The sequence below is a fragment of the Pseudophryne corroboree genome, chromosome 11, assembly GCF_028390025.1.
Source record: "Pseudophryne corroboree isolate aPseCor3 chromosome 11, aPseCor3.hap2, whole genome shotgun sequence".
Taxonomy (NCBI): domain Eukaryota; kingdom Metazoa; phylum Chordata; class Amphibia; order Anura; family Myobatrachidae; genus Pseudophryne; species Pseudophryne corroboree.
In genome coordinates, this window is record NC_086454.1 from 20,288,799 (window position 1) to 20,577,156 (window position 288,358).

At 49.2% G+C, this 288,358-nt stretch overlaps 1 protein-coding gene across 2 annotated transcripts; it reads right to left on the reverse strand.

The window, feature by feature from the left end:
* Positions 1 to 11,391: 11,391 nt before the first annotated feature.
* On the reverse strand, positions 11,392 to 225,808 carry PTPN5 (protein tyrosine phosphatase non-receptor type 5). Of its 2 annotated transcripts, XM_063946358.1 has the most exons (14): positions 225,643 to 225,808; positions 225,001 to 225,128; positions 133,678 to 133,782; positions 74,029 to 74,218; positions 49,446 to 49,541; positions 45,369 to 45,595; positions 41,988 to 42,174; positions 41,160 to 41,244; positions 37,802 to 37,884; positions 36,428 to 36,565; positions 35,360 to 35,470; positions 34,545 to 34,705; positions 20,740 to 20,853; positions 11,392 to 16,843 (listed from the first exon to the last, which is right to left on the reverse strand). In XM_063946358.1, exons 4-14 carry the CDS (start codon positions 74,185 to 74,187, stop codon positions 16,750 to 16,752), a joined length of 1,455 nt encoding a protein of 484 aa, XP_063802428.1. In that variant the 5' UTR covers positions 74,188 to 74,218; positions 133,678 to 133,782; positions 225,001 to 225,128; positions 225,643 to 225,808; the 3' UTR covers positions 11,392 to 16,749. The 2 variants fall into 2 exon arrangements, with proteins under 2 accessions (XP_063802428.1, XP_063802427.1); XM_063946357.1 differs by lacking the exon at positions 225,643 to 225,808 and having other exon boundaries at positions 224,996 to 225,080.
* Between the last annotated feature and the right edge of the window lie 62,550 nt (positions 225,809 to 288,358).

The window sequence follows — 288,358 nt, forward strand, 5'->3', positions numbered from 1 at the left end:
TCCTCCAACCGGCATGCTGATGTCTGGTAACTTGTCTGAAAAATGGAAAAGATTTAAGCAAAGGTTTAATATATATCTTGCTGCATGTGGAGCTAATACAGAGGCTGACAAAACTAAGGCATGTGCTGGACATTTGTAATAGTTTTCAGTTTGCTGAGGGGCAGAATATGGTGCTATCTTCTATAATGCAAAAGTTTGAAGATTACTTTGTGCCAAGGAAAAATGTGACACATGAAAGATATAAGTTTTTCACATGTGATCAGAAGTCTGGAGATGGATTTGATCAGTATGTTACAGAGCTGCAATCACTCAGTAAAACCTGTGAGTTTGGTGATTTAAAGTATTCACTGATTAGAGATCGTATTGTCTGTGGAATACCTGATAATGGACTCAGAGAGAGACTGCTGAGAGAGCAAGACCTAATACTAGAAAAGGCAGTGACTATGTGTAGATCTGCAGAGATAACTAGATTTCAAGCCAAAAAGTTACACAAGGACACTGATGCTGCTGTATATATAGTGCAGAAAACAGAGCCAAGCAAACCTCCATTCTCAAGAATGAAGCAGTCTAAGCCACATTCTCATAAGGAAATGTGTAGTAGATGTGGAAATGCTCACAATCCTAAAATGTGCCCTGCTTATGGTAAAACCTGCATGAAATGTGGTAGACTTAATCACTTTGCCAAATGCTGTAAAATGAAAAGTGAAACCAAAGTGCATGTTATTAAACAAACAGAGGAATTCTTTGTGGATTGCATTGAACTTTGCAGTGCAGATAAGAAAGAATGGATTGTCCCTTTAACTGTGAACAAGATTGTCATTCCCTTAAGCTTGATACTGGCGCGCAGGTGAATTTAATATTGTTTCAAGACTATAAGACTTTTAGAGTAAAACCTAATATTCATCCAGCCAAAGTGAAAGTTACAGGGTACACTGGGGAGGAAATTCCTGTGAAAGGTACATGCTTAGTGACACTGAAATATAAGGGACAACAGTTTAAAACATCTCTACTGATTGTGGATAAAAATGTGCAACCGATTCTAGGATTAAGTTCCTGTGAGAAACTAAGCTTGCTAAAGAAAGTTTTTATGGTGACATCACTAGTAGAAGATGACTGCAAATCGATGTTTACAGAATGCAGACTTGTTTGAAGGTCTAGGTTGTTTGCCTGAAGAGCATAAAATAAATATAGACATGCACGTTTCTTCAGTGATACACCCCTGTAGAAAAGTGTAGTTTGCGCTGAGAGAAAAACTGAAACAAGAGTTAAATCACATGGAAGCCTTGGGTGTGATACAGAAAGTTGATGAGACTACTGAATGGGTAAGCTCCTTAGTAATTGTTGAGAAGAAAAATGGACAACCCAGAATATGTCTAGACCCCAGAGATTAAAACAAAGCTATTAAACGAGAACATTTCAAACTACCAACCAGAGATGAAATCATGTCGCAATTTGCGGGAGCAAAATGGTTCAGTAAATTGGACGCATCTTCAGGATTCTGGAAAATGAACCTAGATGAGGCCAGCTCAAAGCTTTGTACATTTAATACACCAGAAGGTAGATACAGATTTCTTCGACTACCATATGGAATATTGTCTGCTCCAGAAGTACATCACAAAAAGATACACATGATTTTTGATCATATTCCAGGTGTTGAAACAATGATGGATGACATTATTGTCTGGGGATCTACAAAGGAAGAACATGATTCTAGATTGAAACAAGTAATGGAACTTGTCAAGAAAATGAATCTAAAGCTAAACAAGGACAAATGTGAATTTGGCATGAATACACTTTCCTTTATGGGCGACGTGGTCTTGAAACAAGGTGTAAAACCAGACCCAAGGAAAATATCAGCCATAGTGAACATGGAACGTCCTAACAACAAAGACGACGTCAGAAGATTCCTAGGAATGATTACTTACTTAGGAAACTTTGGCCCTCATTCCGAGTTGATCGGTCGCAAGGCGAATTTAGCAGAGTTACACACGCTAAGCCGCCGCCTACTGGGAGTGAATCTTAGCTTCTTAAAATTGCGACCGATGTATTCGCAATATTGCGATTACTAACTACTTAGCAGTTTCAGAGTAGCTTCAGACTTACTCTGCCTGTGCGATCAGTTCAGTGCTTGTCGTTCCTGTTTGACGTCACAAACACACCCAGCGTTCGCCCAGGCACTCCCACCGTTTCTCCGGCCACTCCTGCGTTTTTTCCGGAAACGGTAGCGTTTTCAGCCACACGCCCCTGAAACGCCGTGTTTCCGCCCAGTAACACCCATTTCCTGTCAATCACATTACGATCGCCGGAGCGATGAAAAAGCCGTGAGTAAAAATACTATCTCCATTGTAAAATTACTTGGCGCAGTCGCAGTGCGAATATTGCGCATGCGTACTAAGCGGAATTTCACTGCGATGCGATGAAAAATACTGAGCGATCAACTCGGAATGAGGGCCTTTATTTCTCAACTCTCTGAACGAACAGCCTCTCTTAGATGGTTGTTGGACAAAGATAACGAGTGGATGTGGTCACATGAACAAGAAGAAAGTTGGCAAAACTTGAAACAGATCATTACAGAGCAACCAGTGCTAAAATTCTTTGATCCTGCGAAAAGAATAAGAATTTCAGCAGATGCTTCGCAATTTGGCCTAGGCTCAGTGCTGTTACAAGAACATGAGGATACATGGCAACCAATAATCTATGTATCAAGAGCACTGACAAGTGCTGAAACAAGGTACGCTCAGATAGAAAAAGAACTTCTAGCGATCACATATGCATGTGAGCGATTTCATCAGTTTGTGTATGGTCAAACATTTACAGTGGAAACTGACCACAAGCCATTGGTAGCTATCATGACTAAATCATTGCATGACTGTCCCATGAGAATTCAACGAATGCTTATCAGACTACAGAAATATGATGTACACTTGCTGTACTGTCCCGGCAAATACATGTACATTGCTGATACACTTTCTCGTGCTGTGGACAAAAGTGAAGGTTCCAAAAGTCTGATGGATGAAGAGATAGAAGTCTATGTTAATTTGATCGTAGCTTCTCTACCAGTGTCTCTTGCAAGACAAGAACAGATTAGGAAAGAAACTGAGACAGATGACACAATGAAAGTGTTGAAAGATATCATTCTGAAAGGTTGGCCAGCAGAAAAACATGCGTTCCCGCTGTCTATTCATGATTATTGGATGTACCGCAGTGACCTTACAGTTGTTGATGGTATTATTTACAAAGGCAATAGGTTTGTAATACCTGCACGACTAAGAAAAACTATGCTGTGCAAGATACATGAAGGCCACTTAGGAGAAGAAAAAATAAGATTTTACTTACCGATAAATCTATTTCTCGTAGTCCGTAGTGGATGCTGGGACTCCGTCAGGACCATGGGGATTAGCGGCTCCGCAGGAGACAGGGCACAAAAATAAAAGCTTTAGGACTAGGTGGTGTGCACTGGCTCCTCCCCCTATGACCCTCCTCCAAGCCTCAGTTAGGATACTGTGCCCGGACGAGCGTACACAATAAGGAAGGATTTTGAATCCCGGGTAAGACTCATACCAGCCACACCAATCACACCATACAACTTGTGATCTGAACCCAGTTAACAGTATGACAAACGTAGGAGCCTCTGAACAGACGGCTCACAACAATAACAACCCGATTTTTTTGTAACAAGAACTATGTACAAGTATTGCAGACAATCCGCACTTGGGATGGGCGCCCAGCATCCACTACGGACTACGAGAAATAGATTTATCGGTAAGTAAAATCTTATTTTCTCTGACGTCCTAGTGGATGCTGGGACTCAGTCAGGACCATGGGGATTATACCAAAGCTCCCAAACGGGCGGGAGAGTGCGGATGACTCTGCAGCACCGAATGAGAGAACTCCAGGTCCTCTTTAGCCAGGGTATCAAATTTGTAGAATTTTACAAACGTGTTCTCCCCCGACCACGTAGCTGCTCGGCAGAGTTGTAATGCCGAGACCCCTCGGGCAGCCGCCCAAGATGAGCCCACCTTCCTTGTGGAATGGGCCTTGATAGATTTAGGCTGTGGCAGGCCTGCCACAGAATGTGCAAGTTGAATTGTGCTACAAATCCAACGAGCAATCGTCTGCTTAGAAGCAGGAGCACCCAGCTTGTTGGGTGCATACAGTATAAACAGCGAGTCAGATTTTCTGACTCCAGCCGTCCTTGAAATATATATTTTCAATGCCCTGACAACGTCCAGCAACTTGGAATCCTCCAAATCGCTAGTAGCCGCAGGCACCACAATAGGCTGGTTCAGGTGAAACGCTGAAACCACCTTAGGCAGAAACTGAGGACGCGTCCGCAGTTCTGCCCTGTCCGAATGGAAAATCAGATATGGGCTTTTATACGATAAAGCCGCCAATTCTGACACTCTCCTGGCTGAAGCCAGGGCCAGTAGCATGGTTACTTTCCATGTAAGATATTTCAAATCCACCGATTTGAGTGGCTCAAACCATTGGGATTTGAGAAAATCCAAAACTACATTAAGATCCCACGGAGCCACTGGGGGCACAACTGGGGGCTGTATATGTAGTACTCCTTTTACAAAAGTCTGGACTTCAGGAACTGAAGCCAATTCTTTCTGGAAGAAAATCGACAGGGCCGAAATTTGAACCTTAATGGACCCTAATTTGAGGCCCATAGACTATCCTGTTTGCAGGAAATGTAGGAATCGACCCAGTTGAAATTCCTCCGTCGGGGCCTTCCTGGCCTCACACCACGCAACATATTTTCTCCAAATGCGGTGATAATGTTGTGCAGTCACCTCCTTCCTGGCTTTTACCAGGGTAGGGATGACCTCTTCCGGAATGCCTTTTTCCCTTAGAATTCGGCGTTCAACCGCCATGCCGTCAAACGCAGCCGCGGTAAGTCTTGGAATAGACACGGTCCCTGCTGAAGCAGGTCCCGTCTTAGAGGTAGAGGCCACGGATCTTCCGTGAGCATCTCCTGAAGTTCCGGGTACCAAGTTCTTCTTGGCCAATCCGGAGCCACGAGTATCGTTCTTACTCCCCTTTGCCGTATAATTCTCAGTACTTTTGGTATGAGAGGCAGAGGAGGAAACACATACACTGACTGGAACACCCACGGTGTTACCAGAGCGTCCACAGCTATTGCCTGAGGGTCTCTTGACCTGGCGCAATACCTGTCCAGTTTTTTGTTGAGGCGGGACGCCATCATATCCACCTTTGGTTTTTCCCAACGGTTCACAATCATGTGGAAGACTTCTGGATGAAGTCCCCACTCTCCCGGGTGTAGATCGTGTCTGCTGAGGAAGTCCGCTTCCCAGTTGTCCACTCCCGGAATGAACACTGCTGACAGTGCTATCACATGATCTTCCGCCCAGCGAAGAATCCTTGCAGCTTCTGCCATTGCCCTCCTGCTTCTTGTGCCGCCCTGTCTGTTTACGTGGGCGACTGCCGTGATGTTGTCCGACTGGATCAACACCGGCTGACCCTGAAGCAGGGGTTTTGCCAGGCTTAGAGCATTGTAAATCGCTCTTAGCTCCAGTATATTTATGTGAAGAGACATCTCCAGGCTTGACCACACTCCCTGGAAGTTTCTTCCCTGTGTGACCGCTCCCCAGCCTCTCAGACTGGCATCCGTGGTCACCAGGACCCAGTCCTGTATGCCGAATCTGCGGCCCTCTAACAGATGAGCACTCTGCAACCACCACAGAAGAGACACCCTTGTCCGTGGAGACAAAGTTATCCGCTGATGCATCTGCAGATGCGATCCGGACCATTTGTCCAGCAGATCCCACTGAAAAGTTCGTGCGTGGAATCTGCCGAATGGAATCGCTTCGTAAGAAGCCACCATTTTTCCCAGGACTCTTGTGCATTGATGCACAGACACTTTTCCTGGTTTTAGGAGGTTCCTGACAAGTTCGGATAACTCCCTGGCTTTCTCCTCCGGAAGAAACACCTTTTTCTGAACCGTGTCCAGAATCATTCCCAGGAACAGCAGACGTGTCGTCGGGGTCAATTGAGATTTTGGAAATTTCAGAATCCACCCGTGCTGTTGCAGCACTACTTGGGTTAGTGCTACTACGTCCCCCAGCTGTTCTCTGGACCTTGCCCTTATCAGGAGATCGTCTAAATAAGGGATAATTAATACGCCTTTTCTTCGCAGAAGAAACATCATTTCGGCCATTACCTTGGTAAAGACCCGAGGTGCCGTGGACAATCCAAACGGCAGCGTCTGAAACTGATAATGACAGTTTTGCACCACGAACCTGAGGTACCCTTGATGTGAAGGGCAAATTGGGACATGCAGGTAAGCATCCTTGATGTCCAGGGACACCATAAAGTCCCCTTCTTCCAGATTCGCTATCACTGCTCTGAGTGACTCCATCTTGAACTTGAATTTTTGTATGTACAGGTTCAAAGATTTCAGATTTAGAATAGGTCTTACCGAGCCGTCCGGCTTCGGTACCACAAATAGTGTGGAATAATACCCCTTTCCCTGTTGTAGGAGGGGTACCTTGACTATCACCTGCTGAGAATACAGCTTGTGAATGGCTTCCAATACCGTCGCCCTGTCTGAGGGAGACGTTGGCAGAGCAGACTTTAGGAACCGGCGAGGGGGAGACTTCTCGAATTCCAACCTGTAACCCTGAGATACTACCTGCAGGATCCAGGGGTCCACCTGTGAGTGAGCCCACTGTGCGCTGAAATTCTTGAGTCGACCCCCCACCGCCCCTGAGTCCGCTTGTAAAGCCCCAACGTCATGCTGAGGGCTTTGCAGAAGCCGGGGAGGGCTTCTGCTCCTGGGAGGGAGCTGCTTGGTGCACTCTCTTACCCTTTTCTTTGCCTCGGGGCAGATATGACTGTCCTTTTGCCCGCTTGTTCTTATAGGAACGAAAGGACTGCGGCTGAAAAGACGGTGTCTTTTTCTGTTGGGAGGGGACCTGAGGTAAAAAGGTGGATTTCCCGGCTGTTGCCGTGGCCACCAAATCCGATAGACCGACCCCAAATAATTCCTCCCCTTTATACGGCAATACTTCCATATGCCGTTTGGAATCCGCATCACCTGACCACTGTCGCGTCCATAAACTTCTTCTGGCAGATATGGACATCGCACTTACTCTCGATGCCAGAGTGCAAATATCCCTCTGAGCATCTCGCATATAAAGAAAAGCATCCTTTAATTGCTCTATAGTCAATAAAATACTGTCCCTATCCAGGGTATCAATATTTTCAGTCAGGGAATCCGACCAAACCACCCCAGCACTGCACATCCATGCAGAGGCGATGGCTGGTCGCAGTATAACACCAGTATGAGTGTATATACTTTTCAGGGTAGTTTCCAGCCTCCTATCAGCTGGATCCTTGAGGGCGGCCGTTTCAGGAGACGGTAACGCCACTTGTTTTGATAAGCGTGTGAGTGCCTTATCCACCCTAGGGGGTGTTTCCCAGCGCGCCCTAACCTCTGGCGGGAAAGGATATAATGCCAATAACTTCTTTGAAATTAGCAGTTTTCTCTTGGGGTTAACCCACGCTTCATCACACACTTCATTCAATTCCTCTGATTCAGGAAAAACTACAGGTAGTTTTTTCAGACCCCACATAATACCCCTTTTTGTGGTACTTGCAGTATCAGAGATATGCAAAGCCTCCTTCATTGCCGTGATCATATAACGTGTGGCCCTACTGGAAAATACGTTTGTTTCTTCACCGTCGACACTAGATTCGGTGTCCGTGTCTGGGTCTGTGTCGACCGACTGAGGTAAAGGGCGTTTTACAGCCCCTGACGGTGTCTGAGACGCCTGGACAGGTACTAACTGGTTTGCCGGCCGTCTCATGTCGTCAACTGATTTTTGTAACGTGCTGACATTATCACGTAATTCCATAAACAAAGCCATCCATTCCGGTGTCGACTCCCTAGGGGGTGACATCACCATTACCGGCAATTGCTCCGCCTCCACACCAACATCGTCCTCATACATGTCGACACACACGTACCGACACACAGCAGACACACAGGGAATGCTCTTATCGAAGACAGGACCCCACTAGCCCTTTGGGGAGACAGAGGGAGAGTTTGCCAGCACACACCCAAGCGCTATAAATATATAGGAACAACCCTACAGAAGTGTTGTTTCCTTTATAGCAGCTTAATATAACAATATCGCCAAAAAAGTGCCCCCCCTCTCTGTTTTTTTACCCTGTTTCTGTAGTGCAGTGCAGGGGAGAGTCCTGGGAGCCTTCCTCGCAGCGGAGCTGTGCAGGAAAATGGCGCTGTGTGCTGAGGAGATAGGCCCCGCCCCCTATTTCGGCGGGCTCTTCTCCCGGTGTTTGTGAGACCTGGCAGGGGTTAAATACATCCATATAGCCCCAGGGGCTATATGTGATGTATTTTTAGCCAGAACAAGGTATTATCATTGCTGCCCAGGGCGCCCCCCCCCAGCGCCCTGCACCCTCAGTGACCGCTGGTGTGAAGTGTGCTGACAACAATGGCGCACAGCTGCAGTGCTGTGCGCTACCTCATGAAGACTGAAAAGTCTTCTGCCGCCGGTTTCTGGACCTCTTCACTTTTCGGCATCTGCAAGGGGGTCGGCGGCGCGGCTCCGGGACCGGACTCCATGGCTGGGCCTGTGTTCGATCCCTCTGGAGCTAATGGTGTCCAGTAGCCTAAGAAGCCAATCCATCCTGCACGCAGGTGAGTTCACTTCTTCTCCCCTAAGTCCCTCGTTGCAGTGAGCCTGTTGCCAGCAGGACTCACTGAAAATAAAAAACCTAATAACTTTTTCTAAGCAGCTCTTTAGGAGAGCCCCTTAGATTGCACCCTGCTCGGACGGGCACAAAAACCTAACTGAGGCTTGGAGGAGGGTCATAGGGGGAGGAGCCAGTGCACACCACCTAGTCCTAAAGCTTTTATTTTTGTGCCCTGTCTCCTGCGGAGCCGCTAATCCCCATGGTCCTGACGGAGTCCCAGCATCCACTAGGACGTCAGAGAAATGTAAGCGGAGAGCGCGTGAAGTTATGTATTGGCCAAGTATGAACCAAGACATAGCACAGACTACAGCTACATGTGAATTATGTCTTACGTATAGACCGAAACAACAAGTCGAGCCACTGAGTCCTCACGCAGTGCCAGAGAGGCCGTACCAGAAAGTTGGCACAGATTTGTTTGATTGTAATGGGAAAACGTACATTGTTGTGACTGATTATTACTCTAACTACCCTGAGGTGAAGACACTACATACAACTACTAGTAAAGCCGTAATCAATTGCATGAAGTCAATCTTTGCAAGGCATGGTGTTCCTAGGGAAGTGTTCACTGACAATGGTCCACAGTTTTCCAGTGCTGAATTTAGACAATTTGCTGATGAGTGGTAATTTGTCCATACTACGTCAAGTCCCCACTATACACGCTCAAATGGGTTGGTGGAAAGTTCAGTAAAAACTGTAAAGAGTCTCATGAAAAAAGCTCAAGAAGGTAAAGAAGATTTCTACAAAAGTCTTTTAATCTACCGCAGTACACCTTTACAGAATGGACTTTCTCCTGCACAAATGCTGATGGGAAGGAGGATTAGAGCAAATCTCCCGATACATGATGAACTGCTTAATACACATAACTCAGCGTTGGTCAGACTGAGTAAGGAACGTCAACAGGCGAAACAGACACTGTTCCATGACAGGCGAGCAAAAAGCTTATCTGATCTAAAATCAGGTAACCAAGTCCGTCTCAGAGATCACGAGAAAGGTATTTGGGTGCAGAAAGGTACTGTGCAAGCACAAGTAGCACCAAGATCTTATACTATACGTACAGAGCGTGGAACGGAAGTAAGAAGAAATCGGGTGGATTTAAGATCTCAACCTAACCATAATGAAGACAACATGACTGAAGAATACACTTCATCTGACATGTATGGTGATCCTGATAATGGTGAACAAACCACGATTCTAGAAAGGTCCAACATGGTCGATGAAACACAGACTGTGTATGAAAAACCCAAAAGGGAAATACGCAGACCTGAGAGACTCATTGAAACGTGTTAGATGATGTTCTTAATATGACGTTGTTAATTGTTGCATTGAAGCGTACAGGGCTTATCTTTAAAGAAAAGACGATGTGATGTTAGTGTATTAGAATGCTTAATATTTGTAGACACTCCCTTAGTAATATGTGCAAGCCTGAATCTTCAGTGATGGTCCCTGGGACCAGGGGGGATGCTGGGAAGTGTGTGGTCCAGTGTGCAGTGTGTCTGGGGTTGGTGATGGAATAAACAGCACAGCAGTGAACTCACATGTCTCTGTGTCCTTATGACTGGATTTACAAACATATGAACAAAACAGTGACCTCCCTGGCTGTTCCCACTTCCTGCTCCTCTGTGACTCCACCGCGGCGGAAATCTAGACACGTCTGGCAAAGTGAGACCCGTGGTGCCCCCTGATAGTTTGTTGCACTGTGACTCACACAACTTTTGCTTTGCAATTGAAGCCTACTATGAGGAGCACTGCTAAACAAAATACAGGAGATGGAACCCCCCCCATATTAATATTATGTGGTTCCTGTCTGTTATGAAAAGTACCCGCACATCAACCATTTAATTTGGCAGTAGATAACCTTGTGGCTCATCATTTTGAACAACAAGACCCAGCACGCCCTGCCGGCTTTTAAAAAAAAACCTTATGGCTCGCCAGATGTTTATCTACAACGCTAAAGCTGACAAAGGCAACCTACGGCACTGCTATTATGCACTACAAGTTCCAGCATGTCTTGGCAATGTTAGAAGTGCAGCAGCCGGCCTTTACTCAACTTCCCAGTGGGATTTTTTTAGACCTCACCTAAGTTTTTGTTAAAGTTCTATCATTTACTAATGACCTTTTCGTACCTACCTCCCCCCCCCCCATAACTAACTTGATTACGCTGCCACCCTTCTCACGCATTGGCCACGCGTTGCTGGCGGGATCCCGGCAGACAGCATACCAACCGCGGGATCCCGGCAGCAGAATGCCGCGGGGGGCACGAGCGCAACAGAGCCCCTTGTGGGCTTGCATGACCGCATCCCTTTCTCACTTTTGGAAATGATGCTTTAGCTATTATTTATTTATTACCAGTTATTTACTGTATATAGCGCACACGTGTTCCGCAGCGCTGTACAGAGAGTATTCAGTCAGTCCCTGCCCCAGTGGAGATTACATTCTATATTCCCTATCACATGAACACACATACACACTGGAATTGGACCCAAGACCTTCATGCTTTGAGGTAGCAGCGCTAACCACTACGCCATCTGTGCCGCACAAGAGAGATTTGGTCAGCTACAACTTGTGCTCAGACGAAAATTAAAGTCATCTGCTGATGATTAAAGCGTAACAACAACCCAAAACAAATACCATCAGGAGACCAATTAATACACTGTAAATGATTTCTCAAATCTGCCTTTATTTGATGCAAAAACCACATCTGTATACAGCAATAAAAATGACAATGAGATCACCTCGGAGGTGAGATATCTGTCACATTCATAAAAATGCCCGTGCTATGCTGTTTTTTGTCTTCTTTTTAAATATCGAAAAACATTAGAGGTGCATGTCGGTGGGTTCGCTGGCGGAGAAAGGGTCAGCTATTTACAAACACATCTGGCAGGGTGCGGGAGGCAACAAGGCGTACGTTGGAGAAAGTGACAATTTTTCTGCGACTTTGTTACAAAATTTAAAGCGGTGGCTTTTTAAAAAAGGCAAAAATCAATCTGGTATTACCTTTGCCGCTGTAAATCTTCAGCCAAAATTGTGGAAAACTGTCACTTTCACAAACTTACATCCATTACACCCCCTCCCCCCCCCCTCCCCCCTTAGATGATGACGGAAGAATATAGTACACAGTCCTTTAGAAATCAAATGCACATGGCGTACTTGTAATAAAGCATCCGGGGTATTTACAGGTGATGTAAATGGTTCTGGGATAAACCAGTTTGATTTTAGAAAGAGGATTTATTTAACGATTCACAAAAGTCCATTTAAACAAAAAATATATAATAAATCCCCATGATTGGTGCTATAATGCTACATTCTGTTTATATAAGGTAGAATTGCTATGAATTATTTTTTATATGCATCTGTGTGTATATTATATGTGCTCTGCCCCTATAATAAAGGGATAATTTAGTTCCCAGCAATGTGTGGCTGCTCACATCACTCCGATTTATAGTATACCAACATTGCAGATTTTCCCACACACCTCTAAGGGGTTTGCGGACGCGTCTGCGATGTTGGTCGTCACAGGCCGCAAGCGCCATCATGCATCATTAGAAATACCAGTTCTTGGATTGCTGAGAGCGACATTTTATCTTGCACTACCCCCAACCTTGTACAATATAAGATTTTTGTGTGTAGTAGTATTACAATAGGGCTATATTACACCTGCCAACAGTCCCAAATCCACTAGGCAGTCCTGATTTTCTAAGACAGAAATGTGGAGGAGGAGCCCTGCAGGTTTGCTGGTGTAACTTGAGCAAAAATGGGAAATGCTGCGGTGGATTGGGGTGGGGCTTGAGAGGATAGGGTCAGCTTGGTCCCATGGTGGTGGTGAAGGTGGGAGGAGGGGGGGGGGGGGAGGCTTATTACTACTACCTCCCTATAAACACTCAACATGTTAAAGTCTATTTTTGCATTGTTTTGAATTGAAACACTCTTCTCCTGCTTTGCAATTACCAGACGGAATGCAACAATTTTCCAATTTCCATCTGATTTTCACAAGTTTTCCCTCTCAGTGTCTGGGTGTTGTGTGTGTGAAGCGGTGTAATTATGTGCTATTCTGTTACAGAAACATCACACAAGCAAGGAGAAGCGGAGTTTACGGGGGAGATTATCCGCCTGGTCCTCCATTACATTAGCTGAATGCCGCAGGTAGCTGCAACCTGCAATTTATATACAATATAATTGCCACAAAATGCTGGGAAAATGAGTATGTGTATAATATTATGCATATACCTGGGGTATAATTAGAAACACCCTTCACTACATAATACAGCCATTCAGTCCTATATTATTCTCTTTATTGTTAATCATATTTATTTTGGTTACAATGTAAACTAATAATGTTTTATGGCATTGGCAGTTATGTATATTAAATCCTAGATTCATAGTATATAATCATTGCTAATATTTAGTAATTGCTTGTGAGGTTAAAAAAAATTCTAAGTCTAAATATATAAATATAATATATTATTATCTATGCTGAATATTAATGTTCTAAATGCTGGTGCTCAGGGTATAGGTTAACGAGGGGAATTTGGATGCTGGGTCCAACCCACGAGGAGCCTAGAAAATCCTTTCAAAGCAAAAAAAACTTTATGTGAACCTTTCAGTCAGGGGAAAAGAAATAAATAAATGAAACTAAACAGTAATGAGGCGCCAGTAATTATTGCATTATTTAAAAAGGGAATTTGTTAATTATTAGTATAGGAAATAACTGAAATATTATTTTGTGTGGTGCACACCCTGTACCTACCCTGAAAAAAGTATGTCACCTTAGGATGTCCGTCATTTTCAAATGAAACATGGGGCATTTAGTTTTGTCCCAAATCAGGAAACTTGGACCCTATTGCTTGTGTTAGTTTGGAATCATGTGGAATTTAAATGATGGAAAAATAAGTAATGGAATGAAATGTTTTTTTTTGGAGAAAATAAATGTTTTTGGAAATATAAAATAGAGCCCCTCAATATTATTTCTATAGTAATACATAAGAAAACAACGAGACAATCCTCATAATATCTCTGTGTCGCATCAAGTGACACTTTGCCGGATCCCAATTTTCCCAAATATGGGCGGAGTCTGTTAGTGAAATACATATGGTCAGACTTGTCAGACAGCTGCGGCGGTTATACCTCTGACATTATACACAGCTGTTATATTCTACTTATTATATAAGGACATTCTCTTTGACATTAGCAAATTAGCTCATATAGGCCCAGGCCGCAAACTGAGATATTCCATATCAGGGCAACTTTGGGGGGGCCGCACCCCGGAATCAGCAAAAGGGCCGGTGTGTTTCCTTCATTTATTTTAAATTTCCATATATTATTTGCTAGTATTTAAGTTGAACAAAAATATCAAATTAATTATATAATACATGAATAGTAGTAGCAGTAATAGTAATAATAATAATAATAATAATATAATATTAATAATGATAATAATAAAATGTTAAAGTTTACATTTCTGAGATGCATAGCAGGCAGAATATACACAATAACTTTTTTTTCCCTTCAAAATGTAATTAGGGGCCGGTTGTAATGCCATCTGAGTTTGCCGGAGTTGCGTGTTGCTGGCCGAGACTCGGACGTTTTTTTAAAGCGCCAATCAGTTACAAAGCAAAACCATGCCTAATAAATGACAGCCGCTTTAAAAAAAAGTCAGAGTTCGTCCGGCAACCGGCACCTCCGGCCAGCTTGGATGGCATTACAACCGGCTCTACAGTGTAGATCTGTTTATGTCAAAAGTTTAACATATAATAAAAGGCAATAGATAAACTCTGAACATCTGAATGGTGAAATTTGCAGAGTTTTTGTTTTAACTACAAAAACCCCCCCACAAAATATTCACCTCCGACCTCTGAGGACAAAGTAGTCGCTGACTAATGGAATGATGTTATGAAATAATTGAGCAAAATAATCTGAACACAACTTAGAGAACATTTGTTTAGGATAAGCAGCAGCTATCATTTATTAACGCTGCCTCCATCTGTGTTCGGCGGCCATGAGAATCAGCCTGTGGAGCAGCCATTTTGTGAGGTGAACCTGTATTCTTACACATTAACTAGGAACTCCAGACATCCCTGGGGCACTGAGTATTGTGTTGCTTGCACAAAATGGCCACACTGGTGATGTCACTGGCTCCTAGTGAACTGATTGGCTCATTCTTGAAGCCTGGTTCAGCCCACAAAATGGTTGCCTCTAGTGTACATAGGCTGATTTTAGTATATTACACAGACTCTGTTTATGTTTGTTATTTATTTCTTATGCCTACAGTATTTATGGAGGAAGATATTTGTGCCACAAGGTGACACAATAATGGGCATCGTCAAGAAGTGTAATGGACAGTAAATTGCAGTCAACGTAGGGCCGCCTGAGAAAGCCTTCCTGTGGCATGAGATCACTGCACATATACACACTTGCTAGCATGCATTATTTATATAAAATCTGTATATACATCACAGGACCACTCCCCATTCCCTATATATAATCCATTTATAGCGACAATGCATACATAGTAAAGATTTCTATAGATGGCCAATTCTTGACACACCCCAACTCCCACCCCAGTGATCAGGTAATCCGGCGTACTGTCAGAATGTTTATGTTAAATCCTGCGCGGTTACCATGGTGACAAACAGTCACATAACCATTATAGTGGTTTAAGTATGTTTATAATTATAATGAGAGGTTCTGTTTTTTGTTTTTTTAGGAAGCAAATTGGCTCTGTAACCATAACAACCAAACATCTCATTGTAGAGCTGAACAGATACATTCTGATCTCTGATTGGATGGTGAGGTATTGGTACAGATATGCAATGTTAGTAAATAACCCTCTATGGGATTTTTTTTTTTTCCAGCTGGTAGTAGGTTGAATTTTCCAGTGTTGTTTTTTTTTTTGTATATTATTTTTGCACTGGGACCCTCATCCCTTAGTGGGTAACTAAGGGGATCATAGGCGCTGTAGCTGATAATCTTCAGAACAATCCATGACCAGACATTTATATAATGGGGTATTTATATTAAGCTGCAATTTGAGGCTGTATAAACAGTGTGCGCCACTAGCCTACAATCTCTGCTATTTTGACGTCTACCCATATACAGTATATTTTCATTGTAATTTACTAAAGAGCACTGTAAATGTTTTACTACAAGTCGTCTTTTTATTTCCCCTTCCGCATTTCAGCCACTATTAAGAACTTGAACTGTAGCGTCATCTCTTCTAAGACGATTCCTTCAGTCCGCTGCCGCGGTTTTCTTTTTAAAGCTCATTAAAAATATTCTGTAAACAACTTCAAATATTTAATCTGCCTTTTTTTGTTTAATAAACATATGACCCCCCCCACACACCCTCCCGACCCACCCCTCCTACTCCGCACTCGCAGCGATAAAGTCTTCCCCAACACAACGTTATGTTTCTTTACAAGATGAGGTATAAAGCGTAATGCCATATGAAACTATTGAGATTTTTCAATACAGAGGTTCGAAGTGTTGGTGAATCATGTAACACAGTATTCGGTAGATAAAAATGTAAAAACAGTTCAGAAAAAGGCAAGAAAGTACTTTTCAGCGTAAATACGTTACATTATTCTGCATGACATTGGAAATTTCAACACCGCAGTCTTAAGCAATTTTGTATCTTTTTTTTTTGTTTTTTTTTGTAACCCCAGAAAAATAGTAAACTTAAAAACACAAATGTAGTTTTTTTTCTTTATATATAATCCTGTTACAAACTGATGTGACGAGTCATATTTACAATAGAAACTTTTTTTTTGTTTTTGTTTTTTGGTGAAGAACGTCCCATTTCATGAGTTAATATCAAAGGCATGTGTCAGGTCCTAAATGCTTTTGGAACCAGGTGCAGATACCCTTTGACCTGACCTCCAACGTGAAAACGCCTCCGTTGGAGCCCAATGTGTCACCAGTTGTCTCTGGTTGTTGTTTTTGGGAGAGATGAGTGTTTTCGGAGCATCTTGTCCGAGTTGAATCAGACCAACAAAAAAATCCACCAAACGATTATTCCTCCACCGCGTGGGGATTCTGTTTCGCGAATAAGCTCAGCACGTGGTGAACAAACTGGTATTGCTCACTAGTCTGAATCATTCCGCCCCTGAAAAAGAAAAGACAAAACAATATTTAAAATTATATAAAATAGCTGTAAAATTCCAAATTGAATTTTAACGATGGACACCGCCGGAATACGAGCCAGCAAGGGAAGCACATCCACCAGGTTTACTCCAGGAGACATGAGTAGTATCTGCTCAACAAAGTAACAAAGTGTAGTATATGTAAGACAGTCTGTGTCTTGACAGTGCAAGCTGGGACCTCTATACCGTTACCGATAATTTGCTATAGGGTGCTAAAGGGTCCTGAGCAGTACTATGTTCTACTGCTGGCCCACAGCAATACCATGTTCTGCCGCTGGCCTACAGCAATACCATGTTCTGCCGCTGGCCTACAGCAATACCATGTTCTGCCGCTGCCCCACAACAATACCATGTTCTGCCCCTGGCCTACAGCAAAACCATATTCTGCTTCTGGCACATAACAATACCATGTTCTGCCACTGGCCCACAGAAATACCATATCCTGCCGCTGGCCCACAACAATACCATGTTCTGCAGCTGGACCACAGCAATACCATGTTCTGCCCCTGGCCTACAGCAATTCTATGTTCTGCCGCTGGCCTACAGCAAAACCATATTCTGCCCCTGGCACATAGCAATACCATGTTCTGCCCCTGGCCCACAACAATACCATGTTCTGCCACTGGTCCACAGCAATACCATGTTCTGCCCCCTGGCCCACAGCAATACCATGTTCTGCCGCTGGCCTACAGCAATACCATGTTCTGCCGCTGGCCCACAACAATACCATGTTCTGCCCCTGGCCTACAGCAAAACCATATTCTGCTTCTGGCACATAACAATACCATGTTCTGCCCCTGGCCCACAGAAATACCATATCCTGCCGCTGGCCCACAACAATACCATGTTCTGCAGCTGGACCACAGCAATACCATGTTCTGCCCCTGGCCTACAGCAATTCTATGTTCTGCCGCTGGCCTACAGCAAAACCATATTCTGCCCCTGGCACATAGCAATACCATGTTCTGCCCCTGGCCCACAGCAATACCATGTTCTGCCACTGGTCCACAGCAATACTATGTTCTGCCCCCTGGCCCACATGTTCTACTGCTGGCCCACAGCAATACCGTGTTGTGCCGCTGGCCCATAGCAATACCATGTTCTGCTGCTGGCCTACAGTAATACTGTGTTCTGCCCTGGCCCACGGCGATACTAGTCGGCTTTGAAATCTTTGCCTGGGAGAGACCTTGCTGATTCAGGATAACTGCCTTGTGTCTTGTTGCTTTGCTCAGTCTTGCCATGGTGTATGGCCTGTTACATGAAACTGTCTTCTACAACCTCACCTTTGTAGCTGTTTCTCACCCAGTTTTAAGCCTACACAGCTGTTTCTGTTTCAGTTAATGACTGTGTTTCAACCTACATATGAAAATGATGATCCTTATCACCTGTTTGGTATGATTGGTTAATCATACACCTGAATATAATCCTACAAAATCCCTGCCTCTGTGCAAGTGTACCTAGAGGAGTTGATGCTGTTTTGAAGGCAAAGGGCGGTCACACCAAATATTGATTTGATTTAGATTTCTCTTCTATTCATTCAATTTGCATTTTTTGTTAATTGATAAAAATAAACTATTAACACTTCTATTTTTGAAAGCATTCTTACTTTGCAGCACTGTCCACCAGATTTGGAAACATCGGGACACCCAATGGAATTATTCCATCAGCTCAGTGGCGTAACTAGGGCCCCACAGCCCCTGCGGTCACTCGGAGGCTTGCAGGGCTGCGGGGGAGCTGATGCCGCCACTGATTCTGTTATGGAAAGGAGGACACGGAGGGCACAGAGCACACCTCTCCTGTGTGTCCCTCCTGGGGCTCCGGAGAGGCGCGCGCTGTGCCCTCTGTGTCCTCCTTTACAAAATGCACAGCAGCGGGGAAGCAGCAAGGGAGCCAGTGGGGGAGGGGGGTACCTGGCACTGGGGGAGCATATTTGGCACTGGGGGGGGGGGCATATTTGGCACCAGGGGGACATAGTTGGCACTGGAGGAGCATATTTGGCACCGGGGGAGCATATTTGGCACTGGGAGGGGCATATTTGGCACTACCTGACCGTGATTTGGTTTCCACAGAATCCCTCATTTTCCACTTCTTAATTAGAGTTTGAACACTGCTGATTGGTATTCTCAATTGCTTGGATATCTTTTTATATCCCTTTCCTGTTTTATACAGTTCAATTACCTTTTCCCACAGATCCTTTGACAATTCTTTTGCTTTTCCCATGACTCAGAATCCAGACACGTTAGTGCAGCACTTGATGAAAGATGCAAGGATCTTTCAGGAGTCCAGAAACTCACTGACCTTTTATACACACACACTGATTACAAGCAAACAGATCACAGGTGAGGATGGTTACCTTTAGTAGCCATTCAAACCCGTTTGTGTCAACTTGTGTGCATGTTATCAGGCTAAAATCTCCAGGGTATGTAAACTTTTGATCAGGGTCATTTGGGTAGTTTCCGTTGTCATTATGATTTAAAAAGAGTAAACACAGTTGTTTGACAATAAATGGCTTCACCCAACCACTAACCATGAGTGAAAGAAAAGTTTGTGAGTTATCATTCATATTCTCTGACAAATGGCCAGAAAATCACAAATTCTGCTAGGGTATGTAAACTTATGAGCACAACTGTATATCACGGGCATTGTGGTATGTGGTATAATGTCTCAGGGGCATTGCAGTGTGTGACATAATGTATCACGGACATTGCGGTGTGTGTCATAATGTGTCACAGGCAATGTATGTGCTATAATGTATCAGGGGCATTGCGGTGTGTGGCATAGGGTATAACGGGCATTGCGGTATGTGTCACAGGCATTACGGTGTGTGGTATACTATATCACGGGCATTGTGGTATGTGGCATAATGTATCACGGACATTACAGTGTGTGGCATAATGCATCACGGACATTGCGGTGTGTGTCATAATGTGTCACAGGCAATGTATGTGCTATAATGTATCAGGGGCATTGCAGTATGTGTCACAGGCATTACGGTCTGTGGTATACTATATCACGGGCATTGTGGTAAGTGGCATAATGTGTCACAGGCAATGTATGTGCTATAATGTATCAGGGGCATTGCAGTATGTGTCATAATGTGTCAGGCATTACTGTGTGTTGTATACTATATCACAGGCATTGTGGTATGTGGTATAATGTCTCAGGGTCGTTGCGGTGTGTGTCATAATGTGTAACAGACATTGTATGTGCTATAATGTATCAGGGGCATTGCAGTGTGTAGCATAATGTATAACGGGCATTGCGATTCCTGTCGTCATGTGTCACAGGCATTACGGTGTGTGGCATAATGTGTTGGGGGCATTATGGTGTGTGGCATATTGTGTCATGGGCATTATTGTGTGTGGCATAATGTGTAAGGGCCATTGCAGTATGTGGCATAATGTATACTGGGCATTACTTTAAGGAGGAAAAATGACAAATAATGTAAGGGGCATGAATCAGGATTATTTTTTTTCCTGTGGTGGCCAACGTCTGGGCGTGCAGGTTGCTAAACTGGTATAAGGTAGTCTTTTCCTGCAATGCCACGCCCCTTTATGCAAGGCCCACCCCTTTTTTTGCGAAGTGCGCCTTCGGCGCACGCAGATTCATCTCTTTGCTAGTGGCAATTATGGGGGAGGGCAACAGAGAATGTTTTGGCTTGGGGGAGAAAAATTTCTAGTTACGCCACTGCATCAGCTGTATATTATCAGGCAGTGAGTATACATATAACAGCACCAGAATGGTTTATACCATTTGTCAGTGTTTGGGAACACCTGAGCAGACCATAGGCTGCAGTAACAGGAGCGCCAGTTGTATTAGATATATTTTGTGTTTAGGAATTAATGGGTGATTGTCCGACCTGTCTAGCCGCAGCTGGCAGGTTGTCCTCAGGATGTCTGCAGCCCCCTCATTCTTCAGCTGCTTGCACAGAATGGTGGTAGCGATGAAACATCCGGTTCTCCCAATTCCTGCACTGCAAGGCAGAGTATATCAACAGGTACAGTATTACCACAGGTGACTGGCACAGAGTACATCCACAGCTATCACACAGGTGACTGGCACAGAGTACATCCACAGCTATCACACAGGTGACTGGCACAGAGTACATCCGCAGCTATCACACAGGTGACTGGCACAGAGTACATCCACAGCTATCACACAGGTGACTGGCACAGAGTACATCCGCAGCTATCACACAGGTGACTGGCACAGAGTATATCCACAGCTATCACACAGGTGACTGGCACAGAGTATATCCGCAGCTATCACACAGGTGACTGGCACAGAGTATATCCACAGCTATCACACAGGTGACTGGCACAGAGTACATCCACAGCTATTACACAGGTGACTGGCACAGAGTACATCCACAGCTATCACACAGGTGACTGGCACAGAGTATATCCACAGCTATCACACAGGTGACTGGCACAGAGTATATCCACAGCTATCACACAGGTGACTGGCACAGAGTACATCCACAGCTATCACACAGGTGACTGGCACAGAGTACATCCACAGCTATCGCACAGGTGACTGGCACAGAGTACATCCACAGCTATCACACAGGTGACTGGCACAGAGTACATCAACAGCTATCACACAGGTGACTGGCACAGAGTATATCCACAACTATCACACAGGTGACTGGCACAGAGTATATCCACAGGTATCACACAGGTGACTGGCACAGAGTACATCCACAGCTATCACACAGGTGACTGGCACAGAGTATATCCACAACTATCACACAGGTGACTGGCACAGAGTATATCCACAGGTATCACACAGGTGACTGGCACAGAGTACATCCACAGCTATCACACAGGTGACTGGCACAGAGTATATCCACAACTATCACACAGGTGACTGGCACAGAGTATATCCACAGGTATCACACAGGTGACTGGCACAGAGTATATCCACAGGTATCACACAGGTGACTGGCACAGAGTACATCCGCAGCTATCACACAGGTGACTGGCACAGAGTACATCCACAGCTATCATACAGGTGACTGGCACAGAGTACATCCACAGCTATCACACAGGTGACTGGCACAGAGTACATCCACAGCTATCACACAGGTGACTGGCACAGAGTACATCCACAGCTATCACACAGGTGACTGGCACAGAGTACATCCACAGCTATCATACAGGTGACTGGCACAGAGTACATCCACAGCTATCACACAGGTGACTGGCACAGAGTACATCCACAGCTATCACACAGGTGACTGGCACAGAGTACATCCACAGCTATCACACAGGTGACTGGCACGGAGTACATCCACAGCTATCACACAGGTGACTGGCACAGAGTATATCCACAGCTATCACACAGGTGACTGGCACAGAGTATATCCACAGCTATCACACAGGTGACTGGTACAGAGTACATCCGCAGCTATCACACAGGTGACTGGCACAGAGTACATCCGCAGTTATCACACAGGTGACTGGCACAGAGTATATCCGCAGCTATCACACAGGTGACTGGCACAGAGTACATCCACAGCTATCACACAGGTGACTGGCACAGAGTATATCCACAGCTATCACACAGGTGACTGGCACAGAGTACATCCACAGCTATCACACAGGTGACTGGCACAGAGTACATCCACAGCTATCATACAGGTGACTGGCACAGAGTACATCCACAGCTATCACACAGGTGACTGGCACAGAGTATATCCACAGCTATCACACAGGTGACTGGCACAGAGTACATCCACAGCTATCATACAGGTGACTGGCACAGAGTACATCCACAGCTATCACACAGGTGACTGGCACAGAGTATATCCACAGCTATCACACAGGTGACTGGCACAGAGTACATCCGCAGCTATCACACAGGTGACTGGCACAGAGTACATACGCAGCTATCACACAGGTGACTGGCACAGAGTACATCCACAGCTATCACACAGGTGACTGGCACAGAGTACATCAACAGCTATCACACAGGTGACTGGCACAGAGTATATCCACAGCTATCACACAGGTGACTGGCACAGAGTATATCCACAGGTATCACACAGGTGACTGGCACAGAGTACATCCACAGCTATCACACAGGTGACTGGCACAGAGTATATCCACAGCTATCACACAGGTGACTGGCACAGAGTATATCCACAGCTATCACACAGGTGACTGGCACAGAGTATATCCACAGCTATCACACAGGTGACTGGCACAGAGTATATCCACAGGTATCACACAGGTGACTGGCACAGAGTACATCCACAGCTATCACACAGGTGACTGGCACAGAGTATATCCACAGCTATCACACAGGTGACTGGCACAGAGTACATCCACAGCTATCACACAGGTGACTGGCACAGAGTATATCCACAGCTATCACACAGGTGACTGGCACAGAGTACATCCACAGCTATCACACAGGTGACTGGCACAGAGTATATCCGCAGCTATCACACAGGTGACTGGCACAGAGTACATCCGCAGCTATCACACAGGTGACTGGCACAGAGTACATCCGCAGCTATCACACAGGTGACTGGCACAGAGTACATCCACAGCTATCACACAGGTGACTGGCACAGAGTATATCCACAGCTATCACACAGGTGACTGGCACAGAGTACATCCACAGCTATCACACAGGTGACTGGTACAGAGCATATCCGCAGCTATCACACAGGTGACTGGCACAGAGTATATCCGCAGCTATCACACAGGTGACTGGCACAGAGTATATCCGCAGCTATCACACAGGTGACTGGCACAGAGTACATCCACAGCTATCACACAGGTGACTGGCACAGAGTATATCCACAGGTATCACACAGGTGACTGGCACAGAGTATATCCACAGCTATCACACAGGTGACTGGCACAGAGTACATCCGCAGCTATCACACAGGTGACTGGCACAGAGTATATCCGCAGCTATCACACAGGTGACTGGCACAGACTACATCCGCAGCTGTCACACAGGTGACTGGCACAGAGTATATCCACAGCTATCACACAGGTGACTGGCACAGAGTACATCCGCAGCTATCACACAGGTGACTGGCACAGAGTATATCCACAGGTATCACACAGGTGACTGGCACAGAGTACATCCGCAGCTATCACACAGGTGACTGGCACAGAGTATATCCACAGGTATCACACAGGTGACTGGCACAGAGTACATCCACAGCTATCACACAGGTGACTGGCACAGACTACATCCGCAGCTGTCACACAGGTGACTGGCACAGAGTATATCCACAGCTATCACACAGGTGACTGGCACAGAGTACATCCACAGCTATCACACAGGTGACTGGCACAGACTACATCCGCAGCTGTCACACAGGTGACTGGCACAGAGTATATCCACAGCTATCACACAGGTGACTGGCACAGAGTACATCCACAGCTATCACACAGGTGACTGGCACAGAGTATATCCACAGCTATCATACAGGTGACTGGCACAGAGTACATCCACAGCTATCACACAGGTGACTGGCACAGAGTATATCCACAGCTATCACACAGGTGACTGGCACAGAGTACATCCACAGCTATCACACAGGTGACTGGCACAGAGTACATCCACAGCTATTACACAGGTGACTGGCACAGAGTACATCCGCAGCTATCACACAGGTGACTGGCACAGAGTACATCCGCAGCTATCACACAGGTGACTGGCACAGAGCATATCCGCAGCTATCACACAGGCGACTGGCACAGAGTATATCCACAGGTATCACACAGGTGACTGGCACAGAGTATATCCACAGCTATCACACAGGTGACTGGCACAGAGTACATCCACAGCTATCACACAGGTGACTGGCACAGAGTACATCCACAGCTATCACACAGGTGACTGGCACAGAGCATATCCGCAGCTATCACACAGGCGACTGGCACAGAGTATATCCACAGCTATCACACAGGTGACTGGCACAGAGTACATCCACAGCTATCACACAGGTGACTGGCACAGAGTACATCCGCAGCTATCACACAGGTGACTGGCACAGAGCATATCCGCAGCTATCACACAGGCGACTGGCACAGAGTATATCCACAGCTATCACACAGGTGACTGGCACAGAGTATATCCACAGCTATCACACAGGTGACTGGTACAGAGTACATCCACAGGTATCACACAGGTGACTGGCACAGAGTATATCCACAGCTATCACACAGGTGACTGGCACAGAGTATATCCACAGCTATCACACAGGTGACTGGTACAGAGTACATCCACAGCTATCACACAGGTGACTGGCACAGAGTACATCCACAGCTATCACACAGGTGACTGGCACAGAGCATATCCGCAGCTATCACACAGGCGACTGGCACAGAGTATATCCACAGCTATCACACAGGTGACTGGCACAGAGCATATCCGCAGCTATCACACAGGTGACTGGCACAGAGTACATCCACAGCTATCACACAGGTGACTGGCACAGAGTACATCCACAGCTATCACACAGGTGACTGGCACAGAGCATATCCGCAGCTATCACACAGGCGACTGGCACAGAGTACATCCACAGCTATCACACAGGTGACTGGCACAGAGTATATCCACAGGTATCACACAGGTGACTGGCACAGAGTATATCCACAGCTATCACACAGGTGACTGGCACAGAGTATATCCACAGGTATCACACAGGTGACTGGCACAGAGTACATCCGCAGCTATCACACAGGTGACTGGCACAGAGTATATCCACAGGTATCACACAGGTGACTGGCACAGAGTACATCCACAGCTATAACACAGGTGACTGGCACAGAGTACGTCCACAGCTATCACACAGGTGACTGGCACAGAGTATATCCACAGCTATCACACAGGTGACTGGCACAGAGTACATCCACAGCTATCACACAGGTGACTGGCACAGAGTACATCCGCAGCTATCACACAGGTGACTGGCACAGAGTATATCCACAGCTATCACACAGGTGACTGGCACAGAGTACATCCACAGCTATAACACAGGTGACTGGCACAGAGTACATCCACAGCTATCACACAGGTGACTGGCACAGAGTATATCCACAGCTATCACACAGGTGACTGGCACAGAGTACATCCACAGCTATCACACAGGCGACTGGCACAGAGTACATCCGCAGTTATCACACAGGTGACTGGCACAGAGTATATCCACAGGTATCACACAGGTGACTGGCACAGAGTACATCCACAGCTATCACACAGGTGACTGGCACAGAGTACATCCGCAGCTATCACACAGGTGACTGGCACAGAGTACATCCACAGGTATCACACAGGCGACTGGCACAGAGTATATCCGCAGTTATCACACAGGTGACTGGCACAGAGTACATCCACAGCTATCACACAGGTGACTGGCACAGAGTACATCCACAGCTATCACACAGGTGACTGGCACAGAGTATATCCACAGCTATCACACAGGTGACTGGCACAGAGTATATCCACAGCTATCATACAGGTGACTGGCACAGAGTATATCCACAGCTATCACACAGGTGACTGGCACAGAGTATATCCACAGCTATCACACAGGTGACTGGCACAGAGTATATCCACAGCTATCACACAGGTGACTGGCACAGCGTATATCCGCAGCTATCACACAGGTGACTGGCACAGAGTATATCCACAGCTATCACACAGGTGACTGGCACAGAGTACATCCGCAGCTATCACACAGGTGACTGGCACAGAGTATATCCACAGCTATCACACAGGTGACTGGCACAGAGTACATCCACAGGTATCACACAGGTGACTGGCACAGAGTATATCCACAGCTATCACACAGGTGACTGGCACAGAGTACATCCACAGCTATCACACAGGTGACTGGCACAGAGTATATCCACAGCTATCACACAGGTGACTGGCACAGAGTACATCCGCAGCTATCACACAGGTGACTGGCACAGAGTACATCCACAGCTATCACACAGGTGACTGGCACAGAGCATATCCGCAGCTATCACACAGGTGACTGGCACAGAGTATATCCACAGGTATCACACAGGTGACTGGCACAGAGTATATCCACAGCTATCACACAGGTGACTGGCACAGAGTACATCCACAGCTATAACACAGGTGACTGGCACAGAGTACATCCACAGCTATCACACAGGTGACTGGCACAGAGTATATCCACAGCTATCACACAGGTGACTGGCACAGAGTACATCCACAGCTATCACACAGGTGACTGGCACAGAGTACATCCGCAGCTATCACACAGGTGACTGGCACAGAGTATATCCACAGCTATCACACAGGTGACTGGCACAGAGTACATCCACAGCTATAACACAGGTGACTGGCACAGAGTACATCCACAGCTATCACACAGGTGACTGGCACAGAGTATATCCACAGCTATCACACAGGTGACTGGCACAGAGTACATCCACAGCTATCACACAGGCGACTGGCACAGAGTACATCCGCAGTTATCACACAGGTGACTGGCACAGAGTATATCCACAGGTATCACACAGGTGACTGGCACAGAGTACATCCACAGCTATCACACAGGTGACTGGCACAGAGTACATCCGCAGCTATCACACAGGTGACTGGCACAGAGTACATCCACAGGTATCACACAGGCGACTGGCACAGAGTATATCCGCAGTTATCACACAGGTGACTGGCACAGAGTACATCCACAGCTATCACACAGGTGACTGGCACAGAGTACATCCACAGCTATCACACAGGTGACTGGCACAGAGTATATCCACAGCTATCACACAGGTGACTGGCACAGAGTATATCCACAGCTATCATACAGGTGACTGGCACAGAGTATATCCACAGCTATCACACAGGTGACTGGCACAGAGTATATCCACAGCTATCACACAGGTGACTGGCACAGAGTATATCCACAGCTATCACACAGGTGACTGGCACAGCGTATATCCGCAGCTATCACACAGGTGACTGGCACAGAGTATATCCACAGCTATCACACAGGTGACTGGCACAGAGTACATCCGCAGCTATCACACAGGTGACTGGCACAGAGTATATCCACAGCTATCACACAGGTGACTGGCACAGAGTACATCCACAGGTATCACACAGGTGACTGGCACAGAGTATATCCACAGCTATCACACAGGTGACTGGCACAGAGTATATCCACAGCTATCACACAGGTGACTGGCACAGAGTACATCCACAGCTATCACACAGGTGACTGGCACAGAGTATATCCACAGCTATCACACAGGTGACTGGCACAGAGTACATCCACAGCTATCACACAGGTGACTGGCACAGAGTATATCCGCAGCTATCACACAGGTGACTGGCACAGAGTATATCCACAGCTATCACACAGGTGACTGGCACAGAGTACATCCACAGCTATCATACAGGTGACTGGCACAGAGTACATCAACAGCTATCACACAGGTGACTGGCACAGAGTATATCCGCAGCTATCACACAGGTGACTGGCACAGAGTATATCCACAGCTATCACACAGGTGACTGGCACAGAGTACATCCACAGCTATCATACAGGTGACTGGCACAGAGTACATCAACAGCTATCACACAGGTGACTGGCACAGAGTACATCCACAGCTATCACACAGGTGACTGGCACAGAGTACATCCACAGCTATCATACAGGTGACTGGCACAGAGTACATCCACAGCTATCATACAGGTGACTGGCACAGAGTACATCAACAGCTATCACACAGGTGACTGGCACAGAGTACATCTGCAGCTATCACACAGGTGAGTGGAGGTGCATGTATGGCGGTACTGTCCATTTAGAATCTGGCAGCTGGTACACTGTACCACCTGCCTACTTAGCACCCACTAAGTTATATAACCGGAGCGGATAGGGGAGGATAAATATAACACAATACAATATATACAATGTTTCATGAATTATGTCTAAGACTGTCGAAATAACAATATGTTCCCCCCTCCATATATATTTCTTAGGGATATGATTATTACTCCTTCTTCATATTATCCCCTATATGTGGATAAATGAGATACACTTATGTATATGGCGGGTCATTCCGAGTTGTTCGCTCGCTAGCTGCTTTTAGCAGCATTGCACACGCTAGGCCGCCGCCCTCTGGGAGTGAATCTTAGCTTAGCAGAATAGCGAACGAAAGATTAGCAGAATTGCGAATAGCAGTTTCTGAGTAGCTCCAGACTTACTCACAGATTGCGATCAGCTCAGGTCGTTTCGTTCCTGGTTTGACGTCACAAACACGCCCTGCGTTCGGCCAGCCACTCCCCCGTTTCTCACGCGTTTTATCCTGACACGCCTGCGTTTTTCCGCACACTCCCAGAAAACGGCCAGTTTCCGCCCAGAAACACCCACTTCCTGTCAATCACACTCCGATCACTACAACTATGAAAATTCTTCGTTCGGACGTGAGTAAATCTACTAAGTTTTGTGTTAAAATACTTAGCACATGCGCACTGCGTACCATGCGCATGCGCATTTTAGCCTTAATCGCGCCGTTGAGAAAATCGGCAACGAGCGATCAACTCGGAATGACCCCCATGGTTATTATTTTTAATTGTTTCTTCCCTCTCTTTATATAACGTCACTCTGTTTATGTGTCACAATATGTATACAATATAGAGACACATTGATATCATCCAACAAAGCTACAAAGTGTATACATCTGATGCTCCTCTTAATTGTGAGGTGGTTGCCATGGAGATGTGACGCCACTTGAATCTAGCATCAACCACGCGCCGAGGTCCATCAGACCCTGGGAGGAAATGCGTCACAGTGCACAAACCCGAAAGTGTAATGGCACCCGGCGTCACATCTCCATGGCAACCACCTCACAATTAAGAGGAGCATCAGATGTATACACTTTGTAGCTTTGTTGGATGATATCAATGTGTCTCTATATTGTATACATATTGTGACGGTTGATGCTAGATTCAAGTGGCCTAAGGGACCTTTTATGTCAGGGGGAGGAGCCACAACTCAAGGGGGAGGAGCTAGGACAGCGGGAAAGTTCCTCTACTATCCACGCCACCAACTATTACCTTTAGTAAACAGGTGGTGAGCGTACTTTTTGGGTACCCTGTTCGGCCATAGCTCCTCCCCCTGGTGACGTGTCTCCTCTCCTAGTGACGTCAGAAGGTCCCTTCTCCCACTCCGATTTAGAACCAACCCTCGGCGCGCACCTCTTTTGGCGAACATCACACACAGAGGAAGTGCTCAGTTTTTCCCCCTGTTTTGACATGGTGCTGCGTGGCGATGGCGGCTGGTGCTGCGGGACTCCGGGTTCGTGTGCTGCATAACAGGCCGCGATCGGAGTCCGCTGCTCCCGGCGTCTGTTACCATGGCAGCAACAACCAGACGAATCATGATCAATATCACGTGAATGTATATATAATTTTAATATGAAATGCTGTTCTGAGAATGGTCACCAGTAAATATAAATCAACATATATATAAGGAGGAAGCTATATAAGGATATTATATTAATAAACGTTGGATGAATACAAAAAACTACACCATAAAGGGTTACTATCTTGCCTCAGGACCGGTCACATGACCAATACTAACCAATTGGAAGATTTCCTTTTTAAAAAAACTCTGACTGGTTTCCAGCATCATGTGACCGGCTGCAATAAGTAAAAATTGGATGTAGTATGGTATGCCGGCGGTCGGGCTCCCGGCGACCAGCATACCGGCGCCGGGAGCCCGACCGCTGGCATACCGACAATGTGGCGAGCGCAAATGAGCCCCTTGTGGGCTCGCTGCGCTTGCCACGCTATTTTATTCTCCCTCCAGGGGGGTCGTGGACCCCCACGAGGGAGAATAAGTGTCAGTATGCCGGCTGTCGGGATTCCAGCGCCAGTATACTGTGCGCCGGGATCCCGACAGCCGGCATACTGAAGACCACCCGTAAAGGATGTAATCATCTGTGTAAATCTCGATGTATAGATAATATATACACTGTGCCTCCTATATTGATTCATGTGATTTTGCTAGACGGTTTTTCTAAATAACATGCACTGGTATACAGGTGCATGCAATCATATCATTACCTGATAGGTATTTAAAGCAGGTCCAGGAACACCACTCTCATATGCTCCTGAGGAAGCTGGGGGACAATAACCCAGTGAAACGCCCTGAGCCATAAGGACTTTGCTTGGGTTACTTACATTGCAGACTCCTTCACCACCTATTGGATATCTATGGACATTTAAACCCTCCAGCGGAAAGCACCTGACATCTGTACTATCAAAGGACACCCCTAGAGCGCCTCCATCTATGGGAGATTCACTGTGTGCTTAGAAATATTTGGAGACTGCATCCTATTGAGCTAAGCCAGCTCTTCTAAGTACATACAGGTGGAATCCGGAGAAAGTCCTAAATCTGTATGGTGACTATTTATGGAGTCAGATATGCAATGTATCATGATATTATGAATTTCTGATCATTCTTTTTAATACTACATTTTAAATATTAAATTCTTTTTAAATGTTCATAACCGTCTAGCACCATCATATTTTTAAACTAATCCGATATTAATTTCAAGCGCCGGTTCCATATATTTCACCAGTCACAGTGTCCCCCCATTCTCTAGACTAGTGTTCCCCACTCCCACAACCATCTCACTGCCCCCTTCCCATTCAACACAGTGCCCACCTATATATCACCCACTGCCTCTACCTGTAACTCTTTCCCTCTCACCCTCTACCTTTTACCCTCTACCTGGTGTCAGCCACTGCCTGTCACCGTCTTCCTGGTGTCACCTATTGCCTCTTCCTGGCATCACTGCTGCTTCCCGTCACACTCTCCCTGTCACTCGCTGCCTCTCCCCGTCACACTCCCCCTGTCATTTACTGCCTTTCCTTGTCACACTCTCCCTGTCACTCACTGCCTCTCCCTGTCATACTCTCCCTGTCAATCACTGCCTCTCCCTGTCACACTCTCCCTGTCAATCACTGCCTCTCCCTGTCACTCACTGCCTCTCCCTATCACTCACTGCCTCTCCCCGTCACACTCTCCCCGTCACTCACTGCCTCTCCCCGTCACTCACTGCCTCTCCCCGTCACACTCTCCCTGTCACTCACTGACTCTCCCCGTCACACTCTCCCCGTCACTCACTGCCTCTCCCTATCACACTCCCCGTAACTCACTGCCTCTCCCCGTCACTCACTGCTTCTCCTTGTCACTCTCTCCCCGTCACTCACTGCCTCTCCCCGTCACTCTCTCCCCGTCACTCACTGCCTCTCCCCGTCACTCTCTCCCCATCACTCATTGCCTCTCCCCGTCACTCTCTCCCCGTCACTCACTGCCTCTCCCCGTAACTCACTGCCTCTCCCCATAACTCTCTCCCCATCACTCACTGCCTCCCCCGTCACTCTCTCCCCATCACTCACTGCCTCTTCCCGTCACTCTCTCCCCGTCCCTCTCTGCCTCTCCCTGTCCCTCTCTGCCTCTCGCCATCACTCTCTGCCAATCCCTGTCACTCTTTCCCTCTCCCCGTCACTCTCTCCCCGTCACTCACTGACTCTCCCCGTCACTCTCTCCCTCTCCCCACCACTCTCTGCCTCTCCCCGTCACTCTCTCCCCGTCACTCTCTGCCTCTCCCCGTCACCCTCTCCCCATCACTCTCTCCCTCTCCCCGTCACTCTCTCCCCATCACTCACTGCCTCTCCCCGCCACTCACTGCCTCTCCCCGTCACTCTCTCCCCGCCACTCACTGCCTCTCCCCGTCACTCACTGCCTCTCCCCGTCACTCTCTCCCCGTCACTCACTGCCTCTCCCCGTCACTCTCTGCCTCTCCCCATCATTCTCTGCCTCTCCCCTTCACTCTCTCCCTCTCCCCATCACCATCTCCCCGTCACCCTCACTCTCTCCTTCTCCCCGTCACTCTCTCCTTCTCCCCATCACTCTCTCCTTCTCCCTGTCACTCTCTCCCCGTCACTCTCTGCCTCTCCCCGTCATTCTCTCCCTCTCCCCGTCACTCTCTCCCTCTCCCCGTCACTCTCTCCCCGTCACTCTCTCCCTCTCCCCGTAACCCTCTCCCAGTCTCCCTCTCCCCGTCTCCCCGTCACTCTCTCCCCGTCACTCACTGCCTCTCCCTGTCACTCTCTCCCCGTCACTCTCTCCCTCTGCCTGTCACTCTCTCCCCATCACTCTCTCCCTCTCCCCGTCACTCTCTCCCCGTCACTCACTGCCTCTCCCTGTCACTCTCTCCCCGTCACTTTCTGCCTCTACCCGTCACTCTCTCCCTCTCACCGTCCCTCTCTCCCTCTCCCCGTCATTCTCTCCCCGTCACTCTCTGCCTCTCCCCGTCACTCTCTGCCTCTCCCTGTCACTCTCTCCCCGTCACTCTCTGCCTCTCCCCGTCACTCTCCCTCTCCCCGTCACCCTCTCTCCCTCTCCCAGTCACCCTCTCTCCCTCCTCAGCCTCTGCCTCACCCTCTGCATCACAATCTCTCTCCTGTCACTATTTGCCTCTCCAAGGCATCACCCTCTTCCTGTCACCCACTGCCTCTCCCCATCACCCACTGCCTCTCCCCATCACTCCCTCTTTGTCCCTTATGGCCTCTCTCTGTCACCCAATGCCTCTCCCCTTAACCCTTTCCTGTCACCTACTGCCTCTCCGTCTCCCACAATCTCTCCTGTCACCCTCTCCCTGTCACCCACTGCTGCTTCCCGTCATCCTCTACATCACCCACTGCCTCTCCCTGGCGTGACCCACTGCCTCTCCAACAAAATTATGGTTCGTGGATATGGCATTCCCTTTGAAGCCACACCACTTGTTGCGAGGCCACACCTACTTACCCAGGAGCATATGGCAAAAAAAGCCCCCCCCCCCCTTTCTCCTGTCATGGTTCCCCCCCACCCTGTCATTTTATTCTGGATCCACCCCTGTCCACAGCTATCATACATGCATCTGCAAGATGTCTGTGTACCCCTGTCTGATGTCTCCTTACCCCTGTTGAGGCTGAAAGTTGGAGGCGAGAGATGTACAACACTAACTGCGATATAATGAGCGGCATTTACAGGCGCAGGAACACCTGTCAAGGGGCAGATGTGTTGCGGGTGCTTGGCCCCTAGAGCACAGGGCTGTGCGACGATGAGAATGAAGGAGAACAGCGGCACAGACCTCACAGTGGTAAACAGAAGAATTCTGCAAATATATCATAGGAAACAGCCCCAGCCTGGTCAGCAGAGGCCCAAATTCCCTAACGAAATATGGGCCCCCCCGCACCGCTGTGCTGATACTGGTGGGGTTCCTCCAACACCCCTGGCTGGGCCATATTGGGGTAATAATATTTTTAATTTCCATTTTTTAAATCCGACAATGGAAGGAGACACGCTCACTAGACTCACTGAGATTTCCCAACAACACCCAAAAGGAAACCAGTCGCCGACCATGTATACGGCAATTTATTGCTCTTGGCAGTCCTGACAATGAACATCCACCCGCAGACAGCCTGCTTCCACCTTGTTTGTCCTCCTCAGTGCAGGATAGGCTTATTGAGACGGAAGACCAGTCACTGTCTCTCGTATAGAGACAATCATAATGCCCAGCTGGGGATAGGGAATGATTATAAGGGCCCTCCTGCCCTAGGGGGCCCGTGTTCCCAGCCGTGGCTGAAACTCACCTGCAGTGCACAATGATTGGGCCGTTGTTCTGCTCCGCTGACTGCTCAGTCTCCTCCACATCCTGCACCAGCTTCAGGAGTGGCGGAGCCTGGTCTGGGGTCTTCTGGTCTGGCCAGGAGGTGTACCAAAAATGCTTCAGATGCCTCTCTTCTTCCCCGCTCTAGAACAATGCAGAGGAATACACACAATTGGTCACGTCATTGTACTAGTGATCCCTGGGGGACAGCGTCATGTTTCCTGCCCAAAAGGGTACCGGATATCTGTGCCCCCTATGTACAGCACAACACAATGACATCATACGTCAACCAAAGATGCTGTTGTGTGCGATATACAACCATAAGACGATACAGTAGTTGTGCATGCCCTACTGTTACACTTATTAAATACAACTACTCCCAAGGGGGCTACGCCGGACCCCCGAGAGAGCAGGCCAGACTTCAAATGAAGCGATCGATCCTGGGGCCTGGTGACGCAATTTGCGTTAAATCCCATCATTGTGGACAAGCTCCCATGGATCAGAGGCACAATGATGTAATCACAGCGCCATGGCCCCCCTGCATCTCCCCTCCCCCCCCCCCCCCCCACATACACACACACAGACGCCCCTCTGGGTGGATCCGGGGAGGGATAACCGAATGTCAGCAAGTATTCCCCCTGCTCCACCCTGTATAAGTAACATGGGGCTATAATACGGGGCTGCGCTAGTCATTATGGGTACACCAAAGTGGCCACATGTGGTTCTTTGATCATGTATGTGCAGCTCATTAATAGACGGAACATACTACACATACCCGTGTCTTATTACGTGTCTTACCTTTAAAGTCATGAGTCTTAGCACATAGTCGTCTTCCTGGATGGTCCGATTCACAGTCACTTCTATTCCCTCATACATGGCTCGGTTCTCCGGCCAGTATTCTGTACATTTCTGAGGTGGGTACAGGGATAAACACAAGACACGCGTGACCATACTGGAATACTTATATCTCCCCAGTGCCAGAACCAGACTACAGAGAAGCTGAGCAGGTCATGTGCAGAATATTATCATCATCATCATCATCATCATCCTCGTCGTTGTCCTTATCATCATTTATTTATATTGGGGTCAAACACAGAACATAAGCAATTTCTACACCAATCGCAGCTGTTACATGTAATTTCCCAGTGTGGGGGAGATGTATCAAACGTTGGCAAGAGATAAAGTGGAGAGAGATAAAGTACCAGCTAATCAGCTTCAATAAGACATATAGTAAGCAGTGGGCAGGATGTACCAATAGTAAAATGTGGTCAATCCTCTGAACACTACCATTTTTGTAGGTTTGCCACAATCCCCATATGTGTCAAGCTCTGGAAAGAGAATCTTTAGATCGCATTGCCTATAAAGCACTTTCCACACAAATCCCCAGAAAGGACGCCCAGGTCATAAATCCAGAAGTCCTCACAACGCAGAGGACAGCTCGTATCGGGAGAACAGTCCTTTGCGCAAACACTGGGTATAGATTCCAGTCCACAGGGGCGGATCTAGGGACGGGCAAGCAGGGCAATCGCTCAGAGTGCTGCTGCCCGTCTTTTGACACAGCTTGGCCATTTTAAATGTAGTGCCGGCCACCAGCCCATCAGAGCTTGCGGTCCAGCAGCTGCGGCTCCTGATAGGCTACCGGACCGTGAGCTTTGATTGGCTGATGACCGGAGTGGAGAGTTGTAAAGTGGAGAGTTTTAAAGTACCAACCAACCAGCTCCTGTCATTTTTCAAACCCAGCCTGTAATATGGTAGTTAAGAGCCGATTGGCTGGTACTTTATATCTCTTCACTTTATTACTCTCCAAGGATTAGTACATAGACCCCTCATTTTGTAATTTATTAGGATGAAGTAAACGCCACTGACCTCGTTGACCTCCTCTATGTTGGTGATCATGACGATGATGGGAGACTGCTGCTGCCAGACCATTTTCCAGAAGTCACCTACGGTGTTGACCGTAGGTCCCTGAGTTGCAATGTAAACTTTTTCCTCTTCGTTGTAACCCTGTGACAAGGAGCAGAAGGGTCATGAGATGTGCTAGGGATCGCCTGCAATAACAACCGCTCAGTTTATAGGCCACATGCATAGAATAATAAATAGTTGCGTATGTGTTGCGTCCGGCGGCATTCCTAGCAGTCTGTACTATAGAGACAAAATGGCTACATAAAAGTTTCGGCAGCAGCCATTTTGTCAGAGGAAAGAGAGTTCCAATGATTCGCCATCCTATAAAAAGCTTTCGAACAAATGATAGCGAGCCCTTAAACCGCACCCATCACGTGCACCCATCCATTTTGCTGGCTGACACAATAATGACAGGAATGCCGACACTAAATTCCCTAGGAACCACTGACATCACACAGCGATGAGCCTCTTTATGATATAGGGGTCTATGTAGTAAGCCATGGAGAAAGATAAAGTGGAGAGAGATTTAGGGGAACATTTACTGAGCAGTGATAAGAGCGGAGAAGTGAGCCAGTGGAGAAATGTCCTCATCAACCAATCAGCAGCTCTGTATCACTTTATAGTATGCAAATTATAGATGTTACTTCAGTGCTGATTGGTTGCCATGGGCAACTTCTCCACTGGGTCACTTCTCCGCTCTTATCACTGCTTAGTAAATGTCCCCCAAAGTACCAGCTAATCAGCTCCTAACTGCCATGTTACAGGCTGTGTTTGAAAAATTACAGTTAGGAGCTGATTGGATGGTACTTTATCTCTCTCCAAGGCTTTGTAAATAGACCCTCTAATGACATCACCAGTTCCTAGTGCGCTGATTGGCTGCAGACTGAAGACTTGGTACAGCCCGCACCGCAGATTATATATTATATATATGTGTATTAATCCCATTGGCAGATGATGTGATTATTCCCTGTTGATCTGTGAGATACCAGCTGCCTGGGAAATACCAATTAATTTAATGGGCAAAACCTTAATCTCTGCTGTCTCCCCAGAAGGCAGCGTCTATTACATTTCATGCCCCTCTGAAGCGGTAATAGTGTTTCCTCAAAATCAGGCCAGGCCAACCTGTGGCTCTCCAGCTGTTGTGAAAATACAAGTCCCAGCATGCCCTTCTACACTTTTGCTATTAGGAAGTGCTAAAACTGTGGCAGAGCATGCTGGGATGTGTAGTTTCACAACAGCTGGAGTGCCACAGGCCTGCGTCTAAATCATGGATTTCAGCACTGCAACACTCTATGGAGATAGGCGGCGATATTCCCGGTGCGATCCACCTCAACTCACCCGTATATAGTTAGCGTTGATATAGGAACTCAGAGGGTCGTCCTCTTGGTCCGGCGACATAAGGCACACTCTGCTATGTGGGTCTGCAAAATACAAAAAACATGTAAGACATAAGGAATCAGATGTATTGCACAAACTGCATCTCTTACAGCCCGGGAGACGTAATGGGGCGATGCACAATTGAATTCAAGTGAGCTTTGCGGATAGATACTGCACCTGCTGATTCAGGGATGGCCAATGCTGCGTCCGCTCTAGCAACCGTTGGAGTCACGGGTGCAGTAATACATAAATGCTAGTTTCAGATACCAGCAATCTCGTATGCAATAGCACTTTTCTGCATGCACACAGGTTCTTGTATGCGCTGAGGGGTTGCTGCAAAAATTTGCGCAGTAGCAAATAATCGCTCAACTGCACCAACATCGGCATTGCGTTCAGTTAACATCCAGCTTTGAACAAGGCCCATTGTGTGTTTTTTTTTATAGTACATACTCCGGAGCCAAGTGTACACAACTACGGACAATGCTGAGTTTTATATTAAGCTATAGTGATAATAACTGCGGCTTTGGTGCACACTGCTATCATTGTACTGCAGCAGGATGTACAAGTATCACTGCGTTTCAGCGGCTATGGGGTGTAATCTTAAGCGCAAAGTCCAACCTTACGTTTCAAGGTCAAACCCACCGAGAAGCGGTTGTAATATGTATTTTGCCTAGGATGTTAAAAAATTTGCAGTTGCTGCTGCAGTGTAGTACCACTTTCCAGTGGCAGGTGGCAGCAAAGAGCAATTCTATACACATTCAATTGGCTGCAAGATTTTTGCACCCAGCTTCTGATTACAAGCCCTATGCGTCCTACCGATTCTCGTGCTATCCAATTACAAAAAAAAACAGGCGCGATCATTTTTACTGCACAAGTCTATGGGAAAATTATTTAAAAAAAAGGGGGAATCAGCCTGTGCCCTTAGAAAATCCACATTATTATTGATTAACATTATTAATAGCTACTAGTGTCTGCAGATCAAGTTTGCAGGCCTGTCAGTCACTCTGTGTCTGCTCTGATAGATGAGCACCTGTGTTCTAATATAGCAACCTGATACTGGGGGCATGGCCACAACTAGGGGGGGGGGGCTAAGGGGGCATGCGCCCTGGGTGCAGAATCTGAGAGGGTGCAGAGATGGGTACTCTGCCTCCACTCCTTCCTCTCAGCCCTAAGGGGCTACCTTCTGCCGGGTCCAAGAACCCTCACTGTAGTTACCCGCTCCCCAGCACCACCAATGAAACGTTCCCCTCGCCTGCAAGTAGAACTCTAATGAATGAGGCAGGGGTGGAGACCAAGGACTCTCCAATCCCCTCTCATTTCCCAAGCGCTGGTCCATGGCCACTCACACACTCATGTGCCTGTGTAAGCCATGTCTGCCCCCAGGCCTGTTCCCCAGCGCCTCCCCCTTCCAGCAGAGGAGGACAGGGTCCTAAGAAGCTTTCTACTGCTGGGTCCTAGTACCCTCGCTGCATGTCCCCGCTCCTCAATACCACCAATGTGGACTCCTGGGAAACCAAACCCTCCCCCCCACCCATCAACTAGAACAATTATGAATGGGGAGGGGTGGCCGTTCACACACTCCTGTACTTCTGTAAACTGTGTCTGCCCCCTTTGCTGCATGGCAGCTCCACCAGAGGGGTACATGGCGAGAGGAAGCAGTAGCAGCCAATAATTAGTCTGGGCACTGAGGTGAGGTCTCTATATGCCAGGACAGATGCTGCCTCCCAAAGTGTGGTCCTAGGTCCCAACCAGCAAACAGGGCTTTGTAGTCCTACAGCAGTTGGAGCCCCCCCCCCCCCCCCCTCCCCCAGGGTGTGTGATACAGTGACTGCATGGCTTATATCCGGTATATAACACCAGCCAGTCCTAGGGACTCCTCTCTGCAGCCAGGATAACCCACATTGTGTGTGTGTCCCTCCCCAGAAGTTTGGTACTTCTCCTCTTTAATTGGTTGTAGGTCCTTACTGTTATACTGGGCTTTGTAGTCCTACAGCAGTTGGACAGTCAGAGTCCCCCACAATACTGTATCTGAGGTGTATGTTAGTTTTCTTGTGTTCCTATCCATTTTCCTAGAGAATGTGTACTGGATGCACCCTGACGATGCTGGTTGTCACTTTGCCAACTGTTCATTCATGTGTTTTTGACATAGTTCCAAAGTGTGTGTGTGTGTGTGTGTGTGTGTGTGCATGGGGGGCGCCAAATTACTGTCTTGCCCCGGGTGTCAAAAATCCTAGTTTCGGCCCTGCTGGGGGTCATTCCGAGTTGATCGCACGTAGCAACTATTTGCTGCCCGTGCGATCAACTAGACGCCACCTATGGGGGAGTGTATATCTGCATAGCAGGGCTGCGATCGCTTGTGCAGCCCTGCTATGCTAAAAAAGTTTTGTGTAAAACAAGACCAGGGTCAGACTTACTTACCCTGTGCGACGGATCCAGCGACGAAGGTCCCGGGATTGACGTCAGACATCCGCCCTCCAAACACCTCCACACGCCTGCGTTCGGATCTTAACGCTCAGAAAATGGTGAGTTGACGCCCTGGAAGTCCTTCCTCCTGTCAATCTTCTTGCGTTCGCTGCTGCGACCGCTTTCTTCGCTAGCGGCGTTGCCCGGCAACGACGCGCCTACGCAATGCGGGCGCTGAACATGCGCAGTTCCGACCCGATTGCATGGCTGCGACGAAGCGCAGCGTGCGATCGGGTCGGAATGACCCACACAGAGAGGTGAATGAGAGTAAGATGGACATATAGTCTCAAGACTAAATGGATGGATTGCCACCGAAAGTGAATGGTTTTGCCATCAATGGCTGAAATCCAATGGTTCTCCACCATCGATGGCATAGAGCCTGGTAATGGGGGCATTGAACATTGCTCACCACCTGATGTGACCAACAAAGTCCCACCCCCTTCACTGATTGGCCCAACGAGTACCGCTTCCAGCAACTGCACTGATGGTAATGTAAACCAATGATGGTTTCATGTTGATGTTTTCCTGCATAGATGTAAAACACTGATGGTACAATCGATGGGAGACCAGTCAACGGTCATCCCCACATACTGTAGAGGAGGAAGAGGAGAGTGCAGCGCCCAAAGTAGGTGAGGAAAGCATCTGCTCTACTGCTGCTTCATCTGCATGGAGGGGTGGCCCGGGACGTGAGGTCCTGCTGCCAGTCCAATGTACTGTGCATACTATCCTGGTCGGTGTCATGCATTTGACAAGTGTTGCTGACACTAACCCAATGACTTAGTGTCGGCTGTTGATGATTTGCCATTCGCAGCTCCCAGTAATACGTAATGTAAATTCACGCAAATTTACGACTTACTCGGCAGAATGGTTTTGTATCGGTTTTTCCGCACCAAGCCCAGAATTTCATATTCTTTTGGATCGACAAAGTTCATTGGAATTTCCTGGAAAAGATACATTTTTATTTGTGTAAGAGTAACAAAGAATAAGCTACAGAGAAATCACTGTGCTGATATATACATATATCTCATATACTGACTATTTATCCAACAGTATATAACGCTTGGGGAAATGCAGAAACGTCATGTAGGATAATGTAGTGAACTACTTACAGAAATACACACGTGTAGAGGCTGGGAGTGCAGGTGAGGTGTAACCCTGCCCCCTGTTATGCCGTGACCACGTCCACGGTGCATGATGGCACGCACCCTAACTTTGTAGTGAATGAGGGGGCGTAACTGTGCCTTCCTCTGTGGCCATGCCCACTAGCACCTGGGCCCACTGGAAGTCTGTGCAGCCCTGCTTCGGTGTGAATGCTGGTTGTAACCGCTTCCCCCTGTGAAACCACACCCCCCAGTGATACCATGACCACACCCCACACGCAGCCCAGCCCAGGTCTGTATGCTGTCTGAATGAAAGATCATGACGTATAGGCACACTGGGCAACTGCCCAGGGCTCCACAATTCTAGGGGCCTTTGAGCAGGGGCTGGCTGGATCAGGGGGGAAACTACAGCCTCTTGGGCTGGTGACTCTGAAGGCAAGTAGAGGGAGGCAAGTAGAGAATGCTGCCAGAATTGCACACAATCAGAGCAACCAGGCCGCGTTCTCTACCTGCCTCCCAGCCTGCAACCATGTAGGGTAGTTATACTGTCATGCAGCTGGTTCCCTGCGACTGTATGGACTCACAAAGAACTCCTTCTGCAGCTCAAAAGAGTCGAGGGCCCTCTCATGCAGCTCCTCGGCGGTCAGGACGTTGCTGGTGGTCTGCAGGTATTCCTGGGTGGACTGCTCCCTTGGAGACATGATGTGCCCATAGGGCTCTGTGGATCCCGGTGTACACATGTCCAGAGTGAGAGACACATTGGAGCCACGTCTGCACAACACAGAGAAGAGCATACGCTGGTCATTTATCCGCCGCATGAAATACATATAAACGCTTGCAAATTTATTTCACAGGGCAACATGACTTATTACTTATATTCAGGGATAAGGGCCCTCATTCTGAGTTGATCGCTCGCTATCTGCTTTTAGCAGCCGTGCAATCGCTAAGCCGCCGCCCTCTGGGAGTGTATCTTAGCTTAGCAGAAGTGCGAACGAAAGGATTGCAGCGTTGCTACAAAAAAAGATTGTGCAGTTTCTCAGTAGCTCGAGACCTACTCCTAGCTAGCGATCACTTCAGACTGTTTAGTTCCTGTTTTGACGTTACAAACACGCCCTGCGTTCGGCCAGCCACGCCTACGTTTCCCCAGCCACTCCTGCGTTTTTATCCGGCACTCCTGCGTTTTTACACACACTCCCCAAAAACGGTCAGTTACCACCCAGAAACACCCACTTCCTGTCAATCACTCAACGATCAGCAGTGCGACTGAAAAGCGTCGCTAAACCTTGTGTGAAACTGCATCGGCTTTTGTGAAAGTACAACGCGCGTGCGCACTGCGGCCCATACGCATGTGCAGAAGTGCCGCTTTTTCACCTAATCGCTGCCCATGTGAGGGGACGCGGTGCACTACTTGGGGTTCCCCGTCACTTTACGCAGAAAACGACACCAAAAAAGTAAAAAACCTCAAGTCGACCTTTTCATGTGTCGACCTTTCATGCGTCGACCATTTTCATATGTCGACCATGCCAATGTCGACCAATAGTGGTCGACCTAATGACTGTCGACCATAACATGGTCAACCCTTCATACCGGAACCGGAGGAACCTTGTTCAGGCCACAAAATGGCCGCTCCCATTCTGTGTGACAGGGACATAGAACATCTACTCTAAGGTCACCAATGAATGCTGATATCGTCTCATTTTATCTACACTGATTTATCTACACTGACTACACTTTCTGACAAATTTCCTGCTACACAAACTCCGGGTATTAGTATTCAAAATTCACGGTTTTGTAACATCACGCCAGTATGCTAAAATGTAACATACTTTTGACCACAAGGGGAGCTGTCTTTTTGGAGTGCATTTACCATAGAGTCTGTTGTTGTGTTTCCTGTTTATAAAAAGTAATATTATTTTTCCTTTAAGCAGGACAAAATAATTATCTCAGTGGTGCCTGGGGGTACTTCGGGCCTAATTCAGAGCTGATCGTAGATGTGTGGGGAAAAAAAATGCACATCTAAGATCAAAATCTCTGCCAGGCCCTCCCTCGCAGACGGACGAAAGCCATACTTGCCTACCCTCCTGGAATGGCCGGGAGGCTCCCGAAATTCGGGTGGCCCTCCCGGCCCCCCGGAAAGGTGGGCAAGCCTCCCGCTTACCCTGCAGCCCCACTACGACCCTCCTCGGCCGCCCGCAGCAGAGAACAAGTGGGCGGTCCGAGGGGGGTCCGATGACGCGTTTCGCGCTGAATCGCGCCATCATAGCTCCGCCCCCCGCTATACAGCACCTCTTTTCTCGGCACTGCACAGCGGGAGGCGGAGCCACGATGACACGACCCTGATGCCACGCCCCCCGACTGTCCACTTCCCTGTCGGCCACGTCTCCCTTACCGCCCATCCTGCTGCCAGCCACACCCCCATGCACCTACAACGCTGCTTCCTCCCGTAGGATGGGGCAGCAAAGTAGGTAAGTATGGCGAAAGCATCTGACAGCGGCGATGCTTTCGCACCTGGTGAGTAGCTCCCTGCCTCCACAGCCTAGCAGGCGGCTACCCACCATGTTTTTGGTCGCAGCGGCTGCGTGTGATGTAATTTTATTGTCTTGCCTGCCCCTATGCCTCGCCGACCGTGTGATGTTATAGTTATGATATGCGCTTATGCTTTGTGCTTACGCTATGGTTAGCTGGTGCATATTGTACCTATGCTCTGTTATTCAACAACTTTATAGTGTTTACTACCATGTGCGGCGCTGTGTGCACTCTATGGCGCCTTATAAATAAATTCCAGTAATAATATTTTGAGTATCGTCTCCTTATATCTTGCTGCACCCCATTGCTCGCTGTGTGAGACCGCAGTCATGGTTTTCACACACAGTAAGCACACCCCCTAGATATTATTGGCTGCCTGACAGAACACAGGTGACAGCAGTAGCAGGACAGGATTTCTTACTGAACCTGTTTGATCCTATGCCGGGTCATCTTGTTCTCCAGACATACAAATGTGGCTAATTAATGTCCGCCTGTGCTATGCCTCCTGCTAGGGCCGTCTTAACAGCGGTGTGGGCCCTTGGGCACAGCAATACACTGGGGCCCCTACCCATCCTCCATGGGTGGGGGGTGCTATTAGCAGAAGCTTTGATGTCCCGTGGGCAGTAGGGGGTGTTCTATCTTCCGCTCAGCATGTAGGACCTGGAGCAGTAATTTCTGCTAATTACTCCTTTACTGCACAGATGGGGTGGGAGGGAGAACACTAAACTGTAAAAGGTGGCATTGGGCTGAATGAAGGGCCGTGGTACATGACTATCAGGGTGGTATGGGGTGTTTAATATGTAAGGGAGGGGTCGATAGTGGAGTGGTCTTAATTTTCATCATTTTCTGGTGGGAGGTCAGCTTGCTTGACTGCAGATATCTCAAGTTCCTGGAAAAATATTTCTTAGCTTTGCATGGGATAAAAAAATTAGAGTGTCTAACCTTCAGGAGGTACTGGGGACTTGGGGATCAGAGTTCAGGAGCCAGAGCAATCCACCAACAAATATATTAAACTGCATATTAGGCATGTGGAGCTTGAGCAGGGACCATCTGCTTGAAGGCTGATATCTCTGGTTCTGGGCATAGTAGAGACAAGCTGCTAGTACCCACCGGAAGTGGAGAGTCCCAGCTTTTGAAATGTACCCTCAGAAAAACTCTAAGTCTTACAGAGCCCAAGATATCTGGCTGGGAAGAACAATTAACAGACTTGGATGGGGACCACTGCTTTGAAGTCGCATATATCTGGTTCCCTAGGACCGATTTTCAAAAATCTGGTACCCCTGGAAAGAGGGGACCCTCAGCTATCAGCCTAGGGCCCTTATACTCCTGGGGCCCTTGGGCAAGAGCCCATTGAGCCCATACGAAAAGACGGCCCTGCCTCCTGCAGACTTTCTCTGCAGACTATCACTCTGATAGATTACACACAGTAAGGACATCACCTTTCCTGAAGCCCCACAGATTTCACTGTGAGAGTCCCCGGGTCAGTGTCGCCTCTGATATCCATCAAACAATCGAAGACGGGAGTGTCAGGTACAGGGTCGAAATCCATGAAATCCTCCGCTTTGTCATCCGTCCATTCCGAGTAGGTGAAGGACGGTTGTCGGCTGACGGACTGGCGTCGGTCCTCCGACAGGACTGGCTCTGCGTGCGACTTCAGGTACCACACCTGGAAGCAAATGACAGAGGCTAGAGCTGATTGTGGCCTATTTGCAACTAAGCACGACAACCCTGTGTGTAGAATAGACTGCTGTGTGGGTGCAGCGGGAGAGATCAGGAGCCTGGAACAGCCAGTACGTTCCCGTCTACTCTCATCTCTATTGTGTCCCTGTGTTTAGCCTTGTTGGGCCTGACTTCAATGTGATGAAAGCGCTGCCCTGGAACAGTGTGGAAATATACAGCGCTCGTCCCTTTATTGCAGAGAAAGTCTAAGTGCCTGCATCATACAGCAGAGAGCGTGTCCTTGTCACTATTCCCGTCATTCTGTCTTCTGCCTGATGATCACACGTGCGGCCTTGTTGCCACAAATCAGCAAACACCGAGCGTTCGCCCGTACAGGACTCATACTGGATTCTATCACCCCGTCCTGGCCCTTACTCAGTACACGTGCAGCACCAGGGGTGCCCGCCTAGGGCCCAGTGCTTCTGACTTATATAACACTTATTAACACTTTAACCTCTCGTTACCTATCCATAAATATTATTTATCCATACCAGATAAATAAGGAGGGCTGTATAATTATATGTAGGGAGGATGAGGAGGTCAGATATTTGGCCTTGAGCGTCTACCCGGCCTAGGGAGCCATCATCGGGCTCTCTACACAGATAATGCCACGTACAACTGGACACACGTGACAGACATGTACTGCATGTGTGCTCTGCACATAGATGAGATGCGTGACTAGTGTTTACATAATGCCATATACAGGGGATGCGGTCAACATCCCGCTGGACTGATCCCATATATAGGCCTGCACCAGATCATGTTCTCCTCACCTTCTACCATGTTTCTACCATAGAGTGTCAGCACACAGGGTTCTCGTTTCTCACTCTTAGGGTTATCGCTTGTATTATTGTAATGTTACTGGCAAATTCAGATGTGGGGCCGGATGCAGGATAGGACTGGACCACAGGGGTACAGGGGAAACCACCGGTGGGCCCTACTGCCTGGGGGCCCTCCTCCTGCTCTAAGGATCAGGTTCCAGACTGTGCACTTGAATTATACATTATACACATGTTACCTTATACTGGACTATGGTGCATTCTCTACAGTGCATTATACATTATACATATGTTACCTTATACTGGACTATGGTGTATTTTCTACAGTGCATTATACATTATACATATGTTACCTTATACTGGACTATGGTGTATTTTCTACAGTGCATTATACATTATACATATGTTACCTTATACTGGACTATGGTGTATTTTCTACAGGGCATTGCTGTTATTAATCTGGTACATTATCATGTATGCAGCAGCTGAATTTACTGTATATATTTATGAAGGGGCCCAGACGCTGCACTCTCTAATGGTTAGTCAAACCAATGAGGCGGCAGGCCACACCCCCTCTGCAGACTGGCCACACCCCTAACCATGGGCCCCTACCACTACACTCCCCCAGAGGGCCCTACATGCTCCAGTCCGACACTGGCTGGATGTAATGAAGTCTGAGGTGGCTGGATGTGCGGGTTCCCTGCCAGACTCAGAAGTTTTTTTAAAGCAGCAATCCCATGCCTTGTAAATGATTGCTTCTTTAAAAAAAGTCATAGTTCAGCCGGGAAACCCACACCTCCGCCCACCTCAGACTTCATTACATCCGGCCCGTGGTTGCAGTTGCTATCGCTTCCTTGGAAGCAGCAGTGATAGCGCTGTATGGTGATGCAGCACGAGACGTCTTTTACACGCAGACGCCTCCCACTGCAGTAGTGATCCGAGCTGCGTCCTGGGACCCACCATCCGATATCTCACCCACTATTTGGCGGCTTATGGCATCCCTGGGTACACGTGAAACGCCCACTGCAGCGGCCTGGAAATCTCCGTCCAATGAGGAGATTCCCTGGTCTCTACCCTCCCCCTAAACAGCAGCGACACACCTCCGTTCTCAGAAACGAAGGCTGTCGCCGCCCCCTCCCAGACCCCAAACGCCCGGTCCACGTCCTGCGCCGCAGGACCCGTTCGCGGTAGCAGATTTGACGGGATCTGAATGACCCTCAAGGTGATTTGCAAACATTACATCAGTGGTTTCCAAACTTTTTTGCATCACAGCGCCCTAGAGTATCAGCCTTTTTTTCACGGTACCTCTAGGCCAAACGTTTCTTATTGAGAAATTTAGGGGGTCATTCCGACCCGATCGCACACTTTACTTCTTTGCAGCCGTGCGATCGGGTCAGAACTGCGCCGGCGCCGCAGTGCGCCAGCACATGGCAGTCATCGTTGCCTAGCGATCGCCTCTGAGACTGAGGCGGTCGCTAGGCGGGAGGGGGCTGAACGCGGAGGCTGCGTGACGTGTCACGCAGCCGCTGCGCCCAGCGGGAGCGACAAGTAACTCCCAGCAGCCAAAGGAGCAGCGCTGGCCGGGAGTTACTCCTCAAATACAAAGGCATCGTCTCTGTGCAATGCTTTTGTATTTGTGTGTGTGTGTGTGTGTGTGTGGGGGGGGCATTGACATGCGGGGCGGACTAGCTCTGTGCTGGGTGCCCCCCCCGCATGTCTGAGTTAACGATCGTAACTGTGCTAAACTTAGCACAGCTATGATCAACTCGGAATGACCCCCTTAGAAAGAAATATTAAATGAGGTAAATTGTGTTTACAGGTAATCCTTAGGGTCAGGTGTGTGGTGAGGGACAAGATTTGCTTCTGTTTGGCCACATATTTTATGACTGGCAGCCACCAGCACTGGTTTTGCCTATTATATTGACCATGAATAATTTGGATTGATCCTGACCACCAACCCAGGGCACCCCTGCAAGTGTCCCGAGGCACCCAGTTTGAGAACCCCTGCATTAGATAATAATAAATATATAATATATAAATAATGTTAAAAAATCATCCCCCTATCAGATTCACACATCATACAGTAATCCACGATCTCGGCGCTGTCTTTACTTTATCACAGTCAACGCGGCGCTAATTAGTACTTATTACAAAATACATGACAACCTGCAATCGGGATGCAATTAATTTCCAGGCATTCAGGATACCGACGCCGGAATCCCAACAGCTGGTGAAATGCTGACGGTTGGAATTCTGACCGACGCACGGTATTGCCACTTGGGTGGTGGTCCCCGTCACCACTCGAGAATAGTGTGGCGAGTTAAGCTTGCCACTGGGCCCGATGCGTGGTGAGCGCAGCATTCCGCCTGCCGGGATCCTGGCTGGCGGTAAAGCATGCCGAACCTCTGCAGTCTACTTGTATGTTACATGTATATGAAAATGATATGTGAAAACAACATGAGAATATAAGAATTAATATGTGAAGGTGTATATTATATGTAAATGACAGATACATGATATATAACTAAATGTAATGCAACTCTGTAAAACAAATGTAGTGTGTGTAGCTGCTGTAAGGGAGGTTTATTTAACACAACTACATATACACATGCACACATAATTATATACACACACACATACATATATACGCAATTATAAACACACACACAATTATATACACACACTCATATACAGTCAATATAACGCACACATAATTATATACACACATATACATGCAATTATAAACACACAAACATATACAGTCAATATAACGCACACATATTATATACACACGTACACACATATACAGTCAATTACATACACACACCCAATTATACACACACACACACACACACACACACACACACACACACACACACACACACACACACACACACACACACACACACACACACCTAGTAAATGAAGCCAGAGGTTCGGCAAGACTAAAGGGACATTTGAGCTCTCTATATTGATAGGAATCTGTCTTGCCTGTCCAGTACATAATGATCGGCTTACCATGGTCCCAATCAGCGCCATGACGAAGAAAACAATCGCCAACACAAAGCCAGGCATCTCGATTTTCCAGAATCCACTTTGCAGGGTTGTTAAATCCTAAGAGACAAAATTCTGCATTAGCGGGTCTGCTCTCCTGCTCATCTGTTCTGCTACTTGTAGTGCACAATGCACGTCACGCGGCATCCGTCTGATGAATCTGACCGCAGCCGTCTTACTAAATGCATTCTACACATTCACAAAGAGTAGAGGATGGCAGCTAACGCTGTCACATGACCACATCAAAGGTGTTATTCGTCATTAGCACGCAATGGTACCACGCACACTATGGGGGATATCCAATTAGAAGCAATCCGGTTTTGGCCGGTAAAAATGGCCTGATATCGTGGTATCCAATTAGAGGCCATTTTTATCGTCTGAAAACGGACCTGCGATCGTGCGATTATACATGGGATCCGAGATAAGTTCCCGATCCCATGTGTTATCGCGGCTCTGGCGGCTGCATATCGCAGACTATGGGGGACATTTACTAAGCAGTGATAAAAGTGGAGAGGTGAGCCAGTGGAGAAGTTGCCCATGGCAACCAATCGGCTCCTCTGTATACTTTTATGGTATGCAAATTTTAAATGTTACGTGACCGTCAATGCTGATTGGTTGCCCTGGGCAACTTCTCCACTGGCTCACTTCTCCACTCTTATCACTGCTTAGTACATGTCACCCTATGCTTCGGGTGCCTGAGGCCCACTCTCCTTAATGAATAAGCCCGCTAGGGACATGTGTAGAAAAATGCAGCTGTCATGGCTACAGTCATGTCCTTAAAATGATATTTTAACGCTGTACATTTGGGTATTCGCAATTGTCCAATGCTTGCCGGAGCCATAGATGATTTAGGAATACACACAGAAAGGCCTCTGGGCCTCGGGAAAATGTATAGAATGACTGCGTAGGGAACATAATGTGACCGAGCAGCGTAAACGCACCGTCTGGGCTTGCGGAGCTCCTCTCAATGCATCACTCTGGCTTGGAAGGGGTTAACGTTTTGTGGTGGGAGGAACGTAGAGAGAAGGTCCGGGAAGCTGATTGGCTGGATTGTGGATAGGGGCTGGCCGGCCATGCATATAGGCTGCTGACATGGTACTTCCTGACTCTATTTTCATTTCTTCTCGTGGAACTGCTAAGTAACCCCTTTTATTGGGGGTCATTCCGAGTTGTTAGCTCGTTATATTTTTCTCGCAACGGAGCGATTAGTCGCTAATGCGCATGCGCAATGTCCGCAGTGCGACTGCGCCAAGTAAATTTGCTATGCAGTTAGGTATTTTACTCACGGCATTACGAGGTTTTTTCTACGTTCTGGTGATCGTAATGTGATTGACAGGAAGTGGGTGTTTCTGGGCGGAAACTGTCCGTTTTATGGGTGTGTGTGGAAAAACGCTGCCGTTTCTGGGAAAAACGCGGGAGTGGCTGGAGAAACGGAGGAGTGTCTGGGCGAACGCTGGGTGTGTTTGTGACGTCAAACCAGGAACGAAACTGACTGAACTGATCGCAGTTGCCGAGTAAAGGGGTCATTCCGAGTTGTTCGCTCGCAAGCTGCTTTTAGCAGCTTTGCACACGCTAAGCCGCCGCCTACTGGGAGTGAATCTTAGCATATTAAAATTGCGAACGAAAGATTAGCAGAATTGCGAATAGACACTTCTTAGCAGTTTCTGAGTAGCTCCACACTTACTCGGCATCTGCGATCAGTTCAGTGCTTGTCGTTCCTGGTTTGACGTCACAAACACACCCAGCGTTCGCCCAGACACGCCTCCGTTTCTCCAGCCACTCCCGCGTTTTTTCCTGAAACGGTAGCGTTTTTTCACACACTCTCATAAAACGGCCTGTTTCCGCCCAGAAACACCCACTTCCTGTCAATCACATTACGATCACCAGAACGAAGAAAAAACCTCGTAATGCCGTGAGTAAAATTCCTAACTGCATAGCAAATTTACTTGGCGCAGTCGCACTGCGGACATTGCGCATGCGCATTAGCGACTATTCGCTCCATTGCGACAAAAAAATAACGAGCGAACAACTCGGAATGACCCCCTAAGTGTGGAGCTACTCAGAAACTGCTAAGAAGTGTCTATTCGCAATTTTGCGAATCTTTCGTTCGCAATTTTGATAAGCTAAGATTCACTCAGAGTAGGCGGCGGCTAAGCGTGTGCAAAGCTGCTAAAAGCAGCTTGCGAGCGAACAACTCGGAATGAGGGCCATTCTCACTTATATTACTCAAACTATTTCCTTTTTCCTATTACTTTATTCCTTCTTTCTCCCCATATTATCTTCTATCCTCTCTCTGCTCTCCCTTTAACCTACCTTCTCCTAACTATTCCTATCCTTCATTTTGCAGCTCCCCTCCTCCCCTCCCTTTCTCCTCATGTCTCGACCAAGGGCTCCCCGCACGGCTTATGGACTCTGATGGTGTCCGGCCGTCACGGAGTAGACCCGTTGCGCCCGCTGTGCTGGAGACTCCGGCCGCGCGCCCGTGCCCGCCCGCGCTCCCCTTCGGCATCAGTCCCTGTCTCCGTCACCGCCGCTGGCTGCGGCGCTGGACGGAGTGACGGGGGTCCGCGGCCGTCTGAGGCGGCCTGCCAGGGATGGTGTCCTGCCGTCCCTGGATCCGCCGCTCGGAGCTGCCGGGAACAGTCTCCCGCCCTGCACATCGGCCCGCCCGGGGGGGGGGGGAAGCCCACATTCTATTTTTGCATCAGGAGGGAGAGGGGATCGCGCGGCTGCCAGACGCCAGGGGTCTGGCCAGCGCGCGCGTGCCACTTCTGCCACGAAGATTACTGAGGCCCATATGAGGCCTGTTACTGCGCCTCGGGGACACGCTCGCCGGCAGGCGCCCTCCTGTGGCAGAGCGGGGCAACACACCCGCTCTGCGGCTGCGGATGGGCTGCTGCCGGCGGTGGCCATTGCAGAGACTGTCGGCCTGGGGCGTGCCGCGTCCGCCCGCGGTGGGACGGGCCACCTGGCCTCTCCTGCCGTGGCTGGACCCGTGGTGCCAGCCCCTTCCGGGTCTGCTCGTAGGCCGCTTCGTGCTGCTGCCAGCCGTGACCGTGCGGCCCCTACCGGTCTCATACAGGGCCGGAGTGCGACGGCGGGAGGCGGGCGTTCTGTCCCGCCTCGCGTCCGGATGTCGGCTTCCGTCGCTGCAACGGATAGCCCTCAGTCCGACGTGGAGCTGCCTCTTTCTAGTTCTGGCGACTCTCCGGTTTCTCCTCCTGGGGCTACTGCTCGGGATGGGAGGAGGTCGCGGCGTGGGCGGTTCGGTCGGGGGGTATCGCAGCAGAGCGGACGTGCCATTGTACCTGACAGTGAGGGATCATCCGAGTCCTTGCTCCCGACGAAAGGTTTGCGAACCTCCCGTGGGGCGCGCGATTCGCGTGCCGGGTCTGATCTTAGACCGCCTGCAACGGCGGCTGCACCCTTGGTGGACGCCACCGTATTGTCCGCCATTTGTGCCGCTGTCGTGTCGGCGTTGGCTCCCTTGTTATCCTCCATTCCCGGGGGACCGGGACAAGCCACCGCTTCTTTGGCGGATAGCATTGCTCAATCCCTTACCCCGCTCCTGTCCTCTGGCTCGACGGTCGCCCCGCCTGCCCCACTCCCGGCGGCTGCTGGTCCGATAGGGGAACAGGGGAACATTGTCTCTTTTACCTCCCCAGCCGCGGACGTTGGGCCAGGAATGGAGTCAGTCGGCGCATCCACAAGTCGTACGGCGGCTGCTGCGACAGCTGGAGCTCCCCCTCGTATTGGTGAGTCTTCATCGGACCCTGACTGGTCCAAGGGGAGCGCATTTACCCCCCGTAGCGGAGAGGGATCTAGTACGCAGTCCCACTCCTCTAGCAGCGGCAGCAGTGCGCGTAGGGTTACCGGTAAGCGCGATAGGCGCAGGCGTAGGCATCGGGGCACGGACTCTTCCCTTGCCTCCACGTCCTCGGAGGGAGTGTCCTCCTCCGACGGCGGTTTGCACCGGGTCAAGCGTCGCAAACGCCGCGAGCGACGGCATTCGACCTCTTCCTCCTCGCAAGTGTCGGTGGAGTCGGACACTGTTCACTGCGCCAACACGGCAGTGCAACGTGGGCTCAGGCCCCGGATCCGGGACCGGATCCGTAAGGGCCAATATGTAAATATTTTTGCTCTTACTAGCGACGATCGTAAAGCCTTACTTTCAGCTAAGAAAAAAGGGCAGGTCAGAGAGGACGCTTTGCGCTCCTATTATTATTATTATTATTATCCTTTATTTATATGGCGCCACAAGGGTTCCGCAGCGCCCAATTACAGAGTACATAAACAAATAATCAACTAGGAAAACAGCAACTTACAGTTGGCTACAATATAGGACAAGTACAGGGTAAATAAACATAGCTATTAGCTACATCAGCAGATGACACTGGAATAAGTATCAGGTGGCAGAAGACTGCTGGATTTGGTGCAGCTGAAGATTATTAAAGTAAGAAAAGGGTAAGCACATGAGGGAGGAGGGCCCTGCTCGTGAGAGCTTACATTCTAAAGGGGGGGGGGGGGGTAGACAGACAGGGGTGACATAATTGGGGTACATAGAGAGTGTAGAACAGAGGGTTAGGATGAGATTTGGCTGGGTTTGGTGAAGAAGTGGGTCTTGAGAGCCCGTTTGAAGTTTTGTAGAGAGGTGGAGAGTCTGAGAGGGAGAGGTTCGGGAGCTCCTACCCGAATTGGGTTCGATGCATGTTGATCTTTGCCGCGTGTTACCTAGAGACCCGCCCGGACGAACACATGAACGTTGTTCGATATCAATTCCTCATACACGTGCTGTACCATAAGTACAAAGGGTCGGCCTGGCGTCGTTATGATGAGGATTTTCAGCGGAAACAACACGGGCGGCAGATCTATAACTTTGGAAAAAAAGATGTGGAATTGTGCTCGGAACTGACCCAGGGTTCTTTCGGCACTGAGGAAGGCAGCACGGCGAGACGATGGGTAAAACAACCTGCCTCTCGTTCCGCCGGCTTTCGCGGCGGGTCAGGCTGCTCGGGACATGGCAAATGCTTTGCCTTTAATAATGCCCAATGCGACTTAGGGGGGCGGTGTCATTTTCGTCACTCCTGTATCAGATGTGGCGGGGGCCAAGGGATCAAGGACTGTACAGGGACCGGGGGTTCTTCCGGACCGCAGACCCGGCAGAGTCGGGCTCCCGCGGCCTCCGGCATTGGCCACAGCCCCCACCCCAATTAAACTTCGGGCGCTCATTCCCTGGCTGCGCCGGTACCCGCGGCCGGCGGACGCCCAATTTTTACACTCGGGTTTCGCGTCGGGCTTCCCCTTGCCGATTCATGGACGGGAGGGCCACGGGGCGGGCACGAACCTGCGTTCGGCTCGAGAATTTCCGGACGTGCTCCGCCGGAAGGTAGAGGCTGAGGTTGCGTTAGGTAGAATGATAGGCCCTTTTCGGGAACCCCCCTTGCCTGATTTGGTCTTGTCCCCCGTAGGCATAGTGCCCAAAAAGACCGCAGGCAAATTTCGGCTCATCCAACATCTTTCCTGTCCTATGGGGTCATCGGTTAATGATGCTATCCCTTATGATCAGTGTAGGGTTGTTTCCCTATCCTTCGATTCGGCCATAGACACCATCCGGTCTTTTGGCCCTGGTGGCGATGATGTGTAAATTGGACATCCAGTCAGCGTTTCGTCTCCTTCCGCTGCACCCTTCCGCCTTTCGATTCATGGGTTTTAAGCTGGACGACGGCTATTACATCGATCGGTGCCTCCCTATGGGCTGTTCTATATCTTGCGCCTACTTCGAGAGGTTCAGTTCTTTCCTTCACTGGTGCCTCGAACAAGCGACCGGCGAACAGGGAATTTCGCACTACTTGGACGATTTTCTTTTTATCGGCCCATCTGACTCGGATCGCTGCGTCAACCTCCTGCAGGGGGCTCTGGCCCTCTTCGCGCACTTTGGGGTTCCGGTCGCACCAGAAAAGACGGAGGGTCCCTCCGCCTCTTTGGTTTACCTCGGGATTCAGATCGATACGGTCGCTGGTCTCTGTATGCTCCCTGCGGATAAGGTTTTGCGTTTACATGACGGTATCCTATATGCGCTGGCTGCGGGCAAGCTCACGCTTAAGCAGGCTCAGTCCTTATTGGGCCTGTTTAACTTTGCTTGCAAGGTTATCCCCATGGGCAGGGTTTTCTGTAGAAAATTGGAACGGGCTACGGTGGGGGTTAGACGCCCGCATCATTTCCTTAGATTGTCCATCGAAATCCGAAGAGATTTACGTATTTGGGACGACTTTCTTGTTCACTTCAACGGCATCTGTATTTGGCAGGAGGCGGTCGTGTCTAGGCCGTCCCTGGAGCTTTTCACGGACGCCTCTGGCGCTTTCGGGTTCGGAGCTTATTTCGCCGGCCGTTGGTGCGCGTCTCTGTGGCCGCGTGCCTGGCTTAGCGGGGGCCTCACGACAAACATGCTGTTGCTAGAAATTTTTCCCATTCTGGTCGCTCTGGAATTGTGGTGCGAGGCCCTGCGTAACAAACGTGTTATCTTCTGGTGCGACAATTTGGGCGTGGTTTTTGCCTTGAATCGCCAAAAATCCACGTCCTTACCAGTCCTGCGGGTCATTGCGCAGATAGTCTTGCTCTGTTTGGTAAACAACATTACGTTGCGAGCCAAGCATGTCCCTGGCGTGCGTTACGAAGTTGCGGATGCCCTGTCTCGCGGCGATTGGCAGCGGTTTAGGCGCTTGGCTCCTGCAGCTCTCATCCAAGGGGAATCATGTCCTGCTTATGTGTGGCAGGTCATCCACCCGGATTGAGGAGTTAGCCCACAGGTCATTGGCCCCTGCAACTGTTGCGGCCTACCGGGCCGCCTGGGAGCGGTGGAGTCGCTTCCTCCTGGAGAGAGGCCAGAGTGGTAAGACCTCTCACGATTTAATCTTAGAATACATCTGGATGTTGTACTCCGACGGGATTTCGCGGGCGTCTGTTAGCAGGATTCTGGCGGGTATATCATACTTTCTGCAGCTTCAGGGGGAAGAGGATTTTACGAAGTCCTTTTTCCTCCGCCGGATGTTGAAAGGTTGGGCTTGGGCGACCCCGCCCCTCCTGAATACTCGCCAGCCGATCACTGGTGCTTTGCTGAGGCGGATTTTGGGATCCCTACGGAGTATTTGCTCTTCGGGATACGAGGTTCGCCTCTTCATCGCGGCCTTTATGATGGCCTTCCACGGTGCGTTCAGGGTGGGTGAGCTGGTGTCCGTCTCTCGGACTTCTGCCTCGCCCATGCTGGCGGACCACGTCGTCGTACGCCCCGACGGTTTGTGGTGTAGGATTCAGCGCTCCAAGACTGACGTAGTCGGCAGGGGGCAGTGGGTTCGAATGGGTCAGGCTCGTGCGCGGGGCATTTGTCCAGTTGCCGCGGCCCAGGCTTATTCGTCCATACGGCCTCCAACGCCCACAGGGTGGCTCGTCCATAGTGACGGTTCCCCGTTGACCAGATATCAATTCCGGTTGGTTTTGGGGCATTGTATTTTGTACCTGGGTCTCTCTCCGGCCGACTATGGGACTCACTCTTTCTGTATCGGCGCTGCTTCAGCAGCAGCTGCGGCGGGTTGGTCCGAGGTCGAAGTCCGGGCACTGGGTAGGTGGAGGTCTGGTGCAGTCAGACGCTATATCAGGCCTTTTCCTCCCAGTGCGCCCTTTTGAGGACTAGCCGCTCATCGCAGTTGCACTTTTGTGATTGCGGGGGCCATGAGGAATTTTTGTTTTATCGTTGGTTTTAATTAGGGTTTTTGCCGGCTAACGAAGTTTTGTGTTTTTGCCTCAAGTCAAATTGGGCGGCCCAACCCCCCCCCCCCCTTTCCTGTTAGGGTCATAGTTAGGTTACCCGTTTACTCATACTACCTTCATTTCGTTATTAACCTTCGCCACACCCTTCTTTTGCAGGACGGCGGTTAGATCCACACTTTATATGGTTTGTCGGCCATTCATACGTCTACTGGCTGTCTGTGTCGGCTCTGGCCTGCGACACAACCCGGTTTCCGGAGCTGCAGGCCGTGCGCTGGTTGGGCCGTAGAGGCCTCCGCTGGGACGGCCTGCGGGACTGGCTTCGGGCGGCAGTTGGCCGATTTGGGTTCCCTCTATTTTTGGTCTTGCATCTGGGTGGCAATGATCTTGTGCGCCGCACTGGGCTCGACATTCGCCTCGAGATCAGACGTCAGCTGTTGGATCTTATAGCTGACTGGCTGTTTTGCCTAATCCTCTAGTCAGACATCGTCCCTCGGAGGTCTTGGCGTGGAGCCTTTAACCCCGGGGCGATTGACCTGGTTCGGAGGCGGGTCAATTCAGTGGTCGGTCGTGCTGTCCTCCAGCATGGCGGGCTGGTTGTGCCGCACGGGGGTATCTCCTTCCATGATTCGGCTCAATACCGGTCTGATGGGGTGCATTTGTCGCCGGCCGGCATGCTGATCTTCTTGGAGGACATTATTGACGTTCTTCGGTCCCTTTAGATAGTTTTCTCTCTTGATAGTACGTTTTTTTTTTTTTATTGCGTTAGTTAGTATTCTGCTTGCTTAGGTCTCTTTAGTTAGTTTTTCTGCCTTTTGAGTCGGTGGCGGTGGCAGGTTGGTAACCTGGCAGTTGGCCGGTTTCTGAACGGTTACTTTATTTTAATTATGAGTTCAAGGTTAGTAAGTTTTGGGTGTACTTTTAGGTAAATTTTATAGTTTTTATAATTAGTTTACGGGCATAGCTTTACCAAGTGGGTCCATATTACTGGTATAAACATATGTGGATGGCGGGGCCGGTGGCCCAATTTTTACCACGTAGCGGCGGTGTGTACCTCCGTCCCTGCAACTGTTGGGGGGCAGGGGTAGTGGCAGAAGGTCGACCCCTGTCCTTGGATTTTTGATTTTCGATGTCTGGGATGGAGGCAGGAGGCCGATCCCGGAACATCTGGGGCAGAAGGCTCCCTCACACATATGTTTTTTATTGCTTGTTTTTCTGTATTATAATGTTGATCACCCATGTTACGTTTATCATGTTTAACCGTTCTTCTCCCCGCCACCTTAGTTAGAGAGTTAGTTAATTTTAGTTTTAGTATTTAATAGGCCTTCCTCTCAGTCAGAAAATAAAAGCTGACCCCTTTCACGCCAATTACAGTTGTTGTGTCTTTATTTATAAGATAAGTGTGCTTGAGTGGCGCGTGGATGCATCTGACGTGTGGGGTTTATGGCAATGCAAATAAAAGACATCTGCCCGGACAACAGAAGTTTCTGAAGGCGGAGTTCCACTGAAATTTGGTAACGATATTAATTCACGGCGACAGGCTCTGTGAATAATTAGGATTTATCCTCTAGATGAGATAGTTCAATACAGCAAAAGACATTTAGATAAATGAGGGTGACCTGGAGAACGCATTACCTTGGGTACAAGGTGAACGTCTCGGCGCAGATAGCATTAATTAGACGCTATGACTCATGGTCTGATCGCATTTGATTCCTGGGGTTGGCTCCAGATGGTCTGTATGAAAATCTCATTTAGGATCCATCTGGAGGATGGTAAGTACCGCTGTCTGTCCCCACTATTACATTACGCGTACACTCCAATACCACTAATAGCAGTGTATCCTTACACACCACAAACTGAATGATATTACATCAATGCTGTTTGGTATTAATAAGCTTTCATTGCCTGCGCTACGAATCACCATATTTCGCGTACATCACTGTAATTGTGCTGATTTCCCAGCAGACCATGCTAAATTGCATTGTTTTATTACGGACATACAGTTATACTAAGCTAGTCGCTCAGTAGGGTGGGAATGTTCCTGCAATAAAGAGGTGTAAGGGCCAGAGCTTGGTGGGCCCCGCAGCAGCATACTGCAGGGGCCCCTGCCTCAGTGCTTTTACAGAGACACCTCTTTCCTTCTCTCCCGGAACCTGCGGGAGACTCCTGTTTTTTTTAGGGTAGTCCTCCCGCACCCCTGGAAGAGTGGGCACCCCTCCCACATCCTGCCCACTTCCTAGTTAAGTTGGCAATATGGGGAGAATAGTATAGGGAAAGTGTGGCCTGTTTTGCAGGGGACGGAGCCTAGCAACGCAATTCTATGGTAATCGAATTATATTGGCCCCACCCCTATGCAAATATGTGCTAATTGTGCCATTTTACGGTGAGTGGTTGGGGCCTAATGACTTGAATAGCCCTGTGAGGAAACTATGAATGTAGGCAAGTACTGTAGTCATTCCCTAGTTTATTTATGCCCCATAGCAGTGCTGTAATCACATTATGCCACACAGTGCCCCCAATTCACATTATGCCACACAGTGCCCTCAATTCACATTATGCCACACAGTGCCCCCAATTCACATTATGCCACACAGTGCCCCCAATTCACATTATGCCACACAGTGCCCTCAATTCACATTATGCCACACAGTGCCCCCAATTCACATTATGCCACACAGTGCCCCCAATTCACATTATGCCACACAGAAGTGCCCCAGTTAGTATATTAGTGGACAACTACATGAACTGGGCGCAAGTGAACCGGGCCCCCTAAGCCTCTGGGCCCCATAGCTATAGCTCCCACGCACCCACTATAGTTATGCCCATGTGTAAGGGTTCTATAAACCTGCACCTGTGTATAAAGCCAGGGATACTGTAGGACAAAGCTGCATGGGTTGCCAGGCTGTGAGACATTGTATGGGGCAAGAGAATAGGGGACGTCAATGCAAATTGCAGCTTCATTGCCACATATGGAACTCCGCAGCGATGAGACCGTTGACGTCACCATGACCACCAGAATTGCCCTTATCTATTGGGCGCTTTCGCACACCGCGGACTATCCTAGCACCAGCTCTCCTGCTCAAACTACATTTGGACATTGGCCCAGGATTCAGACGGGCGCAGTTCACAACACTCCTACTAATCAAAGGCGGCGTGCCTCGGTTTTGTGCAGCGCTCCCAGTCTCCGCCCCCAAACGTCAGCAGCGTGTCAATCATCCTGCAACTTACAGTGCACCACGGCTGTCATCGCAGCTGTATCGGGGCACATGGGTGACGCATGCACAGTCCTCAAACGTCGCCCATCTGCGTAACAATCGGAACAGCTTCCACCTCTGAATCAGACCTATGGGGGTCATTCCGAGTTGTTTGCTCGTTATTTTTTCTCTCGCAACGGAGCGATTAGTCGCTAATGCGCATGCGCAATGTCCGCAGTGCGACTGCGCCAAGTAAATTTGCTATGCAGTTAGGTATTTTACTCACGGCATTACGAGGTTTTTTCTTCGTTCTGGTGATCGGAGTGTGATTGACAGGAAGTGGGTGTTTCTGGGCGGAAACTGGCCGTTTTATGGGAGTGTGTGAAAAAACGCTACCGTTTCTGGGAAAAACGCGGGAGTGGCTGGAGAAACGGAGGAGTGTCTGGGCGAACGCTGGGAGTGTTTGTGACGTCAAACCAGGAACGAAACTGACTGAACTGATCGCAGTGGAAGAGTAAGTCTGGAGCTACTCAGAGGCCCTCATTCCGAGTTGTTCGCTCGCAAGGCGATTTTAGCAGATTTGCTCATGCTAAGCCGCCGCCTACTGGGAGTGAATCTTAGCTTCTTAAAATTGCGAACGAAAGATTCGCAATATTGCGATTACACACCTCGTAGCAGTTTCTGAGTAGCTCCAGACTTACTCGGCATCTGCGATCAGTTCACTGCTTATCGTTCCTGGTTTGACGTCACAAACACACCCAGCGTTCGCCCAGACACTCCTCCGTTTCTCCAGCCACTCCCGCGTTTTTTCCGGAAACGGTAGCGTTTTTCCCCACACGCCCATAAAACGGCCTGTTTCCGCCCAGTAACACCCATTTCCTGTCAATCACACTACGATCGCCTGAGCGAAGAAAAAGCCGTGAGTAAAAATCCAACCTTCATAGCAAATTTACTTGGCGCAGTCGCAGTGCGGACATTGCGCATGCGCACTAAGCGGAAAAACGCTGCGATGCGAAGAAATTTTCCGAGCGAACGACTCGGAATGACCTCCAGAAACTGCTAAGAAGTGTCTATTCGCAATTCTGCTAATCTTTCGTTCGCAATTTTGCTAAGCTAAGATACACTCCCAGTAGGCGGTGGCTTAGCGTGTGCAACTGCAAAGCTGCTAAAAGCAGCTTGCGAGCGAACAACTCGGAATGACCCCCTATGTGCAGATCTGATTAAGTTTTAAGCCCAACTGTGGGGGAAATTTACTAAGCTCCCGATTTTGGGGGAAATTTACTAAGCTCCCGATTTTGACCGAGATGCCGTTTTTTCATCAAAGTGTCATCTCGGTAATTTACTAAACACTAATCACGGCAGAGATGAGGGCATTCGTAATTTTTTGCAAGTCCAAGTAAAAAATTACGAATGAATACACCATCGGTCAAAACGCGGCTGTTTAAGTATGAATCTCGGTCATTTACTAAGAAGTGCAAAGCAAAAAACAAACAAACACTGCCGTGAAAAATTACAACTCGTAAAAAAGTGCTAAAAAAAAACAGACCTTTTTTTTTTATTCGTGATTGGATAGGCATGCACGGATCCATGAGATCCGTGCATGTATATCAGTGGGAAGGGGTGGGAAAGTGCTTATTTTTTCAAAAAAAATTGCGTGGGGTCCCCCCTCCTAAGCATAACCAGCCTCGGGCTCTTTGAGCCGATCCTGGTTGCAGAAATATGGGAAAAAAAATGACAGGGGTTCCCCCATATTTAAGCAACCAGCATCGGGCTCTGCGCCTGGTCCTGGTCCCAAAAATACGGGGGACAAAAAGAGTAGGGGTCCCCCGTATTTTTAAAACCAGCACCGGGCTCCACTAGCTGGACAGATAATGCCACAGCCGGGGGTCACTTTTATATAGTGCCCTGCGGCCGTGGCATCAAAAATCCAACTAGTCACTCCTGGCCGGGGTACTCTGGGGGAGTGGGGACCCCTTCAATCAAGGGGTCCCCACCCCCCAGCCACCCAAGGGCCAGGGGTGAAGCCCGAGGCTGTCCCCCCCCATCCAATGGGCTGCGGATGGGGAGGCTGATAGCCTTTGTTGTAAAAGAAAAGATATTGTTTTTAGTAGCAGTACTACAAGGCCCAGCAAGCCTCCCCCGCATGCTGGTACTTGGAGAACCACAAGTACCAGCATGCGACGGAAAAACGGGCCCGCTGGTACCTGTAGTACTACTACTAAAAAAATACCCAAAAAAAGACAAGACACACACACCGTGAAAGTATAATTTTATTACATACATACACACATACATACATACTTACCTTAAGTTCCCACGCAGGTCGGTCCTCTTCTCCAGTAGAATCCAAGGGGTACCTGTTGAAGAAATTATACTCACGAGATCCAGGGGTCCAGGCTCCTCGGGAAATCCAGGGGTAATCCACGTACTTGAAAAAAATAACAAAACGGTGTCCCGACCACGAACTGAAAGGGGACCCATGTTTGCACATGGGTCACCTTTCCACGAATGCCAGAAACCCACTTTGACTTCTGTCTAAGTGGGTTTCTTCAGCCAATCAGGGAGCGCCACGTTGTAGCACTCTCCTGATCAGCTGTGTGCTCCTGTCCTCACTGACAGGCAGCACACGGCAGTGTTACAATGTAGCGCCTATGCGCTACATTGTAACCAATGATGGGAACTTTCTGCCCTGCGGTTGACCTAAAGTGACGTCACCGCTGAGCAGAAAGTTCCCATCATTGGTTACAATGTAGCGCATAGGCGCTACATTGTAACACTGCCGTGTGCTGCCTGTCAGTGAGGACAGGACCACACAGCTGATCAGGAGAGTGCTACAACGTGGCGCTCCCTGATTGGCTGAAGAAACCCACTTAGACAGAAGTCAAAGTGGGTTTCTGGCATTCGTGGAAAGGTGACCCATGTGCAAACATGGGTCCCCTTTCAGTTCGTGGTCGGGACACCGTTTTTTTTTTTTTTTCAAGTACGTGGATTACCCCTGGATTTCCCGAGGAGCCTGGACCCCTGGATCTCGTGAGTATAATTTCTTCAACAGGTACCCCTTGGATTCTACTGGAGAAGAGGACCGACCTGCGTGGGAACTTAAGGTAAGTATGTATGTATGTGTGTATGTATGTAATAAAATTATACTTTCACGGTGTGTGTGTCTTGTCTTTTTTTGGGTATTTTTTTAGTAGTAGCACTACAGGTACCAGCGGGCCAGTTTTTCCGCCGCATGCTGGTACTTGTGGTTCTCCAAGTACCAGCATGCGGGGGAGGCTTGCTGGGACTTGTAGTACTGCTACTAAAAACAATATCTTTTCTTTTACAACAAAGGCTATCAGCCCCCCCATCCGCAGCCCATTGGATGGGGGGGGACAGCCTCGGGCTTCACCCCTGGCCCTTGGGTGGCTGGGGGGGGGGGACCCCTTGATTGAAGGGGTCCCCACTCCCCCAGGGTACCCCGGCCAGGGGTGACTAGTTGGATTTTTGATGCCACGGCCGCAGGGCACTATATAAAAGTGACCCCCGGCTGTGGCATTATCTGTCCAGCTAGTGGAGCCCGGTGCTGGTTTTAAAAATACGGGGGACCCCTACTCTTTTTGTCCCCCGTATTTTTGGGACCAGGACCAGGCGCAGAGCCCGATGCTGGTTGCTTAAATATGGGGGAACCCCTGTCATTTTTTCCCCCATATTTTTGCAACCAGGATCGGCTCAAAGAGCCCGAGGCTGGTTATGCTTAGGAGGGGGGACCCCACGCATTTTTTTTTATTATTTTACAGTGTTTAATTAAAAAAATAAAAATAAATAAACCCCAGCACGGATCACACAGATCCGGCCGAGATTGATTGTAAAAAAAGTCGGCAGTGTTTTGCTAATCACTGCCGTAAAAATAGAAAAAAAAGCACGAATGACATCGACATCGGAACAAAAGAAAAACCCGAATACGACAGCTTAGTAAATTAGTCGTAATCAATTCAAAAAGTTGCAGTTTTACACTTTCGATGTCATTCGTGATTGAACTTTGACCTGAAACGGGAAAATACGAATCTTAGTAAATTTACCCCTTTGACCGAGATGCCGTTTTTTCATCAAAGTGTCATCTCGGTAATTTACTAAACACTAATCACGGCAGAGATGAGGGCATTCGTAATTTTTTGCAAGTCCAAGTAAAAAATTACGAATGAATACACCATCGGTCAAAACGCGGCTGTTTAAGTATGAATCTCGGTCATTTACTAAGAAGTGCAAAGCAAAAAACAAACAAACATTGCCGTGAAAAATTACAACTCGTAAAAAAGTGCTAAAAAAAACCAGACCTTTTTTTTTTTATTCGTGATTGGATAGGCATGCACGGATCCATGAGATCCGTGCATGTATATCAGTGGGAAGGGGTGGGAAAGTGCTTATTTTTTCAAAAAAAATTGCGTGGGGTCCCCCCTCCTAAGCATATCCAGCCTCGGGCTCTTTGAGCCGATCCTGGTTGCCGAAATATGGGAAAAAAAATGACAGGGGTTCCCCCATATTTAAGCAACCAGCATCGGGCTCTGCGCCTGGTCCTGGTCCCAAAAATACGGGGGACAAAAAGAGTAGGGGTCCCCCGTATTTTTAAAACCAGCACCGGGCTCCACTAGCTGGACAGATAATGCCACAGCCGGGGGTCACTTTTATATAGTGCCCTGCGGCCGTGGCATCAAAAATCCAACTAGTCACTCCTGGCCGGGGTACCCTGGGGGAGTGGGGACCCCTTCAATCAAGGGGTCCCCCACCCCCAGCCACCCAAGGGCCAGGGGTGAAGCCCGAGGCTGTCCCCCCCCATCCAATGGGCTGCGGATAGGGAGGCTGATAGCCTTTGTTGTAAAAGAAAAGATATTGTTTTTAGTAGCAGTACTACAAGGCCCAGCAAGCCTCCCCCGCATGCTGGTACTTGGAGAACCACAAGTACCAGCATGCGACGGAAAAACGGGCCCGCTGGTACCTGTAGTACTACTACTAAAAAAATACCCAAAAAAAGACAAGACACACACACCGTGAAAGTATAATTTTATTACATACATACATACACACATACATACATACTTACCTTAAGTTCCCACGCAGGTCGGTCCTCTTCTCCAGTAGAATCCAAGGGGTACCTGTTGAAGAAATTATACTCACGAGATCCAGGGGTCCAGGGTCCTCGGGAAATCCAGGGGTAATCCACGTACTTGAAAAAAATAACAAAACGGTGTCCCGACCACGAACTGAAAGGGGACCCATGTTTGCACATGGGTCACCTTTCCACGAATGCCAGAAACCCACTTTGACTTCTGTCTAAGTGGGTTTCTTCAGCCAATCAGGGAGCGCCACGTTGTAGCACTCTCCTGATCAGCTGTGTGCTCCTGTCCTCACTGACAGGCAGCACACGGCAGTGTTACAATGTAGCGCCTATGCGCTACATTGTAACCAATGCTGGGAACTTTCTGCTCAGCGGTGACGTCACTTTAGGTCAACCGCAGGGCAGAAAGTTCCCATCATTGGTTACAATGTAGCGCATAGGCGCTACATTGTAACACTGCCGTGTGCTGCCTGTCAGTGAGGACAGGAGCACACAGCTGATCAGGAGAGTGCTACAACGTGGCGCTCCCTGATTGGCTGAAGAAACCCACTTAGACAGAAGTCAAAGTGGGTTTCTGGCATTCGTGGAAAGGTGACCCATGTGCAAACATGGGTCCCCTTTCAGTTCGTGGTCGGGACACCGTTTTGTTATTTTTTTCAAGTACGTGGATTACCCCTGGATTTCCCGAGGACCCTGGACCCCTGGATCTCGTGAGTATAATTTCTTCAACAGGTACCCCTTGGATTCTACTGGAGAAGAGGACCGACCTGCGTGGGAACTTAAATAAGATTTTACTTACCGATAAATCTATTTCTCGGAGTCCGTAGTGGATGCTGGGGTTCCTGAAAGGACCATGGGAATAGCGGCTCCGCAGGAGACAGGGCACAAAAAGTAAAGCTTTTCCAGATCAGGTGGTGTGCACTGGCTCCTCCCCCTATGACCCTCCTCCAGACTCCAGTTAGGTACTGTGCCCGGACGAGCGTACACAATAAGGGAGGATTTTGAATCCCGGGTAAGACTCATACCAGCCACACCAATCACACCGTACAACCTGTGATCTAAACCCAGTTAACAGTATGATAACAGCGGAGCCTCTGAAAGATGGCTTCCTTCAACAATAACCCGAATTAGTTAACAATAACTATGTACAATTTATGCAGATAATCCGCACTTGGGATGGGCGCCCAGCATCCACTACGGACTCCGAGAAATAGATTTATCGGTAAGTAAAATCTTATTTTCTCTATCGTCCTAGTGGATGCTGGGGTTCCTGAAAGGACCATGGGGATTATACCAAAGCTCCCAAACGGGCGGGAGAGTGCGGATGACTCTGCAGCACCGAATGAGAGAACTCCAGGTCCTCCTTAGCCAGAGTATCAAATTTGTAAAATTTTACAAACGTGTTCTCCCCTGACCACGTAGCTGCTCGGCAAAGTTGTAATGCCGAGACCCCTCGGGCAGCCGCCCAAGATGAGCCCACCTTCCTTGTGGAGTGGGCCTTTACAGATTTAGGCTGTGGCAGGCCTGCCACAGAATGTGCAAGTTGGATTGTGCTACAGATCCAACGAGCAATCGTCTGCTTAGACGCAGGAGCACCCATCTTGTTGGGTGCATACAATATAAACAACGAGTCAGATTTTCTGACTCCAGCTGTCCTTGCAATATATATTTTTAATGCTCTGACAACGTCCAGTAACTTGGAGTCCTCCAAGTCACTTGTAGCCGCAGGCACTACAATAGGCTGGTTCAGATGAAATGCTGACACCACCTTAGGGAGAAAATGCGGACGAGTCCGCAGTTCTGCCCTGTCCGAATGGAAAATCAGATATGGGCTTTTGTAAGATAAAGCTGCCAATTCTGATACTCTCCTGGCAGAAGCCAGGGCTAGAAGCATGGTCACTTTCCAAGTGAGATATTTCAAATCCACCTTTTTTAGTGGTTCAAACCAATGAGATTTTAGAAAGTCCAAAACCACATTGAGATCCCACGGTGCCACTGGAGGCACCACAGGAGGCTGTATATGCAGCACTCCCTTAACAAAGGTCTGGACTTCAGGGACTGAAGCCAATTCTTTTTGAAAGAAAATCGACAGGGCCGAAATTTGAACCTTAATAGATCCCAATTTGAGACCCATAGACAATCCTGATTGCAGGAAATGTAGGAATCGACCCAGTTGAAATTCCTCCGTCGGACCACTCCGATCTTCGCACCACGCAACATATTTTCGCCAAATTCGGTGATAATGTTGCACGGTTACTTCCTTCCTTGCTTTAATCAAAGTAGGAATGACTTCTTCCGGCATGCCTTTTTCCTTTAGGATCCGGCGTTCAACCGCCATGCCGTCAAACGCAGCCGCGGTAAGTCTTGAAACAGACAGGGACCCTGCTGAAGCAAGTCCCTCCTTAGAGGTAGAGGCCACGGATCTTCCGTGATCATCTCTTGAAGTTCCGGGTACCAAGTCCTTCTTGGCCAATCCGGAACCACTAGTATCGTTCTTACGCCTCTTTGCCGTATAATTCTCAATACTTTTGGTATGAGAGGCAGAGGAGGAAACACATACACCGACTGGTACACCCAAGGCGTTACCAGCGCGTCCACAGCTATTGCCTGCGGATCTCTTGACCTGGCGCAATACCTGTCCAGTTTTTTGTTGAGGCGAGACGCCATCATGTCCACCATTGGTCTTTCCCAACGGGTTACCAGCATGTGGAAGACTTCTGGATGAAGTCCCGACTCTCCCGGGTGAAGATCGTGTCTGCTGAGGAAGTCTGCTTCCCAGTTGTCCACTCCCGGGATGAACACTGCTGACAGTGCTATCACATGATTCTCTGCCCAGCGAAGAATCCTTGCAGCTTCTGCCATTGCACTCCTGCTTCTTGTGCCGCCCTGTCTGTTCACATGGGCGACTGCCGTGATGTTGTCCGACTGGATCAACACCGGTTTTCCCTGAAGCAGAGGTTCTGCCTGGCTTAGAGCATTGTATATTGCTCTTAGTTCCAGAATGTTTATGTGAAGAGACGTTTCCAGACTCGTCCATACTCCCTGGAAGTTTCTTCCTTGTGTGACTGCTCCCCAGCCTCTCAGGCTGGCGTCCGTGGTCACCAGGATCCAATCCTGTATGCCGAATCTGCGGCCCTCCAATAGATGAGGACTCTGCAACCACCACAGAAGAGACACCCTTGTCCTTGGAGACAGGGTTATCCGTAGGTGCATCTGAAGATGCGACCCTGACCATTTGTCCAACAGATCCCTTTGGAAAATTCTTGCGTGGAATCTGCCGAATGGAATTGCTTCGTAAGAAGCCACCATTTTTCCCAGGACTCTTGTGCATTGATGTACAGACACCTTTCCTGGTTTTAGGAGGTTCCTGACAAGCTCGGATAACTCCTTGGCTTTTTCCTCCGGGAGAAAAACCTTTTTCTGAACCGTGTCCAGAATCATCCCTAGGAACAGCAGCCGAGTTGTCGGCATTAACTGGGATTTTGGAATATTCAGAATCCACCCGTGCTGTTTTAGCACTTCTTGAGACAGTGCTAATCCCATCTCTAGCTGTTCTCTGGACCTTGCCCTTATTAGGAGATCGTCCAAGTATGGGATAATTAATATGCCTTTTCTTCGAAGAAGAATCATCATCTCGGCCATTACCTTTGTAAAGATCCGAGGTGCCGTGGACAATCCGAACGGCAGCGTCTGAAACTGATAGTGACAGTTTTGTACAACGAACCTGAGGTACCCCTGGTGTGAGGGGTAAATTGGAACGTGGAGATACGCATCCTTGATGTCCAAGGATACCATAAAGTCCCCCTCTTCCAGGTTCGCTATCACTGCTCTGAGTGACTCCATCGTGAACTTGAACTTCTTTATGTACAGGTTCAAGGACTTCAGATTTAGAATAGGCCTTACCGAGCCATCCGGCTTCGGTACCACAAAAAGAGTGGAATAATACCCCTTCCCTTGTTGTAGAAGAGGTACCTTGACTATCACCTGCTGAGAGTACAGCTTGTGAATGGCTTCCAAAACCGTCTCCCTTTCGGAGGGGGACGTTGGTAAAGCAGACTTCAGGAAACGGCGAGGTGGATCTGTCTCTAATTCCAACCTGTACCCTTGAGATATTATCTGCAGGATCCAGGGATCTACCTGCGAGTGAGCCCACTGCGCGCTGTAATTTTTGAGACGACCGCCCACCGTCCCCGAGTCCGCTTGAGAAGCCCCAGCGTCATGCTGAGGCTTTTGTAGAAGCCGGGGAGGGCTTCTGTTCCTGGGAAGGAGCTGCGTGTTGCTGTCTCTTCCCTCGACCTCTGCCTCGTGGCAGATATGAATAGCCCTTTGCTCTCTTATTTTTAAAGGAACGAAAGGGCTGCGGTTGAAAAGTCGGTGCCTTTTTCTGTTGGGGAGTGACTTGAGGTAGAAAGGTGGATTTCCCGGCTGTAGCCGTGGCCACCAAATCTGATAGACCGACTCCAAATAACTCCTCCCCTTTATACGGCAAAACTTCCATATGCCGTTTTGAATCCGCATCGCCTGTCCACTGTCGCGTCCATAAAGCTCTTCTGGCCGAAATGGACATAGCACTTACCCGTGATGCCAGTGTGCAGATATCCCTCTGTGCATCACGCATATAAAGAAATGCATCCTTTATTTGTTCTAACGACAGTAAAATATTGTCCCTGTCCAGGGTATCAATATTTTCAATCAGGGACTCTGACCAAACTACCCCAGCACTGCACATCCAGGCAGTCGCTACAGCTGGTCGTAGTATAACACCTGCATGTGTGTATATACTTTTTTGGATATTTTCCATCCTCCTATCTGATGGATCTTTAAGTGCGGCCGTCTCAGGAGAGGGTAACGCCACTTGTTTAGATAAGCGTGTTAGCGCCTTGTCCACCCTAGGAGGTGTTTCCCAGCGCTCCCTAACCTCTGGCGGGAAAGGGTATAATGCCAATAATTTCTTTGAAATTATCAGCTTTTTATCAGGGGCAACCCACGCTTCATTACACACGTCATTTAATTCTTCTGATTCAGGAAAAACTATAGGTAGTTTTTTCACACCCCACATAATACCCTGTTTAGTGGTACCTGTAGTATCAGCTAAATGTAACGCCTCCTTCATTGCCAAAATCATATAACGTGTGGCCCTACTGGAAAATACGGTTGATTCGTCACCGTCACCACTGGAGTCAGTGCCTGTGTCTGGGTCTGTGTCGACCGACTGAGGCAAAGGGCGTTTCACAGCCCCTGACGGTGTTTGAGTCGCCTGGACAGGCACTAATTGATTGTCCGGCCGCCTCATGTCGTCAAACGACTGCTTTAGCGTGTTGACACTATCCCGTAGTTCCATAAATAAAGGCATCCATTCTGGTGTCGACTCCCTAGGGGGTGACATCCTCATATTTGGCAATTGCTCCGCCTCCACACCAATATCGTCCTCATACATGTCGACACACACGTACCGACACACAGCAGACACACAGGGAATGCTCCTAACGAAGACAGGACCCACTAGCCCTTTGGGGAGACAGAGGGAGAGTTTGCCAGCACACACCAAAAGCGCTATATATATATCAGGGATAGCCTTATAATAAGTGCTCCCTTATAGCTGCTTTGTTATATCAAAATATCGCCATAAATTTGCCCCCCCCTCTCTGTTTTACCCTGTTTCTGTAGTGCAGTGCAGGGGAGAGACTTGGGAGCCGTCCTGACCAGCGGAGCTGTGAGAGGAAATGGCGCCGTGTGCTGAGGAGATAGGCCCCGCCCCTTTTCTGGCGGGCTCGTCTCCCGCTATTTAGAGAAATCAGGCAGGGGTTAAATATCTCCATATAGCCTCTAGGGGCTATATGTGAGGTATTTTTAGCCTTTATATAGGTTACATTTGCCTCCCAGGGCGCCCCCCCCCAGCGCCCTGCACCCTCAGTGACCGCGTGTGAAGTGTGCTGAGAGGAAAATGGCGCACAGCTGCAGTGCTGTGCGCTACCTTTAGAAGACTGCAGGAGTCTTCAGCCGCCGATTCTGGACCTCTTCTGACTTCAGCATCTGCAAGGGGGCCGGCGGCGCGGCTCCGGTGACCATCCAGGCTGTACCTGTGATCGTCCCTCTGGAGCTTGATGTCCAGTAGCCAAGAAGCCAATCCATCCTGCACGCAGGTGAGTTGACTCCTTCTCCCCTCAGTCCCTCGCTGCAGTGATCCTGTTGCCAGCAGGAATCACTGTAAAATAAAAAACCTAGCTAAACTTTTTCTAAGCAGCTCTTTAGGAGAGCCACCTAGATTGCACCCTTCTCGGCCGGGCACAAAAATCTAACTGGAGTCTGGAGGAGGGTCATAGGGGGAGGAGCCAGTGCACACCACCTGATCTGGAAAAGCTTTACTTTTTGTGCCCTGTCTCCTGCGGAGCCGCTATTCCCATGGTCCTTTCAGGAACCCCAGCATCCACTAGGACGACAGAGAAAGGTAAGTATGTATGTATGTGTGTATGTATGTAATAAAATTATACTTTCACGGTGTGTGTGTCTTGTCTTTTTTTGGGTATTTTTTTAGTAGTAGTACTACAGGTACCAGCGGGCCCGTTTTTCCGTCGCATGCTGGTACTTGTGGTTCTCCAAGTACCAGCATGCGGGGGAGGCTTGCTGGGCCTTGTAGTACTGCTACTAAAAACAATATCTTTTCTTTTACAACAAAGGCTATCAGCCTCCCCATCCGCAGCCCATTGGATGGGGGGGGACAGCCTCGGGCTTCACCCCTGGCCCTTGGGTGGCTGGGGGGGGGGACCCCTTGATTGAAGGGGTCCCCACTCCCCCAGGGTACCCCGGCCAGGAGTGACTAGTTGGATTTTTGATGCCACGGCCGCAGGGCACTATATAAAAGTGACCCCCGGCTGTGGCATTATCTGTCCAGCTAGTGGAGCCCGGTGCTGGTTTTAAAAATACGGGGGACCCCTACTCTTTTTGTCCCCCGTATTTTTGGGACCAGGACCAGGCGCAGAGCCCGATGCTGGTTGCTTAAATATGGGGGAACCCCTGTCATTTTTTTCCCCATATTTCGGCAACCAGGATCGGCTCAAAGAGCCTGAGGCTGGTTATGCTTAGGAGGGGGGACCCCACGCAATTTTTTTTTTTAATTTTACAGTGTTTAATTAAAAAAAAAAAAAAATAGAACCCCAGCACGGATCACACAGATCCGGCCGAGATTAATTGTAAAAAAGTCGGCAGTGTTTTGCTAATCACTGCCGTAAAAAACACAAAAAAAACACGAATGACATCGACATCGGAAGAAAAGAAAAACCCGAATACGACAGCTTAGTAAATCCATCGTAACAAATTCAAAAAGTTGCAGTTTTACACTTTCGATGTCATTCGTGATTGAACTTTGACCTGAAACGGGAAAATACGAATCTTAGTAAATTTACCCCTGTGTGTCTGTAACCGTGTAATAATTAATAGATCACTTACGTGACTTTTTTAGCCTTAAAATGAAATGTCTTACTGTTAAATAGCCCTGACTGTGTGGCTAATGCAACGGCCATGCCTTTCTTATCCCAGCGTACAAATGCAAGGACTGAGATGCCCACTTTGAGCTTCCTCACCCCTTGGTGCTCAGAACAGCTTAGGTGCGATTTCCTTGTCTGAGTGCGGCCTCCAGATTGAGCGATGAAGCGTTTCTGTACACAAACATCCAATACCATGGGCTCTTCAGCGTTTTTGCAGAGGTCTGCGATCAGATAGCCGCCGCCCATAGAGAGTAAAAACCCGCCCTGTGCAAGTGTGCGAATGCATGTGTAGCCCGTGCGAAAAGCTCGCCAGACAGCGGACAGCTGCTAATCCGTTCGTAACTCGCTCACCACTGAATGATTTTTCCAGTCTGTGCAGTGTGTGCGTAGCCCAGGACTTACTCCTCCAGGGCGGTAGAATCAGGCTGATCGGGGCCGGAGCTGACATAACATTCCCGCCCTCAATACGCTTGGGGACGCCTGCGTTTTTCCTGACACTCTTAGAAAACGGCCAGTTACCACCCACAAACGCCCGCTTCCTGTCAATCACCTTGTGTACGCCCAGCGATCCAAAAACATTTGCAGGATTCTTTTGCAGTTTGGCCTCGCGCGTGCGCAATATGATGCATGCGCAGTCTATCGATAATCGTGCTTCTCATTAGCTACCGCCCAGCAAGGCCTGATCCATTGGTGATACATTTCAGACACCGTGAGTCTGGGGCAGTACAGCGACTTGTGCGCTAACACTCGGGACACAGGCGCAATGTGACTCGTGCACAGCAGAAAAACATTGCTCCACTGCGTCCGGCCCGTTATATTATTCATAAATCCATAAGGGTCCGGCAGCGCTCGTGTGTCACAAATCGCTTTACATTTAGATTTGGGAAGATCCACAACCACAATTCACAGTAAGTGCCCATATACTGATATGAGGTCACTGAAATGTGTATATATATATATATATATATATATATATATATATACACACACAGTATATACAGTATCTGACTTACCAATATCTGAGAGAGGACTAGCAGGCAAATACTGCCCCCGATGGTGAGAACGTTCCACAGAGCGGCCCAGCTGTACTGCGCGTTCCTCGCCACCTCCTGCGACTGATTCGCCCCGGCCGGCAGGTTCTGCTGTTCATCTGCCTCGTGCAGGGAACCCATGTCTGCTGGATAACTTCTGTCATGGAGAGACCTGTGAGGGAGAGAGGAGACTGCGGTCAGGACGCCGCTGCCAGTTTTCAGCCTCATTCCGTGACTCATCCCTCAGAGCTGTCATATCTGGCTCAACTGGATTTTTATCACAAGCTGCGGAGACCAAATACACTTTACTGCGTCCCGTCCCCGAGCGCCACTAAATGACGGCAGATATTCACCACTAATGATTTTAACTGTTAACTGCCCCCGCCGGGGCAGAAATGTCTGCGGTCCAGATGTATTAAACCGGTGAGAGAGATAAAGTGGAGGAGTTGCCCCTAGCAACCACATTAGCTTCCAGCTGTCATTCATCTAGCATAGTCTATACAATTACAGTGAGGAGCTGGTTGGTTTCCAAGGGCAACGTCTCCACTTCATCTCTTTCCAAGGTTTGATGCATTCCCCCCACATGTCTTGTGTCGTGGACAATGGAGATCTGGTGCTTAAAATTTAGCCAGATATGTGAAACAATATGAAACCACATCTGTGGGTAGCCCGTCATTCACTAAAGTGTAGATTTATTGAGTGGGCAGTCCTACTGGGTGGTGGGATGTCTGGCTGGTAACGCCATCTATGTACACAAGCGTGGCCAAGTATGAAAGACATACACCCAGATTGTTTAGGGCACCAGCAGGGCAGCCATATCGGGGGGACTGCGGGGACTGGGGTCCCAGGCCCATATAGAGAGAGGGCCCACCCCTGGCTCTTTTCGACAATACCTGGAGAGCCGCACAGGCTGCACAACAACAACAACGGGCTGATGCGAATGGAGAACTTAAAACAAGATTTCCTGGGGTGGAGCAGTCAGTGTGGCGTTTTTTTTTTTTCTGGTAGGGGGGCCCTGTCTATTTTGTCAGACCTGGGCCGGCCACAATGAAGCACAGTAGCAGCACGCAGCAGAGGAAGAGGAGGGCATTATAAGGGCATGCACCGGGCCTGGTGACGCACAGTGGCAGCACGCAGCAGAGGAAGAGGAGGGCATTATAAGGGCATGTGCCGGCCTGGTGACTCACAGTAGCAGCACGCAGCAGAGGAAGAGGAGGGCATTATAAGGGCATGCAGCGGGCCTAGTGACGCACAGTAGCAGCACGCAGCAGAGGAAGAGGAGGGCATTATAAGGGCATGCACCGGGCCTGGTGACGCACAGTAGCAGCACGCAGCAAAGGAAGAGGAAGGCATTATAAGGGCATGCACCGGGCCTAGTGACGCACAGTAGCAGCACGCAGCAGAGGAAGAGGAGGGCATTATAAGGGCATGCACGGGCCTAGTGACGCACAGTAGCAGCACGCAGAGGAGGAAGAGGAGGGCATTATAAGGGCATGCACCGGTCCTAGTGACGCACAGTAGCAGCACGCAGAGGAGGAAGAGGAGGGCATTATAAGGGCATGCACCGGGCCTAGTGACGCACAGTAGCAGCACGCAGAGGAGGAAGAGGAGGACATTATAAGGTCATGCACCGGGCCTGGTGACGCACAGTAGTAGCACGCAGAGGAGGAAGAGGAGGGCATTATAAGGGCATGCACCGGGCCTAGTGACGCACAGTAGCAGCATGCAGCAGAGGAAGAGGAGGGCATTATAAGGGCATGCACCGGGCCTAGTGACGCACAGTAGCAGCACGCAGAGGAGGAAGAGGAGGGCATTATAAGGGCATGCACCGGGCCTAGTGACGCACAGTAGCAGCACGCAGAGGAGGAAGAGGAGGACAATATAAGGGCATGCACCGGGCCTAGTGACGCACAGTAGCAGCACGCAGCAGAGGAAGGGGAGGGCATTATAAGGACATACACTGGGCCTAGTGACGCACAGTAGCAGTACACAGCAGAGGAAGAGGAGGGCATTATAAGGGCATGCACCAGACCTAGTGACGCACAGTAGCAGCACGCAGAGGAGGAAGAGGAGGGCATTATAAGGGCATGCACCGGGCTTAGTGACGCACAGTAGCAGCACGCAGCAGAGGAAGAGGAGGACATTATAAGGGCATGCACCGGGCCTAGTGACGCATAGTAGCAGCACGCAGCAGAGGAAGAGGAGGGCATTATAAGGGCATGCACCAGGCCTGGTGACGCATAGTAGCAGCACGCAGCAGAGGAAGAGGAGGACATTATAAGGGCATGCACCGGGCCTAGTGACGCATAGTAGCAGCACGCAGCAGAGGAAGAGGAGGACATTATAAGGGCATGCACCGGGCCTAGTGACGCACAGTAGCAGCACGCAGCAGAGGAAGGGGAGGGCATTATAAGGACATACACTGGGCCTAGTGACGCACAGTAGCAGTACACAGCAGAGGAAGAGGAGGGCATTATAAGGGCATGCACCAGACCTAGTGACGCACAGTAGCAGCACGCAGAGGAGGAAGAGGAGGGCATTATAAGGGCATGCACCGGGCTTAGTGACGCACAGTAGCAGCACGCAGCAGAGGAAGAGGAGGACATTATAAGGGCATGCACCGGGCCTAGTGACGCATAGTAGCAGCACGCAGCAAAGGAAGAGGAGGGCATTATAAGGGCATGCACCGGGCTTAGTGATGCACAGTAGCAGCACGCAGCAGAGGAAGAGGAGGGCATTATAAGGGCATGCACCGGGCCTAGTGACGCACAGTAGCAGCACGCAGAGGAGGAAGAGGAGGACATTATAAGGGCATGCACCGGGCCTAGTGACGCACAGTAGCAGCACGCAGCAGAGGAAGGGGAGGGCATTATAAGGACATACACTGGGCCTAGTGACGCACAGTAGCAGTACGCAGCAGAGGAAGAGGAGGGCATTATAAGGGCATGCACCAGACCTAGTGACGCACAGTAGCAGCACGCAGAGGAGGAAGAGGAGGGCATTATAAGGGCATGCACCGGGCCTAGTGACGCACAGTAGCAGCACGCAGAGGAGGAAGAGGAGGACATTATAAGGGCATGCACCGGGCCTAGTGACGCATAGTAGCAGCACGCAGCAGAGGAAGAGGAGGGCATTATAAGGGCATGCACCAGACCTAGTGACGCACAGTAGCAGCACGCAGAGGAGGAAGAGGAGGGCATTATAAGGGCATGCACCGGGCCTAGTGACGCATAGTAGCAGCACGCAGCAGAGGAAGAGGAGGGCATTATAAGGGCATGCACCGGGCCTAGTGACGCACAGTAGCAACACGCAGAGGAGGAAGAGGAGGACATAATAAGGGCATGCACCGGGCCTAGTGACGCATAGTAGCAGCACGCAGCAGAGGAAGAGGAGGGCATTATAAGGGCATGCACTGGGCCTAGTGACGCACAGTAGCAGCACGCAGAGGAGGAAGAGGAGGGCATTATAAGGACATGCACTGGGCCTGGTGACGCACAGTAGCAGCACGCAGCAGAGGAAGAGGAGGGCATTATAAGGTCATGCACCAGACCTAGTGACGCACAGTAGCAGTACGCAGCAGAGGAAGAGGAGGGCATTATAAGGACATGCACCGGGCCTGGTGACGCACAGTAGCAGCACGCAGCAGAGGAAGAGGAGGGCATTATAAGGGCATGCACCGGGCCTAGTGACGCACAGTAGCAGCACGCAGAGGAGGAAGAGGAGGGCATTATAAGGGCATGCACCGGGCCTGGTGACGCACAGTAGCAGCACGCAGCAGAGGAAGAGGAGGGCATTATAAGGGCATGCACCGGGCCTAGTGACGCACAGTAGCAGCATGCAGCAGAGGAAGAGGAGGGCATTATAAGGGTATGCACCGGTCCTGGTGACGCACAGTAGCAGCACGCAGCAGAGGAAGAGGAGGGCATTATAAGGGCATGCACTGGGCCTGGTGACGCACAGTAGCAGCACGCAGCAGAGGAAGAGGAGGACATTATAAGGGCATGCGCCGGCCTGGTGACGCACAGTAGCAGTACGCAGCAGAGGAAGAGGAGGGCATTATAAGGGCATGCACCGGGCCTGGTGACGCACAGTAGCAGCACGCAGAGGAGGAAGAGGAGGGCATTATAAGGGCATGCACCGGACCTAGTGATGCACAGTAGCAGCACGCAGCAGAGGAAGAGGAGGGCATTATAAGGGCATGCACCGGGCCTAGTGACGCACAGTAGCAGCACGCAGCAGAGGAAGAGGAGGGCATTATAAGGGCATGCACCGGGCCTAGTGACGCACAGTAGCAGCACGCAGCAGAGGAAGAGGAGGGCATTATAAGGACATGCACCGGGCCTGGTGACGCACAGTAGCAGCACGCAGCAGAGGAAGAGGAGGGCATTATAAGGGCATGCACCGGGCCTGGTGACGCACAGTAGCAGCACGCAGAGGAGGAAGAGGAGGGCATTATAAGGGCATGCACCGGGCCTAGTGACGCACAGTAGCAGCACGCAGCAGGGGAAGAGGAGGGCATTATAAGGGCATGCAACGGGCCTGGTGACGCACAGTAGCAGCACGCAGCAGAGGAAGAGGAGGACATTATAAGGGCATGCACCGGGCCTGGTGACGCACAGTAGCAGCAAGCAGCAGAGGAAGAGGAGGGCATTATAAGGGCATGCGCCGGCCTGGTGACGCACAGTAGCAGCACGCAGCAGAGGAAGAGGAGGGCATTATAAGGACATGCTCTGGGCCTAGTGACGCACAGTAGCAGCACGCAGCAGAGGAAGAGGAGGGCATTATAAGGGCATACACCGGGCCTGGTGATGCACAGTAGCAGCACGCAGCAGAGGAAGAGGAGGGCATTATAAGGACATGCACTGGGCCTAGTGACGCACAGTAGCAGCACGCAGCAGAGGAAGAGGAGGACATTATAAGGGCATGCACCGGGCCTGGTGACGCACAGTAGCAGCACGCAGCAGAGGAAGAGGAGGGCATAATAAGGGCATGCGCCGGCCTGGTGACGCACAGTAGCAGCACGCAGCAGAGGAAGAGGAGGGCATTATAAGGGCATGCACCGGGCCTAATGACGCACAGTAGCAGCACGCAGCAGAGGAAGAGGAGGACATTATAAGGGCATGCACCGGGCCTGGTGACGCACAGTAGCAGCACGCAGAGGAGGAAGAGGAGGGCATTATAAGGGCATGCACCGGGCCTGGTGACGCACAGTAGCAGCATGCAGAGGAGGAAGAGGAGGGCATTATAAGGGCATGCACCGGGCCTAGTGACGTACAGTAGCAGTACGCAGCAGAGGAAGAGGAGGGCATTATAAGGACATGCACCGGGCCTGGTGACGCACAGTAGCAGCACGCAGCAGAGGAAGAGGAGGGCATTATAAGGGCATGCACCGGGCCTGGTGATGCACAGTAGCAGCACGCAGCAGAGGAAGAGGAGGGCATTATAAGGGCATGCACCGGGCCTGGTGACGCACCGTAGCAGCACGCAGCAGAGGAAGAGGAGGGCATTATAAGGGCATGCACCGGGCCTGGTGACGCACAGTAGCAGCACGCAGCAGAGGAAGAGGAGGGCATTATAAGAGCATGCACCGGGCCTAGTGACGTACAGTAGCAGCACGCAGCAGAGGAAGAGGAGGGCATTATAAGGGCATGCACCGGGCCTGGTGACGCACAGTAGCAGCACGCAGCAGAGGAAGAGGAGGGCATTATAAGGGCATGCACCGGGCCTGGTGACGCACCGTAGCAGCACGCAGCAGAAGAAGAGGAGGGCATTATAAGGGCATGCACCGGGCCTGGTGACGCACAGTAGCAGCATGCAGCAGAGGAAGAGGAGGGCATTATAAGGGCATGCACCGGGCCTGGTGACGCACAGTAGCAGCACGCAGCAGAGGAAGAGGAGGGCATTATAAGGGCATGCACCGGGCCTGGTGACGCACCGTAGCAGCACGCAGCAGAGGAAGAGGAGGGCATTATAAGGGCATGCGCCGGCCTGGTGACGCACAGTAGCAGCACGCAGCAGAGGAAGAGGAGGGCATTATAAGGGCATGCACCGGGCCTTGTGACGCACAGTAGAAGCACGCAGCTGAGGAAGAGGAGGGCATTATAAGGGTATGCACCGGGCCTAGTGACGCAGAGTAGCAGCACGCAGCAGAGGAAGAGGAGGGCATTATAAGGGCATGCACTGGGCCTAGTGACGCAGAGTAGCAGCACGCAGCAGAGGAAGAGGAGGGCATTATAAGGGCATGCGCCGGCCTGGTGACGCACAGTAGCAGCACGCAGCAGAGGAAGAGGAGGGCATTATAAGGGCATGCACCGGGCCTGGTGACGCACAGTAGAAGCACGCAGCTGAGGAAGAGGAGGGCATTATAAGGGCATGCACCGGGCCTGGTGACGCACAGTAGCAGCACGCAGCAGAGGAAGAGGAGGGCATTATAAGGGCATGCACCGGGCCTGGTGACGCACAGTAGCAGCACGCAGCAGAGGAAGAGGAGGGCATTATAAGGGCATGCACCGGGCCTGGTGACGCACAGTAGCAGCACGCAGCAGAGGAAGAGGAGGGCATTATAAGGGTATGCACCGGGCCTGGTGACGTACAGCAGCAGCATGCAGCAGAGGAAGAGGAGGGCATTATAAGGGCATGCACCGGGCCTGGTGACGCACAGTAGCAGCATGCAGCAGAGGAAGAGGAGGGCATTATAAGGGCATGCACCGGGCCTGGTGACGCACAGTAGCAGCATGCAGCAGAGGAAGAGGAGGGCATTATAAGGGCATGCACCGGGCCTGGTGACGAACAGTAGCAGCACGCAGCAGAGGAAGAGGTAGGCATTATAAGGGCATGCACCGGGCCTGGTGACGCACAGTAGCAGCACACAGCAGAGGAAGAGGTGGGCATTATTAGGGCATGCACCGGGCCTGGTGACGCACAGTAGCAGCACGCAGCAGAGGAAGAGGTGGGCACTATAAGGGCATGCACCGGGCCTGGTGACGCACAGTAGCAGCACACAGCAGAGGAAGAGGAGGGTATTATAAGGGCATGCACCGGGCCTGGTGACGCACAGTAGCAGCACGCAGCAGAGGAAGAGGTAGGCATTATAAGGGCATGCACCGGGCCTGGTGACGCACAGTAGCAGCACACAGCAGAGGAAGAGGTGGGCATTATTAGGGCATGCACCGGGCCTGGTGACGCACAGTAGCAGCACGCAGCAGAGGAAGAGGAGGGCATTATTAGAGCATACACTTGGCCTGGTGAAGCACAGTAGCAGCACGCAGCAGAGGAAGAGGAGGGCATTATAAGAGCATGCACCGGGCCTGGTGACGCACAGTAGCAGTACGCAGCAGAGGAAGAGGAGGGCATTATAAGGGCATGCACCGGGCCTGGTGACGTACAGTAGCAGCACGCAGCAGAGAAAGAGGTGGGCATTATAAGGGCATGCACCAAGCCTGGTAATGTACAGCAGCAGCACGCAGCAGAGAAAGTGGTGGGCATTATAAGGGCATACACCGCGCCCGGTGACGCACAGTAGCAGCACGCAGCAGAGGAAGAGGAGGGCATTATAAGGGCATGCACCGGGCCTGGTGACGCACAGTAGCAGCACACAGCAAAGGAAGAGGAGGGCATAATAAGGGCATGTACCGGGCCTGGTGACGCACAGTAGCAGCACGCAGCAGAGGAAGAGGAGGACATTATAAGGGCATGCACCGGCCCTGGTGACGCACAGTAGCAGTACGCAGCAGAGGAAGAGGAGGGCATTATAAGGGCATGCACCGGGCCTGGTGACGCACAGTAGCAGCACGCAGCAGAGGAAGAGGAGGGCATTATAAGGGCATGCACCGGGCCTAGTGACGCACAGTAGCAGCACGCAGCAGAGGAAGAGGAGGACATTATAAGGGCATGCACCGGGCCTGGTGACGCACAGTAGCAGCACGCAGCAGAGGAAGAGGAGGGCATTATAAGGGCATGTGCCGGGCCTAGTGACGCACAGTAGCAGCACGCAGCAGAGGAAGAGGAGGGCATTATAAGGACATGCACCGGGCCTGGTGACGCACAGTAGCAGCACGCAGCAGAGGAAGAGGAGGGCATTATAAGGGCATGCACCGGGCCTAGTGACGCAGAGTAGCAGCACGCAGCAGAGGAAGAGGAGGGCATTATAAGGGCATGCACCGGGCCTGGTGACGCACAGTAGCAGCACGCAGAGGAGGAAGAGGAGGACATTATAAGAGCATGCACCGGGCCTAGTGACGCAGAGTAGCAGCACGCAGCAGAGGAAGATGAGGGCATTATAAGGGCATGCGCCGGCCTGGTGACGCACAGTAGCAGCACGCAGCAGAGGAAGAGGAGGACATTATAAGGGCATGCGCCGGCCTGGTGACGCACAGTAGCAGCACGCAGCAGAGGAAGAGGAGGGCATTATAAGGGCATGCGCCGGCCTGGTGACGCACAGTAGCAGCACGCAGCAGAGGAAGAGGAGGGCATTATAAGGGCATGCACCGGGCCTGGTGACGCACAGTAGCAGCACGCAGCAGAGGAAGAGGAGGGCATTATAAGGGCATGCACCGGGCCTGGTGACGCACAGTAGCAGCACGCAGCAGAGGAAGAGGAGGGCATTATAAGGGCATGCACCGGGCCTAGTGATGCAGAGTAGCAGCACGCAGCAGAGGAAGAGGAGGGCATTATAAGGGCATGCGCCGGCCTGGTGACGCACAGTAGCAGCACGCAGCAGAGGAAGAGGAGGGCATTATAAGGGCATGCACCGGGCCTGGTGACGCACAGTAGAAGCACGCAGCAGAGGAAGAGGAGGGCATTATAAGGGAATGCACCGGGCCTAGTGACGCAGAGTAGCAGCACGCAGCAGAGGAAGAGGAGGGCATTATAAGGGCATGCACCGGGCCTAGTGACGCAGAGTAGCAGCACGCAGCAGAGGAAGAGGAGGGCATTATAAGGGCATGCGCCGGCCTGGTGACGCACAGTAGCAGCACGCAGCAGAGGAAGAGGAGGGCATTATAAGGGCATGCACCGGGCCTGGTGACGCACAGTAGAAGCACGCAGCTGAGGAAGAGGAGGGCATTATAAGGGCATGCACCGGGCCTGGTGACGCACAGTAGCAGCACGCAGCAGAGGAAGAGGAGGGCATTATAAGGGCATGCACCGGGCCTGGTGACGCACAGTAGCAGCACGCAGCAGAGGAAGAGGAGGGCATTATAAGGGTATGCACCGGGCCTGGTGACGTACAGCAGCAGCATGCAGCAGAGGAAGAGGAGGGCATTATAAGGGCATGCACCGGGCCTGGTGACGCACAGTAGCAGCACGCAGCAGAGGAAGAGGAGGGCATTATAAGGGCATGCACCGGGCCTGGTGACGCACAGTAGCAGCATGCAGCAGAGGAAGAGGAGGGCATTATAAGGGCATGCACCGGGCCTGGTGACGCACAGTAGCAGCACGCAGCAGAGGAAGAGGTAGGCATTATAAGGGCATGCACCGGGCCTGGTGACGCACAGTAGCAGCACACAGCAGAGGAAGAGGTGGGCATTATTAGGGCATGCACGGGGCCTGGTGACGCACAGTAGCAGCACGCAGCAGAGGAAGAGGTGGGCATTATAAGGGCATGCACCGGGCCTGGTGACGCACAGTAGCAGCACACAGCAGAGGAAGAGGAGGGCATTATAAGGGCATGCACCGGGCCTGGTGACGCACAGTAGCAGCACGCAGCAGAGGAAGAGGAGGGCATTATAAGGGCATACACCGGGCTTGGTGACGCACAGTAGCAGTATGCAGCAGAGGAAGAGGAGGGCATTATAAGGGCATGCACCAAGCCTGGAGACGCACAGTAGCAGCACGCAGCAGAGGAAGAGGAGGGCATTATAAGGGCATACACTGGGCCTGGTGAAGCACAGTAGCAGCACGCAGCAGAGGAAGAGGAGGGCATTATAAGAGCATGCACCGGGCCTGGTGACGCACAGTAGCAGTACGCAGCAGAGGAAGAGGAGGGCATTATAAGGGCATGCACCGGGCCTGGTGACGTACAGTAGCAGCACGCAGCAGAGAAAGAGGTGGGCATTATAAGGGCATGCACCAAGCCTGGTAACGTACAGCAGCAGCACGCAGCAGAGAAAGAGGTGGGCATTATAAGGGCATACACCGCGCCCGGTGACGCACAGTAGCAGCACGCAGCAGAGGAAGAGGAGGGCATTATAAGGGCATGCACCGGGCCTGGTGACGCACAGTAGCAGCACACAGCAGAGGAAGAGGAGGGCATAATAAGGGCATGCACCGGGCCTGGTGACGCACAGTAGCAGCACGCAGCAGAGGAAGAGGAGGACATTATAAGGGCATGCACCGGCCCTGGTGACGCACAGTAGCAGTACGCAGCAGAGGAAGAGGAGGGCATTATAAGGGCATGCACCGGGCCTGGTGACGCACAGTAGCAGCACGCAGCAGAGGAAGAGGAGGGCATTATAAGGTCATGCACCGGGCCTGGTGACGCACAGTAGCAGCACGCAGCAGAGGAAGAGGAGGACATTATAAGGGCATGCACCGGGCCTGGTGACGCACAGTAGCAGCACGCAGCAGAGGAAGAGGAGGGCATTATAAGGGCATGCACCTGGCCTGGTGACACACAGTAGCAGCATGAAGAAGAGGAAGACGAGGACATTATAAGGGCATGCACCGGGCCTGGTGACGCACAGTAGCAGCATGAAGAAGAGGAAGACGAGGACATTATAAGGGCATGCACCGGGCCTGGTGACGCACAGTAGCAGCATGCAGCAGAGGAAGAGGAGGGCATTATAAGTGCATGCACCGGGCCTGGTGACGCACAGTAGCAGCACGCAGCAGAGGAAGAGGAGGGCATTATAAGGACATGCACAGAGCCTGGTGACGCACAGTAGCAGCATGCAGCAGAGGAAGAGGAGGGCATTATAAGGGCATGCACCGGGCCTGGTGACGCACAGTAGCAGCACGCAGCAGAGGAAGAGGAGGGCATTATCAGGGCATGCACCGGGCCTAGTGACGCACAGTAGCAGCATGCAGCAGAGGAAGGGGAGGGCATTATAAGGGCATGCACCGGGCCTGGTGACGCACAGTAGCAGCACGCAGCAGAGGAAGAGGAGGGCATTATAAGGGCATGCACTGGACCTGGTGACGCACAGTAGCAGCACGCAGCAGAGGAAGAGGAGGACATTATAAGGACATGCACCGGGCCTGGTGACGCACAGTAGCAGCACGCAGTAGAGGAAGAGGAGAGCATTATAAGGGCATGCACCGGGCCTGGTGACGCACAGTAGCAGCACGCAGCAGAGGAAGAGGAGGGCATTATAAGGGCATGCACCGGGCCTGGTGACGCACAGTAGCAGCACACAGCAGAGGAAGAGGAGGGCATTATAAGGACATGCACCGGGCCTAGTGACGCACAGTAGCAGCACACAGCAGAGGAAGAGGAGGGCATTATAAGGGCATACACCGGGCCTGGTGACGCACAGTAGCAGCACGCAGCAGAGGAAGAGGAGGGACTTATAAGGGCATGCACCGGGCCTGGTGACGCACAGTAGCAGCACGCAGCAGAGGAAGAGGAGGGCATTATAAGGGCATGCATCGGGCCTGGTGACGCACAGTAGCAGCACGCAGCAGAGGAAGAGGAGGACATTATAAGGGCATGCACCGGGCCTGGTGACGCACAGTAGCAGCACGCAGCAGAGGAAGAGGAGGGCATTATAAGGGCATACACCGGGCCTGGTGACGCACAGTAGCAGCAGCATGCAGAGGAAGAGGAGGGCATTATAAGGGCATGCATCGGGCCTGGTGACGCACAGTAGCAGCACGCTGCAGAGGAAGAGGAGGACATTATAAGGGCATGCACCGGGCCTGGTGACGCACAGTAGCAGCATGCAGCAGAGGAAGAGGAGGGCATTATAAGGGCATGCACCGGGCCTGGTGATGTACAGCAGCAGCACACAGCAGAGGAAGAGGAGGGCATTATAAGGGCATGCACCGGCAGGGCCGTAACTACGTGTGTGCCAAGTGGGCTTGGCACACAGCGCAGTTGCCCTGAGGGCGCAACGGCCAGCGGCATGTAATGAGTCAAATTGACTCATTACATGCCGCCTCTGCTGTGTGCGCCGTGCTGGAGGGAGTACAGACCAGCGCCGGGCAGCGTTCAAGGAGGAGGAGGGAGGGGGAGCAGGGATCCGCAGCAGCGCTATTTGATTGGTAGTAAGCGCTGCTGCAGCATCCCCCTCTCCTTCTGTATTGGCTGCCCGGCGCTGCTATGGATGCTGGGATGCGGTTCCTTCATCCCAGCATCCACAGCAGCGCCTGGCAACCAATACGGAAGGAGAGAGGGATGCTGCAGCGGCGCTTACTACCAATCAAATAGCGCTGCTGCGGCTCCAATCCCCCTCCCTCCTCCTCCTTCTCACCTCACTGCCTGCACCGAGAGGGAGATGCCAGCACGAGGAGCCTGTCAGCGGGGAGAAGGTAAGTATATCCCTCTCTCTCTCTCTCTCTTTTTCTCTCTCTCTCTCAGGGGGACACCGTCTGCCGCAATGTGTAAAAAGGGGGACTGGCTGCCGCAATGTGTAAAAAGGGTGCCTGGCTGCCGCAATGTGTAAAATGGGGTACTGGCTGCCGCAATGTGTAAAAAGGGGGACTGGCTGCCGTAATGTGTAAAAAGGGGTCCTGGCTGCCGCAATGTGTAAAAAGGGGGACTGGCTGCCGTAATGTGTAAAAAGGGGGACTGGCTGCCGCAATGTGTAAAAAGGGGGACTGGCTGCCGCAATGTGTAAAGAGGGGGACTGGCTGCTGCAATGTGTAAAGAGGGGGACTGGCTGCCGCAATGTGTAAAGAGGGGGACTGGCTGCCGCAATGTGTAAAAAGGGGGACTGGCTGCCGCAATGTGTAAAAAGGGAGACTGGCTGCCGCAATGTGTAAAAAGGGGTCCTGGCTGCCGCAATGTGTAAAAAGGGGGACTGGCTGCCGCAATGTGTAAAGAGGGGGCCTGGCTGCCGCAATGTGTAAAAAGGGGGACTGGCTGCCGCAATGTGTAAAAAGGGGGACTGTCTGCTGTAATGTGTAAAAAGGGGGACGCTGTCTGCTGTAATGTATAAAAGGGGCTCTACCTGGTGTAGTGGCGCTACTGTGCAGCGTAATTTGAATAATGTAGACTACTGTGCACCGTAGTATGAAGTGCTATTATTTTGTGGCCACGCCCCTTCCCAGTGAAGCCACGCCCCTATAAATTTTTTGCGCGCTTTGGGCGCGCACTGCCCCAATCTTACATGGGGGGGGGGCGCCACTGTCGTTTCTTGCACACAGCGCTAAAATGCCTAGTTACAGCACTGTGCACCGGGCCTAGTGACGCACAGTAGCAACATGCAAGAGAGGAAGAGGAGGGCATTATAAGGGCATGCACCGGGCCTGGTGACGCACAGTAGCAGCATGCAGCAGAGGAAGGGGAGGGCATTATTAGGGCATGCACCGGGCCTGGTGACGCACAGTAGCAGCACGCAGCAGAGGAAGAGGAGGGCATTATAAGGGCATGCACCGGGCCTGGTGACGCAGAGTAGCAGCACGCAGCAGAGGAAGAGGAGGGCATTATAAGGGCATGCACCGGGCCTGGTGACGCAGAGTAGCAGCACGCAGCAGAGGAAGAGGAGGGCATTATAAGGGCATGCACCGGGCCTGGTGACGCACAGTAGCAGCATGCAGCAAAGGAAGGGGAGGGCATTATTAGGGCATGCACCGGGCCTGGTGACGCACAGTAGCAGCACGCAGCAGAGGAAGAGGAGGGCATTATAAGGGCATGCACCGGGCCTGGTGACGCACAGTAGCAGCACGCAGTAAAGGAAGAGGAGGGCATTATAAGGGCATGCACCGGGCCTGGTGACGCACAGTAGCAACACGCAGCAGAGGAAGAGGAGGGCATTATAAGGGCATGCACCGGGCCTGGTGACGCACAGTAGCAACACGCAGCAGAGGAAGAGGAGGGCATTATAAGGGCATGCACCGGGCCTGGTGACGCACAGTAGCAGCACGCAGCAGAGGAAGAGGAGGGCATTATAAGGGCATGCACCGGGCCTGGTGACGCACAGTAGCAACACGCAGCAGAGGAAGAGGAGGGCATTATAAGGGCATGCACCGGGCCTGGTGACGCACAGTAGCAACACGCAGCAGAGGAAGAGGAGGGCATTATAAGGGCATGCACCGGGCCTGGTGACGCACAGTAGCAGCACGCAGCAGAGGAAGAGGAGGGCATTATAAGGGCATGCACCGGGCCTGGTGACGCACAGTAGCAGCACGCAGCAGAGGAAGAAGAGGGCATTATAAGGACATGCACCGGGCCTAGTGACGCACAGTAGCAACACGCAGCAGAGGAAGAGGAGGGCATTATAAGGACATGCACCGGGCCTAGTGACGCACAGTAGCAACACGCAGCAGAGGAAGAGGAGGGCATTATAAGGACATGCACCGGGCCTGGTGACGCACAGTAGCAGCACGCAGCAGAGGAAGAGGAGGGCATTATAAGGGCATGCACCGGGCCTAGTGACGCACAGTAGCAGCACACAGCAGAGGAAGAGGAGGACATTATAAGGTCATGCACCGGGCCTGGTGACGCACAGTAGCAGCACGCAGCAGAGGAAGAGGAGGGCATTATAAGGGCATGTGCCGGGCCTAGTGACGCACAGTAGCAGCACGCAGCAGAGGAAGAGGAGGGCATTATAAGGACATGCACCGGGCCTGGTGACGCACAGTAGCAGCACGCAGCAGAGGAAGAGGAGGGCATTATAAGGGCATGCACCGGGCCTGGTGACGCAGAGTAGCAGCACGCAGCAGAGGAAGAGGAGGGCATTATAAGGGCATGCACCGGGCCTAGTGACACACAGTAGAAGCACGCAGCAGAGGAAGAGGAGGGCATTATAAGGGCATGCACCGGGCCTAGTGACGTACAGTAGAAGCACGCAGCAGAGGAAGAGGAGGGCATAATAAGGACATGCACCGGGCCTGGTGACGCACAGTAGCAGCACGCAGCAGAGGAAGAGGAGGGCATTATCAGGGCATGCACCGGGCCTAGTGACGCAGAGTAGCAGCACGCAGCAGAGGAAGAGGAGGGCATTATAAGGGCATGCACCGGGCCTGGTGACGCACAGTAGCAGCACGCAGAGGAGGAAGAGGAGGACATTATAAGAGCATGCACCGGGCCTAGTGACGTAGAGTAGCAGCACGCAGCAGAGGAAGAGGAGGGCATTATAAGGGCATGCGCCGGCCTGGTGACGCACAGTAGCAGCACGCAGCAGAGGAAGAGGAGGACATTATAAGGGCATGCGTCGGCCTGGTGACGCACAGTAGCAGCACGCAGCAGAGGAAGAGGAGGGCATTATAAGGGCATGCGCCGGCCTGGTGACGCACAGTAGCAGCACGCAGCAGAGGAAGAGGAGGGCATTATAAGGGCATGCACAGGGCCTGGTGACGCACAGTAGAAGCACGCAGCTGAGGAAGAGGAGGGCATTATAAGGGTATGCATCGGGCCTGGTGACGCACAGTAGCAGCACGCAGCAGAGGAAGAGGAGGGCATTATAAGGGCATGCACCGGGCCTGGTGACGCACAGTAGCAGCACACAGCAGAGGAAGAGGAGGGCATTATAAGGGCATGCACCGGGCCTGGTGACGCACAGTAGCAGCACGCAGCAGAGGAAGAGGAGGGCATTATAAGGGTATGCACCGGGCCTGGTGACGTACAGCAGCAGCATGCAGCAGAGGAAGAGGTGGGCATTATTAGGGCATGCACCGGGCCTGGTGACGCACAGTAGCAGCACGCAGCAGAGGAAGAGGAGGGCATTATAAGGGCATGCACCAAGCCTGGTGACGCACAGTAGCAGCACACAGCAGAGGAAGAGGAGGGCATAATAAGGGCATGCACCGGGCCTGGTGATGCACAGTAGCAGAACGCAGCAGAGGAAGAGGAGGACATTATAAGGGCATGCACCGGCCCTGGTGACGCACAGTAGCAGTACGCAGCAGAGGAAGAGGAGGGCATTATAAGGGCATGCACCGGGCCTGGTGACGCACAGTAGCAGCACGCAGCAGAGGAAGAGGAGGGCATTATAAGGTCATGCACCGGGCCTGGTGACGCACAGTAGCAGCACGCAGCAGAGGAAGAGGAGGACATTATAAGGGCATGCACCGGGCCTGGTGACGCACAGTAGCAGCACGCAGCAGAGGAAGAGGAGGGCATTATAAGGGCATGCACCTGGCCTGGTGACACACAGTAGCAGCATGAAGAAGAGGAAGACGAGGACATTATAAGGGCATGCACCGGGCCTGGTGACGCACAGTAGCAGCATGAAGAAGAGGAAGACGAGGACATTATAAGGGCATACACCGGGCCTGGTGACGCACAGTAGCAGCACGCAGCAGAGGTAGAGTAGGACATTGTAAGGACATGCACAGAGCCTGGTGACGCACAGTAGCAGCATGCAGCAGAGGAAGAGGAGGGCATTATAAGGGTATGCACCGGGCCTGGTGACGCACAGTAGCAGCACGCAGCAGAGGTAGAGTAGGACATTGTAAGGACATGCACAGAGCCTGGTGACGCACAGTAGCAGCATGCAGCAGAGGAAGAGGAGGGCATTATAAGGGCATGCACCGGGCCTGGTGACGCACAGTAGCAGCACGCAGCAGAGGAAGAGGAGGGCATTATAAGGGCATGCACCGGGCCTAGTGACGCACAGTAGCAGCATACAGCAGAGGAAGAGGAGGGCATTATAAGGGCATGCACTGGGCCTGGTGACGCACAGTAGCAGCACGCAGCAGAGGAAGAGGAGGACATTATAAGGACATGCACCGGGCCTGGTGACGCACAGTAGCAGCACGCAGCAGAGGAAGAGGAGAGCATTATAAGGGCATGCACCGGGCCTGGTGACGCACAGTAGCAGCACGCAGCAGAGGAAGAGGAGGGCATTATAAGGGCATGCACCGGGCCTGGTGACGCACAGTAGCAGCACACAGCAGAGGAAGAGGAGGGCATTATAAGGGCATACACCGGGCCTGGTGACGCACAGTAGCAGCACGCAGCAGAGGAAGAGGAGGGACTTATAAGGGCATGCACCGGGCCTGGTGACACACAGTAGCAGCACGCAGCAGAGGAAGAGGAGGGCATTATAAGGGCATGCATCGGGCCTGGTGACGCACAGTAGCAGCACGCAGCAGAGGAAGAGGAGGACATTATAAGGGCATGCACCGGGCCTGGTGACGCACAGTAGCAGCACGCAGCAGAGGAAGAGGAGGGCATTATAAGGGCATACACCGGGCCTGGTGACGCACAGCAGCAGCATGCAGAGGAAGAGGAGGGCATTATAAGGGCATGCACCGGGCCTGGTGACGCACAGTAGCAGCACGTAGAAGAGGAAGACGAGGGCATTATAAGGACATACACCGGGCCTGGTGACGCACAGTAGCAGCACGCAGCAGAGGAAGAGGAGGGCATTATAAGGGCATGCACCGGGCCTGGTGACGCACAGTAGCAGCACGCAGCAGAGGAAGAGGAGGGCATTATAAGGGCATGCACCGGGCCTGGTGACGCACAGTAGCAGCACGCAGCAGAGGAAGAGGAGGGCATTATAAGGGCATGCACCGGGCCTGGTGACACACAGTAGCAGCACGGAGCAGAGGGAGAGGAGGGCATTATAAGGGTATGCACCGGGCCTGGAGACGCACAGTAGCAACACGCAGCAGAGGAAGAGGAGGGCATTATAAGGGCATGCACCGGGCCTGGTGACGCACAGTAGCAGCACGCAGCAGAGGAAGAGGAGGGCATTATAAGGGCATGCACCGGGCCTGGTGACGCACAGTAGCAACACGCAGCAGAGGAAGAGGAGGGCATTATAAGGGCATGCACCGGGCCTGGTGACGCACAGTAGCAACACGCAGCAGAGGAAGAGGAGGGCATTATAAGGGCATGCACCGGGCCTGGTGACGCACAGTAGCAGCACGCAGCAGAGGAAGAGGAGGGCATTATAAGGGCATGCACCGGGCCTGGTGACGCACAGTAGCAGCACGCAGCAGAGGAAGAAGAGGGCATTATAAGGACATGCACCGGGCCTAGTGACGCACAGTAGCAACACGCAGCAGAGGAAGAGGAGGGCATTATAAGGACATGCACCGGGCCTAGTAACGCACAGTAGCAACACGCAGCAGAGGAAGAGGAGGGCATTATAAGGACATGCACCGGGCCTGGTGACGCACAGTAGCAGCACGCAGCAGAGGAAGAGGAGGGCATTATAAGGGCATGCACCGGGCCTAGTGACGCACAGTAGCAGCACGCAGCAGAGGAAGAGGAGGACATTATAAGGTCATGCACCGGGCCTGGTGACGCACAGTAGCAGCACGCAGCAGAGGAAGAGGAGGGCATTATAAGGGCATGTGCCGGGCCTAGTGACGCACAGTAGCAGCACGCAGCAGAGGAAGAGGAGGGCATTATAAGGACATGCACCGGGCCTGGTGACGCACAGTAGCAGCACGCAGCAGAGGAAGAGGAGGGCATTATAAGGGCATGCACCGGGCCTGGTGACGCAGAGTAGCAGCACGCAGCAGAGGAAGAGGAGGGCATTATAAGGGCATGCACCGGGCCTAGTGACACACAGTAGAAGCACGCAGCAGAGGAAGAGGAGGGCATTATAAGGGCATGCACCGGGCCTAGTGACGCACAGTAGAAGCACGCAGCAGAGGAAGAGGAGGGCATTATAAGGACATGCACCGGGCCTGGTGACGCACAGTAGCAGCACGCAGCAGAGGAAGAGGAGGGCATTATCAGGGCATGCACCGGGCCTAGTGACGCAGAGTAGCAGCACGCAGCAGAGGAAGAGGAGGGCATTATAAGGGCATGCACCGGGCCAGGTGACGCACAGTAGCAGCACGCAGAGGAGGAAGAGGAGGACATTATAAGAGCATGCACCGGGCCTAGTGACGTAGAGTAGCAGCACGCAGCAGAGGAAGAGGAGGGCATTATAAGGGCAAGCGCCGGCCTGGTGACGCACAGTAGCAGCACGCAGCAGAGGAAGAGGAGGACATTATAAGGGCATGCGCCGGCCTGGTGACGCACAGTAGCAGCACGCAGCAGAGGAAGAGGAGGGCATTATAAGGGCATGCGCCGGCCTGGTGACGCACAGTAGCAGCACGCAGCAGAGGAAGAGGAGGGCATTATAAGGGCATGCACAGGGCCTGGTGACGCACAGTAGAAGCACGCAGCTGAGGAAGAGGAGGGCATTATAAGGGTATGCATCGGGCCTGGTGACGCACAGTAGCAGCACGCAGCAGAGGAAGAGGAGGGCATTATAAGGGCATGCACCGGACCTGGTGACGCACAGTAGCAGCACACAGCAGAGGAAGAGGAGGGCATTATAAGGGCATGCACCGGGCCTGGTGACGCACAGTAGCAGCACGCAGCAGAGGAAGAGGAGGGCATTATAAGGGTATGCACCGGGCCTGGTGACGTACAGCAGCAGCATGCAGCAGAGGAAGAGGTGGGCATTATTAGGGCATGCACCGGGCCTGGTGACGCACAGTAGCAGCACGCAGCAGAGGAAGAGGAGGGCATTATAAGGGCATGCACCAAGCCTGGTGACGCACAGTAGCAGCACACAGCAGAGGAAGAGGAGGGCATAATAAGGGCATGCACCGGGCCTGGTGATGCACAGTAGCAGAACGCAGCAGAGGAAGAGGAGGACATTATAAGGGCTTGCACCGGCCCCGGTGACGCACAGTAGCAGTACGCAGCAGAGGAAGAGGAGGGCATTATAAGGGCATGCACCGGGCCTGGTGACGCACAGTAGCAGCACGCAGCAGAGGAAGAGGAGGGCATTATAAGGTCATGCACCGGGCCTGGTGACGCACAGTAGCAGCACGCAGCAGAGGAAGAGGAGGACATTATAAGGGCATGCACCGGGCCTGGTGACGCACAGTAGCAGCACGCAGCAGAGGAAGAGGAGGGCATTATAAGGGCATGCACCTGGCCTGGTGACACACAGTAGCAGCATGAAGAAGAGGAAGACGAGGACATTATAAGGGCATGCACCGGGCCTGGTGACGCACAGTAGCAGCATGAAGAAGAGGAAGACGAGGACATTATAAGGGCATACACCGGGCCTGGTGACGCACAGTAGCAGCACGCAGCAGAGGTAGAGTAGGACATTGTAAGGACATGCACAGAGCCTGGTGACGCACAGTAGCAGCATGCAGCAGAGGAAGAGGAGGGCATTATAAGGGTATGCACCGGGCCTGGTGACGCACAGTAGCAGCACGCAGCAGAGGAAGAGGAGGGCATTATAAGGGCATGCACCGGGCCTGGTGACGCACAGTAGCAGCACGCAGCAGAGGAAGAGGAGGGCATTATAAGGGCATGCACCGGGCCTGGTGACGCACAGTAGCAGCACGCAGCAGAGGAAGAGGAGGGCATTATAAGGGCATGCACCGGGCCTAGTGACGCACAGTAGCAGCATACAGCAGAGGAAGAGGAGGGCATTATAAGGGCATGCACTGGGCCTGGTGACGCACAGTAGCAGCACGCAGCAGAGGAAGAGGAGGACATTATAAGGACATGCACCGGGCCTGGTGACGCACAGTAGCAGCACGCAGCAGAGGAAGAGGAGAGCATTATAAGGGCATGCACCGGGCCTGGTGACGCACAGTAGCAGCACGCAGCAGAGGAAGAGGAGGGCATTATAAGGGCATGCACCGGGCCTGGTGACGCACAGTAGCAGCACACAGCAGAGGAAGAGGAGGGCATTATAAGGGCATACACCGGGCCTGGTGACGCACAGTAGCAGCACGCAGCAGAGGAAGAGGAGGGACTTATAAGGGCATGCACCGGGCCTGGTGACGCACAGTAGCAGCACGCAGCAGAGGAAGAGGAGGGCATTATAAGGGCATGCATCGGGCCTGGTGGCGCACAGTAGCAGCACGCAGCAGAGGAAGAGGAGGACATTATAAGGGCATGCACCGGGCCTGGTGACGCACAGTAGCAGCACGCAGCAGAGGAAGAGGAGGGCATTATAAGGGCATACACCGGGCCTGGTGACGCACAGCAGCAGCATGCAGAGGAAGAGGAGGGCATTATAAGGGCATGCACCGGGCCTGGTGACGCACAGTAGCAGCACGTAGAAGAGGAAGACGAGGGCATTATAAGGACATACACCGGGCCTGGTGACGCACAGTAGCAGCACGCAGCAGAGGAAGAGGAGGGCATTATAAGGGCATGCACCGGGCCTGGTGACGCACAGTAGCAGCACGCAGCAGAGGAAGAGGAGGGCATTATAAGGGCATGCACCGGGCCTGGTGACGCACAGTAGCAGCACGCAGCAGAGGAAGAGGAGGGCATTATAAGGGCATGCACCGGGCCTGGTGACACACAGTAGCAGCACGGAGCAGAGGGAGAGGAGGGCATTATAAGGGTATGCACCGGGCCTGGAGACGCACAGTAGCAGCACGCAGCAGAGGAAGAGGAGGGCATTATAAGGGCATGCACCGGGCCTGGTGACGCACAGTAGCAGCACGCAGCAGAGGAAGAGGAGGGCATTATAAGGGCATGCACCGGGCCTGGTGACGCACAGTAACAGCACGCAGCAGAGGAAGAGGAGGGCATTATAAGGGCATGCACCGGGCCTGGTGACGCACAGTAGCAGCACGGAGCAGAGGAAGAGGAGGGCATTATAAGGGCATGCACCGGGCCTGGTGACGCACAGTAGCAGCACGCAGCAGAGGAAGAGGAGGGCATTATAAGGGCATACACCGGGCTTGGTGACGCACAGTAGCAGCACACAGCAGAGGAAGAGGAGGGCATTATAAGGGCATGCACCGGGCCTGGTGACGCACAGTAGCAGCACGCAGCAGAGGAAGAGGAGGGCATTATAAGAGCATGCATCGGGCCTAGTGACGCACAGTAGCAGCACGCAGCAGAGGAAGAGGAGGACATTATAAGGGCATACACCGGGCCTGGTGACGCACCGTAGCAGCATCCAGCTGAGGAAGAGGAGGGCATTATAAGGGCATGCACCGGGCCTGGTGACACACCGTAGCAGCATCCAGCTGAGGAAGAGGAGGGCATTATAAGGGCATGCACCGGGCCTGGTGACGCACAGTAGCAGCACACAGCAGAGGAAGAGGAGGGCATTATAAGGGCATGCACCAGACCTAGTGACGCACAGTAGCAGCATGCAGCAGAGGAAGAGGAGGGCATTATAAGGGCATGCACCGGGCCTGGTGACGCAGAGTAGCAGCACGCAGCAGAGGAAGAGGAGGGCATTATAAGGGCATGCACCGGGCCTGGTGACGCACAGAAGCAGCATGCAGCAGAGGAAGAGGAGGGCATTATAAGGGCATGCACCGGGCCTGGTGACGCACAGTAGCAGCACGCAGCAGAGGAAGAGGAGGGCATTATAAGGGCATGCACCGGGCCTGGTGATGCACAGTAGCAGCACGCAGCAGAGGAAGAGGAGGACATTATAAGGGCATGCACCGGGCCTGGTGATGCACAGTAGCAGCACGCAGCAGAGGAAGAGGAGGACATTAGAAGGGCATGCACCGGGCCTGGTGACGCAGAGTAGCAGCACGCAGCAGAGGAAGAGGAGGGCATTATAAGGACATGCACCGGGCCTGGTGACGCACAGTAGCAGCACGCAGCAGAGGAAGAGGAGGGCATTATAAGGGCATACACCGGGCCTGGTGACGCACAGTAGCAGCACGCAGCAGAGGAAGAGGAGGGCATTATAAGGGCATGCACCGGGCCTGGTGATGCACAGTAGCAGCACACAGCAGAGGAAGAGGAGGGCATTATAAGGGCATACACCGGGCCTGGTGACGCACAGTAGCAGCACGCAGCAGAGGAAGAGGAGGGCATTATAAGGGCATGCACCGGGCCTGGTGACGCACAGTAGCAGCACGCAGCAGAGGAAGAGGAGGGCATTATAAGGACATGCACCGGGCTTGGTGACGCACAGTAGCAGTACGCAGCAGAAGAAGAGGAGGGCATTATAAGGGCATGCACCGTGCCTGGTGACGTACAGCAGCAGCACGCAGCAGAGGAAGAGGAGGGCATTATAAGGGCATTCACCGGGCCTAGTGACGCACAGTAGCAGCACGCAGCAGAGGAAGAGGAGGGCATTATAAGGACATGCACCCGGCCTGGTGACGCACAGTAGCAGCAAACAGCACAGGAAGAGGAGGGCATTATAAGGACATGCACCGGGCCTAGTGACGTACAGTAGCAGCATGCAGCAGGGGAAGAGGAGGGCATTATAAGGGCATGCACCGGGCCTGGTGACGCACAGTAGCAGCACGCACCAGAGGAAGAGGAGGGCATTATAAGGGCATACACCGGGCTTGGTGACGCACAGTAGCAGCACGCAGCAGAGGAAGAGGAGGGCATTATAAGGGCATGCACCGGGCCTGGTGACGCACAGTAGCAGCACGGAGCAGAGGAAGAGGAGGGCATTATAAGGGCATGCACCGGGCCTGGTGACGCACAGTAGCAGCACGGAGCAGAGGAAGAGGAGGGCATTATAAGGGCATACACCGGGCTTGGTGACGCACAGTAGCAGTACGCAGCAGAGGAAGAGGAGGGCATTATAAGGGCATTATAAGGGCATACACCGGGCTTGGTGACGCACAGTAGCAGTACGCAGCAGAGGAAGAGGAGGGCATTATAAGGGCATGCACCGGGCCTGGTGACGCACAGTAGCAGCACGCAGCAGAGGAAGAGGAGGGCATTATAAGGGCATGCACCGGGCCTGGTGACGCACAGTAGCAGCACGGAGCAGAGGAAGAGGAGGGCATTATAAGGGCATGCACCGGGCCTGGTAACGCACAGTAGCAGCACGCAGCAGAGGAAGAGGAGGGCATTATAAGGGCATGCACCGGGCCTGGTGACGCACAGTAGCAGCACGCAGCAGAGGAAGAGGAGGGCATTATAAGGGCATACACCGGGCTTGGTGACGCACAGTAGCAGCACGCAGCAGAGGAAGAGGAGGGCATTATAAGGGCATACACCGGGCCTGGTGACGCACAGTAGCAGCACGGAGCAGAGGAAGAGGAGGGCATTATAAGGGCATGCACCGGGCCTGGTGACGCAGAGTAGCAGCACGCAGCAGAGGAAGAGGAGGGCATTATAAGGGCATGCACCAGGCCTGGTGACGCACAGTAGCAGCATGCAGCAGAGGAAGAGGAGGGCATTATAAGGGCATGCACCGTGCCTGGTGATGCACGGAAGCAGCATGCAGCTGAGGAAGAGGAGGGCATTATAAGGGCATGCACCGGGCCTAGTGACGCACAGTAGCAGTACGCAGCAGAGGAAGAGGAGGGCATTATAAGGGCATGCACCAGGCCTGGTGACGCACAGTAGCAGCATACAGCAGAGGAAGAGGAGGGCATTATAAGGGCATGCACCGGGCCTGGTGACGCACAGTAGCAGCACGCAGCAGAGGAAGAGGAGGGCATTATAAGGGCATACACCGGGCCTGGTGACGCACAGTAGCAGCACGCAGCAGAGGAAGAGGAGGGCATTATAAGGGCATGCACCGGGCCTGGTGACGCACAGTAGCAGCACGCAGCAGAGGAAGAGGTGGGCATTATAAGGGCATGCACCGGGCCTGGTGACGCACAGTAGCAGCACGCAGCAGAGGAAGAGGAGGGCATTATAAGGGCATACACCGGGCCTGGTGACGCACAGTAGCAGCACGGAGCAGAGGAAGAGGAGGGCATTATAAGGGCATGCACCGGGCCTGGTGACGCAGAGTAGCAGCACGCAGCAGAGGAAGAGGAGGGCATTATAAGGGCATGCACCAGGCCTGGTGACGCACAGTAGCAGCATGCAGCAGAGGAAGAGGAGGGCATTATAAGAGCATGCACCGTGCCTGGTGATGCACAGAAGCAGCATGCAGCTGAGGAAGAGGAGGGCATTATAAGGGCATGCACCGGGCCTAGTGACGCACAGTAGCAGTACGCAGCAGAAAAAGAGGAGGGCATTATAAGGGCATGCACCAGGCCTGGTGACGCACAGTAGCAGCATACAGCAGAGGAAGAGGAGGGCATTATAAGGGCATGCACCGGGCCTGGTGACGCACAGTAGCAGCACTCAGCAGAGGAAGAGGAGGGCATTATAAGGGCATACACCGGGCCTGGTGACGCACAGTAGCAGCACGCAGCAGAGGAAGAGGAGGGCATTATAAGGGCATGCACCGGGCCTGGTGACGCACAGTAGCAGCACGCAGCAGAAGAAGAGGTGGGCATTATAAGGGCATGCACCGGGCCTGGTGACGCACAGTAGCAGCACGCAGCAGAGGAAGAGGAGGGCATTATAAGGGCATGCACCGGGCCTAGTGACGCACAGTAGCAGCATACAGCAGAGGAAGAGGAGGGCATTATAAGGGCATGCACCGGGCCTGGTGACGCACAGTAGCAGCACGCAGCAGAAGAAGAGGAGGGCATTAAAAGAGCATGCACCGGGCCTAGTGACGCACAGTAGCAGCACGCAGCAGAGGAAGAGGAGGGCATTATAAGGGCATGCACCGGGCCTGGTGACGCACAGTAGCAGCACGCAGCAGAGGAAGAGGAGGGCATTATAAGGGCATGCACCAGACCTAGTGACGCACAGTAGCAGCACGCAGAGGAGGAAGAGGAGGGCATTATAAGGGCATGCACCGGGCCTGGTGACGCACAGTAGCAGCACGCAGCAGAGGAAGAGGAGGGCATTATAAGGGCATGCACCAGACCTAGTGACGCACAGTAGCAGCACGCAGAGGAGGAAGAGGAGGGCATTATAAGGGCATGCACCGGGCCTGGTGACGCACAGTAGCAGCACGCAGCAGAGGAAGAGGAGGGCATTATAAGGGCATGCACCGGACCTGGTGACGCACAGTAGCAGCACGCAGCAGAGGAAGAGGAGGGCATTATAAGGGCATGCGCTGGCCCTGATGAAGCACAGTAGCAGCACGCAGCAGAGGAAGAGGAGGGCATTATAAGGGCATGCACCGGGCCTGGTGACGCACAGTAGCAGCACGCAGCAGAGGAAGAGGAGGGCATTATAAGGACATGCACCGGGCCTGGTGACGCACAGTAGCAGCACGCAGCAGAGGAAGAGGAGGGCATTATAAGGGCATGCACCGGGCCTGGTGACGCACAGTAGCAACACGCAGCAGAGGAAGAGGAGGGCATTATAAGGGCATGCACCGGGCCTGGTGACGCACAGTAGCAGCACGCAGCAGAGGAAGAGGAGGGCATTATAAGGGCATGCACCGGGCCTGGTGACGCACAGTAGCAGCACGCAGCAGAGGAAGAAGAGGGCATTATAAGGACATGCACCGGGCCTAGTGACGCACAGTAGCAACACGCAGCAGAGGAAGAGGAGGGCATTATAAGGACATGCACCGGGCCTAGTGACGCACAGTAGCAACACGCAGCAGAGGAAGAGGAGGGCATTATAAGGACATGCACCGGGCCTGGTGACGCACAGTAGCAGCACGCAGCAGAGGAAGAGGAGGGCATTATAAGGGCATGCACCGGGCCTAGTGACGCACAGTAGCAGCACACAGCAGAGGAAGAGGAGGACATTATAAGGTCATGCACCGGGCCTGGTGACGCACAGTAGCAGCACGCAGCAGAGGAAGAGGAGGGCATTATAAGGGCATGTGCCGGGCCTAGTGACGCACAGTAGCAGCACGCAGCAGAGGAAGAGGAGGGCATTATAAGGACATGCACCGGGCCTGGTGACGCACAGTAGCAGCACGCAGCAGAGGAAGAGGAGGGCATTATAAGGGCATGCACCGGGCCTGGTGACGCAGAGTAGCAGCACGCAGCAGAGGAAGAGGAGGGCATTATAAGGGCATGCACCGGGCCTAGTGACACACAGTAGAAGCACGCAGCAGAGGAAGAGGAGGGCATTATAAGGGCATGCACCGGGCCTAGTGACGTACAGTAGAAGCACGCAGCAGAGGAAGAGGAGGGCATAATAAGGACATGCACCGGGCCTGGTGACGCACAGTAGCAGCACGCAGCAGAGGAAGAGGAGGGCATTATCAGGGCATGCACCGGGCCTAGTGACGCAGAGTAGCAGCACGCAGCAGAGGAAGAGGAGGGCATTATAAGGGCATGCACCGGGCCTGGTGACGCACAGTAGCAGCACGCAGAGGAGGAAGAGGAGGACATTATAAGAGCATGCACCGGGCCTAGTGACGTAGAGTAGCAGCACGCAGCAGAGGAAGAGGAGGGCATTATAAGGGCATGCGCCGGCCTGGTGACGCACAGTAGCAGCACGCAGCAGAGGAAGAGGAGGACATTATAAGGGCATGCGTCGGCCTGGTGACGCACAGTAGCAGCACGCAGCAGAGGAAGAGGAGGGCATTATAAGGGCATGCGCCGGCCTGGTGACGCACAGTAGCAGCACGCAGCAGAGGAAGAGGAGGGCATTATAAGGGCATGCACAGGGCCTGGTGACGCACAGTAGAAGCACGCAGCTGAGGAAGAGGAGGGCATTATAAGGGTATGCATCGGGCCTGGTGACGCACAGTAGCAGCACGCAGCAGAGGAAGAGGAGGGCATTATAAGGGCATGCACCGGGCCTGGTGACGCACAGTAGCAGCACACAGCAGAGGAAGAGGAGGGCATTATAAGGGCATGCACCGGGCCTGGTGACGCACAGTAGCAGCACGCAGCAGAGGAAGAGGAGGGCATTATAAGGGTATGCACCGGGCCTGGTGACGTACAGCAGCAGCATGCAGCAGAGGAAGAGGTGGGCATTATTAGGGCATGCACCGGGCCTGGTGACGCACAGTAGCAGCACGCAGCAGAGGAAGAGGAGGGCATTATAAGGGCATGCACCAAGCCTGGTGACGCACAGTAGCAGCACACAGCAGAGGAAGAGGAGGGCATAATAAGGGCATGCACCGGGCCTGGTGATGCACAGTAGCAGAACGCAGCAGAGGAAGAGGAGGACATTATAAGGGCATGCACCGGCCCTGGTGACGCACAGTAGCAGTACGCAGCAGAGGAAGAGGAGGGCATTATAAGGGCATGCACCGGGCCTGGTGACGCACAGTAGCAGCACGCAGCAGAGGAAGAGGAGGGCATTATAAGGTCATGCACCGGGCCTGGTGACGCACAGTAGCAGCACGCAGCAGAGGAAGAGGAGGACATTATAAGGGCATGCACCGGGCCTGGTGACGCACAGTAGCAGCACGCAGCAGAGGAAGAGGAGGGCATTATAAGGGCATGCACCTGGCCTGGTGACACACAGTAGCAGCATGAAGAAGAGGAAGACGAGGACATTATAAGGGCATGCACCGGGCCTGGTGACGCACAGTAGCAGCATGAAGAAGAGGAAGACGAGGACATTATAAGGGCATACACCGGGCCTGGTGACGCACAGTAGCAGCACGCAGCAGAGGTAGAGTAGGACATTGTAAGGACATGCACAGAGCCTGGTGACGCACAGTAGCAGCATGCAGCAGAGGAAGAGGAGGGCATTATAAGGGTATGCACCGGGCCTGGTGACGCACAGTAGCAGCACGCAGCAGAGGTAGAGTAGGACATTGTAAGGACATGCACAGAGCCTGGTGACGCACAGTAGCAGCATGCAGCAGAGGAAGAGGAGGGCATTATAAGGGCATGCACCGGGCCTGGTGACGCACAGTAGCAGCACGCAGCAGAGGAAGAGGAGGGCATTATAAGGGCATGCACCGGGCCTAGTGACGCACAGTAGCAGCATACAGCAGAGGAAGAGGAGGGCATTATAAGGGCATGCACTGGGCCTGGTGACGCACAGTAGCAGCACGCAGCAGAGGAAGAGGAGGACATTATAAGGACATGCACCGGGCCTGGTGACGCACAGTAGCAGCACGCAGCAGAGGAAGAGGAGAGCATTATAAGGGCATGCACCGGGCCTGGTGACGCACAGTAGCAGCACGCAGCAGAGGAAGAGGAGGGCATTATAAGGGCATGCACCGGGCCTGGTGACGCACAGTAGCAGCACACAGCAGAGGAAGAGGAGGGCATTATAAGGGCATACACCGGGCCTGGTGACGCACAGTAGCAGCACGCAGCAGAGGAAGAGGAGGGACTTATAAGGGCATGCACCGGGCCTGGTGACACACAGTAGCAGCACGCAGCAGAGGAAGAGGAGGGCATTATAAGGGCATGCATCGGGCCTGGTGACGCACAGTAGCAGCACGCAGCAGAGGAAGAGGAGGACATTATAAGGGCATGCACCGGGCCTGGTGACGCACAGTAGCAGCACGCAGCAGAGGAAGAGGAGGGCATTATAAGGGCATACACCGGGCCTGGTGACGCACAGCAGCAGCATGCAGAGGAAGAGGAGGGCATTATAAGGGCATGCACCGGGCCTGGTGACGCACAGTAGCAGCACGTAGAAGAGGAAGACGAGGGCATTATAAGGACATACACCGGGCCTGGTGACGCACAGTAGCAGCACGCAGCAGAGGAAGAGGAGGGCATTATAAGGGCATGCACCGGGCCTGGTGACGCACAGTAGCAGCACGCAGCAGAGGAAGAGGAGGGCATTATAAGGGCATGCACCGGGCCTGGTGACGCACAGTAGCAGCACGCAGCAGAGGAAGAGGAGGGCATTATAAGGGCATGCACCGGGCCTGGTGACACACAGTAGCAGCACGGAGCAGAGGGAGAGGAGGGCATTATAAGGGTATGCACCGGGCCTGGAGACGCACAGTAGCAACACGCAGCAGAGGAAGAGGAGGGCATTATAAGGGCATGCACCGGGCCTGGTGACGCACAGTAGCAGCACGCAGCAGAGGAAGAGGAGGGCATTATAAGGGCATGCACCGGGCCTGGTGACGCACAGTAGCAACACGCAGCAGAGGAAGAGGAGGGCATTATAAGGGCATGCACCGGGCCTGGTGACGCACAGTAGCAACACGCAGCAGAGGAAGAGGAGGGCATTATAAGGGCATGCACCGGGCCTGGTGACGCACAGTAGCAGCACGCAGCAGAGGAAGAGGAGGGCATTATAAGGGCATGCACCGGGCCTGGTGACGCACAGTAGCAGCACGCAGCAGAGGAAGAAGAGGGCATTATAAGGACATGCACCGGGCCTAGTGACGCACAGTAGCAACACGCAGCAGAGGAAGAGGAGGGCATTATAAGGACATGCACCGGGCCTAGTAACGCACAGTAGCAACACGCAGCAGAGGAAGAGGAGGGCATTATAAGGACATGCACCGGGCCTGGTGACGCACAGTAGCAGCACGCAGCAGAGGAAGAGGAGGGCATTATAAGGGCATGCACCGGGCCTAGTGACGCACAGTAGCAGCACGCAGCAGAGGAAGAGGAGGACATTATAAGGTCATGCACCGGGCCTGGTGACGCACAGTAGCAGCACGCAGCAGAGGAAGAGGAGGGCATTATAAGGGCATGTGCCGGGCCTAGTGACGCACAGTAGCAGCACGCAGCAGAGGAAGAGGAGGGCATTATAAGGACATGCACCGGGCCTGGTGACGCACAGTAGCAGCACGCAGCAGAGGAAGAGGAGGGCATTATAAGGGCATGCACCGGGCCTGGTGACGCAGAGTAGCAGCACGCAGCAGAGGAAGAGGAGGGCATTATAAGGGCATGCACCGGGCCTAGTGACACACAGTAGAAGCACGCAGCAGAGGAAGAGGAGGGCATTATAAGGGCATGCACCGGGCCTAGTGACGCACAGTAGAAGCACGCAGCAGAGGAAGAGGAGGGCATTATAAGGACATGCACCGGGCCTGGTGACGCACAGTAGCAGCACGCAGCAGAGGAAGAGGAGGGCATTATCAGGGCATGCACCGGGCCTAGTGACGCAGAGTAGCAGCACGCAGCAGAGGAAGAGGAGGGCATTATAAGGGCATGCACCGGGCCAGGTGACGCACAGTAGCAGCACGCAGAGGAGGAAGAGGAGGACATTATAAGAGCATGCACCGGGCCTAGTGACGTAGAGTAGCAGCACGCAGCAGAGGAAGAGGAGGGCATTATAAGGGCAAGCGCCGGCCTGGTGACGCACAGTAGCAGCACGCAGCAGAGGAAGAGGAGGACATTATAAGGGCATGCGCCGGCCTGGTGACGCACAGTAGCAGCACGCAGCAGAGGAAGAGGAGGGCATTATAAGGGCATGCGCCGGCCTGGTGACGCACAGTAGCAGCACGCAGCAGAGGAAGAGGAGGGCATTATAAGGGCATGCACAGGGCCTGGTGACGCACAGTAGAAGCACGCAGCTGAGGAAGAGGAGGGCATTATAAGGGTATGCATCGGGCCTGGTGACGCACAGTAGCAGCACGCAGCAGAGGAAGAGGAGGGCATTATAAGGGCATGCACCGGACCTGGTGACGCACAGTAGCAGCACACAGCAGAGGAAGAGGAGGGCATTATAAGGGCATGCACCGGGCCTGGTGACGCACAGTAGCAGCACGCAGCAGAGGAAGAGGAGGGCATTATAAGGGTATGCACCGGGCCTGGTGACGTACAGCAGCAGCATGCAGCAGAGGAAGAGGTGGGCATTATTAGGGCATGCACCGGGCCTGGTGACGCACAGTAGCAGCACGCAGCAGAGGAAGAGGAGGGCATTATAAGGGCATGCACCAAGCCTGGTGACGCACAGTAGCAGCACACAGCAGAGGAAGAGGAGGGCATAATAAGGGCATGCACCGGGCCTGGTGATGCACAGTAGCAGAACGCAGCAGAGGAAGAGGAGGACATTATAAGGGCTTGCACCGGCCCCGGTGACGCACAGTAGCAGTACGCAGCAGAGGAAGAGGAGGGCATTATAAGGGCATGCACCGGGCCTGGTGACGCACAGTAGCAGCACGCAGCAGAGGAAGAGGAGGGCATTATAAGGTCATGCACCGGGCCTGGTGACGCACAGTAGCAGCACGCAGCAGAGGAAGAGGAGGACATTATAAGGGCATGCACCGGGCCTGGTGACGCACAGTAGCAGCACGCAGCAGAGGAAGAGGAGGGCATTATAAGGGCATGCACCTGGCCTGGTGACACACAGTAGCAGCATGAAGAAGAGGAAGACGAGGACATTATAAGGGCATGCACCGGGCCTGGTGACGCACAGTAGCAGCATGAAGAAGAGGAAGACGAGGACATTATAAGGGCATACACCGGGCCTGGTGACGCACAGTAGCAGCACGCAGCAGAGGTAGAGTAGGACATTGTAAGGACATGCACAGAGCCTGGTGACGCACAGTAGCAGCATGCAGCAGAGGAAGAGGAGGGCATTATAAGGGTATGCACCGGGCCTGGTGACGCACAGTAGCAGCACGCAGCAGAGGAAGAGGAGGGCATTATAAGGGCATGCACCGGGCCTGGTGACGCACAGTAGCAGCACGCAGCAGAGGAAGAGGAGGGCATTATAAGGGCATGCACCGGGCCTGGTGACGCACAGTAGCAGCACGCAGCAGAGGAAGAGGAGGGCATTATAAGGGCATGCACCGGGCCTAGTGACGCACAGTAGCAGCATACAGCAGAGGAAGAGGAGGGCATTATAAGGGCATGCACTGGGCCTGGTGACGCACAGTAGCAGCACGCAGCAGAGGAAGAGGAGGACATTATAAGGACATGCACCGGGCCTGGTGACGCACAGTAGCAGCACGCAGCAGAGGAAGAGGAGAGCATTATAAGGGCATGCACCGGGCCTGGTGACGCACAGTAGCAGCACGCAGCAGAGGAAGAGGAGGGCATTATAAGGGCATGCACCGGGCCTGGTGACGCACAGTAGCAGCACACAGCAGAGGAAGAGGAGGGCATTATAAGGGCATACACCGGGCCTGGTGACGCACAGTAGCAGCACGCAGCAGAGGAAGAGGAGGGACTTATAAGGGCATGCACCGGGCCTGGTGACGCACAGTAGCAGCACGCAGCAGAGGAAGAGGAGGGCATTATAAGGGCATGCATCGGGCCTGGTGGCGCACAGTAGCAGCACGCAGCAGAGGAAGAGGAGGACATTATAAGGGCATGCACCGGGCCTGGTGACGCACAGTAGCAGCACGCAGCAGAGGAAGAGGAGGGCATTATAAGGGCATACACCGGGCCTGGTGACGCACAGCAGCAGCATGCAGAGGAAGAGGAGGGCATTATAAGGGCATGCACCGGGCCTGGTGACGCACAGTAGCAGCACGTAGAAGAGGAAGACGAGGGCATTATAAGGACATACACCGGGCCTGGTGACGCACAGTAGCAGCACGCAGCAGAGGAAGAGGAGGGCATTATAAGGGCATGCACCGGGCCTGGTGACGCACAGTAGCAGCACGCAGCAGAGGAAGAGGAGGGCATTATAAGGGCATGCACCGGGCCTGGTGACGCACAGTAGCAGCACGCAGCAGAGGAAGAGGAGGGCATTATAAGGGCATGCACCGGGCCTGGTGACACACAGTAGCAGCACGGAGCAGAGGGAGAGGAGGGCATTATAAGGGTATGCACCGGGCCTGGAGACGCACAGTAGCAGCACGCAGCAGAGGAAGAGGAGGGCATTATAAGGGCATGCACCGGGCCTGGTGACGCACAGTAGCAGCACGCAGCAGAGGAAGAGGAGGGCATTATAAGGGCATGCACCGGGCCTGGTGACGCACAGTAACAGCACGCAGCAGAGGAAGAGGAGGGCATTATAAGGGCATGCACCGGGCCTGGTGACGCACAGTAGCAGCACGGAGCAGAGGAAGAGGAGGGCATTATAAGGGCATGCACCGGGCCTGGTGACGCACAGTAGCAGCACGCAGCAGAGGAAGAGGAGGGCATTATAAGGGCATACACCGGGCTTGGTGACGCACAGTAGCAGCACACAGCAGAGGAAGAGGAGGGCATTATAAGGGCATGCACCGGGCCTGGTGACGCACAGTAGCAGCACGCAGCAGAGGAAGAGGAGGGCATTATAAGAGCATGCATCGGGCCTAGTGACGCACAGTAGCAGCACGCAGCAGAGGAAGAGGAGGACATTATAAGGGCATACACCGGGCCTGGTGACGCACCGTAGCAGCATCCAGCTGAGGAAGAGGAGGGCATTATAAGGGCATGCACCGGGCCTGGTGACACACCGTAGCAGCATCCAGCTGAGGAAGAGGAGGGCATTATAAGGGCATGCACCGGGCCTGGTGACGCACAGTAGCAGCACACAGCAGAGGAAGAGGAGGGCATTATAAGGGCATGCACCAGACCTAGTGACGCACAGTAGCAGCATGCAGCAGAGGAAGAGGAGGGCATTATAAGGGCATGCACCGGGCCTGGTGACGCAGAGTAGCAGCACGCAGCAGAGGAAGAGGAGGGCATTATAAGGGCATGCACCGGGCCTGGTGACGCACAGAAGCAGCATGCAGCAGAGGAAGAGGAGGGCATTATAAGGGCATGCACCGGGCCTGGTGACGCACAGTAGCAGCACGCAGCAGAGGAAGAGGAGGGCATTATAAGGGCATGCACCGGGCCTGGTGATGCACAGTAGCAGCACGCAGCAGAGGAAGAGGAGGACATTATAAGGGCATGCACCGGGCCTGGTGATGCACAGTAGCAGCACGCAGCAGAGGAAGAGGAGGACATTAGAAGGGCATGCACCGGGCCTGGTGACGCAGAGTAGCAGCACGCAGCAGAGGAAGAGGAGGGCATTATAAGGACATGCACCGGGCCTGGTGACGCACAGTAGCAGCACGCAGCAGAGGAAGAGGAGGGCATTATAAGGGCATACACCGGGCCTGGTGACGCACAGTAGCAGCACGCAGCAGAGGAAGAGGAGGGCATTATAAGGGCATGCACCGGGCCTGGTGATGCACAGTAGCAGCACACAGCAGAGGAAGAGGAGGGCATTATAAGGGCATACACCGGGCCTGGTGACGCACAGTAGCAGCACGCAGCAGAGGAAGAGGAGGGCATTATAAGGGCATGCACCGGGCCTGGTGACGCACAGTAGCAGCACGCAGCAGAGGAAGAGGAGGGCATTATAAGGACATGCACCGGGCTTGGTGACGCACAGTAGCAGTACGCAGCAGAAGAAGAGGAGGGCATTATAAGGGCATGCACCGTGCCTGGTGACGTACAGCAGCAGCACGCAGCAGAGGAAGAGGAGGGCATTATAAGGGCATTCACCGGGCCTAGTGACGCACAGTAGCAGCACGCAGCAGAGGAAGAGGAGGGCATTATAAGGACATGCACCCGGCCTGGTGACGCACAGTAGCAGCAAACAGCACAGGAAGAGGAGGGCATTATAAGGACATGCACCGGGCCTAGTGACGTACAGTAGCAGCATGCAGCAGGGGAAGAGGAGGGCATTATAAGGGCATGCACCGGGCCTGGTGACGCACAGTAGCAGCACGCACCAGAGGAAGAGGAGGGCATTATAAGGGCATACACCGGGCTTGGTGACGCACAGTAGCAGCACGCAGCAGAGGAAGAGGAGGGCATTATAAGGGCATGCACCGGGCCTGGTGACGCACAGTAGCAGCACGGAGCAGAGGAAGAGGAGGGCATTATAAGGGCATGCACCGGGCCTGGTGACGCACAGTAGCAGCACGGAGCAGAGGAAGAGGAGGGCATTATAAGGGCATACACCGGGCTTGGTGACGCACAGTAGCAGTACGCAGCAGAGGAAGAGGAGGGCATTATAAGGGCATTATAAGGGCATACACCGGGCTTGGTGACGCACAGTAGCAGTACGCAGCAGAGGAAGAGGAGGGCATTATAAGGGCATGCACCGGGCCTGGTGACGCACAGTAGCAGCACGCAGCAGAGGAAGAGGAGGGCATTATAAGGGCATGCACCGGGCCTGGTGACGCACAGTAGCAGCACGGAGCAGAGGAAGAGGAGGGCATTATAAGGGCATGCACCGGGCCTGGTAACGCACAGTAGCAGCACGCAGCAGAGGAAGAGGAGGGCATTATAAGGGCATGCACCGGGCCTGGTGACGCACAGTAGCAGCACGCAGCAGAGGAAGAGGAGGGCATTATAAGGGCATACACCGGGCTTGGTGACGCACAGTAGCAGCACGCAGCAGAGGAAGAGGAGGGCATTATAAGGGCATACACCGGGCCTGGTGACGCACAGTAGCAGCACGGAGCAGAGGAAGAGGAGGGCATTATAAGGGCATGCACCGGGCCTGGTGACGCAGAGTAGCAGCACGCAGCAGAGGAAGAGGAGGGCATTATAAGGGCATGCACCAGGCCTGGTGACGCACAGTAGCAGCATGCAGCAGAGGAAGAGGAGGGCATTATAAGGGCATGCACCGTGCCTGGTGATGCACGGAAGCAGCATGCAGCTGAGGAAGAGGAGGGCATTATAAGGGCATGCACCGGGCCTAGTGACGCACAGTAGCAGTACGCAGCAGAGGAAGAGGAGGGCATTATAAGGGCATGCACCAGGCCTGGTGACGCACAGTAGCAGCATACAGCAGAGGAAGAGGAGGGCATTATAAGGGCATGCACCGGGCCTGGTGACGCACAGTAGCAGCACGCAGCAGAGGAAGAGGAGGGCATTATAAGGGCATACACCGGGCCTGGTGACGCACAGTAGCAGCACGCAGCAGAGGAAGAGGAGGGCATTATAAGGGCATGCACCGGGCCTGGTGACGCACAGTAGCAGCACGCAGCAGAGGAAGAGGTGGGCATTATAAGGGCATGCACCGGGCCTGGTGACGCACAGTAGCAGCACGCAGCAGAGGAAGAGGAGGGCATTATAAGGGCATACACCGGGCCTGGTGACGCACAGTAGCAGCACGGAGCAGAGGAAGAGGAGGGCATTATAAGGGCATGCACCGGGCCTGGTGACGCAGAGTAGCAGCACGCAGCAGAGGAAGAGGAGGGCATTATAAGGGCATGCACCAGGCCTGGTGACGCACAGTAGCAGCATGCAGCAGAGGAAGAGGAGGGCATTATAAGAGCATGCACCGTGCCTGGTGATGCACAGAAGCAGCATGCAGCTGAGGAAGAGGAGGGCATTATAAGGGCATGCACCGGGCCTAGTGACGCACAGTAGCAGTACGCAGCAGAAAAAGAGGAGGGCATTATAAGGGCATGCACCAGGCCTGGTGACGCACAGTAGCAGCATACAGCAGAGGAAGAGGAGGGCATTATAAGGGCATGCACCGGGCCTGGTGACGCACAGTAGCAGCACTCAGCAGAGGAAGAGGAGGGCATTATAAGGGCATACACCGGGCCTGGTGACGCACAGTAGCAGCACGCAGCAGAGGAAGAGGAGGGCATTATAAGGGCATGCACCGGGCCTGGTGACGCACAGTAGCAGCACGCAGCAGAAGAAGAGGTGGGCATTATAAGGGCATGCACCGGGCCTGGTGACGCACAGTAGCAGCACGCAGCAGAGGAAGAGGAGGGCATTATAAGGGCATGCACCGGGCCTAGTGACGCACAGTAGCAGCATACAGCAGAGGAAGAGGAGGGCATTATAAGGGCATGCACCGGGCCTGGTGACGCACAGTAGCAGCACGCAGCAGAAGAAGAGGAGGGCATTAAAAGAGCATGCACCGGGCCTAGTGACGCACAGTAGCAGCACGCAGCAGAGGAAGAGGAGGGCATTATAAGGGCATGCACCGGGCCTGGTGACGCACAGTAGCAGCACGCAGCAGAGGAAGAGGAGGGCATTATAAGGGCATGCACCAGACCTAGTGACGCACAGTAGCAGCACGCAGAGGAGGAAGAGGAGGGCATTATAAGGGCATGCACCGGGCCTGGTGACGCACAGTAGCAGCACGCAGCAGAGGAAGAGGAGGGCATTATAAGGGCATGCACCAGACCTAGTGACGCACAGTAGCAGCACGCAGAGGAGGAAGAGGAGGGCATTATAAGGGCATGCACCGGGCCTGGTGACGCACAGTAGCAGCACGCAGCAGAGGAAGAGGAGGGCATTATAAGGGCATGCACCGGACCTGGTGACGCACAGTAGCAGCACGCAGCAGAGGAAGAGGAGGGCATTATAAGGGCATGCGCTGGCCCTGATGAAGCACAGTAGCAGCACGCAGCAGAGGAAGAGGAGGGCATTATAAGGGCATGCACCGGGCCTGGTGACGCACAGTAGCAGCACGCAGCAGAGGAAGAGGAGGGCATTATAAGGACATGCACCGGGCCTGGTGACGCACAGTAGCAGCACGCAGCAGAGGAAGAGGAGGGCATTATAAGGGCATGCGCTGGCCCTGATGAAGCACAGTAGCAGCACGCAGCAGAGGAAGAGGAGGGCATTATAAGGGCATGCGCTGGCCCTGATGAAGCACAGTAGCAGCACGCAGCAGAGGAAGAGGAGGGCATTATAAGGGCATGCGCTGGCCCTGATGAAGCACAGTAGCAGCACGCAACAGAGGAAGAGGAGGGGATTATAAGGGCATGCGCTGGCCCTGATGAAGCACAGTAGCAGCACGCAGTAGCAGCAGAGTTAATCGGGTGAGGGGAAGGCAGGAATATTCCTCACTAGAAACCATGGGACCTGCAAAGTTCTAGTTACACCCTTCACAAGGTTAAAAACAATATAAATCTAGCATCAGTGACCCATACAGATAACAAAAATATCTACTTCCCGATAAGCAGAAATATATTATCAGTGAATATGTGCTGGACGCACAATGACGCCATGGAGCATAATAGCGGGTGACGATCTATCAGATGCAGAAGTCTTGGGGTCAGGCTGCAGCTACTGTAACACATCTTCCCCTGGTCCTTGCTGCATCCAGGATGCTGGTGACAGAAGCTGTGTAATTGCACACACAGGAGCAGGCTGCAGCCCCCTCTCCCCTGCGCGCTGGATCCCTTCTCCTCTGCACAGTGACTCATAAGCATATATTTGAATTCTGGACATGTGTGTCGTCTGCGTGGGGGAGATACAGTGTGGGCTGGAAAAGGGAAGAGGATGCAGAGCTTCACTTCTAGTGTGTAACCGCATCCAACGTGCGCTCAGCAACGTCAGCATCTCACCTCACATAAGGCGATCTACGTGCCGGGTGACACAAATTGTCAGTGCAGCAACACACACCACACACAGCGCAGTGTCATTATACTGTAATAGGAGCTCAGGACATAATCACATTCTCTTATCTTCTGCAACTGAAAGTTCCAATAACTCAGAACACAGGGTAACAGGGGCAAATAAATCCCCCTATGTGTTTACATTAAATGGGACAGACAATAGGAGAGAGGTTATACTGTGCATATAACCAAACATGCAAAACAAGGAGGTTATACTGTACATATACACACCCATACAGGACAGGAGAGGTTATACTGTGCATACACCCACACATACAGAAGAGGAGAGGTTATACTGTGCATACACCCACTCACACAGAGCGGGAGAGGATGTACTGTGCATATACCCACACCTACAGAACAAGAGAGGTTATACTGTGCATTTACCCACACACACAGAGCGGGAGAGGTTATACTGTGCATATACTCACACATACAAAACAGGAGAAGTTATACTGTACATATACTCACACATACAGAACAGGAGAGGTTATACTGTGCATATACCCACACATACAGAACATGAGAGGTTATACTGTGCATATACCCACACATACAGAAGAGGAAAGGTTATACTGTACATATACCCACACGTACAGAAAAGGAGAGGTTATACTGTGCATATACCCACACCTACAGAACAAGAGAGGTTATACTGTGCATACACCCACACATACAGGACAATAGAGGTTATACTGTGCATATACCCACACCTACAGAACAAGAGAGGTTATACTGTGCATTTACCCACACACACAGAGCGGGAGAGGTTATACTGTGCATATACTCACACATACAAAACAGGAGAACTTATACTGTACATATACTCACACATACAGAACAGGAGAGGTTATACTGTGCATATACCCACACATACAGAACATGAGAGGTTATACTGTGCATATACCCACACATACAGAAGAGGAGAGGTTATACTGTGCATACACCCACTCACACAGAGCGGGAGAGGATGTACTGTGCATATACCCACACCTACAGAACAAGAGAGGTTATACTGTGCATTTACCCACACACACAGAGCGGGAGAGGTTATACTGTGCATATACTCACACATACAAAACAGGAGAAGTTATACTGTACATATACTCACACATACAGAACAGGAGAGGTTATACTGTGCATATACCCACACATACAGAACATGAGAGGTTATACTGTGCATATACCCACACCTACAGAATAGGAAAGGTTATACTGTACATATACCCACACGTACAGAAAAGGAGAGGTTATACTGTGCATATACCCACACCTACAGAACAAGAGAGGTTATACTGTGCATACACCCACACATACAGGACAATAGAGGTTATACTGTGCATATACCCACACCTACAGAACAAGGGAGGTTATACTGTGCATATACCCACACAAATACACACAGAGCGGGAGAGGTTATACTGTGCATATACTCGCACATACAAAACAGGAGAGGTTATACTGTGCATATACTTGAACATACAAAATAGGAGAGGTTATACTGTGCATATACCCACACATACAGAACAGAAGAGGTTATACTGTACATATACCCACACATACGGAACAGGTGAGGTTATACTGTACATATACTCACACATACAGAACAGGAGAGGTTATACTGTGCACACACCCACACATACAGAACAGGAGAGGTTATACTGTGCATATACCCACACATATAGAACAGGAGAGGTTATACTGTGCAAATACCTACACATAAGGAACAGGAGAGTTTATACTGTGCATATACATACACATACAGAACAGGAGAGGTTATACTGTGCATATACCCATACAGAACAGGAGAGGTTATACTGTGCATATACCCACACATATAGAACACGAGAGGTTATACTGGGCATATGACCATACATATCGAACAGGAGAGGTTATACTGTGCATGTACCTATACCTACAGAACAGGAGAGGTTATACTGTGTATATACCTACCTACACATACAGAACAGGGGAGGTTATACTGTGCATATACCCACACATGCAGAACAGGAGAGGTTATACTGTGCATATACCTACACATACAGGTATGTGCATATATATTATAGTGAGATTATTGATTAAAAACATTTGACTCAAAACCCTCTAAACACTAAATGAAACATCCACAGTTGTAAAGTTTTAGACATTCTGTTTAATCGTCTTGTAAAAAGCTGATTTATAAAAGAAACACACGGATCATGTTATTTGATTGCCATGTCATAGTGCTGGAGAATTCCGTTCTCTGGATCCTGCCACCACAATGATCACACATTATCACTTATTATTACAGTACGGAATCTCTAGCGCACCCCTACGCAGGAAACGAGGGACGCTACATCACAGCTGTTCCAGAGGAGATGATAGAGATGCCAATCGCCCCCATACAGTCTCTGATAAGGCGTTCTATGTCTGATATAACATTTCTGTCTTACGCTGCCCTTATAGGAGAGATGTGTGCTCGGCCAGTAATTGTGTGAAGGTGTAATGTTGTGTGTGGGGATAAGGTGCGTCCGCCTGCTGCACAGCCCCCCGCACGCACACCATGTGTAATACCGCAATCACCTGAACACATCTATTTAGGCACAATTACTCATTCTGTGGGAGACGCTATGAATCACCACATCACCGTTATACTCTCTCATCAGGACCCACAGCCACTTATTACACACAAAGACTTCGCCGCACATTTACAGTCTGACGCAGAGCAACTAAAAAAAGGAGCAAATTTGCACTTTGGCAAAACCACGTTGCGCTGCATGGGGGCAAGTGTAAATTGCGCAGGCAGATTTAGAGTTGTGATGACGCACAGTACTAGCTCAACTCTAATTCACAGTGTAAAAATAAAACTTCATTCAAGTGAGATTCTACATCTCAAGTGAGCTTCCGAAAATCTCCCACCGTTCCTCATTCATAGGATGTGACCCCCAAGATCATTTATTATTACCTGCAAAAAATGTGGGCACACCTGCTGATGCCACCATCAATATTGCCCTGAAAGTGGAATCGGTGGACAGGACAATGCAGATCCACAGACCTTCTCCCTATCCAAGTAGAGCACCATATGCCACACCAGTGGTGGAACTAGCGATCGGTGGGCACAGCTGCGACAAAATGCTTTGGCCCCCCCTCTCTCATCCCATCCAAGTCCAGCCCCTACCCCTGGAGAGGATCTGGTGAGGGGGACCTGCTCAGGGCCAGGGAAATGGATACCTAGCAACAGTGCCGTAACTAGACATTTTAGCACTGTGTGCAAGATAGGGCATTGGAGCCCATACCCCCCCCCCCCTCACCTCTATGTAAAACAGGGGCAGTGTGCGCCGTAGGCGCGCGCCAAAAATATAGGGGCGTGGCTTCATGGGGAAGGGGTGTGGCCACAAAATAATACCTATTCATAAAACGGTGCACAGTAGTCTCCATTATTCAAATTACGCCACACAGTAGCACCACTACACCAGGTAGAGACCCTTTTACACATTACGGCGGACAGATTCCCCTTTTTACACATTACGGCAGACAGCGTCCACCTTTTTACACATTATGGCAGACAGCGTCCCCCTTTTTACACATAAGAAAGAAAGAAAGAAAGAAAGAAAGAAAGAAAGAAAGAAAGAAAGAAAGAAAGAAAGAAAGAAAGAATAGATTATAAACTTCACACGTCAGATGCATTCGCACGCCACTCAAGCACACTTATCTTAGTAAATAAGAAACAAAGAATAGATTATACTTACTGTCTCCGCTGGCAGTCAGGCTCCTCGGTGCAGCAGCTTCTGGCAGAGATCCAGGGCAGGGGAGAAGAAGGAGGTGGGAGGGGGACTCGCGAGCCGCCGCAGCGCCGTGTAATTGGTGGAGGCGCTGCTGCAGCTGTCCCTCTCCTTCACCATAGGCTGTCCTCCGCCGCTGTGAATGCTGGAATGCGCTTCCCTCATCACAGCGGCGGAAGACAGCCTATGGTGAAGGAGAGGGACAGCTGCAGCAGCGCCTCCACCAATTACACAGCGCTGCTGCAGCTCCCTCCTCCCCCTCCTCCTTCCCCCCGTGGCCGCTGCGCTCCTCTCCTCGGTGGGCGGCTGTGTGCTGCGGGCGGCGGTGGCCCGCAGCACACATCGGCATGTAATGAGTCAGTTTGACTCATTACATGCCGCGCTGCTTTGAGCCCCTTGACAGTGGCGGGCCCCAGTGCAAGGCACAGCTTGCACTGGCGGTGGTTCCGCCACTGTGCCACACTAAATGTATGGAGTTACCAACTCATACAGGGCAATTCCATTAGATGCACAAGGTGTTACTGTATATAACTTAGAAAATAAAAAAAATATCAGAGCTATCTATGAGCCTAATTCAGCAAGGAACGCGTTCGCATGCCAAAGCCCCGTGAAGTGTGCGCACGCGCAGCAGCGTCACTTGTTCGAACGCCTCTGCCCGATTGACAGGCAGAGGCGTTCGCTGGGTGGGAGGCGGCATCAACTTGGCATTTAGGGGGTGTCGTGGCGGTGTTGGGGGGGCCATGGTCTGGACAATGCAGGCGTGTCTGAACCGTTTGCTGGGCGAGCTGCGGCAGCTGCGTGATGTCGCACACAGCCGCTGCAATCCAAAACATGGCGGGTTTTTGATAATGCATAACTTCTGTTTTGCGTACACCGCTGCAGTCAGTCGTCCCTTGTCAGACCATAGGTCGCTGTTTAAATCGTTTCCAACACTTGGTTTACTCATGCTTGCCTACTACTCACAAGTGGCGGGAGACTCCCGATTTGGTGGGCAGATCTCCCGCAACCCACACTCTTCATATTTATTTATTAGCAGTTTCTTATATAGCGAAGCATATTCCTAGTGACGCGAGCAGGATTAGAAGCTTTACTGGGAATTGTAGTGCCGTATGTAGGGCAGGGCTTAATGTCATTTAGGGGCATTCAAGTCATTTAGCCTGACCCCCTCCCCGCAGACCCACAAATCACTGCAATTTGGGGGTGGGGCCTAGTGACTGACAAATGCTCCCCCCACCCCCTACCTCCAAAGTGGCAAACAAGGAGACTCAAAATAAGTTATTTCTGATACACTGGGGGATGTATAATTTCCATGTGATTTTTTTCCGATAGCAAACCTGATATTATCGTCGGATTTTGCAATGCGTTAAAAATTTTTTATCAGTTGAATGTATCAAAAATCAACATTTAGAGTAGTTTGTGAAACCTGTTATGCGATGCTAAGTACAAGCATTGCGCATGTGCCAGAGGCAGTGGGAAACTATTTCTACGCCATCTGAGGCAGGCGATAAGCGAGAACATGAAAATGCGATAAAATGCGACATTTGATACATACGGAAATTTCGCATTTCATGTCTTTCCCAATTAGAAAACAGAGGTTTGTGATCTACAAAAAATACATAAATATCCGCAAACATCAGTAATTTCACGCTAAATACACCTGACTGATACTAAATTATCGCATTTTAAGTCCTTCTTTGCAATATCCTGCCGCGTGATATTTCCGCCCCTCTGCTCTGTATCCCCTCCCTTCTGTTAGCTGCTCCCGTATTGTTTTACTCTTTGTCTACGTTTTATTTCCAGTATTCTATCTGGGCTGTAACGCCTTCACTGTAATATTAAGTTTTCTCTCTTGTCGCCGTAGTTCGGGTTGGTAACCTTATGTCTGATTTTTATTCCTGTTTGCCCATAATGTGCCCGTTCCGCTCAGGTACCCACCCCAGAGATAGGAATCGCACGTGTTCGTTTAGGAATATTAGAACAGTAGTTGAGGAATATGCTCTTTTTAATTACTGCTTTCTTCATGTGTCGCCTTTATGTGGGGATCCGGTTAGGATCCCGGCAGTCAAAATACTGACGCAGAGATGCCGACATTGCTCAAAATGCCATGAATCCCAATAAAAATCACAATCCTGGTGCCAGAATCCCGATCGCTAGAATCCTGAACGAGGTTTTGCTGGGGCTGCGGACAGGTAAGTCACGGGGGGTTTAGGTTTAGGTTGCGGCGGGAGGGTTAAGGTTAAGATGTGTGTGTGTGTGTGTGTGTGTGTGTGTGTGTGGGGGGGGGGGTGTTTAGGCACCCCTGGGGAGGGTTAGGCTGCAGGGGAGGGAGGGTTAGGTTCAGGCTGTGGGAAGGGGGGGGGGGGGGTGTGTTAGGTTTAGGCACTACTACCGGGCAGGGTTAGGTTTAGGCACTACTACTGGGCAGGGTTAGGTTTAGGCACTACTACCGGGCAGGGTTAGGTTTAGGCACTACTACCGGGCAGGGTTAGGTTTAGGCACTACTACCGGGCAGGGTTAGGTTTAGGCTGCGGGGGAGGGTTAAGTTTAAGCTGCAAGGGGGGGTGGGGGGTTAGATTTAGGCTGCGGAAAAGTAGGGTTAGGGTTAATGGGGGGAAGGATTCTGTATAATTTCACAACGGTCAGGATCCCAGCGGTCAGGAGACAGACGCCAGATTCCCGGAAGTCGGAATCCCAACAGCAGCGCATCGAGTGCGCTCGCCACACTTCGGACTCAGTGGTTTGCTGCGTTCACCACACTATTATATCTCCCCTTGGTTGGTGGAGTGGACCCACCAACCAAGGGGGAACAATATGCGTATGTCTGGATTCTGACCTTCGGTATTTAATCGGCTGTCGGAACACCCCTGTCTAACCTCTGATATAACTCTTCTATATGGTATCACCATCAATAAAAAGATTTTTTAAAGAAAGTATTTTTTTTAAAGTATGGGACGTGTGACGGGGAAAATAGCAGGAACAATAAATATAAGTATATTCCCCGAGCTTTCCCTGTCCATGCCGGTTTGCAGGAAAGAGTTAATCTTGCTTCTTTCCTACTTTGCTTATTGTTCTGCAACAGTTTCCCAAATGTTCTGTCAGCTCTGACCCCGGCCCACCCCCTCGCGAGCGCAGTCACTCCGCAGCGTTTTGTGTGCTGTGTTGACAAAGCGCGCAGTGTTTTATTTGCTGCTATCAACAGATGAGGACACGTTACACATAGGTGCAGGTGAGGCGAGGAGGGAACACAGAATTCCTGCTTATTCTAATTTCTTAGCAGCAGGCCGGGTTACTAGGATTTCTTTTTTTATGCAAAACAAATGACAATTAGAATTGGCTTCTTCACTGCGGTCACCTGTCACAACGATTACTGACCATTAATAACACTGCGGTAAAACATTGGGGTCTATTTACTAAGCCTTGGAGGGAATCAGCTCCTAACTGTCATTTTTCAAACCCAGCTTGTAACATGGCAGTGAGGAGCTGATTGGCTGGTGCTTAATCGCCGCCCACTTTATCTCTCTCCAAAGCATCCTCACCACCGGGGAGGGTTAGGATTAGGCTGCGGGGAGGGAGGGTTAGGGGGCAATGGGGAAGGTACGTATACTTACCTTCCACTGGTGGGATGGGAGTGTGGGATGATAGATAGACAGTGTCTAGTTAGACAGTCAATAGATAGACACAACATGTTAGACAGACATTAGATCGACAGGGTCAGAAAGTCGACAGGGTCAAAATGTCGACATGAAATTGGTCGACACCAAAAATTTAGACACTTTTTTTTAAAAACATATTTGTGTTGTGTGTGGATAGTTTTGTCATCTGGGACCCCCAATAGTGGAAAGGTATCCCCTCGTGGGGTTCGCTTCGCTCGCCACGCTTCGGCTCAAGGTTTATGACCAACTCTATGACGACATGGATAGAGAAAGTATGAAATAGTCCAAAAACATGTAAACTTTAAAAAAAAACCTGTCTACCTTTTTTATGTTGACCATTTTCATGTCGTCCTTTTTTTTACCCTGTCGACCATTTGTACTGTCTACCTTTTTCATGTCGAACAATTGACCCTGTGGACCTAATGTCTGTCTAACATGTGGTGTCTATCTATTTACTGTCTTACTAGACACTGTCTATCTATCATCCGGTTTGGGAACCGTTGGTCTAGGTACATGTTACCTTTGTGGATACATTTGCTGTAACATTATCCATTATATACATGGGGTTACATAGCGTTATATACACAACAGACATCTTTTCACGTCATCCAACTACAGCCCCTAAATTCAACTGAGGTGCCCGAAATTCTCATGTGACCGGGAAACAGTGTCTCCTATCGAATGTATTCATTATGTCACCACAACTACTTGAACTATGGCCCTGATTCAGACCTGATCGTATATGTGCGACCATCTTCCCTGACATGCGGGGGGACGCCCAGCACAGGGCTAGTCCGCCCCGCATGTCAGGCCCTACCCTGCCGCACAAGTACAGAAGCATCGCACAGCGGCAATGCTTTTGTACTTCAGGAGTAGCTCCCAGCCAGCCAGGGGCGTCTCTAGAGAGGAGGGGACCCGTGTGCAGACTCCGCGTGTGGGCCCCCTGCTCTCCCGTAGCCGTTGCGCCACTCCTTGCGCTCCGAGCACTGTAGATTCTGGCACTGTGCCAGAGTCCCTAGTGGTCAGTGCGCTAGCAGCGGCGTGACGGCTACGGGAGAGGAGGGGGCCCACACACGGTCAGCAATGGACTCCGGAAAGGTAAGCATAAGAGATATGGATGCAGTGTTTGTGGTGTGGGCCCCCCCCCCCCACACACACTGCACCCATTACAGAAACGCCAATGCAGCCAGCGCAGCTCCTGCGTGCTTGCCGGGAGCTAATCATTGCCGCCAAGGTCGCAGCAGCTGCATATGACGTCACGCAGCCGCCACGGCCCTCCCCCGCACAGTACGACCATGCGTGAGTTGGCCGGAACGCGCCCCCCTAAACGGCGGCTTAATGCCGCCATCCCTTCCCCTCCTGCCCAGCGACCGTATCTGCCTGTCAATCAGGCAGACGCGATCGCTAGCTAAAGGCAGCCGACGGCTGTCTGGCAAGCGCAGTTCAGACCCAATCGCTGCTGCGTGGAAACACACAGTAGCGATCGGGTGTGAAGGACCCCCTACAGCTGAAATACAGCATGAAATTTGCGCACACAATAACAGTCCTGCAGAATCGTTGCGAGAGGGCTTCACTCACGGGAAACCAGTAATACAATAAATAAATAAAAAGTATAAAGCAATTGGGGGAAGATGTATCAAGAGAGAGATAAAGTAGAGAAGTTGCCTAAACCAACCAATAAGCTTCTGTCATTTATCTAGCAAAGTCTTAGAGGATGATGGGTTACTTTGGATAATGTTTCCACTTTATCTCTCACCAAGACTTGACACATCTCTCCCAGCGTGAGATGAGATGTTTGGAATGTGCCCCATTCTCTAATCTTACGTTACCAGGACATGCGTGGGCATCCAGCCAGCCTGTATTGCTATAGAACACTCATCTCAGTATGCCCTACCAGCCTGTGGATTGCATACTGGGACTTGTAGTTCACACAGGCTGGGAGCCACACAATGCCTACCGCTGAATGCGTAGAAAGGGGGATTTCAAATAAAAATGGGCGGCGGCATAGTGTTTGCACGGCTGCTAAAATCCTCTATCATGTTATCTCATGTTTCGAGGAAGCCCCATATTAGGCTGGACTGGGAATAAGACAGAATTTACGTGATTTAAATAATGTGTTACTTCATGACAAGAAATTAACAGTGTTTTGAATAAGGTGTAATTAAGATAACACATCGCTTTTTTGCCTAATTTTCGGTTCATTTGCACATAGGCTGCAATTTGTAATTAGGATTCACAAGGCCCAAAACATGCGTTTGGCGGCGTGGAGCTCACTGGGAATAGCGGCTTTTAGCACCGTGGTTTATTAATCATCATTTTCCAGCTTCTCACAACTAAGAAAAACTTCAGATTTAGGTGGTCATTCCGAGTTGATTGCTAGCTGCATTCGTTCACTGTGCAGCGATGAGGCAAATAAAAACGGCGTAATGCGCACGCGCGTCGTACAATTGCAATGAACGATGTAGTTTCACACAGGGTCTAGCGAAGCTTTTCAGTCGTACTGCTGGCCGCAGAGTGATTGACAGGAAGAGGGCGTTTCTGGGTGTCAACTGACCGTTTTCAGGGAGTGTTCGAAAAAACGCTGGCGTGCCAGGAAAAACGCAGGCGTAGCTGGGCGAACGCAGGGCGTGTTCGTGACGTCAAAACAGGAATTGAACAGTCTGAAGTGATCGCAAGCGCTGAGTAGGTTTTGAGCTACTCTAAAACTGCACAAAAAAAGTGTGCCGCCGCGCTGCGATCCTTTCATTCGCACTTCTGCTAAGCTTAAAATACACTCCCAGTGGGCAGCGGCATAGCGTTTGCACGGCTACTTGAAACTGTTAGCGAGCGAACAACTCGGAATGACCATCTCAATGAGCTCATAGAATGACAGAAACTCTTTAAGTCAATTGAAAACATTATATATTTTTTAATAGGTTAAGCTCTTTGAAATAGAACTTTATCTCAAAACGCCTCAAAATGATTCTGGGCACGCCTGCCGTCATCATGGAACCACCTCATACCGTCGACCAGACGATCAGATGGTCATTGGGGAGAACCTTTGTGGGACACCCCTCTGCACTTCTGATACTCTAACATCTAGCTTCTGGCGGACGAGCCACCTTGAGAGGCCAAAACCTTGCTGTGATCCCTACGGTCATATTTTACCTGCTTCAGGGCGGGATGTAGTACTCATAGCATTTTGGATGTGATACATCCCGCCGCTTATTGGGCACATATCGGCGTTAATATCGCTGGCAATGTCATGCATGTACAATTGCAATTAATATTGTGAAGGAAAGTTCCTTAGACAAGAGCTGTACATTGTGAAGATAATAGTTCTGGGTTTATGTCCTGGGAGTCCTCCTGTGCATGTTTTGGCCAACGCACGAGCCACAGGGACACTAGCAGACAGGGCTGCCAGCAGAAAATGTGGGGCCCGGAACTGACAAAACAGACAGGGCCCCTCCCCCCCCGAAAAAAAAAAGATTCTGCCACATTGCCCACACCAGATGACCAGGGAAGGCTTGTTTTAAGAAGTTCTCCCTGCTCATCAGTCCACTGTTGTTTTATAGCCAGGTGCAGCCCTCCAGGTATTGGCGGTAGGAGCCAAGGGTGAGCCCCCCTCTCTGTAAGGGCCCGGGACACCAGTGCCCAAGGTCCCCCCCTGGTGGCTGCCCTGCCAGCAGGAATCCTTTTGGATCCCTCTCAAGCGTAAAGAAGACCATAGACAAGACGTTGCCTATGGGGTACAAGCTCCGGAGCTTTGTACATATGGGGAAGGGTGTTAAAACTCAGAGAAAAACAATGACATTTAATTTAAAGGTGAGGAGAAAAAATATTACCTGATTCTATGGTCCAATTGGAAGGATAACCCCCCAGTGATAGGACTACTAAACGGCTGCCTCCGGTAAGGGAACCCCCACAGGGGAAGAGATTCTTATACCACCAATCTATCCATTTGAATTGTTGTTGGGCTCTAAAGCACTGTTTTCCTTTTTCTAACACAAAAGTTCATATTGAATTTGTCAAATGGTATTATTACACTATAGCTTTTTTATTTAGTATTTGTTTTATTACATGATGCATCTTTTGGAAACCGTATTATCAGCGCCTGACAGTGAGCACTCACCTTTATTTACCAAGTTCTAGCACACAATAGGTACACCTGCAGCTAGTCCCTGGGAGATGAGAGATGCGGATAGAACTATTGCATGGCGACCTTTGGCCAATGATTCTGAGTTGCATAGACGTGGACCGATTTCTAGCAAAGCGCGCCTGTGTTGCAGGCTGTAGACGCATCTTATAGTACTTATGAATCTGAACTGTGCGCACCTCGGATGCTTGTCATTCGTTACTGGGTGGGCGTTATGGGGTGGCATTAGGGTGCTTGCACACAGAATTAATTTCCCCGTGGGTGTGTTGTACAGAGCTGCGTCCTATTCAGGGACGAACGTTTGCGGAGATCTGGACGATTTCCGTCGGATCCCCAGTGCCAAGGGTGAGGCTGGTGCAGACAGTGGCTCCATGCTGGGTGTGTATCTACACAGTGGCACCCTGTTAAGCCTTTGTGACACGTCAGATGATGAATGCGCATTGGGACAAAATATCAGTATATGGGTTACCGCTGCTGCCATTTTCACGGTGATATTTGCAGCTCTACAGCCAGCGCCGGGCTGCCAGTGCAGCGGTAAGTATAAATAAATGGGTGCAGGGTATGCGGTGTGGACCCAGGGGCCCGTGTACACAGCACACCTTGCACCCATTACAGATAGGCTAGTCCTGCTGGCTGAGGTTACCTGTGGCCCTCCCGCAGTGGTAAGGGGCAGGCAGCTGCCCAGGTGTTGGGGTGCAGCACGCTTCCTCATACTATTTCTTGGAAGCAATTGTGGGCTGAATGATCATGTCATCTAGGCTCTGCCCCTCCGAGTGCACACGCAAAATAAGCTGGACGTGGGAGGGTGACCGACATTTGGGAGTCCACCGGACATTCCAGGAAATGTCGCCAGTTTCAGTATGCCGACAGTAAGAGTAAGGTGCCGCCTGGAGGGTTAGGGTTAGGCTGCGGGGGTTGTTAGAGCTAGGCGCTAGGGTGAGTCATACCGCAACCTCCAGGAGAGTAGGTAGGTGAGCTAGGAAAAATGTTCCAGCCTCTGCTACAGTATACTGGCCGATAGCAACTCTGATTGGTCTCCCCGTGTGCGAGATCGGCGCAGGACCGCACTCTGAATGCTGTCGGCCTGTCCTATGATCAGCTGATAACATTCACTTTCCTAGGGGTACATTTACTAAATAATCTAAAACAGAACTGGTGATATTGCCTTAGCAACCAATCAGAGGTTGTCTATCATTTTCTAAAAGGCATTAGAGAATTGATAGACATCATTTAATTGGTTGCTATGGGCAACATAACCAATTCTCTGTTTTTGAAGCTTTAGTAAATTTACCCCTAGTGTTCATAATAGCACCCTGCACCTGTCACAAACCTTGCAGTTTCCCTTTTCTGCACGGGGGGGTCGCTCTCTGCTCTGGTGCTTCTAGCACACTGTGGTCTGCTAGGGCCGGGCTGCTGGAGGGCCCGGTGGGGCTTCATCTTCCCAAATAACACTGGTAAGATGACGCCGGTTGAGGAGGGGGAACCCACTTCCCGTGAGCAAGGTATGAAGCAGGTGCCCTTACCCATGCCTCCCCCCTCCCCCCCCCCCCAAAATACGAATAACACCCCCTGTGGAGCACAAAGCGGTCCCACAATTATTGCTTTTACACTTACAGGAGGAGCTGTACTAAGCACACGCTAAGCCGCCGCCTACTGGGAGTGAATCTTATCTTAGTAGATTTGCGAACGAAAGATTAGCAGAATTGCGAATAGACACTTCTTTGCAGTTTCTGAGTAGCTCCAGACTTACTCTGCCACTGCGATCAGTTCAGTCAGTTTCGATCCTGGTTTGACGTCACAAACACACCCAGCGTTCGCCCAGTCACTCCCCCGTTTCTCCAGCCACTCCCGCGTTTTTCCCAGAAACGGCAGCGTTTTTCCGCACACTCCCATAAAACGGCCAGTTTCCGCCCAGAAACACCCACTTCCTGTCAATCACACTACGATCAGCAGAACGAAGAAAAAAACCTTGTAATGTCGTGAGTAAAATACCAAACTTAATAGCAAATTTACTTGGCGCAGTCGCACTGCGGACAATGCGCATGCGCATTAGCGACTAATCGCTCCGTTGCGAAAAAAAAATAACGAGCGATCAACTCGGAATGACCACCTGCGATCAGTTCAGTCAGTTTCGTTCCTGGTTTGACGTCACAAACACGCCCTGCGTTCGGCCAGCCACTCCCCCGTTTCTCCAGCCACTCCCACGTTTTTCCCTGACACGCCTGCGTTTTTTCGCACACTCCCAGAAAACGGTCAGTTTCCGCCCAGAAACACCCACTTCCTGTCAATCACACTACGATCAGCAGAACGATAAAAAAACCTTGTTACGCCGTGAGTAAAATACCAAACTTTTGTGCAAATGTACTTGCACTGGCGTGCGCAGCACATTTTATTAGGGGGTGCACCGTCGGAGGGGTGTGTCTAGCACCGCCTTTTGGCCATGTCTAGCACCAACTATTGATGGTCAACGCATATAAAATATCCACCTTTGTACCAAGCCTAATAAAGCAGATACATTGTCAGATGTTGTGGTGTGCACCAAACAAACACCTCTGATGGCATTCACTGCAATTATACTGCTCCTCCTCAGCCTGGTCTGGCTCCCCCTCTCTTTCCTCTGCAAGCTACAACAGCTTACTTACAAGTCAGTCACTCACTGACACTGACAGTCGCAGACTAGTACTGCTGCTGCTGGAAAAAACGAGTGACGTGTCAATGCTGCTGCCGACCTCCTGCCAGTATTGAATTTGTCTTCCTAAGAGGAACGCTGGCTGCATGCTGCTCCTCATCAGTGGCTGGCGTTGGCATAACATAGAAGGAGAGAGGTGGGCATGTGGCGGGTGGGCGTGCGAGCAGCATGACATAATCACGTCACATAACGCTGTTTTTGTACATGGAGGTGGAGCTGGGAATTTGAAAGCCGATATCAGTGCCACCCTTGATTAACCCAGGCGTCAGGTCAGTAATACAGTCCTGACAGGGTGCAGTGCAGAGGGGACAGTAATCAGCCTGCATGTGAGATCGGGGTGCCGGACATTAGTGGGTGCCTGTGCGCACCAGGCACCCCCCCTGCGCACACCTATGCTTACTTGGCGCAGGCGCACTGTGCACATTGCGCATTCGCAGTTTGCGACTAATCCCTCCGTAGCCAAAAAAATTAACGAGCGAACAACTCGGAATGAGGGCCATTGTTTTCTTCAAATAGCGTCTTTATTGTGCAAACTGCAGAATGACAATAATGGTTCATGTTGTGCCAGATACACCGCACCCTTACTAACCACTGCATGCCAGATACAGCACACCCTTACTAACCACTGCATGCCAGATACACCCCACCCTTACTAACCACTGCATGCCAGATACACTGCACCCTTACTAACCACTGCATGCCAGATACACCGCACCCTTACTAACCACTGCATGCCAGGTACACCGCACCCTTACTAACCACTGCATGCCAGATATACCGTACCCCTACTAATCACTGCATGCCAGATATACCGTACCCCTACTAATCACTGCATGCCAGATACACCGCACCCTTACTAACCACTGCATGCCAGATACACCGCACCCTTACTAACCACTGCATGCCAGATACACCGCACCCTTACTAACCACTGCATGCCAGGTACACCGCACCCTTACTAACCACTGCATGCCAGATATACCGTACCCCTACTAATCACTGCATGCCAGATACACCGCACCCTTACTAACCACTTCATGACAGGTACACAGCACCCTTACTAACCACTGCATGCCAGATACACCGCACCCTTACTAACCACTGCATGCCAGATACACCGCACCCTTACTAACCACTGCATGACAGGTACACCGCAGCCTTACTAACCACTGCATGCCAGATACACTGCACCCTTACTAACCACTGCATGCCAGATACACCGCACCCTTACTAACCACTGCATGCCAGATACACCGCACCCTTGCTAACCACTGCATGACAGGTACACCGCAGCCTTACTAACCACTGCATGACAGGTACACCGCACCCTTACTAACCACTGCATGCCAGATACACTGCACCCTTACTAACCACTGCATGCCAGATACACCGCACCCTTACTAACCACTGCATGCCAGGTACACCGCACCCTTACTAACCACTGCATTCCAGATACACCGCACCCTTACTAACCACTGCATTACAGATAAACCGCACCCTTACTAACCACTGCATGCCAGATACACCGCACCCTTACTAACCACTGCCTGCCAGATACCACACCCATACTAGACACTGCATGCCAGAGACACCGCACCCTTACTAAACACCGCATGCCAGATACACCACACCCATATTAACCACTGCATGCCAGGTACACCGCACCCTTACTAACCACTGCATGCCAGATACAACGCACCCTTACTAACCACTGCATGCCAGATACCACACCCATACTAGACACTGCATGCCAGAGACACCGCACCCTTACTAACCACCGCATGCCAGATACACCACACCCATATTTACCACTGCATGCCAGGTACACCGCACCCTTACTAACCACTGCATGCCAGATACACCGCACCCTTACTAACCACTGCATGCCAGATACACCGCACCCTTACTAACCACTGCATGCCAGATACACCGCACCCTTACTAACCACTGCATGCCAGATACACCGCACCCTTACTAACCACTGCATGCCAGATACACCGCACCCTTACTAACCACTGCATGCCAGATACACTGCACCCTTACTAACCACTGCATGCCAGATACACCGCACCCTTACTAACCACTGCATGCCAGATACACCGCACCCTTACTAACCACTGCATGCCAGATACACCCCACAAGACCTGCTGCTTCAGAGATGCTCTGACCCAGTCGTCCACCCATCACAATTTGGCTCATGTCAGAGTCGCTCAGATACACTCGCCCATTCTTCCTAAACTTCAAGAAGTGACAGTTCACTTGCTGCATCCCACCCCTTGCAGGTGCCATTGTAACAAGATAATCAATGTTATTAATGTCACCTATCAGTGGTTTTTATGCTATAGCTGACGAGTGGCTTGCATTTGCCTCAGGTATCTTGGTAAATAAAAATTGGGTAAATGGTAGAAAAATAAAAAGCAAAAAAGTTACAAATTCTGGTGTCAACTTTCTGAACATACCGTATGCCGTTGAGGGGAATTTCACAGAAATATGGCACCCTCCACTGAGCAACATTCTTCTACACAGCATTGTTCTACCATTGCAAAAATGATACCACAGCTCACATTTCTCTGGCCCTTACCAGGATTGTATTTATCCATGTTTGGGAACTCCCCGTTACATGAGTCTGGATTGTGCAACATGTGTACTGCAATTTCCATTGCTCTTTATAGGAGCTAAACAGATCTCTGTGGAGGAGCTATCTGTATAGACAGACTGGGCAACACAGCGCTATAGATCTCTGTGGAGGAGTTATCTGTATAGACAGACTGGGCAACACAGCGCTATAGATCTCTGTGGAGGAGCTAGCTGTATAGACAGACTGGGCAACACAGCGCTATAGATCTCTGTGGAGGAGCTATCTGTATAGACAGACTGGGCAACACAGCGCTATAGATCTCTGTGGAGGAGCTATCTGTATAGACAGACTGGGCCACACAGCGCTATAGATCTCTGTGGAGAAGCTATGAACAGACTGGGCCACACAGCGCTATAGATCTCTGTGGAGGAGCTATCTGTATAGACAGACTGGGCCACACAGCGCTATAGATCTCTGTGGAGGAGCTATGAACAGACTGGGCCACACAGCGCTATAGATCTCTGTGGAGGAGCTATGGACAGACTGGGCCACACAGCGCTATAGATCTCTGTGGAGGAGCTATGGACAGACTGGGCCACACAGCGCTATAGATCTCTGTGGAGGAGCTATGAACAGACTGGGCCACACAGCGCTATAGATCTCTGTGGAGGAGCTATGAACAGACTGGGCCACACAGCGCTATAGATCTCTGTGGAGGAGCTATGGACAGACTGGGCCACACAGCGCTATAGATCTCTGTGGAGGAGCTATGAACAGACTGGGCCACACAGCGCTATAGATCTCTGTGGAGGAGCTATGAACAGACTGGGCCACACAGCACTATAGATCTCTGTGGAGGAGCTATCTGTATAGACAGACTGGGCAACACAGTGCTATAGATCTCTGTGGAGGAGCTATGGACAGACTGGGACACACAGCGCTATAGATCTCTGTGGAGAAGCTATCTGTATTGACAGACTGGGCAACACAGTGCTATAGATCTCTGTGGAGGAGCTATCTGTATAGACAGACTGGGCCACACAGCGCTATAGATCTCTGTGGAGGAGCTATGGACAGACTGGGCCACACAGCGCTATAGATCTCTGTGGAGGAGCTATGAACAGACTGGGCCACACAGCACTATAGATCTCTGTGGAGGAGCTATCTGTATAGACAGACTGGGCAACACAGTGCTATAGATCTCTGTGGAGGAGCTATGGACAGACTGGGACACACAGCGCTATAGATCTCTGTGGAGAAGCTATCTGTATTGACAGACTGGGCAACACAGTGCTATAGATCTCTGTGGAGGAGCTATCTGTATAGACAGACTGGGCCACACAGCGCTATAGATCTCTGTGGAGGAGCTATGGACAGACTGGGCCACACAGCGCTATAGATCTCTGTGGAGGAGCTATGGACAGACTGGGACACACAGCGCTATAGATCTCTGTGGAGGAGCTATCTGTATAGACAGACTGGGCCACACAGCGCTATAGATCTCTGTGGAGGAGCTATGAACAGACTGGGCCACACAGCGCTATAGATCTCTGTGGAGGAGCTATGAACAGACTGGGCCACACAGCGCTATAGATCTCTGTGGAGGAGCTATGAACAGACTGGGCCACACAGCGCTATAGATCTCTGTGGAGGAGCTATGAACAGACTGGGCCACACAGCGCTATAGATCTCTGTGGAGGAGCTATGAACAGACTGGGCCACACAGCGCTATAGATCTCTGTGGAGGAGCTATGGACAGACTGGGCCACACAGCGCTATAGATCTCTGTGGAGGAGCTATGAACAGACTGGGCCACACAGCGCTATAGATCTCTGTGGAGGAGCTATGAACAGACTGGGCCACACAGCACTATAGATCTCTGTGGAGGAGCTATCTGTATAGACAGACTGGGCAACACAGTGCTATAGATCTCTGTGGAGGAGCTATGGACAGACTGGGACACACAGCGCTATAGATCTCTGTGGAGAAGCTATCTGTATTGACAGACTGGGCAACACAGTGCTATAGATCTCTGTGGAGGAGCTATCTGTATAGACAGACTGGGCCACACAGCGCTATAGATCTCTGTGGAGGAGCTATGAACAGACTGGGCCACACAGCACTATAGATCTCTGTGGAGGAGCTATCTGTATAGACAGACTGGGCAACACAGTGCTATAGATCTCTGTGGAGGAGCTATGGACAGACTGGGACACACAGCGCTATAGATCTCTGTGGAGAAGCTATCTGTATTGACAGACTGGGCCACACAGCGCTATAGATCTCTGTGGAGGAGCTATGAACAGACTGGGCCACACAGCACTATAGATCTCTGTGGAGGAGCTATCTGTATAGACAGACTGGGCAACACAGTGCTATAGATCTCTGTGGAGGAGCTATGGACAGACTGGGACACACAGCGCTATAGATCTCTGTGGAGAAGCTATCTGTATAGACAGACTGGGCAACACAGTGCTATAGATCTCTGTGGAGGAGCTATGGACAGACTGGGACACACAGCGCTATAGATCTCTGTGGAGGAGCTATGGACAGACTGGGCCACACAGCGCTATAGATCTCTGTGGAGGAGCTATGGACAGACTGGGCCACACAGCGCTATAGATCTCTGTGGAGGAGCTATGGACAGACTGGGCCACACAGCGCTATAGATCTCTGTGGAGGAGCTATGGACAGACTGGGACACACAGCGCTATAGATCTCTGTGGAGGAGCTATCTGTATAGACAGACTGGGCCACACAGCGCTATAGATCTCTGTGGAGGAGCTATGAACAGACTGGGCCACACAGCGCTATAGATCTCTGTGGAGGAGCTATGAACAGACTGGGCCACACAGCGCTATAGATCTCTGTGGAGGAGCTATGAACAGACTGGGCCACACAGCGCTATAGATCTCTGTGGAGGAGCTATGAACAGACTGGGCCACACAGCGCTATAGATCTCTGTGGAGAAGCTATGGACAGACTTGGCCACACAGCACTATAGATCTCTGTGGAGGAGCTATGGACAGACTGGGCCACACAGCGCTAAAGATCTCTGTGGAGGAGCTATTAACAGACTGGGCCACACAGCGCTATAGATCTCTGTGGAGGAGCTATGGACAGACTGGGCCACACAGCGCTAAAGATCTCTGTGGAGGAGCTATGAACAGACTGGGCCACACAGCGCTATAGATCTCTGTGGAGGAGCTATGGACAGACTGGGACACACAGCGCTATAGATCTCTGTGGAGGAGCTACAGTATGGACAGACTGGGCCCCACAGCGCTATAGATCTCTGTGGAGGAGCTATGAACAGACTGGGTCACACAGCGCTATAGATCTCTGTGGAGGAGCTATGAACAGACTGGGCCACACAGCGCTATAGATCTCTGTGGAGGAGCTATGGACAGACTGGGCCACACAGCGCTATAGATCTCTGTGGAGGAGCTATGAACAGACTGGGCCACACAGCGCTATAGATCTCTGTAGAGGAGCTATGGACAGACTGGGACACACAGCGCTATAGATCTCTGTGGAGGAGCTACAGTATGGACAGACTGGGCCCCACAGCGCTATAGATCTCTGTGGAGGAGCTATGAACAGACTGGGCCACACAGCGCTATAGATCTCTGTGGAGGAGCTATGGACAGACTGGGACACACAGCGCTATAGATCTCTGTGGAGGAGCTATGGACAGACTGGGACACACAGCGCTATAGATCTCTGTGGAGGAGCTATGAACAGACTGGGTCACACAGCGCTATAGATCTCTGTGGAGGAGCTATGAACAGACTGGGCCACACCACCAACCGCAATGAAAGAAATCAGTTTACTCACCATGAAAAAAACAGGAGAGAATCTTGATCACAATCCCATGTCAGATCCCAATGTCTCCCCCACACAGTCACAGATTGCAGGTGGCCGCCTCGCTCTATCAGAAACCTGACAAAAGACCCAACACAAGTAACAATTAGTGTCTCTTTCAAGCATCAGAAAACAGTTGCAGTAAATAATTACGTTTGTGTTTTCCCTTGTTGCAGAGGAATATATCATACCTGCCTACTTTTGAAAAACATTTCAGGGAGATTGTGAAAGTAACGGCGCAGACGTGTACGGCTACATCAGAGAGGCGTGTCATAAACATGACTTACATCCAAATGTAAATGAGCTCCAAAGTCAGTAAGATCTACTTGTTGAAGAAAAGACTCGGATATTTTGCAGGATTTGTTCGTGTATTGTGTTTTACAAGAGGTTCCATATACTGTAAGTGACCACGAGAAACCTTACTTAAAATGCATGTAGCCATAGGGATCATTGTGCCTTATAACCAATGCAGGGAAATGGCGCAGATGATCCCATTTGAATGTATGAATCCAGCGCCATTTCCAGCGGCGGGCGAGCCCTGCGATCGCATGAAGCACCCACCGTGTTACATGCTTCCTTCTATCCTGCTCTCCCTCCTCCCTCCCATAGTACTCCACTCGGGGCGTGGAGTCTTGCAAAATGACGTGGTTGCGTCGTGACATCACAACGCAACCAAGTCATTTCTTGAAACTCTGCTCCTTGAGCGGAGTACTATGGGCGGGAGTAGGAGGAGCTGGATAGCATTGCTAAAGGCTGGCGAGTATACACCCCTGGCAGCGAGCCGCATTACCCCTTGCAACGAGCATGACACACTCCTGGGGACGAGCATGACACACCCCTGGAAATGAGCATGACACCCAGAGCCAGAGCATGAAACCCCTGGCAACGAGCATGGAACCCCTGGTAATGAGCATGGAACCTAGAGCATGAAATCCCTGGCAACGAGCCAGTAATTTAAAAGTAATTAGAAGCCTTACTTTGGGGCATAATGTATTACATGCATTGCGGTGTATGGCATAATAAGGTGTAGGGGGCATTACCGTGTGGGGCTTAATTTGGTCAATTTTTTTTCTTTCTGTGGTGGCCGAGCTCTGTTGGTGCAGGGTTAAAAACTGGGGTGTAAGGCAGTCTTTTCCTGTGATGCCATGCCCATTTTAGCGAGGTCACACTATTTTTGTTTGTATATGGGGGGAGTCAGGGAGATTGCTACTATTTCAGGGATTCTCCTGCAGAATAAGGAAGGGTAGGCCACTATGGAGCTGATTCAGAACTAGACGCTGCGTTCGCAGTCTGAAGCCCGATGAAGTGTGCGCACGAGCAGCAGCGTGCCCACACAGTGAAATGCGATGGCATCTTACTTGTGCGATCGCCTCTGCCTGATTGACAGGCAGAGGTGTTTGCGGGGCGGGAGGGGGCGTCGAGGCAGTGTTAATGGGGCGTCAACTCGCATTGGGGGGGGGGGGGGGCGGTTTGGACAATACAGGCGTATCCGGACTGTTTGCAGGGCAGGCCGTGGCAAATGTGTGACATCACATGCAGCCGCTGCGACCTAAACATGGCTGGTAGCTGACTGCCTTCGCAGCTAGGCTGTGTAGACAGAGGGCTGCTCAAAATTTGGAAAAGCATTCCCGTCGTGCGATCCTTTCGCATGTCTGCGAGGGGTCTGGATCTGGCATGCGGGGCGAACTTGCACTGTGCTGGGTCGTCCCCCCCCCCCCCCCCCCCCCTCATGTCTAAGAATTTGATCGTAGATGTGCATTTTTTTGCACATCTATGATCAGGTCTGAATTACCCCCTATGATATATATATCTGCCATTATATATATAGAGCTAGCAAATTCCCGTTGACATAATGCAGTCGGCATATTTATGTAAGTGCCGCTGGAAACTCCCCTTCCCTTATGCACATCCATGCGGCTGAATGTGCAAGGACTGAGATGCCAGCTAGCGCCCACTGTTCTGCTTTCCTGGCAATGAGACTGCGGCACAACAGTGAGTGATTTCAGTCCTTAATGGTTACTGGCACAAGCGGAACTTAGCTATACATTGCAGCCTCCCTTTCCCCTGTACTCTGAGATCTGCAGCCTCTCTTTTCCCCTGTACTCTGAGATCTACAGCCTCCCTTTTCCCCTGTACTCTGAGATCTGCAGCCTCCCTTCTCCCCTGTACTCTGAGATCTGCAGCCTCCCTTCTCCCCTGTACTCTGAGATCTGCAGCCTCCCTTCTCCCCTGTACTCTGAGATCTGCAGCCTCCCTTCTCCCCTGTACTCTGAGATCTGCAGCCTCCCTTTACCCCTGTACTCTGATATCTGCAGCCTCCCTTCTCCCCTGTACTCTGAGATCTGCAGCCTCCCTTCTCCCCTGTACTCTGAGATCAACAGCCTCCCTTTTCCCCTGTACTCTGAGATCTGCAGCCTCCCTTCTCCCCTGTACTCTGAGATCTGCAGCCTCCCTTCTCCCCTGTACTCTGAGATCTGCAGCCTCCCTTCTCCCCTGTACTCTGAGATCTGCAGCCTCCCTTCTCCCCTGTACTCTGTGATCTACAGCCTCCCTTTTCCCATGTACTCTGAGATCTGCAGCCTCCCTTCTCCCCTGTACTCTGAGATCTGCAGCCTCCCTTCTCCCCTGTACTCTGAGATCTGCAGCCTCCCTTCTCCCCTGTACTCTGAGATCTGCAGCCTCTCTTTACCCCTGTACTCTGAGATCAACAGCCTCCCTTTTCCCCTGTACTCTGAGATCTGCAGCCTCCCTTCTCCCCTGTACTCTGAGATCTGCAGCCTCCCTTCTCCCCTGTACTCTGAGATCTGCAGCCTCCCTTCTCCCCTGTACTCTGAGATCTGCAGCCTCCCTTCTCCCCTGTACTCTGTGATCTATAGCCTCCCTTTTCCCATGTACTCTGAGATCTGCAGCCTCCCTTCTCCCCTGTACTCTGAGATCTGCAGCCTCCCTTCTCCCCTGTACTCTGAGATCTGCAGCCTCCCTTCTCCCCTGTACTCTGAGATCTGCAGCCTCTCTTTACCCCTGTACTCTGAGATCTACAGCCTCCCTTTTCCCCTGTACTCTGAGATCTGCAGCCTCCCTTCTCCCCTGTACTCTGAGATCTGCAGCCTCCCTTCTCCCCTGTACTCTGAGATCTGCAGCCTCCCTTCTCCCCTGTACTCTTAGATCTGCAGCCTCTCTTTTCCCCTGTACTCAGAGATCTACAGCCTCCCTTTTCCCCTGTACTCTGAGATCTGCAGCCTCCCTTTTCCCCTGTACTCTGAGATCTGCAGCCTCCCTTCTCCCCTGTACTCTGAGATCTGCAGCCTCCCTTCTCCCCTGTACTCTGTGATCTACAGCCTCCCTTTTCCCCTGTACTCTGAGATCTGCAGCCTCCCTTCTCCCCTGTACTCTGTGATCTGCAGCCTCCCTTTTTGCACCTGCACTCTGAGTTCTGCAGCCTCCCTTCTCCCCTGTACTCTGAGATCTGCAGCCTCCCTTCTCCCCTGTACTCTGAGATCTGCAGCCTCCCTTTTCCCCTGTACTCTGAGATCTGCAGCCTCCCTTCTCCCCTGTACTCTGAGATCTGCAGTCTCCCTTCTCCCCTGTACTCTGAGATCTGCAGCCTCCCTTCTCCCCTGTACTCTGAGATCTGCAGCCTCCCTTTTCCCCTGTGCTCAGAGATCTACAGCCTCCCTTTTCCCCTGTACTCTGAGATCTGCAGTCTCCCTTCTCCCCTGTACTCTGAGATCTGCAGCCCTTCTCCCCTGTACTCTGAGTTCTGCAGCCTCCCTTCTCCCCTGTACTCTGTGATCTACAGCCTCCCTTTTCCCCTGTACTCTGAGATCTGCAGCCTCCCTTCTCCCCTGTACTCAGATCTGCAGCCTCCCTTCTCCCCTGTACTCAGAGATCTGCAGCCTCCCTTTTTGCACCTGCACTATGAGTTCTGCAGCCTCCCTTCTCCCCTGTACTCTGTGATCTACAGCCTCCCTTTTCCCCTGTACTCTGAGATCTGCAGCCTCCCTTCTCCCCTGTTCTCTGAGATCTGCAGCATCCCTTCTCCCCAGTACTCTGAGATCTGCAACCTCCCTTCTCCCCTGTACTCTGAGATCTGCAGCCTCTCTTCTCCCCTGTACTCTGAGATCTGCAGCCTTCCTTCTCCCCTGTACTCTGAGATCTGCAGCCTCTCTTCTCCCCTGTACTCTGAGATCTGCAGCCTCTCTTTTCCCCTGTACTCTGAGATCTGCAGCCTCTCTTCTCCCCTGTACTCTGAGATCTGCAGCCTCCCTTTTCCCCTGTACTCTGAGATCTGCAGCCTCTCTTCTCCCCTGTACTCTGAGATCTGCAGCCTCACTTTCCCCTGTACTCTGAGTTCTGCAGCCTCCCTTCTCCCCTGTACTCTAAGATCTGCAGCCTCCCTTCTCCCCTGTACTCTGAGATCTGCAGCCTCTCTTCTCCCCTGTACTCTGAGATCTGCAGCCTCCCTTTTCCCCTGTACTCTGAGATCTACAGCCTCCCTTCTCCCCTGTACTCTGAGATCTGCAGCCTCCCTTCTTCCCTGTACTCTGAGATCTGCAGCCTCTCTTCTCCCCTGTACTCTGAGATCTGCAGCCTCACTTTCCCCTGTACTCTGAGATCTGCAGCCTCTTATACCACCTGCACTGTGAAATCTGCAGCCTTGTAGCAGCATCCGGCACTGAGATAACGCAAGGCTGTGCATGACATAAGCCGATATTTTTATCAGTGGCGAGGTAAATAAAAGATGGCATGTGTTTTGTGCACAGGCAGCACACAGCGACGGCAGCATATTCTCTGCCTACACGTCATGTGTGGGCGCAGCGTTAGTCATCTAATGGGCATGTGTGATTGACAGAGTGGATTTAGTTCTTCATGTCAGCAAAGAAGACAGTCCCCAATTTAGTATGTTTTACATACAGAGTGTATAATCAGCAGCAGCCTGTGCTGCTCCGTGTTCTCAGTCCAAGCTGTCTCTCGTTGCCTCCTGTCAGGCTGTCTTGGCAGCAGTGTACTCTCGCTTGGCTGTAGGACAGACAATGGCTCAGGGACTAGCGCACAACATGACCTTCAGTGTGGTAGTGCCCGTATATATGTGTGCAGTATGTACTAAGCGACTACACTCCACACAGCTTTATTTATTCTACACCGCTGCTGCGAGTGCTTCGTCCATAGCCAGATTAAAGGGGTGGTGCAGGGCATACTGTACCATGGGCCCCCCTTTGTCAGGGGGCCCCCCGGTCATAGCACACTGACATCACTAGCTTTCCCACTTAAGCAGCAGCAGAACCAGCAGCCAGAATGCAAGCAGGACAGTAAGCAGTGCAGGCAGAGACACAGGAATATCATGTTTCATGAGCTACCGACAGTGATTACTGACCAGAGAAGAGAAAAGAGGGTGGAGAGAGCTGTAAGTGACACAGTGATCCCAGCTCCTCCTCCTCCCGCCTGGGTGTCTGAGTCCTGTGTAACCTGTTATTCAACTAAACCATTTGGAACTAGAGATACAGATATAAACAGAGGGGGAAATTCAAATGTTTGAAAAGTCAGTTGGGTGTCTGTTTTTCCCCCTATCTAATAGACAGGAAAAAAACAGACACCCAACTGACTTTTCAAACATTTGAATTCCCCCCAGAGAGTCCTCCTGAGTCCTGTCCCAGTGTGTAAGTAGTACAGAGGATGCTGCTACTCTTGCATGTGACAAGATACATAATTTTATTTATCTATGTGTATTTTAAGGTTAAGTTGTCTTTGTTACACTACAAGAAAAGTTTATAAAATAGTTGTCTTTCAATTAGGTGGAGCTATTAACAGTACCCAGGCCTATTAGTTTAAAACTAATATACACCATTGGTTTAAATTAAATATACGCAATCCATACCTCCCACCATGACCCATTCCAGGAGGGACAAATGCTCTCTACCTGGACTTCCCTCTTAATTTATGATTGCCATCACCTGTATTGAAATACCTTTCTTATCAATTAAATAGTTCAACACAGGTGACACCAATCATACAGTTGTGCTCATAAGTTTACATACCCTAGCAGAATTTGTGATTTTCTGGCCATTTGTCAGAGAATATGAATGATAACTCACAAACTTTTCGTTCACTCATGGTTAGTGGTTGGGTGAAGCCATTTATTGTCAAACAACTGTGTTTACTCTTTTTAAATCATAATGACAACAGAAACTACACAAATGACCCTGATCAAAAGTTTACATACCCCAGTTCTTAATACCGTATATTGCCCCCTTTAACATCAATGACAGCTTGAAGTCTTTTGTGGTAGTTGTGGATGAGGCTCTTTATTTTCTCAGATGGTAAAGCTGCCCATTCTTCTTGGCAAAAAGCCTCCAGTTCCTGTAAATTCTTGGGCTGTCTTGCATGAACTGCACATTTGAGATCTCCCCAGAGTGGCTCACTTATATAGAGGTCAGGAGACTGAGATGGCCACTCCAGAACCTTCACTTTATTCTGCTGTAGCCAATGACAGGTCGACTTGGCCTTGTGTTTTGGATCATTGTCATGTTGGAACGTCCAAGTCTGTCCCATGCGCAGCTTCCGGGCTGATGAGTGCAAATTTTCCTCCAGTATTTTCTGATAACATGCTGCATTCATCTTGCTATCAATTTTGACCAAGTTTCTAGTGCCTTTGTAGCTCACACATCCCCAAAACATCAGCGATCCACCTCTGTGTTTCACAGTAGGAATGGTGTACCTTTCATCATAGGCCTTGTTGACTCCTCTCCAAATGTAACGTTTATGGTTGTGGCCAAAAAGTTCAATTTTGGTCTCATCACTCCAAATGACTTTGTTCCAGAAGTTTTGAGGCTTGTCTCTGTGCTGTTTGGAGTATTGTAAGTGGGATGCTTTGTGGCATTTGCGTAGTAATGGCTTTCTTCTGGCGACTTGACCATGCAGCCCATTTTTCTTCAAATGCCTCCTTATTGTGCATCTTGAAACAACCACACCACTTTTTTTCAGAGAGTCCTGTATTTCAGCTGAAGTTATTTGTGGATTTTTCTTTGCATCCCGAACAATTTTCCTTTCAGTTGTGGCTGAAATTTTTGTTAGTCTACCTGACCGTGATTTGGTTTCACTTTCCACAGAATCCCTCATTTTCCACTTCTTAATTAGAGTTTGAACACTGCTGATTGGCATTCTCAATTGCTTGGATATCTTTTTATATCTTTTATATCCTGTTTTATACAGTTCAATTACCTTTTCCCGCAGATCCTTTGACAATTCTTTTGCTTTCCCCATGACTCATAATCCAGACACGTCAGTGCAGCACTGGATGAAAGATGCAAAGGTCTTTCAGGAGTCCAGAAACTCACTGACCTTTTATACACACACACTGATTACATGCAAACAGATCACAGGTGAGGATGGTTACCTTCAGTAGCCATTCAAACCCATTTGTGTCAACTTGTGTGCATGTTATCAGGCCAAAATCTCCAGGGTATGTAAACTTTTGATCAGGGTCATTTGGATAGTTTCTGTTGTCATTATGATTTAAAAAGAGTAAACACAGTTGTTTGACAATAAATGACTTCACCCAACCACTAACCATGAGTGAAAGAAAAGTTTGTGAGTTATCATTCATATTCTCTGACAAATGGCCAGAAAATCACAAATTCTGCTAGGGTATGTAAACTTATGAGCACAACTGTATATTAAGTGGGATATCCAGGTAGAGAGCATTTTGTCCCTCCTGGAATGGGACATGTTGGGAGTCATGCACAATCTAATATACATCCCCCAACTTCCACCGTGGCCCCCCTGTCTTAAGTGCCCCAGTCACCCCCAAGGCTTAATCCAGAACTGGTTTTGACGCCTCTTACTGTAGTCACATCCTGTGCCTAAGTCCTGGTGTTAGTTGGCTGATTTACCCAAGAGGTAGGTGTCTAATAACAGACATTCACCTAGTCTTCCGGAATGTCCAGGAGACTCCTGGACTCTAGGGCGAATAGGTCAAACTTCCGCAGGCCGCATGCCACTCGCTGCCACCAAGTGGAGTGGGAGGTCTGGGCAGCTTGATTATGCAATTCACATTGAACTGTGAACTTTGTATGGGGCGGTTGGTGCCTTGATGATGCGGGAAGAGAAAGTGTTTGCACATTGCGTCCTTTAAAGATGGGTGAAGTGTCTACAGCTAGTTGGTCATAAGATGAGTAAACCCATTTATGCAAAATGAATTAGGCTGCAGTAAGTAAATGTTGTCCCTGTCTTTTTTTTCCCATCATTACCAAAGAGCTTTCTGATCTCAGTCACTGTTGTGAAAGCCTAGGTCAGTAACCATTGGCCTGCAGACCCCCAAAAACATACAAGAGGGCCACACACAATGCCGCCCCCAACAAAGGGCAGAACGCTAGCATTTACAGGGTGTGTGCATAGATCGTCACAACAACACCACACGTTTGCATCGCTACATTTACTTTATTGAGCTTCATAGGCTGTGGTTGGGTTGACTGGAGCGGAACCTGACTTTGCAGGATGTCACAGGGGAATTCGAGTTGCTATTGAGCCTGAAAAATCAGACCCCAAAAAGGTTGTGCGTGTCCTGGTCCTTAGTAGCAAAATTAAAAAATATAACACATCTTACATGACTAATGCTTAACTTCTCCGTGCGTGCGTGCGTGCGTGCGTGTGTGTGTTTCTCTGAAAAGTACTTTCGCATTTTCCATTTGAAATTACTATTCACATTTATTTAATTATAATAAGTAATAAGTAGGACTAATGCTTAACATTAACTTGTTCTTATTTTCAATTTCATCTATCTCTGAGTGTACTTTGTATGTATAGTCTATTTACATATATTCATAGATGTACTTGGAATAATAACATTTTAAAACTTGTTTTTTTATGGTTGATCAAGGTTTCTAATATATTACAATTTTTTTTCCATTAAAACATCAATGCAAAAAAAAAAAAATGGTTTAAACCAAAATAAAATGTAATTAAGGTGTAAAAAAAAGTGTTACATTAGTTAAAAGCAATTTAGGTGCTAAAAAGTGTTTGATTAAGTGTTACAATTATGATGCCCCAAAGTAGCCTGGGCCACACCAACCCAGGGGACCCCACGCCCCAAACCCATTCCTAGTACTGACATATTATAGAAATGTATCCAGGACTTACCATTCATAGTGCCTATTGCAATATGTAGTCTGCAAATGCAAGGACACTGTATTAATTGAAAACAGCCAAGGGCAGTTGGGTGGGGTGCTAGCCCAAGCCGAAGGAGTCTCCCCTAGGGAGGCCAATCCCGGGATCGGGATCAGCAGGATCCCGGGATTTAGGGCTAAAAACGTCCGGATTCAATACCAGGATTGGAAGGCCCAATCCCGGGGATTGAGGGATCAGCGTTGAGCGTCCACAGGATGCTCAGACGATGCCTGGCTTCCTCCTTCCGGCTCCCCAGCACAGCACGAGGTCATGCTGCGCCGCCGCTGCTGGGGGAGAGAGAGACAGTGTAGAGATTCTCACCTGCCCGCCCGTGGTATACGGTTTGTTGTGTGTGTGGGGCGGGCGGGCGGGGCGGGGGGGCAGCCACATAGTTAAAAGTCAATCCCGGGTATCCCGGCATTGGCCATTTTTCAATCCCGATACCCGGAATTGAAAAAAATGGTCCGGGATTGGCTTCCCTAGTCTCCGCCTTGAAGTGTTTTGCCGAATGTGTAAGGACTGATACACCCTCCTTTTGTGATAGGCAGACTCCGTAGGGCCCCCCGGCTCCCAGCGTCCTAGGCAGCTGCCTAAAGCTGCCTAATGGTAGAGTTTGCCCTGGTCGATAAGGGGTCATATATAGATATATATCAGTCACTAGAAAGCTATGAGTATTGTATAGAGGTCACTAGAATGCTTGTACTACTATATATCGGTCACAAATATTGTATAACGGTCACTAGAATAGTCTGCGCCTTGTTATTTGAGGGGTGGTGCACCCACACACCCTAATCAGCACCCTCTGTAATTTAAAAACAGATATGGTCCATCCCTGGTGGCTAGTATATATATATATCTTGTGGCAGGAGAGGCACTTTGCCACCTGTAAGCTACACACAGGGTCCTGGGGGTGGATGGGAAGTGTGGATGGACCGGGTTCCCATCCATTGGGCCCAGACCAGGTCTTCATCAGCCAGCACCTGGCTGCTGGGTTCAAAGCAGAGTCTCTCCCATGAGTCAGGGCTCCTGACGGCAGTTAGTGTCCAGGTGATAGGCCTGCTAGGGACAGTGGGATCCGGAGGGCTGGGCCACTAGTGCCAGGATGCCGGGGCCTGAAGGGTTCCTTATTACATAAGAAGGAGTGAGGCAGGACCTAACCTCCCTGGTTGTTTATACTAGATAGAGTGATGTTTTGTTTTATGTGTATCTTTGTTTTTGAGCAACCTGAATAAAAGGTATTTGTTGCTTATTTTTACCTGTGCCTGCAAAATCTGGTAGAGGGAGTCTGGTGTCCCTGTTAATTAGCTCATTAAGACCAATCAAGCAAAGTTGAAACCTTTTATAAATGTGGTTCCATTTAAATAGAGAAATTTTGTGGCACTATGGGGTAAATTTACTAAGATGAGACTTCTATTTAAGATGGGATGTTGCCCATAGCAACCAATCAGGTTCCAGGTTTTATCTTAAATAGAACTCCCATCTTAGTAAATTTACCCCCATGTGTCCCAGCAATCCCTGAGTTCTAGTTTTAAGAGTCTGAAGGGAGAAGTTGTTTATTTTTGCACCAGTGTAAGGTATTTGTGACCACTATGTGCATGCTACCTTTCAGTGCTTTACTAAAAGCTTATACCCCTTTTCCACCTCTGTAGCACGGGTCGCAGCCGTGTTGCCTGACTCGGCTGCGACCCGTGCTACAACCCCCTTCCCACAGCGCTCGCAACCCGGCATATTGCCGGGTTGGTGACGCTGCTGCTGATGCGGCAGGGGCGGCGCTGGGCGATCACATGATCTCCCAGCGCCGTCCTCCCATACACTGTGAACGGAAGCCGTGTCGCCTCGACGCGGCTCCCGTTCACACTAGACAGCTTACCGGGTTGAACACCGGCTAGCTACCCGGGTAGGATTCCCGGATCACTTGATCTGGGAATCTGCAGGGGGACCCTTTTCCACTAGAGAAAAACACGGGTAAATGCGCGCACCCGCGCATTTACCCGTGTTTAAAAAGCTAGTGGAAAAGGGGTAGAAATCTGTGCTAAAAAAAAAAATTATTTTCCCTTTCACTTATAGTTTTCAAAGGTAACAGGGTGAATAAAGATTTTCAGATATACAGCATATTCTGAAGTGTCTCTTCAAATGGGTAACAAAAAGAGAATTCATGCTAAAAAAACAAAAGGGGTGCCAGCTCTAACACCTCAGGTCTGGAACTTATGTGACCCTATTAATGCCCCACAGTTGGAGAGTAAAGTGGAGAGCTTATTGCGGAGTAATCCAGATCTTGGGGAAGATTTTAGCATGGAACCTTTTGTTTGGTGTCACTGTCACATGATAAGTGACCTTGAAAGGAATGTCCAATTTAAGGACCAGGAGCGAGAAGAGCTTAAGGAAAAATGTGATTTTCTTCAAGAGCAGGTGAACACCTTAACGCAATTGCTGGAGGAGAAGGAATCTCTTTTGTCTGACTCTCTGACTAAATTGGGAAGGAGTAGAGAAGAGATTACCAAGCTCTCAGGCCAGGTGTCAGAGTTGCAGAAAACCTTGGCAAAGGCTAAACCCAGATCTGAAAACTTTGTAGTACATAACCAAGGACTATTACAGGAAATCTCCTGTGACCAGACACGATATGGGAGTCTGGTGCTGGCCAATAAGGCTTGGTCGCAAGACTTGGCGGAGCTTCAGGAGGAGGTTTCTAAGCTAAAACCGTTGGCTGTGCCTAGTTTCAGTTCAGAGACAGGTGTAGCTACACCAATTGCTGAAGACATTATGCCGAATGTTGGGTCAGAGATATTATCAGCCGAAATGGAGATGCAATCTTCCGGGGAATTGGCGCCGATGGTGGTGCAGGCTGCGGAAGAATGGTACCATACTGCAGTGGAACCCGGCTATACTGGATTCCCTGTTCCAGCCAGAAGGAACAGAAAAGTTGAGCCAGAGCTGCCAGTGCCTAAGGTCTGAAAGGCTCCCTACTATGCCACTAGTAAGGCCATCTGCCTGGAAAGTGGAAATGAGGGCCCTTCCTCAGAGGTAGAGCATTTACAGGCACTAATGTCCATTTAGTTGGTATTGCCGATCCAGAGCATGGAGGAAGCTGCAGCCATTATATCGTAGCGCACAGAAAATCCACAGGAATTTTTCAAGCATCAAGAGAGAGCCACATCAGATGGCAGTGTTTTGTTGTTAACCCCTAGGATGGCAGTGAGAAGTTCCTCCGAAGCAGGACCACCTCATTCTCCGGAAAAAGAACGTAGTAGTAGCTTGGGTGAAGAGTGGAACAAATCCCTGAGTTCAGTGGAACCTGTTCAAGATGGAGCTTGGCAGCCACAGGGGCTCACAGAAGATGTGTTTATGGAGACAAGAGATGAGGATGTGGGATTCCTGGCTGCTCCTCAGTTGACAGGGAGTGAGGAGGAAGCAGTAATGGAGCTGGGAGAGGTTGATTTGATGTCAAGTGATCATCCACCTCCAAAACAAGAATCATCTAATCTGCTGGATCTGTGGCAGAATGATGAACCCCAGGAATCTACCTGGACAGATGGCAATTTGATGACTACTCAAGAGCCCATCCTAGAACAGGAAGTCTTATCTGAGCTGGAGATTGCTTCTGTTGAGATCTTGGAAACCCAGGATCCTTCTCCTGTTGACGTGATGTACGTTCAGAAGTTAATCCCTGATGGGACATCTCAGGTTCAGAAACCCCCGGTTCTGGACATCCAGTGCACATGTGAGACTTTCTCTGACGAATCACAGACAAAGACCCTTTGGAGGTGTCTCGCCTACTTGAGCTAGTCATGGCTAAGCTAGTTGCAATACAGGAGCCCACTCCCAAAGTCATCCAGGAACCTGCTTCTGAAGGGGTCCCCCTCATCTATGAGGAGGATAAGGTGCAACATTACGATCTTGGGGTTGTTGCACCCCGGCAGGATTCACCACGAGAGGCTCAAGATCCAATTGCTGAACTGGGACAGTTCATAAAGGACACACCAAGTAAGGAGCAAGAACCTGTCTCAGAGGAATCGGTGCAGAGTCCCATTTCTGAGGTTGCTCTACCCAGGGAGAGTTCTCTATATGAGACACGAGAGCTGGAAAATTTTAGAGGAGAGTTTCAAAAGCTGGCCCTAAGTAATAGCCAGCTAAAAGAAACAGTGAAGGAGATTCCTAAACTACGGAGTTGCATAAGAGACCTGGACAAGAGACTCAAAATGGGTTATGTGCCGGTCATAGAACAGCAGGAGACAGTGACTAGGGTCAAAGATGGGAGATCGGAGGACGAAGCAGTCACGTTAATGAAGAAAAGGTTACCAAAGCTGGAAAGACTGAAGGAAGCACTAAAAGTTCAACAAATGAAAGGACTTTCTGAGACGCAGGACCAATGCCTTACTCTGAGGGAAAAGGTGGGGGCAAAGTTGGACCATGACCTCAGAACAATTAAAGTCAGGGCAGAGACTAGGTGTTACCGGTGCCAAGAGCTTGGCCATAAAAGGTGGAATTGTCCATATAGGCCAAGACCAGTGAGGGCCGTGGTGACTACTAAGCCCACAGTGAATGTAAAAACCTTCCCCAGTCCAGAGTTGGTTAAGGTCAGGTGTCATAAATACCCAGTCAAGAATGAAGCGACTTCCTCAGTAGCCAGTAAATCCGAGTCCGATAAGGAAAACATCCCTAAAGGTGGAAAGGTGATGAGGAAGGGAAGTTTAGTGGGAAAGAGGAAGTTGTCCATTAAAACAACCACTTCGGCCACTATGCCAAAGTGGAGGGAAAAGGAAGGTGGCACAGTCGAGTCGTGCCACCAGCCATTAATGGAAATAGATTCCAAGGCCAGTTAAAAGGGCCCCGGGTGTGTACTTGGGGGAGGAACTTGGGACCCAGGTGTATGGGCCAAAGTTATGTCCCAAAGATTTGTCAGCCCAAAATAATTGGCAAATGTGAAACCTTGCCAATGTCACATGCCGCTTTTCTGAGCCAGGAAAAGCTGAGGGAAATGGTATGTGTCAGGAGAGGCACTTTGCCACCTGTAAGCTACACACAGAGTGCCGGGGTAGATGGGAAGTGTGGATGGACCGAGTTCCCATCCATTGGGCCCAGACCAGGTCTTATAGGCTTCTTAGCCCAAGAACCTGCTTCATCAGCCAGCACCTGGGTGCTGGGTTTAAAGCAGAGTCTCTCCCATGAGTCAGGGCTCCTGAAGGCAGTTAGTGTCCAGGTGATAGGTCTGCTAGGGACAGTGGGATCCGGAGGGCTGGGCCACTAGTGTCAGGATGCCAGGACCTGAAGGGTTCCTTATTAAGTAAGAGGGAGTGAGGCAGGGCCTAACCACCCTGGTTGTTTATACTAAAGACAGTCATCTTTGTTTTATGTGTATCTTTGGATTTGAGCAACCTGAATAAAAGGTATTTGTTGTTTTTGCAAAAGCCTGGAGTCGGTGGAATTTTTGTAGCAGAGCACATTCTAGCAAGACTCCTGTTACAATATATATATATATATATATATATATATATATACACAGTATATTACATCTAGGGTAGATAATGCTGCTCTGTGTGAAGTTTTGTCATTATCATCACACCTGATTTGTTTGTGTTTCTACAGTTTTCTACTTGAAACTAATTAACAACTGTAATGTCGCAAACATCTCACTAACTGTTCACACAAAGACACTGGCTTCCTTAATTATTGCTCAGAGACTGTAATGTCTAAACGTTTTTTTTTTTCATTCTAAGTATTATATATGTATATACTAGATATACTTTATGTACTACTTACATCTTTCTGAGCAGGATATAAGAAGTTGCATTTGTCTCGTTCCTGCTCCCAGTCATATATTCACTCCTTTGTGGATTACAATTACATCATACCCCAACCCCCAAACACATCACACCTATTTCCCACTATGACACAACCACAAGTTACTGCTTTATAATAGGATTATGACAATAAGATTATAATATTAGCATTCTGGGAAGAGATCAAAGGATACAAGGGGAAGAGAAGTCAGATATACTATGTGCAGAGAGAGTTAGATTTGGGTGGGTTATATTGTTTCTGTGCACGGTAAATACTGGCTGCTTTATTTTTACACTGCAATTTAGATTTCAGTATGAACACACACCACCCAAATCTAACTCTCTTCACATGTTATATCTGCCCCACCTGCAGTGCACATGGTTTTGCCCATTAGAGAAAAATGTTGCTGCTGCGATCAGGTATGAATTAGGCCCTAAATTAGAAAATACTGCCCTCTGCCGCTAACATAAAATGTTGGCAATATTTTGCACATGCTCAAAATATGTTTAGAAAAGCTTTCTAAACCCCTGCGGTTCTAATAAATTTCAGAGTACTGTCTGATACACTATTGGTGTGTGTCCATTACTCTCCGGCAGAAATAACCCTTTCTTTTACAGATAGCCTGGTTGACTGACACTTGCCATTGTTAACTTTAAAGATTATTAGGAATTATTTAGTTAATGTAGCCTGAAAAAGGGTTGAAACAAGTTACTCTGACCTTCTCCTCTTCGATTGATAATGATGTGGTTGGCAGGGCATGGTGGGTATTGTAGTTTTACCACTATGAGAGAGCTTCTGGTGGCATAACACTGATTCAGATATACTGAGCTCTTAGAAACATTCTGTGGCACAGATTACTAGTGTTCACTCTAGGTGTCTTTCACAGGGCGCTGCGCCCTGCCCCTTTTTTAGACACCTAAATGCCGCCCTGCCCGTTTGCGTGCGCCCTCCCGCCCCGCACTTTGCTGCCCGCCGGACCCCACCACGCCGCCGGACACATTAAGCACACTGTCCCCAGTGATTGCAAAGACCCGGTGACGCGAGACCCGGTGACGCGCTCCTCATTAGGCCAATCCCTAAGGGGGATTTTTGTATGTTTGCCTGATGCTGGTCCCGGGCTGAATGATGTAAAGAGGAGGTGGAGCCAATTTCCTTTCCTCTTGGCGCCTGGCTGCTTGCGGCAGGTGAGTGAAGGCTGCAGAGTGCGGGTGATGGATGGGTTGCCACAGCGTTTCTGGGGGGTTCTGGCGATTTGCAGGGATCGGTGTCCTCCATGATCTTGTAGGTAAAGCTGGGCTTTGTGACTGGGGCTTCCCGCGGTGCCGTCTGAGGCGGTGGCCGCGCTGTCGCTCTTGCTTTGAGGTGTCCGCTACGGCCCTGGGGGGGGGGGAGGGGGACAAGGTGGTTACTGCAATGTGCCTCAGTGCTCTTACCTGGTGCAGTGTGCCTCAGTGCTCTTACCTGCTGCAGTGTGCCTCAGTGCTCTTACCTGCTGCAGTGTGCCTCAGTGCTGTTACCTGGTGCAGTGTGCCTCAGTGCTGTTACCTGGTGCAGTGTGCCTCAGTGCTGTTACCTGGTGCAGTGTGCCTCAGTGCTGTTACCTGGTGCAGTGTGCCTCAGTGCTGTTACCTGGTGCAGTGTGCCTCAGTGCTGTTACCTGGTGCAGTGTGCCTCAGTGCTGTTACCTGGTGCAGTGTGCCTCAGTGCTGTTACCTGGTGCAGTGTGCCTCAGTGCTCTTACCTGGTGCAGTGTGCCTCAGTGCTCTTACCTGGTGAAGTGTGCCTCAGTGCTCTTACCTGGTGCAGTGTGCCTCAGTGCTCTTACCTGGTGCAGTGTGCCTCAGTGCTCTTACCTGGTGCAGTGTGCCTCAGTGCTCTTACCTGGTGCAGTGTGCCTCAGTGCTCTTACCTGGTACAGTGTGCCTCAGTGCTCTTACCTGGTGCAGTGTGCCTCAGTGCTCTTACCTGGTGAAGTGTGCCTCAGTGCTCTTACCTGGTGCAGTGTGCTCTACCGGGTGCATTGTGTATAACGCGCTCTGCCTGGCGCAATGTGTATAACGCGCTCTGCCTGGCGCAATGTGTATAACGCGCTCTGCCTGGCGCAATGTGTATAACGCGCTCTGCCTGGCGCAATGTGTATAACGTGCTGTACCTGGCGCAATGTGTATAACGTGCTCTACCTGGTGCAATGTGTATAACGTGCTCTACCTGGCGCAAAGTGTATAACGTGCTGTACCTAGTGCAATGTGTATAACGTGCTCTGCCTGGCGCAATGTGTATAACGTGCTCTGCCTGGCGCAATGTGTATAACGTGCTGTACCTGGCACAAAGTGTATAACGTGCTGTACCTGGCGCAAAGTGTATAACGTGCTGTACCTGGCGCAAAGTGTATAACGTGCTGTACCTGGCGCAAAGTGTATAACATGCTGTACCTGGCGCAATGTGTATAACGTGCTCTACCTGTCGCAGTGTGTATAGGAGGTTCTACCCGGTGCAGTGTGTATTAGCTGCACTACTGTGTGGTGTAATGGGAAGTGCCACTATTATGTGGCCATGCCCCTTCCCCACGAAAAACAACTCCCCTACATTTTTGCACTGTCCATTCTTTAGCATGTGGGAATGGGAGGACCAAGCATTTTAGTATGTACCTAATTTTGCCCTTCTAACTGAAAAATGTGCCCTCCCGAATGAAAAATGTGCCCTCCCGAATGAAAAATGTGCCCTCCCCGTGATCGGCACCCTGCCCTAAAAAAATCCTAGAGTGAACACTAGATTACAATGTAAATACTGTGAGACAAGCTCCTCGCTGTCACCTGAGCTGTTACTTCCCGTTACTGACTATATTTTACCACAGACAAGCAATACCTTTAGTTGCTGGCATCATTATGTCCATTTCTGCTAAAGAGAAGCGACCCCCTCCAACTACAATGGGGTAATTTATTTAGTAAATGCTCCATCATGGTTCCTCCAGGATGTGCAGGGGGTAAAATGGGCAGCCCAGAGGGCATGGCACTGCAATCGCATCATTGTGAATCTGTGGCTATAATTCCAAGTCCCGTATAGTAGCGAGCGGGAATACTATGATGCGATTCAGCACAAATTGTGTCATGTATTGTATAGAGGTCACTATAATGTTCCTGCTACTATATATCGGTCACTATAAAGCTCTGTGTATTGTATAAAGGTCACTAGAATGCTCCTTCTACTATATATCAGTCAGTAGAAAGCTCTGTGTATTGTATATAGGCAGAGCCGGCCTTAGGCATAGGAAAGATAGCCAAATGCCTAGGGCATTTGGTATGCTTAGGGGCACCAGCAGGTTCTGATGATTAAAATGATATGCGGCATGCCTATATTCTGTGTGTGACTGCGGCTGTATCTGCATACGATTACGAAATGCTATGTTGCAGTGTATTCCTGGAAATCACTGTAATGTAGCATTTCATATGCAGATACAGCCACAGTGGCACACAGAATATAGGCATGCTGCATATCATTTTAATCAGCAGAAGCTGCTTCTGCATCCTAGACACACAGTAATGCAAATAAGATGCATTTTCATAAACAAAAGGCGCCCAACGTTAGCAGAGCTGCCAGCTGATTCATGCCAGACATCTCCTGCAGAACTAGCGGCGGTGCTAGGGGGCACCAGCCAAAATCTTGCCTAAGGCATCATATTGGTTAGGGCCGGCTCTGCATATAGGCCACTATAATGCTCCTCCTACTATATATCAGTCACTAAAAAGCTCTGTGTATTGTATACCAGACCAACCACATCACTCAGGATGTAGGCGGGGGGCGGCCAATTGCGCACAAATTCTGGGTTATTTGCCCACTCTTCCCGAGGTCCACTACAGCCAGATGTTCACAGACAGTAGGCAAGTATGTGCGTAGTGTAACTTTATCCCTTAACGTGATGCCTTTTGCAGATTCCGTTTGCACTTCAGTAGAGGAGTGTATTCTGTACTTTACCCAATTTAACAAAGGTTCAAACACACAAGAATAATGTAATAAAGTCAAGTCGGTTACTTTAAGTTGTAAACGAGGCATATCGAGCCGCATTTTACGTAAGTAACGGAGAGCAGCGTGGTCAGTGGCCGATAGGGGACATATATACAGACCAGTATAACTCTAGATCAGCTTTCTGAACTCTGCAGCAGTAAGAAATCACAATGCAATAATATTTAAGTATCATGGGGGTAATTCCAAGTTGATCGCAGCAGGATTTTTGTTAGCAATTGGGCAAAACCATGGGGGTAATTCTGAGTTGATCGCAGCAGTACGTTTTTTTAGCAATTAGGCAAAACCATGTGCACTGCAGGACGGGCAGATATAACATGTGCAGAGAAAGTTAGATTTGGGTGGGTTATATTGTTTCTGTGCAGGGTAAATACCGGCTGCTTTATTTTTACACTGCAATGTAGATTTCAGTTTGAACACACCCCACCCAAATTTAACTCTCTCTGCACATGTTATATCTGTCCCCCCTGCACGCACACGCAGTCGCTGCGACCCGGCAGCGACGAGTAGCTCCCGGCCAGCGTGCAAAAGCTGCGCTGGCTGGGAGCTACTCCTGAGGTACAAAAGCATCACCGCTGTGCGATGCTTTTGTACTTCTGCGACGATGCAGGGACTGACATGCGGGGAGGGCTAGCCCTGTGCTGGGCGTCCCCCCCGCATGTCATTGTGCCTGATCGTAGCTGTGCTAAATTTAGCACAGCTACGATCAAGTCAGAATGACCCCCATAGGGTGGTAATAAATAGGGTGGTAATAATGGGGTGGTAATAAATAGGGTGGTAATGATGGGGTGGTAATAAATAGGGTATTTATGTGAATATAATCTAAATCTCACATCCAATACCCCCTCGTGACGTTGACTATTATAAAAAAAAAGAAAAAGAAAACCCCCAAGTGACGAATAATGATAAAGTAGCAAAAAAATGAATGAAGTAATGATAAAACCATTTCTGTGCTGCCCTTCTCATGGTTGTGCCCCAGATAAATCTATCAACCATCAGTGCTGCGCCACCGCACACCAACTACACCACCTGTGCCGGCAGCTGGCGCTGACAAGGAATGACATAAAGCATTAACATAAAGACGTTTTATTGACGCCTCTGTGACTGCACTGCGAGAAGCCGACAGTATACTGTAAACTGATAGAGCGGTGACCGGTCCAAGTCGGGGGCTTGATGGGGCATGTGCCTTTTACAGAGAGAGGGCAACATAGGGGCTGCGCCCGTGTGTGCGTTTATTTCCGATCGCCCATCTGTGAGTTTATGCAAAGTCCTTCCCTGGGGTATATCTGTGCATCTAAGTGTGCAAGGACTGAGACGACCGCTGTAAGCGCCCGCAGACGCAGAAATACATATTGGCGCGTCTTTAGGCGCCACCATCAAAACTTGCACCTTCCCTATGGCAGGTGTTATGTGAGTGGTTAAGCATCTGAGACTAAGCATTTGTGTACGCAACCACTTTCATCGACACGTGTGCGACTCATAATATGCCCCTAAGATGGACCACCTCCGTGCATGAGCTAAGCTGTCTGCCAGTCACCGCCCTGTACATTTTCAACACATTTCCAAAACTGTGCGCCTCCTGTGCCTCTCAATCGTAACTCCAACTCTTTTTGCTCGCCATCTGGACGCAGTGCGTCATAGATTCATGCGCAGGAAGAAACCCTCACTTCACTGTGTCTGACATTGACAGCGCAAGTGGGTCAGAACCAGGCCCATGGGGCGAACTTGAGAATAAAATGAATAAATCGCTTCGCTCAGGTACAACCTGGAACGTTTGGACCGTAGAGGGCGGATTTCAAGGCTGTTGCTGAGTTTCAGTTTTACAGAATGCAGTGACCTACACTGGCCACAAGGGGGCACCCCACTGCTTCATTGGCCGGGGTTCTGAAGACAGCACCAGGAGGTAGTTGTTCCTGTACAAAACTGTTCCTTATTCCACCCACACCACTGTCCGCACCACTGTCCTCCTGTTCTGCAGACAGGCTCACCCTACTTTATCATCAGGCATTGTAGGGTGTGGTTCATAGGGACGACCACACTTAGGTCGACAGTGTCTAGGTCGACACACAAAATAGGTCGACACAAGCATTAGGTTGACATGAGCAAGGTCGACATGACAAAAGGTCGACATGTTTAAAAAAAAATTGGTGTCGTTTTCTTCGTAGAGTGGCCGGGAACCCCAATTAGTGCACCGTGTCCCCTCGCAGGCTGCGCTCGGCACAGGTTACCGTTCCCGATTGTAGTGCACATGGGGGGGTCATTCCCAGTTGATCGTAGCTGTGCTAAATTTAGCACAGCTACGATCATTCACACTGACATGCGGGGGGACGCCCAGCACAGAGCTAGCCCGCCCCGCATGTGTGTCCGCCCCCCCCCCCCCCTGCATAAGTACAAAAGCATCGCACAGCGGTGATGCTTTTGTACTTGTGGAGTTACTCCCGGCCAGCGCAGCTCCTGCGGATGGCTGGGAGTTGGTCGTCTCTGCTCCTGGTCGCAGTGGCTGCGCGTGACGTCACGCATCCGCTGCGGCCCACCCCCCTGTTCGGTCTGGCCACGCCTGCATTGGCCAGACCACACCCACGAAACGGCGGCCAAACGCTGCCGTTCCGCCCCCTCCCGCCCAGTGACCGGCTCTGCCTGTCAATCAGGTAGAGGCGATCGCAGCCCTGCTACGGCCTTCGCCCGTCTGGCATGCACCGGCGCACTACGGCAGCGGCGCATGCACAGTAGGGACCCGTTTGAACGGCTGTGATAAAAAGCAGCGAGCGAACGGGTCAGAATGACCCCCCATGGACCGTAAAGTATGAAAAAGCAAAATAAATAAATAAAATTTTTGTGAGAAACTCATGTCGACCTTTTGTCATGTCGACGTAGTGACCACGTCAACCTAGAAGCCCTGTCGACCAAATGCACGTTGATCAATAGTGGTCGACCTAATGACCGTCGACTTAAGTGTGGTCGGCCTAGAGACCGGATACCGCATTGTATAGGGGCAGGAGGAGCGGTATGTAAATGAACCCTCAATTCCCCCGCACCCACTCCGCCCCCCCACCAAGTGCCTTCATCCAAAACCAGACCGAGATGGAGAATATTTTGGCTCTTTGCCGCAAGCACCATAGAGGGCGATATGTTTGGAGATTTGTGTCCCTTTAATACCAGTTGGAATATAAGAGTACAGTATTGGGAAACGTAACTTTGTGCCCTTCTGTTTTCCTCTAGCATGCTATTATTCTGCCTCTCGCAGCGAGCAGTACGGCTCTATTTATGCCTATACGTACGCCGCGCTTCAGACACACAGGAACGCTGAGTCAGCCGCGGAGCAGGGTCCCATTACAGTCATGAGTCAACAGTGTCAATTTAAAGCTTCGCCCGCAGAGAAGAAAATCACCACCGGATAAATTCGTCTCCTGCGTCAGCCATATACTGTAGGACCACTCTTTCAGTGTTTCTCCCACATAATCGCACTTTGCACGTCCGTTTAATGAGAGTAATGATAATAAAGGCAAACGGTGCCCATTAAATAGGGCAGGATGAACTATATATGCCTGTCATCGTTATTATTGTTACATAAATGTGTGACAGTGGCAAATGATTCACTAACAATGGCACATAGATGTGGTAGAAGGATACACTAGGGGGCCCTACTACAGAGGGCGGAGCCAGATTTCTTGCTATACCACCTATGGCCTGGAAGGAGATTCTCTGCTTTCTCCTGACCGCCTCTCTCCCATCCGGGAACCAGCCACCAATCGGCGGCATCGTGGATCAAACATCTGTTCCCTTCCAGCTAAGGTACCCCCTGATGGACTTAAGCCTGTGAGTACCTTCATGTCTGGTATTTTGTCAGTTTTGGGTGACCAAGTCTGCACACTCCCCCGAGACTCATCAGAGCTCCACCGCGTGCACCAACAGGAATGTGAGTTGGACCTGGGCCCACCACCAGAGAAGTACCATTGGCACAACAGCGAAAGGACTTCCCAGGCTTCCAGCTCCACAGCAATCAAGGTGACGGCTCATAAGGTCTACTACCAATGGTGTCACACACCCGACACAGGGTCCGACTCAGCGCCACACACATTGCGGATGTTCACATAGCTGAGCAACTTTTTGCAACTGCACGTGTGTACATTTCATAAAACCCACGCAGTGCATGCGTTACATAGGGTACAAAGGTGCAATTGTGATTGGGTCAGACAGTATCAGAAAAGTGGTGGTAAAAGTTTTGATGGTGCAACAGATGGTGGCATCTAAGGATGCACCAATCAGTATTACTGCGTGCACGGGCGCTGAATGTGGCTGTCTCCATCCTTGAACATTCGGCCACACACATCTACACCAGGGAAGGCGTTTGTATCAGCATTTGCAGATGGCGACCGTCACCAGATGCTACTGCGTGTGCTTTTTCTGTGTGACTCAGAATCAGACGACCATAACTGATCAAAATGTTTCTCACCTTTGATCCATCAATCCGGAGGAACCCTGGCCACATGAGGACCATCTAGCATATATGGTGGACATGTCCCAAGATATCTCCATTCTGAGACAGGATATACAGGCTCCTCAATTGTATGTTGGAGGACCTATTGCTAAAGACCCATGGATCTTTCTACTCTCATATCCCCCTCCAACACCTATCCAAGCTCTCCATAGAAGTGACATCGCATATTCCAACAGCAACGAAGGCCATCATTGCATTCCATCGGAAGCACGGAGATCCCCCACCCCTGCCAGTAGTAAAATAATTGCACCTGGCCCATTGCATGCATGCACGGAACAATTTGCTATCTTCGTTACAGACCGGATCTCTTCCCTCAAGCCTGGGTCACCTGACTGCCCAGCTTCATAATCATCCAATGTGGCACATAACCTACAGTATTTATCCCCCTTGTTCAGTGCTTAAAGTGGAACTCATCCCCACCCCCCTCTCATTAGATAGAGCCAGGGACGATGCTCCCCCTGCAACCTATAAATTTCTGCCCTACCGCTCACACTTTCTAAAGGAACAATGCGCGTCTAAGGCGCGCCCGGCAAAAAAAGAGTGTGATCTCACAAGGAAGGGGTGTGGCCACACAATACTACCCCAATTCAAATGACGCTGCTTACACACATAATGCCCACCACAGTAGTGCTCCTTACACACATAATGCCCACCACAGTAGTGCTCCTTACACACATAATGCCCAACACAGTAGTAGCACCCCTTACACACATAATACCCACCACAGTAGTGCTGCTTACACACATAATGCCTACCACAGTTGTAGTGCCCTTTACACACATAACACCCACCACTGTAGTACCCCTTACACAAATAATGCCCACCACAGTACTGCCCCTTACACACAATTCCCACCACAGTACTGCCCCTTACACACAATTCCCACCACAGTAGTGTCACTTACACACATAATGCCCACCACAGTAGAAGCACCCTTTACACACATAATGCCCACCACAGTAGTGCCCCTTACACACAATTCCCACCACAGTATTGCTTCTTACACACGTAGTGCCCACCACAGTAGTGCCCCTTATACACAATGCCCACCACAGTAGTGCCCTTTACACACATAATACCCACCACAGTAGTAGTGCCACTTACACACATAATGCCCACCACAGTAGTGCCCTTTTCTCTTACGTCCTAGAGGATGCTGGGGACTCCGTAAGGACCATGGGGTATAGACGGGCTCCGCAGGAGATAGGGCACCTAAAAAGAACTTTGACAATGGGTGTGCACTGGCTCCTCCCTCTATGCCCCTCCTCCAGACCTCAGTTAGATCTTGTGCCCAGAGGAGAATGGGTGCACTGCAGAGAGCTCTCCAGAGTTTTCTGTTGAAGAAGAATTTTGTTAGGTTTTTATTTTCAGGGAGTCCTGTTGGCAACAGGCTCCCTGCATCGTGGGACCGAGGAGAGAGAAGCAGAGCTGGCTTGTCAAGTTGGGCACTGCTTCTAGGCTACTGGACACCATTAGCTCCAGAGGGAGTCGGAACACAGGTTTCACCTGGGGTTCGTCCCGGAGCCGCGCCGCCGTCCTCCTCACAGATGCCGAAGATAGAAGCCGGGTGAGTATTGAGGAAAAGACTTCAGGCGGCAGAAGACATCAGATCTTCATGAGGTAAGCGCGCAGCGGTAAGCTGCGCGCCATTGCTCCCAGTCACACACACAAAGCAGGCACTGAAGGGTGCAGGGCGCAGGGGGGGGGGGCGCCCTCGGCAGCAATAAACTTCGATTTGGCCATAAATACGATGGATTAGGCTGTGGGACAGTAAATCCGCGGACCCCCGCCATTTTATTAGTATATGATGAAGGGACCGAAGCCCGCCGTTGGGTGGGCGGGGCTTGATGCTCAGCACTAACCAGCGCCATTTTCTCCACAGAGGCTGCATGAGAAAACGCTGGCTCCCTGTTCTCTCCCCTGCTGAGCTTCACAGGTTGGAAAAAGGAGGAGGGGGGCACTTTGGCGACGCAGTGAGTGGAGATTACAATTCAAAACATATAATAGCGCTATCTGGTCATATATTCCAGTGTTTTTAAGCGCTGGGTGTGTGCTGGCATACTCTATCTCTCTGTCTCTCCTAAGGGCCTGGTTGGGGTTTTGTCCCCTTATAGGTAACTCCCTGTGTGTGTGGGGTGTCGGTACGTGTGTGTCGACATGTCTGAGGCGGAAGGCTTCTCCAAGGAGGAGGTGGAGCAAATGAGTGGTGTGTCCCCGTCGGTTTTGCCGACTCCAGATTGGATGGACATGTGGCATACGTTGCATGCAAGTGTGGCATCTTTACATAAAAGGCTTGATAAAATGATAAGGCTGGTTTAGGGGGGACATCAGGCGGTCAATCCTCAGATTGGGCCGACTCACAGGGCCCGTCGGGGTCTCAAAAGCGTCCCTTAACACAAGACACTACTACCGACACGGATTCTAATTCCAGTGTCGACTATGACGAAGTAAAATTGCACCCTAAGGTGACTAAAACTATTCAGTGTATGATTGTGGCAATAAGGGATGTGTTGCATATTGTGGATGAACCCTCAGTCCCCGACACAAGGGTACACATGTTTAAGGAAAAGAAACAGATTATAAATTTTCCCACATCTCATGAATTAAATGAGTTCTTTGGAAAAGCTTGGGAGACTCCGGATAAGAGACCGCAGATCCCCAAAAGAATTTTTATAGCATACCCTTTCCCTAAGCAGGACAGGGAGATTTGGGAATTACCCCCCACTGTGGACAAGGCCCTGACACGCTTGTCCAAGAAAGTGGCGCTACCGTCTCCTGACACAGCGGCCCTTAAAGACCCAGCAGATCGCAGACAAGAAACTACCTTAAAGGGTATTTATTCTCATACGGGTGCTGTGCTAAGACCGACGATTGCGTCGGCATGGGTGTGTAGCGCAATTGCAGCTTGGACAGATGAGCTGACAGATCAATTTGATACTATGGATAAGGATACTATATTCCTAACTCTAACCCATATTAAAGACGCAGTCTTATTTATGAGGGATGCTCAAAGGGACATTGGATTGCTAGCTTCTAGGGCCAATGCCATGTCTATCTCCGCGAGAAGATCCTTATGGACTCGCCAATGGACGGGTGATGCGGATTCCAAGAAACATATGGAAGTACTACCCTATAAGGGTGATGTATTGTTTGGGGATGGGCTGACGGACCTGGTTTCCACAGCTACAGCAGGTAAATCAAATTTTTTACCATATATTCCCCAACAGCAAAAGAAAGTAACACTCTATCAGATGCAGTCCTTTCGGTCGCACAAGTCCAAAAGAGGTCGGGGATCCTCTTTCCTCGCCAGAGGTAAGGGCAGAGGCAAGAGAGCACCTGCTTCGGCAGGTGCCCAGGAACAAAAGTCCTCCCCGGCTGCTCCAAAACCCACAGCATGACGCTGGGGCTCCCCTGAGGGAGTCAGCACCGGTGGGGGCACGTCTTCGACTTTTCAGTCAGGCTTGGGTCAGTTCGGACCTGAATCCCTGGGTGTTGGAAATAGTTTCCCAGGGTTACAAATTGGAATTCGAGGAGGTGCCCCCGCGCCGATTTTTCAAATCGGCCCTACCAGCTTCCACATCGGACAGGGATGTAGTGTTAGCTGCAATTCAAACGCTGTGTATACAGCAAGTGATAATCAAGGTTCCCCAGCAGGGAAGAGGTTACTACTCAACCCTATTTGTGGTCCCGAAACCGGACGGTTCGGTCAGACCGATTTTGAATCTGAAATCCCTAAACCTGTACATAAAAAGATTCAAATTCAAAATGGAATCACTCAGGGCGATAATAGCCAACATGGAGGAGGGGGAGTTTATGGTGTCTCTGGACATAAAGGATGCGTACCTTCATGTCCCCATATATGCCCCTCATCAGGAATACCTGAGATTCGCTGTACAGGATTGTCATTACCAATTTCAGACGTTGCCGTTTGGACTTTCCACGGCCCCTAGGATTTTCACCAAGATAATGGTGGAAATGATGGTGGTCCTGCGCAAGCATGGGGTCACAAAAATCCCATACTTGGACGATCTCCTGATAAAAGTGAGATCAAGAGAGAAATTGCTGAGCAGTGTGGCGCTCTCTCTGAGAGTGCTCCAGCAACACGGTTGGATTCTAAATCTACCGAAGTCACAGTTGATTCCGACAACTCGACTACCGTTCCTAGGTATGATACTGGATACGGAACAAATGAAGGTCTTCCTCCCAATAGAGAAAGCCCAAGACATCCAGAACATGGTCAAAGACCTGCTAAAACCAAAAAGGGTGTCAGTTCACCAATGCACTCGAGTTCTGGGGAAAATGGTGGCGGCCTACGAGGCCATTCCCTTCGGAAGGTTCCATGCAAGGACTTTTCAATGGGACCTTCTGGACAAGTGGTTCGGGTCCCATCTGCATTTACATCGGAAAATAACTCTGTCCCCAGGAACCAGAGTGTCCCTCCTGTGGGGGTTGCAAAGTGCTCACCTGCTGGAGGGTCGCAGGTTCGGGATTCAGGACTGGATCCTGGTTATCACGGACGCGAGCCTCCGAGGATGGGGAGCGGTCACACAGGGAAGGATTTTTCAGGGTCTTTGGTCAGACCAGGAGTCCTGTCTACACATCAATGTGTTGGAACTCAGGGCAATTTACAACGGCCTTCGACAAGCGGAGAGTTTTCTTCAAAACCTTCCGGTTCTGATTCAATCAGACAATGTCACAGCAGTGGCTCATGTGAACCGCCAAGGCGGGACAAGAAGCAGAGTCGCGATGGCGGAAGCCACAAGGATCCTTCGCTGGGCGGAAAATCATGTAAGCGCTCTGTCGGCTGTCTTCATTCCGGGAGTGGACAACTGGGAAGCAGACTTCCTCAGCAGACACGATCTCCATCCAGGAGAGTGGGGACTTCATCAAGAAGTCTTTGCAGACGTAACACGTCTTTGGGGAACTCCTCAAATAGACATGATGGCGTCACGCCTCAACAAAAAACTTCGGAGGTATTGCGCCAGGTCTCGGGACCCTCAGGCAGTAGCAGTAGATGCACTGGTAACACCGTGGGTGTTCGACTCGGTCTACGTGTTCCCTCCTCTTCCTCTCATCACGAAAGTGTTGAGGATCATAAGACGAAGAAGAGTACAGACGATACTCGTGGTCCCAGACTGGCCTCGAAGGGCTTGGTACTCGGATCTACAAGAGATGCTCACAGGAGACCCCTGGCCTCTTCCTCTGAGGGAAGACTTGTTGCAGCAGGGGCCCTGTGTATTTCAAGACTTACCGCGGTGACGTTTGACGGCATGGCGGTTGAACGCCGAATCCTAGCAAAAAAGGGGATTCCAGAAGAGGTCATCCCTACTTTAATAAAGGCTAGGAAGGAGGTGACGATAAAACATTATCACCGTATCTGGCAAAAGTATGTGTCTTGGTGTGAGACCAAGAATGCACCTACGGAAGATTTTCATTTGGGTCGTCTTCTCCACTTCCTACAGACAGGAGTGGATATGGGCCTGAAATTAGGCTCGGTTAAGGTACAGATTTCGGCCCTCTCGATTTTCTTTCAGAAGGAATTGGCTTCTCTTCCAGAAGTCCAGACGTTTGTAAAGGGAGTGCTGCACATACAGCCCCTTTTGTGCCTCCAGTGGCACCATGGGACCTGAACGTGGTGTTGCAGTTCCTAAAATCACACTGGTTTGAACTGCTTAACAAGGTTGAGTTGAAATTTCTTACCTGGAAGGTGGTAATGTTGTTGGCCTTAGCATCAGCAAGGCGAGTGTCAGAATTGGCGGCTCTATCACACAAGAGCCCCTACTTGATTTTTCATGTGGATCGAGCTGAATTGAGGACACGTCCGCAATTTTTGCCTAAAGTGGTTTCGTCGTTCCATATGAATCAACCTATTGTGGTGCCTGTGGCTACCGGTGACCTGGAGGATTCCAGATCCCTGGACGTAGTCAGGGCCTTAAAAATGTATGTAGCCAGGACGGCTAAAATTAGGAAAACAGAGGCTCTGTTTGTCCTGTATGCGGCCAATAAGATTGGCGCGCCTGCTTCAAAGCAGACTATTGCTCGCTGGATCTGTAATACGATTCAGCAGGCTCACTCTACGGCTGGATTGCCGGTACCAAATTCGGTTAAGGCCCATTCCACTAGGAAGGTGGGCTCTTCTTGGGCAGCTACCCGAGGCGTCTCGGCTTTACAACTTTGCAGAGCGGGGACTTGGTCGGGGTCAAACACTTTTGCTAAATTCTACAAGTTTGATACCCTAGCTGATGAGGACCTAGCGTTTGCTCAGTCTGTGCTGCAGAGTCATACGCACTCTCCCGCCCGATTGGATGCTTTGGTATAAATAAACCCCATGGTCCTTACGGAGTGCCCAGCATCCTCTAGGGCGTAAGAGAAAATAAGATTTTAAACCTACCGGTAAATCTATTTCTCCTAGTCCGTAGAGGATGCTGGGTGCCCGTCCCAGTGCGGAAACTCTGCAAGACTTGTATATAGTTGTTGCTTACATAAGGGTTATGTTACAGTTGGACCGTTACTGTCGTTTGTTCATACTGTTAACTGGTTATGTATGTTCCAGGTTACATGGTATGATTGGTGTGGGCTGGTGTGAATCTTGCCCTTGGATTGCTAAATCCTGCCTTGTATTGTCCATCTCCTCTGGGCACAGTTCTCTAACTGAGGTCTGGAGGAGGGGCATAGAGGGAGGAGCCAGTGCACACCCATAGTCAAAGTTATTTTTAGGTGCCCTATCTCCTGAGGAGCCCGTCTATACCCCATGGTCCTTACGGAGTCCCCAGCATCCTCTACGGACTAGGAGAAATAGATTTACCGGTAGGTTTAAAATCTTATTTACACACATAATGCCCACCACAGTAGTAGCGCCCGTACACACATAATTCCCACCACAGTAGTGCCCTTTACACATAATGCCCACCACAGTAGTGCCCCTTACACACATAATGCCCACCACAGTAGTAGCACCCCTTACACACATAATGCCCACCACAGTAGTGCCCCTTACACACATAATGCCCACCACAGTAGTAGCACCCCTTACACACATAATGCCCACCACAGTAGTAGCACCCCTTACACACATAATGCCCACCACAGTAGTAGCGCCCGTACACACATAATTCCCACCACAGTAGTGCCCTTTACATATAATGCCCACCACAGTAGTGCCCCTTACACACATAATGCCCACCACAGTAGTAGCACCCCTTACACACATAATGCCCACCACAGTAGTGCCCCTTACACACATAATGCCCACCACAGTAGTAGCGCCCCGTACAAACATAATTCCCACCACAGTAGTAGCGCCGCTTAAACACATAATGCCCACCACAGTAGTGCCCTTTACACATAATGCCCACCACAGTAGTGCCCCTTACACACATAATGCCCACCACAGTAGTAGCACCCCTTACACACATATTGCCCACCACAGCAGTAGCGCCCCGTACAAACATAATTCCCACCACAGTAGTAGCGCCGCTTAAACACATAATGCCCACCACAGTGGTAGCACCCCTACACATATAATGCCCACCACAGCAGTAGTGCCCCCTTGCACACATAATGCCCACATCAGTAGTAGCACCCCTTACACAAATAGAGCAGTATTCAAATGTTTCCGCCCCTTCCTGCACCTGTTTGCACCCGCCGGCAGCTATTCAATTGTTTCTGCCAACGGGCACAATATCATATTCCCAGCTTGCTACCCCCGGGGGTGACAAGCTGAAATGTGCAAAAAATGACCCGTTTGGGTGCCCACACAGGAATTTTCACGATCATGCCCATTACGTTTGTCGGGTTTAGCCGCTTTACGCAGCTATACCCGACTACTATGGGTGCGATATGCTCGATAACGGGGGTCCATTGAATATCACCCCATGATCTCCCATCAATTGAATACTGCCCATAATGCTCACCACAGCAGTAGCACTCCTTACACATACGGCGGAATGTACTAAAGGAAAAATGCGGTAAACCCCCAGTTTTCAGGGGTTTTACTACATTTTCATATGTACTAAGACCCGTCAGCCTGGTTTTAGCCGCTGAGGGTATCGCCATCTTTTTATGGCAATACCCTATAGAAGCCTATGGGCTTTTTTCACACCCGGCGCTGCACCCGGCGCCCAGCACCGCACCCGCCGACCCCCCCTCACCTGTGTCCAGGTGCCGCCCCACGATCCGCCAGCTCCATCTCCCCCGCAGCACAGCCATTTCTGCTTCCAGGGGCGAGCAGGAGGAGCCCGGGGGCTCCCAGCACGCATCATCTCCCGGGGGCTGGAAGGTGACGGACCCCACAGAGACTCCCCGCACACCTTCTGACACCGCATTGCGATATTTTTCGCACATGTTAGTACATATGCTATTAGCATCGCTGTGGTGGGCGGCGAGGAGCGGCGAGGGGCGGCGATGTATTATAATACATCCCGCCCATAGGGTCTAATTCAGACCTGATCGTAGATGTGCTAAATTTAGCACATCTACGATCAGGCACACTGACATGCAGGGGGACGGGTGTAGATATGGTTTGCCGGCAGTCGGGATCCCGGCGGCCAGCATACCGGCGCCGGAATCCTGACTACCGGCATACTGACAGCTGGGTGAGCGCAAATGAGCCCCTTAGGGCTCGCTGCGCTCGCCACACGTGCCACGCTATCTATTCTCCCTCCAGGGGGATCGTGGACCCCCAAAAGGGAGAAAAGATGTCGGTATGCCAGCGGACGGGATTCCGTCGCCGGCATGGTGGTCGCCGGGAGCCCGGCCGCCGGCAACCCGAAGACCACCCCGGGAAGACGCCCAGCACAGGGCTAGTCTACCCTGCATGTCAGGCCCGACCCCCCACAGAAGTACAAAAGCATCGCAGTGGCTGTGTGTGTGACGTCACCCGTGGTCCAGGCATGTCTGCAATGCCCTGGACCACGCCCCCTAAATGGCAGCCAAGCGTCGCCGGCCCGTCCCCTCCCGACCAGCGACCGCAGGGCTATGACTGCCGTCGGGTGTCTGGCATGCGCCGGCACACTGTGGCGCCGGCGCATGCGCAATTCAGACATGATCGCTGCTGTGCGAACAAGCACAGCAGCGATCAGCTCTGAATTAGCCCTGTAATGTCCACCACAGTAATGGCGCCCCCTACACCAGGGCCATAGCTAGGGGTGTATGTGTGTGTTTCGGGGAGGGCGTTGTTTAGGGGGGGCATGTGCCCCGGGTGCAGGATTTGAGGGGGCGTCAAGGAGTTACAGAGGAGCAGTTTTATTTTTGTTTTGTTTTTACCGGCAGTGCTGTGCTACTCCAGTGAGACAGCAGACAGCTCCCGGGGCGATGTTTCTGACCCACCTGTCTGCCCGCAGCTAGCTCTGACACTGTGCAGGTGAACTCCAGTACCTGGGATCTCTCCTATGCCGGCTAGTGTCTTAAACTCGCTTCTTTACCATGCAGTGCTGCAACTAGCGTGCGGTGCACTGTACAAGCTATAGAAGCGCACTGTGCTCCCAGTTAGCAGTATCAACCTCTGCTTCACCTCCCAGATAGGGGGAGTTGGTGTAGCTTATAGGGGGGTGTAGTGCAGTGATGTAGTGTAGCATATAGGGTATGTAGTGTAGTAATGTATTGCAGTATATAGGGGCATGTAGTGCACTGATGTGGTGTAGCATATAGGGTATGTAGTGTAGTAATGTATTGCAGTATATAGGGGCATGTAGTGCACTGATGTGGTGTAGCATATAGGGTATGTAGTGTAGTAATGTATTGCAGTATATAGGGGCATGTAGTGCACTGATGTGGTGTAGCATATAGGGTATGTAGTGTAGTAATGTATTGCAGTATATAGGGGCATGTAGTGCACTGATGTGGTGTAGCATATAGGGTATGTAGTGTAGTAATGTATTGCAGTATATAGGGGCATGTAGTGCACTGATGTGGTGTAGCATATAGGGTATGTAGTGTAGTAATGTATTGCAGTATATAGGGGCATGTAGTGCACTGATGTAGTGTAGCATATAGGGTATGTAGTGTAGTAATGTATTGCAGTATATAGGGGCATGTAGTGCACTGATGTAGTGTAGCATATAGGGTATGTAGTGTAGTAATGTATTGCAGTATATAGGGGCATGTAGTGCACTGATGTGGTGTAGCATATAGGGTATGTAGTGTAGTAATGTATTGCAGTATATAGGGGGGTGTAGTGCAGTGATGTGGCGTAGCATATAGGGTATGTAGTGTAGTAATGTATTGCAGTATATAGGGGCATGTAGTGCACTGATGTGGTGTAGCATATAGGGTATGTAGTGTAGTAATGTATTGCAGTATATAGGGGCATGTAGTGCACTGATGTGGTGTAGCATATAGGGTATGTAGTGTAGTAATGTATTGCAGTATATAGGGGCATGTAGTGCACTGATGTGGTGTAGCATATAGGGTATGTAGTGTAGTAATGTATTGCAGTATATAGGGGCATGTAGTGCACTGATGTGGTGTAGCATATAGGGTATGTAGTGTAGTAATGTATTGCAGTATATAGGGGCATGTAGTGCACTGATGTGGTGTAGCATATAAGGGGATGTAGTGCACTGATGTGGTGTAGCATATAGGGTATATAGTGCAGTGCATAGGGGCATGTAGTGTAGTGATGTAGTTCTGCGTGTAGGGGATGTAGTATAGTGATGTAGTGCAGTGGATAGTGGAATGTAGTGTAGTGATGTAGTTCTGCGTGTAGGGGATGTAGTATAGTGATGTAGTGCAGTGGATAGGGGCATGTAGTGTAGTGATGTAGATCAGCGTGTAGGGGATGTAGTATAGTGATGTAGTGCAGTGGATAGTGGAATGTAGTGTAGTGATGTAGTTCTGCGTGTAGGGGATGTAGTATAGTGATGTAGTGCAGTAGATAGTGGAATGTAGTGCAGTGATGTAGTTCAGCGTGTAGGGGATGTAGTATAGTGATGTAGTGCAGTGGATAGTGGAATGTAGTGTAGTGATGTAGTTCTGCGTGTAGGGGATGTAGTATAGTGATGTAGTGCAGTAGATAGTGGAATGTAGTGCAGTGATGTAGTTCAGCGTGTAGGGGATGTAGTATAGTGATGTAGTGCAGTGGATAGTGGAATGTAGTGCAGTGATGTAGTTCTGCGTGTAGGGGATGTAGTATAGTGATGTAGTGCAGTGGATAGTGGAATGTAGTGTAGTGATGTAGCTCTGCGTGTAGGGGATGTAGTATAGTGATGTAGTGCAGTGGATAGTGGAATGTAGTGCAGTGATGTAGCTCTGCGTGTAGGGGATGTAGTATAGTGATGTAGTGCAGTGGATAGTGGAATGTAGTGCAGTGATGTAGTTCTGCGTGTAGGGGATGTAGTATAGTGATGTAGTGCAGTGGATAGTGGAATGTAGTGTAGTTATGTAGATCAGCGTGTAGGGGATGTAGTATAGTGATGTAGTGCAGTGGATAGTGGAATGTAGTGTAGTTATGTAGATCAGCGTGTAGGGGATGTAGTATAGTGATGTAGTGCAGTGGATAGTGGAATGTAGTGCAGTGATGTAGTTCTGCGTGTAGGGGATGTAGTATAGTGATGTAGTGCAGTGGATAGTGGAATGTAGTGTAGTGATGTAGCTCTGCGTGTAGGGGATGTAGTATAGTGATGTAGTGCAGTGGATAGTGGAATGTAGTGCAGTGATGTAGCTCTGCGTGTAGGGGATGTAGTATAGTGATGTAGTGCAGTGGATGGTGGAATGTAGTGCAGTGATGTAGTTCTGCGTGTAGGGGATGTAGTATAGTGATGTAGTGCAGTGGATAGTGGAATGTAGTGTAGTTATGTAGATCAGCGTGTAGGGGATGTAGTATAGTGATGTAGTGCAGTGGATAGTGGAATGTAGTGTAGTTATGTAGATCAGCGTGTAGGGGATGTAGTATAGTGATGTAGTGCAGTGGATAGTGGAATGTAGTGCAGTGATGTAGTTCTGCGTGTAGGGGATGTAGTATAGTGATGTAGTGCAGTGGATAGTGGAATGTAGTGTAGTGATGTAGCTCTGCGTGTAGGGGATGTAGTATAGTGATGTAGTGCAGTGGATAGTGGAATGTAGTGCAGTGATGTAGCTCTGCGTGTAGGGGATGTAGTATAGTGATGTAGTGCAGTGGATAGTGGAATGTAGTGCAGTGATGTAGTTCTGCGTGTAGGGGATGTAGTATAGTGATGTAGTGCAGTGGATAGTGGAATGTAGTGTAGTTATGTAGATCAGCGTGTAGGGGATGTAGTATAGTGATGTAGTGCAGTGGATAGTGGAATGTAGTGCAGTGATGTAGTTCTGCGTGTAGGGGATGTAGTATAGTGATGTAGTGCAGTGGATAGTGGAATGTAGTGTAGTTATGTAGATCAGCGTGTAGGGGATGTAGTATAGTGATGTAGTGCAGTGGATAGTGGAATGTAGTGCAGTGATGTAGTTCAGCGTGTAGGGGATGTAGTATAGTGATGTAGTGCAGTGGATAGTGGAATGTAGTGTAGTTATGTAGATCAGCGTGTAGGGGATGTAGTATAGTGATGTAGTGCAGTGGATAGTGGAATGTAGTGTAGTTATGTAGATCAGCGTGTAGGGGATGTAGTATAGTAATGTAGTGCAGTGGATAGTGGAATGTAGTGTAGTTATGTAGATCAGCGTGTAGGGGATGTAGTATAGTGATGTAGTGCAGTGGATAGTGGAATGTAGTGCAGTGATGTAGTTCAGCATGTAGGGGATGTAGTATAGTGATGTAGTGCAGTGGATAGTGGAATGTAGTGTAGTTATGTAGATCAGCGTGTAGGGGATGTAGTATAGTGATGTAGTGCAGTGGATAGTGGAATGTAGTGTAGTTATGTAGATCAGCGTGTAGGGGATGTAGTATAGTGATGTAGTGCAGTGGATAGTGGAATGTAGTGTAGTTATGTAGATCAGCGTGTAGGGGATGTAGTATAGTGATGTAGTGCAGTGGATAGTGGAATGTAGTGTAGTTATGTAGATCAGCGTGTAGGGGATGTAGTATAGTGATGTAGTGCAGTGGATAGTGGAATGTAGTGTAGTTATGTAGATCAGCGTGTAGGGGATGTAGTATAGTGATGTAGTGCAGTGGATAGTGGAATGTAGTGCAGTGATGTAGTTCTGCGTGTAGGGGATGTAGTATAGTGTAGAGATGAGCGGATTCGGTTTTACTCGGTTCTCAAAACGGCATCTTATTGGCTCACTGATGTCACGTGTTTTGGATAGCCAATCGGATGCCGTTTTGAGAACCGAGTAAAACCGAGTAAAACCGAATCCGCTCATCTCTAGTATAGTGATGTAGTGCAGTGGATAGTGGAATGTAGTGTAGTGATGTAGCTCTGCGTGTAGGGGATGTAGTATAGTGATGTAGTGCAGTGGATAGTGGAATGTAGTGCAGTGATGTAGCTCTGCGTGTAGGGGATGTAGTATAGTGATGTAGTGCAGTGGATAGTGGAATGTAGTGCAGTGATGTAGTTCTGCGTGTAGGGGATGTAGTATAGTGATGTAGTGCAGTGGATAGTGGAATGTAGTGTAGTTATGTAGACCAGCGTGTAGGGGATGTAGTATAGTGATGTAGTGCAGTGGATAGTGGAATGTAGTGCAGTGATGTAGTTCTGCGTGTAGGGGATGTAGTATAGTGATGTAGTGCAGTGGATAGTGGAATGTAGTGCAGTGATGTAGTTCAGCGTGTAGGGGATGTAGTATAGTGATGTAGTGCAGTGGATAGTGGAATGTAGTGTAGTTATGTAGATCAGCGTGTAGGGGATGTAGTATAGTGATGTAGTGCAGTGGATAGTGGAATGTAGTGTAGTTATGTAGATCAGCGTGTAGGGGATGTAGTATAGTGATGTAGTGCAGTGGATAGTGGAATGTAGTGTAGTTATGTAGATCAGCGTGTAGGGGATGTAGTATAGTGATGTAGTGCAGTGGATAGTGGAATGTAGTGCAGTGATGTAGTTCAGCGTGTAGGGGATGTAGTATAGTGATGTAGTGCAGTGGATAGTGGAATGTAGTGTAGTTATGTAGATCAGCGTGTAGGGGATGTAGTATAGTGATGTAGTGCAGTGGATAGTGGAATGTAGTGCAGTGATGAAGTTCTGCGTGTAGGGGATGTAGTATAGTGATGTAGTGCAGTGGATAGTGGAATGTAGTGTAGTTATGTAGATCAGCGTGTAGGGGATGTAGTATAGTGATGTAGTGCAGTGGATAGTGGAATGTAGTGTAGTTATGTAGATCAGCGTGTAGGGGATGTAGTATAGTGATGTAGTGCAGTGGATAGTGGAATGTAGTGTAGTTATGTAGATCAGCGTGTAGGGGATGTAGTATAGTGATGTAGTGCAGTGGATAGTGGAATGTAGTGTAGTTATGTAGATCAGCGTGTAGGGGATGTAGTATAGTGATGTAGTGCAGTGGATAGTGGAATGTAGTGCAGTGATGTAGTTCAGCGTGTAGAGGATGTAGTATAGTGATGTAGTGCAGTGGATAGTGGAATGTAGTGTAGTTATGTAGATCAGCGTGTAGGGGATGTAGTATAGTGATGTAGTGCAGTGGATAGTGGAATGTAGTGTAGTTATGTAGATCAGCGTGTAGGGGATGTAGTATAGTGATGTAGTGCAGTGGATAGTGGAATGTAGTGCAGTGATGAAGTTCTGCGTGTAGGGGATGTAGTATAGTGATGTAGTGCAGTGGATAGTGGAATGTAGTGTAGTTATGTAGATCAGCGTGTAGGGGATGTAGTATAGTGATGTAGTGCAGTGGATAGTGGAATGTAGTGTAGTTATGTAGATCTGCGTGTAGGGGATGTAGTATAGTGATGTAGTGCAGTGGATAGTGGAATGTAGTGTAGTTATGTAGATCAGCGTGTAGGGGATGTAGTATAGTGATGTAGTGCAGTGGATAGTGGAATGTAGTGTAGTTATGTAGATCTGCGTGTAGGGGATGTAGTATAGTGATGTAGTGCAGTGGATAGTGGAATGTAGTGTAGTTATGTAGATCAGCGTGTAGGGGATGTAGTATAGTGATGTAGTGCAGTGGATAGTGGAATGTAGTGTAGTTATGTAGATCTGCGTGTAGGGGATGTAGTATAGTGATGTAGTGCAGTGGATAGTGGAATGTAGTGTAGTTATGTAGATCAGCGTGTAGGGGATGTAGTATAGTGATGTAGTGCAGTGTATAGGGGCATGTAGTGTAGTTATGTAGATCAGCGTGTAGGGGATGTAGTATAGTGATGTAGTGCAGTGTATAGGGGCATGTAGTGTAGTTATGTAGATCTGCGTGTAGGGGATGTAGTATAGTGATGTAGTGCAGTGTATAGGGGCATGTAGTGTAGTTATGTAGATCAGCGTGTAGGGGATGTAGTATAGTGATGTAGTGCAGTGGATAGTGGAATGTAGTGTAGTTATGTAGATCAGCGTGTAGGGGATGTAGTATAGTGATGTAGTGCAGTGGATAGTGGAATGTAGTGTAGTTATGTAGATCAGCGTGTAGGTGATGTAGTATAGTGATGTAGTGCAGTGTATAGGGGCATGTAGTGTATTGATGTAGCTCTGCGTGTAGGTGATGTAGTATAGTGATGTAGTGCAGTGTATAGGGGCATGTAGTGTATTGATGTAGCTCTGCGTGTAGGTGATGTAGTATAGTGATGTAGTGCAGTGTATAGGGGCATGTAGTGTATTGATGTAGCTCTGCGTGTAGGTGATGTAGTATAGTGATGTAGTGCAGTGTATAGGGGCATGTAGTGTAGTTATGTAGCTCTGCGTGTAGGGGATGTTGTATAGTGATGTAGTGCAGTGGATAGTGGAATGTAGTGCAGTGGATAGTGGAATGTAGTGCAGTGGATAGTGGAATGTAGTGCAGTGGATAGTGGAATGTAGTGCAGTGGATAGTGGAATGTAGTGTAGTGGATAGTGGAATGTAGTGCAGTGGATAGTGGAATGTAGTGCAGTGGATAGTGGAATGTAGTGCAGTGGATAGTGGAATGTAGTGCAGTGGATAGTGGAATGTAGTGCAGTGGATAGTGGAATGTAGTGCAGTGGATAGTGGAATGTAGTGCAGTGGATAGTGGAATGTAGTGCAGTGATGAAGTGTTATGATATAGGTTGTCATTCCGACCCAATTGCTCGCTGCAGTTGTTCGCAGCGCAGCGATCGGGTCGGAACTGCACATGCGCCTGCGCATGCCGGACGGCTGAAGGCCGTCGTTCGTAAGCAATCGTCTCTGCCTGATTGACAGGCAGATGTGGTCGCTGGGTGGTAGGGGACCGTACGGCGCCGTTTGGCCGCCGTTTTGGGGGCGTGGTCCGGCCAACGCAGGTGTGGCTGGACCATGCAGTGGGCGGGCCGCAACGGCTGCGTGACGTCACATGCAGCCGCTGTGACCAGGGGCAGCGACGAGCAACTCCCGGTCAGCCGCAGCAGCTGCGCTGGCCGGGAGTTACTCAACAAGTACAAAAGCATGGCCGCTGTGCGATGCTTTTGTACTTGTGCAAGGGGGGGGGGCGGACAGACATGCGGGGCGGGCTACCTCTGTGCTGGGCGTCCCCCCGCATGTCAGTGTAAGTGATCGTAGCTGTGCTAAATTTAGCACAGCTACGATCAACTCGGAATGACCCCCATAGTGCAGTGATATAGGGGGTAATTCAGACTTGATCATAGCAGCAAATTTGTTAGCAATTGGGCAAAACTATGTGCACTGCATGGGGGGGGGGGGCGCAGATGTAACATGTGCAGAGAGAGTTAGATTTGGGTGGGGTGTGTTTAAATTGAAATCTAAATTGCAGTGTAAAAATAAAGCAGCCAGTATTTACCCTGCATAGAAACAATATAACCCACCCAAATATAACTCTCTGCACATGTTACATCTGCCCCACCTGCAGTGCACATGGTTTTGCCCAACTGCTAACAAATTTGCTGCTGCGATCAACTCTGAATTACCCTCCATAGTGCGATGATATAGTGATTATTTTAGTCTGACAGAGTTGTGGTTTTTTTGGTGGGGAAACGCGCCAAATTACTGCCTTGCCCCGGGTGACGAAAATCCCAGTTGCGGCCCTGCTGACACACATAATGCCCACTATTCCCTGTGTGCTGCCCTCTCACTCTCCCGCTTACCTGCAGGAGTCGGGAGGAAGCAGCACATCACCCAACCGGCCAGCTACTTAGCTCTCAAAGCCCCATGGGAACTGTCGGGGCAGAGCTACACGCGGCTGGGTACTGGGGGGATCCTTCCTGCCATGGCTGCAGGCTATGGGGTGGGATCGTTCGGACACTAATGCCTATGGCTGCATGTTGGGGGGGAAGGGGGGTGTTCAGCATCACCGGCTACGGGGGGGGGTTCGGGCATTAACACCCATGCGGCTGCATGCTAAATGGAGAGTGCATTACGGCCCACGGCTGCTTGCTCGATGGATTGGGGTTTCGGACATTACGGCCCGTGGCTGCATTCTAAATGGATGGGGTTTGGGCATTATGTCCAGCGGCTGCATGCTACATGGATGGGGGGTTTCGGCCTGCGGATACATGCTGAGGGGGAGGGGGGCGGGTGAGATGGATGTGTTTGGGCGAAACCGCCAGCTCTACAGGCTAGGTGGAGTGGGGCGAGGTTTGGTCACTACTTCCGGCGGCTGCAAGCTACGAGGGGGAAGGGGGTTTACTGGCTGAAAAAACCATGGCCCCTAGGACCGAGCCTCCAGTGCCATACTGATACTGCTGGGGTCGGGCAAAGCCGGCTGGCAGACAGAGGAAAACGCTTTCCGCTTCCAGTTACAACTGACAGAACACAGCTCCGCCCCACTTTAACACCTTTTGCTGTTGTGCCAATTTTGGTTGGTCCATAATTGGCGCTATATTCTATATTTCATCCAGAAGTAATTGGTATTATTTTGACGCATGCACGGATAATGCAGCCGGTAGAATCTCAGTAGAGATTGGAGTAGGGTAAACTAATAAAGAGACGTGGTTTCATGGAGTGTTACAGAATTTGGAGGCAGGAGCAGAGTCTGTCTTGGCAGTGAATAGGCGGTGGCAGGACCGTTACTAGGGGTGTGGGATCAGCTTCCTGGTGATGCTCCGGGCAGTGCTGCACTCACCGATGCTGGAGGCCCCACCCACTCGGTGTGATGTCATTGGTCAGGAGGCGTCGCTGGCACAGGCTGCAGTGAGTGGTGGAGTAGTCTTAAGGGGGGTACTCACGGAGCGATAATCTAAGCAATCTGACTAGATTGCATAGATTTTAAGCATGATCGCTCCGTGTGTACCCCCCACGGCGATAGTGATGCGCAGCCCCGCGCATCGCTATTGCTGGTGCTAGGCCAATCTAGCAGGTCGCTCATTTCACCCGCTGAGTGAAACGAGCGCCCCCCCCCCCCCCCGTCTCCCCCCGCACGCTCAGCACACATCTCTCCCACATCTGCCCGTGAATACGGGCATTTATAAGCATTAATGAGAGGTCATTATTATCAGACATGAGGTGTGGGTCAGAGGTAGATCTAAGAGGGAGAAATAAAATATATTGATGTGAGATTGGATCTATGGAAGGCTGGTCTTACTGAGGGATTTGTAGGTTAGTGAGATCCCCGCACAGCCAGCGGAGACAGCGGCACCAGTCTCCCTGTGCCCAGCGCAGCCCAGCACGCAGTAGCGTGTGCCGGGCTGGGGACACAGGCTGGAGCCGCTGACAGGTAAAGGGGAGGGGGGCTGCGGTGAACCCAGGTCACCGCTGGGTCCTTCCGTTAGGCACGAGCCCAGGTAATTAGTCCCCCTGCCCCTCTTGGCACCACCAGGACAGTAGAGATCTGGGCTAGGCCCACGTTCTTTTCAGGGGGCGTGGCCTAATCAAAGGCGGCGTGGTCATGCACCCTTAGAAAAAAATACGAAAAAATATTTTAAGCGACTACATGGCCACACTGCAGCCCAGTACACAGCAGTGTGTGCTGGGCTGAGGAGAAGAGCTGCAGCTGCTGCTGCTGCCAGGTAAGGGGGAGGGGCCCCAAGGGGGATGGGCCCTGGGCCCCTACTAAACCCCCACTGGGGCCCTTCATCAGACCTGGGTAAATTGTACCCTCTCCCCCCCCCCCCTCTCTCGTCACCACTGGGCACCACTGCTTGGGACTAAGAACCATTTTTATGAATAATTGTCTAAAAGTTCTGTAAAGTATCATTTCATATAAACATTATTTGCAGCAATTAGAGATGACCCGTCAGACCTATTCACTATGACAGTGACGATATTGCACTGGGGTGCGTTGCTTAGACTGGTAAATTACCCGCTATACAGTAGTATTACTATTATTAGCAGTAATTTATAATGTGCCATGAATTTCATTAGTACCGTACAGAACAAATATATACAGTTATAAATAGCGCAAGTGACCGTAAACTTCAAGGTAGTAGGATTGTATGATCCTTGCACAATTTAGTTAGGTAAGTTTGGGAGCAGGAGGCTATTAGAATAGTGGGAGTGTTTAGGGAGGAGCTACAGGACATTCCTCTTTCTCTTTTGGATTTCCCACCTTCCCTCCCCAAGCCACCTTTTTGCCCCACCCGTTTGTTTTCTTTTTCTTTGCCGGTTGGGGCTTGTCGGCCTATAGGTGGCGGGAAAGAGCGGCGGTTACAGTGGCTATTGCGCTGCTGTTCGGAGGACGCTCTTTGCCCAATACATTGTATACTCTGGCCTTCCTTACTGGGGGTCATTGGGTTTGCCGGGGGTCATTGGGCTTGGGAGTCTGGCCGCCCCTATTATGGTGTATTGGGAAGAGAGTTGGAGCCTCAGCAATTATTGGCGTAGCCGATGAGTGATATAAAGTCATGTCGTGGACATGCGTAGCGGCAATAAGTCGCAATGTCACTGGTGATCTAGCCGTTCTTTTTTATTTGCCACCATACTTAGTTTAAGTATTATAAATAAATAATGGTTGACTGATTTTAATGGCGTTTCAGTGGTCTATGTCGTTATTTCTAGATAAGTTAGTTATTATTTAATAGATAAGGTTATTGTGTGATAATGTAATTCAATCCAACATCTGCCGATAGAAAGTTAATAGAGTAACATATTTACAAGCATAGGGGGTCATTCCGAGTTGTTCGCTCGTTATTTTTTTCTCGCAACGGAGCGATTAGTCGCTAATGCGCATGCGCAATGTCCGCAGTGCGACTGCGCCAAGTAAATTTGCTATGCAGTTAGGTTTTTTACTCACGGCATTACGAGGTTTTTTCTTTGTTCTGGTGATCGTAATGTGATTGACAGGAAGTGGGTGTTTCTGGGCGGAAACTGGCCGTTTTATGGGAGTGTGTGAAAAAACGCTACCGTTTCTGGGAAAAACGCGGGAGTGGCTGGAGAAATGGAGGAGTGTCTGGGCGAACGCTGGGTGTGTTTGTGACGTCAACCCAGGAACGACACTGACTGAACTGATCGCAGATGCCGAGTAAGTCTGGAGCTACTCAGAAACTGCTAAGAAGTGTCTATTCGCAATTCTGCTAATCTTTCGTTCGCAATTTTGATAAGCTAAGATTCACTCCCAGTAGGCGGCGGCTTAGCGTCTGCAATGCTGCTAAAAGCAGCTTGCGAGCGAACAACTCGGAATGACCCCCATAGTTATAACGTATACCTATAGGCTGAGTTAGTGATCCTACGGTTAGGGATGAAACGAGGTTGGATCGTCAGAGCTTAAAAGGGAAGGGAAGCAGTAGGTTTTCAGGGACAGGCGTACTGTAAGTTAGGGTGAATGGATGAGTAGGTTAGTGAGAATAGCTGGGTTCAGCTTGTGGGTGACATGTATCAAGCACATTCTTTCAATGATAGCTAGTAGTTGATTGGTTAACTATAACTAATTAGAGGAGTAGAGGCACTAGGACTGGGAGGGGGTAAGATGTGTCGAACCTTGGACATAAAGTACCAGCCAGTCATCTCCTGTCATGTTACGTTCTGTGTTTGAAAAATGACAGTAAGGAGCTGATTGGTTGAAACTTTATCTTTCTCCAAGCTTTGAAACATCTCCCCTGAGTCTCGAGGGACTGTGATGGGGTTTTTTTTTTTTTTACTATTAAACAAATAATAATCTCCTTGTTTCTTTGAGAGCAGAACAATCTGGACCGTCATTGCCTTCTACAAAATGTTTTGTTCTGCAATTATATTTTAAAAGGTAAGTTTGTTCTAAACTCCAGTCACTTCTTGCCATGGTAACTTCAGTGGTTTTGATAACCACAAACTGGTGAAATTTATAGAAATTCAAAATTTGCCGTTTTGTTCTTTTTTTTTCTTCGGGTCTCGCTCTGAGCCGCTATATCTTAGCTAAAAATAATGCATCTGATAAAGTATTGAGTTATTTGTGTACAGAACACAACAAAACACAGAAGCAGCATTCATACTCTAATGTAGATACTGTCAGATGAGTATTTCCCCCAGGGGGCATTAAATAAAAGGTGCCATTTAAAAATGGCTACACCCTGTCATCATCTTAGAACATTACGAACCCATGTAAAATTGTTAGTGTGCTCGTTGCGGATGAAATGTCACAGCTTTCATGAAGTCCCCCGAAGGGCCGCCCTGGGAGGTCCAGCGATTGGTTGATCGAGAAGGAATATAAACTAGTTCAGACAGAGGGGGTAATTCCAAGTTGATCGCAGCAGGAAATTTGTTATCAGTTGGGCAAAACCATGTGCACTGCAGGGGGGGCAGATGTAACATGTGCAGAGAGAGATAGATTTGGGTAGGGTGAGTTAATCTGCAATCTAAATTGCAGTGTAAAAATAAAGCAGCCAGTATTTACCCTGCACAGAAACAAAATAACCCACCCAAATCTAACTCTCTCTACACATGTTATATCGGGTGTGGTTCATCAAATCGACAGTGTCTAGGTCGACAATGTTTAGGTCGACCACTATTGGTCGACAGTCACTAGGTCGACATGGATGGAAGGTCAACAGGGTTTCTAGGTCGACATGTGCTAGGTCGACAGGTCTAAAGGTCGACATGAGGATTTTTTATTTTTTTTTGGTGTAGTTTTCTTCGTAGAGTGACCGGGATCCCAAATTAGTGCACCGCGTCCCCTCTCATGGCTCGCTTCGCTCGCCATGCTTCGGGCATGGTGCCTTCAATCCGCTACCGCTTCGCTCGGCACACTTTACCGTTCCAATCGTAGTCCACGTGGATCGTTAAGTATGAAAAAATTCAAAAAAAAGAAAAAAATGTGAAAAACTCATGTCGACCTTTAGACCTGTCGACCTAGCACATGTCGACCTAGAAACCATGTCGACCTTCCATCCATGTCGACCTAGTGACTGTCGACCTACAGTGGTCGACCTAAACATTGTCGACCTAAACACTGTCGATCTTCAGACCGGATCCCGTTATATCTGCCCCCCCTGCAGTGCACATGGTTTTTCCCAACTGCTAAAAAATTTCCTGCTGCGATCAACTTGGAATTACCCCCAGAATGTACACAGCGTAGTTTAGATTTAACTAGACCATCTTGCCAGCAGAATAAGAATGTTGGTGGAGACCCCTATTATGACAACATGGTGGAGAGAAAGGTAAATAGGACACTGGGTAATTGATGCCTGATCGCTGGTCTGCATTTTTTGCTGCCCTGCGATTAGATAGTCGTCGTCTACAGGGGGAGAGTATAAGCTCTGTGTAAGTGTGCGTTCACTTTTGTAGCAGAGCTTCATAAAAATCAGTTCTCTGCGCAGCCTGGGACTTACTCAGCCACTGCGATGGAATCCTGCTGATCGGGGGCGGAGCTGACGTCAGCCACCCTCCCTGAAAACGCCTGATCCTGCCTACGTTTTTCCGGACACTCCTGTAAAATGGTCAGTTGTCACCCACTAACGGCCTCTTCCTGTCACTCACCTTGTGAACGCTCCATCCTGTAGCTAGGTGCCGAAGCCTGATGCTATTGTGTGAAGAGCCGGCACATAGCGGTGCATACGCATGCGCAGTTCAGATCTGATCGACCGTTGTGCGAAAACGCACAGCAGCGATCAGATCTGAATTACCCCCCATAGTCTTGAAGAAATATTCTTAGATGGTTCAGATGGGTGTGGTTCGTTTTATCGACAGTATCTAGGTCGACAATGTTTAGGTCGACCACTATAGGTCGACAGTCACTAGGTCGACATGGATGGAAGGTCGACAGGGTTTCTAGGTCGACATGTGCTAGGTCGACAGGTCTAAAGGTCGACATGAGGAATTTTTTTTTTGGGGGTGTCGTTTTCTTCGTAGAGTGACCGGGATCCCAAATTAGTGCACCGCGTCCCCTCGCATGGCTCGCTATGCTTCGGGCATGGTGCCTTCGCTCCGCTACCGCTTCGCTCGGCACACTTTACCGTTCCAATCGTAGTCCACGTGGATCGTTAAGTATGAAAAAATCCCCCCCCCCTCCCAAAAAGTGAAAAACTCATGTCGACCTTTAGACCTGTCGACCTAGCACATGTCGACCTAGAAACCCTGTCGACCTTCCATCCATGTCGACCTAGTGACTGTCGACCTATAGTGGTCGACCTAAACATTGTCGACCTAGACACTGTCGATCTTCAGACCGGATCCCGGTTCAGATACCATTCAAAAGGAAGAATAGCTCTGTCTCCTGCAAAATGGGTGTTTTTGCTGGATATAGGGCTTCTATGACAAAGGCTTCCCAGCCTATGACAGACATTATACATGTACCGCCAGCTGTCCTCCTGTAGCAGAGCACCCCTACCGGAAAAGTTCATACCTGTACCACCAGCTGTCCACCTATAGCAGGGGACCCGTACCGGAAAAGTTGTTACTTGTACCGCCAGCTGTCCTCCTATAGCAGGGGACCCGTACCGGAAAAGTTGTTACTTGTACCGCCAGCTGTCCTCCTATAGCAGGGGACCCCTACAGGAAGAGTTATTACCTGTACTGACAGCTTTCCTTCTATAGCAGAGGACCCATACCAGAAAGTTGCTACCTGTACAGCCAGCTGTCCTATAGCAGGGGACCCCTACCTGAAATGTTGTTACCTGTACCACCAGATGTCCTCCTATAGCAGAAAACCTGGAAAATGTGCATTTTTAAAATATTTCACTATTTTATTTAGGGATGTGCAGACTTGGTATTGTTTTTTTTTTAATCAGTGCCCACAGTGCAACATTAACCCTTTATTGGTGCACACTGGTGCCCGCAAAAAGTGTTTGCTGTGTGCCACCATTACTATAATTTAAGTGCAGTAATTCACAGCTGTGTGTAAAAATAAATAAATAAATAAATATATATATATATATATATACCCCAAAAAACTTGTGTGTGTTCAGGGCCAGGCCATGCCACCACATTAATAATGTAAGCGCTGTGAGTCGCAGTGTGAAGTTCTTGCCATTTGTTAAAAATAAATATAGAAAAAGAATAAAAAAGAAAGAAAAATCAAACAATTTGCATTGTGTTACAAAAACACTCTGTAGGTGATATGCCATCCAAAGCATTAATAATAAAAGTGCCGTGAGTTGATATGTATCATGATCAGTCAATGGAGCAGGAGCAGCAACCAAGTACTAGTGCTGAGGCTGCTGAAAATCATGATAGTATTAAGACTTCTAGTAAATTTGGTCCAGGGGTCATAAAGTTTAGGAAAGGGCACCTGAAATCTTTCACAATGTAAAAAAATAGGGGTAGAGGTGACACATGAACAACCGACAAATCAGTGCCCCCTCCCCCCAAAAAAAACATAACAATATTAAGGCTGAAGAACAAACTGTGGTCACAAATTCCTGAGAGTTTAGGGGTGTCCATGTTAACTAAGTGAGTCTGACATTTCTCACACTGTCCTCATAGATAAGCCTCCTACCATTTCTGCACCATCTGCAAATGTGGGGATGAGCAAAGATGGTGATGATGACATCATAGAAATTGAATTTGCTAGTGTGGAAGTGGAACAGGATGAAGGGTATAATTGTGTACTGTCTGATGATAATGAGGATGAATAGGATGATGTCTGTGTAAGACAACCACCAGTGGAACAATTCTTGCCCTTGATAAAAAAGAAAGCCGTTGTGCAGGGGTGGATTGGGAAGGAAAACAAGCCCAGGTAAACTCCGTAAGTAGCTCCAATAGCGGTGGGGTCTGCTGTGGGGGTTTGGATCATCCCCAATCCGGATGCAGCCATGGCACTCCCTGCATTCCGTGGCTGTGATTTCACTCCAATGCCACCACAAAGCCCCTCCCCAGGGCAAATAGTGCATCCAAATGCGCAAGGACAAAGCATCTACAGAAGTGCAGATCACCCACCTGAGCATGGCCTCCAATCTGCACGACCCAGAGCCTCTACACGCAACCAACCCCAGCAACATGTCCATATCACCACAACAACACACTCGCACCATGCCACATCTGCGTCTGACCAGCCAACCCCCCCGCAACCGCCCAGAAACGTCCAACACACCTCTCCCTGGGCATTTCCAAATCTGCACTATGACTCTGCATGAAACCACCGGGACACATGCGCGGTGCCCTCCCCCCAATAAATAAATAAATCAACACATTGGGCCAATGGGAAAAGACAACACACTGGCCCCAAAGAAAAAAACAAACAAACACGTTTCATCCTGATGCTCATCACTGTGGATCTTTGTCAAAGCACCTTGACAAAGACACATACTAGGGTTGAAACATGTTGGAAGCAGGTGGAAGCTGTCATCAGCAGTAGTGTGATACCTGTAATTCCTTATAAGCAGCAGTCAAGGGCACAGGGTGCACCGGGGACATTCGGATCCGATAGGAAAGCTAGTGGTACAGTGATATATGGGTCTGGGATTCAGGGTCGTCAGTGTCTAGGTCGACACACCTTAGGTCAACACCAATTGGTCGACACACCTTAGGTCGACACCAGAAATAGGTTGACACGGCCATGGAAAAAGGTCGACATTAGTTTTTTATGTGGGTTTTTGTGTCGTTTTCTTCGTAAAGTGACCGGGAACCCCAATTAGTGCACCGTGTCCCCGTGCATGGCATCACTCACCATGCTTCGGGCAAGGTTACTATTGCCAATCATAGTCCACGTGGATCGTAAAATATGAAAACGTTTTTAAAAAACGTAAAAAAATGTGAAAAACTTGACGACCTTTTTCCATGTCGACTTTGTTCATGTTGCCCTATTGGTGTCAACCTATTTCTGGTGTCAACCTAAGGTGTGTTGACCAACTGGTGTCGACATAAGGTTTTTCGACCTAAGTGGTGTTACCCAGAGTCCGAATACCGTGATATATACCTGTGGCAATCACCGCCAGCAGACCCTGGAAATGTTGTCCTGTTTTTACGTCTGCTGGTATAGATGAATAAACCCTACAGTACCACAATATCTGGCCTCCAATGGTCCGGTGAGCTCCCCATTTAAACATCTATCTAGCTTTGAAGTTGCTGATTTGAGGAAAAAGAGTGTATCTTTTCATGTGGCAATAACAATGTTTTTATGGAACAGCTTATGATTTTTTTAATGTGCAATAAAACGTGATTTTTATAGATACTTCTGACAAATTTGATAAACTGTAGTCAGGTCATATTTGTATTACTTAGAAGAAGAGCTCTAAGGACGTGTAAAATGAGAATATTTCACAATATTCAACATCTACCATATAAGTTTTAAGAGGCTGCCATATTAGAGACAGTGTTTTATAAAAAGCATGTGTGGTCTATCAGTAACTTGTTATCAAGACAGTGATTAAGTAGATTTGGTTTATTATTATTGACGGCTGTGGATTCCTTTTATTATTGCACTCAGTGTGTTTTATATTATGATGGAAAACAAATTGCAAGAGAAAAGTATGTGACAAGTGAAATGATATATGTAGGTAGTCCTTCCAAAAATGTGGTTTGTGGTGGCCCAAATAAATCAAGCACTTCAGCCACAAAAGCGATAGTCCCTGAAGTGCTTGGTTTGTTAAATTGTGCATGTCCTTTTTAATATCTAACATAAGTGAGTGGAATGGCCCAAGGACAATTCCATCTTGCACCACTTTTCTTTTCATAATAGGCTGTATTTTGGGGGGCATTGGGGACGGTCTTTTTGGCATAGACATTTTTATTGGTTATAGCTCTAATACATTACTAATTTGCAACACATTTTTAAACAGATATACATTCTGTAAAGAATGTTTGTGCTGCTGCTCTGTTGTGAGTTTAGCCAGCCAGTTTTTGGCCATTATACTGTAGGTGAAAAAATAATGCTATTAAGGTTAATAATAATGTATGAACAAAAACAGGCCCAAATTACATGATTTTAGCTGTTTTAGCATTTTTTGGAGAAAAAAAAATACAGATCCAAAACCAAAACACGAAAGTCGGCGCACATTCTATTTTTTTTTATAATTTTAACATTTTTGTTTTTTCATTTTTATTTTATTTTAGTAGTTGCAGATCTTTAGAGGGTTGAGCCCAATCCACAAGAAAAAGCAGCTTATCTACATACCAGGTGCTAGTGATATCACTGAAGCACAAAGTGAAATCATCTGGGGCTCGGGTTCTCAGCGTTGCGGCTCCGACTTTATGGAACTCGCTGCCCCACACAATCCGGGAGGCCTCCACTCTAGAATCCTTCAAAAACAGACTCAAGACTTCCCTGTTAACTCACGCATTTCACTAATGTCACTTATTAAGCCTGTTTTATATTTTGTGTTGTAAATGCAAATGTAAAGCACTTTGAATGCTACTGGAATAAAATTACTATATAAATAATCTTCTATTAAAATTATTATTATTATTATTATTAGGTGTTGCTGGAATGTTCCTCCAGACTAGGGATGGCCATCAGTGTGCCATCAATGAGAAAAATGGAAGGTGCCATCGATGGTATTAAACTGTACAATGCCAGACCATCGATGGTTATTACACACATGTGCAGAAGATATTTGTTCTGTGCTGACTTCAGAGACAGACTGAGCTGACAACTTTCTCCTGGGCATGCGCTGTGCCTCTGGCGCTGCCCATCAAGGGTCGACAACGAGGGCGGGCAATCCATCCCAAACGCTCACTGCTGCATGTGGCACAAGGTGATAAAGTACCGACCAACCAGCATCTAGCTGTCCTGTTTCAAACACAGCCTGTGACATAGTAGTTAGGAGCTGATTAGCTGGTGTTTTATCTCTGTGCACTTTATCTCTCTCCAAGGCTTAGACACGGTGAGTGTCCACATACAATATGGAACCCCTAGATCACATATAGTACAGCTTAGCAACTGATGCAGAACCCATACGCTGCGCTGTACAGAAACAGACACTGGACCTCATACAGACACGACCTCATACAAACACTGGACCTCATGCAGACACTGGACCTCATACAGACACTGGATCTCATACAGACACTGGACCTCATACAGGCACTGTACCTCATACAGACACTGGATCTCATACAGACACTGGACGTCATACAGACCCTGGACCTAATACAGACCGTGGACCTCATACAGACACTGGAGCTCATACAGGCACTGTACCTCATACAGACACTGGAGCTCATACAGACACTGGAGCTCATACAGACCCTGGACCTCATACAGGCACTGTACCTCATACAGACACTGGACGTCATACAGACCCTGGACCTAATACAGACACTGGACTTCATAAAGACACTGGACCTCATGCAGACACTTGACCTCATGCAGACACTGGACCTTATGCAGACACTGTATCTCATACAGACACTGGACCTCATACAGACTGTCAGACACTGGACCACATACAGACACTGGACCTCATACAAACACTGGACCTCATACAGACACTGGACCTCATACAGACACTGGACCTCATACAGACACTGGAGCTCATACAGGCACTGTACCTCATACAAACACTGGAGCTCATACAGACACTGGAGCTCATACAGACCCTGGACCTCATACAGGCACTGTACCTCATACAGACACTGGATGTCATACAGACCCTGGACCTAATACAGACACTGGACTTCATAAAGACACTGGACCTCATGCAGACACTTGACCTCATGCAGACACTGGACCTTATGCAGACACTGTATCTCATACAGACACTGGACCTCATACAGACTGTCAGACACTGGACCACATACAGACACTGAACCTCATGCAGACACTGGACCTCATACAGACCTTGTACCACATACAGACACTGGAACACATACAGACCCAGGACCCCATACAGACCCTGAACCTCATGCAGACCCTGGACCTCATGCAGACACTGGACCTCATGCAAACACTGGACCTCATGCAGACACTGGATCTTATACAGACACTGAACCTCATATAGACATTGGACCTGATACAGAGTCAGACACTGGACTTCATACAGACACTGGATCTTATACAGACACTGGACCTCATACAGACACTGGACCTCATACAGACCCTAGACCTCATACAGGCACTGTACCTCATACAGACACTGGACCTCATACAGGCCCTGGACCTTATACAGACACTGGACCTCATAAAGACACTGGACCTCATGCAGACACTGGACCTCATGCAGACACTGGACCTCATGCAGACACTGGATCTAATACAGACACTGGACCTTATACAGACACTGGACCTCATACAGACTGTCAGACACTGGACCACATACAGACACTGGATCTCATAAAGACACTGGACCTCATACAGACCCTGGACCTCATACAGACCTTGGACCTCATATAGACACTAGACCTCATACAGACCCAGGACCCCATACAGACCCTGAACCTCATGCAGACCCTGGACCTCATGCAGACACTGGATCTCATGCAGACACTGGACCTCATGCAGACACTGGATCTCATACAGACACTGGACCTCATATAGACATTGGACCTCATACAGAGTGTCAGACACTGGACCTCATACAGATACTGGATCTCATACAGACACTGGACCTCATACAGACACTGGACCTCATACAGGCCCAGGACCTTATACAGACACTGGACCTCATAAAGACACTGGACCTCATGCAGACACTTGACCTCATGCAGACACTGGACCTCATGCAGACACTGGATCTAATACAGACACTGGACCTTATACAGACACTGGACCTCATACAGACTGTCAGACACTGGACCACATACAGACACTGGATCTCATAAAGACACTGGACCTCATACAGACCCTGGACCTCATACAGACCTTGGACCTCATATAGACACTGGACCTCATAAAGACCCAGGACCCCATACAGACCCTGAACCTCATGTAGACCCTGGACCTCATGCAGACACTGGACCTCATGCAGACACTGGATCTCATGCAGACACTGGACCTCATGCAGACACTGGATCTCATACAGACACTGGACCTCATATAGACATTGGACCTCATACAGAGTGTCAGACACTGGACCTCATACAGACACTGGATCTCATACAGACCCTGGAACTCATACAGGCACTGTACCTCATACAGACACTGGACCTCATACAGGCCCTGGTCCTCATACAGACACTGGACCTCATAAAGACACTGGACCTCGTGCAGACACGACATCATGCAGACACTGGATCTCATACAGACACTAGACCTCATACAAACCCTAGACCTCATACAGGCACTGTACCTCATACAGACACTGGATCTCATACAGACACTGTACCTCATACAGACCCTGGACCTAATACAGACCATGGAACTCATAAAGACACTGGACCTCATGCAGACACTTGACCTCATGCAGACACTGGATCTCATAAAGACACTGGACCTTATACAGACATTGGACCTCATACAGACTGTCAGACACTGGACCACATACAGACACTGGACCTCATACAGACACTGGACCTCATACAGTCCTTGGACAACATACAGACACTGGACCTCATACAGACCTAGGACCCCATACAGACCCTGAACCTCATGCAGACCCTGGACCTCATGCAGACACTGGACGTCATGCAGACACTGGATCTCGTGCAGACACTGGACCTCATGCAGACACTGGATCTTATACAGACACTGGACCTCATATAGACATTGGACCTCATACAGAGTGTCAGACACAGGACCTCATACTGACACTGGATCTCATACAGACACTGGACCTCATACAGACACTGGACCTCATACAGACATTGGACCTCATACAGACCCAAGACCTCATACAGGCACTGTACCTCATACAGACACTGGATCTCGTACAGACACTGGACCTCATACAGGCCCTGGACCTCATACAGACACTGGACCTCATGCAGACACTGGACCTCATACAGACACTGGACCTTATACAGACATTGGACCTCATACAGACTGTCAGACACTGGACCACATACAGATACTGGATCTCATACAGACACTGGACCAGAGTGTCAGACACTGGACCTCATACAGTCCTTGGACCCCATACAGACACTGGACCTCATACAGACCCAGGACCCCATACAGACCTGAACCTCATGCAGACACTGGACCTCATGCAGACTCTGGACCCCATGCAGACACTGGATCTCATACAGACAAAGGACCTCATATAGACATTGGACCTCATACAGAGTGTCAGACACTGGACCTCATACAGACACTGGACCTCATACAGACCCTGGACCTCATAAAGACCCTGGACCTCACACAGACACTGGACCTCATACAGACACTGGACCTCATACAGGCCCTGGTCCTCATACAGACACTGGACCTCATGCAGACACTTGACCTCATGCAGACACTGGACCTCATGCAAACACTGGACCTCATGCAGACTCTGGATCTCATACAGACACTGGACCTCATACAGACATTGGCCCTTATACAGACTGTCAGACACTGGACCTCATACAGACACTGGATCTCATACAGACACTGGAACTTATACAGATCATGGACCTCATACAGACCTTGGACCTCATACAGACACTGGACCTCATACAGACCCAGGACCCCATACAGACCCTGAACCTCATGCAGACACTGGACCTCATGCAGACACTGGACCTCATGCAGACACTGGATCTTATACAGATACTGAACCTTATATAGACATTGGACCTCATACAGAGTCAGACACTGGACCTCATACAGACACTGGATCTCATAGACACTTGACCTCATACAGACACTGGACCTCATACAGACCCTAGACCTCATACAGGCACTGTACCTCATACAGACACTGGACCTCATACAGGCCCTGGACCTTATACAGACACTGGACCCATAAAGACACTGGACCTCATGCAGACACTTGACATCAAGCAGACACTGGACCTCATGCAGACACTGGATCTAATACAGACACTGGAACTTATACAGACATTGGACCTCATACAGACTGTCAGACACTGGACCACATACAGACACTGGATCTCATACAGACACTGGACCTCATACAGACCCTGGACCTCATACAGACCTTGGACCTCATACAGACACTGGACCTCATACAGACCCAGGACCCCATACAGACCCAGGACCCCATACAGACCCTGAACCTCATGCAGACCCTGTACCTCATGCAGACACTGGACCTCATGCAGACACTGGATCTCATGCAGACACTGGACCTCATGCAGACACTGGATCTCATACAGACATGGACCTCATATAGACATTGGACATCATTCAGAGTGTCAGACACTGGACCTCATACAGATACTGGATCTCATAGACACTGGACCTCATGCAGACACTGGACCACATACAGACCCTGGACCTCATACAGGCACTGGACCTCATAAAGACACTGGATCTCATACAGACACTGGACCTCATAGAGACCTTGGTCTTCATACAGACACTGGATCTCATACAGACCATGGACCTCATACAGACCCAGGACTCCATACAGACCATGAACCTCATGCAGACCCTGTACCTCATGCAGACACTGGATCTCATGCAGACACTGGATCTCATACAGACACTGGACCTCATGCAGACACTGGATCTCATACAGACACTGGACCTCATATAGACATTGCACCTCATACAGAGTGTCAGACACTGGACCTCATACAGACCCTGGAACTCATACAGGCACTGTACCTCATACAGACACTGGACCTCATACAGGCCCTGGTCCTCATACAGACACTGGACCTCATAAAGACACTGGACCTCATGCAGACACTGGACATCATGCAGACACTGGATCTCATACAGACACTGGACCTTATACAGACATTGGACCTCATACAGACTGTCAGACACTGGACCACATACAGACACTGGATCTCATACAGACACTGGACCTCATACAAACCCTGGACCTCATACAGGCACTGCACCTCATACAGACACTGGATCTCATACAGACACTGGACCTCATACAGACCCTGGACCTAATACAGACCCTGGACCTCATAAAGACACTGGATCTCATGCAGACACTGGATCTAATACAGACACTGGACCTTATACAGACATTGGACCTCATACAGACTGTCAGACACTGGACCACATACAGACACTGGATCTCATACAGACACTGGACCTCATACAGACCCTGGACCTCATACAGACCTTGGACCTCATACAGACACTGGACCTCATACAGACCCAGGACCCAATACAGACCCTGAACCTTATGCTGACCCTGGACCTCATGCAGACACTGGACCTCATGCAGACACTGGATCTCATGCAGACACTGGACCTCATGCAGACACTGGATCTCATACAGACACTGGACCTCATATAGACATTGGACCTCATACAAAGTGACAGACACTGGACCTCATACAGATACTGGATCTCACATAGACACTGGACCTCATACAGACACTGGACCTCATACAGACCCTGGACCTCATACAGGCACTGGACCTTATAAAGACACTGGATCTCATACAGACCCTGGACCTCATAGAGACCTTGGTCTTCATACAGACACTGGATCTCATACAGACCCTGGACCTCATACAGACCCAGAACTCCATACAGACCATGAACCTCATGCAGACCCTGTACCTCATGCAGACACTGGATCTCATGCAGACACTGGATCTCATACAGACACTGGACCTCATGCAGACACTGGATCTCATACAGACACTGGACCTCATATAGACATTGGACCTCATACAGAGTGTCAGACACTGGACCTCATACAGACACTGGACCTCATACAGACCCTGGAACTCATACAGGCACTGTACCTCATACAGACACTGCACCTCATACAGGCCCTGGTCCTCATACAGACACTGGACCTCATAAAGACACTGGACCTCATGCAGACACTGGACATCATGCAGACACTGGATCTCATACAGACACTGGACCTTATACAGACATTGGACCTCATACAGACTGTCAGACACTGGACCACATACAGACACTGGATCTCATACAGACCCTGGACCTCATACAGACACTGGACCTCATACAAACCCTGGACCTCATACAGGCACTGCACCTCATACAGACACTGGATCTCATACAGACACTGGACCTCATACAGACCCTGGACCTAATACAGACCCTGGACCTCATAAAGACACTGGACCTCATGCAGACACTGGATCTAATACAGACACTGGACCTTATACAGACATTGGACCTCATACAGACTGTCAGACACTGGACCACATACAGACACTGGATCTCATACAGACACTGGACCTCATACAGACCCTGGACCTCATACAGACCTTGGACCTCATATAGACACTGGACCTCATACAGACCCAGGACCCAATACAGACCCTGAACCTTATGCTGACCCTGGACCTCATGCAGACACTGGACCTCATGCAGACACTGGATCTCATGCAGACACTGGACCTCATGCAGACACTGGATCTCATACAGACACTGGACCTCATATAGACATTGGACCTCATACAAAGTGACAGACACTGGACCTCATACAGATACTGGATCTCATATAGACACTGGACCTCATACAGACACTGGACCTCATACAGACCCTGGACCTCATACAGGCACTGGACCTTATAAAGACACTGGATCTCATACAGACCCTGGACCTCATAGAGACCTTGGTCTTCATACAGACACTGGATCTCATACAGACCCTGGACCTCATACAGACCCAGAACTCCATACAGACCATGAACCTCATGCAGACCCTGGACCTCATGCAGACACTGGATCTCATGCAGACACTGGATCTCATACAGACACTGGACCTCATGCAGACACTGGATCTCATACAGACACTGGACCTCATATAGACATTGGACCTCATACAGAGTGTCAGACACTGGACCTCATACAGACACTGGCTCTCATACAGACCCTGGAACTTATACAGGCACTGTACCTCATACAGACACTGGACCTCATACAGGCCCTGGTCCTCATACAGACCCTGGACCTCATAAAGACACTGGACCTCATGCAGACACTGGACATCATGCAGACACTGGATCTCATACAGACACTGGACCTTATACAGACATTGGACCTCATACAGACTGTCAGACACTGGACCACATACAGACACTGGATCTTATACAGACACTGGACCTCATACAAACCCTGGACCTCATACAGGCACTGCACCTCATACAGACACTGGAACTCATACAGACACTGGACCTCATACAGACCCCGGACCTAATACAGACCCTGGACCTCATAAAGACACTGGACCTCATGCAGACACTTGACCTCATGCAGACACTGGTCCTCATACAGACACTGGACCTTATACAAACATTGGACCTCATACAGACTGTCAGACACTGGACCACATACAGACACTGGACCTCATACAGACACTGGACCTCATACAGACCCCGGACCTATTACAGACCCTGGACCTCATAAAGACACTGGACCTCATGCAGACACTTGACCTCATGCAGACACTGGTTCTCATACAGACACTGGACCTTATACAAATATTGGACCTCATACAGACTGTCAGACACTGGACCACATACAGACACTGGACCTCATACAGACACTGGACCTCATACAGACACTGGATCTCATACAGACACTGGACCTCATACAGACACTGGACCTCATACAGACCCAAGACCTCATACAGGCACTGTACCTCATACAGACACTGGATCTCGTAAAGACACTGGACCTCATACAGGCCCTGGACCTCATACAGACTCTGGACCTCATGCAGACACTGGACCTCATGCAGACACTTGACCTCATGCAGACACTGGACCTCATACAGACACTGGACCTTATACAGACATTGGACCTTATACAGACTGTCAGACACTGGACCACATACAGATACTGGATCTCATACAGACACTGGACCTCATACAGACCCTGGACCTCATACAGACCTTGGACCTCATACAGACACTTGACCTCATACAGACCCAGGACCCCATACAGACCCTGAACCTCATGCAGACCCTGGACCTCATGCAGACACTGGACCTCATGCAGACACTGGATCTCATACAGACACAGGACCTCATATAGACATTGGACCTCATACAGAGTGTCAGACACTGGACCTCATACAGACACTGGACCTCATACAGAACCTGGACCTCATAAAAACCCTGGACCTCATACACACACTGGACCTCATACAGACACTGGACCTCATACAGGCCCTGGTCCTCATACAGACACTGGACCTCATAAAGACACTGGACCTCATGCCGACACTTGACCTCATGCAGACACTGGACCTCATGCAGACACTGGACCTCATGCAGACTCTGGATCTCAAACAGACACTGGACCTCATACAGACATTGGCCCTCATACAGACTGTCAGACACTGGACCTCATACAGACACTGGATCTCATACAGACACTGGAACTTATACAGATCCTGGACCTCATACAGACCTTGGACCTCATGCAGACACTGGACCTCATGCAGACCCTGGACCTCATGCAGACACTGGATCTCATACAGACACAGGACCTCATATAGACATTGGACCTCATACAGAGTGTCAGACACTGGACCTCATACATACACTGGACCTCATACAGGCCCTGGTCCTCATACAGACACTGGACCTCATAAAGACACTGGACCTCATGCAGACACTTGACCTCATGCAGACACTAGACCTCATGCAGACACTGGACCTCATGCAGACTCTGGATCTCATACACACACTGGACCTCATACAGACATTGGCCCTCATACAGACTGTCAGACACTGGACCTCATACAGGCACTGGATCTCATACAGACACTGGAACTTATACAGATCCTGGACCTCATACAGGCACTGTACCTCAAACAGACACTTGATCTCATGCAGACACTGGACCTCATACAGACACTGGACCTCCTATAGACTCTGGACCTCATACAGACCGTGGACCTCATACAGACCCTGGACCTCATAAAGACACTGTACCTCATACAGACTCTGGACCTCATACGGACACTGGACCTCATGCAGACCCTGGACCTCATACAGACCCTGGACCTCATACAGACACTGGATCTCATACAGACACTGGACCTCATACAGACCCTGGATCTCATACAGACACTGGACCTCATACAGACTCTGGACCTCATGCAGACCCCGCACCTCATACAGACCTTGGACCTCATACAGACCCTGGACCTCATACAGACACTGGACCTCATACAGACCCTGGATCTCATACAGACACTGGACCTCATACAGACACTGGATCTCATGCAGACATTGGATCTCATACAGACACTGGACCTCATATAGACCATGGACCTCATACAGACCATGGACCTCATACAGACCCTGGATCTCATACAGGCACTGTACCTCAAACAGACACTGGATCTCATACAGACACTGGATCTCATGCAGACACTGGATCTCATACAGACACTGGACCTCATACAGACCCTGGATCTCATACAGGCACTGTACCTCAAACAGACACTGGATCTGATACAGACACTGGACATCATACAGACACTGGATCTCATACAGACACTGGACCTCATATAGACCCTGGACCTCATACAGACCGTGGACCTCATACAGACACTGGACCTCATACAGACTCTGGACCTCATACAGACACTGGACCTCATACAGACCCTGGACCTCATACAGACCCTGGACCTCATACAGACACTGGACCTCATACAGTCACTTCTAACTCATGGAGACACTGGATCTCATACAGACACTGGATCTCATACAGAGACTGGATCTCATACAGGCATTGGACCTCATGCAGACACTGGATCTCATACAGACACTGGACCTCATACAGACACTGGACCTCATGCAGACACTGGATCTCATACAGACACTGGATCTCATACAGGCACTTCTAACTCATACAGACACTGGATCTCATACAGACCCTGGACCTCATACAGACCCTGGACCTCATACAGACTCTGGACCTCATGCAGACACTGGATCTCATAGAGGGACTGGATATCATACAGGCATTGGACCTCATACAGACACGACCTCATACAGACACTGGACCTCATACAGACCCTGGATCTCATGCAGACATTGGACCTCATACAGACACTGGACCTCATATAGACCCTGGACCTCATACAGACCGTGGACCTCATACAGACCCTGGACCTCATATAGACACTGGACCTCATACAGACTTTGGACCTAATGCAGACCCCGCACCTCATACAGACCTTGGACCTCATACAGACCCTGGACCTCATACAGACACTGGACCTCATACAGACCCTGGATCTCATACAGACACTGGACCTCATACAGACACTGTATCTCATGCAGACATTGGATCTCATACAGACACTGGACCTCATATAGACCATGGACCTCACACAGACCATGGACCTCATACAGACCCTGAATCTCATACAGGCACTGTACCTCAAACAGACACTGGATCTCATACAGACACTGGATCTCATGCAGACACTGGATCTCATACAGACACTGGACCTCATACAGACCCTGGATCTCATACAGGCACTGTACCTCAAACAGACACTGGATCTGATACAGACACTGGACATCATACAGACACTGGATCTCATACAGACACTGGACCTCATATAGACCCTGGACCTCATACAGACCGTGGACCTCATACAGACACTGGACCTCATACAGACCCTGGACCTCATACAGACACTGGACCTCATACAGTCACTTCTAACTCATGGAGGCACTGGATCTCATACAGACACTGGATCTCATACAGAGACTGGATCTCATACAGGCATTGGACCTCATGCAGACACTGGATCTCATACAGACACTGGACCTCATACAGACACTGGACCTCATGCAGACACTGGATCTCATACAGACACTGGATCTCATACAGGCACTTCTAACTCATACAGACACTGGATCTCATACAGACCCTGGACCTCATACAGACCCTGGACCTCATACAGACTCTGGACCTCATGCAGACACTGGATCTCATAGAGGGACTGGATATCATACAGGCATTGGACCTCATACAGACACTGGACCTCATACAGACACTGGACCTCATACAGACACTAGACCTCAAACAGACCCTGGACCTCATACAGACACTGGACTCATGCAGACCCTGGACCTCATACAGACACTGGATCTCATACAGACATTGCACCTCATACAGACATTGGACCTCAGACAGACCCTGGACCTCATACAGACACTGGACCTCATACAGACCCAGGACCCCATACAGACCCTGGACCTCATACAGACCCTGGACCTCATACAGACACTGGACCTCATACAGACTCTGGATCTCATGCAGACACTGGACCTCATACAGACACTGGACCTCATACAGACACTGGATCTCATGCAGACATTGCACCTCATACAGACCCTGGACCTCATACAGACACTGGATTCCATAGAGATATTGGACCTCATACAGACCCTGGATCTCATACACACCCTGGACCTCATACAGACACTGGATCTCATACAGACACTGGATCTCATACAGTCACTTCTAACTCATAGAGACACTGGATCTCATACAGACACTGGATAACATACAGAGACTGGATCTCATACAGGCATTGGACCTCATGCAGACACTGGATCTCATACAGACACTGGACCTCATACAGACACTGGACCTCATGCAGACACTGGATCTCATACAGACACTGGATCTCATACAGGCACTTCTAACTCATACAGACACTGGATCTTATACAGACCCTGGACCTCATACAGACCCTGGACCTCATACAGACTCTGGACCTCATGCAGACACTGGATCTCATAGAGGGACTGGATATCATACAGGCATTGGACCTCATACAGACACTGGACCTCATACAGACACTGGACCTCATAGAGACACTGGACCTCATACAGACACTAGACCTCAAACAGACCCTGGACCTCATACAGACACTGGACCTCATACAGACCCTGGACCTCATACAGACACTGGACTCATGCAGACCCTGGACCTCATACAGACATTGCACCTCATACAGACATTGGACCTCAGACAGACCCTGGACCTCATACAGACACTGGACCTCATACAGACCCTGGATCTCATACAGACACTGTACCTCAAACAGACACTGGATCTCATACAGACACTGGACCTCATACAGACACTGGACCTCATACAGACCCCGGACCTAATACAGACCCTGGACCTCATAAAGACACTGGACCTCATGCAGACACTTGACCTCATGCAGACACTGGTTCTCATACAGACACTGGACCTTATACAAACATTGGACCTCATACAGACTGTCAGACACTGGACCACATACAGACACTGGACCTCATACAGACACTGGACCTCATACAGACACTGGATCTCATACAGACACTGGACCTCATACAGACACTGGACCTCATACAGACCCAAGACCTCATACAGGCACTGTACCTCATACAGACACTGGACCTCATACAGATACTGGATCTCATACAGACACTGGACCTCATACAGACACTGGACCTCATACAGACCCAAGACCTCATACAGGCACTGTACCTCATACAGACACTGGATCTCGTAAAGACACTGGACCTCATACAGGCCCTGGACCTCATACAGACTCTGGACCTCATGCAGACACTGGACCTCATGCAGACACTTGACCTCATGCAGACACTGGACCTCATACAGACACTGGACCTTATACAGACATTGGACCTCATACAGACTGTCAGACACTGGACCACATACAGATACTGGATCTCATACAGACACTGGACCTCATACAGACCCTGGACCTCATACAGACCTTGGACCTCATACAGACACTTGACCTCATACAGACCCAGGACCCCATACAGACCCTGAACCTCATGCAGACCCTGGACCTCATGCAGACACTGGACCTCATGCAGACACTGGATCTCATACAGACACAGGACCTCATATAGACATTGGACCTCATACAGAGTGTCAGACACTGGACCTCATTCAGACACTGGACCTCATACAGAACCTGGACCTCATAAAGACCCTGGACCTCATACACACACTGGACCTCATACAGACACTGGACCTCATACAGGCCCTGGTCCTCATACAGACACTGGACCTCATAAAGACACTGGACCTCATGCCGACACTTGACCTCATGCAGACACTGGACCTCATGCAGACACTGGACCTCATGCAGACTCTGGATCTCAAACAGACACTGGACCTCATACAGACATTGGCCCTCATACAGACTGTCAGACACTGGACCTCATACAGACACTGGATCTCATACAGACACTGGAACTTATACAGATCCTGGACCTCATACAGACCTTGGACCTCATACAGACACTGGACCTCATACAGACCCAGGACCCCATACAGACCCTGAACCTCATGCAGACACTGGACCTCATGCAGACACTGGACCTCATGCAGACCCTGGACCTCATGCAGACACTGGATCTCATACAGACACAGGACCTCATATAGACATTGGACCTCATACAGAGTGTCAGACACTGGACCTCATACATACACTGGACCTCATACAGGCCCTGGTCCTCATACAGACACTGGACCTCATAAAGACACTGGACCTCATGCAGACACTTGACCTCATGCAGACACTAGACCTCATGCAGACACTGGACCTCATACAGACCCTGGATCTCATACAGGCACTGTACCTCAAACAGACACTGGATCTCATACAGACACTGGACCTCATACAGACACTGGACCTCATACAGACCCCGGACCTAATACAGACCCTGGGCCTCATAAAGACACTGGACCTCATGCAGGCACTTGACCTCATGCAGACACTGGTTCTCATACAGACACTGGACCTTATACAAACATTGGACCTCATACAGACTGTCAGACACTGGACCACATACAGACACTGGACCTCATACAGACACTGGACCTCATACAGACACTGGATCTCATACAGACACTGGACCTCATACAGACACTGGACCTCATACAGACCCAAGACCTCATACAGGCACTGTACCTCATACAGACACTGGATCTCGTAAAGACACTGGACCTCATACAGGCCCTGGACCTCATACAGACTCTGGACCTCATGCAGACACTGGACCTCATGCAGACACTTGACCTCATGCAGACACTGGACCTCATACAGACACTGGACCTTATACAGACATTGGACCTCATACAGACTGTCAGACACTGGACCACATACAGATACTGGATCTCATACAGACACTGGACCTCATACAGACCCTGGACCTCATACAGACCTTGGACCTCATACAGACACTTGACCTCATACAGACCCAGGACCCCATACAGACCCTGAACCTCATGCAGACCCTGGACCTCATGCAGACACTGGACCTCATGCAGACACTGGATCTCATACAGACACAGGACCTCATATAGACATTGGACCTCATACAGAGTGTCAGACACTGGACCTCATACAGACACTGGACCTCATACAGAACCTGGACCTCATAAAGACCCTGGACCTCATACAGACACTGGACCTCATACAGACACTGGACCTCATACAGGCCCTGGTCCTCATACAGACACTGGACCTCATAAAGACACTGGACCTCATGCCGACACTTGACCTCATGCAGACACTGGACCTCATGCAGACACTGGACCTCATGCAGACTCTGGATCTCAAACAGACACTGGACCTCATACAGACATTGGCCCTCATACAGACTGTCAGACACTGGACCTCATACAGACACTGGATCTCATACAGACACTGGAACTTATACAGATCCTGGACCTCATACAGACCTTGGACCTCATACAGACACTGAACCTCATACAGACCCAGGACCCCATACAGACCCTGAACCTCATGCAGACACTGGACCTCATGCAGACACTGGACCTCATGCAGACCCTGGACCTCATGCAGACACTGGATCTCATACAGACACAGGACCTCATATAGACATTGGACCTCATACAGAGTGTCAGACACTGGACCTCATACATACACTGGACCTCATACAGGCCCTGGTCCTCATACAGACACTGGACCTCATAAAGACACTGGACCTCATGCAGACACTTGACCTCATGCAGACACTAGACCTCATGCAGACACTGGACCTCATGCAGACTCTGGATCTCATACACACACTGGACCTCATACAGACATTGGCCCTCATACAGACTGTCAGACACTGGACCTCATACAGGCACTGGATCTCATACAGACACTGGAACTTATACAGATCCTGGACCTCATACAGGCACTGTACCTCAAACAGACACTTGATCTCATGCAGACACTGGACCTCATACAGACACTGGACCTCCTATAGACTCTGGACCTCATACAGACCGTGGACCTCATACAGACCCTGGACCTCATAAAGACACTGTACCTCATACAGACTCTGGACCTCATACAGACACTGGACCTCATGCAGACCCTGGACCTCATACAGACCCTGGACCTCATACAGACACTGGATCTCATACAGACACTGGACCTCATACAGACCCTGGATCTCATACAGACACTGGACCTCATACAGACTCTGGACCTCATGCAGACCCCGCACCTCATACAGACCTTGGACCTCATACAGACCCTGGACCTCATACAGACACTGGACCTCATACAGACCCTGGATCTCATACAGACACTGGACCTCATACAGACACTGGATCTCATGCAGACATTGGATCTCATACAGACACTGGACCTCATATAGACCATGGACCTCATACAGACCATGGACCTCATACAGACCCTGGATCTCATACAGGCACTGTACCTCAAACAGACACTGGATCTCATACAGACACTGGATCTCATGCAGACACTGGATCTCATACAGACACTGGACCTCATACAGACCCTGGATCTCATACAGGCACTGGACCTCATATAGACCCTGGACCTCATACAGACCGTGGACCTCATACAGACACTGGACCTCATACAGACTCTGGACCTCATACAGACACTGGACCTCATACAGACCCTGGACCTCATACAGACCCTGGACCTCATACAGACACTGGACCTCATACAGTCACTTCTAACTCATGGAGACACTGGATCTCATACAGACACTGGATCTCATACAGAGACTGGATCTCATACAGGCATTGGACCTCATGCAGACACTGGATCTCATACAGACACTGGACCTCATACAGACACTGGACCTCATGCAGACACTGGATCTCATACAGACACTGGATCTCATACAGGCACTTCTAACTCATACAGACACTGGATCTCATACAGACCCTGGACCTCATACAGACCCTGGACCTCATACAGACTCTGGACCTCATGCAGACACTGGATCTCATAGAGGGACTGGATATCATACAGGCATTGGACCTCATACAGACACGACCTCATACAGACACTGGACCTCATACAGACCCTGGATCTCATGCAGACATTGGTCCTCATACAGACACTGGACCTCATATAGACCCTGGACCTCATACAGACCGTGGACCTCATACAGACCCTGGACCTCATATAGACACTGGACCTCATACAGACTTTGGACCTAATGCAGACCCCGCACCTCATACAGACCTTGGACCTCATACAGACCCTGGACCTCATACGACACTGGACCTCATACAGACCCTGGATCTCATACAGACACTGGACCTCATACAGACACTGTATCTCATGCAGACATTGGATCTCATACAGACACTGGACCTCATATAGACCATGGACCTCACACAGACCATGGACCTCATACAGACCCTGAATCTCATACAGGCACTGTACCTCAAACAGACACTGGATCTCATACAGACACTGGATCTCATGCAGACACTGGATCTCATACAGACACTGGACCTCATACAGACACTGGACATCATACAGACACTGGATCTCATACAGACACTGGACCTCATATAGACCCTGGACCTCATACAGACCGTGGACCTCATACAGACACTGGACCTCATACAGACCCTGGACCTCATACAGACACTGGACCTCATACAGTCACTTCTAACTCATGGAGACACTGGATCTCATACAGACACTGGATCTCATACAGAGACTGGATCTCATACAGGCATTGGACCTCATGCAGACACTGGATCTCATACAGACACTGGACCTCATACAGACACTGGACCTCATGCAGACACTGGATCTCATACAGACACTGGATCTCATACAGGCACTTCTAACTCATACAGACACTGGATCTCATACAGACCCTGGACCTCATACAGACTCTGGACCTCATGCAGACACTGGATCTCATAGAGGGACTGGATATCATACAGGCATTGGACCTCATACAGACACTGGACCTCATACAGACACTGGACCTCATACAGACACTAGACCTCAAACAGACCCTGGACCTCATACAGACACTGGACCTCATACAGACCCTGGACCTCATACAGACACTGGACTCATGCAGACCCTGGACCTCATACAGACACTGGATCTCATACAGACATTGCACCTCATACAGACATTGGACCTCAGACAGACCCTGGACCTCATACAGACACTGGACCTCATACAGACCCAGGACCCCATACAGACCCTGGACCTCATACAGACCCTGGACCTCATACAGATACTGGACCTCATACAGACTCTGGATCTCATGCAGACACTGGACCTCATACAGACACTGGACCTCATACAGACACTGGATCTCATGCAGACATTGCACCTCATACAGACCCTGGACCTCATACAGACACTGGATTCCATAGAGATATTGGACCTCATACAGACCCTGGATCTCATACACACCCTGGACCTCATACAGACACTGGATCTCATACAGACACTGGATCTCATACAGTCACTTCTAACTCATAGAGACACTGGATCTCATACAGACACTGGATATCATACAGAGACTGGATCTCATACAGGCATTGGACCTCATGCAGACACTGGATCTCATACAGACACTGGACCTCATACAGACACTGGACCTCATGCAGACACTGGATCTCATACAGACACTGGATCTCATACAGGCACTTCTAACTCATACAGACACTGGATCTCATACAGACCCTGGACCTCATACAGACCCTGGACCTCATACAGACTCTGGACCTCATGCAGACACTGGATCTCATAGAGGGACTGGATATCATACAGGCATTGGACCTCATACAGACACTGGACCTCATACAGACACTGGACCTCATAGAGACACTGGACCTCATACAGACACTAGACCTCAAACAGACCCTGGACCTCATACAGACACTGGACCTCATACAGACCCTGGACCTCATACAGACACTGGACTCATGCAGACCCTGGACCTCATACAGACACTGGATCTCATACAGACATTGCACCTCATACAGACATTGGACCTCAGACAGACCCTGGACCTCATACAGACACTGGACCTCATACAGACCCTGGATCTCATACAGGCACTGTACCTCAAACAGACACTGGATCTCATACAGACACTGGATCTCATGCAGACACTGGATCTCATACAGACACTGGACCTCATACAGACCCTGGATCTCATACAGGCACTGTACCTCAAACAGACACTGGATCTGATACAGACACTGGACATCATACAGACACTGGATCTCATACAGACACTGGACCTCATATAGACCCAGGACCTCATACAGACCGTGGACCTCATACAGACACTGGACCTCATACAGACTCTGGACCTCATACAGACACTGGACCTCATACAGACCCTGGACCTCATACAGACCCTGGACCTCATACAGACACTGGACCTCATACAGTCACTTCTAACTCATGGAGACACTGGATCTCATACAGACACTGGATCTCATACAGAGACTGGATCTCATACAGGCATTGGACCTCATGCAGACACTGGATCTCATACAGACACTGGACCTCATACAGACACTGGACCTCATGCAGACACTGGATCTCATACAGACACTGGATCTCATACAGGCACTTCTAACTCATACAGACACTGGATCTCATACAGACCCTGGACCTCATACAGACCCTGGACCTCATACAGACTCTGGACCTCATGCAGACACTGGATCTCATAGAGGGACTGGATATCATACAGGCATTGGACCTCATACAGACACGACCTCATACAGACACTGGACCTCATACAGACCCTGGATCTCATGCAGACATTGGACCTCATACAGACACTGGACCTCATATAGACCCTGGACCTCATACAGACCGTGGACCTCATACAGACCCTGGACCTCATAAAGACACTGGACCTCATACAGACTTTGGACCTAATGCAGACCCCGCACCTCATACAGACCTTGGACCTCATACAGACCCTGGACCTCATACAGACACTGGACCTCATACAGACCCTGGATCTCATACAGACACTGGACCTCATACAGACACTGTATCTCATGCAGACATTGGATCTCATACAGACACTGGACCTCATATAGACCATGGACCTCACACAGACCATGGACCTCATACAGACCCTGGATCTCATACAGGCACTGTACCTCAAACAGACACTGGATCTCATACAGACACTGGATCTCATGCAGACACTGGATCTCATACAGACACTGGACCTCATACAGACCCTGGATCTCATACAGGCACTGTACCTCAAATAGACACTGGATCTGATACAGACACTGGACATCATACAGACACTGGATCTCATACAGACACTGGACCTCATATAGACCCTGGACCTCATACAGACACCGGACCTTATACAGACACTGGACCTCATACAGACCCTGGACCTCATACAGACACTGGACCTCATACAGTCACTTCTAACTCATGGAGACACTGGATCTCATACAGACACTGGATCTCATACAGAGACTGGATCTCATACAGGCATTGGACCTCATGTAGACACTGGATCTCATACAGACACTGGACCTCATACAGACACTGGACCTCATGCAGACACTGGATCTCATACAGACACTGGATCTCATACAGGCACTTCTAACTCATACAGACACTGGATCTCATACAGACCCTGGACCTCATACAGACCCTGGACCTCATACAGACTCTGGACCTCATGCAGACACTGGATCTCATAGAGGGACTGGATATCATACAGGCATTGGACCTCATACAGACACTGGACCTCATACAGACACTGGACCTCATACAGACACTAGACCTCAAACAGACCCTGGACCTCATACAGACACTGGACCTCATACAGACCCTGGACCTCATACAGACACTGGACTCATGCAGACCCTGGACCTCATACAGACACTGGATCTCATACAGACATTGCACCTCATACAGACATTGGACCTCAGACAGACCCTGGACCTCATACAGACACTGGACCTCATACAGACACTGGACCTCATACAGACCCAGGACCCCATACAGACCCTGGACCTCATACAGACCCTGGACCTCATACAGACACTGGACCTCATACAGACTCTGGATCTCATGCAGACACTGGACCTCATACAGACACTGGACCTCATACAGACACTGGATCTCATGCAGACATTGCACCTCATACAGACCCTGGACCTCATACAGACACTGGATTCCATAGAGATATTGGACCTCATACAGACCCTGGATCTCATACACACCCTGGACCTCATACAGACACTGGATCTCATACAGACACTGGATCTTATACAGTCACTTCTAACTCATAGAGACACTGGATCTCATACAGACACTGGATATCATACAGAGACTGGATCTCATACAGGCATTGGACCTCATGCAGACACTGGATCTCATACAGACACTGGACCTCATACAGACACTGGACCTCATGCAGACACTGGATCTCATACAGATACTGGATCTCATACAGGCACTTCTAACTCATACAGACACTGGATCTCATACAGACCCTGGACCTCATACAGACCCTGGACCTCATACAGACTCTGGACCTCATGCAGACACTGGATCTCATAGAGGGACTGGATATCATACAGGCATTGGACCTCATACAGACACTGGACCTCATACAGACACTGGACCTCATACAGACACTGGACCTCATACAGACACTAGACCTCAAACAGACCCTGGACCTCATACAGACACTGGACCTCATACAGACCCTGGACCTCATACAGACACTGGACTCATGCAGACCCTGGACCTCATACAGACACTGGATCTCATACAGACATTGCACCTCATACAGACATTGGACCTCAGACAGACCCTGGACCTCATACAGACACTGGACCTCATACAGACCCAGGACCCCATACAGACCCTGAACCTCATGCAGACCCTGGACCTCATGCAGACACTGGACCTCATGCAGACACTGGATCTAATACAGACACTGGACCTCATGCAGACACTGGATCTCATACAGACACTGGACCTCATATAGACATTGGACCTCATACAGACTGTCAGACACTGGACCTCAAACAGACACTGGATCTCATACAGACAATGGACCTCATACAGACACTGGACCTCATACAAGCACTGGACCTCATACAGACACTTGACCTCATAAAGACACTGGACCTCATGCAGACAGTTGACCTCATGCAGACACTGGACCTCACGCAGACACTGGATCTCATACAGACACTAGACCTTATACAGACATTGGACCTCATACAGACTGTCAGACACTGGACCACATAGACTGGATCTCATACAGACACTGGACCTCATACAGACCCTGGACCTCAGACAGACCTTGGTCCTCATACAGGCACTGGATCTCATACAGACACTGGACCTCATACAGGCCCTGGTCCTCATACAGACACAGGACCTCATAAAGACACTGGACCTCATGCAGGCCCTGGACCTCATGCAGACACTGGACCTCATGCAGACTCTGGATCTCATACAGACACTGGACCTCATACAGACCCTGGACCTCATACAGACACTGAATTCCATACAGATATTGGACCTCATACAGACATTGGACCTCATACAGACCCTTGACCTCATACAGACATTGGATCTCATACAGGCACTGTACCTCATACAGACACTGGATCTCATACAGACACTGGAACTCATACAGACCCTGGACCTAATACAGACCCTGGACCTCATAAAGACACTGGACCTCATGCAGACACTGGATCTAATACAGACACTGGACCTTATACAGACATTGGACCTCATACAGACTGTCAGACAATGGACCACATACAGACACTGGATCTCATACAGACACTGGACCTCATACAGACCCTGGACCTCATACAGACCTTGGACCTCATACAGACACTGGACCTCATACAGAACCAGGACCCAATACAGACCCTGAACCTTATGCAGACCCTGGACCTCATGCAGACACTGGACCTCATGCAGACACTGGATCTCATGCAGACACTGGACCTCATGCAGACACTGGATCTCATACAGACACTGGACCTCATATAGACATTGGACCTAATACAAAGTGACAGACACTGGACCTCATACAGATACTGGATCTCATATAGACACTGGACCTCATACAGACACTGGACCTCATACAGACCCTGGACCTCATACAGGCACTGGACCTCATAAAGACACTGGATCTCATACAGACCCTGGACCTCATAGAGACCTTGGTCTTCATACAGACACTGGATCTCATACAGACCCTGGACCTCATACAGACCCAGGACTCCATACAGACCATGAACCTCATGCAGACCCTGGACCTCATGCAGACACTGGATCTCATGCAGACACTGGATCTCATACAGACACTGGACCTCACGCAGACACTGGACCTCATATAGACATTGGACCTCATACAGAGTGTCAGACACTGGACCTCATACAGACACTGGCTCTCATACAGACCCTGGAACTTATACAGGCACTGTACCTCATACAGACACTGGACCTCATACAGGCCCTGGTCCTCATACAGACACTGGACCTCATAAAGACACTGGACCTCATGCAGACACTGGACATCATGCAGACACTGGATCTCATACAGACACTGGACCTTATACAGACATTGGACCTCATACAGACTGTCAGACACTGGACCACATACAGACACTGGATCTTATACAGACACTGGACCTCATACAAACCCTGGACCTCATACAGGCACTGCACCTCATACAGACACTGGAACTCATACAGACACTGGACCTCATACAGACCCCGGACCTAATACAGACCCTGGACCTCATAAAGACACTGGACCTCATGCAGACACTTGACCTCATGCAGACACTGGTTCTCATACAGACACTGGACCTTATACAAACATTGGACCTCATACAGACTGTCAGACACTGGACCACATACAGACATTGGACCTCATACAGACACTGGATCTCATACAGACACTGGACCTCATACAGACACTGGACCTCATACAGACCCAAGACCTCATACAGGCACTGTACTTCATACAGACACTGGATCTCGTAAAGACACTGGACCTCATACAGGCCCTGGACCTCATACAGACTCTGGACCTCATGCAGACACTGGACCTCATGCAGACACTTGACCTCATGCAGACACTGGACCTCATACAGACACTGGACCTTATACAGACATTGGACCTCATACAGACTGTCAGACACTGGACCACATACAGATACTGGATCTCATACAGACACTGGGCCTCATACAGACCCTGGACCTCATACAGACCTTGGACCTCATACAGACACTTGACCTCATACAGACCCAGGACCCCATACAGACCCTGAACCTCATGCAGACCCTGGACCTCAAGCAGACACTGGACCTCATGTAGACACTGGATCTCATACAGACACAGGACCTCATATAGACATTGGACCTCATACAGAGTGTCAGACACTGGACCTCATACAGACACTGGACCTCATACAGAACCTGGACCTCATAAAGACCCTGGACCTCATACAGACACTGGACCTCATACAGACACTGGACCTCATACAGGCCCTGGTCCTCATACAGACACTGGACCTCATAAAGACACTGGACCTCATGCCGACACTTGACCTCATGCAGACACTGGACCTCATGCAGACACTGGATCTCATGCAGACTCTGGATCTCAAACAGACACTGGACCTCATACAGACATTGGCCCTCATACAGACTGTCAGACACTGGACCTCATACAGACACTGGATCTCATACAGACACTGGAACTTATACAGATCCTGGACCTCATACAGACCTTGGACCTCATACAGACACTGGACCTCATACAGACCCAGGACCCCATACAGACCCTGAACCTCATGCAGACACTGGACCTCATGCAGACACTGGACCTCATGCAGACCCTGGACCTCATGCAGACACTGGATCTCATACAGACACAGGACCTCATATAGACATTGGACCTCATACAGAGTGTCAGACACTGGACCTCATACATACACTGGACCTCATACAGGCCCTGGTCCTCATACAGACACTGGACCTCATAAAGACACTGGACCTCATGCAGACACTAGACCTCATGCAGACACTGGACCTCATGCAGACTCTGGATCTCATACACACACTAAACCTCATACAGACATTGGCCCTCATACAGACTGTCAGACACTGGACCTCATACAGGCACTGGATCTCATACAGACACTGGAACGTATACAGATCCTGGACCTCATACAGGCACTGTACCTCAAACAGACACTTGATCTTATACAGACACTGGACCTCATACAGACACTGGACCTCCTATAGACTCTGGACCTCATACAGACCGTGGACCTCATACAGACCCTGGACCTCATAAAGACACTGTACCTCATACAGACTCTGGACCTCATACAGACACTGGACCTCATGCAGACCCTGGACCTCATACAGACCCTGGACCTCATACAGACACTGGATCTCATACAGACACTGGACCTCATACAGACCCTGGATCTCATACAGACACTGGACCTCATACAGACCCTGGATCTCATGCAGACATTGGACCTCATACAGACACTGGACCTCATATAGACCCTGGACCTCATACAGACCGTGGACCTCATACAGACCCTGGACCTCATAAAGACACTGGACCTCATACAGACTCTGGACCTCATGCAGACCCCGCACCTCATACAGACCTTGGACCTCATACAGACCCTGGACCTCATACAGACACTGGACCTCATACAGACCCTGGATATCATACAGACACTGGACCTCATACAGACACTGGATCTCATGCAGACATTGGATCTCATACAGACACTGGACCTCATATAGACCATGGACCTCATACAGACCATGGACCTAATACAGACCCTGGATCTCATACAGGTACTGTACCTCAAACAGACACGGGATCTCATACAGACACTGGATCTCATGCAGACACTGGATCTCATACAGACACTGGACCTCATACAGACCCTGGATCTCATACAGGCACTGTACCTCAAACAGACACTGGATCTGATACAGACACTGGACATCATACAGACCGTGGACCTCATACAGACTCTGGACCTCATACAGACACTGGACCTCATACAGACCCTGGACCTCATACAGACCCTGGACCTCATACAGACACTGGACCTCATACAGTCACTTCTAACTCATGGAGACACTGGATCTCATACAGACACTGGATCTCATACAGAGACTGGATCTCATACAGGCATTGGACCTCATGCAGACACTGGATCTCATACAGACACTGGACCTCATACAGACACTGGACCTCATGCAGACACTGGATCTCATACAGACACTGGATCTCATACAGGCACTTCTAACTCATACAGACACTGGATCTCATACAGACCCTGGACCTCATACAGACCCTGGACCTCATACAGACTCTGGACCTCATGCAGACACTGGATCTCATAGAGGGACTGGATATCATACAGGCATTGGACCTCATACAGACACGACCTCATACAGACACTGGACCTCATACAGACCCTGGATCTCATGCAGACATTGGACCTCATACAGACACTGAACCTCATATAGACCCTGGACCTCATACAGACCGTGGACCTCATACAGACCCTGGACCTCATAAAGACACTGGACCTCATACAGACTTTGGACCTAATGCAGACCCCGCACCTCATACTGACCTTGGACCTCATACAGACCCTGGACCTCATACAGACACTGGACCTCATACAGACCCTGGATCTCATACAGACACTGGACCTCATACAGACACTGTATCTCATGCAGACATTGGATCTCATACAGACACTGGACCTCATATAGACCATGGACCTCACACAGACCATGGACCTCATACAGACCCTGGATCTCATACAGGCACTGTACCTCAAACAGACACTGGATCTCATACAGACACTGGATCTCATGCAGACACTGGATCTCATACAGACACTGGACCTCATACAGACCCTGGATCTCATACAGGCACTGTACCTCAAATAGACACTGGATCTGATACAGACACTGGACATCATACAGACACTGGATCTCATACAGACACTGGACCTCATATAGACCCTGGACCTCATACAGACCGTGGACCTCATACAGACACTGGACCTCATACAGACCCTGGACCTCATACAGACACTGGACCTCATACAGTCACTTCTAACTCATGGAGACACTGGATCTCATACAGACACTGGATCTCATACAGAGACTGGATCTCATACAGGCATTGGACCTCATGCAGACACTGGATCTCATACAGACACTGGACCTCATACAGACACTGGACCTCATGCAGACACTGGATCTCATACAGACACTGGATCTCATACAGGCACTTCTAACTCATACAGACACTGGATCTCATACAGACCCTGGACCTCATACAGACCCTGGACCTCATACAGACTCTGGACCTCATGCAGACACTGGATCTCATAGAGGGACTGGATATCATACAGGCATTGGACCTCATACAGACACGACCTCATACAGACACTGGACCTCATACAGACCCTGGATCTCATGCAGACATTGGACCTCATACAGACACTGGACCTCATATAGACCCTGGACCTCATACAGACCGTGGACCTCATACAGACCCTGGACCTCATAAAGACACTGGACCTCATACAGACTCTGGACCTCATGCAGACCCCGCACCTCATACAGACCTTGGACCTCATACAGACCCTGGACCTCATACAGACACTGGACCTCATACAGACCCTGGATCTCATACAGACACTGGACCTCATACAGACACTGGATCTCATGCAGACATTGGATCTCATACAGACACTGGACCTCATATAGACCATGGACCTCATACAGACCATGGACCTCATACAGACCCTGGATCTCTTACAGGCACTGTACCTCAAACAGACACTGGATCTCATACAGACACTGGATCTCATGCAGACACTGGATCTCATACAGACACTGGACCTCATACAGACCCTGGATCTCATACAGGCACTGTACCTCAAACAGACACTGGATCTGATACAGACACTGGACATCATACAGACACTGGATCTCATACAGACACTGGACCTCATATAGACCCTGGACCTCATACAGACCGTGGACCTCATACAGACACTGGACCTCATACAGACTCTGGACCTCATACAGACACTGGACATCATACAGACCCTGGACCTCATACAGACCCTGGACCTCATACAGACACTGGACCTCATACAGTCACTTCTAACTCATGGAGACACTGGATCTCATACAGACACTGGATCTCATACAGAGACTGGATCTCATACAGGCATTGGACCTCATGCAGACACTGGATCTCATACAGACACTGGACCTCATACAGACACTGGACCTCATGCAGACACTGGATCTCATACAGACACTGGATCTCATACAGGCACTTCTAACTCATACAGACACTGGATCTCATACAGACCCTGGACCTCATACAGACCCTGGACCTCATACAGACTCTGGACCTCATGTAGACACTGGATCTCATAGAGGGACTGGATATCATACAGGCATTGGACCTCATACAGACACGACCTCATACAGACACTGGACCTCATACAGACCCTGGATCTCATGCAGACATTGGACCTCATACAGACACTGGACCTCATATAGACCCTGGACCTCATACAGACCGTGGACCTCATACAGACCCTGGACCTCATAAAGACACTGGACCTCATACAGACTTTGGACCTAATGCAGACCCCGCACCTCATACAGACCTTGGACCTCATACAGACCCTGGACCTCATACAGACACTGGACCTCATACAGACCCTGGATCTCATACAGACACTGGACCTCATACAGACACTGTATCTCATGCAGACATTGGATCTCATACAGACACTGGACCTCATATAGACCATGGACCTCACACAGACCATGGACCTCATACAGACCCTGGATCTCATACAGGCACTGTACCTCAAACAGACACTGGATCTCATACAGACACTGGATCTCATGCAGACACTGGATCTCATACAGACACTGGACCTCATACAGACCCTGGATCTCATACAGGCACTGTACCTCACATAGACACTGGATCTGATACAGACACTGGACATCATACAGACACTGGATCTCATACAGACACTGGACCTCATATAGACCCTGGACCTCATACAGACCGTGGACCTCATACAGACACTGGACCTCATACAGACCCTGGACCTCATACAAACACTGGACCTCATACAGTCACTTCTAACTCATGGAGACACTGGATCTCATACAGACACTGGATCTCATACAGAGACTGGATCTCATACAGGCATTGGACCTCATGCAGACACTGGATCTCATACAGACACTGGACCTCATACAGACACTGGACCTCATGCAGACACTGGGTCTCATACAGACACTGGATCTCATACAGGCACTTCTAACTCATACAGACACTGGATCTCATACAGACCCTGGACCTCATACAGACCCTGGACCTCATACAGACTCTGGACCTCATGCAGACACTGGATCTCATAGAGGGACTGGATATCATACAGGCATTGGACCTCATACAGACACTGGACCTCATACAGACACTGGACCTCATACAGACACTAGACCTCAAACAGACCCTGGACCTCATACAGACACTGGACCTCATACAGACCCTGAACCTCATACAGACACTGGACTCATGCAGACCCTGGACCTCATACAGACACTGGATCTCATACAGACATTGCACCTCATACAGACATTGGACCTCAGACAGACCCTGGACCTCATACAGACACTGGACCTCATACAGACCCAGGACCCCATACAGACCCTGGACCTCATACAGACCCTGGACCTCATACAGACACTGGACCTCATACAGACTCTGGATCTCATGCAGACACTGGACCTCATACAGACACTGGACCTCATACAGACACTGGATCTCATGCAGACATTGCACCTCATACAGACCCTGGATCTCATACAGACACTGGATTCCATAGAGATATTGGACCTCATACAGACCCTGGATCTCATACACACCCTGGACCTCATACAGACACTGGATCTCATACAGACACTGGATATCATACAGTCACTTCTAACTCATAGAGACACTGGATCTCATACAGACACTGGATATCATACAGAGACTGAATCTCATACAGGCATTGGACCTCATGCAGACACTGGATCTCATACAGACACTGGACCTCATACAGACACTGGACCTCATGCAGACACTGGATCTCATACAGACACTGGATCTCATACAGGCACTTCTAACTCATACAGACACTGGATCTCATACAGACCCTGGACCTCATACAGACCCTGGACCTCATACAGACTCTGGACCTCATGCAGACACTGGATCTCATAGAGGGACTGGATATCATACAGGCATTGGACCTCATACAGACACTGGACCTCATACAGACACTGGACCTCATACAGACACTAGACCTCAAACAGACCCTGGACCTCATACAGACACTGGACCTCATACAGACCCTGGACCTCATACAGACACTGGACTCATGCAGACCCTGGACCTCATACAGACACTGGATCTCATACAGACATTGCACCTCATACAGACATTGGACCTCAGACAGACCCTAGACCTCATACAGACACTGGACCTCATACAGACCCAGGACCCCATACAGACCCTGGACCTCATACAGACCCTGGACCTCATACAGACACTGGACCTCATACAGACTCTGGATCTCATGCAGACACTGGACCTCATACAGACACTGGACCTCATACAGACACTGGATCTCATGCAGACATTGCACCTCATACAGACCCTGGACCTCATACAGACACTGGATTCCATAGAGATATTGGACCTCATACAGACCCTGGATCTCATACACACCCTGGACCTCATACAGACACTGGATCTCATACAGACACTGGATATCATACAGTCACTTCTAACTCATAGAGACACTGGATCTCATACAGACACTGGATATCATACAGAGACTGAATCTCATACAGGCATTGGACCTCATGCAGACACTGGATCTCATACAGACACTGGACCTCATACAGACACTGGACCTCATGCAGACACTGGATCTCATACAGACACTGGATCTCATACAGGCACTTCTAACTCATACAGACACTGGATCTCATACAGACCCTGGACCTCATACAGACCCTGGACCTCATACAGACTCTGGACCTCATGCAGACACTGGATCTCATAGAGGGACTGGATATCATACAGGCATTGGACCTCATACAGACACTGGACCTCATACAGACACTGGACCTCATAGAGACACTGGACCTCATACAGACACTAGACCTCAAACAGACCCTGGACCTCATACAGACACTGGACCTCATACAGACCCTGGACCTCATACAGACACTGGACTCATGCAGACCCTGGACCTCATACAGACACTGGATCTCATACAGACATTGCACCTCATACAGACATTGGACCTCAGACAGACCCTGGACCTCATACAGACACTGGACCTCATACAGACCCAGGACCCCATACAGACCCTGGACCTCATACAGACCCTGGACCTCATACAGACACTGGACCTCATACAGACTCTGGATCTCATGCAGACACTGGACCTCATACAGACACTGGACCTCATACAGACACTGGATCTCATGCAGACATTGCACCTCATACAGACCCTGGACCTCATACAGACACTGGATTCCATAGAGATATTGGACCTCATACAGACCCTGGATCTCATACACACCCTGGACCTCATACAGACACTGGATCTCATACAGACACTGGATATCATACAGTCACTTCTAACTCATAGAGACACTGGATCTCATACAGACACTGGATATCATACAGAGACTGAATCTCATACAGGCATTGGACCTCATGCAGACACTGGATCTCATACAGACACTGGACCTCATACAGACACTGGACCTCATGCAGACACTGGATCTCATACAGACACTGGATCTCATACAGGCACTTCTAACTCATACAGACACTGGATCTCATACAGACCCTGGACCTCATACAGACCCTGGACCTCATACAGACTCTGGACCTCATGCAGACACTGGATCTCATAGAGGGACTGGATATCATACAGGCATTGGACCTCATACAGACACTGGACCTCATACAGACACTGGACCTCATAGAGACACTGGACCTCATACAGACACTAGACCTCAAACAGACCCTGGACCTCATACAGACACTGGACCTCATACAGACCCTGGACCTCATACAGACACTGGACTCATGCAGACCCTGGACCTCATACAGACACTGGATCTCATACAGACATTGCACCTCATACAGACATTGGACCTCAGACAGACACTGGACCTCATACAGACCCTGGATCTCATACAGGCACTGTACCTCAAACAGACACTGGATCTCATACAGACACTGGATCTCATGCAGACACTGGATCTCATACAGACACTGGACCTCATACAGACCCTGGATCTCATACAGGCACTGTACCTCAAACAGACACTGGATCTGATACAGACACTGGACATCATACAGACACTGGATCTCATACAGACACTGGACCTCATATAGACCCTGGACCTCATACAGACCGTGGACCTCATACAGACACTGGACCTCATACAGACTCTGGACCTCATACAGACACTGGACCTCATACAGACCCTGGACCTCATACAGACCCTGGACCTCATACAGACACTGGACCTCATACAGTCACTTCTAACTCATGGAGACACTGGATCTCATACAGACACTGGATCTCATACAGAGACTGGATCTCATACAGGCATTGGACCTCATGCAGACACTGGATCTCATACAGACACTGGACCTCATACAGACACTGGACCTCATGCAGACACTGGATCTCATACAGACACTGGATCTCATACAGGCACTTCTAACTCATACAGACACTGGATCTCATACAGACCCTGGACCTCATACAGACCCTGGACCTCATACAGACTCTGGACCTCATGCAGACACTGGATCTCATAGAGGGACTGGATATCATACAGGCATTGGACCTCATACAGACACGACCTCATACAGACACTGGACCTCATAGAGACCCTGGATCTCATGCAGACATTGGACCTCATACAGACACTGGACCTTATATAGACCCTGGACCTCATACAGACCGTGGACCTCATACAGACCCTGGACCTCATAAAGACACTGGACCTCATACAGACTTTGGACCTAATGCAGACCCCGCACCTCATACAGACCTTGGACCTCATACAGACCCTGGACCTCATACAGACACTGGACCTCATACAGACCCTGGATCTCATACAGACACTGGACCTCATACAGACACTGTATCTCATGCAGACATTGGATCTCATACAGACACTGGACCTCATATAGACCATGGACCTCACACAGACCATGGACCTCATACAGACCCTGGATCTCATACAGGCACTGTACCTCAAACAGACACTGGATCTCATACAGACACTGGATCTCATGCAGACACTGGATCTCATACAGACACTGGACCTCATACAGACCCTGGATCTCATACAGGCACTGTACCTCAAATAGACACTGGATCTGATACAGACACTGGACATCATACAGACACTGGATCTCATACAGACACTGGACCTCATATAGACCCTGGACCTCATACAGACCGTGGACCTCATACAGACACTGGACCTCATACAGACCCTGGACCTCATACAGACACTGGACCTCATACAGTCACTTCTAACTCATGGAGACACTGGATCTCATACAGACACTGGATCTCATACAGAGACTGGATCTCATACAGGCATTGGACCTCATGCAGACACTGGATCTCATACAGACACTGGACCTCATGCAGACACTGGATCTCATACAGACACTGGATCTCATACAGGCACTTCTAACTCATACAGACACTGGATCTCATACAGACCCTGGACCTCATACAGACCCTGGACCTCATACAGACTCTGGACCTCATGCAGACACTGGATCTCATAGAGGGACTGGATATCATACAGGCATTGGACCTCATACAGACACTGGACCTCATACAGACACTGGACCTCATACAGACACTAGACCTCAAACAGACCCTGGACCTCATACAGACACTGGACCTCATACAGACCCTGGACCTCATACAGACACTGGACTCATGCAGACCCTGGACCTCATACAGACACTGGATCTCATACAGACATTGCACCTCATACAGACATTGGACCTCAGACAGACCCTGGACCTCATACAGACACTGGACCTCATACAGACCCAGGACCCCATACAGACCCTGGACCTCATACAGACCCTGGACCTCATACAGACACTGGACCTCACACAGACTCTGGATCTCACGCAGACACTGGACCTCATACAGATACTGGACCTCATACAGACACTGGATCTCATGCAGACATTGCACCTCATACAGACCCTGGACCTCATACAGACACTGGATTCCATAGAGATATTGGACCTCATACAGACCCTGGATCTCATACACACCCTGGACCTCATACAGACACTGGATCTCATACAGACACTGGATCTCATACAGTCACTTCTAACTCATAGAGACACTGGATCTCATACAGACACTGGATATCATACAGAGACTGGATCTCATACAGGCATTGGACCTCATGCAGACACTGGATCTCATACAGACACTGGACCTCATACAGACACTGGACCTCATGCAGACACTGGATCTCATACAGACACTGGATCTCATACAGGCACTTCTAACTCATACAGACACTGGATCTCATACAGACCCTGGACCTCATACAGACCCTGGACCTCATACAGACTCTGGACCTCATGCAGACACTGGATCTCATAGAGGGACTGGATATCATACAGGCATTGGACCTCATACAGACACTGGACCTCATACAGACACTGGACCTCATAGAGACACTGGACCTCATACAGACACTAGACCTCAAACAGACCCTGGACCTCATACAGACACTGGACCTCATACAGACCCTGGACCTCATACAGACACTGGACTCATGCAGACCCTGGACCTCATACAGACACTGTATCTCATACAGACATTGCACCTCATACAGACATTGGACCTCAGACAGACCCTGGACCTCATACAGACACTGGACCTCATACAGACCCAGGACCCCATACAGACCCTGAACCTCATGCAGACCCTGGACCTCATGCAGACACTGGACCTCATACAGACACTGGATCTAATACAGACACTGGACCTCATGCAGACACTGGATCTCATACAGACACTGGACCTCATATAGACATTGGACCTCATACAGACTGTCAGACACTGGACCTCAAACAGACACTGGATCTCATACAGACACTGGACCTCATACAGACACTGGACCTCATACAGGCACTGGACCTCATACAAGCACTGGACCTCATACAGACACTGGACCTCATACAGGCCCTGGTCCTCATACAGATACTTGACCTCATAAAGACACTGGACCTCATGCAGACAGTTGACCTCATGCAGACACTGGACCTCATGCAGACACTGGATCTCATACAGACACTAGACCTTATACAGACATTGGACCTCATACAGACTGTCAGACACTGGACCACATAGACTGGATCTCATACAGACACTGGACCTCATACAGACCCTGGACCTCAGACAGACCTTGGTCCTCATACAGGCACTGGATCTCATACAGACACTGGACCTCATACAGGCCCTGGTCCTCATACAGACACAGGACCTCATAAAGACACTGGACCTCATGCAGGCCCTGGACCTCATGCAGACACTGGACCTCATGCAGACTCTGGATCTCATACAGACACTGGACCTCATACAGACCCTGGACCTCATACAGACACTGAATTCCATACAGATATTGGACCTCATACAGACATTGGACCTCATACAGACCCTTGACCTCATACAGACATTGGATCTCATACAGGCACTGTACCTCATACAGACACTGGATCTCATACAGACACTGAACCTCATACAGACCCTAGACCTCATACAGACTCTGGACCTCATGCAGACACTGGATCTCATACCGGCACTGAATCTCATACAGGCACTGTACCTCATACAGGCACTGGATCTCATGCAGACACTGGACCTCATGCAGACCCTGGACCTCATACAGACACTGAACCTCATACAGACCTTGGACCTCATACAGACCCTTGACCTCATATAGACCCTGGACCTCATACAGACACTGGACCTCATACAGACCCTGGATGTCATACAGACATTGGACCTCATACAGACACTGAATCTCATACAGACCCTGGACCTCATAAAGACCCTGGACCTCATACAGACACTGGATCTCATACAGGCACTGTACCTCCTACAGACACTGGACCTCCTACAGACATTGGACCTCTTACAGACACTGGACCTCATACAGACATTGGGCCTCTTACAGACATTGGACCTCATACAGACACTGGACCTCATACAAATACTGGACCTCATACAGGCATTGAACCTCATACAGACACTGGATCTCATGCAGACACTTGGCCTCATTTGAGCTCAGGAAGTTCAACACACAATGCAATGTGCAGAGTGTTTGACAGGTGTGCTATGAATCTCTGCTTTAGGTAGGTTCCTCTGCAAACTATAAGTGTGCTTAGATATGAAAAGTCCAACCTCCTATCTCCCAAGAACCAGACCTTTCATTACAGAAAAACATTTCATTTTCCCTCTTAAAATGCAGCCTAATTTATGGCTTAGATGAAATCATGAGGCAGAGGAGGCATCGCTCTCTATTACATGTCGGACGTATTTGTGTTTCCGCTTAGAAATGCCTTTCTCTACAATGTACAGATGGCAGGTGTGAAATACGTCCCATTATCGTTGTACAGGACAAGACCCAATCACTGACATTTCTGAGCCAGCGCAAAACTAGTTTTCATAACGGAGTATTATTTTTGCACCGGGCGTAAGGCTAGGCATGTTGTGGCACTACTTCCGTATGTTACTGCACGCAACTCCCCCCAGCACCTGCTGCAGCCCTCTGCGCAAGTTACTGCACGCAACTCCTCCAGCACCTGCTGCACCCTTCTACACAAGTTGCTGCATGCAACTCCCTCCAGTGCCTGCTGCACCCTTCTGCACAAGTTACTGCATGCAACTCCCCCCAGCACCTGCTGCACCCCTCTGTGCATGTTACCGCACACAACTCCCCCCGTGCCTGCTGCACCCCTCTGCGCAAGTTACTGCACACAACTCCCCCCAGCACCTGCTGCACCCTTCTACACAAGTTACTGCATGCAACTCCCCCCAGCGCCTGCTGCACCCTTCTATACAAGTTACTGCATGCAACTCCCCCCAGTGCCTGTTGCACCCTTCTACACAAGTTACTGCACGCAACTCCCCCCAGCACCTGCTGCACCCCTCTGCGCAAGTTACTGCACACAACTCAGCCAGTGCCTGCTGCACCCCTCTGTGCGAGTTACTGCACACAACTCCCCCCAGCACCTGCTGCACCCATCTCTGCAAGTTACTGCACACAACTCCCCCCAGTGCCTGCTGCACCCCTCTGTGCAAGTTACTGCATCAGAGCCGGCCATAGACATAGGCAAACTAGGCAATTGCCTAGGGCATTTGATATTCCTAGGGGCATCAGCAGCTTCTGCTGATTAAAATGATATGCGGCATGCATATATTCTGTCTGTAGCATTTCATATGCAGATACAGCCACAGTCTCACACAGTATATAGGCATGCTGCATATCATTTTAATCAGCAGAAAGTGCTTGTGCATCCTAGCCACATAGCAATGCATTTTCATTAAAGAAAAGGTGCCCGATGTTAGCATTGAAGCAAGATTTATGAGGACACATCTGTATCCAAGCAGAGGCAGAGGTCACAGTGTTAGTAGCAGTGTGAGTGCTGTGTGCATGTGAGTGGGTTGGTTGTGCAGTAGTGTTCAGAATATGTGTGAGGAGCATTATGTGTGTCATGTAAAAATGCATTAATAATAATGTGCAACATACGTGTAAGGGGCACTATGTGTGTCATTATGTGTATAAGGGCATTAATAATGTGCAGCATATGTGTAACAAGGTACTACTGTATGTGTGTCATTATGTGTAAAGGGGCACTAATAATTTGCAGCAAATGTGTAGGTGGCACTATGTGTGTCATTATGTGTATAAGGGCATTAATAATGTGCGGCATATGTGTAAGGGACATTATGTGTAAAAGGGCATTAATAAAGGTTGTCATAATGTGTAAGGCGCATTACTGTGTGGAATTATGTGTATAAATGCATTACTGATGTGTGGCATTATGTGTATATTAGGTGTATTAGGTGATCTACTATGTGGCGTTGCGTATAGAAAGGGCACTACTGTGTCATCTAATGTGAATAAAGAGCAATATGGTGTGGTGTAATGTGAATAAGGAGCAATTCAGTGTGATGTAATGTGAATAAGGGGCTCTACTGTGAGGAGTAACGTTTATAAGGTAAAGTGATACTACTGTGGGATGTAATATGAATTATGGACACTATCGCATGATCAAATGTGAATAAAGGTGCAGTACTGTGTGGTGTAATTGGAATTGGGGTTACTATTGTGTGGCCATGCCCCTTGCCAGCAAAAACACACCCCTTTTTTGGCTGTGCGCCAAATGTGCGAGCTGTTCCTATTTAAAGTATAGTGGGTACAAACACCAAAATAAGGACTGTAATGGGTGAGGGGTGATGGTGCTGGGAAAGAGCTGCAAGGTCAGAGGCAGAAACCGCGGTGGTGCTAGGGGGCACCAGCCAAAATCTTGCCTAGGGCATCATATTGGTTAGGGCCGGCTCTGTACTGCATGCAACTCTCCCCAGCACCTGCTGCGCCCTACTGCACTAGTTACTGCACTCAACTCCCCCCAGCACCTGCTGCACCCCTCTGCGCAAGTTACTGCATGCAACTCCCCCCAGCACCTGCTGCACCCATCTCCGCAAGTTACTGCACGCAAATCCCCCAGTGCCTGCTGCACCCTTCTGCACAAATCACTGCACGCAACTCCCCCCAGCACCTGCTGCACCCCTCTGCGCAAGTTACTGCACGCAACTCCCCCCAGCACCTGCTGCACCCTACTGCTCAAAATACTGCACTCAACTCCCCCCCAGCGCCTGCTGCACCCCTCTGTGTAAGTTACGGCACCCAGCTCCCCCCAGGCACCTGCTGCGCCCTACTGCACTAGTTACTGCATTCAACTCCCCCCAGCACCTGCTGCACCCCTGTGCGTCACTCCAATACCGTCCTCTGGACAAATCAATGATTTTGCACTGCACGTCAGCTCAGCATAAATGAAGCCCATGGACAGCATACAATAATTACTTTTCTAGTGTACAAGGCTCCTAGCGTTGGGGGATGAGTGAAAGGTGAGCACCCACTCTGCAAGAGCAATCTGCTCAGAACCAGCTCAGAACATGGGACTAACCAGGATTAGCGTCACAATATATTCCCCACTGTGATGGCAGAGCCACGCAGGAGCAGAGAAGAACACTGCGGTGGGTCTGTGTAAAGAATACTCAATAAGGTGCCTGGATACGCTACCCACGGCTAAGGGCAGAGCCCATCCTACATCATACATGTACATGCAGAGAAACACGCAAACATATGTGTCTGCCACAAACATTTTTGCTGCGGAGCAGTGTGGCGCCTTACAAATCAACGATGATGATAATAAAATAAATGCCAGTATAGACAGTATTGGTATTGTGATCGCCAATAAGACACACTGATCAGTATTGATCAGTAACTGACTGCTGTGCCTTTACAATCTAGCACAAAATACAAGGGGGGGGGGCAGCTGGTGACCTTAATGTAACCGGCCAGTGCCTTGTACCCAATGCCACCGCTGCCAGTCATGCATTATATGTGTGACTAGCTTGTTGCGTGCCTTAGGTAACGTGTCTCATCCTATCGCCTATATACACTCAGCTGGAGCCTGTTCCCCCCTGTATTCTATACCGGGCAGACATGAGATGACAGCGTAGGGTAAACGTACATCCCCTGCAACATGTTTCCCTTTTTGAATGAAAAGAGGGATGAATTCAGCGGGATCTCTCTTATAAACAAAACGGCTGATTTAAATGTTTGTGAGCTGCATTAGGTTAAACAATCCCACTGCCCCCCACCACCACCGTCCGGCTCCCAGCTCAATACACCGTCTATACAATTACTAGACGCAGCGTCTGCATAGAGCGCAACATGCGGAATTACGCAAATAAAGCAACGCTCTTACCTTACCAGGCTGCTGGAAGTTTTTCCGTCTGTCTTTGCGCAGCTCTGCGGTCTGGATCCTTCCTGCCGGGATGATCACATACTGGGAGTGAGATCCATCCTTTATGAATCAGGACTGCAGTCTCTGTAGCCTGCTGGAGGGGAGGGAAAAAAAAAAAAAAAGGAAAAGGAGGAAAAGGATGCTGGATCCTATACTACACCCTCTGAGCTGTCCTTCCTACAAATATCATTGCCCCCACCGCCACACACCCACCTCTCTGCTATATTCTCCCTGCTGCTCCCCTGCCTCCCCCCTTCTCCTTCTCAGATCCCTGACTTGATTGATAGCAGTGCTTGCAGAACCCACCCACACATGTGGTTTTTTTTTTTTCCTGAATAGAAAAAAAAAAAAAAGAGCCAGGGAGAAAGAGGAGGAGATGGGGAGAGAAACATGAATGAAATCTGTACCTAGCAATGCAGACAGGGCTGAGAGCCACCGCAGCCGCCCGGGGTACAATGATGCTTCCCTGCCTTCCCAAAAAACCTGTGTTATTTATCCCTGCCAGGGAGACCAGACCTACGTCTGAGCCGGGGGGGCAGCCGGCCAGCACACGGGCACTGCGGGCTGGGGAATGCCAATGTGCTCTCACTGGCACCGGTATTACATACCCCATTGCTGAAGTTGTTATGTGTCTGCCTAGCTGCCAGGCCCCCAGGCACAGCTCCCTGGGGTCCGGGAGGGCACGGCCAGGCTGGGACTTTTCTCAATGGAGCCCAGCTAGTGAACCAGGGAGCGAGGCCTTGCGTTGCTCTGGGGGTCTCCTGTGCTCCCTGGTCAGCGTGACGGTGAGACCTGCTGCAGTGTGCGGACGCACTTCCAGGAGGGGATGGAAAATAGATTTGCAGCAGCAGAGATAAGACAGATGCAGAAATCACTGCTCTTGTAGCTTTCCATTCACTGAGCAAGACAGACACAAATGCAACAGATATTCTGCAGGGGAACAACTGGTTTTACTCTGGGTGCTTCTAAAATTACTCCACTTCTACCATGTAATACATATTATGCAGCCATGTAATATATATACCTGTAATACATTCTATGCAGCCATGTAATATATGTCTGTAATACATATTATGCAGCCATGTAATATATGTCTGTAATACATATTATGCAGCCATGTAATATATATCTGTAATACATACTATGCAGCCATGTAATATATGTCTGTAATACATACTATGCAGCCGTGTAATATATACCTGTAATACATACTATGCAGCCATGTAATATATACCTGTAGTACATACTATGCAGCCATGAAATATATACCTGTAATACATACTATGCAGCCGTGTAATATATACCTGTAATACATACTATGCAGCCATGTAATATATGTCTGTAATACATATTATGCAGCCATGTAATATATACCTGTAACACATACTATGCAGCCATGTAATATATACCTGTAATACATACTATGCAGCCATGTAATATATACCTGTAGTACATACTATGCAGCCATGAAATATATACCTGTAGTACATACTATGCAGCCATGTAATATATACCTGTAATACATACTATGCAGCCATGTAATATATGTCTGTAATACATATTATGCAGCCATGTAATATATACCTGTAATACATACTATGCAACCATGTAATATATACCTGTAATACATACTATGCAGCCATGTAATATATACCTGTAATACATACTATGCAGCCATGCAATATATGTCTGTAATACATATTATGCAGCCATGTAATATATACCTGTAATACTGTACATACTATGCAGCCATGTAATATATACCTGTAATACTGTACATACTATGCAGCCATGTAATATATACCTGTAATACATACTATGCAGCCATGTAATATATACCTGTAGTACATACTATGCAGCCATGTAATATATACCTGTAATACATATTATGCAGCCATGTAATATATACCTGTAATACATACTATGCAGCCATGTAATATATGTCTGTAATACATATTATGCAGCCATGTAATATATACCTGTAATACATATTATGCAGCCATGTAATATATACCTGTAATACATACTATGCAGCCATGTAATATATACCTGTAATACATATTATGCAGCTATGTAATATATACCTGTAATACATATTATGCAGCCATGTAATATATACCTGTAATACATACTATGCAGCCATGTAATATATGTCTGTAATACATATTATGCAGCCATGTAATATATACCTGTAATACATATTATGCAGCCATGTAATATATACACCTGTAATACATACTATGCAGCCATGTAATATATACCTGTAATACATATTATGCAGCTATGTAATATATACCTGTAATACATATTATGCAGCCATGTAATATATACCTGTAATACATACTATGCAGCCATGTAATATATGTCTGTAATACATATTATGCAGCCATGTAATATATACCTGTAATACATATTATGCAGCCATGTAATATATACCTGTAGTACATACTATGCAGCCATGTAATATATACCTGTAGTACATACTATGCAGCCATGAAATATATACCTGTAATACATATTATGCAGCCATGTAATATATACCTGTAATACATACTATGCAGCCATGTAATATATACCTGTAATACATATTATGCAGCCATGTAATATATACCTGTAATACATATTATGCAGCCATGTAATATATACCTGTAATACATACTATGCAGCCATGTAATATATGTCTGTAATACATATTATGCAGCCATGTAATATATACCTGTAATACATATTATGCAGCCATGTAATATATACCTGTAGTACATACTATGCAGCCATGTAATATATACCTGTAGTACATACTATGCAGCCATGAAATATATACCTGTAATACATACTATGCAGCCATGTAATATATACCTGTAGTACATACTATGCAGCCATGTAATATATACCTGTAGTACATACTATGCAGCCATGTAATATATACCTGTAGTACATACTATGCAGCCATGTAATATATACCTGTAATACATACTATGCAGCCATGTAATATATGCCTGTAATACATATTATGCAGCCATGTAATATATACCTGTAGTACATACTATGCAGCCATTTAATATATACCTGTAGTACATACTATGCAGCCATGTAATATATACCTGTAATACATACTATGCAGCCATGTAATATATACCTGTAGTACATACTATGCAGCCATTTAATATATACCTGTAGTACATACTATGCTGCCATGTAATATATGCCTGTAGTACATACTATGCAGCCATGTAATATATACCTGTAGTGCATATTATCCAGCCGTGTAATATATACCTGTAGTACATACTATGCAGCCATTTAATATATACCTGTTGTACATACTATGCAGCCATGTTTTATATGCCTGTAGTACATATTATGCAGCCATGTAATATATACCTGTAGTGCATATTATCCAGCCGTGTAATATATACCTGTAGTACATACTATGCAGCCATGAAATATATACCTGTAATACATACTATGCAGCCATGTAATATATACCTGTAGTACATACTATGCAGCCATGTAATATATACCTGTAATACATACTATGCAGCCATGTAATATATGCCTGTAATACATATTATGCAGCCATGTAATATATACCTGTAATACATATTATGCAGCCATGTAATATATACCTGTAGTACATACTATGCAGCCATTTAATATATACCTGTAGTACATACTATGCAGCCATGTAATATATACCTGTAATACATACTATGCAGCCATGTAATATATACCTGTAGTACATACTATGCAGCCATTTAATATATACCTGTAGTACATACTATGCAGCCATGTAATATATGCCTGTAGTACATACTATGCAGCCATGTAATATATACCTATAGTGCATATTATCCAGCCGTGTAATATATACCTGTAGTACATACTATGCAGCCATTTAATATATACCTGTTGTACATACTATGCAGCCATGTTTTATATGCCTGTAGTACATACTATGCAGCCATGTAATATATACCTGTAGTGCATATTATCCAGCCGTGTAATATATACCTGTAGTACATATTATGCAGCCATGTAATATATACCTGTAATACATACTATGCAACCATGTAATATATACCTGTAGTACATACTATGCAGCCATGTAATATATACCTGTATTCAGGGCTGGTTCTTGCCCTTTTGGCGCCCCGGGTGGGAAATAGGGGCGTGGCTTCATACAGGGGGCATGGTCAGTTACGCCCCCTGTACAGTAGAATAGCGCCGCTGAAAATTAAAAATAAATAAATAAATAAAAGAATACTTACTATCCCCGCTCCCGACCGCTGCAGACCTCCACCGGCGCCGCTCCTCTCCTCGGATCTGCCATAGACAGACACTAGAGGTCAATTATGACCCCTAGCATCTGTCAGTCCCACAATGCTGTGCGGTGCGCGATGACGTCATCGCGCACTGCACAGCAAAGGTCCTCTCCACTAAGGGAAACTAGACGCGTAGCGTCTAGTTCCCTTCACAGCGGGGAAACAGGGGGACACAGCGGGCAGCGCGGGGCACAGCAGTAGCGGATCTTGCCATGGTGCAGCGCCCTCCGGATGGCGCCGGCGCCCTCCGGAAGGCGGTTCCCCGGGCAAAAGTCCTGCTTGCCCGTGGAAAGATCCGCTACTGCCTGTATTACATATTATGCAGCCATGTAATATATACCTGTAGTACATACTATGCAGCCATGTAATATATACCTGTAGTGCATACTATACAGCCATGTAATATATACCTGTAGTACATACTATGTAGCCATGTAATATATGCCTGTAGTGCATATTGGCCCTCATTCAGAGTTGTTCGCTCGCTAGCTGCTTTTAGCAGCAGTGCAAACGCTAAGCAGAAGTGCTTAGCTTAGCAGAAGTGTGACCGAAAGGATCGCAGAGCTGCTACAAAAAAAGATTGTGCAGTTTCTGAGTAGCTCGAGACCTACTCCTAGCTAGCGATCACTTCAGACTGTTTAGTTCCTGTTTTGACGTCACAAACACGCCCTGCGTTCGGCCAGCCACGCCCCCATTTTCACAGGCACACCTGCGTTTGTATCTGACACGCCTGCGTTTTTCAGCACACTCCCGGAAAACGTCCAGTTACCTCCCAGAAACGCCCCTTTCCTGTCAATCACTCACCGATCAGCAGTGCGACTGAAAAGCGTCGCTAGACCTTGTGTGAAACTGCATCGGCTTTTGTGAAAGTACGTCACGTGTACGCATGCGCAAAAGTGCAGATTTTTTGCCTGATTGCTGCGCTGCGAACAACGGCAGCTAGTGATCAACTCGAAATGACCCCCATTATCCAGCCGTGTAATATATACCTGTAGTACATACGATGCAGCCGTGTAATATATACCTGTAATACATATTATGCAGCCATGTAATATATACCTGTAGTACATACTATGCAGCCATGTAATATATACCTGTAGTACATACTATGCAGCCGTGTAATATATACCTGTAGTACATACGATGCAGCCGTGTAATATATACCTGTAATACATATTATGCAGCCATGTAATATATACCTGTAGTACATACTATGCAGCCATGTAATATATACCTGTAGTACATACTATGCAGCCGTGTAATATATACCTGTAGTACATACTATGCAGCCGTGTAATATATACCTGTAGTACATACTATGCAGCCGTGTAATATATACCTGTAGTACATACTATGCAGCCATGTAATATATACCTGTAGTACATACTATGCAGCCGTGTAATATATACCTGTAGTACATACTATGCAGCCATGTAATATATACCTGTAGTACATACTATGCAGCCATGTAATATATACCTGTAGTACATACTATGCAGCGGCAGCCGTGTCATTTATACCTGTAGTACATACTATCATACTTACCGACTTTGTGGCTGCTCTCTCCGGGAGAGAGCAGCCACGTCGGCTCAGCAGAGGGCGGGGCAGGGCAATGATGGGCAGAGGAGGGCGGAGGCAGAACAGGGGTGGGACGGAGGCGGTACGGGGGCGTGGTTGGCGAGGCGCATCATTTAAGCCACACACCCCGCTCTGTAATGCCGATCTTATAGGCATTATACTGCAGGGTGCGTGGCTATGATGACGCGATTCAACAAGAATCGCGTCATAGACTGCTTGGACCACCCACTTTACTCACTAAGTGGGCGGCCGGGCAGGGGGGACCACAAAAATCGGGAGACTTGCCTGCTCTTCTGGGGAAGCGGGAGGGTCAGCCGATTTTCAGGAGCCTCCCGGCCATTCTGGTAGAGTAGGCAAGTATGCTACTATGCAGCCATGTAGATTGTAATATATATTATGCAGCTATGTAATATATACCTGTAGTACATACTATGCAGCCATGTAATATATACCTGTAAAATATATTATGCAGCTATGTAATATATACCTGTAGTACATACTATGCAGCCATGTAATATATACCTGTAATATATATATTATGCAGACGTGTAATATATACCTGTAATACATATTATGCAGCCATGTAATATATACCTGCAGTACATACTATGCAGCCATTTATTATATACCTGTAGTACATGCTATGTAGTCATGTAATATATACCTGTAATACATATTATGCAGCCATGTAATATATACCTGTAATACATACTATGCAGCCATGTAATATAACCTTTAGTACATAAAATGCAGCCATGCAATATAAATCTGTAATACATACTATGCAGCCATCATGTAATATATACCTGTGCAGCAGTTACGTGCAGTGAGGTCTGTGGCTGGGGAGGCACTGTATGATTCCCTAGCCGCCGCCCGCCCTCCCCATATTTAATAAAAACCAGCACCAGGCAGAACCAGCTAGGGGGAGTAATGCCATAGCAGGGGAGACACTCAGTGTGGGGTCCCCCTGCATTCACATTAAACTCCCCCCAAACCAGTCAGCCCAGGGCTGGCATTCCTTAGAAAGTGGGGACACCAGAAAAATTTAATGGGGTCCCCCCTCCCGAGCAACAACCAGCACTGGGCTGAAAGAGCCCAGTGCTATGCCCAGCATCCCTGGTGGCGGTGGGTGCGGGGTTCATTCAAAATAATAAGAAGAACAAGAGTTTGAGCAATCTTCATTGCCCCAGACTGGCCAAGGAGGGCTTGGTATCCAGATCTTCTGGAGTTGCTCATAGAAGATCCTCGGCCTCTTCCTCCTCGAGAGGACCTACTACAGCAGGGGCCGTGTGTGTATCAAGACTACCGCGGCTACGTTTGACGCCATAGCCGTTGAGCTTCGGATCCTAGCCCGAAAGGGTATTCCCAAGGAAGTCATCCCCACTCTAATTCAGGCCAGGAAAGGAGTAACGTCTAAACATTACCACCGTATTTGGAGAAAATATGTGTCTTGGTGTGAATCCAAGAAGGCTCCTATGGAAGAGTTTCAGTTGGGACGTTTTCTCCATTTTCTGCAGGCTGGTGTGGATGCGGGCCTTAGATTGGGGTCAATCAAGGTCCAGATTTCGGCCTTATCAGTTTTCTTACAAAAACAATTGGCCTCCTTTCCAGAAGTTCAGACGTTCGTGAAAGGGGTTCTGCACATCCAGCCTCCATCTGTGCCTCCAGTGGCACCATGGGACCTTAATGTGTATTGCAGTTCCTTCAATTAGATTGGTTTGAACCTCTGCAGGAGATAGAATTGAAGTTTCTCACTTGGAAAGTGGTGATGCTTTTGGCCTTGGCATCCGCAAGGCGGGTGTCTGAGTTGGGGGCCTTGTCTCACAAGAGCCCTTACCTGATCTTCCATGAAGATAGGACAGAGTTAAGAACTCGTCAACAATTTCTTCCAAATGTGGTTCCATCCTTCCACATAAACCAACCTATTGTGGTGCCAGTACCTACTGACACTTTTACTCAGTCACAGTCTCTTGATGTGATTAGAGCTTTGAAGATTTATGTCGCAAGAACAGCCCGATTACGGAAAACAGAGGCTCTGTTTGTCCTGTATGCTCCCAACAAGATTGGGTGTCCTGCTTCTAAGCAGACTATTGCGCTCTGGATCAGAGGGACAATTCAGCACGCTCATTCTACGGCAGGCTTGCCGGTACCGAAGTCGGTAAAGGCCCATTTTACTAGGAAAGTGGGCTCATCCTGGGCGGCTGCCCGGGGCGCCTCGGCTTTACAACTTTGCTGAGCAGCTACTTGGTCAGGGTCAAACTCATTTGCTAAATTTTATAAGTTTGACACTTTGGCCGATGAGGACCTCAAGTTTGGTCAATCGGTGCTGCAGGGTCATCCGCACTCTCCCGCCCGTACTGGAACTTTGGTATAACCCCATGGTACTGAAGTGGACCCCAGCATCCTCTAAGACGTATAAGAAAATAGGATTTTAATACCTACCAGTAAATCCTTTTCTCCTAGTCCGTAGAGGATGCTGGGCACCCGACCCAGTGCGTACTTTACCTGCAGTTTGTTCTTTAAAGTTACACAAGTTGTGTTTCATTTGGTTTCAGCATGTTGCTGTAAATGGTTCATGCCTGTTGGAGTGTGTCATGTTGAATGCCATGTTGTGCGGCATGGTTGAGGTGTGAGCTGGTATGAATCTCACCATTAGTATAAAAGTAAATCCTTTCCTCGAAATGTCCGTCTCCCTGGGCACAGTTCCTATAACTGAGGTCTGGAGGTGGGGCATAGAGGGAGGAACCAGTTCACACCCTTGAAAAGTCTTAAAGTGCCCATGGCTCCTGCGGAACTGTCTATAACCCATGGTACTGAAGTGGACCCCTGCATCCTCTACGGACTAGGAGAAAAGAAGTTACCGGTAGGTATTAAAATCCTATTATTAATCTTATAAATGGGAATGTCTGTCTGTCTGTCTGCCTGTCTGTCTGTCTATATTATAAATAAGCATGTCTGTCTTATAAATGAGAATGTCTGTCTATCTTATCAATGGGAATGTCTGTCTATCTTATAAATGAGAATGTCTATCTTATAAATGGGAATGTCTGTCTGTCTATCTTATAAATGAGAATGTCTGTCTATCTTATAAATGGGAATGTCTGTCTATCTTATAAATGGGAATGTCTGTCTATCTTATAAATGGGAATGTCTGTCTGTCTATCTTATAAATGAGAATGTCTGTCTATCTTATAAATGGGAATATCTGTCTATCTTATAAATGAGAATGTCTGTCTATCTTATAAATGGGAATATCTGTCTATCTTATAAATGAGAATGTCTGTCTATTTTATAAATGGGAATATCTGTCTATCTTATAAATGAGAATGTCTATCTGTCTGTCTATCTTATAAATGGGAATGTCTGTCTATCTTATAAATGGGAATGTCTATCTGTCTGTCTATCTTATAAATGGGAATGTCTGTCTATCTTATAAATGGGAATGTCTATCTGTCTGTCTATCTTATAAATGAGAATATCTGTCTATCTTATAAATGGGAATGTCTGTCTATCTTATAAATGAGAATGTCTATCTGTCTGTCTATCTTATAAATGGGAATGTCTGTCTGTCTATCTTATAAATGAGAATGTCTGTCTATCTTATAAATGGGAATGTCTGTCTATCTTATAAATGAGAATGTCTGTCTGTCTATCTTATAAATGGGAATGTCTGTCTATCTTATAAATGAGAATGTCTGTCTGTCTATCTTATAAATGGGAATGTCTTTCTATCTTATAAATGGGAATGTTTGTCTATCTTATAAATGAGAATGTCTGTCTATCTTATAAATGGGAATATCTGTCTATCTTATAAATGAGAATGTCTGTCTATTTTATAAATGGGAATATCTGTCTATCTTATAAATGAGAATGTCTATCTGTCTGTCTATCTTATAAATGGGAATGTCTGTCTATCTTATAAATGGGAATGTCTATCTGTCTGTCTATCTTATAAATGGGAATGTCTGTCTATCTTATAAATGGGAATGTCTATCTGTCTGTCTATCTTATAAATGAGAATATCTGTCTATCTTATAAATGGGAATGTCTGTCTATCTTATAAATGAGAATGTCTATCTGTCTGTCTATCTTATAAATGGGAATGTCTGTCTGTCTATCTTATAAATGAGAATGTCTGTCTATCTTATAAATGGGAATGTCTGTCTATCTTATAAATGAGAATGTCTGTCTGTCTATCTTATAAATGGGAATGTCTGTCTATCTTATAAATGAGAATGTCTGTCTGTCTATCTTATAAATGGGAATGTTTGTCTATCTTATAAATGAGAATGTCTGTCTGTCTATCTTATAAATGGGAATGTCTGTCTATCTTATAAATGAGAATGTCTGTCTGTCTATCTTATAAATGGGAATGTTTGTCTATCTTATAAATGAGAATGTCTGTCTGTCTATCTTATAAATGGGAATGTCTGTCTATCTTATAAATGGGAATGTTTGTCTATCTTATAAATGAGAATGTCTGTCTGTCTATCTTATAAATGGGAATGTCAGTCTATCTTATAAATGGGAATGTCTGTCTATCTTATAAATGGGAATGTCTGTCTATCTTATAAATGGGAATGTTTGTCTATCTTATAAATGAGAATGTCTGTCTATCTTATAAATGGGAATGTTTGTCTATCTTATAAATGAGAATGTCTGTCTGTCTATCTTATAAATGGGAATGTCTGTCTATCTTATAAATGGGAATGTCTGTCTATCTTATAAATGGGAATGTCTGTCTGTTTGTCTGATTACAATAAACTCAGAAACCACTGAATCGATCGCGTTGCGGTTTTCACCATTGTGTAGGTAATTTTTCCGGGCAGGTTTTAGGCTAAGTATCATCACGATCAATTGTCAGGGGACTGTGTGCGTGGCTTCGTGCGGAGGGGTCCCCTGCACTGCTCTCAGCAAGTCTGCAGAGACAGGCGTACGCGCCTCATAGTGACTGAACATTGCGGCACATGTGTACTGTGTACCGGGATAGACTTAGTCGTAGGTAAGCGTTGTTATTTACTAACATATATACATGTAGTCAACGAGCTATAAATTATTATTTTTTAACCAGTTTATTTCTGTTGAAATGTCACAGTGTCTGGGAGAAAATCTTCACTTGGTGGTGACAGCACTGCTGGTAAAAGGGCACGCGTTGTGAGAAGAAACGAGGAGAGCCCGGAGAGAGAACATCGCCTCTTAGAAGACAGAGAGAGACACATGCTTCTCAGTGTCAAACGCCCCTCATATTACCAATCCGAAAACCCTAGGTAACCCACTGCCGTAATCACTAACTTTCACCCGAGCTGAGCGTAATATAGTGTAATATAAATCTAATATTTACTACATACTTGTCTACCTTGGAGGTCTCCTCTCCGGGAAAAGTCACTCGGCCCCGCCCCTCAAAGTGCAGTGATTTGTGGGTTCGCAGGCCCTGTAATATAAAACTGTAATACAGTACTATACAGTCATGTAATGTATATCTGCAATACACACAGATGGGATCGGTATAATATCCCAGCTGTCAAGATCCCAGAGGTCAGGAAATCGACAGCCGTGATACCGGCGGCGAGCTCAACATGTCCCATCGCCATGATTCAGGCCTGTAATATGTAATACATACAAAGCAGCCATGTAATATAAATCTGTAATACATACAATGCAGCCAAGTAATATAAATCTGTAATACATACTATGCAGCCATGTAAAGCAGGCAGAGATCCGCATAGGCTCGAAGCCACATAAACACCCTGAATTTTTCTGACATGTGTTGAGGATAGGCAGGGCTAGCCTTAGTGATTGACAGTTGTGGTCAGGTGACAGATGGGTGCCTATTAGGGATATGTAGGAGGAGTATACACAGGGGTATATAGTCCTGGGATTTGGCAGCCATCTTCCTCTTGCCAGTTTTCTTGGATGGTGGTAAGAACATACTGTCAGCATTTGTCAAGTATCCTCCTCCTTTATATACTGCATATATTACTGCTCCCTCTCCTGATACTACTGTACGTGTGCGCTTTTATTAGGTGTCAGCAGCAACATGCCCCGTCCCAAGAGAACTGCACCCCCCCCCCCCCCGCCGCCTGGCTGAGGCCGCCCGACCGCTCGCAGCAGCGGGCTATCACCGGCCGCGGGTGCGCGCGGTCCCCCCCTCCGCTTCGCCGCCCGCCGGAGACAGGGTCCTGCTCTCCACGGGCGGCGGTGCTTCCCCCGCGACGGCCGTTCTCGGAGCCCGTCGCAGCGGCAGAGCCGCGCGCGCCGGGGCTCAGGCCTCCACGGGCGATCAGATGCTCCTCCACAGGGCCGCAGTTGGCGGGACACGTGACCCAGCGGGCGGGTGCCGCGACTCCACAAATGGGAGCGGACTGACGGGGCTCTCACCAGCCAGCTCCCCTGCGGGTGCCTGGCTGGTGCAGGATTTAGTGTCCCTGCCTTCTGGTGCAGGGACAATTCGGGGTGCGGGGCCTACGTTTGCGCAGTCGCAAACCGTTTTTCCCCCCGCGGTTTCCATGGGTACCAATGTCGTGGCGGGCAGCGGGGTGTCGGGCGTCGGCGGGCAGGCATCTGGGATTTACCCGGGGGCGCTCCCGGTATCCCAGACACTGCTGCCGCCCGTGAGTGGCCTGTGGCCCAGTGAGTCGACGCCATCTGCTGGCCAGCTCCTGGTGCAGCAGATGGGGTCAGGACCAAGTTCCATGGCCGCTTCATTTGCGTACCGGGGCGGCACGTATACAGCTTCGCCCGCGGGTTTCCTTCCGGCGGCTTCGGTGTCGGTGGCCTGGTCGGGGTCACTGCAGCTCCCGGTCATGACTTCCGGGGCGGCACCCATATTCCGCGGGGTTCCGGCCCCCTTTTCGTCCACTTATTTGCTGGCGGCGTTTACGCATGCGCAGGGATCGGTGACCACCTGGCCCACGCCGAGTGGTCCGGGTTTTGCGCACTGGGGGGGTTCTTACACCGGGGGTTTTACCCCAGGGGCTCTCGGGCAGACGCCTTACTGGGCAGCGCCGTTTTCTCAGGCTCCGTCCACTTGGCACGCCGGTTTTACTTCCCCGGGCACATGGCCTCCAGCGTCTGGCGCAGCCGTTGAGTTGGCGGGCGCCGCGGCATTGGGCATGCCCGCACTCGGTTCACGGCCCCCCCTTGCTGCTCCACCTCCCCCGCTACCTCCGGTTCCCCCCCCCCCGGAGGTGGCTGTTTTTGTGCCTCTACTCCCCCCCCCTTCTGTTTCCCCACCAGGTGCAGGTACGTCGAGGGGGGTCTCTCCCCCGGGCGGATCGTCGGGGGCCACGACGGCAGCAACATCCAGCGAGGCACAGACAGGAGCGGCGACGGAGGCTGAACTAGTGGGGACGGGGGGATCTCGGGTCCCTGAAGAGGTTTCAACCGGCCCCACCACCGCGGCAGTAGAAGCGGGCGGTCCTTCTGGAACGGGTGAGACAGTTAATTCTTCTTCTGATAGCTCTTCTTCCAGCTCCTCTTCGGATACTAGGTCTTCCGGGTACCCCAGGTGCCCGCGTAAGTTAGCTAGGCTCATTGCGCATCGCTTGCACAAGAAAAATAAGAAGGCCAAGGGCGCATTTGCGGCAGCCACACAGGACCCTCCGCGTTTTACGGAAATGGTGCACTGTGCAAACACTGCGGTCACCAGGGGTTTACGTAAACGGATGAGGGAGAAGATTAAGAAAGCTAAATACGTCGACATGTTCACCCTTACGGATGACATGCGGAAGGCTTTCGATAAGGCCAAGAAGGTTGGTGGCATTGGCGAGAATGCATTTCGCAATTTTCACCAGTGGCTCCGGGGGTTTTTAGTGTTCACGGCATGCTACGCCGAGACGAGGCCTAAGGAATATCACAACACGGTCAAGTATTTGTACCTGGTGCATGAAATGTACTTGACATCCAAGGGTTACGCGTGGCGGGATTACGATGAGAAATTCCGTCATAACCAAGACGGGAACCCGACACTGCCCTTGGGGTTCAAGGACGTTGAAGTTTGGTTAGAAGTCACGCAGCATAATAAGCCCCTTCATGAAGCCCAGGGCGGCAAGCCGGGTTTAAGTGTCCGGCCGAGCCCGCCTATGGGGAATAAAGGGAAATGCTTCGCTTTCAATGAGGGCAAGTGTTCCCGGGGGGCTAACTGCCGTTTTCGCCACTCCTGCAAGGTGTGCGGCGGGGGGCACCCGGCCAAAGATTGCCAGTCCCCTTCCGGGTCCAGGCCCTCTGATGCTGCCGAGGTACCCGGAAGTGGAAAGTAAGGCGTTTTCCCCCATCAACGTCCCCGAATTGACTAAATTGTTGGGCAGTTACCCCGACGTCAATTCGGGGTTGTTTTTGTTGGAAGGTTTCCGTAGCGGTTTCAGGCTTCCCATCCCGGATTCGGTCCTCGTGGTCTCCAGGCGCAATTTAAAATCCGCACGCGATTTCCCCTCCGTGGTCGCCCGTAAGGTCCAGGCGGAAATCGATTTGGGGCGCATGTGCGGCCCTTTCCCGTCCCCACCACTGCCCCGGCTGTGCGTTTCACCGTTAGGGGTGGTCCCCAAGAAAGCTCAGGGTCAATTCCGCCTCATTCAGCATTTGTCGCACCCCCGTGGCAGCTCGGTCAACGACGCTATCCCGGTGGAAGCTTGCAGGGTACGGTATCAATCGTTTGATGAGGCCCTGCGGTTAGTCCAAAGGGCGGGTCCCGGCGCCCTCATGGCCAAGCTGGACATTGAGTCCGCTTTCCGCCTCCTACCCATCCATCCCGATTCCCTGCGTTTCCTGGGTTTCAGGTTAAGGGGCGGGTTTTATGTAGACAGGTGCTTGCCTATGGGGTGTTCCATCTCTTGTGCCTACTTTGAGAAATTCAGTTCGTTTTTACATTGGTGCGTAGTGTCAGCCTCCGGCCACCCGGGGGTTGCCCACTACCTCGACGATTTTCTCTTTGTGGGTCCAAGGGAGGGGCCGGTTTGCGGGGATGTACTGGGTTTAGCCCAGAGTTTGTTCGGTCGCCTGGGCGTGCCAGTAGCCTCGGATAAGACGGAGGGGCCCACGGTGTGCCTCAGTTATTTGGGCATTGAAATCGATTCGGAAGCCGGTTGCTGCCGGCTTCCGGCCGATAAGGTGCACAAGTTGATGGGTCTCATAGAGCAGTGCCTCCTCACGCGCAGGGTCAGACTACAACGGGTTCAGTCGTTGCTTGGGTCTTTTAATTTTGCGTGCAGGATCATACCCATGGGCCGGGTTTTCTGCCGCAAGCTTGAGAGATCCATGTCGGGGGTGCGAAAACCTCACCATACGGTTTACATTTCGCGCGAGGTCAGGGAAGATTTGAGAACCTGGTCCACTTTTTTGGTTTCTTTTAACCGGGAGGTGTTGTGGCCAGCGAAGCGCTGTTCCAACGCCGCGTTACAACTTTTTACCGACGCCGCTGGGGGTTCGGGCTTTGGGGCTTTTTTCAGAACAGAGTGGTGCGCCGCGCCTTGGCCTGCGGCATGGGTGACCCGAGGTTTTACAAAGAACTTGCTCCTTCTAGAGTTATTCCCCTTGATAGTGGCTGTCGAGTTGTGGGCACCCAGCTTGTCGGATCGGAGTATTGTATTTCGCTGCGACAATCTGGGCGTCGTGCACGCCGTTAATAACCAGCGCTCGTCCTCTCCTGAGGCTCTGCGCTTGTTGCGTTATCTGGTGCTCAAGTGCTTGAGGCATAACATTCATTTCACGGCTGCGCATGTCCCGGGGGTTGACAATAGAATTGCTGACGCACTGTCGCGTTTTGAGTTCGATAAGTTTAGGGAGCTGGTTCCTGATGCTGCGATTGGGGGTCTATTGGTGCCGCCCTTCCTGTGGAGAATCGTTGACTAAGGCCCTCCCCGGTGAGTGGGACTTGCCTATGCGGGCTGGATACCGTTTGGGGTATGGCAGCCCGATATCAGTTGGCTAGTCTTGCGCCTGGTCTAAGGAATATGTTAAGTGTTTTGTTATTGCGCCTGTTGCGCGAACCCGGAAACGTGTTTTACTCGTCGGTTTTTGAACGGCTAGCGTTCAGAAATGGAGGGTGTGAAGTGAATTTTTAAATTTTCCTCCGAGGGGACCGAATTACAATTGGCATCACACACGGTTCACGGGAGTTTTTTTGAGTTTTCTCCTTCACTTGGGTTCTTAATTGCATGTTTTAAGTTATTTGTTTTTCGATATGTTATAGTGTCTGACGGTAGGAAATTTTCTTTTGCAGCTACTTTGGACGGCTCGGATCAGATTTGGCTCATTGGCCATTCTTTTATTTTTTGGGCGGAGAGGCATCCAATGGCAGGACGAACAGGTGAATTGTTTGGGGACAAGGTAGTTAGATGGTTAGGAGTTAGAGGCTTGCGTTGGATGGGTTTACTTCGCTTGCTGTTTCGCCATGAGCGAAGGTGGGGGCGGCCCGGCTGGGTTGTCATTCACCTCGGGGGGAATGATATGGGGCGGGTCAAAGGCATCGATCTCATCTTGAGTATCAAAGCGGATTTAGTGGCTTTGCGGGCATCCTGGCCCCGGGTGATAATTGTGTGGTCTGACATGGTGCCCCGCTTCCATTGGCGGGGTGCCGTTCGCTTTTCTGCTGTCGAGAAAGCGAGGAAGAAAGTTAATTCCGCGGTGTCAGTATACGTGCAGGCGATAGGGGGTTTAGTGGTTAGGCATCTGCTTTTGGTGCTGCACAATGTACAGTTTTATAGGGAAGACGGTGTTCACCTTTCCGCTGCGGGTATTGGTGTGTTCTTGGAAAGTATTTTTAGAGTGCTGTCTGGTTGAATCTCTTCTCCTGTTGTTGGTTGGATGGCGGTCTGCGGTTTTTTGTTAAAATCCTTGTTGTGGCGGAAAGTCGCTACCAGCCAGCGGTCAAATAGTTACATAAGTGGTCACTGTGGGGCACCCCCTTTTGATTGAACAGCGAGTATGCCCTCCCCTTGCGGGTGGACTACGGATGTTCCCGTGCGGGTTCGTCCACGGCTCTGCTAAAGTAAGGGGGGTGAGCCTGCGCAGTGCGGGTTATGTTAAGGAGGCGGTTGTGAGGCCCCTCCTATTTTATTGTTTATTATAGTTCACTGGTGCTGGTGAGTTGGTAGCGCCTTTTCTTGCCATCCTCCAATATTCTTAGTTTAAACGACAGGTCACCAAACAATAAATATCTGTTTGACCTTTTAAATCTAGCAGTTGGTGTCCGTGTGTTTATTTCTTAGTGATAAGCTAGCTAGTTATAAATGTTAAGTTCGTCGGAATAAAGTCATGGGTGGTTTATATATCTGTAGTACATACTATGCAGCCACGTTATATATTTGTAATACATACTACGCAGCCACGTTATATATCTGTAGTTTATATATCTGTAGTACATACTATGCAGCCATGTTATACATCTGTAGTTTATATTTCTGTAGTACATACTGTACTATGCAGCCACGCTATACATCTGTAGTTTATATTTCTGTAGTACATACTATGCAGCCACGCTATACATCTGCAGTTTATATATCTGCAATACATACTATGCAGCCACGTTATATATTTGTAATACATACTACGGAGCCACGTTATATATCTGTAGTTTATATATCTGTAGTACATACTATGCAGCCACGTTATACATCTGTAGTTTATATTTCTGTAGTACATACTATGCAGCCACGTTATACATCTGTAGTTTATATATCTGTAGTACATACTATACAGCCACGCTATACATCTGTAGTTTATATATCTGTAGTACATACTATGCAGCCATGTTATATATTTGTAATACATACTATGCAGCCACGTTATATGTGTAATACATATTATGCAGCCACGTTATACTTCTGTAGTTTATATATCTGTAGTACATATTATGCAGCCATGTTATATATCTGTAGTACATACTATGCAGCCACGTTATATATCTGTAGTTTATATAGCTGCAGTACATACTATGCAGCCACGTTGTACATCTGTAGTTTATATATCTGTAGTACATACTATGCAGCCACGTTATACATCTGCAGTTTATATATCTGTAGTACATACTATGCAGCCACGTTATATATCTATAGTTTATATATCTGTAGTACATGCTATGCAGCCACGCTATACATGTGTAGTTTATATATCTGTAGTACATACTATGCAGCCACGTTATATATCTGTAGTTTATATATCTGTAGTACATACTATGCAGCCACGCTATACATCTGTAGTTTATATATCTGTAGTACATACTATGCAGCCACGTTATACATCTGTAGTTTATATATCTGTAGTATACTATGCAGCCACGTTATATAGCTGTAGTTTGTATATCTGTAGTACATAATATGCAGCCACGTTATACATCTGTAGTTTATATATCTGTAGTACATACTATGCAGCCACGTTATACATCTGTAGTTTATATATCTGTAGTACATACTATGCAGCCACGTTATATATCTGTAGTTTGTATATCTGTAGTCCATATTATGCAGCCACGCTATACATCTGTAGTTTATATTTCTGTAGTACATACTATGCAGCCACGTTATATATCTGTTGTTTATAGAGATGAGCGGGTTCGGTTCGTTGAGATCCGAACCCCCCCGAACTTCACCTATTTTACAACTTCCGAGTCAGCCTCGGATCTTCCCACCTTACTCGGTTAACCCGAGCGCGCCCGAACGTCATCATCTCGCTGTCGTATTCTCGTGAGATTCTTATTCTATATAAGAAGCCGCACGTCGCCACCATGTACTGCAAATATCTGTGCTCAGTGTGCTGCAAATATCTGTGCTCAGTGTGCTGAAAATATCTACGTTCTCTGCCTGAAAAACGCTCCATATCTGTGCTGTATTGTAGTATATAGTAGGAGGACAGTGCACAATTTCGCTGACCACCATTATATATATAGCAGTACGGTACAGTAGTCCATTGCTCTACCTCTGTGTCGTCAAGTATACTATCCATATCTGTGCTGCATTGTAGTATATAGTAGGAGGACAGTGCAGAATTTTGCTGACCACCAGTATATATATATATAGCAGTACAGTACAGTAGTCCATTGCTCTACCTCTGTGTCAAGTATACTATCCATATCTGTGCTGCATTGTAGTTGTGCACAGTATATAGTAGGAGGACAGTGCAGAATTTTGCTGACCACCAGTATATATATATATATATATATATATATATATTTATATATAAAATCCAAATACATCGTACAAGCAGCGGCACTCAGAGGCTTTTATATGTGAAAAAAATGTGAAGATTTAATCCATATTACAATGTGTTCAGGCCACATGGATTAAATCTTCACATTTTTTTCACATATAAAAGCCTCTGAGTGCCGCTGCTTGTACGATGTATTTGGATTATTGATTATTCTCAGAGGGCACCGGAGCAAGTATTCTATGAGAGGTGAGTGCCGGTCCTACACGCCATATATATATATATATATATATATATATATATATAAAACAGTACGGTACAGTAGTCCATTGCTCTACCTCTGTGTCGTCAAGTATACTATCCATATCTGTGCTGCATTGTAGTTGTGCGCAGTATACAGTAGGAGGACAGTGCAGAATTTTGCTGACCACCAGTATATATATAGCAGTACGGTACAGTAGTCCATTGCTCTACCTCTGTGTTGTCAAGTATACTATCCAAATCTATGCTGCATTGTAGTTGTGCGCAGTATATAGTAGGAGGACAGTGCAGAATTTTGCTGACCACCAGTATATATATATAGCAGTACGGTACAGTAGTCCACTGCTCTACCTCTGTGTCGTCAAGTATACTATCCATCCATACCTGTGCTGCATTTTATTTGTGCGCAGTATATAGTAGGAGGACAGTGCAGAATTTTGCTGACCACCAGTATATATATATAGCAGTACGGTATAGTAGTCCATTGCTCTACCTCTGTGTCGTCAAGTATACTATCCATATCTGTGCTGCATTGTAGTTGTGCACAGTATATAGTAGGAGGACAGTGCAGAATTTTGCTGACCACCAGTATATATATAGCAGTACGGTATAGTAGTCCATTGCTCTACCTCTGTGTCGTCAAGTATACTATCCATATCTGTGCTGCATTGTAGTTGTGCGCAGTATATAGTAGGAGGACAGTGCAGAATTTTGCTGACCACCAGTATATATATAGCAGTACGGTACAGTAGTCCACTGCTCTACCTCTGTGTCATCAAGTATACTATCCATCCACAACTGTGCTGCATTTTAGTTGTGCGCGGTACAGATGGGTCCACATTTATCTTGCCATTTAATAGTATTAACTGAGACTGGCCAGTTGGACTTAATCCCCTGCTGTAATGACTTAATCCCCTGCTGTATTGTTCTCTGTATTGTATTGCAGTTGAGAACAATAGATGAAGGGTTTATGCTAATAAATCATGTTGTGCCTAGGCGCAGAAAACTAGTCAAGATAACCGTGGACCCATCTGTATATAGTAGGAGGACAGTGCAGAATTTTGCTGACCACCAGTATATATATATAGCAGTACGGTACAGTAGGCCATTGCTATTGATATATTACTGGCATATAATTCCACACATTAAAAAATGGAGAACAAAAATGTGGAGGGTAAAATAGGGAAAGATCAAGATCCACTTCCACCTCGTGCTGAATCTGCTGCCACTAGTCATGGCCGAGACGATGAAATGCCATCAACGTCGTCTGCCAAGGCCGATGCCCAATGTCATAGTAGAGAGCATGTAAAATCAAAAAAACAAAAGTTCAGTAAAATGACCCAAAAATCAAAATTAAAAGCGTCTGATGAGAAGCGTAAACTTGCCAATATGCCATTTACGACACGGAGTGACAAGGAATGGCTGAGGCCCTGGCCTATGTTCATGGCTAGTGGTTCAGCTTCACATGAGGATGGAAGCACTCATCCTCTCGCTAGAAAACTGCAGTGCCACTCCTAGATGGGACAGGTGTTTGTGTCGGCCACTTGGGTCGCTTAGCTTAGCCATCCAGCGACCTTGGTGCACCTCTTTTTTTCTTTGCATCATGTGCTGTTTGGGGACTATTTTTTAAATCTGCCATCCTTTCTGACACTGCAGTGCCACTCCTAGATGGGCAAGATGTTTGTGTCGGCCACTTGGGTCACTTAGCTTAGCCATCCAGCGACCTCGGTGCACCTTTTTTTTTCTTTGCATCATGTGCTGTTTGGGGACTATTTTTAAATCTGCCATCCTGTCTGACACTGCAGTGCCACTCCTAGATGGGCCAGGTGTTTGTGTCGGCCACTTGGGTCGCTTAGCTTAGCCATTCAGCGACCTTGGTGCACCTCTTTTTTTCTTTGCATCATGTGCTGTTTGGGGACTATTTTTTAAATCTGCCATCCTGTCTGACACTGCAGTGCCACTCCTAGATGGGCCAGGTGTTTGTGTCGGCCACTTGGGTCACTTAGCTTAGTCATCCAGCGACCTCTGTGCAAATTTTAGGACTAAAAATAATATTGTGAGGTGTGAGGTGTTCAGAATAGACTGGAAATTAGTGGAAATTATGGTTATTGAGGTTAATAATACTATGGGATCAAAATGACCCCCAAATTCTATGATTTAAGCTGTTTTTGAGGGGTTTATGTAAAAAAAACACCCGAATCCGACAAAAAATTTTCAGGGAGGTTTTGCCAAAACGCGTACGAATCCAAAACATGGCCGCGGAACCGAATCCAAAACCAAAACACAAAACCCGAAAAATTTCCGGTGCACATCACTAGTTGTTTATATATCTGTAGTACATACTATGCAGCCACATTATATATCTGTAGTTTATATATCTGTAGTACATACTATGCAGCCACATTATATATTTGTAGTTCATATATCTGTAATACATACTATGCAGCCATGTTATATATCTGTAGTTTATATATCTGTAGTACATACCATGCAGCCACGCTATACATCTGTAGTTTATATATCTGTAGTACATACTATACAGCCACGCTATACATCTGTAGTTTATATATCTGTCTGTAGTACATACTATGCAGCCACGTTATACATCTGTAGTTTACTGTATATATCTGTAGTACACAGGGCCGGCGCCACCATTAGGCAGCTTTAGGCAGCTGCCTATGGGCGCCGGCCACTGGAGGGCGGCACCGCACGCTGCAGAGAAATGCGTCTTTTCTTTTATTCCCTTATGTGTGCTCCTCGTCTTTCTTATGAGACTTGGAGCCGCCCATGAATTACCAGCCGGCGCTGACAGAGTGAGTCAGTGTGTTACCATCAGCTGCTTCTACGTGAAAGCACTCCCTCTGCAATCCTCCCCGAGCCCCCCCCCCCCCCCCCGCGATATCACCTGGCATTTCCCACCCCACACCACAACAGCATCTCCTCCCCGCCCCCCTTCCAATCGCATCCCGCATTTTCTCTTCCTCCAACCTACCGTTAATGACCACCGTCGCCGCCAAACTCCCCACTCCCCCCCCCCCCCCCCCAGCAAATTGGGCAGCTTTCCATTCAGCCTCCCCTCACCTCCGCCCCCCCCCCCCCCGCCCATGACCGCATCCTGCATATTCTCTCCTACGATTCATGATATCCCCCCTTCCCCGCTGAACAAACTGACCAGCTGTCAACTTTGTGCAGCCAGCTGGACTAGCTGGGCGCATGGAAGGAGGCTGGATCCCTGCGTTAGGAGGAGGAGACAGTGAGTAGAGAATAAGTAAAGACAGGCTGTATTCATTCTCTTTTTTTTTTTTTTTTTTACTGTGACCAACTAAATTTGAGTTTTAGGCTGTGGTTTTATATATATATATTTTATATATATATATATATATATATATACACACATACATACATACATACATACATACATACATACATACATACATATATGTGTGTGTATATATATATATATATATATATATATATATTTCTACTAATGTGTGTGTGTGTAAATATATATATATTCCATTACAGCAGGCGGCACTCCATGGACTTTTTATGAAAAAACAACAGCCATTGCAGCTAATTCATGTCATCAATGTTTCAGATGTTTAATCCTACACCTTTCATCAGGTGTAGGATTAAACACCTGAAACGTTGATGACATGAATTAGCTGCAATGGCTGTTGTTTTTTCATAAAAAGTCCGTGGAGTGCCGCCTGCTGTAATGGAATGTTAGTATGGGGGCTGGCTGGTAACCCAAGGGAAGGCATCCAGGCATTACTTCTCAGTTTAGTGGAGTGCCAGTTATATATATATATATATATATATATATACATACATACATACATACATACATTGTAGTGTGTGTATATATATAATGTAGTATAATGCCAACAACTATTCTCCCTCTGAGGGGAGAATAAAAAATGTGGTGCGCAAAGTGCTTCAACGTGCCCGCAGCGTGGTGAGCAAAGCTGCAGACATTTTGGCGTCCGGCATCCCACTGCCAGGATTCTGTTAACCGGGATGCCAGCTGCCGGTGTATATATATATATATATATATATATATATATCAGAATGATCAACTCCTGCACTGTATGTCTATATACCCAGGGGCAGAACTGCAATGGAGACTTTTGCCGCCGGGCTCCAGCCCTGAAGGGGGCACTTTCTCCATTGTCCACCAGCTGTTCTGTGCCCTTCCCACTATAATATACAGAGGAGCCCAGTGTATACAACCCAGGGCCCTACTTATGGCCGCGCGGCCCGCGCCGCACTATTATCCACTCTTTAAGGTACCCAGCCTGACAGCCCCGCCCACTGCCATCTTCACTAGCGGCAGCACTGCCAGCGGTGGGGTGCGCCGAGCATCTCGCTCCACCACAGACAGCCAAGAAGCGCTGCAGCTTCCAGCCTGCATGCTCCGCTCCCTCCTGACTCCTGGCTTCTGCTGCCTCCCAGTCCACAAGTGAAGTGATCTAGGAGGAAACTATATGCTACCGATCCAGGAGCCAGATGCTGGAAGTGCCTAGTGGGAACCAAAGAGTATGTGGTGGAGGAAAGTGATTATGGGCGGGATGTACTAAAGGAAAAATGCGGTAAAACCCCTGTTTTCGGGGGTTTTACCGCATTTTCATATGTTCTAAGGCCCCTTCGCTGCGATTACGCCTCCGGGGGTATCGCCATCTTTTGATGGCGATACCCCATAGAAGCCTATGGGCTTCTTACCGCCGCCGCATCCCGCCGCCGACCTACGCCACTCACGACAATCTCTCTACCCCCGGCCCCCTCCTCCTTCTCCCCCACAGCACAGCCTTGTCTCCTTTCAGCTGCAGGGGGGAGAAGGAGGATCACGGGGACTCCCTGCACGTCACCACCCGGGGCTGGGAGGTGACGGAAGCCGCCACTAACCTTGTCCTGTGGAACATCACTGATCGCAGGACACCCCTGGCATCGCTCTGTGATACTAATCGCATATGTTAGTACATATGCGATTAGTATCATTGCGTTGACCAGCGATGACCCACGATCAGTGACAGTACATCCCGCCCTATGACTGTGACAGGGGAGTAGAGAGGCACAGGTATGGGACGGGAGAACGGCGCGTGGTGCAGGGCTCGGAAGTGGCTGAGCGTTTGGCCTGTTAGGTACTGTACCGGAGTGTCAGGTAGCTGCCCACAATGCCCGCTGCTCACAGGGTCCATTTACTTAGTCATCCATCTCTCCTGTCCCTGTCACCTCTCTGCTGGCCCTGTCATCTCTCTTTACTGACCCTTATGTTCTGTCCCTGTCCCCTCTGTCCAGTCCCTGACCCCCCCCCTGTCCTGTCCCTGTCACTCCTGTGCTGGCCCTGTCTCCCCTCTCTCCTGTCCTCGTCCTGTCCCTTTTTAACCCTTTCTTCTATCCCTTCGGTACTGTCCTGGTACCTTTTGTCTTGGTTCTGCCCCTGTCACCTCTATTTGGTCCCTGTCACCTTTGCTGTCCCTGTCATCTCTCTCTGCTGACCCTTCTGTTCTGTCCCCTCTGTCCAGTACCTGACATCCCTGTCCTGCCCCTGTCACTCCGTGCTGACCCTGTCTCCCCTCTCTCCTGTCCCTACCACCCTGTTCTGTCCCTGTCACCCCTCTCCTGACCCTGTTAACTCTCTCTCCTATCCCTTTAGTTCTGTCCTGGTTCTGCCCCTGTCACCTCTATTTGATCTCTGCCATCTTTGTTCTGGCACTGTCACCCCTCAGTCCTGTGCCCTCTGTTCTTTACTGTCCCTGTCCCTTTACCCTCTGTCACCTATGTTCTGACCCTGTCATGTCTCTCTTGTGCCTGTCACATCTGTCTTGGTTATCTTTCTTGCCCTGTCATTTTGGTTCTTTCCCAATGTACTGTCCCTATAATCTTTGTATTGGCCCTTTCACCCTTCTCTCCTGTCCCCTCTGTTCTGTCCTGGCCCTGTCACCCTTGTCCTGCGCCTGTTCTCTCTGTCTTAGTCTGTCCTGGTCCCACTGGACTGTCCCTTTCATCTCAGTACTGGCCCTGTCACCTCTGTCCTGGCACTGTCCCTCTTGGTCCTGTCACCTTTGACCTATTCACAAATTGTATATTCCCTTTTTTTTTTTTCCGAGGGTTGGGGGCACCAAACTCTAACTTGCCTCCGGGCGTTGGGAATGAACTTATGCCACTGTATATACCCGCTGCTTGTTCCCCTCCTCTGGCGGGACCAGTTGTTAGTACTACTAATCAAGCTACTGGCACATGCTTGTTGTATTCAGTGCTTGCAGGCTTACACTCTATAGGTAGCATTGATACACGAGGATACGTGCTACCTATTATTACCAGTTGATTGGGTATAAGATGCTGGTGGTCAGACTGTTTGAAATCCCGATTGGGGCAGTGGAGGTAAGTATACCTAATCCTAACCCTCCCTCCCAAGTATACTTGCGTTCGGAATTCCGGCTGTCGGGATTCTGGCGTTGGCATTCTGACAGGTCTTGGGATTCGAGCGCTGGTATCCCAACTACATCCCTTACCAGTTATTTATATAGCGCACACATATTCTGCAGGACTTTACAGAGCATATTTGGGCATTCACATCAGTCTCTGCCCCAGTGGAGCTTACACTCTATATTCCCTATCACATGCACACGCACACACATTCACACTATTGTTAATTTTTGTATGAAGCCAATTAACCTACCAGTATATTTTTGGATTGTGGGAGGAAACCGGAGTACCCGGAGGAAACCCACGCAAGTATGGGGAGAATATACAAACTCCACACAGTTAGAGCCATGCTGGGAATCAAACCCATGATCTCAGTGCTGTGAGGCAGTAATGCTAACCATTACTCTGTCTGTGCTATTGCATAAAGGTCCATGCAGATAGCAAATGTTCTTAATGGGCTGTATGCTACGGTCACCCAGCACTGTTGGCCAGGGGTCAGGAGGATGTAAAAGTGAGGAAACACAAAATATGTAAGGTTATGTGTGGACTGTACAGAGTGTATGTGTCAAGGTTATGTGGGTGGGTCCGGAACGTATAAGACCTTGCGTACACACTTTCACCTGAAGGATTGGGAAGGAGTGGTTGGGGGGGTGGGGTGGGGGGGGGGCTGAAGTTTTGCCTAGGGTGTCAAGAAACCTTGCACCGGCCCTGGTAGTACATACTATGCAGCCACATTATATATCTGTAGTTTATATATCTGTAGGACATACTATACAGCCACGCTATACATCTGTAGTTTATATATCTGTAGTACATACTATGCAGCCACGTTATACATCTGTAGTTTATATATCTGTAGTACATACTATGCAGCCACGCTATACATCTGTAGTTTATATGTCTGTAGTACATACTATGCAGCCACGTTATACATCTGTAGTTTATATATCTGTAGTACATACTATGCAGCCACGTTATACATCTGTAGTTTATATATCTGTAGGACATACTATACAGCCACGCTATACATCTGTAGTTTATATATCTGTAGTACATACTATGCAGCCACGTTATACATCTGTAGTTTATATATCTGTAGTACATACTATGCAGCCACGCTATACATCTGTAGTTTATATATCTGTAGTACATACTGTACTATGCAGCCACATTATATATCAGTAGTTTATATATCTGTAGTACATACTATGCAGCCACGTTATATATCTGTAGTTTATATATCTGTAGTACATACTATGCAGCCACGCTATACATCTGTAGTTTATATATCTGTAGTACATACTATGCAGCCACATTATATATCTGTAGTTTATATATCTGTAGTACATACTATACAGCCACGCTATACATCTGTAGTTTATATATCTGTAGTACATACTATGCAGCCACGTTATACATCTGTAGTTTATATATCTGTAGTACATACTATGCACCCACGCTATACATTTGTAGTTTATATATCTGTAGGACATACCATACAGCCACGCTATACATCTGTAGTTTATATATCTGTAGTACATACTATGCAGCCACGTTATACATCTGTAGTTTATATATCTGTAGTACATACTATGCAGCCATGCTATACATCTGTAGTTTATATATCTGTAGTACATACTATGCAGCCACGTTATACATCTGTAGTTTATATATCTGTAGTACATACTATGCAGCCACACTATATATCTGTAGTTTATATATCTGTAGTACGGGTGTAGTATGTTATGCCGGCAGTCGGGCTCCCGGCGACCAGCATACCGGCTCCGGAATCCCGACCACCGGCATACTGACAGCTAGGTGAGCGCAAATTATCCCCTTGCGGGTTCGCTGCGCTCGCCATGCTGCGGGCATGGTGCTATTCTCCCTCCAGGGGGGTCGTGGATTCCCAAGAGGGAGAAGAACTGTGGGTATGCCAGTGGTCGGGATTCCAGTGCCGGTATGCTGGTCGCCGGGAGCCCGACCGCCGGCAAAGTGAAGACCACCCCTGTAGTACATACTATGCAGCCATGTTATATATCTGTAGTTTATATATCTATATCTATTGCTGAAGTATTTACCCCCCTTGGCTTTTTACTTATTTTATGTACTCCTCACCTGTGATGTGGAGTCACTTTATACCAACATTCCACATCAACAGGGGGTAGAGGCATGTCGCCACTGTCTCGAATTAGATACAGAATTAACATCTGAATGCTGTGAGCTTATTTTGTATTCCATGAATTTTATTTTAGCACACAATTATTTTTTATTTAATTCACAGTTTTTTCTTCAAGTGCACGGTACCGCCATGGGCTTTGCCAACCTATATATGGGCCTCTTCAAAAATCAGTATGTCTGGGGGCCCCATATAGGATGAACCTGGTGTTCTATGGTCGGTACATTGATGATCTATTTATTATTTGGGATGGGTATGATACTGTATCTTCTTTTATTTCTTATCTTAATTCTTACACGTTTGGTCTTAAGTGTAGTCACACCTGTCACCCTGCATACATTCATTTTTTGGACATTGCCCTCTCTGTCAGGGCCAACTCTTTGGCCACAAAAACCTATAGAAAATAGGTTTATTGTAGTAATTATCTCAATTATAAAACCTGCCATCACTTAAAGTGGAAGAATAACATTGCAAAAGGTCAGTATCTTAGAGTGAGACGAAATTGTTCGGATGAGGTGAGCTTTTGTGAACAAGCGAAGGAGATGACAGTTCATTTCTTGATCAAGGCTATCCAGAATCATTATTAGAAAAATCCTTTATGGAGGCCTGTCAAAGAGATAGAAGTTCTCTTCTCTCTCAGTCTGATCAGGCTCATTCATCTAAAAAAACACGATAATATTATGGGTAATGACATTCTCCCATTTATCAGCAAATATAATATCTGTGCTGACGAAATAAAGAAAATGATCTACAAAAACTTTGAGCTACTTAAACTTGATCAGACTTTAAAATCTTGCCTAGAAGATAAAGCAAAAGCTGTATTTAAAAAAACTAAAAATCTTAAGAACCACCTATCACCTAGTTTGTTTCAGGACACAAGGAGCACAATAGGGTCCTCTACAGGTAAGAGCACTTGGATCTCTGAGCATAATGGCTGTTTCTGCTGTGGGAAAGCAAGAGGTATCACCTGTGGGTTCATTTTACATAGGAGTACAAGCCTCGTTGATAGGACAGAAATTCCCGATTGACTCTTTCATTGTCAAAAAATGTATTTAATATACCTACTTAGCTGTGAGTGTGGTAAGCAATAAGTGGGTAGGACCACTAGGAGCCTGAATGTTAGATTTCTTGAGCATAGGAGAAATATCCTCAAAAAGAATATTAATCATAGTGTCCCTAGACATATGGTACAGGAACACGAGGGGAATTTGAGTGGTTTAAAAATACAGGACATTGAGTTTATTGCACCTACACCAAGAGGTGGTGATAGAGTTAGTAAACTCTGCACCAGAGAGGCATTCTGGATTTTTACTTTGGGAACGCTAATTCCAGATGGCCTGAATGAAAACATTGAACTCAAAATGAGACTTCTACTCTAGTCAATTTCAATGGTGTGTCAAGGCTGTAATTGAGTGTTTTCTTCATGTGCACTTCACGTCTCTTCTATTAGGTTTTTTGAATCTTCTCTATTGTCCTCCATGGGGGTGCTATTTTGGCATCCACTATGGGTTATTATATTACATTTATATCTGTGTCAGATTAAGGGATAATCATACGGTGCTCTAGTTAGGTTTTGAGAAATTAATATGAGACAACCATTTTATATACATATAAGAATGAAGATAATTGCTCGTCACCATTATATTAGATTTATTTTCTTCTGGTTGAAATTCAGAATGGCGGTGTATGAAGCGAGTGGAAGTATAATAATAACAATATCAATATAATCATTTTTTGAGATACTAAATATACAGGTTGAGTATCCCATATCCAAATATTCCGAAATACGGAATATTCCGAAATACGGACTTTTTTGAGTGAGAGTGAGATAGTGAAACCTTTGTTTCCTGATGACTCAATGTACACAAACTTTGTTTAATACACAAAGTTATTAAAAATATTGTATTAAATGACCTTCAGGCTGTGTGCATAAGGTGTATATGAAACATAAATGAATTGTGTGAATGTACACACACTTTGTTTAATGCACAAAGTTATAAAAAATATTGGCTAAAATGACCTTCAGGCTCTGTGTATAAGGTGTATATGTAACATAAATGCATTCTGTGCTTAGATTTAGGTCCCATCACCATGATATCTCATTATGGTATGCAATTATTCCAAAATACGGGAAAATCCGATATCCAAAATACCTCTGGTCCCAAGCATTTTGGATAAGGGATACTCAACCTGTACAAATAAAGGTCAAAAATTGACCTAAAATAAAATAAAATGTAAATAAAATACATTTTGGGACATGTGGTGACTCGGGTTCCCATCTGTAATGGTCAGTGTCCTTCACCACTACACTACTGACACTGCCTCTCTGTGTGTCTATCCAGGTCTTGATGTTATTTGGTTATCCTCATAATAGAAGTTATTTCTGATGTAATGTGACATAGAATAAAATTAGATTTAAATCAAATAAATAAATCAACTTTGGGACAGGATGTGACTCAAACCCGGGTCTTTGCCTGTAATTGTTGGTGTCCTTCACCACTATACTATTGACACTGTCTAGCTGTGTGTCTATTTAGACCTTGATGTTGTTTGATTATCTTCATAGTAGAAATCAATTCTTATGTGATTGACACTTAGGCATACCTCCCAACTTTGGTGGGCGTCAAGGAGGGACATCGGCGCGGCCCGTCAGAAAAAGGGGGCGTGGCTTCGCAGGTGTGCCCACAATCGCGAGCCACGCCCCTGGTTTTCATCACTTTGGGGGCATGCCCAGCGCTCTGCGAGCCGCTGGCATGCCCACTCTCCCTCTGCCGCTAGATAATAGACGCTGTGCACATGCTCAGCAGAGCAGTGAGTGCAGGACACTCCCAACTGCCCCCCCCCCCCCCCCGACACTGTGGCCCGTAGTATTCATACACTACAAATGGAGGAGACAGCTTAAAACGGCTGCTTATGTTCATTTACAATTCTATGCCCTACCTCCACAATATTACTGCATTAAAGGACATGATCAAAGGAGTTGAGTAAAATTTGGGTTCACTACTACTCTGGACATAATTTTTACCTGTTACTGTGCACCTGCTAAAGTTATCATAACCTTTAAGTCACCACAAAGGATGATTAAGGCAGTTTTAACTAAAGTGCAATACAACAGGTCACCCAGAGACATTTATATGTGTGCTATAATATTGTATGTTATATGTGTCAACTTTTATATTGTACTATGTTGTGTTGATTTTACTGGTTATATCCTTTAAGGCGTAACTAATAAATTATTCATTTAAGCATTACTAGCGCTCCTTTTGATATTTTCAATATCTTATATTTTTTGTTTTCATTTCTTGACACTACAGCGGTGTCACTGGGAGCTGATTAGCAAATTAGAGGATTTTAATTAACCGAGCATAATAGGTGATTATATTTAGCGCCAGGGATTTGTGTTTGTTTTTACCCATTTTGTTACATTACAGCCTGAAATTTTTTTTTTTAAATCTGAATTTTATGTGATGGATCTGTACAAAATAATGAAAATTGGCATGTGCATAGGTATTCACCCCCTTTGCTATGATGCCCTTCAAAAGTTCTGGTGCAACCAATTACCTTCAGAAGTCACATAATTAGTGAAATGAAGTCCACCTGTGTGCAATCTAAGCGTCACATGATCCGTCAGTATAAACACACCTTTTCTGAAAGGCCCCAGGGGCTAAGCAAGAGGCATCACACCATGAAGATCAAGGAGCTCTCCAAACAAGTCAGGGACACAGTTGTTGAGAAGTACAAGTCAGGGTTGGGTTATAAAAAAATATCCAAATCTTTGATGAGCCCCCGGAGCACCATCAAATCCATCATCTTCAAATGGAAAGATCATGGTACCACAACAAACCTGCCAAGAGAGGTCCGGCCACCAAAACTCACAGACCGGGCAAGGAGGGCATTAATCAGAGAGGCAGCACAGAGACCAAAGGTAACCCTGAAGGAGCTGCAGAGTTCCACAGCAGAGACTGGTATATCTGCGCATGTGACCACAATAAGACGTACACTCCATAGAAATGGCTTTATGGAAGAGTGGACAAAAAAAAGCCATTACTTAGTGTTAAAAATAAGAAGGCACGTTTTGAGTTTGCCAAAAGGCATGTGGACGACTCTCCAAATGTATGGAGGAAGGTGCTCTGGTCAGATGAGACTAAAATTTAACTTTTTGGGTACCACGGAAAACGCTATGTGTGGCACAAACCCAACACATCCCATCGCCCCAAGAATACCATCCCCACAGTCAGTGCCAGATTAAGGTCTTCATGGGCCTGGAGCTGAAATTTCTGAAGGGCCTACTGTATGACACAACATGCGGTGTGACCGTGTGACTAGCACGACATGTGTGTGCAGGCTCGGACTGGCGCACAGGGGTACAGGGGAAACCACCGGTAGGCCCTACTGCCTGGGGGCCCTCCTCCTCTAGGGATCAGGTTCTAGACTGTGCACTTGAATTATATATCATACACATGTTACCTTATACTGCACAGGATTATGATGTATTCTCTACAGTACATTGCTGTCATTAATCTGGCACATTATCATGCATGCACTAGCATTAATTACTATATAAATTATCAAGGAGTCCAGACCAGGTATTCTATAATGGTCAGCCAAACCTCTGCGGTGGCTGGCCACACCCCCTTTGGAGGCTGGCCACACCTCTAATCATGGGCCCCTACCACCGCATACCCCCGGTGGGCCCTTCATGCTCCAGTCCGACACTGTGTGTGTGACCACTGATATGGGGATGCGGTCAGTGCTGTATATATATATATATATCAGGACATGGGGGGGGGTCAAGCCGAGTTGATCGCTAGCTAAAAATGTTCGCTGCGCAGCGATGATGCAAAAAAAGGCACTTCTGCGCATGCAAATGCGGCACAGTGCGCACGTGCAACGTACTTTCACAACGGGCAAAGTATTTTTACACAAGGTCTAGCGAAGCTTTTCAGTCGCAATGGCAGCCGCAAAGTGATTTACAGGAAGAGGGCATTTCTGGGTGTCAACTGACCGTTTTCAGGGAGAGCTCGAAAAAAACGCAGGCGTGCCAGGAAAAATGCAGGCTACTCTGAAACTGCACAATTTTTTTTTGTATCCGCTCTGTGATCCTTTCATTCGCACTTCTGATAAGCTAAGATACACTCCCAGAGGGCAGCGGCTTAGTGTTTCCACGACTGCTAAAAACTACTAGCGAGCGAACAACTCGGAATGACCCCCATGGTGCATCGCCTCAATCTGCCTCCCCCCCATGCAAGTGCAGATATTGGTCGTGGAGACAAGCTACACGCAGCAGTCGGGAAACAGGGAGAAGGACAGACACACACACAAGGGGATCGAGGGGAAATGTGGTCGGTTGCGCCCACAGAGGAGAGTTGCGCACTACCTTAGTTACGGCCCTGTGCATATATATATATATATATATATATATATATACACACATGCATCCATACATATACTACACACACATAGTTATATATACACATATACATGTTTATATATATATATATATATATAACAAGAAGTATAATAGCAGGCACTCACAGTATATTCAGCCACCGGGGTGCCATCCAAGGAAGGAAATATCATTAATACAGTCCCCTGGGTGAAGCTATACTTAATCACCCTCCAGAGACCAGGCGGCACTCCACGGATTTTTAAAGAAAAAAAGCTTTTATAAATATATGCATATTTATAAAAGCTTTTTTTCTTTAAAAATCCGTGGAGTGCCGCCTGGTCTCTGGAGGGTGATTAAGTATAGCTTCACCCAGGGGTCTGCATTAATGATATATATATATATATATATATATATATATATATATATATGTATGTGCACAGTGTATATATATATATATATATGTGCATAGTATATGTGTGTGTGTGTGTGTATATATATATATATGCGGTGCAGGGAGCCCAGGGCTAGTGAGCCTTCTATTGTGCCGCCATGAGCAGCACACTGTGCCGCTGGAGGAGGTGAAGGAGGGATCACGGCCATGGGGGGGGGGGGGGGGGGGGGCACTTGGGCAGCCTTTTGGAAGGCTGCTGTAGCAGGAAATAAAATTCCTGCCTGCAGCAGCAGAGCGGGTACTTTTGGGCCTATTTTGATGTGGGGCCTGGAGCTGTAGCTACATCTACCCCATTGTTGATCTGGCCATGTTTTACAGCAGCAAGGACTGGGAAACTGTTTCGAGTCGAGGAAAAGATGGATGGTGCTAAATACAGGGATATTCTTGAGCAAAACCTGTTTCAGTCTGCCTGTGATTTGAGACTGATCCGATCGTAGATGTGCTAAATTTAGTTACTCTGACATGCGGGGGGACGCCCAGCACAGGGCTAGTCCACCCTGGATGTCAGGCCCTGCCCCCGCCCCCTGAAAAGGTGCAAGAGCATCTCACAGTGGCGATGCTTTTGCACCCGCTGCGCAGCTCCCTGCCACCGCACCAGTCCCGGGTTGCAGCGGCTGCATGTGACATCATGCAGATCAGGCAGAGGCGATCGCAGCCCTGGGATGCTGTTAGCAAAGGGATTCAGACTGAGATCGCTGTCGCTGCAGCGATCCAGTCTGAATTACCCCCTAAATCTGCAGAAGTCTGCTTTGCTCCAGCCGCCTTAGTTAGAAAAAGGAGAGTAAACTGCATTGAGTCTCTGTCAGACTGGAAGTCCTGGGAGTAGCTGGAGCAATCCTTATAGGCAGCCAGCTAATGCGTACTTGTAGCTGTCTTGTTGTGGCAGCGGAGCAGAATCTCTACTTTACAACAATTCATGTGGGATCCAATTAAGCAGCAGAACAGACAGTCCTCCCAGCAATCAGCTGGTGATCTCCGTGAGTCGGACAGTGGGCTCCTTACTGGTTTCAGCACTCGCAGACCATGCGGTTTCATCAGAGAGGTGAAATGTTGGCACAGATGCTCAAGCGGACTGAGATCCGGCTTGTGGCTAGACCACCTCAGGACAATGACCTTTCTGCTGTGATGTCACTGCATTGTGGCTGTTGCTGTATACTTTGGTTGCTGTTGACGTCTTGTTAGCAGCAGTGGTTAGCATAATGTCTGCACAGAGTACTGCCCAGTCATGTAATATACGGTCATGCAACATTTATCTGTGCTCAACACTATTCGGGTATGCAACAAATATCTATACTGACTACGCAGCAACCAGGCTGTATACCTGAGTACCATGCAGCATACATCCGTACCTAAAACTAGGCAATATTTATATATCATATGAATACTGTCACTACAGATCTGTACTTTGAACATTTAAAAATATAACAACATTTGACATTGGTATTAAACTTTATTTCAGCACCACGGACAGTGTATGACTAAGTATACGATTGTTCTACCATATATTTTCAGCACCATGGACAGGGTAAGAGAACCAGATCGTCCTATCCTCTTGTTAATAGCACCTTGGCGTTGATGGTAAATAAGGAGAAGATTGTCCAAATATCTTTTCAGCACCATAGACGGGGGATGGTAAATTGAATGCAGATAACGCTGACTGGTATTGGAAAGTGACAGTTAGGTGCAGACACCACCATTGCGGGGCTGAAACAAGGATTTTCGTCACCACGGTCAAGGCAGTAATTTGGCAAACCCCTCCCTGTTGTTGCCCCCCCCATACACACACACACACTTCCCATCTCATTTCAACAGCTTGTGACTCTCCTCCCTATATCTCCGCAGCAGTCTGTGTTTGTGTTACTCCTTCCCCCACCACCACTTACCTGGATCTTCTCTTTGCTCTTCCTTCAGGTGGCAGCAGACTCCTCACATACTGTTCTGTTGTGTGTGTGATGTCATACAGCGCAGATAGGGGAAAATACTTTTTCTGTGTCGGGTGGTCCTACCCTTCTGATTAGTCGAGCGATGCAGGCATGGAGCTCAGCCACAATCACCAGACGGGACATCAGCTTAAGAGGGGCCAGAGGAGCTCTGGCTGGGGGTCCTCCTGAGAGAGGAGGATCTGGGAGTACTCACTCCCTGTGCTCCCCCTCCTACCTTAATCCAGCCTTGGCCCACCCTCTAAAGCCTACCCCCACCACTGCATGCCTTATCACAGGTTTACCACTTTTTCTCCACCCATACCACGCTGTACTCAAAAGTCAGAAAGTGTACTGAAGTCTACTCCATCTTACTGAAGCCTACTCCATCTGTACTTATTATGCGGATGCTACAGTATCTGTTTATGATTAATCTGGACAGATCAAACTTCTATCAGTGTCCAATCACGTGTACAATTGGAAATGTGCAGGAAAAACCATAGAGACAAATTTACAGATAAATGACGTCAGCGTACAGATGCAGCACATACGGTTCAATCACATGACAGTTGCGCAGTAGTACATCTGTTGCGCCAATTCATGCTTATCCCCTGCCAGCTACTAATGAAATATACTGGAGGTCTTGGGGTTATTGCAACATGTCTCCAAGGTCTCATCATACTTTGAAGGTCATCCTATTTGACTCCATAGAATGTTCTTTATCTGTACGTAACACACGGTGAAGTTTTCCCAACTGAGACCCCTCCGCCCCATCCTTGTTTTAAACTACTGCCCATTCGGAAATCTATATATAGACATTATTTCATGTTCACATTCTGTATATGTGTGACCCTGCGAAATGGCTTTTACAGAACACATATCCTTGAAGAAGAGGCATCAAGTATATAACTGTTGATTGTGGCTGTAGGACTAAAAGACAGAAAATTACTGGAATGTTATTAGTTACTGTTCAACGAGGCTGCTGGGGCTTTAGTGCTCGAGGTCTCTATTGTCAGAAAACCTGGCCATGAAATCCGTCGGTTTACATTGTCTGCGCCTGGAGAACAAATCCTCCTGTTTCCACGGGTTCATCGCTGTGTTCATTCTACATGGCTGCAATGGGAACAGCCTTGCACCCCCACCCCACACCACCAGTACCTGCACCCTTATAAGTGCAGGCCCCACCCAACTGCAGGCGAGACGACCAGTAGTACGTGTGTAGTGGTGACAGGTATAAATGGCAATATATATAATACAGCTCTGCTCAGAAATGGAGCCAGTGTGAATGAGGATTTTTGCAGTGAGACCAATAGGTAATGATTAATGTATCATAGGGCGTAAGTGCTATAGATGCAGCGGCATGCAGATGCAGTGGGCCTACTTCTGTGGGTTGGAGGAGGGGGGCACTGTCTTTCTTTGTCTATCCCATCTTTCTATGAGTTTTTGTTTTTGCAATTGAGCAGTACATAGGACCCTTACATACAAAGCCGGATTAAGGTGGGGGCGCAGGGGACACTGGGGCAGATGTATTAAGCCTGGAGAAGTGATAAAGCAGTGATAAGTGGAAGGTGATAACGCACCAGCCAATCATTACGGGTCTGAAAAATGACAGGAGCTGATTGGCTGATTCGTTATCACCTTCCTCTTACCACTGCTTTATCACTTCTCCAGGCTTAATACATCTGCCGCACTGTACCCCGGGCCCCCGTCTCATAGAGGGGCCCCCCTGCCCGAGCACACTGATATCACCGGCTCTCCCTCTTGGGCAGCATCAGTTGGAAGAACTAGGAAGACAGAATGCATGCAGTGCAGGCAGAGACAAGGGAGTTATAAGGATTCATGAGCTGCCCACAGATTCCCGACCAGAGGAGAGATAGGAGGAAGGTTTGGGCTGTATCCCGACATATTCTCCCTCTGTGGGTGTCCACGACACCCATAGAGGGAGAATATAATAGTGTGCCGAGCGTAGCGAGGCACCGTGCCCGCAGTGTGGCGAGCGAAGCGTGCCCGCAAGGGGCCGCGTTCCGCTCGCCACCCCTGACGGGATTGTGTGGTCGGGATTCCGGCGTCGGTATTTCGACCGCCGGGATCCCGTCCAGCGGGATTTAGTACTGATCCCGACCGGGGAGGCAGGAGTGGGGATCGGCCCCACTGTTTTAAGTGCCCTGGTACCCCCCAAATCTTAATCTGCCCCTGCTTACATATGCTGCTATGGAGCCCACAAATTACTAGTTACGTACCTGACTGTAATACTCCACTCCAACTCCTCCTTCAGACACGCCCTCCGACAAGTGACTGCGCAGAGTGACTGTATGATGGCAAAGATGGAAGATATTGGGTAAATGCTCTTCTCTTTCCTCTATATTTACTTTGGTACACAGACCCCCAAGTTCTTACTGGCCCAAATAAATGTTATATGGGTATTGGGGGCGGAGGTGATGTTGGCGCAGGACCTATTCCACCCAATGGTAGCGTTGGCCCCCGCACCGTTTTCAGCTGGTTACATTGCATGCTTCAACCACTGTCGTTCGAAAGCACAATGGCCCAGATTTATCAAGCCTTGGAGAGTGATAAATTGCACGGTGGTAAAGTACCAGCCAATCAGCTCCTAACTGCCATGTTACAGGCTGGGTTTGAGAAATGACAATTAGGAGCTGATTGGTTGGGAGTCTGGGACTTTTGGGTCTATTCACGAAGCAGTGAAAAGTGTGGAGAAGTGAGCCAGTGGAGAAGTTGCCCATGGCAACAAGTCAGCATTAAAGTAACATCTATAAGTTGCATACTATACAATTGTACAGAGCAGCTGATTGGTTGCCATGGGCTACTTCTCCACTGGCTCACTTCTCCACTCTTTTCACTGCTTTATGAATAGATCAGCGTGCAATTTATCACTCTCCAATGCTTGACAAATCCGGGCCTAAATGATGCAAACAGCCAGCGATCGCTCAATCCCCGGCCAACAAAGCTCAAAAAATGAGTTTGGCATTGCAAAGACGAAAAGTAATATTCATATGACCGCTGGGGGAAGCTATGGCGCGCTCTTGTTGATGGTTTCGGAATGATCAACATAAGCTTTGTTTTGAAGTCCAGCACTGTTTTATCAATCATAACGTCTTAGCAGGCATTGTGTTTTAAAGAATTGCCATGAAGCCACATCACCACCCACAAGACATCTGCATGACACAAACACAACACGGAATGCACGATGAGCGCTAGGTAGGGAGACGCGGATGGGGCTCCGCACAAAAGAATACATTATTCACTGCCACACATCAAGAAAGGAGAGGTAGACGGATTCATTAAGTGCATTCAGCTCCCACATTCAGTACACAAATATCAGTCCAGATGTTCCCACCTCCCCTATTACACACTTCCTGCTTCCAACGTCAGCGTATATTTAGGAAAGTACTTTGTTTTGTTAATATAGAGTCTAAAAGGGAAAATACAATGCATAGCGCTGTGGGAGCCGGAAGGAATCTGTGTTCCGGTGTGGGCTGAAAAGACATTTTTGTGTAGTGTTGCTGCTTGCACAGATTGTATGTGAGCTCAGCTATCTCCAGAGTTACAGAGATTCAGCCACCCACTTTCTCTCTATTATGTGATTACATCACAAGCGGCGTTGTCATTCCAACTGTTAATGAACCTAAATAACCCAATGTTTAAATGTGTTAAAAGTGAACGGAGAAATCAGAATATTAAAGAAATACTAACACATTTTAAATAGCGTGTTAAAGGTAGACAACCACAGATTATCGTGCATCTGTCAGCCAGCGCACAGCGCGGGCAGCCATCTTGCAGGCTGAACGAGAGACTGTAAGAAGGCAGCCTACAGTACAAATCCATAGTGAGCGGACTGGCTGCATTCTCGCCGGTGGGGCTGCCATCACTTGGGTCTACGCAGGGTTTGGGCAGAGGTGTGGTTCTATATGAGCGAGTCTTTAAAACCTGGCATGTTATTTCTTTTATTGACTTTCATTAAGTTGCATATAGAGTTACACACACATAACATTAAACACACACACTCATATATATCTATATATACACACACACACACACACACACACACACACACATATATAGCTATATATACTAGTGATGAGCGGGTTCGGATCCTCGGGATCCGAACCCCCCCGAACTTCACCCTTTTTTGTACCGGTCCGAGCAGATTTGGATCCTCCCGCCTTGCTCGGTTAACCCGAGCGCGCTCGAACGTCATCATCCCGCGGTCGGATTCTCGCGAGATTCATATTCTATATAAGGAGCCACGCGTCCCCGTCATTTTTCACTCGTGCATTGGAGATGATCGTGAGAGGACGTGGCTGGCGTCCTCTCAGTTTCTATGTTCAGTGGGCTGCAAATATCTGTGCTCAGTGTGCTGCAAATATCTGTGCTCAGTGTGCTGCAAATATCTGTGCTCAGTGTGCTGCAAGTGCAAATATCTACATTCTCTGCCTGAAAAACGCTCCATATCTGTGCTCAGTGTGCTGCAAATATCTGTGCTCAGTGTGTTAATTGCTTTATTGTGGGGACTGGGGACCAGCAGTATTATATAGTAGGAGGACAGTGCAGAGTTTTGCTGACCAGTGACCACCAGTATTATACGTTCTCTGCCTGAAAAACGCTCCATATCTGTGCTGCATTGTAGTATATAGTAGGAGGACAGTGCAGAATTTTGCTGACCACCAGTATAACTATATATATAGCAGTACGGTACAGTAGTCCACTGCTCTACCTCTGTGTCATCAAGTATACTATCCATCCATACCTGTGGTGCATTTCAGTTTTGCACAGTTTGCTGACCACCAGTATATAATATATAGCAGTACGGTACAGTAGGCCACTGCTCTACCTACCTCTGTGTCGTCAAGTATACTATCCATCCATACCTGTGGTGCATTTCAGTTTTGCACAGTTTGCTGACCACCAGTATATAATACAGATGTGTCCACTTACATCTTTGCTTTTTTCTGAATTTGGCACAACATGCAAAACACGGCTAAGCTGTTTTTCACAAGTAGTGAGTGGATGGATTTTAAAAATGTTGTTTGCCATGATAGAATATGTATAAAGTAACATATTAAAGAAGCAAATTATGAAAAATCACAAGGCATGGCTAAATCTCTGAGTCTATGGCATGGAAGACCGTGCCATACATGGCGGGATATAGCAAAGATGTATGTGGACACATCTGTATATAGCAGTACGGTACAGTAGGCCACTGCTCTACCTACCTCTGTGTCGTCAAGTATACTATCCATCCATACCTGTGGTGCATTTCAGTTTTGCACAGTTTGCTGACCACCAGTATATAATATATAGCAGTACGGTACAGTAGGCCACTGTTCTACCTACCTCTGTGTCATCAAGTATACTATCCATCCATACCTGTGGTGCATTTCAGTTTTACACAGTTTGCTGACCACCAGTATATAATATATAGCAGTACGGTACAGTAGGCCACTGCTCTACCTACCTCTGTGTCGTCAAGTATACTATCCATCCATACATGTGGTGCATTTCAGTTTAGCACAGTTTGCTGACCACCAGTATATAATATATAGCAGTACGGTACAGTAGGCCACTGCTCTACCTACCTCTGTGTCGTCAAGTATACTATCCATCCATACCTGTGGTGCATTTCAGTTTTGCACAGTTTGCTGATCACCAGTATATAATATATAGCAGTACGGTACAGTAGGCCACTGCTCTACCTACCTCTGTGTCGTCAAGTATACTATCCATCCATACCTGTGGTGCATTTCAGTTTTGCACAGTTTGCTGACCACCAGTATATAATATATAGCAGTACAGTACAGTAGGCCACTGCTCTACCTACCTCTGTGTCGTCAAGTATACTATCCATCCATACCTGTGGTGCATTTCAGTTTTGCACAGTTTGCTGACCACCAGTATATATATAGCAGTACGGTACAGTAGGCCACTGCTCTACCTACCTCTGTGTCGTCAAGTATACTATCCATCCATACCTGTGGTGCATTTCAGTTTAGCACAGTTTGCTGACCACCAGTATATAATATATAGCAGTACAGTACAGTAGGCCACTGCTCTACCTACCTCTGTGTCGTCAAGTATACTATCCATCCATACCTGTGGTGCATTTCAGTTTTGCACAGTCTGCTGACCACCAGTATATAATATATAGCAGTATGGTACAGAAGGCCACTGCTCTACCTACCTCTGTGTCATCAAGTATACTATCCTTCCATACCTGTGGTGCATTTCAGTTTTGCACAGTTTGCTGACCACCAGTATATAATATATAGCAGTACGGTACAGTAGGCCACTGCTCTACCTACCTCTGTGTCGTCAAGTATACTATCCATCCATACCTGTGGTGCATTTCAGTTTTGCACAGTTTGCTGACCACCAGTATATAATATATAGCAGTACGGTACATTAGGCCACTGCTCTACCTACCTCTGTGTCGTCAAGTATACTATTCATCCATACCTGTGGTGCATTTCAGTTTTCTCTAACGTCCTAAGTGGATGCTGGGGACTCCGTAAGGACCATGGGGAATAGCGGCTCCACAGGAGACTGGGCACAAAAGTAAAGCTTTAGAACTACCTGGTGTGCACTGGCTCCTCCCCCTATGACCCTCCTCCAAGCCTCAGTTAAGATTTTGTGCCCGAACGAGAAGGGTGCACACTAGGTGGCTCTCCTGAGCTGCTTAGTGAAAAGCTTAGTTTTAGGTTTTTTATTTTCAGTGAGACCTGCTGGCAACAGGCTCACTGCATCGAGGGACTAAGGGGAGAAGAAGCGAACTCACCTGCGTGCAGAGTAGATTGGGCTTCTTAGGCTACTGGACATTAGCTCCAGAGGGACGATCACAGGCCCAGCCATGGATGGGTCCCAGAGCCGCGCCGCCGGCCCCCTTACAGAGCCAGAAGACAGAAGAGGTCCGGAAAATCGGCGGCAGAAGACGTCCTGTCTTCAACAAGGTAGCGCACAGCACTGCAGCTGTGCGCCATTGCTCTCAGCACACTTCACACTCCGGTCACTGAGGGTGCAGGGCGCTGGGGGGGGGCGCCCTGAGACGCAATAAAAACACCTTGGATGGCAAAAAATGCATCACATATAGCTCCTGGGCTATATGGATGCATTTAACCCCTGCCAGAATACATAGAAAAACGGGAGATAAGGCCGCCGATAAGGGGGCGGAGCCTATCTCCTCAGCACACAAGCGCCATTTTCCCTCACAGCTCCGTTGGAGGGAAGCTCCCTGGCTCTCCCCTGCAGTCACTACACTACAGAAAGGGTTAAAAAAGAGAGGCGGGGCACTAATTACGCGCAGTATTAAAGATACAGCAGCTATAAGGGGAAAAACACTTATATAAGGTTATCCCTGTATATATATAGCGCTCTGGTGTGTGCTGGCAAACTCTCCCTCTGTCTCCCCAAAGGGCTAGTGGGGTCCTGTCCTCTATCAGAGCATTCCCTGTGTGTGTGCTGTATGTCGGTACGTTTGTGTCGACATGTATGAGGAGAAAAATGATGTGGAGACGGAGCAGATTGCCTGTAATAGTGATGTCACCCCCTAGGGGGTCGACACCTGAGTGGATGAACTGTTGGAAGGAATTACGTGACAGTGTCAGCTCTGTATAAAAGACAGTGGTTGACATGAGACAGCCGGCTACTCAGCTTGTGCCTGTCCAGACGTCTCATAGGCCGTCAGGGGCTCTAAAGCGCCCGTTACCTCAGATGGCAGATATAGACGCCGACACGGATACTGACTCCAGTGTCGACGGTGAAGAGACAAATGTAACTTCCAGTAGGGCCACACGTTACATGATGGAGGCAATGAAAAATGTTTTACACATTTCTGATAATACGAGTACCACCAAAAAGGGGTATTATGTTCGGTGAGGAAAAACTACCTGTAGTTTTCCTGAATCTGAGAAATTAAATGAGGTGTGTGATGATGCGTGGGTTTCCCCCGATAACAACTGATAATTTCTAAAATGTTATTGGCATTATATCCTTTCCCGCCAGAGGTTAGGGTGCGTTGGGAAACACCCCCTAGGGTGGATAAAGCGCTCACACGCTTGTAAGGGCTCTACCCTCTCCTGAGATGGCCGCCCTTAAGGATCCTGCTGATAGAAAGCAGGAGGGTATCCTAAAATGTATTTACACACATACTGGTGTTATACTGCGACCAGCAATCGCCTCAGCCTGGATGTGCAGTGCTGGGTTGGCGTGGTCGGATTCCCTGACTGAAAAATAAGAATTTACTTACCGATAATTCTATTTCTCATAGTCCGTAGTGGATGCTGGGAACTCCGTAAGGACCATGGGGAATAGCGGCTCCGCAGGAGACTGGGCACAAAAAGTAAAAGCTTTAGACTAGCTGGTGTGCACTGGCTCCTCCCCCTATGACCCTCCTCCAAGCCTCAGTTAAGATACTGTGCCCGGACGAGCGTACATAATAAGGAAGGATCTTGAATCCCGGGTAAGACTCATACCAGCCACACCAATCACACCGTACAACTCGTGATCTGAACCCAGTTAACAGTATGATAACCGTAGGAGCCTCTGAAAAGATGGCTTCCAACAATAAACAACCCGATTTGTTTGTAACAATAACTATATACAAGTATTGCAGACAATCCGCACTTGGGATGGGCGCCCAGCATCCACTACGGACTATGAGAAATAGAATTATCGGTAAGTAAATTCTTATTTTCTCTGACGTCCTAGTGGATGCTGGGAACTCCGTAAGGACCATGGGGATTATACCAAAGCTCCCAAACGGGCGGGAGAGTGCGGATGACTCTGCAGCACCGAATGAGAGAACTCCAGGTCCTCCTCAGCCAGGGTATCAAATTTGTAGAATTTAGCAAACGTGTTTGCCCCTGACCAAGTAGCTGCTCGGCAAAGTTGTAAAGCCGAGACCCCTCGGGCAGCCGCCCAAGATGAGCCCACCTTCCTTGTGGAATGGGCTTTTACAGATTTTGGCTGTGGCAGGCCTGCCACAGAATGTGCAAGTTGAATTGTACTACAAATCAAACGAGCAATCGTCTGCTTAGAAGCAGGAGCACCCAGCTTGTTGGGTGCATACAGGATAAACAGCGAGTCAGATTTTCTGACTCCAGCCGTCCTGGAAACATATATTTTCAGGGCCCTGACTACGTCCAGCAACTTGGAGTCCTCCAAGTCCCTAGTAGCCACAGGTATCACAATAGGTTGATTCATGTGAAACGCTGAAACCACCTTAGGGAGAAATTGAGGACGAGTCCTCAATTCCGCCCTATCCGAATGAAATATCAGGTAAGGGCTTTTATAGGATAAAGCCGCCAATTCTGATACGCGCATGGCTGAAGCCAGGGCCAACAGCATTACCACTTTCCATGTGAGATATTTCAAATCCACTGTGGCAAGTGGTTCAAACCAATGTGATTTTAGGAATCCTAAAACTACATTGAGATCCCAAGGTGCCACTGGAGGCACAAAAGGAGGCTGTATATGCAGTACCCCTTTGACAAACGTCTGAACTTCAGGCACTGAAGCCAGTTCTTTCTGGAAGAAGATCGACAGGGCCGAAATTTGAACCTTAATGGATCCTAATTTTAGGCCCATAGACAATCCTGCTTGCAGGAAATGTAGGAAACGACCCAGTTGAAATTCCTCCGTAGGGGCCTTCTTGGCCTCACACCACGCAACATATTTTCGCCAAATGCGATGATAATGTTTTGCAGTTACATCCTTCCTGGCTTTGATCAGGGTAGGGATGACTTCATCTGGAATGCCTTTTTCCTTCAGGATCCGGCGTTCAACCGCCATGCCGTCAAACGCAGCCGCGGTAAGTCTTGGAACAGACAAGGTCCCTGCTGGAGCAGGTCCTTCCTTAGAGGTAGAGGCCACGGGTCCTCCGTGAGCATCTCTTGCAGCTCCGGGTACCAAGTTCTTCTTGGCCAATCCGGAGCCACGAGTATCGTTCTTACTCCTCTCCTTCTTATTATTCTCAGTACTTTTGGTATGAGAGGAAGAGGAGGGAACACATATACCGACTGGAACACCCACGGAGTTACCAGAGCGTCCACCGCTATTGCCTGAGGGTCCCTTGACCTGGCGCAATATCTGTCCAGTTTCTTGTTGAGACGGGACGCCATCATGTCCACCTTTGGTTTTTCCCAACGGTTTACAATCACTTGGAAGACTTCTGGATGAAGTCCCCACTCCCCCGGGTGGAGGTCGTGTCTGCTGAGGAAGTCTGCTTCCCAGTTGTCCACTCCCGGAATGAACACTGCTGACAGTGCTATCACATGATTTTCCGCCCAGCGGAGAATCCTTACAGCTTCTGCCATTGCCCTCCTGCTTCTTGTGCCGCCCTGTCTGTTTACGTGGGCGACAGCCGTGATGTTGTCCGACTGGATCAATACCGGTTGACCCTGAAGCAGAGGCCTTGCTTGACTTAGGGCATTGTAAATGGCCCTTAGCTCTAGGATATTTATGTGAAGAGACGTTTCCATGCTTGACCACAAGCCCTGGAAATTTCTTCCCTGTGTGACTGCTCCCCAGCCTCTCAGGCTGGCATCCGTGGTTACCAGCATCCAATCCTGAATGCCGAATCTGCGGCCCTCTAGAAGATGAGCCTTCTGTAACCACCACAGGAGAGATACCCTTGTCCTTGGAGATAGGGTTATCCGCTGATGCATCTGAAGATGCGATCCGGACCATTTGTCCAGCAGATCCCACTGAAAAGTTCTTGCATGGAATCTTCCGAATGGAATCGCTTCGTAAGAAGCCACCATTTTTCCCAGGACTCTCGTGCACTGATGCACTGACACTTGTCCTGGTTTTAGGAGGTTCCTGACTAGCTCGGATAACTCCCTGGCCTTCTCCTCCGGGAGAAAGACCTTTTTCTGGACTGTGTCCAGAATCATCCCTAGGAACAGTAGACGTGTTGTTGGAATCAGCTGTGATTTTGGGATATTTAGAATCCACCCGTGCTGACGTAGCACTACCTGAGATAGTGCTACTCCGACCTCTAACTGTTCCCTGGACCTTGCCCTTATCAGGAGATCGTCCAAGTAAGGGATAATTAATACGCCTTTTCTTCGAAGAAGAATCATCATTTCGGCCATTACCTTGGTAAAGACCCGTGGTGCCGTGGACAATCCAAACGGCAGCGTCTGAAACTGATAATGACAGTTTTGTATCACAAACCTGAGGTACCCTTGGTGAGAAGGGTAGATTGGGACATGGAGATAAGCATCCTTGATGTCTAGAGATACCATATAGTCCCCTTCTTCCAGGTTCGCTATCACTGCTCTGAGTGACTCCATCTTGAATTTGAACCTTTTTATGTAAGTGTTCAAAGATTTTAGATTTAAAATTGGTCTCACCGAGCCGTCCGGCTTCGGTACCACAAACAGCGTGGAATAATACCCCTTTCCCTGTTGTAGGAGGGGTACCTTGATTATCACCTGCTGGGAATACAGCTTGTGAATAGCTTCCAATACTGCCTCCCTGTCGGAGGGAGACGTTGGTAGAGCAGACTTCAGGAACCGGCGAGGGGGAGACGTCTCGAATTCCAATTTGTACCCCTGTGATACTACCTGCAGGATCCAGGGGTCCACTTGCGAGTGAGCCCACTGCGCGCTGAAATTCTTGAGACGGCCCCCCACCGTGCCCGAGTCTGCTTGCAGAGCCCCAGCGTCATGCTGAGGACTTGGCAGAAGCGGGGGAGGGCTTCTGCTCCTGGGAAGAGGCTGCATGGTGCAGTCTTTTTCCCCTTCCTCTGCCCCGGGGCAGGAACGAGCGGCCTTTTTCCCTCTTGCCCTTATAGGGACGAAAGGACTGGGTTTGAAAAGACGGTGTCTTTTTCTGCTGAGAGGTGACCTGGGGTAAAAAGGTGGATTTTCCAGCCGTTGCTGTGGCCACCAGGTCCGATTGACCGACCCCAAATAACTCCTCCCCTTTATACGGCAATACTTCCATATGTCGTTTGGAATCCGCATCACCTGACCACTGTCGCGTCCATAACGTTCTTCTGGCAGAAATGGACATCGCACTTACTCTAGATGCCAGGGTGCAAATATCCCTCTGTGCATCTCGCATATATAGTAATGCATCCTTCAAATGCTCTATAGTTAATAATATACTGTCCCTATCCAGGGTATCAATATTTTCAGTCAGGGAATCCGACCAAGCCACTCCAGCGCTGCACATCCAGGCTGAGGCGATCGCTGGTCGCAGTATAACACCGGTATGTGTGTATATACCTTTTAAGATATTTTCCAGCCTTCTATCAGCTGGTTCCTTGAGAGCGGCCGTATCAGGAGACGGTAACGCCACTTGTTTTGATAAGCGTGTGAGCGCCTTATCTACCCTAGGGGGTGTTTCCCAACGTGCCCTAACCTCTGGCGGGAAAGGGTATAGTGCCAATAATTTATTAGAAATCAGCAGTTTTTTATCGGGGGAAACCCACGCTTTATCACACACCTCATTTAATTCATCTGACTCAGGAAAAACCACTGGTAGTTTTTTCACACCCCACATAATACCCTTTTTTGTGGTACTTGTAGTGTCAGAAATGTTCAATGCCTCCTTCATTGCCGTGATCATGTAACGTGTGGCCCTACTGGACATTACGTTTGTCTCGTCACCGTCGACACTGGATTCAGTATCCGTGTCAGGGTCTGTGTCGACCATCTGAGGTAACGGGCGTTTTAGCGCCCCTGACGGTGTCTGAGACGCCTGAACAGGCACTAATTGACTTGTCGGCTGTATCATGTAGTCAACAGTTTTTTGCAAAGTGCTGACATTGTCACGTAATTCTTTAATTACTACCATCCAGTCAGGTGTCGACTCCCTAGGGGGTGACATCACTAACACAGGCAATTGCTCTGCTTCCACATCATTTTCCTCCTCATACATGTCGACACAATCGTACCGACACCCAGCACACACACAGGGAATGCTCTGATAGAGGACAGGACCCCACTAGCCCTTTGTGGAGACAGAGGGAGAGTTTGCCAGCACACACCAGAGCGCTATATATATACAGGGATAACCTTATAGAAGTGTTACTCCCTGTTATAGCTGCTGTATTTATATATTAGCTGCCAATAGTGCCCCCCTCTCTGTTTTACCCTGTTTCTGTAGTGCAGGACTGCAGGGGAGAGTCAGGGAGCCGTCCTTCCAGCGGAGCTGTGAAAGAAAATGGCGCTTGTGTGCTGAGGAGAAAGGCTCCGCCCCCTTCACGGCGGCCTTTTCTCCCGCTTTTTTCAGGAAACTGGCAGGGGATAAATGCATCCATATAGCCCAGGAGCTATATGTGATGCATTTTTTTTTTTAGCCATATAAGGTTTACATATCGTTTTTATTGCGTCTCAGGGCGCTCCCCCCCAGCGCCCTGCACCCTCAGTGACCGGAGTGTGAAGTGTGCTGAGAGCAATGGCGCACAGCTGCAGTGCTGTGCGCTACCTTATTTGAAGACAGGAACGTCTTCTGCCGCCGCTTTCTCCGGACCTCTTCGCTCTTCTGGCTCTGTAAGGGGGCCGGCGGCGCGGCTCCGGGACCCATCCAGGCTGAACCTGTGATCGTCCCTCTGGAGCTAATGTCCAGTAGCCAAGAAGCCCAATCCACTCTGCAGTCAGGTGAGTTCGCTTCTTCTCCCCTTAGTCCCACGATGCAGTGAGCCTGTTGCCAGCAGGACTCACTGAAAATAAAAAACCTATTTAAACTTTTACTTCTAAGCAGCTCAGGAGAGCCACCTAGCTTGCACCCTTCTCGTTCGGGCACAAAAATCTAACTGAGGCTTGGAGGAGGGTCATAGGGGGAGGAGCCAGTGCACACCAGCTAGTCTAAAGCTTTTACTTTTTGTGCCCAGTCTCCTGCGGAGCCGCTATTCCCCATGGTCCTTACGGAGTTCCCAGCATCCACTAGGACGTCAGAGAAATATTGATACCCTAGATAAGGACAGTATATTTTTGCCTATAGAGCAGGGCTGGCCAAACCGGTCCTCGAGATCTACCAACAGTTCATGTTTTCCAGGCCTCCTGGAGATCTGTAGAATTGTCAGTTAGGAATGAATGCAGCACATCTTAATTAGTAATGACTACACCTGTGCACCAGCTAGGTGGTCTGGAAAATGTGAACTGTTGGTAGATCTCGAGGACCGGTTTGGCCAGCCCTGCTATAGAGCATTTAAAAGATGCATTTCTATATATGTGTAACGCCCACAAACACATAACATTTACGGTGCCGAAAACTTAAACTAAATTGTGGGGTGCTGATGTAAATCAGGTTCGGGTGATCAGAGCGGCAGACCTGCTTTACCTCTCAGACACAATGACAACACAAACATAATATAGTATCCAACTCCATTTTATTATCCTAACAAAATTTACAAGAGGCAGGTAAACAGGGAACTGGCGCACAATTGAAGCAGGCTGGTTATGGCTTCTAAATAACAGTCTCAGGTAACCAGCGTTAGCAATACAGGTAGCAGGTAAGCAAGTAACTGGTGCACAATTGAAGCAGGCTGGTTATGGCTTCTAAATAATAGTCTCAGGTAACCAGCGTCAGAAATACAGGTAGCAGGTAAGCAGGAACTTGTGCACGATTAAAGCAGGCTGGTTATGGCTATTAAACGACAGTCTCAGGTAACCAGTGTTAGCAATACAGGTAGCAGGTAAGCAGGAACTTGTGCACGATTAAAGCAGGCTGGTTATGGCTATTAAACGACAGTCTCAGGTAACCAGCGTTAGCAATACAAGTAGCAGGTAAGCAGGAACTTGTGCACGATTAAAGCAGGCTGGTTATGGCTATTAAACGACAGTCTCAGGTAACCAGCGTCAGCAATACAGGTAGCAGGTAAGCAGGAACTTGTGCACGATTAAAGCAGGCTGGTTATGGCTATTAAACGACAGTCTCAGGTAACCAGCGTTAGCAATACAAGTAGCAGGTAAGCAGGAACATGTGCACGATTAAAGCAGGCTGGTTATGGCTATTAAACGACAGTCTCAGGTAACCAGCGTTAGCAATACAAGTAGCAGGTAAGCAGGTAACTTGTGCACAATTAAAGCAGGCTGGTTATGGCTACTAAACAACAGTCTCAGGTAACCAGCGTCAGCAATACAGGTAGCAGGTAAGCAGGAACTTGTGCACGATTAAAGCAGGCTGGTTATGGCTATTAAACGACAGTCTCAGGTAACCAGCGTTAGCAATACAAGTAGCAGGTAAGCAGGAACTTGTGCACGATTAAAGCAGGCTGGTTATGGCTATTAAACGACAGTCTCAGGTAACCAGCGTCAGCAATACAGGTAGCAGGTGAGCAGGAACTTGTGCACGATTAAAGCAGGCTGGTTATGGCTATTAAACGACAGTCTCAGGTAACCAGCGTTAGCAATACAAGTAGCAGGTAAGCAGGAACTTGTGCACGATTAAAGCAGGCTGGTTATGGCTATTAAACGACAGTCTCAGGTAACCAGCGTCAGCAATACAGGTAGCAGGTAAGCAGGAACTTGTGCACGATTAAAGCAGGCTGGTTATGGCTATTAAACGACAGTCTCAGGTAACCAGCGTTAGCAATACAAGTAGCAGGTAAGCAGGAACTTGTGCACGATTAAAGCAGGCTGGTTATGGCTACTAAACAACAGTCTCAGGTAACCAGCGTCAGCAATACAGGTAGCAGGTAAGCAGGAACTTGTGCACGATTAAAGCAGGCTGGTTATGGCTATTAAACGACAGTCTCAGGTAACCAGCGTCAGCAATACAGGTAGCAGGTAAGCAGGAACTTGTGCACGATTAAAGCAGGCTGGTTATGGCTATCAAACGACAGTCTCAGGTAACCAGCGTTATCAATACAAGTAGCAGGTAAGCAGGTAACTTGTGCACAATTAAAGCAGGCTGGTTATGGCTATTAAACAACAGTCTCAGGTAACCAGCGTCAGCAATACAGGTAGCAGGTAAGCAGGAACTTGTGCACAAATAAAGCAGGCTGGTTATGGCTACTAAACAACAGTCTCAGGTAACCAGCGTCAGCAATACAGGTAGGAGGTAAGCAGGAACTTGTGCACAATTAAAGCAGGCTGGTTATGGCTTGTTAACAACAGTCTCAGGTAACCAGCGTTCCTTAGTAGCGGATAAATGCATTAACATTAGCTTTCACACTGCTGGGCGGAGCTTGCATAAAAAGAACTATCAGTATCAGCAATCCTTAATAGCGGATAAATGCTTTAACATTAACTTTCACACTGCTGGGCGGAGCTTGCATAAAAAGAACTATCAGTACCAGCATTCCTTAATAGCAGATAAATGCATTAACATTAGCTTTCACACTGCTGGGCGGAGCTTGCATAAAAAGAACTATCAGTACCAGCATTCCTTAATAGCAGATAAATGCATTAACATTAACTTTCACACTGCTGGGCGGAGCTTGCATAAAAGAACTATCAGTACCAGCATTCCTTAATAGCAGATAAATGTATTAACATTAACTTTCACACTGCTGGGCGGAGCTTGCATAAAAGAACTATCAGTACCAGCATTCCTTAGTAGCAGATAAATGCATTAACATTAACTTTCACACTGCTGGGCGGAGCTTGCATAAAAGAACTATCAGTACCAGCATTTCTTAATAGCAGATAAATGTATTAACATTAGCTTTCACACTGCTGGGCGGAGCTTGCACAAAAAGAACTATCAGTACCAGCATTCCTTAATAGCAGATAAATGCATTAACATTAGCTTTCACACTGCTGGGCGGAGCTTGCATAAAAAGAACTATCAGTACCAGCATTCCTTAATAGCAGATAAATGCATTAACATTAGCTTTCACACTGCTGGGCGGAGCTTGCATAAAAAGAACTATCAGTACCAGCATTCCTTAATAGCAGATAAATGCATTAACATTAGCTTTTACACTGCTGGGCGGAGCTTGCATAAAAAGAGAACTATCAGTATCAGCAATCCTTAATAGCGGATAAATGCATTAACATTAACTTTCACACTGCTGGGCGGAGCTTGCATAAAAAGAACTATCAGTATCAGCAATCCTTAATAGCAGATAAATGCATTAACATTAGCTTTCACACTGCTGGGCGGAGCTTGCATAAAAAGAACTATCAGTACCAGCATTCCTTAATAGCAGACAAATGCATTAACATTAGCTTTCACACTGCTGGGCGGAGCTTGCATAAAAAGAACTATCAGTACCAGCATTCCTTAATAGCAGATAAATACATTCACAAATATATAAGGGCAGTCTACCCCCTTTTACAACATTCCAAAACAAATATGCGGGGCACAGCACTAGTGGGGAGCCTCTTCCCCTGGAATACAATATATTGCCCCCAGATTACAGAGTCTTTGCAGCAGAAGGGGTTAAGCCGGGCACATACAAATGAGGGGAGCGCAACCCCTAATTATCTAAACTTTGTGGGGGTACTATCATGAGGGGAGCACACCCCTTTTATTACATAAGATGTTCCCAATTGCAGAGTTTATGCAGCGGAAGGGGTTAAATACCGGACACAGGGGATCTTAGGGGTGTCTACACCCTTTACTAATACTATGTCCCCTCTTTGCAGAGTTCAAGCAGCGGAAGGGCTCAACAGGGGCAGAGTTTCTGGCAGCGGAAGGGTTGTTTGCAAATTCTCACCCATCGCTGCGGCGCTTCTGCCACCTCCGATCCTCCGCATCTTCAGCGTGGCTGTCTGGAGTCTCCCTCCTCAGTCTCCGGTCCGGTCTTCTCCTCTTCAGCTGCCGCCGCGCCGTCTCCGGGTCTTCACTCCTCTTGTGCAGCAGACTCCGGTCCGCGCCGTCATCTCTACGCTGGGGTCTTCTCGGGTCCTCGCCGTACTCCAGCCGCCAGGGGTCCTCGCTGGGGTCTTCTTCCCGGGGTCGTCCTTCGCGGTGCCTGCGCGCTTCTCATCTGCCGCTCCTTGGAATCCAGGGGACGGATGTCATCACTGCTCTGCTGGACGGGCTGCGGTTCCTCCGGCCCAGCGCTCCAGTCTCTCAGCAGCGGCGGCTCTTCTCCGCACTCCATCCCCGCTGGCACTGACGCGGCCAGCTCTTCTCCTCAGGCAGGGTCTCCGGCATTCTTCTGGCACTGGTGCTCCGGTCGCTGGTTCTCCCCTCGGCTTCTTCTCTGCGCAGACGGTCCTCACACACTGGCAGGCGGCTCCTGGGGCTACATGGCGACACCTTCCCCAGGTAATCTTCCCATTCCTCCAGGGCTCCTCTGGCAGCGATCCTCCCAGCGCTGCATACTCCAGTCTTCAGGCTCTGGACACTACATGGCTCCACTTCCCCAGGTACATATTCCCATTCCTCCAGGGGCTCTCTCTCTCCTGTGCTGTGAGGCTTCTTTTAAGGGTACTGGTGCTCCTCCACCTCCCCTCTCCTCTATGATGACTGGCTCCCGGGGCCCCAGCAACAGACCACCCCCTGGTCACTCTGCCCTACAACCCAGGGGACCCAATCAGCTGGGGACCTGTTTCCCAGACTTTTTATGTTGCTGGGTAAGAAGTGACAGGACCAGAGAATTGGCGGCAAAATCCCTGTCCCAATCTGACAGGGTCACATAAAGTTCAGCCCACGATCTACTCTGGGACTTGTAGTTCCACAATGTAAATACTAAAAAAAAAAAAAATCACAAGGGGATCTCCATGGTGCAATAGCTTCAGGGTATTACATTCTTCCCCCCTAAAATTATACGTGTCCTCACGTATACACTTTAACATTATACATCGGTTAACATAAGCCTTGAACTGGGTACAGCTCTGTTGGCAAACAAGTCATTGTGTCTGGAGTACAGGCCCGCCTGCGATTCTCTGATCCTGTTCGTGACGCCAAAGAGATGTAACGCCCACAAACACATAACATTTACGGTGCCGAAAACTTAAACTAAATTGTGGGGTGCTGATGTAAATCAGGTTCGGGTGATCAGAGCGGCAGACCTGCTTTACCTCTCAGACACAATGACAACACAAACATAATATAGTATCCAACTCCATTTTATTATCCTAACAAAATTTACAAGAGGCAGGTAAACAGGGAACTGGCGCACAATTGAAGCAGGCTGGTTATGGCTTCTAAATAACAGTCTCAGGTAACCAGCGTTAGCAATACAGGTAGCAGGTAAGCAAGTAACTGGTGCACAATTGAAGCAGGCTGGTTATGGCTTCTAAATAATAGTCTCAGGTAACCAGCGTCAGAAATACAGGTAGCAGGTAAGCAGGAACTTGTGCACGATTAAAGCAGGCTGGTTATGGCTATTAAACGACAGTCTCAGGTAACCAGTGTTAGCAATACAGGTAGCAGGTAAGCAGGAACTTGTGCACGATTAAAGCAGGCTGGTTATGGCTATTAAACGACAGTCTCAGGTAACCAGCGTTAGCAATACAAGTAGCAGGTAAGCAGGAACTTGTGCACGATTAAAGCAGGCTGGTTATGGCTATTAAACGACAGTCTCAGGTAACCAGCGTCAGCAATACAGGTAGCAGGTAAGCAGGAACTTGTGCACGATTAAAGCAGGCTGGTTATGGCTATTAAACGACAGTCTCAGGTAACCAGCGTTAGCAATACAAGTAGCAGGTAAGCAGGAACATGTGCACGATTAAAGCAGGCTGGTTATGGATATTAAACGACAGTCTCAGGTAACCAGCGTTAGCAATACAAGTAGCAGGTAAGCAGGTAACTTGTGCACAATTAAAGCAGGCTGGTTATGGCTACTAAACAACAGTCTCAGGTAACCAGCGTCAGCAATACAGGTAGCAGGTAAGCAGGAACTTGTGCACGATTAAAGCAGGCTGGTTATGGCTATTAAACGACAGTCTCAGGTAACCAGCGTTAGCAATACAAGTAGCAGGTAAGCAGGAACTTGTGCACGATTAAAGCAGGCTGGTTATGGCTATTAAACGACAGTCTCAGGTAACCAGCGTCAGCAATACAGGTAGCAGGTAAGCAGGAACTTGTGCACGATTAAAGCAGGCTAGTTATGGCTATTAAACGACAGTCTCAGGTAACCAGCGTTAGCAATACAAGTAGCAGGTAAGCAGGAACTTGTGCACGATTAAAGCAGGCTGGTTATGGCTATTAAACGACAGTCTCAGGTAACCAGCGTCAGCAATACAGGTAGCAGGTAAGCAGGAACTTGTGCACGATTAAAGCAGGCTGGTTATGGCTATTAAACGACAGTCTCAGGTAACCAGCGTTAGCAATACAAGTAGCAGGTAAGCAGGAACTTGTGCACGATTAAAGCAGGCTGGTTATGGCTACTAAACAACAGTCTCAGGTAACCAGCGTCAGCAATACAGGTAGCAGGTAAGCAGGAACTTGTGCACGATTAAAGCAGGCTGGTTATGGCTATTAAACGACAGTCTCAGGTAACCAGCGTCAGCAATACAGGTAGCAGGTAAGCAGGAACTTGTGCACGATTAAAGCAGGCTGGTTATGGCTATCAAACGACAGTCTCAGGTAACCAGCGTTATCAATACAAGTAGCAGGTAAGCAGGTAACTTGTGCACAATTAAAGCAGGCTGGTTATGGCTATTAAACAACAGTCTCAGGTAACCAGCGTCAGCAATACAGGTAGCAGGTAAGCAGGAACTTGTGCACAAATAAAGCAGGCTGGTTATGGCTACTAAACAACAGTCTCAGGTAACCAGCGTCAGCAATACAGGTAGGAGGTAAGCAGGAACTTGTGCACAATTAAAGCAGGCTGGTTATGGCTTGTTAACAACAGTCTCAGGTAACCAGCGTTCCTTAGTAGCGGATAAATGCATTAACATTAGCTTTCACACTGCTGGGCGGAGCTTGCATAAAAAGAACTATCAGTATCAGCAATCCTTAATAGCGGATAAATGCTTTAACATTAACTTTCACACTGCTGGGCGGAGCTTGCATAAAAAGAACTATCAGTACCAGCATTCCTTAATAGCAGATAAATGCATTAACATTAGCTTTCACACTGCTGGGCGGAGCTTGCATAAAAAGAACTATCAGTACCAGCATTCCTTAATAGCAGATAAATGCATTAACATTAACTTTCACACTGCTGGGCGGAGCTTGCATAAAAGAACTATCAGTACCAGCATTCCTTAATAGCAGATAAATGTATTAACATTAACTTTCACACTGCTGGGCGGAGCTTGCATAAAAGAACTATCAGTACCAGCATTCCTTAGTAGCAGATAAATGCATTAACATTAACTTTCACACTGCTGGGCGGAGCTTGCATAAAAGAACTATCAGTACCAGCATTTCTTAATAGCAGATAAATGTATTAACATTAGCTTTCACACTGCTGGGCGGAGCTTGCACAAAAAGAACTATCAGTACCAGCATTCCTTAATAGCAGATAAATGCATTAACATTAGCTTTCACACTGCTGGGCGGAGCTTGCATAAAAAGAACTATCAGTACCAGCATTCCTTAATAGCAGATAAATGCATTAACATTAGCTTTCACACTGCTGGGCGGAGCTTGCATAAAAAGAACTATCAGTACCAGCATTCCTTAATAGCAGATAAATGCATTAACATTAGCTTTTACACTGCTGGGCGGAGCTTGCATAAAAAGAGAACTATCAGTATCAGCAATCCTTAATAGCGGATAAATGCATTAACATTAACTTTCACACTGCTGGGCGGAGCTTGCATAAAAAGAACTATCAGTATCAGCAATCCTTAATAGCAGATAAATGCATTAACATTAGCTTTCACACTGCTGGGCGGAGCTTGCATAAAAAGAATTATCAGTACCAGCATTCCTTAATAGCAGACAAATGCATTAACATTAGCTTTCACACTGCTGGGCGGAGCTTGCATAAAAAGAACTATCAGTACCAGCATTCCTTAATAGCAGATAAATACATTCACAAATATATAAGGGCAGTCTACCCCCTTTTACAACATTCCAAAACAAATATGCGGGGCACAGCACTAGTGGGGAGCCTCTTCCCCTGGAATACAATATATTGCCCCCAGATTACAGAGTCTTTGCAGCAGAAGGGGTTAAGCCGGGCACATACAAATGAGGGGAGCGCAACCCCTAATTATCTAAACTTTGTGGGGGTACTATCATGAGGGGAGCACACCCCTTTTATTACATAAGATGTTCCCAATTGCAGAGTTTATGCAGCGGAAGGGGTTAAATACCGGACACAGGGGATCTTAGGGGTGTCTACACCCTTTACTAATACTATGTCCCCTCTTTGCAGAGTTCAAGCAGCGGAAGGGCTCAACAGGGGCAGAGTTTCTGGCAGCGGAAGGGTTGTTTGCAAATTCTCACCCATCGCTGCGGCGCTTCTGCCACCTCCGATCCTCCGCATCTTCAGCGTGGCTGTCAGGAGTCTCCCTCCTCAGTCTCCGGTCCGGTCTTCTCCTCTTCAGCTGCCGCCGCGCCGTCTCCGGGTCTTCACTCCTCTTGTGCAGCAGACTCCGGTCCGCGCCGTCATCTCTACGCTGGGGTCTTCTCGGGTCCTCGCCGTACTCCAGCCGCCAGGGGTCCTCGCTGGGGTCTTCTTCCCGGGGTCGTCCTTCGCGGTGCCTGCGCGCTTCTCATCTGCCGCTCCTTGGAATCCAGGGGACGGATGTCATCACTGCTCTGCTGGACGGGCTGCGGTTCCTCCGGCCCAGCGCTCCAGTCTCTCAGCAGCGGCGGCTCTTCTCCGCACTCCATCCCCGCTGGCACTGACGCGGCCAGCTCTTCTCCTCAGGCAGGGTCTCCGGCATTCTTCTGGCACTGGTGCTCCGGTCGCTGGTTCTCCCCTCGGCTTCTTCTCTGCGCAGACGGTCCTCACACACTGGCAGGCGGCTCCTGGGGCTACATGGCGACACCTTCCCCAGGTAATCTTCCCATTCCTCCAGGGCTCCTCTGGCAGCGATCCTCCCAGCGCTGCATACTCCAGTCTTCAGGCTCTGGACACTACATGGCTCCACTTCCCCAGGTACATATTCCCATTCCTCCAGGGGCTCTCTCTCTCCTGTGCTGTGAGGCTTCTTTTAAGGGTACTGGTGCTCCTCCACCTCCCCTCTCCTCTATGATGACTGGCTCCCGGGGCCCCAGCAACAGACCACCCCCTGGTCACTCTGCCCTACAACCCAGGGGACCCAATCAGCTGGGGACCTGTTTCCCAGACTTTTTATGTTGCTGGGTAAGAAGTGACAGGACCAGAGAATTGGCGGCAAAATCCCTGTCCCAATCTGACAGGGTCACATAAAGTTCAGCCCACGATCTACTCTGGGACTTGTAGTTCCACAATGTAAATACTAAAAAAAAAAAAAATCACAAGGGGATCTCCATGGTGCAATAGCTTCAGGGTATTACATATGCGTGATGCACAGCGGAATATTTGCCGACTGGCATCAAGTCTAAGTGCGTTGTCCATTTCTACCAGTAGAGGGTTATGGACACGACAGTGGTCAGGTGATGCGGATTTCAAACGGCATTTGGAAGCAACATGAGAAGACGCCGTATTATCAGGCGCAGTCTTTTCGTGGACAAGCGGGCAAAAGGTTCCTCATTTCTGCCCCGTGACAGAGGGAGAGGAAAAAGGCTGCAGAAATCAGCCAGTTCCCAGGAACAGAAACCCTTTCCCGCCTCTGCCAAGCCCTCAGTATGACGCTGGGGCTTTACAAGCAGAATCAGGCACGGTGGGGGGCCCGTCTCAATGAATTTCAGCGCGCAGTGGGCTCACTCGCAAGTAGACCCCTGGATCCTTCAGGTGATATCTCAGGGGTACAAACTGGAATTCGAGACGTCTCCCCCTCGCCGTTTCCTAAAGTCGGCTTTACTGATGTCTCCTTCTGACAGGGAGACAGTTTTGGAAGCCATTCAGAAGCTGTATTCCCAGCAGGTGATAATCAAGGTACCCCTCCTGCAACAGGGAACGGGGTATTATTCCACACTGTTGTGGTACCGAAGCCGGACGGCTCGGTGAGACCGATTCTAAATCTAAAATATTTGAACACTTACATACAGAGGTTCAAATTCAAGATTGAGTCACTCAGAGCAGTGATTGCGAACCTGGAAGAAGGGGACTACATGATGTCTCGGGACATCGAGGATGCTTACCTTCATGTCCAAATTTACCCTTCTCACCAAGGGTACCTCAGGTTTATGGTACAGAACTGTCACTATCAGTTCAGACGCTGCCGTATGGATGGTCCACGGCACCCCGGGTCTTTACCAAGGTAATGGCCGAAATGATGATATTCCTTCGAAGGAAGGGAATTTTAGTTATCCCTTACTTGGACGATTCCCTGATAAGGGTAAGATCCAGGGAACAGTTGGAGGTCGGTGTAGCACTATCTCAGGTAGTGTTGCGGCAGCACGATTGGATTCTCAATATTCCAAAATCGCAGCTGGTTCCGACGACTCGTCTTCAGTTCCTAGGGATGATCCTGGACACAGTCCAGAAAAAGGTGTTTCTCCCGGAGGAGAAAGCCAGGGAGTTATCCGAGCTAGTCAGGAACCTCCTAAAACCGAGCCAAGTCTCAGTGCATCAATGCACAAGGGTTCTGGGTAAAATGGTGGCTTCCTACGAAGCAATCCCATTCGGCAGATTCCACGCAAGAACTTTCCAGTGGGACCTGCTGGACAAATGGTCCGGGTCGCATCTTCAGATGCATCAGCGGATAACCCTGTCACCAAGAACAAGGGTGTCCCTCCTGTGTTGGTTGCAGAGTGCTCATCTTCTAGAGGGCCGCAGATTCGGCATTCAGGACTGGGTCCTGGTGACCACGGATGCCAGCCTGCGAGGCTGGGGAGCAGTCACACAGGGAAGGAATTTCCAGGGCTTATGGTCAAGCCTGGAGACATCACTTCACATAAATATCCTGAAGCTAAGGGCCATTTACAATGCTCTAAGCTTAGCAAGACCTCTGCTTCAAGGTCAGCCGGTGTTGATCCAGTCGGACAACATCACGGCAGTCACCCACGTAAACAGACAGGGTGGCACAAGAAGCAGGAGGGCAATGGCAGAAGCTGCAAGGATTCTTCGCTGGGCGGAAAATCATGTGATAGCACTGTCAGCAATTCCGGGAGTGGACAACTGGGAAGCAGACTTCCTCAGCAGACACGACCTCCACCCGGGAGAGTGGGGACTTCACCCAGAAGTCTTCCACATGATTATAAACCGTTGGGAAAAACTCGACAGGTATTGCGCCAGGTCAAGGGACCCTCAGGCAATAGCTGTAGACGCTCTGGTAACACCGTGGGTGTACCAGTCAGTGTATGTGTTCCCTCATCTGCCTCTCATACCCAAGGTACTGAGATTGATAAGATGGAGAGGAGTAAGCACTATATTCGTGGCTCCGGATTGGCCAAGAAGGACTTGGTAACCGGAACTTCAAGAGATGCTCACGGAGGATCCGTGGCCTCTACCTCTAAGAAGGGACCTGCTCCAGCAAGGACCCTGTCTGTTCCAAGACTTACCGCGGCTGCGTTTGACGGCATGGCGGTTGAACGCCGGATCCTGAAGGAAAAAAGGCATTCCGGATGAAGTCATCCCTATCCTGATCAAAGCCAAGAAGGATGTAACCGCAAAACTTTATCACCGCATTTGGCGAAAATATGTTGCGTGGTGCGAGGCCAGTAAGGCCCGACGGAGGAAATTCAACTGGGTCGATTCCTACATTTCCTGCAAACAGGAGTGTCTATGGGCCTGAAATTGGGGTCCATTAAGGTTCAAATTTCGGCCCTGTCAATTTTCTTCCAAAAAGAACTAGCTTCAGTCCCTGAAGTTCAGACGTTGTAAAAGGGGTACTGCATATACAGCCTCCTTTTGTGCCTCCAGTGGCACCTTGAGATCTCAATGTAGTTTTTGGGTTCCAAAAGTCACATTGGTTTGAACCACTTAAATCTGTGGAGTTAAAATATCTCACATGGAAAGTGGTCATGCTGTTGGCCCTGGCCTGGGCCAGGCGCGTGTCAGAATTAGCGGCTTTATCCTGTAAAAGCCCTTATCTGATTTTCCATTCGGACAGGGCGGAATTGAGGACTCGTCCTCAGTTTCTCCCTAAGGTGGTTTCAGCGTTTCACCTGAACCAACCTATTGTGGTGCCTGCGGCTACTAGGGACTTGGAGGACTCCAAGTTGCTAGACGTTATCAGGGCCCTGAAAATATATGTTTCCAGGACGGCTGGAGTCAGAAAATCTGACTCGCTGTTTATCCTGTATGCACCCAACAAGCTGGGTGCTCCTGCTTCTAAGCAGACTATTGCTCGTTGGATTTGTAGTACAATTCAGCTTGCACATTCTGTGGCAGGCCTGCCACAGCCAAAAATCTGTAAATGCCCACTCCACAAGGAAGATGGGCTCATCTTGGGCGGCTGCCCGAGGGGTCTCGGCTTTACAACTTTGCCGAGCAGCTACTTGGTCAGGAGCAAATACGTTTGTAAAATTCTACAAAATTGATACCCTGGCTGAGGAGGACCTGGAGTTCTCTCATTTGGTGCTGCAGAGTCATCCGCACTCTCCCGCCCGTTTGGGAGCTTTGGTATAATCCCCATGGTCCTTACGGAGTCCCCAGCATCCACTTAGGACGTTAGAGAAAATAAGAATTTACTTACCGATAATTCTATTTCTCGTAGTCCGTAGTGGATGCTGGGCGCCCATCCCAAGTGCGGATTGTCTGCAATACTGGTACATAGTTATTGTTACCAAAAAATCGGGTTATTGCTGTAGTGAGCCATCTTTTCTAGAGGCTCCTCTGTTATCATGCTGTTAACTGGGTTTAGATCACGAGTTGTACGGTGTGATTGGTGTGGCTGGTATGAGTCTTACCCGGGATTCAAAATCCTTCCTTATTGTGTACGCTCGTCCGGGCACAGTATCCTAACTGAGGCTTGGAGGAGGGTCATAGGGGGAGGAGCCAGTGCACACCAGGTAGTTCTAAAGCTTTACTTTTGTGCCCAGTCTCTTGCGGAGCCGCTATTCCCCATGGTCCTTACGGAGTCCCCAGCATCCACTACGGACTACGAGAAATAGAATTATCGGTAAGTAAATTCTTATTTTCCACAGTTTGCTGACCACCAGTATATATAATATATAGCAGTACGGTACAGTAGGCCACTGCTCTACCCACCTCTGTGTCGTCAAGTATACTATCCATCCATACCTGTGGTGCATTTCAGTTGTGCGCAGTATATATAGTAGTAGACCATTGCTATTGATATATTACTGGCATATAATTCCACACATTAAAAAATGGAGAACAAAAATGTGGAGGGTAAAATAGGGAAAGATCAAGATCCACTTCCACCTTGTGCTGAAGCTGCTGCCACTAGTCATGGCCGAGACGATGAAATGCCATCAACGTCATCTGCAAAGGCCGATGCCCAATGTCACAGTAGAGAGCATGTAAAATCCCAAAAAATAAAGCTCAGTAAAATGACCCAAAAATCTAAATCAAAATCGTCTGAGGAGAAGCGTAAACTTGCCAATGTGCCATTTACGACACGGAGTGGCAAGGAACGGCTGAGGGCCTGGCCTATGTTCATGGCTAGTGGTTCAGCTTCACATGAGGATGGAAGCACTCATCCTCCTGCTAGAAAACTTAAAAGAGTTAAGATGGCAAAAGCACAGCAAAGAACTGTGTGTTCTTCTAAATCACAAATCCCCAAGGAGAGTCCAATTGTGTCGGTTGCAATGCCTGACCTTCCCAACACTGGACGGGAAGAGGT

Bases quoted from the DNA above. Each gene is read 5' to 3' on its own strand.
- PTPN5 (XM_063946358.1), bottom strand. From the start codon at position 74,187: ATGGGTTCCCTGCACGAGGCAGATGAACAGCAGAACCTGCCGGCCGGG. The intron at 34,706-35,359 runs GTAAGACACGTA...GCATTGTTCTAG, and splicing joins TAAGACTCATGACTTTAAAG to AGCGGGGAAGAAGAGAGGCA. The intron at 20,854-34,544 runs GTGAGTTTCAGC...TCTGCCTTGCAG, and splicing joins CCAATCATTGTGCACTGCAG to TGCAGGAATTGGGAGAACCG.